Source organism: Bufo bufo, chromosome 2, assembly GCF_905171765.1.
Source record: "Bufo bufo chromosome 2, aBufBuf1.1, whole genome shotgun sequence".
In the NCBI taxonomy this organism is placed as follows: Eukaryota; Metazoa; Chordata; class Amphibia; order Anura; family Bufonidae; genus Bufo; species Bufo bufo.
This window is the reverse complement of record NC_053390.1, coordinates 290100795-290345751: the sequence shown is the minus strand read 5'-3', so window position 1 is coordinate 290345751 and position 244957 is coordinate 290100795. Positions and strand designations below refer to the sequence as shown.

The 244957-nt window shown below is 44.6% G+C and overlaps 1 protein-coding gene across 1 annotated transcript; it reads left to right on the top strand.

Annotated features, from left to right (window-relative positions):
* The first annotated feature begins 89514 nt into the window (after nucleotides 1-89514).
* On the top strand, nucleotides 89515-241757 carry GAL3ST1 (galactose-3-O-sulfotransferase 1). The gene is made up of 3 exons (XM_040416709.1): nucleotides 89515-89626; nucleotides 201484-201617; nucleotides 240274-241757. The coding sequence occupies exons 2-3, from the start codon at nucleotides 201484-201486 to the stop codon at nucleotides 241427-241429; spliced, it is 1290 nt and encodes a 429-aa protein (XP_040272643.1). The 5' UTR covers nucleotides 89515-89626; the 3' UTR covers nucleotides 241430-241757.
* The last annotated feature ends 3200 nt before the right edge of the window (nucleotides 241758-244957 follow it).

The window sequence follows — 244957 nt, the reverse complement described above, 5'->3', positions numbered from 1 at the left end:
TGCAATGTCTCCAGTTTAATTCTAGCCTGTCCCTTACGCCATATGATATCTCTAAAGATTGAGTCAACCACTTTGAACCTGTTGCGGGACAACCAGACCGGGGCATTATGTAGGATGTACAAGAGCTGCGGCATCAAAATCATCTTAATTAAGTTTGTTCTCCCTACTACCGATAAAAATAATTTGCTCCAAGCTTTACCTTTGTTCTGAAAGGCCGTAAGCAATGGGGCAAAATTTAAGTCCTCAAAGTCTACAAGTCTGGGAGATATTCTAATGACTAAGTATTTAAACTCCTTTACACACGGAACTCCTTTATCCAGTATCACCTGCGACTTGGGTTGGTTATCTATTACCAATTAATCGTTAGACCGGACACACACGCAAATCTATCAATGAGGGACATAACAACTGTCACAGACGTGGATGTATCTCCTAGAAATAGCAGGGTATCGTCTGCATACAGCGCCACCTTATTGTGTATGGTGCCATATCGAAAACCTTGTATCAGAGGAGATTTACCCACTGCCGCAGCCAAGGGTTCAATCGCCAGCGCAAACAACAACGGTGACAGAGGGCACCCTTGTCTCGTACCGCGTTGTAATTGAAATCCCGCCGACATACCCCCATTCGCCCTTATTCTCGCCTTAGGGCTAGAATAAAGAACCTTGACCCAGGAGATAAATCTCTGCCCAAACCACATAGTATGAAGCGTACACCACAGATATTGCCACTCCACACTGTCAAAGGCCTTGGCTGCATCTAAAGAGAGGACCGCTCTATCCCCCATGTTATCCGACGGAATCTGTAAGCTGACAAATACTCTACGAATATTGATAGATGTGGATTTTTGCGGCATAAAGCCTGTCTGATCTGGGTGTATAATAGACAGTATCACCTTAGACAGTCGTGCAGCCAAGGCCTTTGCCAAGATCTTTACATGAACAGAGAGCAGCGAAATTGGCCTATAGGAATCTGGCGAACGGGGGTCTTTTCCAGGCTTGGGCAGAACCACAATAACCGCCTCTTGCATTGAAGTAGGTAGATACCCCACTTCTAGGGAATGATTGAACACCCTCAACAACTCTGGGAGCAGGACATCAGAACATTGTTTATAGAGTTCTGCCGGAAGTCCATTCATCCCCGGCGCTTTATCATTGGCCATAAGTCTCACTGCCTCCTCTAGCTCAGCCAGATCCAACGAGGCATCTTAGAGATCACTGTCCTCCCGCGAAAGTTGCGGAAGGTCTGCCTCCCGCAAAAATTCCTGAATGTCCGACTTAGGGCATGTCAGTTTAGAGGAGTATAAAGCTGCGTAGAAGGACCCTAGTACTCCCAATATACTATTGCTGTCTTGTCTAAGCTGTCCGTCTGGACCCACCAACCCAGTGATACAAGTAGTTCCCTGCTGCGCTTTGGAAATCATAGAGAGCATATGTCCTACTTTCTCTCCCTCAGCAAAGAACCTATGCTTGTAGAACATACGCTTCCTTTCTGCTACTTGAAGAGAATGACATCGTAAGGTTTACTGTGCAAGCCGCAACCTCTCACTGTTCTGTTCAGTAGGGAATTGGGTAAAGGCTAACTCCGCATTCTCCATATCTAATTGTATTTGAGCATCCGACTCCCTAGACTTGGACTTAATCCTACTGATGGACTTAATCAGGACACCTCTCAGATATTCTTTGGATGTTTCCCAAATTGAGTGTATAGAAGCTGTACCCTCATTAATAGTAAAGTATTCTTTCATTGCAGTTTTCACCTCCTCCATATCTCCCATGAGATGCAACCAAAAGGAATTCAGACGCCACAGTCTTGGTCCCAGTCTGGCCCCCCTGGACAGGTCCAGATCCACCCTCAGCGGAGAGTGGTCCGACAATGTTCTAGTTAAATAGTCAGTACTGTGCACTAATGGGTACATATGGGCAGTCACCAACCCCATGTCAATTCTAGAAAGAGACCTATATGTAGAAGAACAGCAAAAATATTTCCGTTCCCCTGGGTGTAGTTCCCTCCAAACATCTATGAGTCCCACTTCTCTTAATAAGCGACCAAAAGGGGTTTCTTGCCCTGACTGTGTATTGGATGCCACTCTACACTTATCCAGTCTGTCGTTAACCACATTATTAAAATCCCCAACAATCAAGCTAGGCACTGCAGGATATTCCGCCATAAACTCTGCACCGCACAAAGCGGCCCAAAGGCATACGGCAGGGGGATATATAGCGTCACCAGCACCATACGCATCCCGTTGACCTCACAGTAGACTCAGATATATCTCCCCTCAACATCCACACATTCCCTCAAACTGTTGAAGTGCACATTCTTATTAACCAATATACTGACTCCTCTGGAATATGCGGAGAAGACGGAGTGAGCAGAGTAACCCACCCATGATTTGTGAAGTAAATGCACTTTAAGCATATGTGTTTCCTGTAGGCTGGCTGAAATTTCGATAAATACAAGAATATAGCTTTTCGTTTAGTAGGTTCTGCCATTCTCCGCACATTCCAACTGAGCACCCTAGTCACCGAAGCCATAACAATTCACCAACATAATCCACAGTATCGACCCCTCGTGCCATCTGTCCCACCACATTAGCATGCTGAAACCGGAATTCTCCCCCCTCCCCCCCTCCCTCTTTAGACCAACAGAATGCAATGCAACATTAAAAAAAAAGAGGAAACCTGTTAGAACATAGGGCTAACCGTAAGAACCTAGCCCAACGGACACTGCTGCGAACTGTGAGTTTGTACATAGGTGCAGTCCAACCTCGCAACAGTACGGCGAAAACAACTCAGTTCCCGCCTCTGTGACGGGTTGTCCCGATATTGAGACCCGAAGGCCTCTGCAGTGTCCACAGCAGAAGAACTGATCAGAACAAGAACAATGCGCTGATGTTACTCACTCCACAAATGAATCAAGTGTCCAAGTTCTGATGTCTGAGCTGCCGCTCATTCTTATCAAGCCACTGTAGTGCAGCATCCGGGTCTTCAAAGAACAGCGCCGATCCAAATGCAACCACCCGCAACTTGGCCGGAAAGATCATGGAGTATTGTACTTGTAGGCCCCGGAGCCTTCTTTTAATTTCCACGAACCGAGCCCTCTTTTTCTGCACTTCAGACGAGTAGTCCGGATATATGGAGACCGCCACTCCGTTGATCCGGAGCTCCGGATGGTCTCTGGACTGTCAGAGTATTATGTCTCTATCTTTATAGTGCAGCAACTTCGCTAGAATCGGGCGAGGTGGGCGCCCTGGAGGTAGTGGCCGTGTTGGAACCTGATGCGCTCGTTCCACCGCATAGAAGGACGTTAGGCCTTTATCTTTGAACTTGTCAGCAAGCCACTTTTCAATAAATTCGGTAGCATTCACTCCTTCCGCTTTTTCCGGTATTCCAACTAGACGAATGTTATTCCGGCGTGATCGGTTTTCCAGGTCATCCGTTTTAGCATACAGTGCAGCAATATCTTTAGCGGTAACTTTGACAGCCGCCTGTAACGGTACCACACCATCCTCCATATCTGGCACCCTACGTTCCACCACGGTGGTGCGTTCCGCCACTTCATGCAAGTCATGCCGTATTATAGAAAGATCCTCCTTGAGGCTCCCAAACTGCAAATTCAGGCTTTTGAGAGTGTGGTTACAGCTGGCTATGGCAGCCATTACATCTTTCAAAGTGGGCTCTGCCACCTCGTCCCCCGGCCAGCCTTTTCACACTGCTGCTCAGGGGATAGCTGGGATCTGTGCACCGCATGTTCACCATCAGAGGAGTTCTCCATGTCTGCCGGAAACAAGGGGCCCCCTTCTGAATCGCCCCACTCCTCTTGTCTGGGCTGTAGTGGCCTGTGAGCGTATTTCTCCAGCCTCGCTGCGATCATCTGACTGAGTGCAGCAGGCGCGCTCTCACCCTCCTACTCCTCGGCGCCATCTTGACTCCGGAGCTCCCGCTCTGTTCTCATCGGAGTTTTACCCCGTTTTGGCATGTCAGCGCTCTCCAAGCTCGGCGCACACAACTGGGGAACCGACCGGTATCTAGTGAGCAGCGTAGGCAGCAATAAGTTGCTGTGGACAGGCTGAATGGCAGGATTCTACGAGGAGCACCGGGACGCACGTCCTACTCCATGCTTCGTCAGGCTCCGCCCTCCAGGGACACATATCTGATGATCACAAGTGCCATGGGGCGCTGAACTGATGGCACTGGCTCACTGGGGGATACATGGAGTGTCTGATGATGGCAAATGCCACATGGGGCTGATCTGATGGCACTGGCTCACTGCTGGGGGACACATGTCTGATGATGGCAAATGCCACATGGGGCTGATCTGATGGCACTGGCTCAGTGCTGGGGGACACATGTCTGATGATGGCAAATGCCATGGGGCGCTGATCTGATGGCACTGGCTCACTGGGGGACACATGTCTTATTCAGACATGTGTCCCCCAGTGAGTCATGGAGTCACTGACTCTGACAATAGAGAACCCCAGTCCAGGGGATGCTGGGGAATATATACTTAGTTCATATGTAACCGGAGGTCCCACACCTCGATATGGTAGATTTTAGACATGCAAAATAATCCAAAGTGGGTAACCACATCCACCGTGAGGCCTCCTGTACAATTAAACCCCTTAGTGCCACCACGCATTTCCACCTTCAACCACATGGTGGCTATATCTAACCCCACCTTTGAGGATACTCTAGCCATAGAAACAGGCTATACAGACATTAACCTGTGGCTAGAATGGATGAAATATAATGCCAACCACCATAATAAAAGTGATTGATATGTATGCAGTGCTGCCCGCCCTCATCTAGGTACAGTACCTCTCCATATTCCCTCCAGCCAGGAAGACTGTTTCTTTTACCTATATACCAACAAAAATTCAAGTGATGATCTGTGTACACATTGGAAGGAAAAGTACCCATTAGTTACTGGGACCCATAGGCTAGGACAAGGGCTCACAATCTATCCTGGTAACTATACCTGTTATACCAGCCTTATTGGTAATAGAAACTTAGGAAACTTTACCGATGAATTCTGTGGGATTTATAGTGAATACCCAGGGAGAAACCTACAGGAGCAAAAACAATCGCTGGGTGACATTTATTGGATATGTGGAGATATGAAAATACAGACCAGATTGGAGGGGAACTGGACAGGTCAGTGTGCTCTAGCCAAAGTCATAATGCCTCTCCATATTTTGCCTGCGGATGTAGGCAGAGGACGGTCTGTAGCTATGGCTAATATGAAAAATCTAACTTCTTCTCGTAGAAATAGGAGAGAAGTAGCAGGGAGTCTGGATCCACATGTTTACTTAGACTCCACATGGCTCCGATACCACTCACACCTACTTGTTCAGAAACCCCTCTCATTCATCTCGAGTATCAGGACGTTCTGCCATCCACATCCATGGAAACAACCCCTAGAGAAGATGACCTTCCTCCTCCTCCTCCTACTCCTGTGAAAAGTGGCTGATAAAAATAGGGCAAGAGATCCAAAAGCAATGTCCGTCCCTCATCATGGGCCTCATCTACTAGAGATGAGGCGGGTGCACTGGGGGTGACATTCTCAGGGATCATTACGCAGGGTCAGTCATGTCATCAACCAAGAATACAAAAGGGGGGACTGTTATGGAATTATGGAATCGATGGGATGACAGAATGTATTCTTGATTTACATGTCTCCTCTCTCTCCCTTGTCTCTCCCTTGTCTCTCCCTGTCTCGTCTCTCCCCCCTGTCTGTCTGCCTCCCCCTCCTTCTTCTCCCGTACTTCCCCTTTTCAGTATTGCAATTACCAAATAATCATATGCTTGCTTTTTTTATACAAGTACATTACGTACATGACGTATATAAGTATAAAGCTTGTATGCGATAGGATAACATATAATCTGCGCACTTTTATATCTATATATATCGAATTGCAGAACTGCAGAACTAAGTATGTGTACTTGAGATACTGGACATTAACATTAAGCCTATCATAAATTAGCTTATTAGATAACGCCCTGATAAGGGAATATAAAAAATGTAACTTCCTCAAATAAAACTGAGTATTGTCTCATAACGTTTGCAATATTGCTTAAAAATAGAATAATTGGAAACAGCTGTCACAAAGTAACTGACATTTGGGTCAGAACCAAAATAGAACCAGGACAATAATGTCACCATTCAGAAATATCACATCCTCAACCCTTCTTCCTCTTCCAAGGGGGAAGTATACTAGAGATTCAGGAGAAGCTTCTGTAGATTTTATTGATCTGCATGCTGAAGAAGATCTTCAGGAAAAAGAACTATGGACCTCAACTGACTCTCTTTACCAGGAACAGGATCATGATTGCATCACAATGATGGAAGCTGAAGTAGGGACACCACCATCGGTCCAAGACACTCCTCTGACAAACCCTCATTGGATTCTCTTTGTGGACCGCTCAAGGTACGCCGATGACAAAGGGAAATTCCATACAGGCATGGCAGTCACTAGTGAGCACGAAGTGCTGTGTGCAAGACAATTGTGCCCAGACCAGTCAGCACAGAAGGCTGAACTCATTGCCCTCACTGAAGCCTGCCTCATGGCAAAAGATTCCACCGCTAATATCTACACAGATTCCAGATATGCCCTTGGAGTGCTTCATGACTTTGGACTAATATGGAAGGCACGGGATTACATTATAGCCGCAGGAACCCCAATCAAAAATGCCTCAGCAATAGCGGCCCTAATGGCAGCAGTACTCCTGCCCACTTAAGTGGCAGTGATCAAGGTAAAGGCCCATACACGAACTGACACTCCAGAGGAAATGCCCTAGCTGATCAAACAGCGAAGAGAGCAGCAATGGAAGAGGAAGGAGCCCAGACAGAACAGATCCTGACAGTACAAGAAGTTCTGGAGCAAGAAGAAGTCACATGGGACCTACTGAAACAAATGCAGAAACAGGCCACTCCCAGGGAAAAGGAAACCTGGTTGAAAGAGTCAGCCCTCGAAGAAGAATCCGGACTCTGGACACAGGGAAAGAGAGTATGCCTACCCAGAACTCTCTATCCCCCTAATAGCAGCAATAGCTCATGAGCCCACCCACCAATCCAAAACCATCATGAAAGAGCTAATTGATAAAATATGGGTGGCCCCAGGGATCACGCCCATCCTTTTGAGACATACTCAAGCGTGCCTCATCTGCGCAGAGTGTAGAACCGAGCCCACGCCCCATAAATGTCTCCCAAAGGCCTTATATCCCTTTCAGAGGATACAAATCGACCACATCCAGATGCCAATGTGCCAAGGGTTTCAATATGTGCTGCTAGTAATAGACTTGTTCTCTGGGTGGACAGAAGCCTACCCAGTCCAAAATCAGACAGCAACTACTACTGCTAAAAAACTGATGCACAAGCTTGTCTGTGGGTTCGGAGTACCTGAGGTCATTGAGAGTGATCAGGGCCCAGCATTCACTGCCATATTAACCCAAGAAGTGTGGGAAATGGTAAAGTCGCACCTGGCGTATCACACCCCCTACAGGCCCCAAAGCAGCGGCAAAGTTGAAAGATTGAACAGGGTGTTGAAGTCAAAAAGTTGAAGATGACCAGGGAGACAGGGCTCAATTGGGTTCAGTGCTTGCCTATAGCACTCTTTTCAGTTAGGCACACACCAAGGCCTCCACACAAACTGACACCGTACGAGATCCTATTTTGGACAGGGCCTAGAATGGGACAGTATTTCCCGCAACAGTTTCAAATGCATTATGAATCTATTGCCAAATATGTGATAACTCTGAGTAAACAATTGTCTAACATACATGCACAAGTTTTCTCTTCCATTCCAGATCCTAACTCCCTAGAAGGAAGCCACACTCGGAAACCTGGAGAGTGGGTGGTGGTCAAGAAGCATATCAGAAGCACCCTCGAACCACTATACGAGGGACCTTACCAGGTGCTGCTGACCACCCCAACTTCTGTAAAACTCAAGGGGAGACCTAACTGGATCCAAGCATCACACAGCAAAAGAATACGAGTGCCAGCTCCAGATATCGAGGAAACTACCGCTGAATCTGCATGATGCCTTTTGCAACAGTTATCGCTCTGCTACTTTTTGTCTACACCTACACGGTCACATATACACAGAATCTTTCAAAGACTGGAGGACAAGTGGCCATTATCCAACAAAAAGAGAAGGATGTCTACATATTGACCACTTTCTGGTTTAATACCTCCAGTACTTATGTGGCTACCTTCAAATTCGATTACTGCAGTCTAGTATTGTGCCCAACGCCAGCATGGGCATTTTTTGCAAATCTGACCAGTGTCACTTTATGTGTGAATAACTTTAAAACGCTTTTACTTATCCAGGCCATTCTGAGAATGTTTTTTCATCACATATTGTACTTCATGACACTGGTAAAATGGAGTCCAAAAAATTCATTTTTATTTATAAAAAAAATACCAAATTTACCAAAAATTTGGAAAAATTTGCAAATTTCGAAGTTTCAATTTCTCTACTTCTATAATACATAGTAATACCTCCAAAAATAGTTATTAATTTACATTCCCCATATGTCTACTTCATGTTTGGATCATTTGGGAATGCCATTTTATTTTTTGGGGACGTTACAAGGCTTAGAAGTTTAGAAGCAAATCTTGAAATTTTTCAGAAATTTTCCAAAACCCACTATTTAAGGACCAGTTCAGGTCTGAAGTCACTTTGTGAGGCTTACATAATAGAAACCACCGAAAAATGACCCCATTTTGGAAACTACACCCATCAAGGTATTCAAAACTGATTTTACAAACTTTGTTAACCCTTTAGGTGTTCCACAAGAGTTATTGGCAAATGGAGATGAAATTTCCGAATTTAAATTTTTGGGCAAATTTTCCATTTTAATCCATTTTTCCAGTAACAAAGCAAGGGTTAACAGCCAAACAAAACTCAATATTTATGGCCCTGATTCTGTAGTTTACAGAAACACCCCATTTGTGATCGTAAACTGCTGTACGGGCACACGGCAGGGCGCAGAAGGAAAGGAACACCATATGGTTTCTGGAAGGCAGATTTTGCTGGATTGGTTTTTAGACACCATGTCCCATTTGAAGCCCCCTGATGCACCCCTAGAGTAGAAACTCCAAAAAAGTGACCCCATTTTAGAAACTGCGGGATAAGGTGGCAGTTTTGTTGGTACTATTTTAGGGTAGATATGATTTTTGGTTGCTCTATATTACACTTTTTGTGAGGCAAAGTAACAAAAAATAGAAATTCTGAAATTTCATCTCCATTTGCCATTAACTCTTGTGGAACACTTAAAGGGTTAAAAAAGTTTGTAAAATCAGTTTTGAGTATCTTGAGGGGTGTAGTTTCTTAAATGGGGTAACTTTTTGAAGTTTCTACTCTAGGGGTGCATCAGGGGGGGGTGGCTTCAAATGGGACATGGTGTCAAAAAACCAGTCCAGCAAAAACTGCATGGCGTTCCTTTCCTTCTGCGCCCTGCCGTGTGGCTATACAGCAGTTTGCAACCACATATGGGGCATTTCTGTAAACTACAGAATCAGGGCAATAAATATTGAGTTTTATTTGGCTGTTAATCCTTGATTTGTTACAGGAAAAAATTGATTAAAATGGAAAATTTGCCCAAAAATAGCTGTTTTGGCATCGTTTTTATTTTTTACAACGTTCATCTGACAGGTTAGATCATGTGCTATTTTTAAAGAGCAGGTTCTTAAGGACGCGGCGATACCTAATATGTATCCTTTTTTTTATTTATTTAGGTTTTACATTTTTGAAACAAAAGAAAATCATGTTTTAGTGTCTCCATAGTCTGAGAGCCATAGTTTTTTCCGTTTTTAGGCGATTGCCTCAGGTTGGGTATAATTTTTGCGCGATGAGATGACGGTTAGATTGGCACTATTTTGGGGGTGCATATGACTTTTTGATCTCTTGCTATCACACTTTTTGTGATGTAAGGTAACAAAAAAATAGCTTTTTGACACAGTTTTTTTTTTTTTTTTTTTTTACAGTGCTCACCTGAGGGGTTAGGTCATGTAATATTTTTATAGAACAGGTTCTTACGGACGTGGAAATACCTAATATGTATACCTTTTTTTAATTTATTAAGGTTTTACACAATAATATAATTTTTGAAACAAAAAAAAAACATGTTTTAGTGTCTCCATAGTCTGAGAGCCATATTTATTTTTATTTTTTGGGCGATTGTCTTATGTAGGGTATAAGTTTTTGCGGGATGAGGTGACGGTTAGATTGGCACCATTGTGGGGGGCATACTCCTTTTTGATTGCTTGGTGTTGACACTTTTAGTGACGTAGGGTGACAAAACAAATTTAATTTTTTTGACAGTGTTCATCTGAGGGGTTATGTGATGTGATATTTTTATAGAGCCGGTCGTTACAGACATGACGATACCTAATATGTATACTTTCTTTTATTTTTTTACGTTTTACACAATATCATTTTTGAAACAAAAAAATTATCATGTTTTAGGTTCTCCATAGTCTGAGATTCATAGTTTTTTTCAGTTTTTGGGCGATTGCCTTAGGTAGGGCATCATTTTTGTGGGATGAGATGACTGTTAGATTGGCACTATTTTGGGGGTCATACGACTTTTTGATCGCTTCCTATTACACTTTTTGTGATGTAAGGTGACAAAAAATGGCTTTTTTGACATCGTTTTTATTTAAAAAAAATTTACGCTGTTCATCTCAGGGTTTAGTTTATGTGGTATTTTTATAGAGCAGGTTCTTACGGATGCGGCGATACCTAATATGTCAACTTTTTTTTTTTTTTACGTTTAACATAAAAAAGCATTTTTGAAACAAAAAAATCATGTTTTGGTCTGAGAGCCATATTTTTTTTTATTTTTTGGGCCATTGTCTCATGTAGGGGCTCATTTTTTGCGGGATCAGGTGACGGTTTGATTGGTACTATTTTGGCGTACATACGACTTTTTTGATCACTTTTATTCCCTTTTTTGGGAAGTAAGGTGGGCAAAATTTACATTTTATCATAGTTTTTATTTTTTTATGGCATTCACCGTGCGGGGAAAGTAACATGACCGTTTTATAGATCAGGTCGTTACAGACGCAGTGATATAAAACATGTGTAGGGAATTTTTTTTTTTTTTTTTTTTATCAGTGATAAATGTGTTTTTTTATTTTTACTTTTTTCAACTTTTTTTTATATTTTTTTGACCCAGACCCTCTTGGTTCTTGAAGATCCAGTGGGTCTGATGTCTGTATAATACAGTACAGTACACTATATAGTGTACTGTACTGTATTTTCACTTTACAAGGTCTGATCAGACTTCTGCAAGGCATCCGGTTGCCCTGGTAACCATCACTCGCTGCCACAACAGAGCAGCGGGTGATGGGGAGGGAGGGGGGCCCCTCCCTCTTAACCTCTTCCATACAGTGGTCCCTACGGACCGCGGCATGGAAGGGGTTAAACGGCTGACATCTGTGTGATGATGTCAGCCGTTTCAAGCAGAGTGTCAGCAATATGCTGACACTCTGCTTGCTAACCCATCGGCCATCCTGAAAATGCCGCACCGCCCGCGGGGGGGGGGGGATAAACATTAAAATAAGGCATTTTGAAGTTTCAGAAACTTGCAGCGATCGCCGATACGCGGCGGTGATCGGAACTTCACAGGACGTACCTGTAGGCCCTGTGTCCTTAAGTACCAGGACATCAGGGCGTACATCGCGGCCTCAGTGTGGCCGGCGGCCTCCATCCTCTAGGCATGACCGATATGAGTCAGCGCTCAGGGTTTTGGCTGGGGCTGACGCAGGGTCTCGTGACGCTGGCCACGTCACGTGATCATTCAGTCTGGCCTATTTAACAGGCAACTTGCTGGCCACAAGTTGCCTGTGATTGGTCTTACAACTCCACTAGCATTTTCCTGCATATGTGATTTTCTGAACTCGACCTTGGCTTGCATTTGACTCTTGATCCTGCGTAATCCCTTTGTACTAACGTGATCTCCTGGCTCCTAACCTCGGCTTGTATTTGACCTTAATCCTTTGTTATTCCTTTGTACTGATGTGACCTCCTGGTACTTGACCTCGGCTTCCATTTTATTCTGGTTTTGCTTATGGTTGGTTATTTGCTTGTTTAGTTACTACCGAGCCTGGTAGCTTACGTTTCTGTCTTAGTCTTCTCCCACCTTGTTCCCTCCCCGTAGACCCCTGCACGTACTGCCATCCAGTTGCGCACCGTTGGTTAGGACGGACCATGCAAGTAGGTAGGTAGGGATAGTGGAGTGGGTGGAGCTTAGGGCTGCACTATCCCTATTGAATCATGACACACTACTACACAAAGCATCTACCACAACTAGGGATGAGCGAAGTCGATTCGCATAAAACTTCGTTAGAATACTGAACGGAGCTCGCTTCGTACAGTATGAGAATGTAGTGGCTCAGATGAGCTGAAGTTCTTACTTTGCGAAGTCTTGCTAGAGTTCATGTAATAACTTCCGAAATTAATTTCTACTGTAAAAAAATTTTTTAACGAACTCTGGTACGGTTCCAAGGTACCACTTGGAATCGAAACCGAGTTCGGTAAAAGGTTTTTAAAGGGGTTCTCCAGGAATTAAGTAAATGAAAATATTTAAATATTACTTTATGATATATTCCCAAATACCTTTAATTAGTTATAATGGCTTGTTTTCTCAAGGGAGCAATCATTAGGAGAAATAAAATGGCCGCCATCCTATTAGTACAGACAGAACCTGCCTGTCCTAATCATACAGAAAGAGAAGTTACTTCACAGCACTGAGCTAAAGAGCTGCCTCATCCTCCTGTCTGCTCTACTTGTCAGGGATTATGAACCTGAATACTGGTGAATCCCTGGGGGAATGGAGATGATGAGGAGACATGAGAGGATTGTGGGGTGTGGCTAATGAGCAGCAGCATTTGCATGCAGTCTCCATTACCACAGCCACAGTCTGCCCTGTCCATTCTCTCTGTACTAAATTCCCCAGAGATTCGGCTAAAGTAATTATCCGCTGTATTCAGGATCATAATCCCTGACCAGTAGGGTAGAGAGGAGGATGAGACAGCTCTTTAGCTCAGTGTTGTGAAGTATAAATACGTATTATTCAACAGTGAGAGCCAGAACTGATAAGTGCCTGCACTTCAGATTACCAGGGGTCAAATCATATTATTCAAAAAGGCAATCCTAAAACATAACATTTATTGGTAATGCAAATAAAATGCAAAACAAGATCAACAATTGGGATCAAGGGTGTGTCAATTATACAACAATTAGTATCCCAAAAGGAAAAAGTAAATAAAGTGCACGGTGGCACTAATAACCAGCACGTCTTACCAGTACCAAGGGACGGTCAGCAAATCCGTGTCCGATTACTTGAGCAGTATCATACCCATCTGAAGTTGATGCCCAACCAGCAGGGAGATGGCAGTGATAATACGCTACGTAGGGTCCCTATTGATGCCCTGTGGCTAGCTAACCGCTTCACCCTGATACTAGGAGATATGTAGCAGCCTGACCACAGGGCACTCGTCCTGATAAGGGCGACCCCGTCCGGAACCTGTCCCTCAGCAATAAAGTTCTGTATGTCCCTATATACAAAAAACACTCTCTACACGCATGTTTCACTGCCAGGACAAAAGCAGTTCATCAGGGGAGATGAAAAAATGTTGGGGATCAATATATGTGAATAAACTACCGATCCCATACAGCAAGTTCAAACCTCCAAACAAATGGAGTGTACGTCTGCTGGTAGAGAGGGGTACCAAGGTGGTGGGACCCCCAAGAGAAACCTCGAAGATGGGAGGTAAAGGTAGTGAAGGGTGAAGATAAAAATCCCAGCACATGGGACGCCAACTACACTGGCACTCCCGCTTCATTTAAATACTCACCTCGCTATACATGCCCAAGGTGTGGTGCTTCGTCGGCAGACTTAATACACTTAATGTGGAACTGTCCACGGTTACGCAGATATTGGAAGGAGGTGGTAGACCTCATTATCAAGGTTTATAAGATTTCGATTGAATGCTCTCCTATTGCATGTATTTTGGGATGTGTTGGGGAAGTGTCAGGTTCCAGAGAGGCCAAGTTGGCAATCCAGCGCATTCTATATCAAGCTAGGAAGAGGATAGCATCCAGATGGATAGCTCAAGACCCACCGGAGCTAAGTGAATTGATAACAACGACACACACCTTGGTGCAACTCGAGAGCTATGTGTATCAAAAAAGAGGAAATAACAAAAAGTTTAACAAAATATGGTATGCATGGATTGAACACTTTCATCTTACTGTTTAGTACAAACGACGGGAAAGGGAAAGAGAAAGAGAAAGGGAAGTTACAGGTAGTAATAAAGGAAAATGAGAATAATACAACATAAGGTACCTTATAAAAGTAATAAGAAGGAGCTGCTGTGCGAATGGCGTGAATGTACATTGGATTGTAATCCGTAATACGCTGTGGACTCTTTTCTTTTTTCTCTTCTTAGGGACAAACTGCACCTGGACTTTGGGGATGGGGAAGGGGGTGGGGAGGTTGGGGTGGGTTTATGTGTATTATTGCTTTTGTTCACATGTAAAAAAGAAAAAAATTGATCTTAAATAAAAAGATTTGATCAAAAAAAAAAAAAAAAAAAAAAAAAAATACTCACCTCGCTCTGTCTGTCGCTACATATGATACCCATAGCCAATGAGCGCCCGCGCCTGCCTGCACGTCAGCCCGGCGCGTGCGCACATCACGAGTCCAGAGCGAGGCATGGAGCGCAGGGAAGTGCAAAGAGAAACAGAGCACTCCCGCGCATGCGCGAACTCGCACTGAATATCGCGAGATCGCGTCACTCTGCGGGCCAAAACAGCCATAGCATTAGAAGACCCCCAGGCTTATCAGAGTCATGGGCATTGAAGCTGTCAGTCCCCCTAAACGTGGGGGGGACTGGGATAAGATTTTATTACAGCGTGAGGCACGTTGGATTTTTTTCCTACGCAGGGCCGTCTTTAATATTGATTGGACCCTGGGCAAAAATTTACTTGGGCCCCCTGGATCCCGCCTTCCCACACCTTAGCAGGCAATCACGCCCTCCACCACAACACACACACAAAAAATCCACACATCTGGTAGAGTACAGTGAATGACTGTAAATACTTCCAGTTCTGAAGACTCCAGCGGCTCAGGATCAGTGCTCTGGGCAGCTGGGCTCAGGCTGGAAGTGGGCACCGCTCTACAGGAAGGAGACCGGGGCTCAGCTTACCCTAGTGTCACATTGCACCCCAGCACCCCACAGTATGCAGTATAGCACCCTATAATATACAGCAACCCACAGTATGCAGTATAGCACCCTATAGTATACAGCACCACACAGTATGCAGTATAGCACCCCACACTATACAGTACCCCACAGTGTATAGTAGAGCAGTATAGCAGCCCACAGTATACAGCACCCCACAGTATACAACACCTCACAGTATAGCACCTCACCGTATACAGCACCCCAAACTATACACGATACAGCACCCCACACTATACAGTACAGCAGTATAGCACTCCACACTATACAGGCCCCCCATACTATACAGCCCCCCACACAGTATACAGCCCCTCACACAGTATACAGCCCCTAACACAGTATACAGGCCCCCACACAGTATACAGCCCCCCACAGTATACAGGCCCCCACACAGTATACAGCCCCCCACACAGTATACAGCCCCCCACAGTATACAGGCCCCCCACAGTATACAGGCCCCCACAGTATACAGGCCCCCCACAGTATACAGGCCCCCCCACAGTATACAGGCCCCCCACAGTATACAGGCCCCCCCACAGTATACAGGCCCCCACCACAGTATACAGGCCCCCCCACAGTATACAGGCCCCCACACAGTATACAGCTCCCCACACATTATACAGCCCCCCCACATTATACAGCCCCCCCACAGTATACAGGCCCCCCACAGTATACAGGCCCCCCACAGTATACAGCCCCCCACACAGTATACAGCCCCCCACAGTATACAGCCCCCCACACAGTATACAGACCCCCACAGTATACAGGCCCCCCACAGTATACAGGCCCCCCCACAGTATACAGGCCCCCCACAGTATACAGGCCCCCCACAGTATACAGGCCCCCACCACAGTATACAGGCCCCCCCACAGTATACAGGCCCCCACACAGTATACAGCCCCCCACACATTATACAGCCCCCCCACATTATACAGCCCCCCACAGTATACAGGCCCCCCACAGTATACAGGCCCCCCACAGTATACAGCCCCCCACACAGTATACAGCCCCCCACAGTATACAGGCCCCCCACAGTATACAGCACCCCACTATACAGTAGTTTACAGTATATTAGTATAACAGGCCCTGTCACCTTCTGAAGCAACACTCCTGATAGGACCTGTGATGACCTCATAGCCATGTGACCAGTAATATTGCTAGGTTACTGGTCACATGGTGATGATGTCATCTAAGGTCCTAGATCACAGCTGAGCTCTCACAGTACGCTGGCTGGACTCAGTGCCGGCAGGCATGGCAGCACCTCCTGTGTAGCTGACAGCCTGACACCCGGGGCAGTGGCTAGCAGGGCTCAAGAGGCAGCTGCCTTGGGCCCCCCAGGAACAACTGGGCCCGGGGCAGCTGCCCCTTTTGCCCCTTGGTAAAGACGGCCCTGCTCCTACGGACGGTCACCCCGACAGGTCTTAATGAACAACTAAGCTTTAGTTGTTTTCTGTAAATAATCCGTGACCCTCGGTGACTGTTCCTCTACGGGGAAATATGTACCTCTCCCCCCTGTACCCATGATCTGATATTGTACCCTGTAAATTAGGGACAATTCCTTCCCCCTACCTTAGTGATGGTCTTCTATCTATTGCCTAACCCCCTTTGGGTTTTTGAATAAGGTATTGCCACCACTCATGGCTTAATTAATTTGTTTTTCTATTTTTTGGAGATACCTTTTAACCACTATAATGATTATCAGTCAGTGTCAATGGTCAGGGTTTCTATGGCTATTTTGGCCGGCAGAGTGACGCGATCTCGCGATATTCAGTGCGAGATTGCGCATGCGCGGGAGTGCTCTGTTTCTCTTTGCACTTCCCTGTGCTCCATGCCTCGCTCTGGACTCGTGATGAGCGCACGCGCCGAGCTAACGTGCAGGCAGGCGCGGGCGCTCATTGGCTATGGGTATCATACGTAGCGACAGACAGAGCGAGGTGAGTATTTAAATGAGGCGGGAGCGCCAGTGTAGTTGGCGTCCCATGTGCAGGGATTTTTATCTTCACCCTGCACTACCTTTTCCTCCCATCTTCGAGGTTGCCCTTGGGGGGTCCCACCACCTTGGTACCCCTCTCTACCAGCAGACGTACACTCCATTTGTTTGGAGGTTTGATCTTTAACTTGCTGTATGGGATCGGTAGTTTATTCACATATATTGATCCCCAACATTTTTTCATCTCCCCTGATGAACTGCTTTTGTCCTGGCAGTGAAACATGCGTGTAGGGAGTGTTTTTTGTATATAGGGACATACAGAACTTTATTGCTGAGGGACAGGTTCCGGACGGGGTCGCCCTTATCAGGACGAGTGCCCTGTGGTCAGGCTGCTACATATCTCCTAGTATCAGGGTGAAGTGGTTAGCTAGCCACAGGCAGGGCATCAATAGGGACCCTACGTAGCGTATTATCACTGCCATCTCCCTGCTGGTTGGACATCACCTTCAGATGGGTATGATACTGCTTAAGTAATCGGACATGGATTTGCTGACCATCCCTTGGTACTGGTAGGACGTGCTGGTTATCAGTGCCGCCGTGCACTTTATTTTTATTTTTTATTTTTTTTCGTTTTAGGATACTAATTGTTGTATAATTGGGGGTTTACACACCCTTGATCCCAATTGTTGATCTTGTTTTGCACTTTATCTGTGGACACAACTTATTTTATTTGCATTACCAATAAATGTTATGTTTTAGGATTGCCTTTTTGAATCATATGATTGTGAAGTAACTTGTCCTGCTGTGTGATTAGGACAGGTTTTGGGTGTACTAATAGGATGGTGGCCATTTTGTTTCCCCTGATGATTGCTCCCTAGATAAAATTAGCCATTATAAATAATGAAAGGTATTTGGTAATATATTTATTATAAAGTAATATATTCATTTTCTTAAATCCTGGAGAACCCCTTTAATAGTAGAAATTAATTTCTGAATTTATTACCCGAAGTCTCGCGAGACTTCGCAAAGTAATAACTTTGCCTCATCGGTGCCAATACATTCTTTTCTTTTCAAAGTTTTTTTTTACTATTTTATGTTAAAGAACATAATACAAGTATTTATACAATTCATATGACTGCAAAACAAATAGGTACAGAGGGATTAAGAGAGATATCAAACAATGCCATATTACGAAGTCCAGAATCCATCTGATCGCATACATTGTTTGAACAATATAAAGTAACATCATGTCACTCTGTCAACAATTCGGGGATGAGCAACAGGTACATCCAATAAAGTAATACAATACATTATCCCTAGAGTAAATTGTCAATGTAGAAGTCATAATAATGAGGGGGGGGGGAGTGGGAGGAAAGAGGAGGAAGGGGAGTTAAGGAAGAGCCCCTTTAGCTATTTTCCTTCTTGCAGTGATCTATTATTCTGTCACTCCTTTGTGTGACGCAGAGGAGATATATTATGAGCAATATGTTATAAGTGAGAAAGGCTAAGTATGTGTAACAGAGAAAGGGGAGGAGATACCTCCAGGGGAGTATCCTGAGAAATCGGGGTGTTTCACATAACCACTTATCAAGTGGAGAAGTTCCTATATTTCTTCCAGGGGGACCAGATGGTCTGGACCAGAGTATGCGATCTAGTCTCCCAACTAGCTCTTCTAAGCGATATAGAGAATGTACCTTCTCTATTCAGTGGCTGAGTGTTGGAGGAGAATCTGATTTCCAGTATGTTGGGATCAGTATTCTAGCGTCTGCTAATAAGTGTCTTGTTAGCCTTAGAGAACGATTTGGTATCTTCTCTGGGAATAGGTGTAGTAAACAAATCTCTGGTGACATGGGTAGATTCAGCTCAGTGATCAGATTGATCCTAGATATAACCGACGTCCAATATGGGACAATGAGCGAGCATGTCCACCATAAATGGAAATACGTGCCCAGCTGCTCTCTACATCTCCAGCAGCAGAGGTTATAGTTAGTCATATTTATTTAGTAGCGCTGGGGTTAAATGCCACCTAGTTAGTGTTTTATAATCACTCTCTTGCATTAATACATTTTGAAGATTGTTTAGGTGTTAGGAAAACCTTAAGTAAGTTATCTTCTGGGAATGATATATTGAGATCCTTTTCCCCTGTTTTAATGAAAGAGTGTGCTGTGTTGGGCGAATTAGAAGATAGCAGTCTGCTAAAAGTCGACACAACTTTTTGGGGGGTTTTAAGCTGGTTAAGGATAGTTTTAAAGGTTGTCACTGGTTTATGTAGGTTTCCTGCATGTATTAATTGTTTGAAAGATGAGGTAGATTTATTGTAAAGTAGTGGCGACAAAGATGGACATTTCAGTTGTTCAGAGAGTGATGCCAGGGTGGGGATTGTGCCTGCATTTATCAGGTCATCAATAGTGGAGTGATTTAAGTTTAATCTCTTTAGGCATAGTGTTGTTATAATCTGTGTCTGAGCTGCATATTAAATCTCTTTTTTGGGAAGGCAATGAGCCTACTGGTTCCATCCAAGATGAAGGAACCAGCGTCTCCCAGAGGCCTAGAAAACAACAAACACAAGCGAACAACAAAATGCAAAACAAAATGCACTTAGCTTAAAGGGGTTATCCCATCTTAGACAATGGGGGCATATCGCTAGGGCATATCGGCAGGGCCGTCTTTAATATTGATTGGACCCTGGGCAAAAATTTACTTGGGCCCCCTGGATCCCGCCTTCCCACACCTTAGCAGGCAATCACGCCCTCCACCACAACACACACAAAAAATCCACACATCTGGTAGAGTACAGTGAATGACTGTAAATACTTCAAGTTCTGAAGACTCCAGCGGCTCAGGATCAGTGCTCTGTGCAGCTGGGCTCAGGCTGGAAGTGGGCAACGCTCTGCAGGAAGGAGACCAGGGCTCGGCTCACCCTAGCGTTACAGTGCACCCCAGCACCCCACAGTATGCAGTATAGCACCCTATAGTATACAGCAACCCACAGTATGCAGTATAGCACCCTATAGCATACAGAACCCCACAGTATGCAGTATAGCACCCTATAGTATACAGCACCACACAGTATGCAGCACCCCACAGTATATAGTAGAGCAGTATAGCCCCCACACTATACAGGCCCCCCACACTATACAGGCCCCCCACACTATACAGGCCCCCACACAGTATACAGCCCCCCCACACTATACAGGCCCCCCACACTATACAGCCCCCCCCCACAGTATACAGCCCCCCACACTATACAGGCCCCTCACACTATACAGGCCCCCACACTATACAGACCCCCCCACAGTATACAGGCCCCCCCCACAGTATACAGCCCCACACACAGTATACAGCCCCCCACAGTATACAGGCCCCCCACAGTATACAGGCCCCCCACACAGTATACAGGCCCCCCACACAGTATACAGCCCCCACACAGTATACAGGCCCCCACACAGTATACAGCCCCCCACACTATACAGGCCCCCCACAGTATACAGGCCCCCCACAGTATACAGCCCCACACAGTATACAGGCCCCCACACAGTATACAGCACCCCACTATACTGTAGTTTACAGTATATTAGCATAACAGCCCCTGTCACCTTTTTCTGATGTAATCTTCACACAAAAAAGCTCCAAACTTCTCCTGCAACACTCCTTGTAGGACCTGTGATGACCTCATAGCCATGTGACCAGTAATATTGCTAGGTTACTGGTCACATGGTGATGATGTCATCTAAGGTCCTAGACTAGATCACAGCTTTCACAGTACGCTGGCTGGACTCAGTGCCGGCAGGCATGGCAGCACCTCCTGTGTAGCTGACAGCCTGACACCCGGGGCAGTGGCTAGCAGGGCTCAAGAGGCAGCTGCCTTGGCCCCCCCAGGAGCAACTGGGCCCGGGGCAGCTGCCCCTTTTGCCCCTTGGTAAAGACGGCCCTGTAGGTCTGGGTCCCACCTCTGGGACCCTCACCTACAAGGAGAATGGAGCCGGGGGAGTTGTGGCTGGAGGACCCCGGGGTCCGTCCACCACCAGGCGCAGCTCCCCGCCTCTCCGAATGAAGTGAATAGGAGCGCACCGCACATGCGCGGCCACCGCTCCCATTCATTTTTCTATGGGGCCGACGGAAATAGCTGAGCCTCTATGCCCCCATTGTCTAAGATGGGATAACCCCTTTAAAGAAAAATGGAGGAGCAGGAGATCCAAAGGAACAACACACCAGCCCAACTCCAGCAGAAAATATCAACCGCATGGTAAGCAGTGTGAGTCAGAACTAAATAGAGCCTCAGTATTCACCACAAGCTGCACCTGACAAGAGGTGTGGTCATTACCACCAAACAACTCTGCAAGGAGAAAACAGAGAGACTGTCAGATACCCTCATGTGCCACCAGTGTCTCAGATCTTCTCACCTCTGTCATGGGAAGGACCATGACATTACCCCCCCTCTACGGGTGACCTCCGGACACCCAGGGCCGACTTTATCAGTATGCGCCCTGTGAAAGGCCTTCACAAGGCGACTGGCATTAACGTTGGTCGCAAGAACCCACATTCTTTCCTCTGAACTGTAACCTTTCCAGTGCACGAGATACTGAAGAAATCAACTGAGAATTCGTGAGTTCACTAACCTGGCAATCTGAAATTCAAGATTACCGTCCACCAAGACAGGAGCAGGAGGTAAGGAGGACGGTTCAGCAGGTTCGACATATCTTTTCAGTAATGATTTGTGAAAAACATGAATTTTTAAAGCCTGTGGAAGTTCAAGACGAAAGGCAACCGGATGGCAGAGATCTTATATGACCCAATAAACCTTGGCCCCAACTTCCAAGAAGGTACCTTCAACTTCCAAGAAGGTACCTTCAGCCACTCTCAGGTTCAGACCACTCATACGCCTCTTGTCAGCCATACGTTTATACTTTTTGCCAATTTTTTTAAAAATTGTTTTGAATTTTCGGCCAAATAGATGACAACAAAGAAGAAAATCTTTCCTCTTCCGGTATACCAGAAGTCTCAGTACCAGAAAATGTGCAAAACTGCAGATGGAACCCATATGCTCCGAAAAACGGCGACTTATCAGTGGACTCCTGCCCACGGTTATTTATGGCAAACTCAGCCAACGACAGAAATGAAGATCACTCCTCCTGATTCTCCGAGACAAAACATCTGAAATAAGTCTCCAGATTCTGGTTAGTGCGCTCAGTCTGTCCGTTCGACTGAGGACGAAAAGCCGAAGAGAAGGACAATTGGACCCCCAGGCGAGTACAGAACGCCTTCCAGAATCTGGAAACAAACTGAGTCCCCCTATCAGACACCACATCAGAGGGGATACCGTGTAGTTTCACGATGTTATCGACAAACACTTGTGCGAGAGTTTTAGCATTAGGCAGACCTAATAATGCTATAAAGTGCGAATTCTTGCTGAAGCGATAACAACCACCAGAATCACAGTTTTCCCTGAGGAATTAGGCAAATTTGTGATAAAGTCCATGGACAAATGAGTCCACGGTCGGGACGGGATAGACAAGGGAAGTAGAGATCCTGAAGGGCAAGTATGTGTCACCTTGGCACGCGCACAAGTCTCACAAGCTGACACATAGCTCTTAATACATTTACGCAATCCTGGCCACCATGATCTCCGGGAAATGAGATCAACCGTGGATCTGCTCCCAGGGTGTCCCATAAGAACAGTACTGTGATGTTCTTGAAACACCTTGTGCCGTAGTTCCGAAGGAACATACAACTTCCCTGGAGGACAAGAATCAGGTGCATCTCCCTGGGCCTCCAACACCTCTGCCTCAAGTTCAGGAAAAAGGACAGAAACAACCACCCCATCAGCTAATATCGGGCCCGGATCCTCCGAATCCCCCCCCCCCCCCCCCCCGGGAAAGTTACGCGAGAAAGCATCCGATTTGACGTTCTTAACCCCAGGGCGATAGGTGACAACGAAATTAAATCTGGTAAAAAACAACGACCATGCGGCCTGCCTTGGGTTCAGACGTTAGCCGACTCCAGATAAGCCAGATTTTTGTGATCAGTAATTACCGTAATGGGCAGGGACGTAGCTAGAACTGACTGGGCTCCACAGCTATTTTTTGTGCATGGCCCCTCCCCAACTTAATGGACGCACTCATACAGGCACTCACCACATACATGGATGCACTCATTCACACACTCACCACATACATGGATGCACTCATACACGCACTCACCACATACATGGAGGCACTCATACAGGCACTCATCACATACATGGACGCACTCATACAGGTACTCACCACATACATGGACGCACTCATACAGGCACTCACCACATATATGGACGCACTCATACAGGCACTCACCACATACATGGACGCACTCATACAGGCACTCACCACATACATGGACGCACTCATACAGGCACTCACCACATACATGGACGCACTCATACAGGCACTCATCAAATACATGGACGCACTCATACAGACACTCACCACATACATGGACACACTCATACACGCACAGACCACATACATGGACGCACTCATACAGGCACTCACCACATACATGGACGCACTCATACAGGCACTCACCACATACATGGACGCACTCATACAGGCACTCATCAAATACATGGACGCACTCATACAGACACTCACCACATACATGGACACACTCATACACGCACAGACCACATACATGGACCCACTCATACAGACACTCAAAACATACATGGACGCACTCATACAGGCACTCATCGCATACATGGATGCACTCATACACGCACTCACCACATACATGGACGCACTCATACACGCACTCACCACATACATGGACGCACTCATACATGCCCTCACCACATACATGGACACACTCATACACGCACTCACCACATACATGGACACACTCATACACGCACTCACCACATGCATGACCGCACTCGCAACATACATTGACAGACTCACATCCGCACTCACCACATATATGGACATTTATACTATATATTGTAGGAAGGCGCAAGGGTCTGTCATTGACGGAAGGTATGTGTCACCGAGATTCCTGGCCTCGGTGAGGTAAGAGCCGGTAATTTCATGTGTCAGCGGCAGCTAGTGCTGGCTGACATGGTTTTGCTATTTAGTATGGCTGTAAAGCCGATCTGGGCTGGTTCTTACTGGGAGCAGCCAAAGTGCAGGGTGGGTGGCTTCTCCCTACGTTCCAGGCCGGGTCTTGGTTTGGGCTATAAAACACAGGCAGCACTGTCAGGTGGTAGGAATTTACTCCTCTCTGACAGTGAAGCTCTGTCAGTCTCTGTGTTGGGACCTGGGAGTTTGAGCCTGGGTAAAGGCCTGCTACCTTGTTGGCGTGAGAGCAGGTGGTTTCTGCTATGTCCAAGGACTTTTGCATTGCTGCATGGTGTGAACAAACACCAGACTCAAGGTGACTGTTTTCCTTGAAACTGACTTTTTGTTTTGCTTATCCTTATGTGTTAATAAACACCGAACTGTTTAAGTTAAAGACACTGTTGTTGCCTCTATACTGCGTTCGCAAGCCTGTCGACCAGAGAAAACCCCCACTATATATATATATACTGGGCTTTTTTTCTCAGAGAAAAGGTGGTGGAACTCCCCTACCCTGGCCACGCCCCTACCCACCCCTAGGACCGCCCCCTAAAACCGCCCTTTTAGAGAACAGGGATGCAAGTAAAATTGTCAGTGACGGTCGTGACAGCCAGGCTGCCAGTGCCCGCGGCAGTGGCGACTCTAGGAACAATATATAGGGGGGGCACAAAGATACCACAGTCAAAAATGGGGGGGCAAAAACAAAATAAGTATATATAAATAAGATTACAAAATACGAGAGAATTGCGGTATGCAGGGATACATTTATAATAAAACAATTTACTTACAAAAGAAGCTATTCAGTCGTCTGCTGTGCCGTCCTCTGCTTGCTTCCGCGGATTCTTTCCCCTTCTTTCTGTCTCTCGTCAGTGCGCAGGCGTACTGTTATGGTGGATCTGTGGAAGACACACTGTTATGGGGGCATCTGTGGATGACACATTATGCCTCTCATTAGCCCTCATCACTCCCATATCAGCCCTCATGCCTCTCATTAGCCCCCATATCAGCCCTTATGCCTCATTAGCCCCCATTATAAGCAATTATGCCTCATTAGCCCACATTATGCCTCTTATTAGCCCCCATTATAAGCCATTATGCCTCATTAGCCCACATTATGCCTCTTATTAGCTCCCATATGCCTAATTAGCCCCATTATGTCTCTAATTAGCCCCCATTATGCCTCATTAGCCCCCATATGCCTCATTAGCCCCCATATGCCTCTAATAGTCTAATTAGCCCCAATTGTGTCTTTAATTAGCCCCCATGATGCCTCTCATTAGCCCCCATATGCCTCATTAGCCCCCATATGCCTCCAATTAGCCCCCATATGCCTTCAATTAGCCCCCATATGCCTCCAATTAGCCCCATATTCCTCCATATAGCCCCCATAAGCCTCCAATTAGCCCCCATATGCCTCCAATTAGCCCCCATATGCCTCCAATTAGCCCCCATTATGCCCCTAGCAGCCACATTTTTAATAAAATAAAAAAAACACTTACCTCTCCTGCTCCTGGACGGACGCCGCCTGCAATTTTCTTTCTCCTCAGTCGACTGTGCTCTGAACTGGCGCGCACAGCGTGAGGTCACATTTATATGGATACACCTTAATAAAATGGGAATGGTTGGTGATATAAACTTTCTGTTTGTGGCACATTAGTATATGTGAGGGGGGAAACTTTTCAAGAAGGGTGGTGACCATGGCGGCAATTTTGAAGTCAGCCATTTTGAATCCAACTTTTGTTTTTTCAATAGGAAGAGGGTCATGTGACACATCAAACTTATTGGGAATTTCACACGAAAAACAATGGTGTGCTTGGTTTTAACGTAACTTTATTCTTTCATGAGTTATTTACAAGTTTCTCTTTGTTTACAGCCATTGACATGTCGCCGAGGTTAACACGTGAGGAGCGGATAGAAATTGTGTTGATGTCTGGTGAACGCAGTAACCGGGTCATTGCAGCAGATTTCAATGCAATACACCCTACGAGACCACCCATCTCCCATGCTACAGTTAGCAAACTGCTTGCTAAGTTTCGTGAAACTGGTTCAGTGTTGGATTTGCCAAAATGTGGACGCATGAAATCTGTCTCTAATGAAGAAACATCAGTGGCTGTCCTTGCTTCATTCAGCAAGAGCCCACAGCTTAGCACTTAGCACTCGCCGCATGTCACTGGAGAGTGTCATTAGTCGAACATCCCTTCGGCGGATATTAGCTACTCACAAATGGCACCCTTACAAACTCCAGCTACTGCAGCATCTCAACGAGGATGACCCAGATCGGCGCACTGAATTTGCAGAATGGGCAAAACAAAAATTGGAACAGGACCCTCAGTTTATGCAGAAGATTTTGTTCAGTGATGAGGCAAACTTTTATGTGAATGGTGAAGTTAACAAACAAAACCACCGCTATTGGTCTGACACTAACCCACATTGAATAGATCCCTCCAAGACTGTTGGAACAAAAAAATTGATGGTATGGTGTGGTATATGGGGTACAAAGATAGTGGGGCCATCAATGGAAACCTCAAGGCCACTGGATATGCGAAATTGCTACATGATGATGTGTTTCCCTCTTATGGCACGTTCCCTGAGTTTTTCCAGCAAGATGGTGCACCACCACATTATGGGTGTCAGGTCCGAGCATTCCTAGATGAACAGTTTCCTGGAAAGTGGATTGGTCGTAGTGGGCCAGTTGAATGGCCCCCAAGGTCTCCCGATCTGACTCCCTTAGACTTTTATCTTTGGGGTCATCTGAAGGCAATTGTCTATGCTGTGAAGATACGAGATGTGCAGCAACTGAAACTACAGCTACTGGAAGCCTGTGCTAGCATTTCTCCTGCGGTGTTGCTATCAGTGTGTGAAGAGTAGGAGAAGAGGGTTGCATTGACAATCCAACACAATGGGCAGCACATTGAACACATTTTATAAGTGGTCAGAAACTTGTAAATAACTCATGAAAGAATAAAGTTACGTTAAAACCAAGCACACCATTGTTTTTCCTGTGAAAATCCCAATAAGTTTGATGTGTCACATGACCCTCTTCCTATTGAAAAAACAAAAGTTGGATTCAAAATGGCCGACTTCAAAATGGCTGCCATGGTCACCACCCATCTTGAAAAGTTTCCCCCCTCACATATACTAATGTGCCACAAACAGGAAGTTAATACACTGCTCAAAAAAACAAAGGGAACACTTAAACAACACAATGTAACTCCAAGTCAATCACACTTCTGTGAAATCAAACTGTCCACTTAGGAAGCAACACTGAGTGACAATCAATTTCACATGCTGTTGTGCAAATAGGATAGACAACAGGTGGAAATTATAGGCAATTAGCAAGACACCCCCAATAAAGGAGTGGTTCTGCAGGTGGTGACCTGACCACTTCTTAGTTCCTATGCTTCCTGGCTGATGTTTTGGTCACTTTTGAATGCTGCCGGTGCTTTCACTCTAGTGGTAGCATTAGACGGAGTCTACAACCCACACAAGTGGCTCAGGTATTGCAGCTTATCCAAGATGGCACATCAATGCGAGCTGTGGCAAGAAGGTTTGCTGTGTCTGTCAGCGTAGTGTCCAGAGCATGGAGGCGCTACCAGGAGACAGGCCAGTACATCAGGAGACGTGGAGGAGGCCGTAGAAGGGCGACAACCCAGAAGCAGGACCGCTACCTCCGCCTTTGTGCAAGGAGGAACAGGAGGAGCACTGCCAGAGCCCTGCAAAATGACCTCCAGCAGGCCACAAATGTGCATGTTTCTGCTCAAACGGTCAGAAACAGACTCCATGAGGGTGATATCAGGGCCCGACGTCCACAGGTGGGGGTTGTGCTTACAGCCCAACACCGTGCAGGACGTTTGGCATTTGCCAGAAAACACCAAGATTGGCAAATTCGCCACTGGCGCCCTGTGCTCTTCACAGATGAAAGCAGGTTCACACTGAGCACATGTGACAGACGTGACAGAGTCTTGAGACGCCGTGGAGAACGTTCTGCTGCCTGCAACATCCTCCAGCATGAGTCAGTAATGGTGTTTGGCATTGGGTCAGTAATAGTGTGGGGTGGCATTTCTTTGGAGGGCCGCACAGCCCTCCATGTGCTCGCCAGAGGTAGCCTGACTGCCATTAGGTACCGAGATGAGATCCTCAGACCCCTTGTGAGACCATATGCTGATGCGGTTGGCCCTGGGTTCCTCCTAATGCAAGACAATGCTAGACCTCATGTGGCTGGAGTGTGTCAGCAGTTCCTGCAAGACAAAGGCATTGATGCTATGGACTGGCCCGCCTGTTCCCCAGACCTGAATCCAATTGAGCACATCTGGGACATCACGTCTCGCTCTATCCACCAACGTCACGTTGCACCACAGACTGTCCAGGAGTTGGCAGATGCTTTAGTCCAGGTCTGGGAGGAGATCCCTCAGGAGACTGTCCGCAACCTCATCAGGAGCATGCACAGGCGTTGTAGGGAGGTATACAGGCACGTGGAGGCCACACACACTACTGAGCCTCATTTTGACTTGTTTTAAGGACATTACATCAAAGTTGGATCAGCCTGTAGTGTGTTTTTCCACTTTAATTTTGAGGGTGACTCCAAATCCAGACCTCCATGGGTTTAAAAATTTGATTTTCATTTTTTTTTTTTTTTGTGTGATTTTGTTGTCAGCACATTCAACTATGTAAAGAACAAAGTATTTCAGAAGAATATTTAATTAATTCAGATCTAGGATGTGTTATTTTTGTGTTCCCTTTATTTTTTTGAGCAGTGTATCACCAACCATTCCCATTTTATTAAGGTGTATCCATATAAATGGCCCACCCTGTACAGAGCGTTCACCACTTCCTGGTCCTTGAGTACACTAATGAGTGCTTCCATAATGGAAGCGCTCATTAGTATTCACCTGGGTTAATCAGCGGGGGGAGACCCGGGGGGGGGGGGGCGATTGCCCCCCCTCTAGCGACGCCACTAGCAGCGGGCCGGCTGGGCCCAGTAACTAAAGGGGGGCGGGGCGAGTCGGCGAAAATAGGTGGCGGAACGCCGTTCCGGCGCTTTCCGCCAGAAAAAAAGCCCTGTATATATATATATATATATACAGGGAGTGCAGAATTATTAGGCAAGTTGTATTTTTGAGGATTAATTTTATTATTGAACAACAACCATGTTCTCAATGAACCCAAAAAACTCATTAATATCAAAGCTGAATATTTTTGGAAGTAGTTTTTAGTTTGTTTTTAGTTTTAGCTATTTTAGGGGGATATCTGTGTGTGCAGGTGACTATTACTGTGCATAATTATTAGGGCAACTTAACAAAAAACAAATATATACCCATTTCAATTATTTATTTTTACCAGTGAAACCAATATAACATCTCAACATTCACAAATATACATTTCTGACATTCAAAAACAAAACAAAAACAAATCAGTGACCAATATAGCCACCTTTCTTTGCAAGGACACTCAAAAGCCTGCCATCCATGGATTCTGTCAGTGTTTTGATCTGTTCACCATCAACATTGCGTGCAGCAGCAACCACAGCCTCCCAGACACTGTTCAGAGAGGTGTACTGTTTTCCCTCCTTGTAAATCTCACATTTGATGATGGACCACAGGTTCTCAATGGGGTTCAGATCAGGTGAACAAGGAGGCCATGTCATTAGATTTTCTTCTTTTATACCCTTTCTTGCCAGCCACGCTGTGGAGTACTTGGACGCGTGTGATGGAGCATTGTCCTGCATGAAAATCATGTTTTTCTTGAAGGATGCAGACTTCTTCCTGTACCACTGCTTGAAGAAGGTGTCTTCCAGAAACTGGCAGTAGGACTGGGAGTTGAGCTTGACTCCATCCTCAACCCGAAAAGGCCCCACAAGCTCATCTTTGATGATACCAGCCCAAACCAGTACTCCACCTCCACCTTGCTGGCGTCTGAGTCGGACTGGAGCTCTCTACCCTTTACCAATCCAGCCACGGGCCCATCCATCTGGCCCATCAAGACTCACTCTCATTTCATCAGTCCATAAAACCTTAGAAAAATCAGTCTTGAGATATTTCTTGGCCCAGTCTTGACGTTTCAGCTTGTGTGTCTTGTTCAGTGGTGGTCGTCTTTCAGCCTTTCTTACCTTGGCCATGTCTCTGAGTATTGCACACCTTGTGCTTTTGGGCACTCCAGTGATGTTGCAGCTCTGAAATATGGCCAAACTGGTGGCAAGTGGCATCTTGGCAGCTGCACGCTTGACTTTTCTCAGTTCATGGGCAGTTATTTTGCGCCTTGGTTTTTCCACACGCTTCTTGCGACCCTGTTGACTATTTTGAATGAAACGCTTGATTGTTCGATGATCACGCTTCAGAAGCTTTGCAATTTTAGGAGTGCTGCATCCCTCTGCAGGATATCTCACTATTTTTGACTTTTCTGAGCCTGTCAAGTCCTTCTTTTGACCCATTTTGCCAAAGGAAAGGAAGTTGCCTAATAATTATGCACACCTAATATAGGGTGTTGATGTCATTAGACCACACCCCTTCTCATTACAGAGATGCACATCACCTAATATGCTTAATTGGTAGTAGGCTTTCGAGCCTATACAGCTTGGAGTAAGACAACATGCATAAAGAGGATGATGTGGTCAAAATACTCATTTGCCTAATAATTCTGCACGCAGTGTATATATCTATACTCATCAAATAACGAGGCAGCGCTTCCAGCTTTTGGTGGTAGGGTGACGACCCCAAAACTTTATTCCCAGCAACGTTTCGGCCTACTCAATGAGGCCTTTGTCAAGCTATACAACAGTGCTTACTAATAGGTATATATACCCACAATTCATTACAAACTCAGTGCAATCAGTGAACACACCTGCTAACGATAGGGTCACATGATCATCCAAACAGCTTCATCACATGACATTCTGTATACATAACACATTGGTGTCAAAACAATTTACCATATACATGATCAATACAACAAATCATCAGTGTACATCGTGTAATCCATGTATAATACACTTGTACATTACATTTTACTATGCACAGACAGTGAACCTTAAGTGCAACATCTCGTATTATTACTATAGTGCACCCGTGTTCTGTGCCTAAAGGGTTAAAAATTCTTTATCCATGATGCAGCTGCATCAAATTGAACTTTAAAAACCGATGGAACATACCGCCCATGGATCCGCCGAGTCAGCCAGCTCTGGCATCCCTCCATCTGCCCTGCGCATGCGCCGGGCCGGACGTCTCTCTCCCACCTCCCCGCTCGGCCACGTCACCATGTACGTTCCCTGGACCGCACCATCATCCAGTGGAACGCACAATAGGCGCAGCGGCGGTGGGAGGAGGGAAAGGATATGCGACACGGTCACACTAGCATCGCGTCAGGGGGCGTATCAGTGGCCATGGTAACAGAGGGTAAACTACTCAATGTGGTTAGTGGGAGGGCGCATCTAGACGGCCACAGCGTGCTTAGCAGTCTTGTCGACCTACTTCATCTTGGTGTGTGGGGGGGCCAAGGGGCGGCGACATCTAACATCAGGTTATCAACCGGACATATCAGTGGCGTCCCCCCTTAGACCACCCGCACCAAGAGAAAAAAAAGTGAAAAACAAGTGCTGCTCCAATGGGACAAACCCTTACCATCTACATACACTTAACTCGTGGTATACCAAAAAAAATGCCATCTGGCTTACAGGTTTAGGGCCAATGACATGGCAATCAATACCATCTTCATGTCAGTATAAATCAGGTCAAAATAACTTGATATGCACAATGTGACTCGACCGATACACCCGCCACCTCTGTCAGTTCTTCATACGATGGTCACTGTTTTGCCGGCGTACTCAGGGGGTCCATAAGCGGTTCCATCCAAATAATAGACAAAGGATCATTGAGTTTCTCCAAACGATCTCTGAAATAAGCAGAATCCGGTGTAAAAATTATTGAACATACAATAAGCTACAAATAGCACTGTTGTATATCCTCCCATCCAGACAGGACGATTCACACCCTCCATGCTTGGCGAGCAACTAACACATTCTCTATCCACATAATTCCCATCTACATTCTGCATTAAGGCCGTTGGGCTTAAGTGTACGTAACTTGTGTATCCACATGATCTCACGCTGCTTCAACAGTTTTTCCCTGTTGCCTCCCCTTTTCAGTGGAGGAATATGATCTATCACTCTAAACTTAAGATCTTTCTCTCTGTGTCCAGCTTCAACAAAATGCTTGGGCACAGGGAGATCCCTTCGTTTTTGGCGGATAGAGTATCTGTGATAGTTCATTCTCGTCTTCACCTCACAGGTAGTTTCCCCAACATATAAAAGGTTGCAGGGGCAGGATATAAGATAGACTACAAATGAGCTATCACATGTCAGGAAGTGTCGTATTTCAAACAACGTGTTTGTTACTGGATGCATAAATTTCACCCCTTTAAGCATATAACTGCAATTAACGCAGTTTAAGCATGGATAACATCCAAACTTTCTGCGACCTAAATAGGTCTGAACAGGGGTCCTGTCTCCAGCAACCTCTGCTCTGACCAATTTATCTCTCAAGCTGTCAGTTCTTCTATACGACATTAGGGGAGGTACAGAAAATTCCTTTACATTGCCATAATTACTATTCAGTATAGGCCAGTATTTCTTGATGACGCCTGCTATTTGGTAGCTACCTTCTGTGTAGGTAGAGATAAATGGTACTCTAACTTGATTATTAACTCTCTTGGGGCCCTTACACTCTAGATTTTCTAGTTTTTTAGGGTACCCTCTATTAGTGAATTTTTCAGCCATCTCTGTCAATCTCTTACTACGTAGTTGTGGATCTTTCACAATCCGTTGTACTCAGAGAAATTTACTCCGTGGCAGTGATTTCACCATAGATCGCGGGTGGCAGCTCTCAAACCTCAATAGTTTATTACAGTCTGTCGGCTTAGTGAATAAATCGGTCACCAGTCCGGCATCCCGTTTTTTAACCATCGTGTCCAGAAATTGAACCTGCTCGGTGGAGTGGGTCAGAGTAAATTGGATCTCAGGATCCATCGTGTTCAAAAATTCATGGAACTTAGCCAAATCATCCTCAGTGCCGTCCCAGATGACAAAGACATCGTCTATGTATCTCCACCACCCCAGCACATGGCTGAAGTGGTGGGACACATAGACTTGCCCTGCCTCCAGGTCCGACATGAAAATGTTGGCATAAGTTGGCGCCATATTCGACCCCACTGCGGTTCCTCGCAATTGAAGGTAGTAGCCACGAGTGCACTATAGTAATAATACGAGATGTTGCACTTAAGGTTCACTGTCTGTGCATAGTAAAATGTAATGTACAGGTGTATTATACATGGATTACACGATGTACACTGATGATTTGTTGTATTGATCATGTATATGGTAAATTGTTTTGACACCAATGTGTTATGTATACAGAATGTCATGTGATGAAGCGGTTTGGATGATCATGTGACCCTATCGTTAGCAGGTGTGTTCACTGATTGCACTGAGTTTGTAATGAATTGTGGGTATATATACCCATTAGTAAGCACTGTTGTATAGCTTGACAAAGGCCTCATTGAGTAGGCCGAAACGTTGCTGGGAATAAAGTTTTGGGGTCGTCACCCTACCACCAAAAGCTGGAAGTGCTGCCTCGTTATTTGATGAGTACATATCGTGGAGGAGAAGCCGATCTCTGTGAGGAGTTGCACCCAGGGCAAGTGGTCTGACTGTGCTGCTGCATTATTTGTGATTTTATATAAGGACTTAGCAGCTTAGCACTGCCTGATCCAATTGAGCAGGACCTCCCCGATGTATTCTCCTACACCAGGCAGGATGAGGAGAGGATCCTTCATGACTTGGTGAGCGACTGCACATTCCTATCCACTCCATCTGTTACAGAGCTTAAGAAAGGCTATGAGGCTGATGGGAAACGGCTGGCCTCAATGGAACTGCATTTAGCGACTTTAGCAGGCGGATCCCACGTGGAGGAGCTGAAGGCAAGTGACGGGGGGCCCCCTACCTAATATAATTCACTATGTAGGGCCCAAATGCAGCCCCCTGCCCCCATGCTTCCACTGCTGTCTGATCCTACCACTAAGGACATTTATGCAGCCGTGCACCAATGTAGTGCAGCCTTGATGACCCTTAATACATCTATTGGGTCCCTCCAAGAGAATGTGTCCCTTACTAGACAGGACATCAGGAAAGTTAATGAGAGAATTGCTGAAGCAGAGGGACGCGTATCCCGCCTGGAAGACCAGGTCCCCCCTATGAAATGTGATCTGGCTAAAGTAATCCATAATATCACCCTTCTAATAAATAAAACGGAGGACTTGGAAAATAGATCATGCCGAAACAATCTTCGCATAGTGGGAGTCCCTGAAAAATCCAAAGGATCCAATGCTGTCCATTTCTTTGAGGACTGGTTCAGAAAGATATTTGGAAAGGACTCTCTTTCCCCCTTCTTCGCTATAGAGAGGGCGCACAGAGTGCCGTCTTGCCCACCACCACCGGGAGGTCCTCCTAGACCAATGCTAATGAGGATTCTACACTTTCAAGATAGAGATGCCATTCTCCTCAAAGCAAGGGAACACCTGAATCTATTTATAGATGGACAAAGAGTCTCCATATTTCCTGACTTTTCAGCTGAGGTGCAGAAACGCTGAGCACAGTTCCTGGATTTTAAAAAGCGACTACGCTCACAAAATCTACAACATTTCATGCTATACCCCTCAAAGCTGCGGATTATGTTTAAAGAAAAGACTCATTTTTTCGAATCCCCGGAGGAAGCCAGCCACTGGGTTGAACAAATGGAATCCTTGTCTTCTGAAAGCTATGAGAACGACTGATAGAAGAGTAGGAAATGCCATGCCTGGGACTATTCCGGAGATCTCATGGAAGACTCTGGGAATGGGCAGAAAAGTACAGGGTGGGCCATTTATATGGATACACCTTAATAAAATGGGAATGGTTGGTGATATTAACTTCCTGTTTGTGGCACATTAGTATATGTGAGGGGGGAAACTTTTCAAGATGGGTGGTGACCATGGTGGCCATTTTGAAGTCGGCCATTTTGAATTCAACTTTGGTTTTTTCAATAGGAAGAGGGTCATGTGACACATCAAACTTATTGGGAATTTCACAAGAAAAACAATGGTGTGCTTGGTTTTAACGTAACTTTATTCTTTCATGAGTTATTTACACGTTTCTGACCACTTATAAAATGTGTTTAATGTTCTGCCCATTGTGTTGGATTGTCAATGCAACCCTCTTCTCCCACTCTTCACTCACTGATAGCAACACCGCAGGAGAAATGCTAGCACAGGCTTCCAGTATCCGTAGTTTCAGGTGCTGCACATCTCGTATCTTCACAGCATAGACAATAGCCTTCAGATGACCCCAAAGATAAAAGTCTAAGGGGGTCAGATCGGGAGACCTTGGGGGCCATTCAACTGGCCTATTACGATTAATCCACTTTCCAGGAAACTGTTCATCTAGGAATGCTCGGACCTGACACCCATAATGTGGTGGTGCACCATCTTGATGGAAAAACTCATCTTCAGTGCATAAAGAGGGAAACACATCATCATGTAGCAATTTCGCATATCCAGTGGGCCAGTTGAATGGCCCCCAAGGTCTCCCATATAAATGGCCCACCCTGTATAATGTTTAATGCTTGTTATGTGCCTGTTCTTGCACAATCACTTCCGTGCCCCGGAGTAGCAATTTGGTGCTATCCAATAACACTGACTTTAATATTCATACCTGTACTGTTGTTAATTGTTTTGTTGCCAAGAGTTAACTATGTCACTATGCTACTTGCTGCCCTCTTTTATTGCTGCCGGGGTCTCTACTATAGAGATCTGGTTCGTAAATGCGGATGTGTTACCACTTCCTATGTTGCGGGTTACAGGAACCTTTCCTTTGCCTCAGGTCCTGCTCGGGGACCATCAAAAGTTCGTTCCTTTGTAGGAATTATGTTTACGGTTTATTGGGGGTTATGATCCACAGAGAGACAATATATGTTATTACTCTTATGCTATACGGTGATGGCTTTTTATGGGTGCCTGGACCGCCCTTTCTCTTATGCTTTTTACGGAGTGATGGCGGATAAGACTCACGTTTTGGCATGGAATGTTAGAGGCCTGGGAGATCCCTCTAAACGTCAGGCGGTTTTTATGGCTGTCCAGAAGTACCAGTCAGCCATAGTGTGCCTCACTGAGACCCACTTGTCTAAACAATCCCATAGGCTGCTTCATAAACCATGGATCTCACAGGCCTTTCATTCCACTTTCTCTACGCACGCTAGGGGGGTTAGTGTCCTGGTTCATAGAGCCATTCCCTTTGAGTGCTGTAACGGATCTCCTAGCACCCCGAGCGGGTACCTCCGTCGATGGATGCGCCTAGCGCTTCCCGAGGACTCCAAGCACTCCATTTGACACCATAACCGCCACAGACCCCACAAACCGCCGAAGCTTGGTTGAGGTCTCGCCGTCTCCTACCCACCCTGGACCTACGACAAGGCTCCAGGCTCCAGTGGGTGAACCTCTCCTAAATCCAGAGAGCAGGAACAGCTCTTACAAGAGCTAGTAGTTATAGCCAGGGGAGTATAGCAAATCTTCAGCGTATAGCAATCCCCAGTGTCGATCAGTTACCCAAACACCAGCCTCAACATGATGAAGGGTAAAACAGGAACTCTTTAAAGAACACACAAACATTGACTTATACACATTTTCCAACAAGGTTACCACCCAATAAACACGTACAATACAGTAAAACACTCCCACACAAAATCCTCCCCTCTGCCTGTGATACAATTACCTTACATGGGTTAATGTAATCATCACAGGCAGGAGAATACACAATGTCTTCTGTCCTGGAGACAACCGAGGAGTAATTCAATTATCTCTCAGGACAAAGGGAAATCGCCAATACACACGTGGAGACAATAGGACAGACATCACTACTCAAATATACAATGTCCCACCCTTTACAGTACACATAGACATTTAACATATCCCAAAATGGCACGAATTAGACCAGGGGTTCAAAAGTTTAGCATGGGCTTATGAGAGGGCCCATAATCCTGGGGCAAGAGGCTGGCAAACAGGCCCCTCCAAAACCCAGTGGCGAGGTTGGTTTCGCCACACATCTCCCCCTCCCAGGGAACACTAACCAGATACCTGACCTCACGCCGGTCGGTATCTGAGTTAGTCTGGCAGTCCACCCACCACCAAATACTGGACCTGTTGAATTTGGTAGCCTGTCTCTGTCCAGTGAGTCCACCAAGGTTATGTTGGTAACTGGTACTCCCGGTCTTTGTGTTGCTCCCTGGCTTGGAGTGGAGGTTGCCTTGTGGGCAGGGATCAGCGGTACTCTGCCCTGGTGCCAGCGCTACCACGGAAGAAGCCTGGTTGGAGCCTGGTTGTTGGAGGGGGAGACCGACTGTCTCCCCTTTGGATATCCAGCTCTGCTGCTGGAGGGGGAGACCGACTGTCTCCCCTTTGGCTAAACAGCCCTGTTGCTGGGGGACAGGACCGACTGTCCCTACCCCCTGTGCTGTAAGTGCAGAGACCACGGTCCCATCTGCACGGTTGTGGGGCTTACTGTCTCCCCCTGGTAAGTTAAGCTGCCGCTGGGGAATGGAGACTGGGCTCTCAATTCCCAACAAATCACACGGCCGCTGGGGAATGGAGACTGGGCTCCCAATTCCCTGCAATTCACACTGCCAATAGGGAGAGGGGGTAGCAAGCTCCTCTTCCATACATATTTCCAGCCTCTGGGGTGGGAGACTGACTGTCTCCGCTCCCAATACCGTGTCCTGTTGCTGAGGAAAGGAGATTGGGCTCTCTATTCCCTGTAGGACACTGTGCCGCTGAGGAATGGAGACTGGGCTCCCAATTCCCTGTAAATCACACTGCCGCTGGGGGACAGGACCGACTGTCTCTGCCCCCTGTAACTCAGCCTGCCGGTGGGGAATGGAGACTGGGCTCCCAATTCTCTGCAAGACCGGTGGAGAGACCTCAGTCCCATCTCTACCGGCCACCTGGGTTTCTTCCCAGTAAACATCCACAATATCCTCCCAGCTGAAGGGCTCTGGACCTGGGTCTGACTTCTTGCTGTCCTGCTGAGCCTTCCCAATGGAGTGGAAGAGATCTCGGTAGTCCTGCTCCAGTTCCCATTCCAGGGTTGCTAGGTGAGCCAGGTCTTTCTCTACCTCATGGGGGTCATCCCAATCCTGTCTAGCCTCCCTCTCGTAGAAAATGTCCTGAAGTCAGGACTGTGCAGGGCCCCCAAAGTCAGGCTCTGCAAAGGACTCCCATAACAAGCCAGGACCAGCAGGTTGCCTGTATTTATAGTGGGGAGTGAGGGTCATGTGACGTGGCCAGCGTCACATGACCGACAGACAGACAAAGTCGAGCACCGAGTGATCAGCTTGGCGCTCAAGGCAGACCTAGGAGCAGGGAGCCTCCCAGCTGGCAAAAGCCGCCCTGGGAACGAGGCCGAACACAGATCCTCGCTCCTGAAGCTAAGCAGCAGGTCTGCGGCTGATGGGAGACCGAGTGCGCCTTTGGCGCCCCATTACAGTACCCCCCCTTTTACGAGGGGCCACCGGACCCAAGCCCTTGGGTACAAATCTCCCAGGATGCTCATCATGAAATTTCTTGATGAGCCTCGGGGCGTGGATCTCAGTAGCTGGGACCCAAGACCTCTCCTCGGGTCCATAGCCCTTCCAGTGGACCAGGTATTGAAAGGAGTTCCTAACATTTCTAACATCAATAATTCTAGAGATGATGAATTCCTCCTGACCTTCAACCTCTACAGGTGGAGGAGGTTTTTTAACCGGAACCACTGGTGACACATATCTCTTAAGCAACGACTTATGAAACACATCATGTATACGAAAGGAGTCGGGTAGCTTAAGTCTAAAGGACACTGGGTTAACAACCTCAATAATATTGTATGGTCCAATGAAACACGGAGAGAATTTCCTAGAACACTGTTTCAAAGCAAGATTCTTAGTCGACAACCACACCTTATCGCCGAGTACAAAATGTACCTCTTTGGAACGTCTCTTATTGGCATGTTTACACTGGGTTTCCTGGCCTTTTCCAGGTTCATTTGAACCTGTGCCCAGACTGTGCACAGTCTAGAGGTAAAATAATCTGCCTGCGGTTTGAGTGAGGATACAGAGGGACTAGAACAAAAGCGAGGATGCAAACCACTGTTACAAAAAAAGGGAGACACCCCCGTGGAAGAATTAACTCGATTGTTAATAGCGAATTCTGCCAATGGGAGGTATCTCACCCATAAGAGTTGATTATGTGATACATAGCACCTTAGAAAAAGCTCCACTGCCTGATTTAACTGTTCCGTCTGCCCATTGGTCTGTGGATGTAAAGCAGACGAAAAGGATAAAGAGATGTCGCATCTTCGACAAAAAGCCCTCCAGAAACCAGAAACAAACTGAACGCCTCTATCAGAGACAATATTCTCAGGGACACCATGCAGACGTACCACATGTTCAATGAACAAGGATGCTAAGGTCTTCGCATCAGGGAGCTTACTTAAAGGAACAAAGTGCACCATCTTGCTAAAACGGTCAACCACTACCCACACCACTGATTTCCCCTCAGAAGGGGGCAGATCAGAAATAAAATCCATGGAAATATGAGACCATGGCTTGCAGGGAATGGGTAGTGGTTGTAGTTCACCAGCGGGAAGTGTTCTCGGGGTCTTAGACCTGGCACAAACATCGCAAGCCAAAACATAAGACCGTACATCCTTAGACAAAGTGGGCCACCAGAAAGACCTCAGCAGCATTTCCTTTGTGGCAGCAATACCTGGATGACCAGAGAGCACGGAGTCATGACATTCACCCAATAATTGAAAACGAAAGCACTCAGGAACAAATAATTTATCTGCCGGTGTTTGTGGAGGAGCAAGTTGCTGAGCCCGTTAAATCTCAGAGGAAAGATCTGCAGAAACTGCTGCCACAAAGATGCTTGCCGGCAAGATGGGTTCCGGGGGGGTGTCAGGAGGTTGGAAGGCATTAAAACTCCGGGACAAGGCATCTGCCTTAATATTTTTACTTACTGGTCTCAAAGTGACAAAAAAATTAAAACAAGTAAAAAACAGGGCTCTTCTGGCTTGTCTAGGATTAAGGCGTTTGGCCGCCTCAATAAACACTAAGTTCTTATGATTGGTGAGGACAGTAATACGGTGTCTAGCCCCTTCTAAAAAATGCCTCCATTCCTCAAATGCCCATTTTATGGCCAGTAATTTGCGGTTTCCAATATCGTAATTTCTCTCCGAAGGAGAAAACTTACGAGAGAAGAAGGCGCATGGCCTTAAATTAGTGAGGTTAGAAGACCCCTGAGAAAGGATGGCCCCCACACCATCCTTTGAGGCATCAACCTCCACCACAAAAGATTCCTCTGTATCGGGCTGAACCAAGACTGGAGCCATCTGAAAACAATTTTTAAGGGTATCAATGGCCCGACAGGCCTCCAACGACCAGTTAACCAGATCAGAACCTTTTTTAGTTAAGTCAGTAAGGGGCTTGGCAATAACAGAAAAATTCTTTATGAATTTACGGTAAAAATTGGCAAATCCTAAAAAGCGTTGGAGTGCCTTTAAGGAGGATGGTCTTACCCAGTCTTGGATAGCCTGAACCTTACTGGGATCCATTTTAAATGAATGAGGAGTAAGAATATAGCCGAGATAAGGAATCTCTTGAACTCCAAACACACATTTCTCTAATTTAACGGACAGATGATTCTCCCTGAGGATTTTAAGAACCAATTTGATGTGAGACACATGAGAATCCCAGTCAGGTGAAAATACAAGAATATCATTGAGATAAACAATCATAACTTTGCCAATGAGTTCTCTAAAAATGTCATTCATGAAATTCTGAAACAAAGCTGGGGCATTGCAAAGACCGAATGGCATAACAATATACTCAAAGTGTCCCTCTGGAGTATTAAAAGCAGTTTTCCACTCATCTCCCTCCTTAATACGAACTAGGTTATACGCTCCTCTCAAATCAAATTTAGAAAACCACGAAGCACCCAAAATCTGGTTAAACAAACCAGGAATCAACGGGATGGAATACTGATTCCTAATAGTGATTTTATTCAAATTTCTATAGTCAATGCAGGGCCTGAGACCACTGTCCTTCTTTTTAATGAAAACGAATCCTGCTCCCAGGGAAGAGGTGGAGGGCCTAATATGTCCCTTCTTGAGACTCTCCTGGATATAGTCTTTCATGGCCCTGCGCTCAGGACCGGAAAGATTATAAATCCGTCCTTTAGGAAATTTGGACTCGGGTACCAAGTCGATAACACAGTCATAAGACCTATGGGGAGGGAGAGTATCTGTCTCCATGGTGGAAAAAACATCTGAATAATCAGAAATAAAATGAGGAATAATATCTGATGAAACCCCAGCTTGAACTACGGTTAAGCAAGAACTACAGTTAGGCCCCCCATCTCTCTAACTCGCCCGAACTCCAGTTAATGACCGGATTGTGTTGCTGAAGCCAGGGCATACCAAGGACTACCTGAACAGGAAGATTCTCTAAAACAAAGAAAGAGTATTTCTCTGAGTGGCAGACCCCCACAGAAAGGGTAACCTCCGGAGTACAGAGTTTTACCATGCCCCCTAGCAGGGGGGTAGAATCGATGGCGACAACCTGGATCGGGGTAGACAATTCTAGTATAGGAATTCCCATTTGTTCAACAAATTTGCAATCAATAAAACTAAAAGCTGACCCTGAATCCACAAAGGCATTTCCTGACCCCTTTAAGACTCCAAAGGCAATAGAAACCGGCACCTTGTCCTTGGATCCTTCAGACTTGGATGACTTTCCAGAAAGCGGAGCTTTAGGACACTGACGGATCCAGTGGTCGGGATCCCCACAATAAAAACAAGAGCCCCAACGACGGCGTAGCTCTCTTCGCGTCATCCCGAGTTGCATGGGCTCGTCCGAGTGGGCAGGGTTGACCCTTGTCCCCCCTCCTATTTGCTATAGCAATCGAGCCCCTGGCCTGCCTTCTACGAAATTCTCCACATTGGAAGGGATTTCCAATAGGCCCCCGGGAAGAAAGAGTCTCGTTATACACAGATGATCTATTATTATATGTGGGAGACCTGCAGAAGTCCATAGATCCAATAATTAGGGAGATTGTTGATTTTGGGACATTTTCTGGGCTTAAAATAAGCTGGGACAAGTCCACAATTCTCCCATTAGATCCCACCCCAACACAATTAGATCTCGCCCGTATACCCCTGCAACTGACCACCCACTTCAAATATTTAGGCGTAATGATATCACCAGTACCAGCCGAATACATAAAACTGAATTTAGAGCCACTAATCGCTAAGTTTGTAGTCAAAACTAATGTTTGGTGTAAGCTGCCCCTTACGGTAATTGGCCACTGTAATTTAATTAAAATGATATTCATGCCACAACTATTATATATCTTACACAACTCCCTGGTATGGGTCCCACAGAGGATATTCTACAAAATTCAGGGGATTTTTAGATCACTGATTTGGAAAAAAAAGCAACCGTGAATTCGCATAGACACTCCAAAAATGTGAGGAAGAAGGCGGTTTGTCCCTCCCGAACCCGTGGTCCTACTTTATAGCTGCACAATTGCAACATGTTAGGGGTTGGATTAGAACACGTGATTTAGACTCCTCGGCTGAGATAGTTGCTCACAGTATGAAGCAGAAAGCACCTATTGCTTCGATTGAAGTGAGCAGGCTATACCCTCTAGGTAGGAAACCTCCGACAATTTCCCTTATAACCAAAGTTTGGTCAAAATTCAAGCAACTGGCAAATTTAACAAGTTTTAGCGAGAATACACCATTATGGCGGAATCCCCAACTGCCAGAGATATTCAGACTAGAAGGCTTTTCCCCATGGGAGGAGAGGGGCATACTATTTTTGGGCCAAATTCAATCTCAAGGACTGTTCAAATCTTTTACTCAGCTTCAGGAACAGTTTGGCCTACCCAAAACGGCATTTTTTCAATTTCTACAATTAAGACAATTTCCGAAGGGTATGGTGTTGTCAACCCCCCTCCTGTGGTGAAACAGCTACTGGAGGGCAGGTTCACCAAAAGGTCTGATATCACGACTATATAAATTTATACTTGATGCCAATGCCTCCTACACTCCCTTGGTGTTAAAAGGAAAATGGGAAGAGGATGTAGGGACAATATCTCAAGAACAATGGACTGACGTTCTGGCTTTAACAACTAGTCTTACACTGAATGAATCCCAGAGACTGTCCCAGCTATACCTAATACACAGAGTGTATAGAACCCCAACGTTTCTATTCAAAATAGGCGCACGACCGGACTCCTCATGCCCTCGCTGTGGAGAAATAGAAGCAACACTGCTTCATATGGTTTGGAACTGCCAAAAATTTAAGAGATTTTGGGAAGATATACGTGAAATCATAACCGTTACGACCCAGATACGATTGCCTAATGATCCAAAAGTCTGTGTATTAGGTATTCTAGACTCTTCAGAAATAGACGATTACTTGTCATTGTGCATTCATAGAATGCAGTTCCAGGCGAGGGTCTAAATTGCTAAATACTGGATAAGAAGTAATCCGCCCAACAAACAGGAATATATAAATAGGCTAAATACAGTTTTACGCCTTGAAAGAGGAGTCTATGTCAAGAGAAAATGTCCCAACAAATTCCTGTCGATATGGAGGGGTTGGGTGGAGAACGGGAGTTTGGTTTCTGCAGCTCTATCAAGAGATTGCATACGAGGGCAATTTTCACTACTGGGCCAGATATCTTAGCACATGCTGTCGAATGGGGGATGCCGTTAGATCACTTTAATTTCAGCTCTCATTGAAATGGCCTTCCTGAGACGTAATTAATAGAGAAATAAAGGTACTGCAACTGTCTCTCTGCTGGATCAAATAAAGGGGGGAGGGGGGCAGGGTTGGTTAGTTGTTATACAATAATCTAACATTAATTCTGCAATGTCCTGTATCCTTATAATAACATGTATCTGTTTTTCTATTCTGTACTACGATGCTTTCATGTTAATATGGTGACAGTCTCATTATATTGGAAAGACTCTGATGTATGGACTGACAAGATATTTGTTGTTGTATACTAAATCTTTATTTTGTTAATACCTTTATTGAAAATCAATAAAAACGATTTTGACTAAAAATCCATTGTGGTGGTGTATAGAGCCAAAAACCTTAGAATTGTGTCGATGTCCCAATATTTATGGACCTGACTGTATATAAAAATTAGGACAGGGTCCTGAAGTTAACAGTAATACACCAATAAAACCACGTTGACAGTTTAGATCATTAGGGCAATCCCAAGAAATTAGAGCAATGCTTTTATATGTGAGGAGGGTGGGCGAGAAGCCCTTATCTGTTGTGTAATAAGGTGCCTATATTAAAGTGCAGTGAAGCCAGCAACTATATATCATAACAGAGAGCAGGCCGCGGAGCCTGATCCTTCAGGGAGATTCCGATACAGTCCCATTGGGGAAACAGAGCCATTGGTTATACGCCCTGGGTGGTTTTTTTTTTCTGGTGCTAATAGATAGTAGTGTCGCCTGACCACTATGTCAGAGAGGGGTCCGCAGTATACCGCCGGGTCAGCGCGGCACTGCATGGAGCAGGCCGCACGCCGGGCCAGCGGGACTTGGTGTAGTTCGGCTCTGGTATAGGTTTCGTGCAGAGCAAGCAGAAGGCCGGGTGATGTATGTCTCTTACCGGGACCTCCCGATCTTGAATTAGTGTGCGGTGGAGACTCGCAGGGCCGGAGGGATCAAGGTAGGCGACTGCAGGCTTCAAGGCAGAGTAGGCCTCAGATGTAAAGGAGGTGAATCCTCGGTCCGCGGACAGTTCAGTCGGTCCAAAAGCACAAATATAGTGTGTACTAGTTGATGTAGGGCAGTCAGGCTATTTTTTAGCCTTGAAAACTGTCGATGGCCAAGGATGTACATTTTGAGTCAGAGAGCTCTCTGAAAGCGTGTCTTGGCAGCACCGTGGCAAGCCCCACCGCCTGGAGCCAATACATTCTAATACTGTACGGAGCTCCTGCTCCGTACAGTATTCTAACAAAGTTTTATGCAAATCGACTTCGGATGTTTCATCCGAAGTTAATTTGCTCATCCATAACCACAACGTTGACCATCGCCCATGACAGAAGAAATGGACAATTGAACATATATGGTACATCTACAGGTGGCAGATTCATTTCACTGCCAATTCTGCCACAAATCAGCAGCAAAATCCACATGTTACATGCATTACATTTTGCTTCAGATTTGACCATGTGCATTGCAATGGGTGAAGTCCACTGTTAAAATAATCAACATTTCCACCAGAAAATTGTGCTGTGAATTTGAAAACAATATTATATTGTAAAGTTTTCAAATTTTCTGCACACAAAAACAGTGATAATTCTGCCACATTTGAACTCTGAAACTTATAATTACATAATTAATGAACCCCTTCTCCAAATATGACATACGTGTACGCTCCGCTTTGTAACAGTAAGCTCTTGTTGCGAGCCACTGCCCAAGATAGGATAACAAAGAGATAAAGTAGCGTGTTCAAAAGATGTCTTATGGGGGCACTGTCATTGCAGTGCCTCTAGGTGTAATGACAACGCCCCCGTTGCTCCTAGAGTCTCATTTGCATATATTAGGCCCCTTTCACACAAGAGTGACGCATTCGGTCCGGATGCGTTAAGGGCGTTCAGGGAAACTCGCACCATTTTGCAAGCAAGTTCAGTTAGTTTTGTCTGCAATTGCGTTCAGTTGTTCAGTTTTTTCCACGCGAGTGCAATGCGTTTTGATGCATTTTTCACGCGCGTGATAAAAAACTGAAGGCTTACAAACAACATCTCCTAGCAACCATCAGTAAAAAACGCATTGCCTCCGCACTTGCTTCGGAGGCAATGCGTTTTTCATTGAAGCCCTATTCACTTCTACGGAGCCAGGGCTGCGTGAAAAACGCAGAATATAGAACGAGCTGCGTTTTTCATGCAATGCAGAACTGATGCATTAAAAAAAAAAACTCGCTCGTGTGAAAGTGGCCTTAACTCTTTAAGGACCAGGCCATTTTTTGCTAATCTGACCAGTGTCACTTTAAGTGGTGATAACTTTAAAACGCTTTAACTTATCCAGGCCATTCTGAGATAGTTTTTTCGTCACATATTGTACTTCATGACACTGGTAAAATGAAGTAAAAAAAATTCATTTTTATTTATAAAAAAATACCACATTTACCAAAAATTTATAAAAAAATTGCAAATTTCCAAGTTTCAATTTTTCTACTTCTACAGTCCTGATCAAAAGTTTAAGACCACTTGAAAAATGGCAAAAAAATCATATTTAACATAGCTGGATCTTAACAAGGTTCCAAGTAGAGCTTCAACATGCAACAAGAAGAAATGGAAGTGAGACAAAACATTTTTTAAGCATTCAATTTAATGAAAACAACGAATAAACTGAAACAGGCTGTTTTTCAGCTGATCAAAATTTTGTGCAAAGATGTGGATTCATTGTCATTTTCTGTCAGGTAGTCACACATTGTGATGGCAAAGGCAATAAAACTCTCCCTTCTTGAATGTGGTCGGGTTGTTGAACTGCATAAGCAGGGTCTCTCACAGTGCGCCATCGCTGCTGAGGTGGGACGCAGTAAGACAGTCATTTGGAATTTCTTAAATGATCCTGAGGGTTATGGAACAAAAAAGTCAAGTGGAAGACCCAAAAAAATGTCCTCAGCACTGAGCCGGAGGATCCAATTGGCTGTCCGTCAAGACACTGGACGATCCTCGACCCAAATTAAGGCCCTTACTGGTGCTGACTGCAGCCCCATAACCATCAGACGGCATCTGACACTGAAGGACTTCAAAAACAAAAAACGTCTTCAAAGACCTTGTCTCCTTGAACACCACAGAGCTGCTCATTTGGACTTTGCAAGAGAGCACCAAACATGGGCCATTGAAAGGTGGAAGAAAGTTTTATTCTCTGATGAGAAAAAATTTAACCTTGATGGTCCTGATGGTTTCCAACGTTACTGGCATGAAAAGCAGTTCCCACCTGAGATGTTTTCTACGCGCCACTGTGAAGGGGGCGGCATAATGGTCTGGGGTGCTTTTTCCTTCAGTGGAACAATGAATGGAGCTTTAGGAAGTGCAGGGGCGTCAAACGGCCGCTGGCTATGTCCAGATGTTGCAGAGAGCATTCCTCATGACTGAGGGCCCTCGTCTGTGTGGTAACAACTGAGTTTTTCAACAGGACAACGCTACAGTACACAATGCCCGCAGGACAAGGGACTTCTTTCAGGAGAATAACATCACTCTTTTGGGCCATCCTGCGTGTTCCCCTGATCTAAATCCAAATGAGAACCTTTGGGGATGGATGGCAAGGGAAGTTTACAAAAATGGACAACAGTTCCAGACAGTAGATGGCCTTCGTGCGGCCGTCTTCACCACTTGGAGAAATGTTCCCACTCACCTCATGGAAACGCTTGCATCAAGCATGCTGAAACGAATTTTTGAAGTGATAAACAATAACGGCGGAGCTACTCATTACTGAGTTCATGTTTGGAAGTTGGATTTCTGTTTTGGGGGGGTTTCGTTTTTTTTTGGAGGGGTGGTCCTAAACTTTTGATCAGCTGAAAAACAGCCTGTTTCAGTTTATTCGTTGTTTTCATTAAATTGAATGCTCAAAAAATGTTTTGTCTGACTCCCATTTCTTCTTGTTGCATGTTGAAGCTCTACTTGGAACCTTGTTAAAGAGGAACTTTTCACTACAATAAAAAATCTAAACTAATCATACAGACATGGAGAGCAGCGCCCAGGGATCTCCCTGCACTTACTATTATCCCTGGGCGCTGCTCCGTTCTCCCGGTATAGGCTCCAGTATCTTCATATGTTTGGCTCAACTGGGTGGAGCCTGCCGTCGTCTCCTTCTCCCAGGCTGTAGCGCTGGCCAATCGCAGCGCTCAGCTCATAGCCTGAGAGTTTTTTTTTTCTCTCAGGCTATGAGCTGAGCGCTGCGATTGGCCAGCGCTACAGCCTAGGAGAAGGAGACGCCGGCAGGCTACACCCAGTTGAGCCGAACATATGAAGATACCGGAGCCTATACCGGGAGAACGGATCGGCGCCCAGGGATAATAGTAAGTGCAGGGAGATCCCTGGGCGCCGCTCTCCATGTCTGTATGCTTAGTTTAGATTTTTTATTGTAGTGAAAGGTCCTCTTTAACAAGGTTCCAAGTAGAGCTTCAACATGCAACAAGAAGAAATGGGAGTCAGACAAAAGAGATCAACTCCTCCCATATACCGATTGTAGTCGACAATAAAATCAGGCTTGAGGATCGTTGCCGCAGTACCTAGCACAGGGACAGGGGTGATGCAGTTACCATGAATTGTGGACAGTACAAGGACATCCCTCTTGTCCTTATATCTGACCAGCAACAGGTTTTCACTGGTAAGGGCACGGGTCTCACCCCTGGGGATAGGTACCTGAAGAGGGTGGGCAGGGAGGCCGCGTTGATTTTTCTGCACGGTCCCACAAGCGGACGTGGATCTGGCGGCGAGGGACTGGAACAAGGGGATACTAGTATAAAAGTTATCCACGTACAGGCGATAACCTTTATCTAGCAGTGGGTGCATAAGGTCCCACACAAGTTTCCCTCTAACACCCAGAGTGGGGGGACATTCTGGGGGTTGAATACGGGAATCTCGCCCCTCATACACACGAAACTTGTAAGTGTACCCTGAGGTACTCTCACAAAGTTTGTACAGCTTCACGCCATACCTCGCCCGCTTTGAGGGAACATACTGGTGGAAAATGAGTCTCCCCTTGAACACAATGAGAGACTCATCAACCGCGACCTCCTTTCCAGGTACATAGGCCTATACAAATTTGGCCCCAAAGTGATCGATGACCGGCCTGATTTTGTACAGGCGGTCATAGGCAGGATCACCTTGGGGGGGGACATGCTGCATTATCTGAATAATGCAGGCATTTCCGGATGGCCTCAAACCGGGTACGTGTCATGGCCGTACTGTAAAGTGGGGTCTGGTAGAGGACGTCCCCACTCCAGTAATGCCTGACACTAGGTTTCTTGACTAGGCCCATGTGCAGCACGAGGCCCCAAAATGTCCTCATCTCGGCTGCACTGACCGGGGTCCAGCCACCGGGCCTAGCCTAAAAGGAGCCCGGGTGTTGAGCAATAAACCGTTGGGCGTACAGGTTTGTTTGCTCCACCATTAGATTTACAAAGTGGTCACTGAAAAAAAGACTAAAGTAGTGGTATTCAGTGAAGCCCACTGTGGAAATCTGGATTCCTGGTTCGACTACAAAATCAGGAATCACGGGCTCATAATGCTCTGGGGTACACCAGACAAGTTCACCAGCAGGGGGCTCCGGTGGATTTAACTGGTGGGCCGAAAAACTAGTACGAGCCCCAGAGCTGCTTGTACTAGGGTGGGCCCCAGGGTCCCTAGCATGGGGGTCCCCTTGCTCTGCCTGGCGGCGTCTCCGCCACCTTGAGGGCTCAGCATCATTGCTAAATGATGAGGAGGACGCGGATGACAACAGGAAAGTGGGGTCATCTTCGTCCTCACTAGGACTCTCGGACTCGGAGGCAAGCTGGGCGTATGCCTCCTCGGCCGAGAACATCCGGCGGGCCATAGGGGAGTGTGTGTGTGTGTGTGCGTGCATGTAAATCTTTATTCAGTGTGCGTGTGTGTGGGGGCTCGGGTGTTCACAAACTCACCCTAAACCTAACAGACAAAAAAAAAAAGACTAAGTAAAAAAAGGGCAAAAAATGTGAAAAAATAAATTCAACCGTCCGAAGTTGATCAGCGGTGGGGTGTGCGATGCGCTAACAGTGGCCGGACACTAAGAGTGCCGGCCACAGTCAGCGTACGCACAAAAAAAACTTTAAAAAAAACCTGCCTGAGCCCCAAAAAAGTTGTGTGGGGGGGGGGGCAGGGGGCCAAGCTGCAGCACCCCTGGGGGGTCTAGGGTCACACAGCTGTGCTGTGGAGCCCAGACGCCCGATTTAGGGTGATGCAATAACAAACTTTTTTTTTTTTTTTACTTTCCCTTTATTATCCCTGCCTAACCCAACCTTTACCTAGCCTTTCCCTATGTAGCTGATTGAACAGATGGGGGTGCTGGGGCACAGATCGGGTGCTGGGCACAGATGGGGTGATGCCTGGACAGATGGGGGTGCTGACTGAGATCCGACGATGTGCAGCGGCAGCGCTCCTCTCTCCTCTGCTCCTCGGACACAAAAGGTGGAGGAGCGATGCTATGATTTGAACCTCCTGCCGCCCGCCCACCTACCAATCAGAGCCGATCCTGAGAGGTGATGTCACATCATCTCAGGATCGCAGGATGGTAATTGGTGGTGTAATATCACTAGTCCCGGAGTAAATGCTGGATTACCATGTAATGGAGTCATGGGGCCTGGTCTAAACATAATCTGTGATTTAGCAATCCAGTCATCCCAGACTGCCAGTCTTACAAGAAATGGCCAGTCTTCTCTAGGAGGTCGATCCGCTAAGGTGATCCAGGGTAGGGCTTTGAGAGGAAGCGGGGACAGAGTCTGCTATAAGGTGACCCACAGCTTCTTCGGTTTTTGTGTATCCAGTCTAAGAGTCTGGTGAGCACTGCAGCGTTGTGATAAATATGTATATCTGGAAGGTCGAATCCTCCCAAGGCTTTATGTTTGATTAGGACCTTTTTATTCAACCTAGGCCTAAGATGACTAAATCTGTCAAATTCCTGGAGAAGTGATGGTAAGGAAATATGGGGGGAAGTCACATACAGAAGGAAATCGTCGGCATAAAGTGCAAGTTTATGGTGAGAATTTTGGGTTTGTATTATGTTCCTAATTGCCATGGTTAAATGTTCCATTGTCAAAACATAGAGAAGAGGAGATAGGGGACACCCCTGTCGTGTGCCATTATGGATGTCAAAAGCCGGGGCTAAAATTCCGTTGGTTCGCACCCGCACTGACGGTTGAGAATACATAGCTGTCACCATCTCTATATATCTGCCACCTACCCCAATTTGTTTTAGTGAAGTCAACATGCATTTCCAGTGGACTCTGTCGAATGCTTTTTCAGCATCCACAGACATCAGGCACATGGGAGTTTGCTGCTTTTGGGCCTGTGCTATCAGGGTAATGGTACGGATGGTGTTATTTTTTGCCTCTCTCTCTGGAACAAATCCTACTTTGTTTACAATTCCAGGTAGGACCATGCTTATTCTATTTGCCAGTATTTTTGAGAATATCTTAATGTCACAATTTCTCAAAGATATCGGTCTATAATTACTACAGATAGTGTGATCTTTACTTGGCTTGGGTATGACCACTATGTGGGCTTCAAGAGATTGTTTCGGGAATGGACACGTTGGAGATATACTATTAAAAAATTTTGTGAGGAAAGGGAGGAGTAGTTCATGATATCGCTTAAACAGGATAGCAGTAAAGCCATCTGGGCCAGGGCTTTTCTTTCCCTTAAGTGAGGAGACCACGCCCGAACTTCTGATTCTGTGAAAGGCTGGTCTAATTCTGCACTCTGTTCTATTGAGACCTCAGGCAAAGCCGTCTCATTAACATAAGAGGAAATTTGGTCCTCGAGATCTTGCTGGGGCATATCTGCAAACTGTCTTTTGATATTATACAAGGAGTTGTAATATGTTCTAAAAACTTCTGCAATGTGGGAGAGGTGATGTACTGCCTGTCCCCTGTGATCTTTGATCTCTGGGATATAAGTTTGCTTTAGCTGGGGGTGTAACAATCTAGCCAGGGCGCGTCCGCACTTATTAGCATTGTCATATAGAAAACTGCAGAAACGCTCCCTGGCTAGATTGGCTCTTTCGACTATGGCTGCTTTTAACTTGTCCCTCACTTCGGTTAGCTCAGTCAAAATAACTGGGGTTAGGGCCTGTTTGTGTAGGGATTCTAATCCGTGCAAACCCTCAAACAGTCTTTTAATATGTATTTTCCGTTCCCTTTTCAATCTGGACCCATGTTGTATAAGCGTGCCTCTAATCACACATTTTAGTGCTTCCCACTGCAGAGGAGGAGCCGTAGTATCAGAAGAGTGGGTCACCATGAAATCTTTAATAGCTTTCTCTATCGCCTGACTACAAACCATATCTCTCAGCAGGGACTCGTTAAGACGCCAAGTCCAATCTTTAGCCAGCATGTCTGGCATCTCAAGAGAGAAAAATGGGTGCGTGTTCTGACCATAAAGCTGTACCAATAGAAGCCTTAGGATGGAAAGATAGAGCATGGTGGGAAATGACGAACAAGTCAATCCTACTGTATGAGTCATGGGCCGGCGAGTAGAAAGTATAGTCCCATTCCCCAGGATGCAATATTCGCCATACATCTACTAGCCGTCTACTGTGTAGGACCGCTCGTACCCTGGGAGTGGTTGAGATTGGGATTAATGACCTAACTACGGAAGTGTCAAGTTTCGGATTCAAAGTCAGATTGAAATCTCCACCATGAAGGAGAACACCGTCTATGATGGAGTCCAACCTAGACACAATGGAAGCAAACGTCTTAACCTGCCCTGAGTTTGGCAGGTATACATTACCAATTGTGTACGTTCTCCCATCGACTGCCAGCTTGACGAAGACATATCTTCCTTCATTACATATTCGGGTATCTATAACAGAAGAAGAAAAGGATTTGTGTAAAGCAATGGAGAGTCCTTTGGATTTAGCTTCCGGATTTGTGCTATGAAACCAAGCGAGCAGGTAAAAAATAATGGGGAGGCAGCGCTGGCACGGCGCGCGCCTTCTCTTCAAACAGCTGATCGGAGGGGGTGCCGGGTGTCGGACCCCAGCCGATCTGATATTGATGACCTATCCTGAGGATAGGTCATCAATAAATATAACTTGGACAACCCCTTTAAGATTAAAGAAGCCAGACTCAGAGTATACGAGGAGGATATAAGTCAAAGTAGTAATAGATTCAAATCTGTACTACTGTAAGTGAAGAAAAAGACTCCTATTTTCCTTCATATGCTCAAGAGAATGGAAGGAAATCTCCAGCTTGTAGTGAGGAAATAAGTCATCCTGCTCAGAAAAACAAAGAGAGGCCTATTTCAATGTTAGGACAAAGGTGTGTGAATTTACCCTCTATCTCTACCAGAAAAGATAAAGAAAGGGACTCACCTAATTCAGAACTAAGTGAGAAAATAGAACCGGATGATTCTATTCCTAGATGCCACGGTTACAACCATTGTCTCAGCAAGACCACAGAGAACAGTTCTAGCTAGACTTCCCGTTCCGGAACCCACTGTATTTTCCGGAGACGTACTGAAGTTCATAGAGTGGAAGGCAAGTTTTGAAATGATCATATAGCATTATTGCTTCAGTCCAGTTGACAAGTTATTCTACCTTCAGAGATATGTTGGTGGAGAAGCCAAGGAAGTTCTTGAAGATAACTACTATAGAAAAGACGAAGAAGCCTACAAGCAAGCGTGGGAAAAATTTAATGCAAGATATGGTCATCCTTTCTTAGTACAAAGAGCCATTAGAGAAACTGAATAGCTGGCCTAAAATAGGTCCTAAAGAACACTTCAGACTCCAAAAGTATCGTGACTTCCTGCAAGCATGCAGAAATGCCATCCCACATGTTCATGGACTAGAAGTACTGACAGACTATCTAGAAAACCACTGGATGCTAACTAAGCTACCTGAAGAATTGGCTTCTAGATGGAATCGCTATGTGACTAAACAGTTAGATCTAGGTAAGAACTTCCCAAGTTTTAAAGAGTTCTCTGAGTTCGTCAATAAGGAAGCACAGATAGCATGTAATCCAGTAACATTATCTTAAGTCTTAAAATCCTTAGAAGAAAGGCCTGCAAGAGAGATAAGACGTGCTAGAGCAACTAGCTTTGCAACCAGCACAGCAGCTAAAGGTCCAGATACCTACAAGAGCAAGTCACTACTGGGATCAGTAGAGAGACAGAACCAACAAATCTTCAGACTACCTTCAAGTGTATGTTCTGTGGAGAGAACCACTCCATAGACACAAGTGCCAACAATTGAAGGAGAAGTCCCTAGAAGAAAAGAAAAAATTTGTACTGGATAACCAACTGTGTTTTGGATGTCTAAGAAAAGGCAATGTTACTAATAAGTGTAAGAAGAAAGCCACATGCAGCGTTTGCAAAGGACGCCATCCTACACCACTACATGAAGAACGTCCAAAGAAGGATAAATCCTCAATATCTAAAGATACTGAGGAAAGAAAGAAAAGGCCATTTCAAATCCTAAAAGGAGGAACAAGAAGGTATACGCCTATGCACTACTGGATGCCCAGAGTGATCTCACCTTTATTGATCAAGAAATTTGCAAGAAATTACAAGTGGCTACAGAACCAGTGAAGCTCAAACTCACCACAATGACGGGGAGAGACACATTAGTGAATAGTGAAAGGGTTAAAGGACTTCATTCAAACTACACATTAGATCTATATAATGTTATCCGGTGTGAAGGTAGTAGGGAGTAGGTTCGGTCTCCTAAATATCGAAAGAACAAAAGGTGTGGGAACCGCGCTCTAAATAAACAGTTAATGTCAGTTGTTCAATCCTACAAATACAGAGAACTGAAGTCTCATCCAGTTACCAGAGGCAGAATTCGCAGAAACGTAATGTTCATACGAAAAGATTGTAATCCACCTCCTACTGGTCCGCAGATCTCGTGATGAGTCACCAACCACTGAATCCAAACACCGGACCCGAATACCTTCAAAAGGAATAGAACAGATGGTGCAATACCCTCGGTATCTTTAAAGGTAAGGAATTTATTGTACTTACAATTAATAAGTTACAAACATGCACATAGAGTTGCCCGACCCGGGTTTCGCTGTTAGCTTCGTCAAAATTTCAAACCACTAGGATCTTTTTGATGGACTCTCTTAAAATGGGCTGACACACTATGCGTCTCCAGCCCCTTTTTAATATTAAAAAGGGGCTGGAGACGCATAGTGTGTCAGCCCATTTTAAGAGAGTCCATCAAAAAGATCCTAGTGGTTTGAAATTTTGCGGTATAGAATTAGTCAAACGACATTGGCGAGGAGGTAATCCCGCCACACAAATTAACAAGAAAGAAGTGCAGTGGATATTTGAGATGGACACCCTACAGCCACAAGGATTAAATATCGAGTGGGATATAAAAGCAGTCTGTATGGCTTGACTCATATGATACTATTTTGGTTTTTAATTTTCATATTGATAATTTTATATTTTTATATATATATATTTTTATACATTTCGCATATGTGTATTTATATTTCATTTATATGATACTGTATATTCTATGTGACTTTATGTGTTTGTTTATATTGCACTTTTTATATGTCTGACATCTGACATTTTGATTGACATGTCATTGGACAACGGAAGTCCGTTTTAGTTCCGGGGTAGAAGTGATCTTTTACTCGTGGCTTGCAGCGGCGTTTGCACCGCAGCCCCTGACGTAGCTAACAGCGAAACCCGGGTCGGGCAACTCTATGTGCATGTTTGTAACTTATTAATTGTAAGTACAATAAATTCCTTACCTTTGAAGATACCGAGGGTATTGCACCATCTGTTCTATTCCTTTTGAAGGTATTCGGGTCCGGTGTTTGGATTCAGTGGTTGGTGACTCATCACGAGATCTGCGGACCAGTAGGAGGTGGATTACAATCTTTTCGTATGAACATTACGTTTCTGCGAATTCTGCCTCTGGTAACTGGATGAGACTTCAGTTCTCTGTATTTGTAGGATTCAACAACTGACATTAACTGTTTATTTAGAGCGCGGTTCCCGCACCTTTTGTTCTACACATTAGATCTACCTCCAGCTTATACAAAAGACGATATACTTCTAGATCGAGATCGCATACCTACCTGTGAAACAGCCAATGAATGGGAGCACCTATCTGTCATATCTCATGAAATGTCCCCGCTGAAGGAGTTTGGAGTTGGACTGTTGATAGGCTACGATTGTCCCGAAGCCTTGGCACCACGAAAGGTAATCACAGGAGGAAAAGGTGAACCCCAAACTGATTTAGGATGGGGTGTTGTTGGAGGAAAACAGCAGATCGCAAACTCAAGACAGGTGACAGGATTGTGTCATCGAATATCTGTCCAAGAGTTACCAACTGTAAGTCCAGCAAAAGTAATCAAGATCCTTGCAGCCGACTTTGCAGACATAAGTTCTAAAGAAAAGAGTGTATCCCAAGAAGATATAAAGTTCGTACACAGTCTAGAAGAAAGTATTCAGCAGAATCAACGAGGTCATCTTGAAATGCCCTTACCTTTTAGAGAACGACCTCGTCTGCCAAATAACAGAAATCTTGCCCTGGCACTGTTTGAAGAAAAGGATGGGAAGAGATCCCAAACTCAAGAATGATTAGTTGAAATTCATGGAAGGCATCCTCGAAGAAGGACATGCAGAGAAAGTTAATAACCAACCTAAAGAAGGAGAAGTGTGGTATATCCCATATCAAGGTGTTTACCACTCAAAGAAACCAGCTAAGATTAGAGTAGTATTTGATTGCAAAGTATGATGGTGTTGCATTGAACGATCATCTACTAAAAGGACCAGATCTTACAAACACTCTGCCTGGAGTACTCTGTAGATTCAGAAAGTATCCCGCCGCAGTCATGTGTGACGTTGAAAAGATGTTCCACCAGTTTCATGTAAAGAATGAAGATAGAGACTTCCTGAGGTTCCTATGGTGGGAGGACGGAGATACAGATTCAGAGAAAGCAGAATAGAGAATGAAAGTACACTTGTTTGGAGCAGCATCGTCTCCAGGTTGCGCCAATGATGGTATGAAGTACCTGGCCAATCAGAATGAAAAGGATTGCCCATCAGCAGCAAATTTTCTGGAAAAAAACTTTTATGTAGATGATGGTCTTATAAGTCTAGAGTCCACAGAATCTGCAATAAAACTAGTGAAAGAAAGCTAAGAGTTATGCGCAAGAGGAAACCTGCGCCTTCACAAATTTATCTCAAACAACAGAGAGGTACTGGAATCCATCAGTGACTCTGAACGTGCAGCAAGAATAAAGAATGTAGATCTTAATTATGATCATCTTCCAGTTCAGAACGTACTTGGATTGGGATGGAATGTAGAGAATGACAAGTTCTTCTTTGAAGTATCTATTGAAGAGAAAGTTGCAGCTAGATGCACCATTCTTTCCACAATGGCTTCTATATATGATCCATTGGGATTCTTGGCCCCAGTAATCCTCAGAGCAAAATAAATACTACAAGAATTATGCAGACAGACGTTAGGATGGGATGAGCCCATACCTAAAAATTTGAGGCCAAGGTGGGAGAGTTGGCTAAGAGACTTGCAAAACTTGAGAGAAGTTCGGATACCCAGATGTTTTGTTCCTCATGATTTCGGAAAGTACAAGAAAATAGAACTTCATCACTTTTCAGATGCCAGTAGTTATGGTTATGGTCAGTGCTCCTACATCAGAGTGATAGGAGAATAAAAGATACACTGTGCCTTGGTTATGGGGATGGCTAGAGTTTCACCAAACCAGTATTCAGACAATACCAAGACTTTAACTGACAGCAGCTGTAGTTTCAGCATCAGAAAGCAAGTTTCTGAGAGTAGAATTGGAATTGAAAATAGATGAAGAATATTTTTGGACAGACTCACAAGTTGTCCTAGGATACATAAACAACGAAGGTTGAAGATTCCATATCTTTGTCGCCAACAGAGTTGAGAAAATTCAGGAAATAACAAATCCAGAACATTGTCATTACATTAACACAAAGCATAACCCAGCAGATCATGCTTCAAGAGGCCTGAATGTAACAGAATTGAAAAATTCAAACTGGTTCACAGGCCGAGTTCCTTTGGGAAAAGGAAATCACACCCAGTAAAGGTTACACAGAATTCTCTATGGGTGATCCAGAAGTAAAAGTTGTAAAAACATTGAACACTGCTACCAAGTGTCAAGATGACATACTTGGAAGACTAGCCAGATGTTCAAAATGGAATACAGTCATAAATGTAGTAGCTTGAATTCAATGTTTGGCAAAGGGAATCAGAAAGAAGAAATCATTGAATGCTGGATGGATTATGGATCACTACTACAACAAATCCTTGCATCAAGGAAGAAGTTTTACCCAAAGCTTTTTGAGAGAAGGTGGTTACTGTATTGTCAAAGGAAGCAAAGTATATAAGTAAATGTAATAGTGAATGTGGTGCACAGGAATAACTAGGACCAACAGAGGTGCACTCAGTAAAAAGGACTCACCCTGTCCCCTTTTAAATGGAAAACGTATAACAATGTGGAACTGGGCACTGTCAAGGTATCCGAACCATAAGGAATTTATTAACACATAAAATAAATGAATAAAAAGTAGCAATATGCGCACCCTATGTTATGCAATGACATCCTAATATAAAAACTAATCAGCAAAAATTGATAATATATGAGAATAGATAATATGTAAAATATAAAAGCAATATCAGAGTCCAGTAGATATAATGACGACGAGATAAATGACGTATGGGCTCCAATAGTGAATGATCCCAAGTATAAATAATAGCAGCAAAAATGTCCTGGGATAAAGCCAATGAGTTATCCTGGTATGATACCACAATAGAAGGTCCTGTATGCCACAGTAGAACCAATGTATGCGTCCCGCTCTATGCATTTACCAGCGGCGTCCCACTGGAAAACTTCCACTGTAATCGTTATGAAAGCCTGCCGGAGAAGATTGGAACGGTCTTACCGTATCAGTTTTTATCCCAAAGTCTCTCAACTGGATGGTCCTGTACCTGTAGAGACCAATGTTCACGAGCGTTGTTTGACCTCACTCTCCCACGCTGGCAGTTGTTTGACACATGCAGCTAGACTCTCGCTTATGTTGCCGGTCTTGCGCTGTATAATTCAAACTCCCATTCGCGCAGCGGACGATATCTTTATATAAATCCGGCAGGCTATTCAAATAACAGGTGGTCACAAAACTTGGGGGTCCTAGCTAGATGCGTTTCGGGGTATCCGGTCACCCCCTTCCTCAGTAGCTGACAGACCCCTCAAAGAACCCTCTCTTTTATAGTGTGTAAGCTACCCCAAAACCCGAAATGGATTTTCGGCAAATAGCCTGTCCTTCCACTTATTTCTCCGGGCTTCACAATCTTAGATATTGCTCATAATGTTTATAAACTTTATTTAAAATAATCACCCCATACTAAAATATCACATAGGAAGTACCCCTCATAAAAATTGCACCTCATAAAAATGTATATATTCAAAATGTATATGTCACAAAAATAACATGAATGCAACTCTCTAAATACAAATCCTCCTATACATCTGTTTATAAGTGTCTATTAATTCTATACCACTTAAAATCGCATCAGAACCCATGCGGTATTGATGCGGTTCCGTTGCGATTCTTCCTATATCCACTGCCGACACCAATACTATATCCATTAGTATATTACATTGAAAAATTAAGAAATAATCGCAGAATATAGAAGCATTAATGACAGGCAATATTACAATCTTCACATAATATTCTCCTAAAAAATTCTCATAACAAATTCTCATAACAAATTCTCATAAAAAATTCTCATAAAATATATTTTACATATTATCTATTCTCATATATTATCAATTTTTGCTGATTAGTTTTTATATTAGGATGTCATTGTATAACATAGGGTGCGCATATTGATACTTTTTATTCATTTATTTTATGTGTTAATAAATTCCTTATGGTCCGGATACCTTGAAAGTGCCCAGTTCCACTTTGATATAAGTAAATGTGTAGTCTGCAGAAAGGCACGTAGACCTACCGAAGAACAAAGAATGGCAGATTTACCGGAAGATGGCAGATTTACCACCATTTCTTTATAGCGAAATGTATTGTTTTGGCCCATTCATCACCAAACAAAACCGCAAGGAGTACAAGAGATATGGACTAATATTTACATATCTAAGCTCCAGGGCAATTCACCTGGAAATGTTAGAAGATATGTCCACTGACGCATTCATCAATGCCTTGAGATGTTTCATAGCCATTAGAGGTGCTGTCAGAGAGCTTAGATCTGACCAAGTGAAAGGGATTTTTCATAATTTTACTCTTAATACATCACAGATTATACAAGATATACAAGGCTTCATCTCTTATAGAATGCAGTACCCCGAATTAGCACATCTCACACCCTGCCAGTTGGTGAACACAATAGCACCTTCCTCCCTTAACAAAAGGCTATTTAAAATCACACCTCAAATGACAGCAACCTATGACAAGTCATTTAACTTATTAGCATTTAGATTAACCCTGGGCAATATGTAAAATAACCCTTTCATGTATTGTATATAGCAGATACCAGTATTGTTTAACAAAGTTTCATTTGTACCTTGCCACACACTATTCTCCCACCCCCAAATGCCCTATAAGTATGTGATGTGGAATAAAGATTTTAGATATTGACAACCTAAGTTCAGTCTGGGCTGTCTTATCTCCTGGCCAGAGCAAATTGGATATTCTTTGCACAGGGAAATATTCACGGGTTGGAGGTCTGATGCCTCATCGTATAACCATCATAAACCTGCCTGGAGAAAAAACGCTAACAGTTTGGTGTCAGAAGGTGAGATCCGCCAAAAACAGTATCGGGTAAGTGATTCTATATTTTTTTATATATATTATTACTACTCTATACTGTAAGAGTGGATTATTTGAACCCGGTAAGCGCTTCTGTAGTGCCTCTCAGGAATCTGATATTCCTAAAGAAAATTAAAGGGGTCTGGAGTCCCCTAATCTGAAAAACAGTATGGTGTGCAACGAATATCCTTTGCTAAAACTGTATATTGCTGTATAGTTGCTTAAGCATTTTTAGTCGTTATATATATGATTGAATTTACTGTATAGACTGTGTATAGATTGTATGCGAGTTCATGCGGAAATTAAAGGTATAAAACTGGCCATCCAGAATAGCTTAAAATCAGCCATAAATTCAGGAGTAGTCATGAGCCTGGATAAGAAGAAATAGGATGAAAAACACATAAACTGAAAAGCATAAGGTTTCTCAGTAAGTTTTTTTGCACTAAACACAAACATAATCATCCTTAGATAAACCTTTAAATTCAGCTGATCTCACTGTATATTTTTAGCTTAGTAAAATGGGCAATTCCTATGGTAAGAAGGATCCCAAAAAGAAACTAAATTTTAAATTTAGAACTGAAAATCATGTTCCTAAGTCTGCTGCAAATCGCTCTATGGTATAACTGTCTCCTAAAAATGAATTGGGGGAAAGTCCAAAAATGTTTGTCCAGAGGTGTTTAGGTCCATTTTATACTGATCCTTGGGTTGATAATATGTGTAAATGGACAGAAGGAATGAAATGTACTGACCCGTTCCCAAAAGAGGGGTCTTTTTCAGATTTTCATATTGCCATGATCAAGGGCCTATGTCTGAATGACATAGACACTTTTCCATGGTACAAAGGAGACCCTCACTGGGATAAAATATATATGAAAACTTGTGGACTAGCATGGATATCAGTGCACACTTTTTGGACTGACTTCGGCAGTTCAAATACAAGACAGCAAAGTAAAACCCCCATTGTGACTCCAACTCCTGCCCCACCCCCATATGTGCCATTGTACCCTCTATTAACTAAATTAACAAAAGAATCAGATGATGAGATATGCACACAGTTAACTGTACCACAAGTTCCTGGCTTTACAGAACCTGAAGTACAGGATTTCTCTGAGCATGCTATTCAACCTATTGTACAGTCTGCACAGCCCAGTAGAACAATATATGCAAGGGCAGCAAAGATTAAGGGTTTTTAACCAGGAGATACCCCTCCCATAGCAGCTGAAGCATTCCCTTTTGAAATAATGGGGAATCAGATGGTAATGAAGACATTACCATCCACTGTCTTAAATGATATTATTAAGAATTCACCAAATCCCAGAAAGACCCCTGCTTCCACTGTATCATACTTTTCAAAGAGATTTAGACAAATTTGGATAGAGGAGGCAGGTTTGGCAACTGCAGATGATATGGGTTTAGTGTATACACAGACATTTGTTGCAAATTTGCTTCCAGAAGTTGCTAAGACGTATAAAATTATTGTGGATAACTGGCCAACATTAACCCCTACACAAACCATGAGGCAAGCCATAGCAAAAGACTCGGCAGGATGTTTTGAGGTTCAAAAGCAGACCATCAAATCATCATCTCATGATATACATTTCTCCCAGCCCCGCCCTCACCATGACAATAGGGGTAGATATACAGACAAGCGCGATTTCCAGCAGCACACAGGACCTAGACAAACCCCATGTGTATGTTTGTAGGTGTGAACAACCAGGACATTTTGTTAGAGATTGCTCTTACCCTCCCCCAGACCAGGTTCAGCCAATACCCATAAAGACTCTACAAACACAGATTAAATATCCCATTTAGTGGGGAATGAATACAACAAACCCACAATGAAGGTGCCCAAACTCCGTCGCCATGTATGATCTAACCTGCACTGCAGAAGGAAAGCCCATGCACAACTAATTTCAAATCTCCTTGCAGCAATTCAACTCCCAGAGGCCATTGCAGTCATTAAGTGTCAGGCACACACAACTTCAATAACACTAGTTGCCCAGAGGAGCAGGTTAGCAGACAGGCACGCAAAAGCAGCCTCCCGTGTCACACAAAATTGTGCGACCAAAGTTTTTGTAAATTCCCCGCTAGTACCGCTCACGTCTGAAAATAACATAATGTTTCCCAGCTCCAAACATTTGCAACATCAGCAGACATCACTTATTGGGAGGTTCAAGGGTTGACCAAAGACGCTAACGGTCTATGGTCAAAGGGAGGAGTAGTAGGGATTCCCCAAATAGCAGCCCCCATTCTTATACTCCAAATACATGGTTTAGGCCACAAAGGACTCAAGCAAACAAATGAGGAGGTAAGTAAAAGGTTTTGTGCAGAGAATTTAAAGCAAGTGACAGAAAGTATGATTTCAAGATGTCTAACATGTGCTAGAAACAATGTTCAGGGGAAGAGAGAAGGCCGTCATGAACATTTACTGCCCCCCACAAGGACCATTTCAGGAACTGCAAATTGATTTTACACAGTCCATAGCTGAACAGTTGGCTATGGATTGGAAGTTCCATATACCCATACCATCCCCAGAGTTTAGGAGTCGTGGAACGAATGAACCGCACACTGAAGGACAAACTAGGAAAGGCAACTGAAGGTACCTACCATAAGTGGGACCAGTACTTGCCAGCTATTCTTGCTGAAGTCAGAATGACTCCAGACCCAAGAACCAAGCTATCTCCCTTTGAGATTTTGATGGGGAGACCCTTCCCAACCCCATGGACAATGGGTCCATTAAATCTGATGCCTGGAGACTTGCAGCAGATACAAGAGGAATATGTGGCAAAACTGATTGAGAAATTAAACATTGATTATGATGATATTTCGCTCTTGTTTCCTTTGCCAACAGGTGCATCAACCCAACCCTCGTCTTACAGGAAAAGATGGCGCTGGATTATCTTTTAGCTTCTAAGGGGGGGTTTCTGTGAGTTTATAGGAGAGGACTGCTGCAGGCCCATATGGATAAGGTCACTGTACTTCAGGGCAGAACTAGGGCTATTGCTAATGAGGGATGGAATCCTTTCATGGCTTTGGGTGGTTTTGGAGATTTCCGGCTTTCCATAGGTAATTAGTTGAAGGAAGTAGGAGTATATATCCTCATGTTGTTCTTTTTTCTCTTTATCCTATATATCCTGGTAAGATGTTCCTGCTGGTTGATCGATCGGATTGCCCAGGCACGTGCAGATGATCACATCCTCATCGCAGCTCCCGTATATACCACGGATCAACCTATTTCTTTGATGGAAAGGATGTCCATCTAAACGTTCATACCCACGCCACACCTCCCCACATCAGGACCTCTCTCAGAGTCAACTCCCCGAAGAATCGAGCCGAGGGATGGAGCATCATCATGGAGGAAATGACACCCAAGGAGCACCACAATCGACGAGGGCAAGCTGAGGAAACTGAAGATTCAGCAAGAGATTCAAAGAACACAGGGGACATATTACAGAGAGGAGGGAACTGTCGTAGAAATTTTTATTAGCATAGGATGACTATAGTGGACTTTCCTTTTAGCTTAGAAATGTTATGTAGGTTTATTTTGTATATGCCTCCCTGTGTAGGGTCTGACCAGATTACAGTTATGAGAGCGTGATCGGGTCAGGTCATTGCAAGGGAAATTCTATAGATCAGCAATCGGGTTCCTACTCCCCCATGTGAAAGCTGCCACCATTGGTTTGAGGGGGATCTAATGGCTGCTGGCTTTGAGAGCAATGTTCTTAGTGAAAGCTGCCAGCGGGTCCTCATCAGCAACGGTGGGGTATAGCACGCTGATGCCGGTCTCACTGAAAAATGGGGGCCCCAACACGAAACATTGGTTGGTGGGACTGGTGTCTATGGTAATGCTATATCCCCCCTCTTGGTCGACCCTGTTTTAAAAGACCTGCCTCAGGGACTGATCCCCCCTTTCGGAACCAAATCGAACAGAGGTTCACTTTGGGTCAGTTGGATAGTTGTACCAGATTAAATAGATGTTGACCGATTAGGGCCATATCTGTTTAAGAAAAAGGCTAATTCATTTGGAAGCATTTGCGCATGTTCTGGGTGTGGTAGTGGATGGTGAGCATGTTTGAGCTCCACCCACCGGCACTCTCGGGAAGTGTGCGAATGTGTACCTTCCAGTTCTAAAAAGTATTTTTATTGGTCAAGGCATGAGGTGGATTGTACCTGCCTATCTGTAATATTACTGGACGGCCATGTGCCATGGAGGGCGGGGTTAGCCCAGTAAAAGGTCTAACCCGAACATCCTATCTATGTGTAGAGCTTGCATGCCTTATGTTTTGTATGTTTTGTGTTCTTTCTTATTTTTTCTTTCTTCTCTCTTTTCCACTATGCAAGAGATTTTTTCCTACTGTGCGCCAAATTACACAGAAGTTTTTTTTTATCTCCTTCATAGTCTTTAGTGTCTTCATGTGTCACACATATATATATACACTCACCTAAAGAATTATTAGGAACACCATACTAATACGGTGTTGGACCCCCTTTTGCCTTCAGAACTGCCTTAATTCTACGTGGCATTGATTCAACAAGGTGCTGATAGCATTCTTTAGAAATGTTGGCCCATATTGATAGGATAGCATCTTGCAGTTGATGGAAATTCGAGGGATGCATATCCAGGGCACAAAGTAGCCATCAGAGGATGGATACATGTTCTCATTCTGTTTACGCCAAATTCGGACTCTACCATTTGAATGTCTCAACAGAAATCGAGACTCATCAGACCAGGCAACATTTTTCCAGTCTTCAACAGTCCAATTTTGGTGAGCTCGTGCAAATTGTAGCCTCTTTTTCCTATTTGTAGTGGAGATGAGTGGTACCCGGTGGGGTCTTCTGCTGTTGTAGCCCATCCGCCTCAAGGTTGTGCGTGTTGTGGCTTCACAAATGCTTTGCTGCCTACCTCGGTTGTAACGAGTGGTTATTTGAGTCAATGTTGCTCTTCTATCAGCTTGAATCAGTTGGCCCATTCTCCTCTGACCTCTAGCATCCACAAGGCATTTTTGCCCACCGGACTGCCGCATACTGGATGTTTTTCCCTTTTCACACCATTCTTTGTAAACCCTAGAAATGGTTGTGCGTGAAAATCCTAGTAACTGAGCAGATTGTGAAATACTCCGACCGGCCCGTCTGGCACCAACAACCATGCCATGCTCAAAATTGCTTAAATCCCCTTTCTTTCTCATTCTGACATTCAGTTTGGAGTTCAGGAGATTGTCTTGACCAGGACCACCCCCCTAAATGCATTGAAGCAACTGCCATGTGATTGGTTGACTAAATAATTGCATTAATGAGAAATAGAACAGGTGTTCCTAATAATTCTTTAGGTGAGTGTATATATATATATACACACACACACACACGGCCTTAGATGGAAGAAAACATGCAGTGATCCCATTTTTATATATACAGTGGGGGAAATAATTATTTGACCCCTCACTGATTTTGTAAGTTTGTCCAATGACAAAGAAATGAAAAGTCTCAGAACAGTATCATTTCAATGGTAGGTTTATTGTAACAGTGGCAGATAGCACATCAAAAGGAAAATCGAAAAAATAACTTTAAATAAAAGATAGCAACTGATTTGCATTTCATTGAGTGAAATAAGTATTTGAACCCTCTAACAAAAAAAGACTTAATACTTGGTGGAAAAACCCTTGTTTGCAAGCACAGAGGTCAAATGTTTCTTGTAATTGATGACCAAGTTTGCGCACATTTTAGGAGGAATGTTGGTCCACTCCTCTTTGCAGATCATCTCTAAATCCCTAAGGTTTCGAGGCTGTCTCTGTGCAACTCTGAGCTTGAGCTCCCTCCATAGGTTTTCGATTGGATTAAGGTCCGGAGACTGACTAGGCCACTCCATGACCTTAATGTGCTTCTTCTTGAGCCACTCCTTTGTTGCCTTTGCTGTATGTTTTGGGTCATTGTCGTGCTGGAACACCCATCCACGACCCATTTTCAGTTTCCTGGCAGAGGGAAGGAGGTTGTCGCTCAGGATTTCACGATACATGGCTCCGTCCATTTTCCCGTTTATGCGAATAAGTTGTCCTGTGCCCTTAGCAGAAAAACACCCCCAAAGCAAAATGTTTCCACCCCCATGCTTGACGGTGGGGACGGTGTTTTGGGGGTCATAGGCAGCATTTTTCTTCCTCCAAACACAGCGAGTTGAGTTAATGCCAAAGAGCTCTATTTTGGTCTCATCAGACCACAGCACCTTCTCCCAGTCACTCTCTGAATCATTCAGGTGTTCATTGGCAAACTTCAGACGGGCCTGCACATGTGCCTTCCTGAGCAGGGGGACCTTGCGAGCCCTGCAGGATTTTAATCCATTGCGGTGTAATGTGTTTCCAATGGTTTTCTTGGTGACTGTGGTCCCTGCTAATTTGAGGTCATTAACTAACTCCTCCCGTGTAGTTCTAGGATGCTTTTTCACCTTTCTCAGAACCATTGACACCCCACGAGGTGAGATCTTGCGTGGAGCCCCAGAGCGAGGTCGATTGATGGTCATTTTGTGCTCCTTCCATTTTCGAACAATCGCACCAACAGTTGTCACCTTCTCTCCCAGCTTCTTGCTAATGGTTTTGTAGCCCATTCCAGCCTTGTGCAGGTCTACAATTTTGTCTCTGACATCCTTGGACAGCTCTTTGGTCTTTCCCATGTTGGAGAGTTTGGAGTCTGCTTGATTGATTGATTCTGTGGACAGGTGTCTTTTATACAGGTGACTAGTTAAGACAGGTGTCCTTAATGAGGGTGACTAATTGAGTAGAAGTGTCTAACCACTCTGTGGGAGCCAGAACTCTTAATGGTTGGTAGGGGTTCAAATACTTATTTCACTCAATGAAATGCAAATCAGTTGCTATCTTTTATTTAAAGTTATTTTTTCGATTTTCCTTTTGATGTGCTATCTGCCACTGTTACAATAAACCTACCATTGAAATGATACTGTTCTGAGACTTTTCATTTCTTTGTCATTGGACAAACTTACAAAATCAGTGAGGGGTCAAATAATTATTTCCCCCACTGTATATATATATAAAAGTTGGGATCAATGGTTCGGTTGAAAGGGATTTTTCATAATTTTACTCTTGATACATCACAGATTATATAAGATATACAAGGCCTCATCTCTTGTGGAATGCAGTACCCCAGAATTAGCACATCTCACACCCTGCCAGTTGGTGAACACAATAGCACCTTCCTCCCTTAACAAAAGGCTATTTAAAATCACACCTCAAATGACAGCAACCTATGACAAGTCATTTAACTTATTAGCATTTTGATTAACCCTAGGCAATATGTAAAATAACCCTTTCATGTATTGTTGTCACGAGGGTGTCAAGACCCACGCCTGACTCCGTTATACCCGGGGTCAGGAAGTCGCAGCGGTTGGCTGCGCGCTCTATGTAAGATAGGGCTGTTTCCTTATGGTAGCTTTCTGGGTTTGCTTTGCAAACCTTTTTGGCTCACTCAGGGATCCGTAGCTCCTTCTCCTCAGCTGTTCCTTGTCCAGCACTCCCAACCTCCTTATATTCCCCTCTCACACTTCTCTGGTTGCCAGATATAGAGCTTCCTGCCTGGACTTCTATACTGACCCTCTGGAGCTGTGTTGCTGCGTTCTCTGGTAGTTGGTCCAGAACGTTACCCTCCGGATCCCTGTTGGAGCTTGGTGGTCTGCTGTGGTCGCCCACCTGGGTGTATGTGTTTGTCTGTATTGTCTGTCCTCTCCCTGGTGTTTCCCTCTTAGTGACAGTGGTGCAGACTAGCGATCCCACTGGCCCGTTCACTATCTAGGGCTCATTCTAGGGAAAGCCAGGGTTTAGGCATGTGATTGCCGCACGGGTGAGGAACCCGTCTAGGGACGCCAGGGCAGTCAGGTGCCAGCCGCAAGGTGAGTCAGGGGTCACTCTCCCTTGGGCAGGGCTTTCCCTTTTCCCTCCCTGTGCGTGACGCCGGTCATTACATTATATCTGGCCCTTATTTTGTGTAGGTAAAAAAAATAATAATAATTTTACCTACTTAGAATCCAGTATGGATCCAATTGCTGCTCTGTCCAAACACTTTCATGGCCTGTCTTTGGAGGTGGCAGGATTGAAGGCGTCGGTCCTCCAGCAACAGCAGCAATTACAACTGACCGCAAGCCCAGCGGTTGCTACTGGTAACCAGGTTGTTGCGGAACCCAAGGTCCCTCTCCCAGACAGATTTTCTGGGGGAAGGGACACGTTTTTGACATTCCGTGAGGCCTGTAAATTATATTTTAAACTGCGCCCTTACTCCTCTGGTAATGAAGAACAGTGGGTGGGGGTTGTTATTTCCCTGCTGCAGGGGGACCCGCAGTCCTGGGCATTCTCTTTACCCTCTGATTCCCAGGCTCTTCGGTCAGTGGATGAGTCTTTCGGGGCCTTGGGTCTCATATATGACGACCCGACCGAGTCGCACTGGCTGAATCAAGTTTACAGAGACTCCTACAAGGAGAGCGGCCGGTAGAGGAGTATTGCTCTGACTTCCGTAGGTGGGCTACGGATACCCAATGGAATGACCCGGCTCTCAGGAGTCAGTTCTGCACTGGGTTATCCGAAAGGGTTAAGGATGCTCTTGCATTATATGAGACCCCCTTTTCCCTTGATGCGGTTATGTCCCTTTCTATCCGAATAGATAGACGCCTTAGGGACAGGTTGAAAAAACCGGAGCAATTGGTAACCCCTCCCAAGCAGCAGTTAGTCTGTACAGACTTAGACGAGCCTATGCAGCTAGGAGGAACTACTCGTCAGGTCCGTCCTCCGGAGGCTCGCCGTAGGCGTGGGTTTTTTTTTTTTTTTGTGGGGAGAGGGGTCATTTCATTAATGTCTGTCCTTCTTTCCTCAGAAACAAAAGACCGTCAGAAAACTACTAACCCCAGGCTGTGTGGAGGATGTCAGTCGGGGGGTATATGTTTCCTCCATACGTACATCGCAATTTGTGTTGCCAGCAGTTATTGTTTTTGGTGTTAAGACGGAGACTATTTCTTTCTTTCTAGACAGTGGAGCAGGGGTAAATTTGATAGATGCCCATTTTGCCCGCACTATGGGTTTGTCTCTCTGTACGCTACAGAGACCTATTCCCATATTCGCTATTGATTCTGCTCCTCTGCCTCAGAGAAACCTCACCCACATTGTTCATAATTTACACCTTCGGGTAGGGGACCACCATAACGAGATGCTTTCATGTTATGTTCTGGAGGGGCTTCCCACTCCGGTAGTGCTGGGCCTTCCCTGGTTGGTAGCGCACAATCCAGTGGTGGATTGGCAGGCCAGGGAGATATCGGAGTGGAGTGAGCATTGCAGAGAAAATTGCTTAAATAGCAATTGCTTAGTCGCCTCCATAACTACCCTACCTACATTTAGTTTGGACTTTGAGGACGTTTTTTCTGAAAAGGGTTGTCAGAAGTTACCACCTCACCGTCCTTATGATTGCCCGGTTAACCTTATTCCCGGCGCAAAATTACCCAAGACCAGGTTATATAATCTTTCGGGTCCAGAGAGACAAGCCATGAAGGATTATATCTCTGAGAGCTTGGCTAAAGGACACATCAGACCCTCTTCTTAACCCGTGGCTGCAGGGTTTTTCTTCGTTAAAAAGAAAGATGGGGGCCTGCGTCCTTGCCTAGATTTTCGCGAATTAAATCGGATAACCATCCGAGACCCATACCCTCTTCCTCTCATTCCTAACCTGTTTAACCAGATTGCGGGTGCTAGGTGGTTCTCCAAACTCGATCTTAGGGGGGCCTACAATCTGATTCGTATCAAGGAGGGGGATGAGTGGAAGACAGCTTTTAACACCCCTGAGGGGCATTATGAAAATCTAGTTATGCCTTTCGGTCTGACCAATGCTCCTGCCGTCTTTCAACATTTCGTTAATGACATTTTTAGTCATCTAATCGGCAGGTTTGTGGTAATATACCTAGATGATATTTTAATTTATTCGTCTGATCTGAGAACACATGAGGTACATGTCAGACAAGTACTGCAGGTCCTACGGACGAATTAATTATATGCTAAAATTGAAAAATGTGTCTTCGCCGTTCAGGAGATACAATTCCTAGGTTATTTTTTATCTGCGTCAGGTTTCCGTATGGATCCTAGGAAGGTCCAGGCAATTTTAGATTGGGATCTTCCTGAGAACCTCAAAGCTCTGCAACGGTTCTTGGGCTTCGCGAATTTCCATAGGAAATTCATTAAAAATTATTCAGTTATTGTAAAACCCCTTACTGACATGACTAGGAAGGGGACTGATTTTTCTAAATGGTCTGACGCCGCTAAAGTTGCTTTTTCCTCTCTAAAAGAGAGGTTTACCTCGGCACCTGTACTAGTCCAACCTGATGTCTCTCAGCCTTTTATTGTTGAAGTCGATGCGTCAGAGGTGGGAGTGGGGGCAGTGCTGTCTCAGGGTCCGTCTCCTGGCAAATGGCGTCCTTGTGCTTTCTTTTCTAAAAAACAATCTACAGCAGAAAAGAACTACGATATTGGCAATAGGGAACTATTAGCTATTAAACTAGCGTTTGAAGAATGGCGTCACTTTTTAGAGGGGGCAGTCCACCCCGTCACTGTGATTACGGACCACAAAAATCTTCTGTACCTCGAATCAGCTAAGCGTCTCACCCCTAGACAAGCTAGGTGGTCGCTATTTTTTACCAGGTTTAACTTTGTTATTACCTATCGTCCTGGGGCAAAGAATACCAAGGCTGATGCACTATCTCGTTGTTTCCCTGGAGGGGGTAATGTGAGTGATCCGGTACCCATTCTTCAAAGAGGAGTGGTTGTTTCTGCGGTACACTCTGCTCTGGAGGGGAAGGTGTTAGAGGCCCAGGGGGATGCCCCGGTCTCTTGCCCCTCAGAGAAATTGTTTGTACCGTTGAACCTGCGTTTCGAACTATTAAAGGAACATCATAATTCGTCACTTGCTGGGCACCCGGGTAGTAAAGAAACCTTGGAGCTATTGTCTAGTCGTTTTTGGTGGCCAAGGTTGCGTCAGGATGTATTGGATTTTGTGTCTTCTTGTTCTACCTGTGCGCGCGCAAAAGTTTCACATACACGTCCTGCAGGGTCTCTATTACCACTCGTCATTCCCAATAGACCATGGACACATCTGTCAATGGATTTTATCACTGACTTACCTTTGTCTGTGGGTAAAACAGTTATTTTGGTAGTAGTGGACAGGTTTAGCAAAATGGTACACTTCATTGCGTTACCCGCACTACCTAATGCTAAGACTCTTGCTCAGGTATTCGTCAGTGAAATCGTGAAGCTTCACGGGGTCCCTTCCGATGTTGTTTCGGATCGGGGTACCCAGTTTATTTCTAAATTTTGGAAAGCTTTTTGTTCCCGTTTGGGGGTACACTTGTCCTTTTTCTCAGCTTTCCATCCTCAGTCGAATGGACAGACTGAGCATACCAACCAAAACCCGGAGACATATCTGAGATGTTTTGTGTCTGAAAACCAAGAGTTGTGGTCATCATGTTTACCGTTAGCTGAGATTGCCATAAATAATCGTCGTCAGGTATCCACTGGCAAGTCACCATTTCTTGGGGCATATGGTTTTCATCCCCAATTCTGTACTTTCAAAGAGGGGGGGTCTTCTGGGGTTCCCGAAGAGGAACGGTTTTCGTCATCTCTTTCATCGGTATGGCAGAAGGTACAAGCTAACTTGAAAAATATGGGAGGTAAATACAAATGCATGGCTGATAAGAGACGGTCGCCAGGTCCGGACCTAGGAGTGAATGACTATGTGTGGTTGTCTACTAGGAATATTAAATTAAAGGTTCCCTCTTGGAAACTGGGTCCTAGGTTCATTGGCCCTTACAAAATTGTAGCTATCATCAACCCCGTGGCTTTTCACCTGGAGCTACCTCAGACTTTTAAAATCCATAACGTCTTTCATAAAGCGTTACTCAAAAAATATGTTCCACCTCTAGAACCGTCACCGCTGCCACCCCCTCCCATTGTTGTGGATGGTAATCTAGAATTTCAGATATCCAAAATTGTTAATTCTCGTCGGGTCCGCCGCTCTCTTCAATATCTGGTGCATTGGAGAGGTTACGGTCCCGAGGAAAGAATGTGGGTTCCTGCGTCTGAGGTAAACGCCGACAGGCTAGTTCGGGCTTTTCATGCCTCTCCTCCTGAGAGACCTAGTCCTGAGTGTCCGGAGGCCCCTCGTAGAGAGGGGGGTACTGTCACGAGGGTGTCAAGACCCACGCCTGACTCCGTTATACCCGGGGTCAGGAAGTCGCAGCGGTTGGCTGCGCGCTCTATGTAAGATAGGGCTGTTTCCTTATGGTAGCTTTCTGGGTTTGCTTTGCAACCCTTTTTGGCTCACTCAGGGATCCGTAGCTCCTTCTCCTCAGCTGTTCCTTGTCCAGCACTCCCAACCTCCTTATATTCCCCTCTCACACTTCTCTGGTTGCCAGATATAGAGCTTCCTGCCTGGACTTCTATACTGACCCTCTGGAGCTGTGTTGCTGCGTTCTCTGGTAGTTGGTCCAGAACGTTACCCTCCGGATCCCTGTTGGACCTTGGTGGTCTGCTGTGGTCACCCACCTGGGAGTATGTGTTTGTCTGTATTGTCTGTCCTCTCCCTGGTGTTTCCCTCTTAGTGACAGTGGTGCGGACTAGCGATCCCACCGGCCCGTTCACTATCTAGGGCTCATTCTAGGGAAAGCCAGGGTTTAGGCACATGATCGCCGCACGGGTGAGGAAGCCGTCTAGGGACGCCAGGGCAGTCAGGTGCCAGCCGCAAGGTGAGTCAGGGGTCACCACCTTTCCCTCTCCCTTGGGCAGGACTTTCCCTTTTCCTTCCCTGTGCGTGACGCCGGTCATTACAATTGTATATAGCAGATACCAGTATTGTTTAACAAAGTTTCATTTGTACCTTGCCACACACTATTCTCCCACCCCCAAATGCCCTATAAGTATGTGATGTGAAATAAAGATTTTAGATATTGACAACCTAAGTTTAGTCTGGGCTGTCTTATCTCCTGGCCAGAGCAAATTGGATATTCTATGCACAGGGAAATATTCACGGGTTGGAGGTCTGATGCCTCATCGTATAACCATCATAAACCTGCCTGGAGAAAAAACGCTAACACCAAGGATCTAATTTTGTCGGAGCAAAGAATGAATTGAAGAAAGCTCTAAAAGAGATTGATAAAGAAAGAGTATTTGTTAGAGAAAAAGTGTGATTTTCACATGAATGCTCCACATACAAGCCATACAGGAGGAGTTTAGGAAGGACAAATTAGAGCTGTAAGAAATGTGTTAAGTTCAGTGTTGAAAAAGAACGCTGAAAGAATGGATGATGCTTCACTTAGGACCCTGTTCTATGAAGTAATGTCTATTGTTAACAGTCGTCCACTTACAGTTGATAACATCAACGATCCAACAAGTTTGGACCCTTTAACTCCCGACCATCTACTTCACCTTAAGTCTGAATACATACAGCCACCATCTGGCAAGTTCACCAAAAAGGATTTATATGCTAAAAGGAGATGGCGAAGAGTTTAATATCTATCAGAACAGTTTTGGAATAGATGTCCAGAAGAAATGTCCAAGTTGGTAACATAGTGTTAGTGAAAGAAGATTTACCTAGAAGTCAATGGAAATTGGCCAAAGTTCTAGAAGTTCAAAAGGATGAAGACAGTCTCGTAAGAAGAGTGTTGTTACAAGTAGGAGACTCAAAACTTGACAAAAAAGGAAAACGTCTTACTACTCCACTCAAGTTGGAACGTCCTATACAGAAGTTAGTTGTTCTACTTCAGAGTCATAACAGACACTTGAGAGTTGAGAACATGATGGAAAATTCCTCAAATTTATGTTTAAGTCCTACCACTAAGAACATAGAATTATAGGTAATTTTGGTGGGAGTGTAGCTGGCCAGCTAAGACCTGTCCTAGGTTGCTAATATAGCTTGTGTGTTTATACAGCTAGACCTGCTAATAACCTTAATACAGTTCCTATGTTTGTGTGTTAAAGACAAAAGCAGAGGTATTTATAGTGATTTCATGTTTGTCATAAAACTGTTATACAGTTGCAAGGAAAAGTATGTGAACCCTTTGGAATGATATGGATTTCTGCACAAATTGGTCATAAAATGTGATCTGATCTTCATCTAAGTCACAACAATAGATAATCACAGTCTGCTTAAACTAATAACACACAAAGAAATAAATGTTACCATGTTTTTATTGAACACACCATGTAAACATTCACAGTGCAGGTGGAAAAAGTATGTGAACCCCTAGACTAATGATATCTCCAAGAGCTAATTGGAGTGATGTGTTAGCCAACTGGAGTCCAATCAATGAGATGAGATTGGAGGTGTTGGTTACAGCTGCCCTGCCATATAAAAAACACACACCAGTTCTAGGTTTGCTTTTTACAAGAAGCATTGCCTGATGTGAATGATGCCTCACACAAAAGAGCTCTCAGAAGACCTATGATTACGAATTGTTGACTTGCATAAAGCTGTAAAGGGTTATAAAAGTATCTCCAAAAGCCTTGCTGTTCATCAGTCCACGGTAAGACAAATTGTCTATAAATGGAGAAAGTTCAGCACTGCTGCTACTCTCCCTAGGAGTGGCCATCCTGTAAAGATGACTGCAAGAGCACAGCGCAGACTGCTCAATGAGGTGAAGAAGAATCCTAGAGTGTCAGCTAAAGACTTACAAAAGTCTCTGGCATATGCTAACATCCCTGTTAGCGAATCTACGATACGTAAAACACTAAACAAGAATGAATTTCATGGGAGGATACCGCAAAGGAAGCCACTGCTGTCCAAAAAAAACATTGCTACACATTTACAGTTTGCACAAGAGCACCTGGATGTTCCACAGCAGTACTGGTAAAATATTCTGTGGACAGATGAAACCAAAGTTGAGTTGTTTGGAAGAAACACACAACACTATGTGTGAAGAAAACGAGGCACAGCACACCGCCATCAAAACCTCATACCAACTGTGAAGTATGGTGGTGGGGGCATCATGGTTTGGGGCTGCTTTGCTGCGTCAGGGCCTGGACGGATTGCTATCATCGAAGGAAAAATGAATTCCCAAGTTTATCAAGACATTTTGCAGGAGAACTTAAGGCCATCTGTCCACCAGCTGAAGCTCAACAGAAGATGGGTGTTGCAACAGGACAACAACCCAAAGCATAGAAGTAAATCAACAACAGAATGGCTTGAACAGAAGAATATACGTCTTCTTGAGTGGTCCAGTCAGAGTCCTGACCTCAACCCGATTGAGATACTGTGGCATGACCTCAAGAAAGCGATTCACACCAGACATCCCAAGAATATTGCTGAACTGAAACAGTTCTGTAAAGAGGAATGGTCAAGAATTACTCCTGACCGTTGTGCACGTCTAATCTGCAACTACAGGAAACGTTTGGTTGAAGTTATTGCTGCCAAAGGAGGTTCAACCAGTTATTAAATCCAAGGGTTCACATACTTTTTCCAACTGCACTGTGAATGTTTACATGGTGTGTTCAATAAAAACATGGTAACATTTAATTCTTTGTGTGTTATTTGTTTAAGCAGACTGTGATTGTCTATGGTTGTGACTTAGATGAAGATCAGATCACATTTTATGACCAATTTGTGCAGAAATCCATATAATTCCAAAGGGTTCACATACTTTTTCTTGCAACTGTATATTGTGTTCACAGAAGCAGAAAAGAAACTATGCCTTTAAGATTCATTATATAATGTAAGGTAAGCTGAATGACACAGCAGAAACAACAGAAAGCATAGAGTTAAACTGTTGTTGCTAAGCAGGAGTCTTGACCAATCCTAGCTAGCCTCACACAGCCCAGGAGTTTTGACCAATTACAGCCAGCCTCACACATAGCTTGTGCGGGAAATTCCCCTAGCAGGAGCTGCTGGAATCATTACACCAAAGGAGAGAAGCTGAACAGACACACACTCCACTAAGAGCTATGTTTTATGAAAGCAAGAGGCCAAAATAGGTATTTAGGTATATAGTTATATAATGTTCCTACTGTTAATATAGTGATTAGATCTGTATACTGAACTGTTTATATGTATGTTTGCGGGGTTAGCCACTGATCAGCCTGTGACCGCAGAGCTGAAAGGAGTGCAGGACCGATGTGGCTCTTGGCTTCCAGGCACAACAGCCGCAGCACAGCATGGCAATGTCTCACCTGGCACGTCGAATAGGTTCTGGGGAGCTGGGTATAGCTTGGGTATCTCAGCAGAACGGCACACAACTCCTGCAACTTACAAATGTACTATATGGAAATTATATTATAGGTGTAATGGTGCAGAACCCCAAGCAACCAGAGGTTAAACAATAGTGGATTTATTAAATAAACGGCAGTACAGTCCAAACCAGTAAGCATATACAGGTTACCAACCTGAATAATAAACTGTGCAGGGAAACACCAAGGGGACAGCCAGTGACCAGGCCAAAGTTCTTATGCGCAGTATTAGTCCGTGTAACGTGGCACCTTAGGGATGAGACGTCAGGATTTCCAGGGTCCAATCCAAGGTCATACACGAGATCAACTGTTCAGCAAAGATGAGGTATCCAGAGGCAGTCTCTAGAGATAAATCGAGGAAGGCATAGGTCATGCACAGGTAAGTCTGGGAGAATATGAACCGCAACATACACCCGGGTTGTCAAAACAACAGTGGGCACTGACCATCCAGGGAGATCACCTTTTAAGTACCTGCTAGCCAATCACAAAGTGCTATGTGTCTATTCCTCATAGGTCATATAATGATCCTAATCCCTGACACTTGTGCGGCCTAGGCTGGTCCTTAGTCACTTAACCCATGCCTGCCCTTTAATCTACTAGAATTTACGTACAGGTATTTTCCCCGTCATCGGCCGGCGTAGCGAATAAGATGCGGTCGCGTATCATTTTGCGAACCTCCTCTCGAGCGTGCACGTGGACGCTCGAGCGGCCCACCATGAATACACGATCGCGTTGGCACATACGCTGGAATGGAACCCGCAAGTGATACCGGAGACAGGACCGGCCGCTGCGTGCCACGGCTAGTCCGGTCAATCTGCCTCCGAGACCCCGGCGGTTTTCCCCTCCGGCGACAATGCAGACGCACTACCGCATCTGCCCGCAAATGAGTCGGAACTGAAGACTCCGCAGGCACATGTGTGACTTGTCCCGCTACTCCAACAAAGTCCCCCGCAGGCTGAGCCCCACGAGGACCCCTGGGGCCCCCAGTGGATCGCAGAACAGTAGAGTGTCTTACAATAGGTTTCTCACACCCCTGCCTCAATCAGTTTTTTGGGGGGGGCAACTGGTATATCACACCAGTTGAAATTATTTGTTCCAATAGTGTTTGTCCCTCTGTACAGCTGCGGTATCTCAGCAGAACCGCACACAACTCCTGCAAATTACAAATGTACTATATGGAAATTATATTATAGGTATATCACACCCCTGCCTCAATCAGTTTTTTTGGGGGGCAAATGTTATATCACACCAGTTGAAATTATTTGTTCAAATAGCATTTGTCACTCTGTGTAGCTGTGGTATCTCAGCAGAACTGCAAACAAATGCTGCACTACCCAAATGCACTATATAGAAAGTATATTATTGGTATATAACACCCCAGATTCAATCAGTTTTTTGGGGGGGGGGCAACTGGTATATCACACCAGTAGAAATTATTTGTTCCAATAGCGTTTGTCACTCTATGTAGCTGAGGTAACGCAGCAAAACCGCAGACAAATGCTGCACTACCCAAATGCACTATATAGAAAGTATATAATTGGTATATAACACCCCTGCTTCAATCACTTTTTTGGGGGGGGGCAACTGGTATATCACACCAGTAGAAATTATTTGTTCCAATGGCGTTTGTCACTATCTTTAGCTGAGGTAACTCAGCAAAACCGCAAACAAATGCTGCACTACCCAAATGCACTATATAGAAAGTATATAATTGGTATATAACACCTCTGCTTCAATCAGTTTTTTTGACTACCATGAAGTACAATGTGTCACGAGAAAACAATCTCAGAATGGCTTGGAAAAGTAAAAGCGTTCCAAAGTTATTACCACATAAAGTGACACATGACAGATTTGCAAAATTAGACGTGGTCACGGGGGCATCAATGACCCTTAGTCATGATCGGGTTACAATGGATAAACGCAAATGTGTTAACGATCCAGACAATTTCTGCTACAAACGTGGAAAATACACTACTTATGATCAGTGTGAGAATCTGACAAAGTGAGTGCGTCTTGCAGCCTGGGATGCATTTGTGCTACTAGTGCAGAACTGCCTTGGGAACAGACGAGCTGCAAACTTTGCTGAATTAGTAGACAACATGCTTACAGCATACGAACAACTTGGCTGCCGAATGTCATTGAAAGTGCATTTCTTACATTCCCATCTTGACTTTTTCCCACCCAATTTGGGACACGTAAGTGACGAACATGGAGAGCGGTTCCATAAAGATATTTCTACAATGGAGAACAGGTATCAAGGCCGCTGGAATCCCAAGATGATGAGGGACTACTGCTGGTTTTTGCATTGGGAAAATATGACCGTTCACAAACGCAAAAGCAGATGCCTGAAGCACTTTTGACAGTACTGGGCCTTGCTCATATAAGACTTTTAAACTGAAAAACAAGACTTTTTGAAATTTTGTTATTCTATTACATTTTCGTACACTGATTACTACGCAAACTTTGATGTAGATCAAGTAATTGTTGGAGTAAAACTCGTTCTGTTCAAAATTATTCAATGCGGGACGCGAGGCTCGGAGCTCCTGGATCCAATCCTATTAAACATCGTTCCCCTGTCGCATACCTGGCTCCATAGTGGATCTACAACATACGGTAACCTCCGTACACATCTACCACCCTTCCGGAGGTATTATGACCCGTCAGCGGTCGAAAGATAAGGAGGTGGAGAGCGGCCTAGACACGCCGACTAAGCAAGATGGCGCCGGGAACGCCGCTAAAATGTCGGATGTGGCAGCGAATCTGGGGAAATATGCCCGCAAGTCAGCGCTCCGATGTTGGAAGGTGCCCCTGGGGGTGAAGCACAGGGGGCAGCCAGCTCTGGAACTGATTCACCTACCTCTCATGTGCAGCCTGTAGTCAGTGCAGGTCTAGGTGCAGACCTTCCAGCATCCACTGAACCCACTATTGCAGATGTCAATAACATGGGTGGCCATAAAGAAGAAGTTCTGCTCATTAGACAAGATATGCGGCAATTTAAGGAGAGAATTGGAGAGGTGGAGGGCCGTGTGAGCGCAATGGAAGATCAACTGCCGCCAGTAAAGAGAGACTTGCAACGTGTCATCCACAACGTATCCCTACTTATATCTAAGTCAGACGACTTGGAAAATCGTCTCTGGCGAAATAATGTACGGATCATAGGAATACCGGAGCGAGCTGAGGGGGCGGATGCAGTGGCCTATATGGAAAAGTGGCTCGGTGACACTATTGGAAGGGAAAAATTATCCCCACTCTTTGCAATTGAGCGGGCGCATCGGGTGCCTTTTCGTCCTCCTCCGCCAGGGGCGCCTCCGAGACCCTTGCTGATTAAAGTCCTACACTATAGAGATCGGGACACCATCCTTACGGCTGCCAGAGATGGCCCGGGGCTAAGAATTGATGGAAATCGCATACTGCTGTTCCCAGACTTTTCTGCTGAGATACAAAAGCGCAGAGCCCAATTTTTGGATGTTAAAAAACGTCTTCGGCTTTTGCAATGGCCGTACTCTATGTTATATCCGGCTAAACTTCGGGTTGTGGCGAATGGAACGACGCATTTCTTTGACGACCCGGTGGACGCTTGCCAATGGCTGGATGCACATGAAAAGGATCGGCACGGAGACACCTGAGGTTTCAGAAATGCAGTAGGCGGAACTGCTCTGTTACATCGCTTTTTATCCGATTCTAGATGACTGATAGTTGTATTACTGTTCTAATGCTTTACACTCTAGTGGGAGGAGGGGGGGTTCTGTAATATTATACACTTCTTTGGAGGTTTCTGAATGGCCGTGTTTTGCGATACGGTGGATCATAGTATTTTGTTATCCAGGAAAATGCGCTGTTGGTATACTAGTAACTGTTTGGCTACATCTATAAATGATGTTTGTTCTTCACGGTTAGGTTCACTTTCTTATGTTCTTAGTGAGCCCCATGTTTTATGGTACTATTCTTCTTGTACTTCTCTGTATGCGAAATATGTTACTGTTTTATTCAGTAATGTTGGGATGGGGGGATGTTAGGGCAGGTAACGTGAAAATCTTCTCTTGGTTCCCTATAATGTGGGAGAATGGTCCTTCCAGGGTGTACGGCACTGTGGTGTATTTATACTTAATCTGTCATTATGATGTGTTCACTTAAAGTACTTGCGTGGAATGTGAGAGGAATGTCACTTGCGTCTAAACGGTATGCTATCTTTCAGGCTCTAAAGGAATATCAGCCGGAGATTCTATGTTTGTCTGAAACCCATCTTACTCCTGATACTACACGTTTGATCCATAAAGCATGGATGGGATATGAGTCGCATTCCACCTATTCTAAGCATGCCCGAGGGGTCAGTATGCTAGTGCATTGAGCTATTCCGTTTATGGCTCAAGATTCGTATGTTGATGATGCTGGTAGATTTGTATGTGTGGATTGTTTGATATACCAGTTTCGACTTATCTTGGTGGCTGTATATATACCCCCTCCATACTCAGCTCAGCTTCTGAAAACTTTTCTTGCTTTTACTGCTAGATTACCAACGGTTCCAGCTTTAATACCGGGGGATTTTAATATGTACCTTGACGGATCCCTAGACAAGTTCCATGCTGATACTGGGGAACGTCCTTCTGTTCCTACTTCTTTAGTGAAGCTATTGGACGAAATAGATTTATGTGACATCTGGAGGACTTTACACCCTGGAGAAAGGTGGTATTCCTGTTACTCCCCTTCACATGGGTCTCTGTCTAGAATAGATTTAGTGCAAAAGTACATACATATGGGTCCACACTAGGCTTCAAAAGGCAGGCGTTTCACTAACAGGAAGATTTCATGGAGATTCCGCGTCGTCACGATGCATCCCCAGTGTAACTCTCGATACCGACCAGCAAAGCTTTTTCCTTCAAGAGGAACAAATCATAGTGCAATACCCGGATTATTAATAAAAAGTAAGGTTTATTCTACTCACAGAACAATGACTTGTATACTTGCTGTTTTGTAGGCATGTGCATGTGTTATATTAAGCTAGGAGCTTGTGCGCTAATTATAGAGTGTTTGCGATTTTAATGTTTGGGATTTCATCGTATGCGATTTTAACTAATCACAAGATCACACTTGGGCGGATTAGTTTGTAGCGCCCCAGATGAAGCGAAGGCGAAACCTGGGTCGGGCACATTTACATGCTGTATACAAGTCATTGTTCTGTGAGTAGAATAAACCTTACTTTTTTATTAAGAATCCGGGTATTGCACTATGATTTGTTCCTCTTGAAGGAAAAAGCTTTGCTGATCGGTATCGAGAGTTACACTGGGGATGCTTCGGTGACGACGCGGAATCTCCATGAAATCTTCCTGTTAGTGAAACGCCTGCCTTTTGAAGCCTAGCGCGGACCCATATGTATGTACTTTTGGGTTTTATTGGATCAGGGACTTACTCCAACTTTTTGGGACTGCTGCTCAAATTGTTCCTGACACCACACAGAAACTACATTTGTGTCTTAGAATAGATTTAGTGCTTGGGTCCTCAGCGTTGGTGGCCATGACCAGAGAGGTCTCATATCTCCCACCGTAGTATTTCGGACCACTCTCCGCTACTAATTACATTGGAGGTGGGGAACCGGATGTGTATTACACGGCCTTTATGGCGGTTGAATCCATTTTGGCTTACGCTTGTTGACACGGGATCTGAGATCTCTGGGGCCATGACTGAATTCCTCACTTATAATGTTGGATCAGCCTCTGTGGCGACGGTTTGGGATACCCTTAAAGCGTATGTTAGGGGGTTATATATTAAGCGCATCAGTTTACGGAAGTCACAGAGTAGAGCTTTGACTAAGGAATTGTCTGATAGGGTAGTGCAAACGGAAACTTTGTATATTCCTCAGCCTACACAAACTAATGAAACAAATTGGAAGGAAGCTCAGGATCTATTCAAGGAGCATTTACAGGCCAGAGCTGAGGACAAGCAGCTATTTACAGCTCAGAGATATTATGCTGAGGGGGAAAGTGTGGGTCATTTACTGGCCACTGTTGAAAAAGCGCAATCTGGCCCGTCATGTGTTGTCTCGATTAGGGATGCTCAAGGAGAGTTAGTTACTGGAAATGAGGGTATTCTTGGGGAATTTTATGCCCACTTTAGGGAGGTATACAGATCTAGACTAACCACGACTAGGTCGGAAAGATTTACCTATTTGGCGGGTATCTCTATGCCAGTTCTTTCCAGAGATGATAAGCAATTACTGGATGAGGCTATCTCGTTAGAGGTAGCATTACAATCGCTCTCTAATGACAAGGCGCCGGGAAGTGATGGTTTACCGGGGGAGTTCTATAAGAAACATCAGGAGGTACTACTCCCGCAGCTTCTGGAAGTCTTTAATGACGGTTCCATGAGAGAGGCGATCGTGGTGGTACTGCCGAAGCCAAACAAAGATCCCACCAATGTAGACTCTTATAGACCCATTTAGCTTCTAACGGTGGATGTAAAGCTTCTTGCTAAGGTGCTGGCGAATAGACTCCTTAAGGTTGTCCATACCATTGTTCATGAAGATCAGTCCGGCTTTATGCCTGGCAAATCAACAGCTCTGAATCTTAGACGCCTATTTTTGAATCTTCAGATGGGGTCGACAAGTGGGAAAAAAGAAAATGCGGCTGTGGTCTCACTCGACGCTGCCAATGCCTTTGACAGCGTTGAGTGGGACTATCTATGGGCAGTTATGGACAAAATGGGTTTTGGCCCTGGTTTTTTACGATGGGTGAAACTTTTATATAGTGAGCCTCGGGCTAAAATTAGAGTGAATGGGCAGTTGTCTCCGGCTATTGCTTTGGAGAGGGGAACGAGGCAGGGCTGCCAATTATCCCCTCTTTTATTTGCGTTGGCAATAGAACCATTAGCTTGTATTCTAAGAACCTCACCATTGGTGCGGGGGTTTGAGAGGGGTGCCTTTGATGAACGTGTATCTTTATATGCGGACGATTTGTTACTTTATGTAGAGGATTTGGCCATGTCTCTGGATGCTATTATTTCTATTATTCTACTACTAGAATTTGGGAGGCACTCTGGGCTCCTTATCAATTGGGACAAGTCGGTAGTCCTCCCGCTGTCCCCGCACCCACAAACGCTGAGTGTCAGGTCTTCTAAATTAAAGCTAGTATCCTCCTTTCAATATCTAGGGGTGACGATAGCTGTGGACTTGACTAGATATATTCAAGATAATCTGTTGCCTCTGTTAGAAAGGTTCAGGAGTAAAATTGCCTTATGGCATAAGTTGCCAATATCTTTGGTAGGTAGAGGCAACTTGTTGAAAATGATTTTAATGCCACAACTTTTATACGTATTACACAACTCTCCAGTCTGGATCCCTCTGCACTACTTCTATAAGGTGCAGCAACTGTTTCGTTTTTTCTTATGGAAAAATAATAATGGTAGGATTAAATACGAGACCCTACAGAGGAACAAGGATGCGGGTGGTCTGGCATTGCCTAACCCTTTGCTATACTTCCTATCAGCTCAATTGCAACACTTTAAGGGTTGGGGCGAGTTGAGTGGGATGGGAAAGAATGGAAGGCTAATGGAATGGGCTACGGGTAGATCTCCACCCTTAGTGGTGATGGAAGGTGATGTGCATAAGTCAATGAGTTCTATTCCAACTTTACAACTCATGAGGAAGGTCTGGGCTAAAGCGAAAGGTATCCTGGGATTGTCTGGGTTGGTCAATGTGTCATCCATTTGGCATAATCCTATGCTCCCTGAACTAGCTAAACTAAACGGGTTTTCATTATGGGAAAAGAAGGGGATTTGGAATCTAGCACATCTTTATTCGCAAGGAGTGTTTAAACAATTTCAACAATTATGCTCCGAATTCTCCTTATCAGCTACCCAGTTCTATAAGTATCTACAGCTAAGACACGCTGTTGATACTCAATCACATATAGCAGAGATACAATTTAGTTCCTGCCAAACCTTAAATATGGTGGTGCGAGCTGGCTCAGTGAAAGGAGCTATTTCCAGTGTTTATCAAACCCTACTTGTGGATTTTCTTAAAGCATATCCCCTTAAAGTCAGGAGAGGTTGGGAGCAAGACGTGGATAGCATCTCAGATGATCAGCGGGATGAGGTATTGGCCCTTACTCCGAGTCTGTCCCTGAGTGAGGCTGCGCGGTTATCCCATTTGTACTTATTACATAGAGTGTATGAAACCCCTCTGTTTTTATTAAAAATAGGATACTGGGATAACCCTGGGTGCCCAAAGTGTGCAGCAGCAGAGGCAGATTTGTTTCATATGCTTTGGACATGTCCTTTATTATCGGCCTATTGGACAGCGGTGGTGCAATTAATTAATAAAGTATACAGGACATGTCTTGTTCCCGATCCCAGGATAGGCCTGTTGGGAATTCTGCCGGTGGAAGATCTACAAGTGGTTATCACCATTGGTATTAATAGAATGCTGTATCAAGCGCGCAAGACGTTAGCGGCAAATTGGATGCAACCAACGCCTCCCATGGTATCGGAATATGTGAAGAGACTGAATGTGATTGTTCGTTTGGAGAAAGAGGTCTATCTAAAAAGGAACAGTTTGTCTAAGTTTGAAGCTATATGGGGTGCATGGATCGACAACTCAGGGTGCTGTAGCCCGTGGCTGGCGCTTACCAGGGGGATCTTACGATCCATTTAAGGCCTCTTTCACACTTGCGTTGTCCGGATCCGGCATGTACTCCACTTGCCGGAATTACACTCCGGATCCGGAAAAACGCAAGTGTACTGAAAGCATTTGAAGACGGAACCGTCTTCCAAATGCGTTCAGTGTTACTATGGCACCCAGGACGCTATTAAGTCCTGGTTGCCATAGTAGTAGTGGGGAGCGGGGGAGCAGTATACTTACAGTCCGTGCGGCTCCCGGGGCGCTCCAGAGTGACGTCAGAGCGCCCCATGCGCATGGATGACGTGATCCATGTGATCACGTGATCCATGCGCTTGGGGCGCCCTGACGTCACTCTGGAGCGCCCGGGGAGCCGCACGGACGGTAAGTACACTGCTCCCCGCTCCCCACTACACTTTACCATGGCTGCCAGGACTTTAGCGTCCCGGCAGCCATGGTAACCACTCTGAAAAAGCTAAATGTCGGATGCGGCAATGCGCCGAAACGACGTTTAGCTTAAGGCCGGATCCGGATTGATGCCTTTCAATGGGCATTAATTCCGGATCCGGCCTTGCGGCAAGTGTTCCGGATTTTTGGCCGGAGCAAAAAGCGCAGCATGCTGCGGTATTTTCTCCGGCCAAAAAACGTTCCGTTCCGGAACTGAAGACATCCTGATGCATCCTGAACGGATTTCTCTCCATTCAGAATGCATTAGGATAATCCTGATCAGGATTCTTCCGGCATAGAGCCCCGACGACGGAACTCTATGCCGGAAGACAACAACGCAGGTGTGAAAGAGCCCTAACCTTGGTGTTTGGTGGGTGCAGATGTGGCTTTGGATGGTGGAGAAAGTGTTGATGCTGGTACAACTGTTGGATGGAATAGGGAACTGAAACTATGGATTAGCAAGGTACTTGGTGCTCTATCAATATAATGGGCCTGGATGCATAGGTGTTTAGTGGATGCGATACGTACAATAAAACATGCACTTTCCCTTGATATTGATGCTCCCTGCTGTCTTCAAATTGGGATCTGTGGTGACTGAATGGGTAATACTACTGACAATGGATATTATGCTTACTGCTTTGTATGTCTATTTTCTTTTCTAGGAGGAGACCACATATGGACTTTATTACTATTATTACCTGCTCTGGTTATGTTGGGGTGGGTGGGGGGATTTCTTGTTGTAGGGGTTATAAACGATCTAATTTTGCTTAGTACATGTATATGTTGCTTTTTGCAATGCTTGTCAGAATCGTCTTTGTATATGGCATTTCTTAATTTGTCTGATTCACATTTTGTATGTGTATGTTGGATTATGCAAAACTTGAGAGGGAAGAAAAAAAAAAGCAATAAAAAGATATCTGATTTAAAAAAAGAATTATTCAATCCTTTTCAAGTGCTTACGGTAATTCATTTAGGCATACTTGTGTATAGCAAAATTTTGTGACGTGTTACAACAATTCTGACTTCGGATTTGTAATCCGCACACTCGATTTAGTGTAGGACAAATGTTTTTTGCCCAGTAGCAGACGAAAAGTTTTTTTTTGTTGCATAGTGATTAGATTGCTTCTCCAACACATTGCAATGAATTGTCATTGCACTGCAATGCAGAATTGCTATGTTCTAATTGAGCCCTGCCACCTGCAGTGCTCGATAGGAACTACAACTTTAAAGGGACACTGACAGGCCAAATCAGCATATATAGTTAGATATATCACATTACAGGTCTTATAGAGTCTTTTAAAAGCATATAACTATCCCCCCTGTCCACCTTATAAAGAGCGAAATATAAAGTTTTATAACCTGCATCTGCGGTCAGCAATCTGCCCAGCATGGGTATATGTAAAAATACACCCCAAAACACATTGCCCTACTTCTTCCGAGTACGGCGATACCACATGTGTGACACTTTTTTACAGCCTAGGTGGGGAAGAGCACCTTTAGGATTTCACAGGGCATTTATTTACACATTTTGATTTCAAACTACTTCTCACGCATTAGGGCCCCTAAAATGCCAGGGCAGTATAACTACCCCACAAGTGACCCCATTTTGGAAAGAAGACACCCCAAGGTATTTCATGATGAGCATAGTGAGTTCATGTAAGTTTTTATTTTTTGTCACAAGTTAGTGGAATATGAGACTTTGTAAGAAAAAAATAAATAAATCATTTTCCGCTAACTTGTGACAAAAAATAAAAAGTTCTATGAACTCACTATGCCCATCAGCGAATACCTTAGGGTGTCTACATTCCGAAATGGGGTCATTTGTGGGGTTTTTCTACTGTCTGGGCATTGTAGAACCTCAGGAAACATGATAGGTGCTCAGAAAGTCAGAGCTGCTTCAAAATGCGGAAATTCCCATTTTTGTACCATAGTTTGCAAACGCTATAACTTTTACCCAAACCATTTTTTTTTTACCCAAACATTTTTTTTTATCAAAGACATGTAGAACAATAAATTTTGAGAAAAATTTAGATAGAAATGTAGTTTTAAAAAAAAAAATTTACAACTGAAAGTGAAAAATGTCATTTTTTTGCAAACATTTCGGTAAATTTCGATTAATAACAAAAAAAGTGAAAATGGCAGCAGCAATGAAATACCACCAAATGCTATTAGTGAGAAGAAAAGGAGGTAAAATTCATTTGGGTGGTAAGTGGTATGACCGAGCAATAAACCGTGAAAGTAGGGTTGGTCAGAAGTGTAAAAAGTGGTCTGGTCATTAGGGGGTTTAAGCTAGGGGAGCTGAGGTGGTTAATATAAAAAGCCTGGAGAACCCCTTTAAAATACAAGAAAAACTATATAAATATAGTATCTCTGTAATCGTAATGACCTGTAGAATGTAGTGAACATGTCATTTTTACCACATAGAGAACGCAGTAAAAACAAAACCCATAAAGCAATGGAGGAATTTTCCTGCAAAGAGCAGGTCCTCATACGGCTATGTGAACGGAAAAATAAAAAAGTTATGGCTTCAAGAAAGTAGGGAGTGAAAATGAAAAAACTGAAAAATCGCTGCTTTGAGTAGCGGTTTTGCTGGATTTGGCAGGGTTCAGCAAAAACGCTTCCGTTACTGATAATACGAACGGATCCGGTTGTATTATCTTTAACATAGCCAAGACGGATCCGTCATTAACTCCATTGAAAGTGAATGGGGGACGGATCTGCTTTCTATTGTGGCAGAGAAAACGGATCTGTCCCCATTGACTTGCATTGGGGGTAATGCCGGATTGTGTTGCTCCACATCCCAGGACGGAAAGTAAACTACAACATGTTGCGGTTTGATCTCCGGTATGGAAACTGGAAACGCACCAAAACAGAACGGAATGCATTTGGGAGCGCTCCATTCTGTTCAGTTTTGTCCAGTTTTCTCCATTATTGAGACCCTATGACGAAACTCAATATCGGAAAACTAAAACGCTAGTGTGAAAGTAGCCTTTTTGTCGCACCTGCTTACACCTGCCAGCATTGTCCCCACAGCTCAGCCCTGCTGAAGATAATGCTCCTGTGTGACACCCACCTGTGAGTCCCAGTCCTCCCCCCTGTGACATTGAGACCCCCAGAGACTGCCTTCTTGTGAGACTGCTATTTGTTCTGTCAGCAGATAAAAGAAGCCTTGTTCCCGCCGGGCGCTGAATGGCCTCTCTGTGCTGAGGAAGAAAGGGGGCGGAGATGGAGCGGGTGGTGGTGGGGGGCTGACTGGTTAATGATGCATTAGTCAGGAAGAAAGTGCAGAAAGCGGCACCATTCAAGTGGAGGACGCAGTGTGTGACGGAGGACCTGGACTGTGGGGATTCTCTGAGGTATGGCACACTGCGACATGGCACTGTAGGACGGACATCTACCTCCCGAGGTGAGTGCTCCAGGTGCCGCTTCAGCCAGTCCTCCGTAGTATCAGGACTGTGTTCACACGCTGTGCTGTCAGGGGACGTTCATAAGCAGTTTACTGGACAGAAGTTCTTCTGTTGCTTTAGTTGTTGGGAATCTGATATCCATCCAGAACTCGGTATCATGTGTGATAATTGTATGTGGTATTGGTATCACATTATACATAAATAATCGATACCAGTCTGATCTACCATTAGCAGTGAGGGGGGCTCCATCTGTACCGGAATTTCTGAGTTTCTACCTAAATCAATAAGATCAGAAGAAATACACCCTGGACCTAGAGCAAGGATTGTCTCCAGATTGGGAGCTGGAGTCCTAATTTGGGACCCTGATCCCTCCGGAGGATCCTGGGCTGCTCTATTAGGCCAGGTCCACAGCGGACTGTAAGGACCAGTTTACACAAAGTCTTTTGGCACTGATTTTGGAGCGTTTCCAAGAAATGCCTCAAATCAGTGCAGAATTTCCCTTTGAAATGAATGCGAAGCTTAAAACAACAGCTCCATGTAAATTCATGCTTTTTTTTTTTTTTTTTGGGGGGGGGTGTTTTCCATGTGTGTTTTTTTTTTTTCTGCGTTAAAATCCTCAAGCTGAAAACTCTGCTTTGTACTGTATTGAAGTGAAATCCCATTAGTTAAAAAAAAAAAGACGTGTCAAAACAGCACAAAAGTGCTTATTCTGGCAGTGGAAAAAAAAAATGCAAGTTCCGCTCAGATTTTTTTAAAGCGTGTTTTTCAAAATCAGTCGAGTGAACAAAGGTCAATTCACAGAACCGTGTTTTCTGTCCGAATCTGATCTGCATTTTTTGCCTTCATTTCAGTGGGGGCGGAAAAAGATGTGGACAGCACCCCGTATATCCGTTCCGCAGTCCCGCAAAAAGAATAGAACGTGTCCTATTCTTGTAAATTTTGCGGCCAAGAATAGGCATTTCTAACATAGGGCGGAATATGCAGGACCACTAGATGCGGGACGCACGTGGCCGGTATCTGTGTTTTGCCGGTTTGCAATTTGCGGACCATAAAATAGATATGAATGGACCCTAATAATTATGTGGACTGAGACTCTCTATTTCAGGTTAAGACGACAAAGAAAGCAAAATATATTTGCAACCGCCCATTGTGTGTGTCCGAAGACTTCTAGTATTTTTCACTAATGGGATGTTTTTGATAAAATACTATAATATACCGTATATACTATACTTTTTATTATTTGTATCTTTTCTTGTAAATTATTTTGTCATAATTTATTTTGTCCTTTCACACTTGCGTTCGGAGCGGATCCGTCTGGTGTCTGCACAGACGGATCCGCTCCTATAATGCAAACGATGGTATCCGTTCAGAACGGATCCGTCTGCATTATATTTGACAAAAAAATCTAAGTGTGAAAGTTAGTCAGACGGATCCGTCCAAACTTTACATTGAAAGTCAATGGGGGACGGATCCGTTTGCAATTGCACCATATTGTGTCAACTTCAAACGGATCCGTCCCCATTGACTTACATTGTAAGTCTAGGCGGATCCGTTTGGCTCCGCACGGCCAGGCGGACACCCGAACGGAGGCCAAGCGGAGCCAGACTGAGGCATTCTGAGCGGATCCGCATCCACTCAGAATGCATTGGGGGCTGGACGGATCCATTCGGGGCCGCTTGTGAGAGCCTTCAAATGGACCTCACAAGCGGAACCCCGAACGCAAGTGTGAGAGTAGGAGCATTAGGGCAAAAATTTCTGTAACTGAAAATCAGTTCCATTCAAGTGAATGAGACCTGCAGAAATCCATGTGCTTCCTGCCCAAACTACCCCATTCAGGTGAATGGAACTGATTCTCAGTGACAGAAATTTTCTGCAACAAAATCTGCCGCGTGTGAACGTACCCTCAGTCTGGGAAAGCTGAATATAACCCCAGTTCCCCTGCCACTCACATCACTGGTGCCGTTGTGGCAATGCAACTGATGTTCAGCTTGCTGGGCATGGAAGATTCAACTTCAGGTAGCAGGAATCGTGGATAGAAAAGGGGCGGGGCTATTATAGCCCCGCCCGCATCGGGCCTCCTGATGCTGGTCAATGTCCATCATAAGAACTAAGGAGGGGAGAGGCGGAGCAATGTCACTGATGTCAGGTCAGTGACAGAGTGCAAGTGCAGGACTCTGGACTCTGAGGAGCAGCTGACTTCTGCACGGGTCCAGAGTCCTGCACTTGCACTCTGTCACTGACCTGACATCAGTGACATTGCTCCGCCTCTCCCCTCCTTAGTTCTTATGAAAGACAGTGACCAGCATCAGGATGGCCTGATGTGGGCGGGGCTATAATAGCTCCGCCCCTTTTCTATCCGCGATTCCTGCTGCCTGAAGTTGAATCTTCCATGCCCAGCAAGCTGAACATCAGTTGCATTGCCACAACGGCACCAGTGATGTGAGTAGCAGGGGAACTGGGGTTATATTCAGCTTTCCCAGACTGTGCACATGTGACCTGCAGTACAGTAGGAAAGCTGGGTGAATTATATCATGAAATGTCATCCAGCTTCCCTGCTATCCTGCATGGCATCAGTGCAGATGCATTAGAGTATGGGGGAGAGGCACAGCAGGAAAGCTGGGTGTCTATATATGTGTATTGTATATGTGTGCATCCATGTACAGTTGCAATAAAAAGTATGTGAACCCTTGGATTTAATAACTGGTTGAACCTCCTTTGGCAGCAATAACTTCAACCAAACGTTTCCTGTAGTTGCAGATCAGACATGCACAACGGTCATGAGTAATTCTTGATCATTCCTCTTTACAGAACTGTTTCAGTTCAGTAATATTCTTGAGATGTCTGGTGTGAATCGCTTTCTTGAGGCCATGCCACAGCATCTCAATCGGGTTGAGGTCAGGACTCTGACTGGGCCACTCCAGAAGGCGTATTTTCTTCTGCTTAAACCATTCTGTTGTTGATTTCAGCTGGTGGACAGATGGCCTTAAGTTCTCCTGCAAAATGTCTTGATAAACTTGGGAATTCATTTTTCCTTCGATGATAGCAATCCGTCTAGGCCCTGACGCAGCAAAGCAGCCCCAAACTATGATGCTCCCACCAGCATACTTCACAGTTGGCATAAGGTTTTGATGTTGTTGTGCTGTGCCTCTTTTTCTCCATACATAGTGTTGTGTGTTTCTTCCAAACAACTCAACTTTGGTTTCATCTGTCCACAGAATATTTTGCCAGTACTGCTGTAGAACATCCAGATGCTCTTGTGCAAACTAAACGTGCAGCAATGTTTTTTTGGACAGCAGTGGCTTCCTCTGTGGTATCCTCCCATGAAATCCATTCTTATTTAGTGTTTTAAGTATCGTAGATTCGCTAACAGGGATGTTAGCATATGCCAGAGACTTTTGTAAGTCTTTAGCTGACACTCTAGGATTCTTCTTCACCTGATTGAGCAGTCTACGCTGTGCTCTTGCAGTCATCTTTACAGGGCGGACACTCCTAGGGAGAGTAGCAGCAGTGCTGAACTTTCTCCATTTAGAAACAATTTGTCTTACCATGGACTGATGAACAGCAAGTCTTTTGGAGATACTTTTATAAGCCTTTCCAGCTTTATGCAAGTCAACAATTCTTAATCGTAGGTCTTCTGAGAGCTCTTTTGTGCTAGGCATCATTCACATCAGGCAATGCTTCTTGTGAAAAGCAAACCAAGAACTGGTGTGTGTTTTTTATAGGGCAGAGCAGCTGTAACCCACACCTCCAATCTCATCTAATTGATTGGACTTCAGTTGGCTGACACCTCATTCCAATTAGTTCTTGGAGATGTCATTAGTCTAGGGGTTCACATACTTTTTCCACCTCCACTGTGAATGTTTACAAGGTATGTTCAATAAAAACATGGTAACATTTAATTATTTGTGTGTTATTAGTTTAAGTAGACTGTGATTGTCTATTGTTGTGACTTAGATGAAGATCAGATCACATTTTATGACCAATTTGTGCAAAAATCCATATAATTCCGAAGGGTTCACATACTTTTTATTGCAACTGTATGTGGTGACTGTGTGTATGAGTGCGCCCCTGTATGTGAAGAGTATGTGTATGACTGCGTCCATGTATGTGGTGACTGTGTGTATGACTGCGTCCATGTATGTGGTGACTGTGTGCATGAGTGCGTCCATGTACGTGGAGAGTGTGTGTATGAGTGCGTCCATGTACGTGGAGAGTGTGTGTATGAGTGCGTCCATGTACGTGGAGAGTGTGTGTATGAGTGCGTCCATGTACGTGGAGAGTGTGTGTATGAGTGCGTCCATGTATGTGGAGAGTGCGTGTATGACTGCGTCCATGTACGTGGAGAGTGCGTGTATGACTGCATCCATGTACGTGGAGAGTGCGTGTATGACTGCGTCCATGTATGTGGAGAGTGCGTGTATGACTGCGTCCATGTATGTGGAGAGTGCGTCTATGACTGCGTCCATGTATGTGGAGAGTGCGTGTATGACTGCGTCCATGTATGTGGAGAGTGTGTGTATGACTGTGTCCATGTATGTGGAGAGTGTGTGTATGACTGCGTCCATGTATGTGGAGAGTGCGTGTATGACTGCGTCCGTGTATGTGGAGAGTGCGTGTATGACTGCGTCCGTGTATGTGGAGAGTGCGTGTATGACTGCGTCCATGAATGTGGAGAGTGCGTGTATGACTGCGTCCATGTATGTGGAGAGTGCGTGTATGACTGCGTCCGTGTATGTGGAGAGTGCGTGTATGACTGCGTCCGTGTATGTGGAGAGTGCGTGTATGACTGCGTCCATGAATGTGGAGAGTGCGTGTATGACTGCGTCCATGAATGTGGAGAGTGCGTGTATGACTGCGTCCATGTATGTGGAGAGTGCGTCTATGACTGCGTCCATGTATGTGGAGAGTGCGTGTATGACTGCGTCCATGTATGTGGAGAGTGTGTGTATGACTGCGTCCATGTATGTGGAGAGTGCGTGTATGACTGCGTCCGTGTATGTGGAGAGTGCGTGTATGACTGCGTCCGTGTATGTGGAGAGTGCGTGTATGACTGCGTCCATGAATGTGGAGAGTGCGTGTATGACTGCGTCCATGTATGTGGAGAGTGCATCCATGTATGTGGAGAGTGCGTGTATGATTATGTCCATGTATGTGGAGAGTGCATCCATGTATGTGGAGAGTGCGTGTATGACTGCGTCCATGTATGTGGAGAGTGCGTGTATGACTGCGTCCATGTATGTGGAGAGTGGGTGTATGACTGCGTTCATGTATGTGGAGAGTGCGTGTATGACTGCGTCCATGTATGTGGAGAGTGCATCCATGTATGTGGAGAGTGCATGTATGACTGCGTCCATGTATGTGGAGAGTGGGTGTATGACTGCGTCCATGTATGTGGAGAGTGGGTGTATGACTGCGTCCATGTATGTGGAGAGTGGGTGTATGACTGCGTTCATGTATGTGGAGAGTGCGTGTATGACTGCGTCCATGTATGTGGAGAGTGCATCCATGTATGTGGAGAGTGCGTGTATGACTGCGTCCATGTATGTGGAGAGTGCGTGTATGACTGCGTCCATGTATGTGGAGAGCGGGTGTATGACTGCGTCCATGTATGTGGAGAGTGCGTGTATGACTGCGTCCATGTATGTGGAGAGTGGGTGTATGACTGCGTTCATGTATGTGGAGAGTGCGTGTATGACTGCGTCCATGTATGTGGAGAGTGCATCCATGTATGTGGAGAGTGCGTGTATGACTGCGTCCATGTATGTGGAGAGTGCGTGTATGACTGCGTCCATGTATGTGGAGAGTGGGTGTATGACTGCGTTCATGTATGTGGAGAGTGCGTGTATGACTGCGTCCATGTATGTGGAGAGTGCATCCATGTATGTGGAGAGTGCATGTATGACTGCGTCCATGTATGTGGAGAGTGGGTGTATGACTGCGTCCATGTATGTGGAGAGTGGGTGTATGACTGCGTCCATGTATGTGGAGAGTGGGTGTATGACTGCGTTCATGTATGTGGAGAGTGCGTGTATGACTGCGTCCATGTATGTGGAGAGTGCATTCATGTATGTGGAGAGTGCGTGTATGACTGCGTCCATGTATGTGGAGAGTGCGTGTATGACTGCGTCCGTGTATGTGGAGAGTGCGTGTATGACTGCGTCCATGTACGTGGAGAGTGCGTGTATGACTGCGTCCGTGTATGTGGAGAGTGCGTGTATGACTGCGTCCGTGTATGTGGAAACATAGAAACATAGAAACATAGAATGTGTCGGCAGATAAGAACCATTTGGCCCATCTAGTCTGCCCAATATACTGAATACTATGGATAGCCCCCGGCCCTATCTTATATGAAGGATGGCCTTATGCCTATCCCATGCATGCTTAAACCCCTTCACTGTATTTGCAGCTACCACTTCTGCAGGAAGGCTATTCCATGCATCCACTACTCTCTCAGTAAAGTAATACTTCCTTATATTACTTTTAAACCTTTGCCCCTCTAATTTAAAACTGTGTCCTCTTGTGGTAGTTTTCTTCTTTTAAATATGCTCTCTTCCTTTACCGAGTTGATTCCCTTTATGTATTTAAAAGTTTCTATCATATCCCCTCTGTCTCTTCTTTCTTCCAAGCTATACATATTAAGGTCCTTTAACCTTTCCTGGTAAGTTTATCCTGCAATCCATGTACTAGTTTAGTAGCTCTTCTCTGAACTCTCTCTAGAGTATCTATATCCTTCTGGAGATATGGCCTCCAGTACTGCGCACAATACTCCAAGTGAGGTCTCACCAGTGTTCTGTACAGCGGCATAAGCACTTCACTCTTTCTACTGCTTATACCTCTCCCTATACATCCAAGCATTCTGCTGGCATTTCGTGCTGCTCTATTACATTGTCTTCCCACCTTTAAGTCTTCTGAAATAATTACTCCTAAATCCCTTTCCTCAGATACTGAGGTCAGGACTGTGTCAAATATTCTATATTCTGCCCTTGGGTTTTACGCCCCAGGTGCATTATCTTGCACTTATCCACATTAAATTTCAGTTTCCAGAGTTCTGACCATTCTTCTAGTTTTCCTAAATCCTTTTCCATTTGGCGTTTCCCTCCAGGAACATCAACCCTGTTACATATCTTTGTGTCATCAGCAAAAAGACAAACCTTACCAGCGAGGCCTTTTGCAATATCACTTATGAAGATATTAAACAAAATCGGTCCCAGTACAGATCCCTGTGGAACCCCACTGGTAACATTACCTTGTTTTGAATGTTCTCCATTGACTACAACCCTCTGTTGTCTGTCACTCAGCCACTGCCTAATCCACTCAACAATATGGGAGTCCATGCTCAATGACTGCAGTTTATTGATAAGTCTTCTATGTGGGACAGTGTCAAAAGCCTTACTAAAATCTAGATATGCGATGTCTACTGCACCTCCACCGTCTATTATTTTATTCACCCAGTCAAAAAAATCTATAAGATTTGTTTGACATGATCTCCCTGAAGTAAACCCATGTTGTTTTTCATCTTGCAACCCATGGGATTTTAGATGTTCCACAATCCTATCCTTTAATAGGGTTTCCATTAATTTGCCTACTATTGATGTCAGACTCACTGGTCTATAGTTGCTCGATTCCTCCCTACTACCTTTCTTGTGAATGGGCACGACATTTGCCAATTTCCAATCTTCCGGGACGACTCCTGTTACTAATGATTGGTAAATAAATCTGTTAACGGTTTTGCCAGCTCACCACTAAGCTCTTTTAATAATTTTGGGTGTATCTCATCAGGCCCCTGTGACTTATCTGTCTTCACCTTAGACAGCAAACTTAGAACATCTTCCTCTGTAAAGATACATGCATCAAACGATTTAATAGTCATTCTTTCTAGTGGAGGTCCTTCTCCTTTTTCTTTTGTAAAAACTGAACAGAAGTATTCATTAAGGCAGTCGGCTAGCCCTTTATTCTCTTCTACATACCTTCCGTCCTTTGTTTTTAATTTAGTTATTCCTTGTTTTAATTTCCTTTTTTCATTTATATATCTGAAGAATGTCTTATCCCCTTTTTCATAGACTGAGCTAGTTTTTCTTCTGCCTGCGCTTTAGAAGTTCTTATAACTTGCTTGGCCTCTCTCTGCCTAATCTTGTAGATTTCCTTATCTTCATTGCTCTGGTTTTTTATAATTACAAAATGCTAGCTTTTATTTTTAATGATTTGGGCCACTTCTGCTGAGTACCACATTGGTCTCCTCCTTTTTTTGCTTTTACTGACGAGTCTAATGCAATTTTCTGTTGCCTTTAATAATGCACCTTTTAAGTAGTCCCATTTCTCCTGGACTCCATGTAATCCGTTCCAGTCTGATAAGGACTCATTTATGACTAATTTCATTTTTGAAAAGTCTGTTTTTCTAAAATCTAAAACTTTTGTTTTTGTGTGGTGGGACTCTTTCACAGTTCTTATATTAAACCACACTGACTGGTGATCACTAGATCCCAAGGTTTCGCCTACAATGACATCATATACCGAATCCCCGTTTGTGAATACCAAATCCAAAATAGCCTCCCTCCGGGTTGGCTCCTCAACCACTTGTTGTAGAGATAACCCCAGTAGGGAATTTAGAATATCTGTACTCCTGGTAGAACTTGCTATTTTGGTTTTCCAGTTTATATCTGGAAGATTGAAATCTCCCATAATGATAACTTCTCCTTTCATTGTCATTTTAGCTATTTCTTCAACTAGTAGATCATCTAGTTCTTTAACTTGACCAGGTGGTCTATATATCACACCTACACGAGTTACTGCATGGTTAGCAAACTGCAACGTAACCCAAACTGACTCTATGTTGGCCTCACCAACTTGTATTAGGTTAGATTTAATGCTATCTTTCACATACAGGGCCACTCCTCCTCCTTTCTTGCCTTCTCTGTCTCTTCTGTATAAAGAGTACCCTGGTATGGTTATGTCCCAGTCATTTCTTTCATTAAACCATGTCTCCGTAACAGCCACTAAATCTACATTCTCAGATGCCATTATTGACCCAAGTTCATTGATTTTTTTACCTAAACTGCGAGCATTTGTAGACAGGACTCTGAGCTTATCATTTCTTAACCTCTGTGCTTCTGACCTGTTCTGGCATTGTTTCGGGGGGCAATTGGACTCTTTTATTTTCACTCTTTTGCCCCCCCTTCCTAGTTTAAATACTCTTTCGCAAATTCTTGGAGCTGTTCACTAAGTACATTTGTTCCTTTGAGAGAAAGATGCAAACCATCTTTTTTGTACAGTTCCTTTCTATTCCAAGTAGAGCTATCATGAGAAACAAAGCCAAATCCTTGCTCTTGACACCATTTACCAAGCCATATGTTGAACTCCTTTATGCGCCTCTGCCTATCATTCTGAACATTATGCACAGGCAGAACTTCAGAAAATGAAATGGTGGATGCAAAATCCTGTACGTCATTACCAAGTGTGATAAAAGATTTTTTTCACCTCTGACACTTCATTTGCAAGCCAGGTCATTTGTCCCTAGATGGACAAGAACATCCACGTCCCCTTCCTGCTTTGCTTGCTTAACAATATTAATAATACGTCTTCTATCTCTTCTAGCAGTAGCCCCAGGGAGACATCTCACAAAACCATTTTCTTTAAGCTCCACACTCTTATGATTGAATCACCCAGCAACAGCTGCATCCTTTGAGACTTCACTTATCTTTTTTGTTGCATACATTAGACATAGGAGTCGATGGTTTCTCACCCTCTGCGCTTGTGGAGAGTGCGTGTATGACTGCGTCGTGTATGTGGAGAGTGCGTGTATGACTGCGTCCATGTACGTGGAGAGTGCGTGTATGACTGCGTCCATGTACGTGGAGAGTGCATGTATGACTGCGTCCATGTACGTGGAGAGTGTGTGTATGACTGCGTCCGTGTATGTAGAGAGTGCGTGTATGACTGCGTCCGTGTATGTGGAGAGTGCGTGTATGACGCGTCGTGTATGTGGAGAGTGCGTGTATGACTGCGTCCGTGTATGTGGAGAGTGCGTGTATGACTGCGTCCATGTATGTGGAGAGTGCGTGTATGACTGCGTCCATGTATGTGGAGAGTGCGTGTATGACTGCGTCCATGAATGTGGAGAGTGCGTGTATGACTGCGTCCATGAATGTGGAGAGTGCGTGTATGACTGCGTCCATGAATGTGGAGAGTGCGTGTATGACTGCGTCCGTGTATGTGGAGAGTGCGTGTATGACTGCGTCCGTGTATGTGGAGAGTGCGTGTATGACTGCCTCCATGTATGTGGAGAGTGCGTGTATGACTGCGTCCGTGTATGTGGAGAGTGCGTGTATGACTGCGTCCATGAATGTGGAGAGTGCGTGTATGACTGCGTCCATGAATGTGGAGAGTGTGTGTATGACTGCGTCCATGTATGTGGAGAGTGCGTGTATGACTGCGTCCATGTATGTGGAGAGTGCGTGTATGACTGCCTCCATGTATGTGGAGAGTGCGTGTATGACTGCGTCCATGTATGTGGAGAGTGCGTGTATGACTGCGTCCATGGCTGCAGTATGAAAGGTACAGAGGCTAAAATACTTGTGGATATGTAGAGGTAAATCAGACGGGTCTATTACAATTGCAGCGCAGGTTTTAAAGGGGTTGAGTTGAATATAAACTCCGTCAGCAACTGGAAATGTTAAAAAACAGTCGTGCTAGAAATGACAGTAAATACAGTAAATAAAAAGTCACAAAATAGCCATATAAGAGGGGTTTGCACAGGAGGAGGCGGTTTGTGAAGAAGTGTGTGTGTGGGGGGGCCCCGTACAAAAATTTGCTGTGGGGCCCAGTCAGTTCTAGTTACGCCTCTGAGAGGAATCGAATCTTGCCTGTGGGACGCATTTACGTTCCACAAAGCAAGAGAGGGCGTGTTCGCTAACTAGTATTAGCGCACGCGCATCACAGTAGGGCCTCTCTTGCTTTGTGGAACGTAAATGCGTCCCACGGGCAAGATAACTAGTATTAGCGCATCACAGTAGGGCCGGCAGTACGCACCTTCTTCCAGAGTAGACGTCGGAACGAGGAGGAAGTGACGAGGGGTATTGAAAACTTCCCGGGCAGTGAAATCTGCCAGAGACAGAACACCGCAGCCCGCATCATGGACCCATTCGCTTCAGCATGCGCTTCCTTCCTATATATTTTAGGTTTTAAAAATGTGGCTCTCAAAAGAAATTGCAATCGTGGTTTTGGCGATATTTGGCTCAGTTGACAAAAAAGTTTGCCCACCACTGCCCTAAGGAAAAAGGAAATCCAGCAGGAAAAATCCTCTTCGTTTTGACCTCATGCACACGACCGTTGTTTTGGTCCGCATCCGAGACGCAGTTTTTGCTACTTGGATGCGGACCCTGCTCCGTTCTGTGGTCCCCCCAAAAAATATAACCTGTCCTATTCTTGTCCGTTTTGCGGATAAGAATAGGCAGTTATATCAATGGCTGTCTGTACCATTCCGCAAATTGCGTAACGCACACGGACGCCATCCGTGTTTTGCGGATCCGCAATTTGCGGACTGCAAAACACACAACAGTCATGTGCATGAGGCCTTTTCATGAACAGCGACAAACTGCATGTATTAGGCTACTTTCACACTAGCGTTCGGGTGTCCGCTTGTGAGCTCCGTTTGAAGGCTCTCACAAGCGGCCCTGAACGATCCCGTCCAGCCCTAATGCATTCTGAGTGGATGCGGATCCGCTCAGAATGCATCAGTCTGGCACCGTTGTCCTCCACTCCGCTCAGCAGGCGGACACCTGAACGCAGCTTGCAGCGTTCGGGTGTCCGCCTGGCCGTGCGGAGGCAAACGGATCCGTCCAGACTTACAATGTAAGTCAATGGGGACGGATCCGTTTGAAGTTGACACAATATGGCTCAATTTTCAAACGGATCCGTCCCCCATTGACTTTCAATGTAAAGTCAAAACGGATCCGTTTGCATTATCATAAACAAAAAAAAAAAATATATATATATATATTTTTTTTTTTTGTCATGGTAATGCAAACGGATCCGTTTTGAACGGATCTAAGCGTTTGCATTATAGGAGCGGATCCGTCTGTGAAGATACCAGACGGACCCGCTCTGAACGCAAGTGTGAAAGTAGCCTTACTTGCGGTTTTCCTGCAGAAAAGAATGAAATCCACAGAGGAAAACCGCAACATAAATTGAAATGTTGCAGATTTCAAGTCCACCCCGCAGGGCAAGGTCATCAATATCAGATCGGCAGGGGTACGACACCCGGCACCCCCGCGGCTCAGCTGTACTAGGAGACGGCGCGCACATGCCAACTCCCATCTCTCCTCCTGTCCGCTGCTGTATGTCTGTGGGACCGCAGCAGCAAGCAGGAAGAGAAAAGGGAGACGGCACGTGCCACACTGCGCACGCCGTCTCCCAGTACAGCTGATCCGCGGGGGTGCCGGGTGTCGGACCCCCACTGATCTGATATTGATGACCTACCCTGAGGATAGGTCTTCAATTTGAAATAAGAACGGAGAACCCCTTTCCAGCGAATCTGTCTCATTGACATGCAAGTCCATGTATGAGCGGCATATTATAGAGCAGGAGGAGCTGAGCAGATTGATGTATAGTTTTATAGGAAAAGATTTAGTATAAGGCTAGGGGTACACGGCGACATGTGTCACGTGACATTCATGTCGCACGACATTTTTTGTAATGACAGTCAATGGTGTCGCACTGCGACATGCTTCGACGCGACATTTGCACAGAAACCTAACTTGTGCCGCAGCTTGTCACATTGGAACACTATCATTACAAAAAATGTCTCTTTTTGCTGCGCAACACATGTCGCTGTGTAGCCCTAGCCTGAGTCCATGTCCGTGATTACGTCCTTGACAAGACAGTCAGTGTTTCATCAGTGAAGGGTCCATTCTTTTTTGGTCCACGTGTTCAATTTTCGTTCTCCGTGCGTCATCCGTATTCCATGTGCACTGCTAGGCTGAAAACTGGAGCATCTCCTACCAATAACCACTAATAGAATGCAGAGCCATCAATGTCCTGTTAGTGGTTTTCACAGACCCATAGACTTCAATGGACAGGTTTGGTCTACACCACGGACCAAAGACCAAAGCAGTACATGTCTCTGCTATCTTTTCCTGACCGAGGACCATTGGAAAAACAAAGAAGTCTGAATATCCATACTGTATTAAAATCAATGGCTGCGGGGTGCTGTTTGTGGAGAACATGGACAGTGCACATCTAAGATTCACTGACGTATGAATAAGCTCGAATTTATTTTTTCTTCATTTTTATTCCTGCTCATTCTGAACTATTCAAAGAAATATCTGCTCAGTTTGAGCTTAGGAGTCCAGTGGGCGGTCCTACTCAGTGACTGATAGCGATCTCTATGCTAAGTCATACAGAGATATCTGTCAATCACCGATAGGACCACCCACTGGACTCCTAAGCTCAGACTGAGCAGCGACAGTATTTAACTAGAGTACATACAAGTCTGCATATCAATCTGCTCAGCTCCTCCTGCTCTATGACCTGCTGCCCAAAGAGCAGACTGCACGCTCCTCCAACATGACAGGCTCTGTTCACACATGGACGAAAGATTTCCAAGGCTCAGTTCTGTCATAGGAGCAGAATAGCGGAAATGATGGCAGTGGCGGATTGAGTACAATGGGGTGTGTCCCAGCTAGGGAAGCATCAAGAGTATTCTCATCTCCTTAATTGCCTCCCTTCTTGCAGAAAAACTGAAAAGGCGCCAAATACTTGTTTTCTTGTTTCGGCTCTGTCTTCCTCCTCTTTGTTTACTGCTCGGTCAGGGGTTACAGTCACCACCACGCTCTAGCAGCGGTGGCAGCGCTTGCACAGTGCGAGATCCTCTTTTAAGTCTAGTGGCTGGGATTGGGGTAGCATGCATACTTGTGATCCGGCCAGTGCTCTGCAGCACTTAGGAGGTCACTTATGACCAGATATATGCCACTTTTGTGGCATATATCTGGCGCAGATTCTGTTGAGATTTTGAGTAGCTGAGAGCGAGACTGATGTTTGGATGAAAATTGTTGAAGTTTTTGTGGGAGGCCAGATCTTCTTCAGTGGCATATTTTTGTTTCACCTCATGTACTATAATTTTTTTTGCATCAGTAAAAGTATTGCGGAACCGCCGTATGCGGGCCGGGATACGGTCACGGCCAGGCAACGGCTGTGTGCATGAGGCCTTATGCATTAATTCCCCAGGTCAAAAATAGGAACATTTAAGGATCAAAGAGGGACAGAGGGACTTGGGTCAAAAAGGGGGACTGTCCCTCCAAAAGAGGGACACTTGGGAGGCATGCAATTCTCTGCTTTGTTTTTGTGCATTCTTCCCACTATAATTGCTCGTATGCTATGGGTCGTTTACAATTAGGTTGGTGCCAATATGTAATTTTTGCTTACAGTAAAAATGAATTTAATTGAAAAAAACTGAAAAAATATTTAAAAAATACAAATTTGGAGGGGAGGTGGGGCTTTATATATATTTTTTAATAAAATTTTATTCAGTGCGACTTTATTTTTCATGTAAGGCTTTCCATTGCCTCCTCTTGTATTGATGTTGCAGTGAGATAAAGTCCGTCTGTCGCAGCTCGGAGGCTCATGCGATCCCTCTAACGTACATATACAGCATAATGCAATAGATGGTTAAATAAAAGAACTTAGTCAAATTAGGCGGGGTTTTGGCACTCCTTAAAGAAAGCTGCTATGTATGGAGACTTATTGGCAATGCTCTTCATTTTTCCAAGGCAGAATAAGGCTAGGCTAAGGCTTGGTATATATTGTGCCATATTTCATGACTGCATGTGCCTTCTGTGATAAACTTGTCACAGCATGCATCACTGTCTATATATTGTCTAAATCCAAGACCTTTTCTCTCCACTTTTACAACATGATTAAATTGTTGTTCAAATGGTTAATAAATATGTCACACAGCAGATGTAATGGTAAATACTTTTGCGTTATAAAAGACAAGTATTATGGCAGTATAACACAGGCTCCTTCATCAGGCAGTATACAAATGAATGACCTCTAGATAGGTCATCAGTATCAGATCGGTGGGGGTCCGACACTTAGGTCCCCCACGATCAGCTGTTTTGAGAAGGCAGTGGTGCTCCTTACTTGTGCTAGGCCCCATTCACTTCTATGAGGCCACATGACTGATGAACGTGACGTCACTCGGCCTAGGGAAAGCTGTGAGAAGGCCGCAGCGCTACTGCAAAGCACCGATGCCTTCTCAAACAGCTGGTGGGTGTCGGACCCCACCGATCAAATACTGAAGAATAGGTCATCAGTATAGAAGGGATTCTGTCAGCAAGATTATGTGTTATTGGAGGTCTCCTATAGCATGTCAGAAATATTACCGGTATGTAACTTATGATTGCTGTGTTTTGCTGAAATATATGCAAATCACCTGGAAAAGAGCCCAAGAGGCTGTCCTAACCGTCAGTGGAGCCCAGCCGCACCCATTCTGAGTGATCCCCCACCACAAGATTACAGTACGGTCGGAGGAGCTAGGAGGGGACTTGAGGATGAGGGGAGGTACTGGGCTCACTCAGAATGGGCGCGGCTGGGCTCCACTGATGGTTATTTCTCAGTGGGCGACTCCTTCTCCTGGCTGTGACTCTCTCTGCTGTGATTGGATTGCGGCACAGCCAGGGAGAAGGAGAACCCACTAAGAAACACTGGTGACTTCCTCCTCACTGTAACCGATGTTCAGTATTAACATACTGCAGGGGGGCACCAGCGGGGCATGAAAGGGGTATTTAAAAAAAAAGAACAAGGAAGGCAACATCAGTGGAGCGTTTCCTGCAAGTAAAGGTACTTAAGTGAACAAAAAAAACTCACATGTAACAGGGCCCAGCACTGTAACTGTACTTCATGCCAGGCCCCGTCTCAGCTGCATCACATGTGGTCCAGGATCTATCAGGCCTCAGCGCTGTCCTACTAGTATTATTCACAAATGAAGCAGGTAGGTGGAGCCTGACCGACATTAACGGGCTTGCCATAAAGTACTGTGACAGTGTCGGGCCCGTTACATGTGAGTGAAGACTGGGGGCAGTGGGGGACATTACTGGGCGCAGTGGAAGGACACTACTGGGGGCACTAAAGGGATATTACTCTAGATGCTATAGCTGTATTAGTGGGGGGATATTATCACCAGAGACCGGGGGTGTAATGATCGTGGTCACAAAAGGTGCAACCAGGCCAAGTGTGTTGTTAGGGGGGGGGGGCATAGAACTCTAGTTACGCCACTGCTTATAATCTTCATCATTCATTATGCTTTTCCAATTTGTCCGTAAAAAAAATGTTGGTTGTCTGTGATTTTGGAACAAGTCCAGAAAAAAGAAAATGTCTGATTGGCAACCCTGGGCACCCTGCTATTGTCCTCTTTTGTTTGTCATTTAAGAGGCTGCTTCTTTGAATCTGTGGATCTGTTCATCTGTCATCAGGGGATGGTGTCGTAAAAGTGTATTTCTCAGTGTAAAAGCAGATGTTTTATGTCTTCAGTGTCTGAACAGATATATCGCTGAGCTTGGCTGTAAATGATGGACTTCTTTGTGCATTCTGGATTGAAGCTGTCCCATCTTGGGTATGCTGGGCGGCCTGTAGGTTCATGGTATGTTTGTATGGTGGTGTTCTTGATATATATGGTTGTATCAGGAAGTGTATTTGAGATTTTGAGTAGCTGAGAGCGAGACTGATGTTTGGATGAAAATTGTTGAAGTTTTTGTGGGAGGCCAGATCTTCTTCAGTGGCATATTTTTGTTCCACCTCATGTACTATAATTTTTTTTGCATCAGTAAAAGTATTGCGGAACCGCCGTATGCGGGCCGGGATACGGTCACGGCCAGGCAACGGCTGTTTGCATGAGGCCTTATGCATTAATTCCCCAGGTCAAAAATAGGAACATTTAAGGATCAAAGAGGGACAGAGGGACTTGGGTCAAAAAGGGGGACTGTCCCTCCAAAAGAGGGACACTTGGGAGGCATGCAATTCCTGCTTTGTTTTTGTGCATTCTTTCCCACTATAATTGCTCGTATGCTATGGGTCGTTACAATTAGGTTGGTGCCAAAAATGTAATTTTTGCTTACAGTAAAAATGAATTTAATTGAAAAAAACTATGCAAAAATTATTTAAAAAATACAAATTTTGGAGGGGAGGTGGGGCTTTATATATATTTTTTAATAAACTTTTATTCAGTGCGACTTTATTTTTCATGTAAGGCTTTCCATTGCCTCCTCTTGTATTGATGTTGCAGTGAGATAAAGTCCGTCTGTCGCAGCTCGGAGGCTCATGCGATCCCTCTAACGTACATATACAGCATAATGCAATAGATGGTTAAATAAAAGAACTTAGTCAAATTAGGCGGGGTTTGGCACTCCTTAAAGAAAGCTGCTATGTATGGAGACTTATTGGCAATGCTCTTCATTTTTTCCAAGGCAGAATAAGGCTAGGCTAAGGCTTGGTATATATTGTGCCATATTTCATGACTGCATGTGCCTTCTGTGATAAACTTGTCACAGCATGCATCACTGTCTATATATTGTCTAAATCCAAGACCTTTTCTCTCCACTTTTACAACATGATTAAATTGTTGTTCAAATGGTTAATAAATATGTCACACAGCAGATGTGATGGTAAATACTTTTGCGTTAAAAAAAAACAAGTATTATGGCAGTATAACACAGGCTCCTTCATCAGGCAGTATACAAATGAATGACCTCTAGATAGGTCATCAGTATTAGATCGGTGGGGGTCCGACACGTAGGTCCCCCACGATCAGCTGTTTTGAGAAGGCAGTGGTGCTCCTTACTTGTGCTAGGCCCCATTCACTTCTATGAGGCCACATGACTGGTGAACGTGACGTCACTCGGCCTAGGGAAAGCTGTGAGAAGGCCGCAGCGCTACTGCAAGCACCGATGCCTTCTCAAACAGCTGGTGGGTGTCGGACCCCCACCGATCAAATACTGAGAATAGGTCATCAGTATAGAAGGGATTCTGTCAGCAAGATTACGTTGTTTATTGGAGGTCTCCTATAGCATGTCAGAAATATAACCGGTATGTAACTTATGATTGCTGTAGTTTTGCTGAAATATATGCAAATCACCTGGGAAAAGAGCCCAAGAGGCTGTCCTAACCGTCAGTGGAGCCCAGCCGCACCCATTCTGAGTGATCCCCCACCCACAAGATTACAGTACGGTCGGAGGAGCTAGGAGGGGACTTGAGGATGAGGGGAGGTACTGGGCTCACTCAGAATGGGCGCGGCTGGGCTTCACTGATGGTTATTTCTCAGTGGGCGTCTCCTTCTCCCTGGCTGTGACTCTCTCTGCTGTGATTGGATCGCGGCACAGCCAGGGAGAAGGAGACACCCACTAAGAAAACTCTGGTGACTCCTCCTCACTGTACCGATGTTCAGTATTAACATACTGCAGGGGGCACAGCGGGGCATGAAAGGGGTATTTAAAAAAAAAGAACAAGGAAGGCAACATCAGTGGAGCGTGTCCTGCAAGTAAAGGTACTTAAGTGAACAAAAAAAACTCACATGTAACAGGGCCCGGCACTGTAACTGTACTTCATGCCAGGCCCCGTCTCAGCTGCATCACATGTGGTCCAGGATCTATCAGGCCTCAGCGCTGTCCTACTAGTATTATTCACAAATGAAGCAGGTAGGTGGAGCCTGACCGACATTAACGGGCTTGCCATGAAGTACTGTGACAGTGTCGGGCCCGTTACATGTGAGTGAAGACTGGGGGCAGTGGGGGACATTACTGGGGGCAGTGGAAGGACACTACTGGGGGCACTAAAGGGATATTACTCTGGATGCTATAGCTGTATTAGTGGGGGGATATTATCACCAGAGACCGGGGGTGTAATGATCGTGGTCACAAAAAGGTGGCAACCAGGCCAAGTGTGTTGTTAGGGGGGGGGGGCATAGAACTCTAGTTACGCCACTGCTTATAATCTTCATCATTCATTATGCTTTTCCAATTTGTCCGTAAAAAAAATGTTGGTTGTCTGTGATTTTGGAACAAGTCCAGAAAAAAGAAAATGTCTGATTGGCAACCCTGGGCACCCTGCTATTGTCCTCTTTTTGTTTGTCATTTAAGAGGCTGCTTCTTTGAATCTGTGGATCTGTTCATCTGTCATCAGGGGATGGTGTCGTAAAAGTGTATTCCTCAGTGTTAGCAGATGTTTTATGTCTTCAGTGTCTGAACAGATATATCGCTGAGCTTGGCTGTAAATGATGGACTTCTTTGTGCATTCTGGATTGAAGCTGTCCCATCTTGGGTATGCTGGGCGGCCTGTAGGTTCATGGTATGTTTGTATGGTGGTGTTCTTGATATATATGGTTGTATCCAGGAAGTGTATTTGAGATTTTGAGTAGCTGAGAGCGAGACTGATGTTTGGATGAAAATTGTTGAAGTTTTTGTGGGAGGCCAGATCTTCTTCAGTGGCATATTTTTGTTCCACCTCATGTACTATAATTTTTTTTGCATCAGTAAAAGTATTGCGGAACCGCCGTATGCGGGCCGGGATACGGTCACGGCCAGGCAACGGCTGTTTGCATGAGGCCTTATGCATTAATTCCCCAGGTCAAAAATAGGAACATTTAAGGATCAAAGAGGGACAGAGGGACTTGGGTCAAAAAGGGGGACTGTCCCTCCAAAAGAGGGACACTTGGGAGGCATGCAATTCCTGCTTTGTTTTTGTGCATTCTTTCCCACTATAATTGCTCGTATGCTATGGGTCGTTACAATTAGGTTGGTGCCAAAAATGTAATTTTTGCTTACAGTAAAATGAATTTAATTGAAAAAAACTATGCAAAAATTATTTAAAAAATACAAATTTTGGAGGGAGGTGGGGCTTTATATATATTTTTTAATAAACTTTTATTCAGTGCGACTTTATTTTTCATGTAAGGCTTTCCATTGCCTCCTCTTGTATTGATGTTGCAGTGAGATAAAGTCCGTCTGTCGCAGCTCGGAGGCTCATGCGATCCCTCTAACGTACATATACAGCATAATGCAATAGATGGTTAAATAAAAGAACTTAGTCAAATTAGGCGGGGTTTTGGCACTCCTTAAAGAAAGCTGCTATGTATGGAGACTTATTGGCAATGCTCTTCATTTTTCCAAGGCAGAATAAGGCTAGGCTAAGGCTTGGTATATATTGTGCCATATTTCATGACTGCATGTGCCTTCTGTGATAAACTTGTCACAGCATGCATCACTGTCTATATATTGTCTAAATCCAAGACCTTTTCTCTCCACTTTTACAACATGATTAAATTGTTGTTCAAATGGTTAATAAATATGTCACACAGCAGATGTGATGGTAAATACTTTTGCGTTAAAAAAAAACAAGTATTATGGCAGTATAACACAGGCTCCTTCATCAGGCAGTATACAAATGAATGACCTCTAGATAGGTCATCAGTATCAGATCGGTGGGGGTCCGACACGTAGGTCCCCCACGATCAGCTGTTTTGTGAAGGCAGTGGTGCGCCTTACTTGTGCTAGGCCCCATTCACTTCTATGAGGCCACATGACTGGTGAACGTGACGTCACTCGGCCTAGGGAAAGCTGTGAGAAGGCCGCAGCGCTACTGCAAGCACCGATGCCTTCTCAAACAGCTGGTGGGTGTCGGACCCCCACCGATCAAATACTGAGAATAGGTCATCAGTATAGAAGGGATTCTGTCAGCAAGATTACGTTGTTATTGGAGGTCTCCTATAGCATGTCAGAAATATACCGGTATGTAACTTATGATTGCTGTAGTTTTGCTGAAATATATGCAAATCACCTGGGAAAAGAGCCCAAGAGGCTGTCCTAACCGTCAGTGGAGCCCAGCCGCACCCATTCTGAGTGATCCCCCACCCACAAGATTACAGTACGGTCAGAGGAGCTAGGAGGGGACTTGAGGATGAGGGGAGGTACTGGGCTCACTCAGAATGGGCGCGGCTGGGCTTCACTGATGGTTATTTCTCAGTGGGCGTCTCCTTCTCCCTGGCTGTGACTCTCTCTGCTGTGATTGGATTGCGGCACAGCCAGGGAGAAGGAGACACCCACTAAGAAAACTCTGGTGACTCCTCCTCACTGTACCGATGTTCAGTATTAACATACTGCAGGGGGGCACAGCGGGGCATGAAAGGGGTATTTTAAAAAAAAGAACAAGGAAGGCAACATCAGTGGAGCGTTTCCTGCAAGTAAAGGTACTTAAGTGAACAAAAAAAACTCACATGTAACAGGGCCCGGCACTGTAACTGTACTTCATGCCAGGCCCCGTCTCAGCTGCATCACATGTGGTCCAGGATCTATCAGGCCTCAGCGCTGTCCTACTAGTATTATTCACAAATGAAGCAGGTAGGTGGAGCCTGACCGACATTAACGGGCTTGCCATGAAGTACTGTGACAGTGTCGGGCCCGTTACATGTGAGTGAAGACTGGGGGCAGTGGGGGACATTACTGGGGGCAGTGGAAGGACACTACTGGGAGCACTAAAGGGATATTACTCTGGATGCTATAGCTGTATTAGTGGGGGGATATTATCACCAGAGACCGGGGGTGTAATGATCGTGGTCACAAAAGGTGCAACCAGGCCAAGTGTGTTGTTAGGGGGGGGGGGGGGGCATAGAACTCTAGTTACGCCACTGCTTATAATCTTCATCATTCATTATGCTTTTCCAATTTGTCCGTAAAAAAAATGTTGGTTGTCTGTGATTTTGGAACAAGTCCAGAAAAAAGAAAATGTCTGATTGGCAACCCTGGGCACCCTGCTATTGTCCTCTTTTTGTTTGTCATTTAAGAGGCTGCTTCTTTGAATCTGTGGATCTGTTCATCTGTCGTCAGGGGATGGTGTCGTAAAAGTGTATTCCTCAGTGTTAGCAGATGTTTTATGTCTTCAGTGTCTGAACAGATATTTCGCTGAGCTTGGCTGTAAATGATGGACTTCTTTGTGCATTCTGGATTGAAGCTGTCCCATCTTGGGTATGCTGGGCGGCCTGTAGGTTCATGGTATGTTTGTATGGTGGTGTTCTTGATATATATGGTTGTATCCAGGAAGTGTATTTGAGATTTTGAGTAGCTGAGAGCGAGACTGATGTTTGGATGAAAATTGTTGAAGTTTTTGTGGGAGGCCAGATCTTCTTCAGTGGCATATTTTTGTTTCACCTCATGTACTTTATATTTTTGCATCAGTGGACAATTTTTTTTTTATAGCCACTCTTGTTATGTGGTTGTGAGAGGACCTCAGTTTGTTACAGATTTATGAGCTGAGGCTTTTATTTTAAAAAGCACGTATTTTCACACCACAAATTTAAACGATCTTATAATACCCTCTAATATCTTTTTCTAAAAAATGCTTCAAAAGCCCCCCTCTCAAAAAAATACAAAAGACATAAAAACACATGATAGATGCAAGTGGACCACAGTTTAATAATCTCCAATGTGTGCTACACTACCTGCACATGGGTGCGGGTTTCCAAACAGAATTTCTTTGTTGATTTTCATGTGGAATCCGCTGCGTTTCCACACCAAATCCACACGTTGCATTGCAAAGGGTAAATTCCTCATGAAAAATCCACACAAAAATTGACACACTGCGATTTTCAAAATCTGCTCTGCAGGTCAGTTTCCAGACAGAAAAAATAGACAAAGGGAGACATTTGCTAAGCGTGAAATGCACCAAAAAGAATGGCATTTTGATTTGCACCAAATATATCAGCTGTTTTCTCCAGAATTTTCACCATAAAGAATGCGTCGCGCTAGAAATAAGTTATAAATGTCAAGGTGGGCGGGGCGATCAAACTGGCGCATATTAGGCCTCATTTATCGGGAGAAATGGCTCAAATGGTTGCAGACAATTAAGCCAGTTTATGTGGTGGTATTTTGTATAAAAAGTCGCATTTATGAAAAGAAAAACCAATTCAACATGGGAACAAGTGATAGTTAAGTATTAAAACAGGAAGCGTGGGGTGTGACTTGGCCGCCAGGAGAGATGGCTGCGTGAGTACACAGCTCCTGCACTTGAGCGACTAGTTGAAGACTAAAAGGCAACTTCCTCGGCTAAACAGCGAAAACTTGGAGAAATACTTTGAGAGGGGAAAGATTCAAGATGGCGCTGGCAGCCCAGAGAACAATGCACCCTTTACACCTTGATTTGGCCACATTACTGGCTCCTATTTCTACGAAAGTACAAGCTGTAGAAGATTGCATGTCACATATGAAAACTAAAATGTCTGAATTTGCCACATCCCAAAATGCGGTCATCGATGCCCATAATGACATAGCAGACGAAGCTTTAAAACTGAAAAGGACTTCTCACGCAGAAATAACATTAAGTTCCGTGGCATTCCAGAGGAGATTTCCAATTCCGAGCTTGCCCCCTATTTACAAAAGATCTTTCTAGCTCTCCTGCCACAACTGACTCCTCAGGAGCTAATGGTAGATAGGGCCCACAGGGTCCTGAAACCGAAACACCTGGGCCCAAAAATACCAAGGGACACTTTGGCCCGTATTCATTTCTTCCCCACTAAAGAGGAGGTGATGGTAGCTGCCAGAAAAGCAGGTGCACTCCCGGCACCTTATCAATCCATACGTCTCGGCAGTTACCCTGCGGCAACGCCGCTCCTTAATACCCATCACAGCAACACTATGTAATTGCAACATTGCTTATAAATGGGGACACCCTCTAAAGCTGCTTGTCTCCAAGGATGTCAATCAAAAGGAAAGACAGCTCACCACTCTCAACTGAAAATCGCCTGCACGGGAAGGGATCGCTCCCAACTCCAAAATCAAACAAATCTCAGCAGGCGTGTTGATTCTTCAATGCTTTATTGATCCATATGACAGGACGCGTTTCGGCCCGTCCAGCCTTCCTCAACTGCATTTGAGGAAGGCTGGACGGGCCAAAACGCGTCCTGTCATATGGATCAATATAGCATTGAAGAATCAACACGCCTGCTGGAATTTGTCTCCAAGGATGGACATACACATATGGTTCACACCTTCGAAGATGGCAAGCTTATGCTTCAGGAGTGGAAACTTCCTATATTGGAGCCTGATCCGGGGAAGCCTCCATTCTTTAATACTCCTAGACATGACAGGCGACGTCTCCCTCCTTTTTCTCCAGACAAGTAACGCCTGTCTGGGACACTTCCTAATATATCTGGCACAACCCCATGGTCTGATGGTTGGGGACAGTACAGTAGTGTGGCACTATTTTCAAATATCCTTTGTATATGTGCCAAGCCCACCCAAAAAGATGGCCTTGTCCTTTTCTTTGCCAAACTAAGGGTCCACCACTCTTGCAGGGGGGCTAGACTGCCCTCTCTTGTTACTTTCCTTCTCAGGTGATGGATGTGGAGGTCATAGGCGTGCGCAGCCTATTGCATTAGGGTGTGCACCCTAAAGCACAAACACACATACCATGTGTGTGTGTATATATATATATATATATATATATATATATATATATATATATAGAGCCTTTATGCCATTAGCCCCATTATCAGCCCTTCTGCCTAATTAGCCCCCATTATGCCTCTCATTAGCCCCCATTATGCCTCATTAGCCCCCATTATGCCTCTCATTAGCCCCATTATGCCTCATTAGCCCCCATATGCCTCATTAGCCTCCATTATGTCTCAGTAGCCCCCATATTCCTCATTAGCCCCTATTATGCCTCTCATTAGCCTCCATTATGCCCCCAGCAGCCTCATTTGCTCCTGGATGCCGCCGCTCCTCGCCACCCGCGATCCTCTTCCTCCTGCTGTCGGCTGTGCTCTGAACTGGCGCGCACAGCGTGACGTCACAAAGCGCCTCACGCTGTGCGCAGCCCTGCACAGCCGACAGCCGAGGACCAGGAAAATGGTAAATACATAGCGTTCACCGCTTCCTGGTCCTCCGGTACTAATGAGCGCTTCTAAAATTGAACCAGCAGGCTTGATTAGGGTGTGCCCAGGCACACCTGGCACACCCTGTGCGCACCCCTATGCCCTCCCCATTAACATTCCAATTTCAGAACTAAGATGCTTAAAAGGCAAATTCCCTTTAGATTGGCAGACCGACTCTTTCTTACCTTGGAATCAAGCTTACATACGCTTGCTCGCTTGCATACCAGAATAATTACGAACCCCTCCTCTCCAGTATGTCAAAAGACTTCACGAGCTTCAACATGAAAGAAGTATGCTGGGTTGGCAGAGTGATGTCATTCCAAATGATGACTTTGCCAAAGCTGATATGTTTTCCGGGCATTACCAATTCCAGTACCCGAATCTTTCTCCAAGGCAGCACAGAAAATCCTTAATTCCTACATATGGAATGCAGGCCGTCCTAGAGTAGCCCAATCTCTAATGTTTAGGAAAAAGAGGGCAGGCAGCATAGGCCTCTCGTCAATTAAAGATTACTTTGTCTTCATAGGTCTCTCCTTCTTTAGAGAATGGTGGAACCCAGTCTGGTCAAGTCCTGAATCCAAATTGAAGCTCACTCCCTAACTGGAGGCACTTTGAAGGACTATCTCTGCCTAGCTGCACTGAGACCATCTGTACTTAACCCTTCTCTTCTAACCATGGCACATGCTGGTTTCCTGTGGTCACAGTTCCACCGCTCTCAGGGAGGACCTAGCCTGCTTCTGCTACCCTATACAGGGAGGAACAGAAGTATTTGAACACCCTGCGATTTTGCAAGTTTTCCCACTTAGAAATCATGGAGGGGTCTGAAATTCACATTGTAGGTGCATTCCCACTCTGAGAGACAGAATAAAAAAATCAGGAAATCACATTGTATGATTTTTAACCACCTCAGCTCCCCTAGCTTAAACACCATTAATGACCAGACCACTTTTTACAATTCTGCACTACACTACTTTCACGGTTTATTGCTCGGTCATGAAACTTACCACCCAAATAAATTTTACCTCCTTTTCTTCTCACTAATAGAGCTTTCATTTGGTGGTATTTCATTGCTGCTGACATTTTTACTTTTTTTGTTATTAATCGAAATTTAGCGAAATTTTTGCAAAAAAAATGACATTTTTCACTTTCAGTTGCAATTTTTTTTTAAAAAAACTACATTTCTATATAAATTTTTCTCTAAATTTATTGTTCTACATGTCTGATAAAAAAAAATGTTTGGGTAAAAAAAAAAATGGTTTGGGTAAAAGTTATAGCGTTTACAAACTATGGTACAAAAATGTGAATTTCCGCTTTTTGAAGCAGCTCTGACTTTCTGAGCACCTGTCATGTTTCCTGAGGTTCTACAATGCCCAGACAGTAGAAAAACCCCACAAATGACCCCATTTCGGAAAGTAGACACCCTAAGGTATTCGCTGATGGGCATAGTGAGTTCATAGAACTTTTTATTTTTTGTCATAAGTTAGCGGAAAATGATGATTTATTATTTTTTTTCCTTACAAAGTGTCATATTCCACTAACTTGTGACAAAAAATAAAAACTTCCTTGAACTCACTATGCCCATCACGAAATACTTTGGGGTGTCTTCTTTCCAAAATGGGGTCACTTGTGGGGTAGTTATACTGCCCTGGCATTTTAGGGGCCCTAATGCGTGAGAAGTAGTTTGAAATCAAAATGTGTAAAAAATGCCCTGTGAAATCCTAAAGGTGCTCTTTGGAATGTGGGCCCCTTTACCCACCTAGGCTGCAAAAAAGTGTCACACATGTGGTATCGCCGTACTCAGGAGAAGTTGGGCAATGTGTTTTGGGGTGTCTTTTTACACGTGCCCATGCTGGGTGAGATAAATATCTCTGTCAAATGACAACTTTGTATAAAAAAATGGGAAAAGTTGTCTTTTAGAGAGATATTTCTCTCACCCAGCATGGGTATATGCAAAAAGACACCCCAAAACACATTGCCCAACTTCTCCTGAGTACGGCGATACCACATGTGTGACACTTTTTTGCAGCCTATGTGGGCAAAGGGGCCCACATTCCAAAGAGCACATTTAGGATTTCACAGGGCATTTTTTACACATTTTGATTTCAAACTACTTCTCACGCATTAGGGCCCCTAAAATGCCAGGGCAGTATAACTACCCCACAAGTGACCCCATTTTGGAAAGAAGACACCCCAAGGTATTTCGTGATGGGCATAGTGAGTTTATGGAAGTTTTTATTTTTTGTCACAAGTTAGTGGAATATGAGACTTTGTAAGAAAAAAATAAAATTAAAAAAATAATCATTTTCCGCTAACTTGTGACAAAAAATATAAAATTCTAGGAACTCGCCATGCTCCTCACGGAATACCTTGGGGTGTCTTCTTTCCAAAACGGGGTCACTTGTGGGGTAGTTATACTGCCCTGGCATTTTAGGGGCCCTAATGCGTGAGAAGTAGTTTGAAATCAAAATGTGTAAAAAATGCCCTGTGAAATCCTAAAGGTGCTCTTTGAAATGTGGGCCCCTTTTTTCCACCTAGGCTGCAAAAAAGTGTCACATGTGGTATCGCCGTACTCAGGAGAAGTTGGGCAATGTGTTTTGGGGTGTCTTTTTACATATACCCATGCTGGGTGAGAGAAATATCTCTCTAAAAGACAACCTTTCCCATTTTTTTTATACAAAGTTGGCATTTGACCGATATATTTATCTCACCCAGCATGGGTATATGTAAAATGACACCCCAAAACACATTGCCCAACTTCTCCTGAGTACGGCGATACTACATGTGTGACACTTTTTTGTAGCCTAGGTGCGCAAAGGGGCCCAAATTCCTTTTAGGAGGGCATTTTTAGACATTTGGATTCCAGACTTCTCACGCTTTAGGGCCCCTAAAATGCCAGGGCAGTATAAATACCCCACATATGACCCCATTTTGGAAAGAAGACACCCCAAGGTATTCCGTGAGGGGCATGGCGAGTTCATAGAAGTTTTTTTTTTGGCACAAGTTAGCGGAAATAATTTTTTTTTTGTTTTTTCTCACAAAGTCTCCCTTTCCGCTAACTTGTGACAAAAAGTTAAATCTTTCATGGACTCAATATGCCCCTCAGCGAATACCTTGGAGTGTCTTCTTTCCGAAATGGGGTCACTTGTGGGGTATTTATACTGCCCTGGCATTTTAGGGGCCCTAAAGCGTGAGAAGAAGTCTGGAATATAAATGTCTAAAAAAATTTACGAATTTGGATTCTGTGAGGGGTATGGTGAGTTCATGTGAGATTTTATTTTTTGTCACAAGTTAGTGGAATATGAGACTTTGTAAGAAAAAACAATAAAACAAAAACAAAAAAAATCAATTTCCGCTAACTTGTGACAAAAAATAAATAAATCTTCTATGAACTCGCCATGCCCCTCAAAAGTGATCTTTTTATAGCGCCGCAGCGATTTTACGGTGTTTTTGCAGTGATCAGAAAAAATAAATTCTGTCACTGCGGTGGGGCGGACTGAACGCAAGTGTGCGCACAAGATCAGGCCTGATCGGGCGAACACTGCGTTTTATGTAGAGCCTATAGAACATGTCCTATTCTTGTCCGCAATTGCTGACAAGAAAAGGCATTTTCTATATAGTTCTGGCAATGTGCGGATCCGCAAAATGCGGAAAGCACATTGCCGGTGTCCGTGTTTTGCGGATCCGCGGTGTCTGTGTTTTGCGGATCCGCAAAACACATACAGAGGGGTGATCAGTGACGGGGGTGATCAGGGAGTCTATATGGGGTGATCAGGGGTTAATAAGTGACGGGGGGGTGTAGTGTAGTGGTGTTTGGTGCTACTTTACAGAGCTGCCTGTGTCCTCTGGTGGTCGATCCAAGCAAAAGGGACCACCAGAGGACCAGGTAGCAGGTATATTAGACGCTGTTATCAAAACAGCGTCTAATATACCTTTTATGGGGTTAAAAAAATCGGATCTACAGCCTGCCAGCGAATGATCGCCGCTGGCAGGCTGCAGATCCACTCGATTACCTGCAGTGCCTGTGTGCTCGTGTTCACAGGAAATCTTGCGTCTCGCGAGATGACACGCCGGCGCATCAACTCAGAATAACAGGGCCGCCGCAAAGACGCAATCCTGCATACGGCGGTCCTGTAGTGGTTAAAGAATTTATTTGTCTTGCACTGCTGAACTTATTGGTAACATAGGTCTCTAAATGACGAGTTGCTGTTATAACCTCAGCAGCCCAATTGATTGAAGACTCAGTAATGGTCTCCTTTGAAAACCTTCAGAAGATCAGGCTTCTGCCTCACTCCGAATTCCTCTCGTATTTGAGGGTTCGTCATTGCTTTGGCTCTCTCCTCCCAAAATTCACTCTGACATCCTCAGATTATTCCAAAACACACCACCCGATATATTTATGATTCTATGGGAGATAAATCTAGGTTTGTGAAATCCCCTCCAATGTTAAAATGGGAACAAGACCTGCAAACAACCTTTCCAGAGGAGGACTGGGTCAACGCGATGGGATACATGGTATCTACTTTTAAATGTACTACCCAATACGAAGCCGGGATGAAAACTATGTTCACGTTGTACTGTACCCCCCTCAGATTAAGCCTTATATTTATTGGTACTTCTGCCTGCTGTTGGAAGAATTGCGGAAATACTGGATCATTATACCACATTCTTTGGTGTTGCCCAAAATTAGCCATTTATTGGCAATAAACTTTTGCTTTAATATCACAAACCTCTGGGTTACAGGTTCCTCCTTCCCCAGCTCTTTTATTTATTGGCATAGATCGCATTCCCCATGAGTACAGACGCATCATTGGCCACATCCTGTTGTGTGCCAAGCTAATAATCACTAGACATTGGAAATCAGCAGACTCTCCAGCCTTTAAAGAGATCATTCAAGCACTTAATACCTCATGCAGATACGAGAAATTGTTACCTGGCACCTTGATCAACCCAGTTGTCAGAGATAGCACATGGGCACCTTGGTTGTTACACACAGAATACTCTCCATGAATCGTACAAACTGCTTTACTTAAGTTGCTGTCCTGCCTGAGTACTCCTTCAATGGAACTTTCTTTTGGTGTGGTATTGTTTATTATCTTTTGTTTATAATATATGCATTTTCCCCTGCTACTGTGAATACCAACAGACAGAGGGATGCCTGAAATACGCTGGCTCCCTTTCTTAAGCCTGCTGCTACTTCAGTATTCGATTTATTTTTATCATTGCTTTTTTTGTCATTACTCGCTGTACCTTTGTACTTGCATTTGAAAAAATTCCAAAAAAAAAGATTATTTCTAAAACAGGAAGCATTTATTATCTAATATAAATGAGCTAAACTACAGGGTTTTGTCAGTAAATTCAAAATTCAACAAAACAACAACAAAAACGTCCCGAGTCTGAAACAAAAGTCGCAATTTACCACAGGAAATTTCGCAAATATGCTTCAAAAGTTGCAAATATGTTTCAAAAGTTGTAAGTGCGGTCTGACAGGGGTTGGCTGAAACGGCGCATTTTGGTTTAAAAAAGTCAAATTTTAGTGCTGTTGGCGTTAAAATATGGAAAATTGAGAGAAACAGGCAGAAAATCAAGTTTATATTTAAAAAAGTCACATTTTAACCCATTCATGACACAGCCATTTTTCACCTTAAGTTGGATTTTGCAACAAACAATATCAAATATTGGCTCAAATCAGACTAGAATAACATAGAGCCACCATTAGTCAGCCACACCAGGCCCACTAGAATTAGTAAATACACTGAAGTTGGACAAGAGTCCAACACTCCCCACCAGTTAGAGCCTTTGTCCCGGATGGCGACCGCAATCAGACCACCACCATCTCATAATGAACATCAACAAAGGTATCAGAAAACTTGGAATGTGTACTCCAACAGTAATAGGCCTAATAATCACTATGGCCCACGCACACATCACAGACCTCAGCACAACATAATAATAATACCCCCAAAAACACCATCATATCCATTATAATAGGTTAGCACATCACCACGTGTCACCACCCGTCAACACCAACCCCATCAACAAAACACCCAAAGTCCCTCTCCTAAAGGGAACTCCCGCCAACCAGTCTGATCTATCGGACTTTCATACTCCACTACCTACTCCAGGTAGGTTCCCACATCCGGTCTCTAGTAATGTTACCCCTTTGTCGGTTCCTCCCCTTTCATTCTTCCCAGAAGAGGTTACATCCGAATGTGTGCCTCTTAACCTACCTCCCACCCAATTCTCAATTCATCCTCAATCACTATCATCATCTGCTCTGGAATCTCCCTTTCCATCCCCCACTTCAGATGTGGAGGCTGACTCGCTTATTACCATCCATGCCTGTGCATCCCAAACATCTGTACTAGAATTGGAGTTCCCCAAACCAGGCAGCGACACCACTTCGGCAGAGAACCTTCTTTCACCAGGACCCTCCACATCGGTCTCTTTTCTCACCCTACCCCTTCTCATCCAGCCTGCGGCCACCTATCCCATCCTCCAAAGCCCAAAAACTACAAACATCGCTCATTTTTTTTGTCAACTAGGCCGCAAACCTACAAAACAAAAAAATTCAGAAGAGGATGCAGAGCAGGTAGAAGCAAAAAGGAAAAGTCAAAATCCACGGAATTGATACACATTGGGGATCTAACTAAGAAGTCAGGCATATTCAACTTGTCCTCATATAATCTTACCAGACCGGAAATTTTGGTGTTATCCTTCTGCCCTACGAATAAATTCAACGTGTTTGATTTGTTTTTCGATCTAAATCGTTATATAAAGAAGTTAACACTGAAGAGACATTTTAAGATTCTTGAAAACTCCATAACCAAATCCACAACCGAGCAACAGCATACAGTACCTCCGAAGGAAGAACACATTGTTGCAATCCCGTCAGGTTTGAAACCACCATCCAATTTTTATCCCGTTCACCACAAGGGGAATTTCTTGGATACTTTCTATTTTGTGGTCTCTAACGATTTTAGACAAATTAATAAAAAAAACCAACCGCAAATACAATCTCAAAGCAGCTGAGAAAACTGCTTTGAAAAATCTCCAATCAAATACGGATATCGTCATCAAGAATGCAGACAAGGGTGGAGGCATCCTCATCCAAGGTAGGGAGGATTATATTAAGGAAGCTCTCAACATACTTTCTGACGTAAATTACTATCTAATGCTGAGCAATGATCCATCAAGGCAGGATAGGGAGGAATTCAAAACACTTATTAAGTTGGCTGAATCAATCCTGAGTAAAAAAGAAAAGGAATATATTCTTGTAAAAGATGTAACACTAGCCACATTCTACTACCTCCCTAAGATCCATAAGGATGAGAAGAACCCACCCGGTAGACCTATTATCTCTGGAGTTTCTGCTCTCACTCGTAATCTATCCCATTATATCGATGTCCACCTCCAGAAGTATGTCTTAGGTTTAACATCTTACCTAAGGGACTCGACTTCCCTTATAACATCATTAAAAAACATTGAATGGAAGACCAACTATTTGTGGCTAACCCTTGACGTTTCGGCTCTGTATTCCAACATTACGCACAAAATAGGTTTAAAGTGCACGTCCATCTTTCTGGAAAAAGATCATGATATGCCAGTACAACAAAAAGGATCATCAGAAGTATTGAGTTCATCCTTACACATAATGTCTTTCTTTTCCAGAAACAAATCTGTAAACATATAAGAGGGACCGCAATGGGGACGCGTTTCGCGCCGAGTTTTGACAACCTCTTTATGGGAGCATTTGAGGAATCCTATATCTATCAAACCACCTTTTGGTCCAAAAACATTGTCTTTTTTCAAAGATACTGTACATAGATGACTTGATTTTTATTTGGGATGGGGACCAAACATCTATTGAAAAGTTCATTTCGCACCTCAATTCAAACAACTGGGGCATTTCGTTTACAGGCACATACAACCCTTGTAAAATCGAGTTCTTAGACCTCAAAATTTACACCTATGGGAACTAAATCAGGACATGGACTTTCTTTACAGGGAGTGCAGAATTATTAGGCAAGTTGTATTTTTGAGGAATAATTTTATTATTGAACAACAACCATGTTCTCAATAAACCCAAAAAACTCATTAATATCAAAGCTGAATATTTTTGGAAGTAGTTTTTAGTTTGTTTTTAGTTTTAGCTATTTTAGGGGGATATCTGTGTGTGCAGGTGACTATTACTGTGCATAATTATTAGGAAACTTAACAAAAAAACAAATATATACCCATTTCAATTATTTATTTTTACCAGTGAAACCAATATAACATCTCAACATTCACAAATATACATTTCTGACATTCAAAAACAAAACAAAAACAAATCAGTGACCAATATAGCCACCTTTCTTTGCAAGGACACTCAAAAGCCTGCCATCCATGGATTCTGTCAGTGTTTTGATCTGTTCACCATCAACATTGCGTGCAGCAGCAACCACAGCCTCCCAGACACTGTTCAGAGAGGTGTACTGTTTTCCCTCCTTGTAAATCTCACATTTGATGATGGACCACAGGTTCTCAATGGGGTTCAGATCAGGTGAACAAGGAGGCCATGTCATTAGATTTTCTTCTTTTATACCCTTTCTTGCCAGCCACGCTGTGGAGTACTTGGACGCGTGTGATGGAGCATTGTCCTGCATGAAAATCATGTTTTTCTTGAAGGATGCAGACTTCTTCCTGTACCACTGCTTGAAGAAGGTGTCTTCCAGAAACTGGCAGTAGGACTGGGAGTTGAGCTTGACTCCATCCTCAACCCGAAAAGGCCCCACAAGCTCATCTTTGATGATACCAGCCCAAACCAGTACTCCACCTCCACCTTGCTGGCGTCTGAGTCGGACTGGAGCTCTCTGCCCTTTACCAATCCAGCCACGGGCCCATCCATCTGGCCCATCAAGACTCACTCTCATTTCATCAGTCCATAAAACCTTAGAAAAATCAGTCTTGAGATATTTCTTGGCCCAGTCTTGACGTTTCAGCTTGTGTGTCTTGTTCAGTGGTGGTCGTCTTTCAGCCTTTCTTACCTTGGCCATGTCTCTGAGTATTGCACACCTTGTGCTTTTGGGCACTCCAGTGATGTTGCAGCTCTGAAATATGGCCAAACTGGTGGCAAGTGGCATCTTGGCAGCTGCACGCTTGACTTTTCTCAGTTCATGGGCAGTTATTTTGCACCTTGGTTTTTCCACACGCTTCTTGCGACCCTGTTGACTATTTTGAATGAAACGCTTGATTGTTCGATGATCACGCTTCAGAAGCTTTGCAATTTTAAGAGTGCTGCATCCCTCTGCAAGATATCTCACTATTTTTGACTTTTCTGAGCCTGTCAAGTCCTTCTTTTGACCCATTTTGCCAAAGGAAAGGAAGTTGCCTAATAATTATGCACACCTAATATAGGGTGTTGATGTCATTAGACCACACCCCTTCTCATTACAGAGATGCACATCACCTAATATGCTTAATTGGTAGTAGGCTTTCGAGCCTATACAGCTTGGAGTAAGACAACATGCATAAAGAGGATGATGTGGTCAAAATACTCATTTGCCTAATAATTCTGCACGCAGTGTAAGAAGGTCGATAGGAATAGTTATTTGGATTTTAAGAGCACCCATTACAGAAAATGGAAAACTAACATTCCTTTTGAGCCAATTCAAGAGAATCCGGCGGAATTGCACAACCGATGAGTATTTCGTTAACCAGTGCGACGCGCTCACTACCTGGTTTAGTCAAAAAGGTTACCCAACAAATATTGTCTCAGGCGCTAGAAAAAAAGCTACAGCACGCTCACAATTAGAATGCCTAGCACCCATACGGAAAAAAGAAGGGGATACAGATAGTAATCCTTTTCATTGTAATTTCATTACCACCTACAACCAAAATCATTATAACATTAAAACAATATTGGAGAAACACTGGCACATCCTGAGAAGGGATCCCATACTGAACCAAATCATCCCAAAGGTCCCCCGCCTAACCTATAGAAGAGCGCGAACCTTGAAAAACATCCTTGCACCTAGTAAATTAAGACAAACAGACGGTCAAACTAAAAATCACAAAAATCATGATCCGTCCATCCGTCATTCGCTGGCAGGCTGTAGATGCGATTTTTTTTAACTCCTAAAAGGTATATTAGACGCGGTTTTGATAACAGCGTCTAATATACCTGCTACCTGGTCCTCTGGTGGTCCCTTTTGCTTGGATCGACCACCAGAGGACACAGGCAGCTCTGTAAAGTAGCACCAAACATCCGTCACTTATTAACCCCTGATCACCCCATATAGACTCCCTGATCACCCCCCTGTCACTGATCACCCCCTGTCATTGATCACCCCCCTGTAAGGCTCCATTCAGACGTCCGTATGTGTTTTGCGGATCCGCGGATCTGCAAAACACATACGGACGTGTGAATAGAGCCTTAGAGGGGGGTGATCACCCCATATAGACTCCCTGATCACCCCCCTGTCATTGATCACCCCTCTGTAAGGCTCCATTCCGACGTCCGTATGTGTTTTGCGGATCCACAAAACACATACGGACGTCTGAATGGAGCCTTACAGGGGGGTGATCAATGACAGGGGGGTGATCAGGGAGTCTATATTGGGTGATCATCCCCTGTCATTGATCACCCCCCTGTAAGGCTCCATTCAGACTCCATTCAGACGTCCATATGTGTTTTGCGGATCCATGGATCCGCGGATCTGCAAAACACATACGGACGTGTGAATGGAGCCTTACAGGGGGGTGATCACCCCATATAGACTCCCTGATCACCCCCCTGTCATTGATCACCCCCCTGTAAGGCTCCATTCAGACGTCCGTATGTGTTTTGCAGATCCACGGATCCGCAAAACATGGACACCGCGGATCCGCAAAACACGGACACCGGCAATGTGCTTTCCGCATTTTGCGCATCCGCACATTGCCAGAACTATATAGATGCCTTTTCTTATCCGCAATTGCGGACAAGAATAGGACATGTTCTATAGACTCTACAGAAAAACGCAGTATTCGCCCGCTTGTGTGCACACTTGCGTTCAGTCCGCCCCACCAAATTTTTTTTTTCTGATCACTGCAAAAACACAGTAAAATCGCTGCAGCGCTATAAAGATCACTTTTGAGGGGCATGGTGAGTTCATAGAATTTTTTTTTTTTTTGGCACAATTTAGCGGAAATTAAATTTTTTTCTTACAAAGTCTCATATTCCACTAACTTGTGACAAAAAATAAAATCTCACATGAACTCACCATACCCCTCACGGAATCCAAATGCGTAAATTTTTTTAGACATTTATATTCCAGACTTCTTCTCACGCTTTAGGGCCCCTAAAATGCCAGGGCAGTATAAATACCCCACAAGTGACCCCATTTTGGAAAGAAGACACCCCAAGGTATTCCATTGGGGGCATGGCGAGTTCATGTAAAAAATATTTTTTTGTCACAAGTTAGTGAAATATGAGATTTTTTAAGAAATAAAATAAAATAATAAAAAATATTAAATTTTCCGCTAACTTGTGCCAAAAAATAAAATATTCTAGGAACTCGCCTGCCCCTCACGGAATACCTTGGGGTGTCTTCTTTCCAAAATGGGGTCACATGTGGGGTATTTATACTGCACTGGCATTTTAGGGGCCCTAAAGCGTGAGAAGAAGTCTGGAATCCAAATGTCTAAAAATGCCCTCCTAAAAGGTACTCCTTGGAATTTGGGCCCCTTTACGCACCTAAGCTGCAAAAAAGTGTCACACATGTGGTATCGCCGTACTCAGGAGAAGTAGGGCAATGTGTTTTGGGGTTTCTTTTTACATATACCCATGCTGGGTGAGAGAAATATCTCTCTAAAATGACAACTTTGATTAAAAAATGGGAAAAGTTGATATTTCTCTCACCCAGCATGGGTATATGTAAAAATACACCCCAAAACACATTGCCCTACTTCTCCTGAGTACGGCGATACCACGTGTGAAACTTTTTTGCAGCCAAGGTGCGCAAAGGGGCCCAAATTCTAAAGAGCACCTTTTGGATTTCACAGGGCATTTTTTACGCATTTGAATTCCAAACTACTTCTCCCGCTTTAGGGCCCCTAAAATGCCAGGGCAGTATAAATACCCCACAAGTGACCCCATTTTGGAAAGAAGACACCCCAAAGTATTTTGTGAGGGGCATGGCGAGTTTATGTAAAATTTTATTTTTTGACACAAGTTAGTGGAATATGAGACTTTGTAAGAAAAAATAAAAAATACATAATTTTCCGCTAACTTGTGCCAAAAAAATAAAAATTCTAGGAACTCGCCATGCCCCTCACGGAATACCTTTGGGGTGTTTTCTTTCCAAAATGGGGTCACTTGTGGGGTATTTATACTATCCTGGCATTCTAGCACCTCAAGCAACATGACAGGTGCCCAGAAAGTCAGAGCTGCTTCAAAATGCGGAAATTCACATTTTTGTACCATAGATTGTAAACGCTATATCTTTTGCGCAAACCAATAAATATACACTTATTGCATTTTTTTTTATCAAAGACACGTTGAACAATAAATTTAGAGAAAAAATTATATAGAAATGTAGTTTTATTTGAAAAATTTTACAACCGAAAGTGAAAAATGTCATTTTTTTGCAAAAATTTCGGTCAATTTCGATTAAGTTAAAATGTCAGCAGCAATAAAATACCACCAAATGAAAGCTCTATTAGTGAGAAGAAAAGGAGGTAAAATTCATTTGGGTGCCAAGTTGCATGACCGAGCAATAAACCGTTAAAGTTGTGGAGTGCTGATTTGTAAAAAAGGCCCTGGTCACTAGGGGGGTATAAACCTGTGGTCCTTAAGTGGTTAAGAAGAAATACCTTAAACACAGTGTCTCTAGACATGCAGCGCTTCACCATGAGGGGACTTCATGTGGCTTCACTGTTACGCCTATAGAGCAAATATCAGCGAACCTAAAAGAAGACACACAATAAATCAGGCGACGGGAAATGTTCTGGATATTCAAAATGAATAGTTTAAGCCCATATGGGTTAAATGAAGCCTTTGAGATTAACTTATACATTTAATATGTTCTCCTTTACACATTCTTGTGGCCCTTCACATCAAAAGGTAAATGTAATATAATAATTTTCATTTTTTATTTTTATTTATTTATTTATTTATTTATTTTTCAGTATATATTACATTACTTATACAAAGTTGCCATATAACAATTCGTCATGTAACCTTTGGGCAAATTGCCCTACCTATTGATTTACCGATTTTTGACCTTTCATACGTCTCCTAATGTCACTCATCGTGCCATTTTTAGTACCCCCCCCCTTTTTATCACCCATTCTATTATTTATTTGCCATGTAAATTCCCATCGTTGTGTACTTACTGTGTGCAAAATGTCCCATCTAGCTATTCATTATCAGTTTTTTTATTCATTCACAGTGTCATTTTAGTATTCACATTTCCCTATTATCCAAGCTTTACGTGAAACGTGCGTTGGGGTATCCGGCTCACCATTCAGGTACTTATGCCATGGCTCCACTGTGGTTAGCTCAGTATTTGTGATCCATGTACTGTGTATGTTTGCACTTTGCACTTTATATCCTCGGTACTGTTTTGGATCTCCATCCTGTCTTGTTAGCTGGAGCTTGGCCCTATTTTTTAGATACCCGGTTTACGTCATTTATATATTATGTTATATACATGATTTCATTAGCCTGGATATTTATATGTATATGCCTTTATACTAGTGGTGCCGTATTTCTTCCTGTGTGTTTCATACCCACCACAGTATTGTCTTTTACCTGTATTTTATCATATTTTGTCTCGTATTGAGACTTCAATAAAGTTTATATTAATTTATTTGTGCTAGCCTTTTCCCTTCTTTGGTGTTTGACTTTGCGTGCAGGTTTGACACGGGCACTCACTTTTGTGAGTCATTTATTGGTGTTGATCCACAAGAATTAATGGAAAATGGAGATGAAATTTCAGAATTTCACTTTTTTGGCAGATTTTCCATTTTAATCATTTTTTTCCGCTAACAAAGCAAGGGTTAACAGACAAACAAAACTCAATATTTAGTACCCTAATTCTGTAGTTTACAGAAACACCCCATATGTGGTCGTAAACTGCTCTACGGGCACACAGCAGGGCGCAGAAGGAAAGGAATGTTTTTTGGAGGGCAGATTTCACTGGGATAATTTTAAGCTGCCATTTCACATTTGAAGCCCCCCTGATGCACCCCTAGAGTAGAAACTCCAAACAAAATGACCCTATTTTGGAAACTACGGGATAAGGTGGCAGTTTTATTGGTACTATTTTAGGGTACATATGATTTTTGGATGCTCTATATTACACTTTTTGTGAGGCAAGGTAACAAGAAATAGCTGTTTTAGGACAGTTTTTGTTATTTACAATGTTCATCTGACAGGTTAGATCATGTGGTATTTTTATAGAGCAGGTTGTTACGGACGTGACAATACCAAATATGACTACTTTTTATGGTTGTTTCAGTTTTACATAATAAAGCATTTTTGAAAAATATATATTTTTTGGTTTCACCTTATTCTGAAAGCCATAGTTTTTTTTTGTTTTTTGGGCGACTGTCTTATGTAGGGGCTCATTTTTTGTGGGATGAGATGGCGGTTTGATTTGTACTATTTTGGGGGGCATATTTTTGATCGCTTGGTATTACACTTTTTGTGATGTAAGGTGACCAAAAATGGCTTTTTTTTACAACTTATTTATTTTATTTTTTTACGGTGCTCATATGAGGTGTTAGGTCATGTGATATTTTTATAGAGCAGGTTCTTACGGACGCGGCTATACCTAATATGTATACATTTTTTTTATTTATTTTACTTTAACACAATAACAGCATTTTAGAAAGGAAAAAAAAACATGTTTTAGTGTCTCCGTAGTCTGAGGGTACCATTTTGGCATACATACGACTTTCTGCATGAAAATACACGCTGGAAAACTGCGTAATCCGAAATGTTCAGGTACCTAAGTGTATTCAACTGTGAGGTACCAATTTTATAGAGCTAAAAAGCCCAGCAGAGCTCATGTGCAGAGCACGTTAAGTTGCCCAGGCTTGAAGGTCCTTTTCTTCAGGTACAGTATATCCTGAGAACATAAGCCCAGCTGCTTGAATTGCAAGATAATGGAGACTGGTGTTCCCATATGCCAGCCTTGATCCCCGTATGCTGGAGTGAGATGCGTCTATTTTATTAAAGGGGTTGTCTCACATCAGTAAATGGCATTTATCATGTAGAGAAAGTTAACACAAGGCACTTACTAATGTATTTTGATCAGGGGCAGATTGGCCAAAGACCTTACAGGGAAATTTTCCGGTGGGCTGATGCCCAGGGGGCCGCCTGGGCCCTTTTCACGGCCGGCCAGTAGAAGTTTTTTGGGGATGTATTTTGTGATGGACTGTGGTATTTGACTCTGTTGGGTTGGTATAATGTGCCACAATATGGTATTGCTGGCCCTGCCTTCCATCAATTTGGACCAACTACAAAACGGGGCCAGTTTTAGTATTTTTTCCAGGGCCACTTTGAATTCCCAGTCCACCCCTGAATTTGATTGTCCATTGCTTCCTTTATTTATTTTTTCATTGCATCATACACTTCCCATTACCATGGTTACGACCACCCTGCAGTCCAGAATCAGTGTCCATGCTTGCACATTGTAGGAAAAGGTGCTGTCCCATGCACACTCTCATGGCTAGAGAGGTCAGCACTTTTTTCTATAGTGTGCAAGCACAGCCACCACTGCTGGATTGCAGGGTGGTCGTAACCATGGCAACGAGACGTGCATAATGCAATGAAGAAATGAATCAAGCCAGCAAAGGAGGCAATATGGACAATCACAATACATTAGTAAGTGCCTTGTATTAATTTTCTCTATAGTGATGAGTGGCATAGGCAATATTTGAATTCGTGATATTTTGCTAATTTTTAACTGAATACTCACCATAAATTCGCAATTTCAAAAATCAGCAATGTTATATGCACATATTACACTCACAATTTCATTACCTATAATATATAACAAACAATCACACAAAAGCTATAACCCAAAAGCCAGATATGTGCAAGCCAACAACCTATCCATGAGACAGGTACAGTCAGCATACATTACAATGGCAGCCTTGTGCACTATGAGACATACAAAACCAGCTCTCTATCCAAAAGGAGAAAGCCAGCAAGCCTCAAAGTTGCCTGATTGGAGTTGGATAGCTTGGGGGACCTGCGCACCTATATCATTATCATTAGGGTGACAAAAATTGTAAATTATTTGTTTGGATGCCAGCTAACTCTTCTCTCACTGCTTAGGAGGGCTGCATAAAAATTGTCAGTTTTCTAATTGTCCTAATATTATATTCAATAACCTCTCTATACTGTTTTGTCATGTAAACTCATTTGCATAAACTTGGGCATATGGGAAAGACATGCAAATAGTGTTTCAGCTGAAAAACAAGGCAGATTCTGCTAATTTGCATGTCTTTCCCATATGCCCAGGCAACTTTGAGGCTTGCTAGCTTTCTTCTTTTGGATAGAGAGCTATGGCCTGACTGATCGCTTATTGGCCTTTTGCCTAAGATTTCTTGTCTAGCCGGACTTGGGCAAGGGGTTGTCAGACACGTTAACAATAAACATTCATTTTTAGCAGATTTGTGTAGGAATTTTATTTTATTTTTTTAATGAAAATTCACAGAATATCGGTATAAATTGTCGGCTATCGGCCTGAAAGTTCACAGATTATCGGTATCCGCTCTAAAAAATCAATATCAGTCGATCCCTAACGAGCAGCTGAAAATCCATTGCGCTGATCTCATTTTACATGGATTTATGGTATTATAGACTATGTGAACTGCTTGAAAAATGCATCATGCAAAGTTCATAATATTTTGTTGTTGAAGAGAGACTTGATCGATGAAAAGGAATGCATCAAACTTGCTTTAAGTGAGACTTATGTTTTCTATTTACGTGACAGAAAACGTTTAGGTGTTAGAGCTGCTACATTGTGGAATATTAACATGTGGAAGGCTAAAAAGTCAGCCTGAATTTGTGGGAGGGGCGTCTTACCTTCTTAAGCTCCAGCTCCTCAGGGCGCTTCTGTTCATAGCTGGATAGGGAGTCGCTTGCTCTGGTACTGCATCCGTGCACGTCGTGAGTTGCTTTCATCTACTTCGTTTCGTTTTCATACACTGCCGTTCACATCTTCAGGAGAGGTAAATTCTGTGCCATACTTCCGGCTCCCTGCCTATACACATTCCTGCCCCAAGTTGTTTCTTGTTTTTGTCTGTCTCCTTTCTTTTCCCAAGCCGGTGTCAAGGTTTACGAAGTTTTTTCCAGGTCCCACTCGCAAGGTGGCTTGGACGATGTCTCCTACACCCTGGCGTTCATAGCCCACTGTCACCGCAATCTCAGGCTGTCATTTAACACCATCGGGCTGTACCTAGCGGGGATACAGCACTGCGCCATGCTTCATAATCCAAATAGAGGTTCCTTTTCTTCAGTGCAGACAGTCAAGGCGGCCCTTGGGGGGATCCAGAAGTGCGGGGATGCCCCTACCGGCCGTAGACAGCCTGTCTCCGGCGAGATGTTTAGGAGACTGTCGTCCGCGCTGGATGGACATTCTTTTGGGCACTCCCCTAGTTTGGTTATTAAGGCAGCTTGGTACCTCGCGTTTATGGGTTCCTTAGGCCAGGTGAGTTCACCAGCACCTCCCCTAAACGTCAGGGTTCGCAGGTGCGGCAATTGTCCTGGGTCCATGACCACTTTGTCCTCTGACTCCCTTCCACGAAATCCAATCGACTTGGGCCTCCCTCGGAGGTCAGGTTCTCCAAAACTTCGAACGATTGGTGCCCGGTCATGGTCCTCCGGCGATTGGTAGCCATGTTGCCAGATGCCCCCCTAGATGGCCCGCTGGTTTCTTGGCGTGGGAGTTTGAGGACTTCGATCCAGTTCGTGTCCCACATCAGAACGCTGGCTTCAGGTCTCGGTCACAACCTGCTGGCCATCACAGGACACTCGCTCCGGGGCCGCGTCCTCAGCATGAAAAAGGGGGTCCCGGCGCACGTGATCAAATGCATGGGTCGCTGGTGTTCTTCTTGCTTCACGAGGTACATCCAGAACCCAAACGTAGAGATTTCCCAGGCTTTCTGTAACCTTGCTCTCTGAGAGGAATTAAATGTTTTGGACACTACTCTGCTCTCCTCGTCTATTTTTGCCCACTGCTAGGCTTACCCTCGCCCCTGGCTCCCGGCACAACACAGCCAGTTTAGGTCAGGGGAAGCGCTTCCCCCTCATCATAGCCTAAGCCTCTCCCATAAGTACAATGTGCTTCTTGAGTAACTTTTGATGAAAGTTTGAAATTCAAATTGAACGTTTGATTGGAAGTTTTTTAGCTTTAGAATAAAAATGTAAAGCTGGTTTTGTATGTCTCAGTGCACAAAGATGCCATTGTAAGGTATGCTGACTGTACCTGTTTTATGGATAGGTTATTAGATTGCACATACCCGGCTTTTGGCATACAGCCTTTGTGTGATTGTTTGTTATATGTTGTTTATTGTGTGTTATAAGTAATGATTTATTTTAAAAATAAAATAATAAAGCATTTATTTAAAAAAATTATTAATAGGTAGGAAAATACTTTTAATAAAAGTTTATTATTAATGATAGGTAAAATAATAACTATATAGAATAAGAAGGTATGGATGATAGATAGCATAATAAGGATTAAGAGAAGCTATATATAATAAGTGAGAAAAGATTATAGGTTTATCTAGTGATAAAAAAAATCTAGAATATTCACTATTTTGAAGATATAGCATTACCGTATATTCTAGATTTTGCGAATTCTTGAAGTGCCGATATTCGCAATTAGAATATTTCTCTACATGATAAATGCCATTTGCTGAAGTGAAACAACCCCTTTAAGAGGCAGAAGTTTTAATATATGCAAATGAGCCTCTAGGTGCAATAGGGGCGTTGCTATTACTCCTAGAGGCTCAGCTCTCTCTCCAACTGCCACGCCCACTGCACTTTGACAGGACCAAGCAGTAAAAACATCATCATACCATATCAATCAAAGTGCAGAGGGCTGAGCTGTTGCAGAGAGAGCAGAGCCTCTAGGTGTACAGCAACTCACCTTTGCAAATATTAAAACATAATTTTTCTCAGCAATATAGGCATATATGCACATGGGACCAACACAGATGTCTTCAGCTGCCAAGTTCTAATGTAACAGGTCAGCCAGTGTCATAGGTACAAATCGGCTGACTGATGCCCGTTAAGGAAATACAGAACAACTAAAGACATTTGAGCATTGCAGATTGAACCCACCGTTTTCGGCCAGACAAGCCAACAATGGAATCTGTATGGAGAGCCCCAGACTATCCCTGACATCATGTGAACTAGTTTTCCCTGGAGCTCAGCGGCTGCCAGAGGTGTCTTGTAGCGTCTTTCTTCACTCTCATATATGTGTATGTGCAGTCAGAAGAGAAAGCTGTCAGCCAAATGAGCGTTCAGCTGACTGCCATTAAAGATGTATGAGCACTTTACACTTATCTATTGTATAGCAGTTAGGTTTTTACAGTTAGTGATCACAAAGTAGCGCTAACGAAAGAGTTATTAAAATGAGCCCAAAAGGGAAACAAAGATACTATTGTCCTACAACAGTGGTGGCGAACCTATGGTACGGGTGCCAGAGGCGGCACTCAGAGCCCTCTCTGTGGGCCCCCGCACCCTGGAAAAAGTCTGTGTTGTACCAATATGCCTTAGACTTTCATATGCCATTCAATAGCGCAGGACGCACTATGAACAGCACGAGCAGCGCGTTGAATGTAGGCAGGCTATTATAGCTAAATTATACAGTCTTGGCCAAAAGTTTTGAGAATTACATAAATATTGGAAATTGGAAAAGTTGCTGCTTAAGTTTTTATAATAGCAATTTGCATATACTCCAGAATGTTATGAAGAGTGATCAGATGAATTGCATAGTCCTTCTTTGCCATGAAAATTAACTTAATCCCAAAAAAAACTTTCCACTGCATTTCATTGCTGTCATTAAAGGACCTGCTGAGATCATTTCAGTAATCGTCTTGTTAACTCAGTTGAGAATGTTGACGAGCACAAGGCTGGAGATCATTATTTCAGGCTGATTGGGTTAAAATGGCAGACTTGACATGTTAAAAGGAGGGTGATGCTTGAAATCATTGTTCTTCCATTGTTAACCATGGTGACCTGCAAAGAAACGCGTGCAGCCATCATTGCGTTGCATAAAAATGGCTTCACAGGCAAGGATATTGTGGCTACTAAGATTGCACCTCAATCAACAATTTATAGGATCATCAAGAACTTCAAGGAAAGAGGTTCAATTCTTGTTAAGAAGGCTTCAGGGCGTCCAAGAAAGTCCAGCAAGCGCCAGGATCGTCTCCTAAAGAGGATTCAGCTGCGGGATCGGAGTGCCACCAGTGCAAAGCTTGCTCAGGAATGGCAGCAGGCAGGTGTGAGCGCATCTGCACGCACAGTGAGGCGAAGACTTTTGGAAGATGGCCTGGTGTCAAGAAGGGCAGCAAAGAAGCCACTTCTCTCCAAAAAAAAAAATCAGGGACAGATTGATCTTCTGCAGAAAGTATGGTGAATGGACTGCTGAGGACTGGGGCAAAGTCATATTCTCCAATGAAGCCTCTTTCCGATTGTTTGGGGCATCTGGAAAAAGGCTTGTCCGGAGAAGAAAAGGTGAGCGCTACCATCAGTCCTGTGTCATGCCAACAGTAAAGCATCCTGAGACCATTCATGTGTGGGGTTGCTTCTCATCCAAGGGAGCGGGCTCACTCACAATTTTGCCCAAAAACACAGCCATGAATAAAGAATGATACCAAAACACCCTCCAACAGCAACTTCTTCCAACAATCCAACAACAGTTTGGTGAAGAACAATGCATTTTCCAGCACGATGGAGCACCGTGCCATAAGGCAAAAGTGATAACTAAGTGGCTCGGGGACCAAAACGTTGACATTTTGGGTCCATGGCCTGGAAACTTCCCAGATCTTAATCCCATTGAGAACTTGTGGTCAATCCTCAAGAGGCGGGTGGACAAACAAAAACTCACTAATTCTGATAAACTCCAAGAAGTGATTATGAAAGAATGGGTTGCTATCAGTCAGGAATTGGCCCAGAAGTTGATTGAGAGCATGCCCAGTCGAATTGCAGAGGTCCTGAAAAAGAAGGGCCAACGCTGCAAATACTGACTCTTTGCATAAATGTCATGTAATTGTCAATAAAAGCCTTTGAAACGTATGAAGTGCGTGTAATTATATTTCACTACATCACAGAAACAACTGAAACAAAGATCTAAAAGCAGTTTAGTAGCAAACTTTGTGAAAACTAATATTTGTGTCATTCTCAAAACTTTTGGCCACGACTGTAAAGTACATGGAAGATATACTATATTAGACTGTAGTATTCAGGTTAAATTTCCGTACTGGCACTTTGTGATAAATAAGTGGGTTGTAGGGTTGCTGATTGGGCACTCGGTCTCTAAAAGGTTTGTCATGACTGGTCTAGGTGAAGCATTGCAATGTAGGGATTAACTGTTAGAGGTATTATTATTCTCACAGATTACTGCTGACCTGTGTGAATCTGACATGTTCACATCTACAGTAGAGGTTCTGTTAGGAGCCTCCATCATAGGTTTCTGGTATAAAAGCAGGAAAAAACACTGCAGCATTCATCGGCAGAATGACGGAGACCAACGGAGTCAGATGCCAACCTATCGTAACGAACATCTGCATAAAGTCAGTACGTTCGCCTTGTGTCTGCAGGGGTTCCTCCAAGTACTCGGGTTGTCTCCTACCCTCTTAAAACATAGGCTACTTTCACACTGGCGTTTTGGCTTTCCGTTTATGAGATCCGTTCAGGGCTCTCACAAGCGGTCCAAAGCGGATCAGTTTTGCCCTAATGCATTCTGAATGGAAAAGGATCCGCTCAGAATGCATCAGTTTGCCTCCATTCAGTCACATTCCTCTCTGGAGCCGGACACTAAAACGCTGCCTGCAGCGTTTTGTTGTCCGCCTCACGAAGCGGAGCCAAACGGATCCGTTCTGACACACAATGTAAGTCAATGGGGACAGATCCGTTTTCTCTGACACAATAGAAAACGGATCCGTCCCCCATTGACTTTTAATGGTGTCTTGGCTATAGAAGACATAATACAACCGGATCCGTTCATGACGGATGCATGCGGTTGTATTATTGTAATGGAAGCGTTTTTGCAGATCCATGACGGATCCGCAAAAAAACGCTAATGTGAAAGTAGCCATACTTATAAGGGGCATTGATTTCCTATGAAATTGGCCCTAGTGTATGTGTGTGTTAGGCATGGTGGAAGAAATGTAAAGGGATGGTTCTGGTCTTGGTGCAGGTCAGATAAGAGATTTATATAAAGTACATTATGCCATCCCCTGCGTTCAGAGCATGACTGGTGTAAATGGCTTCTTAAATCACAGCAATGATCTGGCGTAATTCCAGGCTACACATGAAATATTTAGTGAAGAAACAGACAGAACATTTTAATCACAGTCTTAGGCCTCATGCACACAAACGTATTTTCTTTCCATGTCCGTTCAGTTTTTTTTGCGGACCATATGTGGAACCATTCACTTCAATGGATGCGCAAGTTATTCCGTGCGCTTTCCATATGTCCGTTTTTCCGTTCCACAAAAAAATAAAAGATGCCCTATTATTGTCCGTATTACGGACAAGGATAGTACTGTTCTATTAGGGGCCAGCTGTTCCGTTCCGCAAAATACGGAATTCACACGGATGTCATCCGTATTTTTTTGCAGATCTCTTTTTTGCAGACCACAAAATACATACGTTCGTGTGCATGAGGCCTTAGGGCTCATGCACACGACTGTTGGGTATTTTGTAGTCTGCAAATTGTGTATCCCTAAAACACAGATACCGGCCGTGTGCATTTCATATTTTGCGGAACGGAACGTCCGGCCCGTAATAGAACCGTCCTATCCTTGTCCGTAATGTGGACAATAATAGGACATGTTCTATTTTTTCGCGGCACGGACATATAGACACAGAATGCACACGTCATTTCCATTTTTTGCTGCCCCATTGAAGTGAATGGTTATGCATACGGACCACAAAAAAATTGGACAAATACAGAAAAACTATTTTTTGTGCATGAGCCCTTATTAAGCTTATTATTTGGAGACTGTGATCTGGATTCTAAGACATTGCAAAATGCGACACTATTAGTAAATCTGCCCTACTATGTTGATTTGTAAAATATCTTGAGTAAAATGTACATTTTTTATGTTTCAGACATCCCCACTTTGCCGCTACTGTATATTAGGATATATAAAGAAAATAATTGGTCTGCATTGTATTCTTGTAGGTAAAATCAATGCATAAACTTAGCACTTTGTACCTGTCTTCATCCCTTTAACCATGCTGGATTTTAGTGATGTGTATTTGCTTTAAGTTAGAGAGTTCAAATGTCAGCAGAAAATTATACAAGGGAAAATGGTTACTAATAGGTCACGGTGAGGAGATCCCAGTGGTACGCTGAACTTATTGAATATGTAGCAAACAGTGCATTGACCTTGGGTTAAGAGCCTGTCAATGATTTAGTGACGCCTGTCTGTAGCAATTTAGACTACCCATCAGTCACTGGTATAATGAGTGAATGCCACACTTGTCCTGTACCTGTGGTTTATATACTGCAGACCTGTGGACCACAATACCTTCCAGTGTGCTCCAGGCAGGAGGGACAGTTACATTTCATGTGTATATTCTATTGCATTAAAGGACATCTGTCAGCAGATTAGTACCTATGAAACTGGTTGACCTGTTACATGTGCACTTGACAGCTGAAGGCATCTGTGTCGGCCCCATGTTCATATGTGCCCCCATTGCCAGACCATCATGGCAACTTCTCCTGATGTCTCGTCTCTGCAGAGTTTGCCACACAGACATCTTAGATTCCTCACATTTCCATTATTCTTCACACCATCTCAATAAAATCCCCCACTTCCCGGATCATGTGCCACTAGTGAGAGATTCATTCCCGTGTATGCACTATGGGTTCTAACCCCAGAATAGGATCACATGCTCAATTTACGGCATGTGATCCTGAGAGTGGCCGCCATACGGGAGCGCAGCACAAGTCGGATAACCATGTCCATCTGTAATGGATGCAGATTTTGAGTTTTTCATGCAGTTTTCATATGGTTAAAGGAGTTATCTCATCTCAGACAATGGGGGCATATTACTAGGATAGGCCTCCATTGTCTTATAGGTGCGGTCTTCAGGCAGCATGTTCTATAACACAAAGAGCTGAACTGATTGATATGTACACTAATCGGAGACCAAAAGGGAAAGGAAAACTTTGTGATTCAGTTGAGAGTGAATAAATCACTGCAAAGGTGCACCACAATATATGCAAATGAAGTACAAGGCTAAACCCTCATGCTAGATGTTAATACTGTAGTGAGTCTCATTTTAACATCTAGTGTGAGGGTTTAGCCTTGTATTTTCATTTGCATATATTGTAGGGCACCTTTGCAGTGATTTATTTATTCTCAGGCCTCATGCACACGACCGTTGTGTGCATCCGTGGCCGTTGTGCCGTTTTCCGTTTTTTTTCGCGGACCCATTGACTTTCAATGGGTCCGTGGAAAAATCGGAAAATGCACCGTTTTGCAGCCGAGACCGTGATCCGTGTATCCTGTCCGTCAAAAAAATATGACCTGTCCTATTTTTTTGACGGACAACGGTTCACGGACCCATTCAAGTCAATGGGTCCGTGAAAGAACACGGATGCACACAAGATTGGCATCCGTGTCCGTGATCCGTGTCCGTAGGTTAGTTTTTATACAGACGGATCCGAAGATCCGTCTGCATAAAAGCTTTTTCATAGCTGAGTTTTCACTTCGTGAAAACTCAGAACCGACAGTATATTCTAACACAGAGGCGTTCCCATGGTGATGGGGACGCTTCAGGTTAGAATATACTAAAAGAACTGTGTACATGACTGCCCCCTGCTGCCTGGCAGGTGCTGCCAGGCAGCAGGGGGCAGCGCCCCCCCCCCCCTGGTAGTTAACACATTGGTGGCCAGTGTGGCCGGCCCCCCCCCTCCCTCCCCTGTAGTTAACTCATTGGTGGCCAGTGGGCCCCCCTCCCTCCCCTGTAGTTAACTCATTGGTGGCCAGTGCGGCCGGCCCCCCTCCCTCCCCTGTAGTTAACTCGTTGGTGGCCAGTGGGCCTTCTTCCCTCCCTCCCCCTCCTAATTAAAATCTCCCCCCTATCATTGGTGGCAGCGGATTGTACCGATCGGAGTCCCAGTGTAATCGCTGGGGCTCCGATCGGTAACCATGGCAACCAGGACGCTACTGCAGTCCCGGTTGCCATGGTTACTTAGCAATTTGTAGAACCATTATACTTACCTGTGAGCTGCGATGTCTGCGTCCGGCCAGGAGCTCCTCCTACTGGTAAGTGACAGGTCATGTCAGTTACCAGTAGGAGGAGCTCCCGGCCGGACGTCACTTACCAGTAGGAGGAGCTCCCGGCCGGACGCAGACATCGCAGCTCACAGGTAAGTATAATGGTTCTACAAATTGCTAAGTAACCATGGCAACCGGGACTGCAGTAGCGTCCTGGTTGCCATGGTTACCGATCGGAGCCCCAGCGATTAAACTGGGACTCCGATCGGTACACTCCGCTGCCACCAATGATAGGGGGGAGATTTTAATTAGGAGGGGGAGGGAGGGGAGAAGGCCCACTGGCCACCAACGAGTTAACTACAGGGGAGGGAGGAGGGGCCCACTGGCCACCAACGAGTTAACTACAGGGGAGGGAGGGGGGCCGGCCGCACTGGCCACCAATGAGTTAACTACAGGGGAGGGAGGGGGGCCCACTGGCCACCAATGAGTTAACTACAGGGGAGGGAGGGGGGGGGGGGCGCACTGGCCACCAATGAGTTAACTACAGGGGAGGGAGGGAGGCCCACTGACCACCAATGAGTTAACTACAGGGGAGGGGGGGGGGGCCGGCCGCACTGGCCACCAATGTGTTAACTACAGGGGGGGGCACCTGCCAGGCAGCAGGGGGCAGTCATGTACACAGTTATTTTAGTACATTCTAACCTGAAGCGTCCCCATCACCATGGGAACGCCTCTGTGTTAGAATATACTGTCGGATTTGAGTTTCACATGTAACTCAAATCCGACGGTATATTCTAACATAGAGGCGTTCCCATGGTGATGGGGACGCTTCAAGTTAAAATATACCATCGGATTGGAGAAAACTCCGATCCTATGGTATATTAACTCCTGACTTTACATTGAAAGTCAATGGGGACGGATCCGTTTGAAATTGCACTATATTGTGTCAACGTCAAACGGATCCGTCCCCATTGACTTGCATTGTAATTCAGGACGGATCCGTTTGGCTCCGCACGGCCAGGCGGACACCAAGACGACTTTTTTTTCTCATGTCCGTGGATTCTCCAAAAATCAAGGAAGACCTGCGGATGAAAAAACGGTCACGGATCACGGCAAAACGGAACCCGTTTTTGCGGACCGCAAAAAAATACGGTCATGTGCATGAGGCCTCATAGTCTAATCCACACATTATTCCATATTGTGTAGGATTTTTTTGTGGCACATGTGGTCCGCTGCCGGCATCCTCAATTGTATGCATTAATTGCTGGAGATTGCCGTTTGCAGCGGATCACATGTGGAGGTTTTTCTTCCCCGGTTATAAATACGCTACAGTATTTGGGGTTCTGAGCATTTCCTCCCATTTAGGACACTTTATTCAGTGATTTGGTAGCTGAGAGTGACCATGTATAAACTGCTACTGTTGCATGGTGAGTGATCACATAACCAAGGTGGTGTGCCATTTATTCTGGGGTACTCTGTGTTCTGCAGCAGGGTGTGCATGTCTCGTGTCTCAAGACGACACCAATGAGAATCATTCTGTGAAAGTCTTCGTGTAGCCAGACCTTTATTGTGATCCCAAAGGGAGAGACCAATTAAAGAAATGTTAGGGTTTGTATAAGAAACAAAAATATTAAAATAGGAAATGTAAATGTGAAGACATCAAGAAAAACACTCCCGTGTAGGCATATTGACCCCCATTCCCTATAGCCTTTAAAAGCACTGACCACCTGTGACAGAAGGGGGAGTTGGCAAACCCCCAACTCACTGTTTATACTTGCAAAGAGAATCATACCTGCTCCTCTGCCCTCTGCGTTTATATTGGTGGCACTGCTCCACTCACCCCTCGGTGTCCTCTACGGTGGCTCAGACCTACCGGCCTTCTGCAGCTTCCGTGCAGCTTCCGTGTGGAGGGTCCAGCCACCAGAATCATTGACTCCGTCCTCCCCAACAGGGCATGCTGCCTCTGGCTCTTAAAGGTCCAGCGCGTGCATTCAAATTTTCACCAGCCAATGGCTTTCAACCTAGGGGTACTTGAGGCACCTTACTCAGTGGGAGGGTGTCTGAGCAATAGGTTATCTAGCTTGTTAGTTTCTGCAAAGATATGCTGTGTCTGTTTGTCCGTGTACTGACTTCTGTCCATTTCCTGGATATTGATCCTCCACTGCCTGGTCTGACCTGTTGCCTTTGCTGCCTACCCTGATCTCAGGCTGTTTATCAGATTGCTCATACTCTGTCTGTCCTGACCTTGGCTTGTCCATGACTACGTTTTTGCCTTTCCACTCAATGCTCTACACTGGTGTCTCTGACCCCCATGGGTCTGCTGTCCACCACAGAGAACCTACTCCAGTAGGTAGCGGCCTGGTGATTCCCCTGCAGTGAAGTCCAGATCCCTGTATAGGGGTGCTGTGACACCGGGTCTGCAGCCTCAGCTGCCTTGCTGGTGTCCACTGCTGTCAATATCAGCATTGACACTGTTGCAGGCAATCGCTGGCCACAGCAGTTGGTCATGCGACAAGTGGAGCTGGTCACTGCTGCTGCTGGTGATCTGATGCAGCGGTTTCAATGTGAATATTGACAGCGGGGGACCCAAGTGAGGCAACCGAAGCTGGGGAGCAAAGGAGCTGGGACTGAGTGCTCGGGAGCAGGTAAGTATGCTTTCCTTTGCAGGTCTTTGCCAACCCCCTGTCCTATTTTTTTTGACGGACAACGGTTCACGGACCCATTCAAGTCAATGGGTCCGTGAAAGAACACGGATGCACACAAGATTGGCATCCGCGTCCGTGATCCGTGGCCGTAGGTTACTTTCATACAGACGGATCCGAAGATCCGTCTGCATAAAAGCTTTTTTTAGAGCTGAGTTTTCACTTCGTGAAAACTCATATCCGACAGTATATTCTAACACAGAGGCGTTCCCATGGTGATGGGAACGCTTCTAGTTAGAATATACTACGAACTGTGTACATTACTGCCCCCTGCTGCCTGGCAGCACCCGATCTCTTACAGGGGGCTGTGATCCGCACAATTAACCCCTCAAGTGCTGCACCTGAGGGGTTAATTGTGCATATCATTGCCCCCTATAAGAGATTAGGGGCTGCCAGGCAGCAGGGGGCAGACCCCCCTCCCTCCCCAGTTTTAATTTCATTGGTGGCCAGTGCGCCCCCCCCGGCCCCCGCTCCCTCCTTCTATTGTATTATTTTCATTGGTGGCACAGTGTTTGGCCCCCCCCCGACCCCCCCCCTCCCTCTATTGTATTATTTTCATTGGTGGCACAGTGTGCGCCCCCCTCCCTCCCTCTATTGTATTATTTTCATTGGTGGCACGGTGTGCGGCCCCCCTCCCTCTATTGTATTATTTTCATTGGTGGCACAGTGTGTGGCACTCCCCCGCCCCCCCCTCCCTCCCTCTATTGTATTATTTTCATTGGTGGCACAGTGTGCGGCCTCCCCTTACTTAGCAATATTAGAAGCATCATACTTACCTGCTGCGCTGTCTGTGACCGGCCGGGAGCTCCTCCTACTGGTAAGTGACAGATCATTAAGCAATGCGCCGCACAGATCTGTCACTTACCAGTAGGAGGAGCTCCCGGCCGGTCACAGACAGCGCAGCAGGTAAGTATGATGCTTCTAATATTGCTAAGTAACCATGGCAAACAGGACTGCAGTAGCGTCCTGGTTGCCATGGTTACCGATCGGAGCCCCAGCGATTAAACTGGGACTCCGATCGGAACTCTCCGCTGCCACCAATAAAAATAATACAATAGAGGGAGGGAGGGGGGGCCGCACACTGTGCCACCAATGAAAATAATACAATAGAGGGAGGGGGGGCCGCACACTGTGCCACCAATGAAAATAATACAATAGAGGGAGGGAGGGCCGCACACTGTGCCACCAATGAAATTAATACAATAGAGGGAGGGAGGGGGTGATACGCACAATTAACCCCCCTTAAGTGCAGCACCTGAGGGGTTAATTGTGCGGATCACAGCCCCCTGTAAGAGATCGGGTGCTGCCAGGCAGCAGGGGGCAGTCATGTACACAGTTCTTAGTATATTCTAACTTGAAGCGTCCCCGTCACCATGGGAACGCCTCTGTGTTAGAATATACTGTCGGATCTGAGTTTCACGATCTAACTCATATCCGACAGTATATTCTAACATAGAGGAGTTCCCATGGTGATGAGTACGCTTCAAGTTAAAATATACCATCGGATTGGAGAAAACTCGGATCCGATGGTATATTAACTCCTGACTTTACATTGAAAGTCAATGGGGGACGGATCCGTTTGCAATTGCACCATATTGTGTCAACGTCAAACGGATCCGTCCACATTGACTTGCATTGTAAGTCAGGACGGATCCGTTTGGCTCCGCACGGCCAGGCGTGGATCCGTGGATCCTCCAAAAATCAAGGAAGACCCACGGACGAAAAAACGTTCACGGACCAACGGAACCCCGTTTTGCGGACCGTGAAAAAATACTGTCGTGTGCAGGAGGCCTTATGGGATTTTGTTCAGTTATGGTTAAAAAGTAATTGCCGTTACTAATAAACACCCCCATTACGAACAACATTTATTAAGTTCTTTTATTGGCTATGCAGCATTTTAGTACTTCTCCAATATCCAAAGTTAGAGGTCACCTTGCAGAACTCATGTTTCATTCATATCGGGGCACCCATTAATATTAATTCCCTGCTCAGATTCCTCTCTAGCGAAGCACAGGTTATTCAAACTAGCATTCTGCTTCCTCAGAAACATGCACTGGCCAAACTGCAGTATATATATTATGACACTATGAAACCTTTCCCTCAACCAGGTTTTGACAAGTGTGTCCTCACCTCCTTCCCAGAGAAAGCAGGCGTCATAATTTGAATTGCAGGGTAAGGAGGATGATACACCAGGCACTCCGTTTATCTATTCCACACTATTCATCATGCCAAACCTTTGTCAGTGCAACAGGCAGTGGACATGGACCCACTGTGCCAACTAACCGGTTTGATTGTGGGCTAAACCTAACACTGTTGTCCTGCCTGTCCCCTGGTATTCACCATTTAACCCTGACTATAGAGCTTAGACAAAGTAGTGCAAAGCAGAGAAGGTGCAGATACTTGTAGTAAGGAGACAGGCCCAGGATCAGGGCAGGCAGAGATTGTGCTTAAAACAAATCCGAGGTCAGGGCAGGCAGTGGAGAATCAGAGTCGGTAAACAGGAGTACATACAAAGTACAAAAGAGAATTGTACCATCAAAGTACATTTTAGGCTACTTTCACACTAGCGTTCGGGGCTCCGCTTGTGAGTTCCGTTTGAAGGGGCTCACAAGCGGCCCCGAACTGATCCGTCCAGCCCTAATGCATTCTGAATGGATGCGGATCCGCTCAGAATGCATCAGTCTGGCTCCGTTTGTCCTCTGCTCCGCTCAGCAGGCGGACACCTGAACGCAGCTTGCAGCGTTCAGGGCTCCGCCTGGCCGTGCGGAGGCAAACGGATCCGTCCAGACTTACAATGTAAGTCAATGGGGACGGATCCGTTTGAAGATGACACAGTATGGCTCAATTTTCAAACGGATCCGTCTCCCATTGACTTTCAATGTAAAGTCAAAACGGATCCGTTTGCATTATCATGAACAAAAAAAAAAAAAAAAATTTTTTTTTTTTTTTTGTTCATGGTAATGCAAACGGATCCGTTCTGAACGGATCGAAACGTTTGCATTATAGGTGCGGATCCGTCTGGGCACATACCAGACGGATCCGACCTAAACGCAGGTGTGAAAGTAGCCTAAATGGAGAATAATAGATTAGAATAATAAAGTAATTACCGGTAACCACTTCCAGACCAGGCTATTTTTACCCCCTTCCTGACCAGGCCAAATTTTGCGAATCTGACCTGTGTCACTTTATGTGGTAATAACTTTGGAACGCTTTTACTTATCCAAGCGATTTTGAGATAGTTACGGTATTTATGACACATTGTACGCCATGTTAATGGTAGGTGAATATGTTTTACCTTTATTTAAAAAATCCCAAATATACAGAATTTTTTTTTTAAATTTACTATTTTCTAAATTTTTATTTCTCTGCTTTTAAGACAGATAGTGATACCTCATAAAATAGTTAATAACATTCACCATATGTCTTCTTTATTTTGCCATTATTTAGGTAATGTTATTCAATTTTTTTTAAGACATAAGGTTTAGAATTTAAAAGCAATTTTTAAATTTTTTGAGAAAATTATCTTTTTTAGGCCTCATGCACACGACCGTATGCATTTTGCCGTCTGCAAAAAACGGATCCACAAAAAATATGGATGACGTCCGTGTGCATTTAGTATTTTGCGAAACGGAACAGCTGGCCCCCAATAGAACAGTACTATACTTGTCCGTAATGCGGACAATAATAGTACATGTTCTATTTTTTTGTGGAACGTAAATACGGACATAAGGAAACGGAATGCACACGGAGTAACTTCCGTTTTTTTTGCGGACCCATTGAAATGAATGGTTCTGTATACGATCCGCAAAAAAAACGAAACGGAGACGGAAAGAAAATACGTTCATGTGGGCCTTAAAGACCAGTTCAGAAGTCACTTTGAGGAGCTTACATAATAGAAACTACACCCCTGAAATTATTCAAAACTGATTTTAGAAATCTTGTTAACCCTTTAGGTATTCCACAGGAATTAAAGAGGACCTTTCACCTGTTCTGAGAGTACAATATTAACCAGTGAACGGTCCCTGGCTGTAAGCTGTTCAATCACAGTGGACCACTTTACAGCCATTGAGATAAAAAAGCTTGCTTTCTCAATGGCTATGATTGTTCGCTGTGATTGGATAGCTCACAGCCAAGGAGAAGTAGACATCCGCTGAAAAACACAGCCTTCTCCTTCTCCCTGTACAATGCTATTGATTAGCATATAGCCAGGAATTAATATTGTAATCTTAGAACTGGTGAAAGGTCCTCTTTTTTTTTTTTATATTCGTTTTATTGAACAAATAAAATATGTAAGGTATACAAAAGTACACACAATACTATTCACAACAAAAAAAGCTGTACTATGTCATATCATGTTCACTTTGCCAAATAAACAATGTTTACATATACTGTTTATATTGCTTTTATCATATGCGCTCACAGTCGCCGAGACATGATAGCCAATGAGCTAGACAGCTCCTGATGAGAATACATTGATTCCGGTGAGTAACACCATCTCCCCCATATTTTAGTGAATTTGGGAACACAACCTCTATTTTTGCATACTATATTTTCATATGGTATGTATTTACCAGTTTTGGACAGTATTTACCAGTTTTCCACTGATTTACTGTGGGATCTCTCTCCCCCATCCACCTGATTGCCACCGCTTTTCGGGCCAGAAATAAAGCCTCTCTCAAAAATATTCTACTATAATGATCCCAAATTTCTTCATCTAGGATGCCAAAGATACATAATTTAGGAGTCATGGGTACTGTATGTCCCATAAGGACAGTTAAGAAATCAGTGACTTTTGTCCAGAACTTCTGGATGTGTGAACACATCCATATTAAATGCCAAAAGTCGGCACCATCCATAGAACATCTGTGACAGCAAGAGTGTGATAAGGCACCAATCTTAGCCAGGCACAGAGGGGAGAGGTATCCCTGATGTATTATACACAGTTGGATAAATCTATTATTTATAGCCGGAGATACCAGTAAGGGTAATTCAAGAATTTCCTCAATATCCTCGTCAGTGAGGTCTGGTATCAGTGACTTCCACTTGGGGATAATCTTTAAAAGATTTAAGTTTAGCATTCAATAGGTGAGTATAAATCCCGGATTATAAATCCTTTGGGGCCCTGAGATCGAATCACCCCAATCATAGAAAAGTTAGTAACAGTAACTTGGTTTGTACTGAAATGTGTTTGCAGAGCATGACGGATTTATAGGTATTTATGAAGTGAACTCCTGGGTAGTTCATATCTAGTCTTCAGTGTGTCGTATGCACAAAAAACATTGTCATATTAGACATTTCCCAATAAGCAGACATTGTGTTGTTTCCAAAATTGAATTCCCGGTAAGGACATCAGAGAGGGAAACATGGGGTTATCCCATAAAGGATTATCCGGCATATGATCCTCATAATTGTATAGATTTTTGCAGGCTTTCCATACCTGTATACCCAATCTATGTAATGGTAATTGCTGTCCAGATGTGGCTGTTCTAAAACAGGCCATAATGTCTTAATATTAAAAAATTTGGCCAAGAGATATTCTGATCTGGGTATCTGGACAACAACTGTCAACCATGCCTTCAAGTAACGCAATTGCCCCGCCAAATAGTAAGTATACAGGTCTGGCAAGGAAATACCCCCATTCCATCTCTGACGGCACAGAGTATCTACTGAGAGCTTGTGTCTATTAGGTGCCCAGATAAAAGGTGTCAGCATAGATTTGTACTGTTGGAAAATCTTCTTTGGGATAATAAAAGAAGCGTGTTCCAGAACGTATAAGAATTTGGGCAGTACAATCAATTTGACCAAATTAATGCGACCTGCCACCGACAATGGTAGGCCCCCCCCCCCAGATCTTAAATTTTTCTCTACAGTAATCCAAGAGAGGTCTAACATTGGAGTCATGAAAGGTTTCTGCATCCTTAGTAATAGTGATGCCCAAATATTTGAAGCTGGATACTATAGGTATTTCTCCATTGAGGGGTATTGTGTCTATAGTGTATAATGGAAAAAATATTGACTTAGACCAGAGAAGAGACTGAATCCTTCAATTAGCGATACGGCCCTAGGAAGAGTATTTTCAACCTCTGACATAAAAAGCACCACGTCGTCTGCGTACAAACCTGTTCTGTCTTCAACTTGTCCCAGACTCACACCCTTGAAAATGTTATCACCTCTAATACTTATAGCCAGGGGTTCTATGGCCAGGGCGAAGAGCAAGGGTGAAAGTTGACAGCCCTGTCGGGTACCTCTACAAAGGCTAAAACTGCTTGAACACATACAATTTACCACAATATTAGATTTTGGGTCTTTATATAAAATGGAGATCTATTTAATAAAATTAGGACCAAATCCAAAACTTTCCAGAGTAGCCAACAGAAAACGGCCACTCTATTGAGTCAAAGGCCTTGGCCGCATCTAATGAGGCCAATGCCCATTTTTGTTTCTTAGACAGGCCTATCTGGGTAATTACTTGAACCCTTCTAATATTGTCGGAAGTGGATCTGCCAGGTAAGAAGCCCGACTGATCTGGGTGGATCTTTGCTCAATCTGGATGCTAGTATTTTGGTCAGTATTTTATAATCAAGATTCAGCAGAGCTATTGGCCTGTAAGAGCCGCACTCCGTAGGATCCTTTCCTGACTTCAATAAAATCACAATGGTTGCTTCATACAGGGTTGCTTGAGAAAGACCTGGTTAGGTCGAAACGTCGCACCACCTTGCTGTATATGGAATAAACCACCTTGGATTTATCACACTGACGAGTGCTGCAGATTTTTTGTATTCTTATTCATACAGGGATGGTGGTAAACTACCCTGAGAAAAAGACCCAGCATACATATGTATTAGAGGTGGAGTCAGAGAAGCTGCATATTTGGAATATATTTCCACTGGCAGCCCATCTGGGCCAGGGGATTTCCCTTTCGCAAGTGTAGAGATGGCATCTGAGATCTCCTGAGTCGTGATCTGAGCCTTGATTCTTGCAAGAGTTTGGGAATCTCTATTTCTGACAGATAACTCTTAACGTCTTCCAATGTGTACTCCACCCTAGAAGTATAGAGCGATTGGTAGTAATCCCTAAATCTGCGGGTAATGGCATCAGGTTCTGTTAATAGACCACCATCTGCATCCCTTATTCGAAGTATCGCTGGAGAAGCTTGATTTTGCTGAATTATATGAGCTAATTGTTTACTAGATTGATTTCTCATTTCGAAGTAGTATTGCCTAGTAAAGAATAGCCTGCGCTGGGTCTTCTCCTTCAGGAGGTTTAGATATTGACTACCTTTTAAAAGCCAGTTCTGTTTGTTCTGGTCAGTAGGGTCCCCAACATATAATCTCTCTAAATTAGAGCATTCAGATGCCATTTCCTCTTCTAACCTGGCCGAAGCTCGTTTAACAAAGGAGATGGATGATTTTAAGCATCCCCTTAAGTAAGCCTTCAGCGTGTCCCACTTCAGCAAGGGTTCGACATTGTCAGCATGAACCTCTAGAAATACTGATATTTGGTCTGGGATGCGATCATTGGGGGGAAAAAGGGTGAGCCAGAAGGGATGCATCTTCATTGAGTGACCAGCCTTTCTATGCTCGGGTAAAAAGGTCAGGAGTAACGGTGAATGGTCAGAGACTCCTCTCACTCCGTGTTCAATCTGGTAGTCAGTAGAACATAGGGAAGGATTCCCCATGGCATAATCTATTCTGGAAAGACTATTGTGACTAGCAGACTGGCAGGAATAAGTCTTGCTTTCAGGATATTTAAGCCGCCACATATCTGTCCACCCAATCTCTTCCATTAATTTAGCCAGAGAGGATCCAGAAGCATCAATACCATCTGGGATCCCTCTTGGATAAAACCTATCCAAGGCATTAGACATTGTCATATTATAATCCCCATGCACTACACCCTAGCTGATGGATATGAAGCAGAAAAACTTATGGCTTGATGAATAGTTTGTAGAGAAGAAGGAGGGGGTATATATATGCCAAGAAGAACATACATATAGAGTGCATTGAATGTATGCTGCCACAAATATATGTCGACCGGCAGGATCAATCTGTATTTTCTCAAGCTCCCACCGCAATGACTTATGTACCATTAAGGAGACACCTCGAGACATATTTGTATAGCATGAGTGTTGTGCCCACTGTAGCCAAGGTTTCCAAAGCCTTTTAGTAGTCTCTGCGGTTAAGTAAGTCTCCTGTAGACACAGGATGTGAGGGTTGAACTTTCTAATCTCAGAGAATACCTTGGCTCGTTTCTTAACACTTCCCAGACCTCGAATATTCCACGACATTACCTGTTTGTCAGCCATTTTAGTATATGTAGCCAATTTATTCAGATCCACATTAAATACCTAGACATCGCATTCCCTTTATTCAATTCGACGGCCATCTCATATCTCAGCCAGCTCTGTAGTATAACAATTAACACATGCAAGTTAAACATAGAACAGTGTAGTGTAGCAGGGCCTGGGACTTAGCTTATTCCAACCAAATGTCCCCACAGTCCCGCAAGTAACAAAACAGGGTTAAAGTTCCCGTGGCTACAATCAGACGGGGTGTACTAATGGTAGAGTTTACCAATCGCACTTTATTGTCAGGTGTAACAAACAATCTCACATACCCTGACTTTCTCACATTAAGGTGAGTAATGTATAAACGCTCAACTTTAGATGCACTAGTGTATACAGTGAAACTTGATAATAAGGTGTATTCCCATTCTCCACATATGGCAGCTATCATTATAAGGCACAGGGTGACATTACATTACATAACTGCCAACCAAAATAGCTATAGCACATCAAAAGATCAGACAGCAATTGGATAAGAATAGACTGTGACAGCAAGTAAAAGGAGTATAAGGCAAGAGGCAAATGATGAATGAGAAGACTTCACCTGCTGAATCAATACCTGTGAACGGAAAAGGAATGGTTATGAATAGGTGTAAGTCCAATGGTGTGGTCGTAGATCTTGAGTGAGCGTCCACTTCACATAGTAGATTAGCAGACAACAAATGTCCCTGAAGATAGATTCATCTGTGTTCTTTGGCAGGATGATATTTGCTGTCCAACCAATTGACAGCTTCCACTGGTGAATTGAAGAATTTGCTGCTCTCTCCATCTGTAATTCTCAGCCGGGCTGGATACGCCATAGAATATGGTATATTGAAATCACGGAGGCGCCTTTTCACCGCCATAAACGTGGCCCTGCGTTTTTGTAATTCCGCAGAGAAATCTGGGAAGAGCATAATTGGGGCATTTTCGAAGCACAAATTTTGTTTACGCCATGCTAGCTGAAGGATGCAATCTCTATCAGTAGAGTTCAGTAAACGAGCTAACATCGGTCGCGGGGGAGCTCCCGGCGGTAATGCTTTGGCGGGAACTCTATGAGCTCTCTCCACAATGAATGCAGTAGAAAAATTCACATCAGGGAAAGTGGACTTGAGCCATGTAGTAACGAACGAAGGTGCAAGGATCATTACCTTCTGCTCATTCCGGTAGCCCTATTATGCGTAAATTGTTGCGCCGAGTGCGATTCTCGTAGTCATCGCATTTCTGTTGCCAGAATTCCACTTTCTTCTCCAATTCAGATATTTGTGCAGGTATCGGATTCACTCTGTCTTCCATATCGGAAAGTCTCTGTTCAGACTCTTTAATACGCTCTCGCATGTTTTGCATATCAGCTCTTAAAAGGCCTATATCCACCTTTACCTCTTCCATCTTCCCAGACAGAGAGGAATGACAGGTCGTAATAGCCAGTAAAAGCTGCTCCGTCACTTGCTTGAGCGAGGGTTCGGCTCCTTGAGTCCAGTCTTTTGCTTCAACCAGCGATTCACTTGAGGCAGATGAAGTGCGTGACGGCGCTCCCGCACCGCCGCCATCTTGGTTATCCAGGCGTGCAAATTCTTTAAGCTTTTCTGCTGCCGATAGAGCTTTATTTCGGGACATTTTCAGAGTGCGGGGTCAGCCCGGTCCCTTACCCACCGATACTGAAATGTTGGCGTTCTTTTACGTTCAGGATAAGGCAAAAGTCAGGGTATAAGGTCCGGAGCTTCTGCTGCTTCCGGCCACGCCCCCTGAAAGGTCCTCTTTAACCTCCTCAGGACCGCCGTACGCAGGATTGCGTCTTTGCGGCGGTCCTGTTGTTCTGGGTGGACGCGCCGGTGCGTCCTCTCGCGAGACGCGAGATTTCCTGTGAACGTGCGCACACAGGCGCGCGCGTTCACAGGATCGGAAGGTAAGCGAGTGGATCTCCAGCCTGCCAGCGGCGATCGTTCGCTGGCAGGCTGGAGATGTGATTTTTTTAACCCCTAATATTTATCTCACCCAGCATGGGTATATGTAAAAAGACACCCCAAAACACATTCCCCACCTTCTCCTGAGTACGGAGATACCAGATGTGTGACACTTTTTTGCAGCCTAGGTGGGCAAAGGGGCCCACATTCCAAAGAGCACCTTTCGGATTTCACTCGTCATTTTTTACAGAATTTGATTTCAAACTCCTTACCACACATTTGGGCCCCTAGAATGCCAGGGCAGTATAACTACCCCACAAGTGACCCCATTTTGGAAAGAAGAGACCCCAGGGTATTCGCTGATGGGCATAGTGAGTTCATGGAAGTTTTTATTTTTTGTCACAAGTTAGTGGAATATGAGACTTTGTAAGAAAAAAAAAAAAAAAGAAAAAAATCATCATTTTCCGCTAACTTGTGACAAAAAATAAAAAGTTCTATGAACTCACTATGCCCATCAGCGAATACCTTAGGGTGTGTATTTTCCGAAATGGGGTCATTTGTGGGGTGTTTGTACTGTCTGGCCATTGTAGAACCTCAGGAAACATGACAGGTGCTCAGAAAGTCAGAGCTGCTTCAAAAAGCGGAAATTCACATTTTTGTACCATAGTTTGTAAACGCTATAACTTTTACCCAAACCATTTTTTTTTTTTACCCAAACATTTTTTTTTAATCAAAGACATGTAGAACAATAAATTTAGAGCAAAATTTATATATGGATGTCGTTTTTTTTTGCAAAATTTTACAACTGAAAGTGAAAAATGTCATTTTTTTGCAAAAAAATCGTTAAATTTTGATTAATAACAAAAAAAGTAAAAATGTCAGCAGCAATGAAATACCACCAAATGAAAGCTCTATTAGTGAGAAGAAAAGGAGGTAAAATTCATTTGGGTGGTAAGTTGCATGACCGAGCAATAAACGGTGAAAGTAGTGTAGGTCAGAAGTGTAAAAAGTGGCCTGGTCTTTCAGGGTGTTTAAGCACTGGGGGCTGAGGTGGTTAAAGCAAAATTTCACTTTTTTGGCAGATTTTGCCAGATGGCGCTGGCTGGGAGACATGATTATGTGGCAATGGCATGGCGCTGATGGCGCTGGCTGTGGGACACGATGATGGTGGCAATGGCATGGGGCTGATGGCGCTGGCTGGAGGACAAGATGATGGTGGCAATGGCATGGGGCTGATGGCGCTGGCTGGGGGACATGATGATGGTGGCAATGGCATAGAGCTGATGGCGCTGGCTAAGGGACATGGATGATGGCAATGGGATCAGGCTGATGGCGCTGGCTGGGGGACATGGATAATGATGTAATTTGTATACGTACAGAAGAAAATAATATATTGTGATATATCATTATATTGCACATGCTTTAAATTATATTGCGATATAGATTTTAGGGCTCTTTCACACCTGCGTTATTGTCTTCCGGCATAGAGTTCCGTCGTCGGGGCTCTATGCCGGAAGAATCCTGATCAGGATTATCCTAATGCATTCAGAATGGAGAGAAATCCGTTCAGGATGCATCAGGATGTCTTCAGTTCCGGAACGGAACGTTTTTTGGCCGGAGAAAATACTGCAGCATGCTGCGCTTTTTGCTCCGGCCAAAAATCCGGAACACTTGCCGCAAGGCCGGATCCGGAATTAATGCCCATTGGAAGGCATTGATCCGGATCCGGCCTTAAGCTAAACGTCGTTTCGGCGCATTGCCGGAGCCGACATTTAGCTTTTTCAGAGTGGTTACCATGGCTGCCGGGATGCTAAAGTCCTGGCAGCCATGGTAAAGTGTAGCGGGGAGCGGGGGAGCAGTGTACTTACCGTCCGTGCGGCTCCCCGGGCGCTCCAGAGTGACGTCAGGGCGCCCCAAGCGCATGGATCATGTGATCGCATGGATCACGTCATCCATGCGCATGGGGCGCTCTGACGTCATTCTGGAGCGCCCCGGGAGCCGCACGGACTGTAAGTATACCGCTCCCCCGCTCCCCGCTCCTACTATGGCAACCAGGACTTTAATAGCGTCCTGGGTGCCATAGTAACACTGAAAGCATTTGGAAGACGGTTCCGTCTTCAAATGCTTTCAGTACACTTGCGTTTTTCCGGATCCGGCGGGCACCTCCGGCAACGGAAGTGCATGCCGGATCCCAACAACGCAAGTGTGAAAGAGGCCTTAGGCCATATCGCCCAGCTCTAAGCCTGATTCTGCAGTTTGCATAAACACCTCATATGTGGTCATAACCTCCTGTATGGGCACACTCGAAAGGCAAGGAGCGCCATATGGTTTTTGAATGACAAACTTTGCTAGAATAGTCTTTGGGTGACATGTTGCATTTGAAGAGACCCTGAGGTACCCCTACAGTGGAAACTCCCCAAGAAACTACACCACCCAAGGAATTTTTAAGGGGTTATCCAAAGTCTAAAACATGTCCCATAATGTCCGGGCCCTCATATAGATTATACTTACCCTGCTCCCCGGCACCCGCGTTGGTCCTGATCCCCCCATGGCTGCTGCTGCATTTCCCCATAGTGCAGATCAAAACATCCGGCGACAGTGGGAGCAGCCAATAGCAGGCCCAACGGGGACGAGCCTCCCTAGAGTCACCCGCGAAAACCCCTTTAAGCACTTTTATTCAACAGGCATTTCATAGAATTTATAACACTTGGCTGTGAAAATAAAAAATTACATTTCTTTTTTTACAGAAAAATAATGCTTTAGTCCCAAACTTTCTTTTTCGCAAGGGATAACAGGAGAATATCACCCCATAATTTGCTACCCATTTTCTCCTGAATGAACACCCCATTTGTGGTCATAAACTGCTGTTTGGGGCTACACCAGGGCTCAGAAGGGAAGTAGAGGCATCTGGATTTTCTAACATGGATTTTATTGAAAACCTAAATGGTTTTGAAGAGCCATAACTTTATTATTATTATTATGTTGACTTTGCTGTATGACGGCTCATTTTTTGCGGGACAAGCTCTAATTTTTATTTGCACCATTTGGCTTCCGGAAACACTTTTTAGCTCATTTTTTGGGAGGTGAGAAAAATAATTTATATTTTTCATGAGGTTCAGTATGTGGTATATATGACTTTATTCTGCAGGTTGATACGATTATGGCGATACCAAATTTATATACAGTATTTTTCGCCCCTTGAAACTCCCTTTTTTCCCCCCAAAGTGGGGGAAAATGCCCCTGCATCTTATGGGGCGAATACTACATCACCGTATCTCCATAAAATGCCTTTGAAATGCATCGATGCTCATATCAGTGCTGGGATCCTATTAGTTCAATGTGTTTTTTAAGATGTTTCCACTGGGTCATCTGTTATCTGATCAGTAGTGGTCCGACACCTGGGAACCCCACCAATCATTGTTTGAGAAGGCACCAGTGTTCACAGACATGACGTCTTGTTCATCGGTCACATGGCCTAGGTGTTGCTGAGCCCCAATGAAGTGAATGATAGGATACCAAGCACAGCTGCTATTCGATGTACAGTGCTGTGTTTGGTGAACTCAGAGAAGCCTGCGGAGATACTGCCAGTGCAGGTGCCTTCTCAAACAGCTAATCAGCGGATCTTGGACCCCAACCAATCAGGCACTAATGACCTATCCAGAAGATAGGTCTTCATAATAAAATTCTTGGAAACTGCCTTTAAACACATGCTGTGCTCATAAAGCTGTCCTCAGATGCCATCTCATTAAACTTGCTGCTATGGCCAAAATATTCACTTACCAAAAATCCAAATTTCTCTTCAGACATTAATTTCACTTTCCCAATTTCATACCTTTTTGAACCCAGTTACATACCCCTTTTCAAAACTATTAGGGGAGGCGTGGCCTGATGCCGAGCTGAGAGGACACGCGCGCCTGACCCCCACAGTGCCTCCAACAAGCGGGGGAAGCAGAACCATGACAAGGACAAAGAAAACGCCAGGTCCTCCTACTAAACTGACCTCGTTCTTCTCCTCAGCGCCGATCCAAGGTGGCGGCTGCTGACCTCATGAGACAGCACAGGATGCGCAGGGATTCTCATACAAGCGTTCCACCAGACTCCAGACCACCTCAGGAGCTACTGAACACTCCTCACCGGCAAGTAAATCTTCTACTCCCAGTGGGGGCTCAATCCAAAGTTCCGCATTAGGGGGCAATTCTGGGGTGTTTTCAGGTCTGAGAAAGAGGACATAATTACATTATCTATCATGCAAAACCTAATAGCTGACTTAAAGAACTCTATCCATTCAGACATACAATCATCCCTAAGCACTATCAGAGTTGACATTACAGCCATTGGGGATCGAACTGCTCATTTAGAGGAGAAAATTGAGGCGTTTAAAGAAGCACACAACTCCATGGTTGATTCTCATAATGAAACACAGGATGATGTGACAGCCATTAAGCTAAAGCTAGTGGATCTTGAAGAACGCTCGAGGAGAAACAACATCAGGCTTAGAAATATCCCTGAAACTGTTACCAATGATTTTCTCCAAGAATTCCTGACGGATCTTTTTATGTCAATTCTCCCAGACACCCCTGAAAGGGATCTCCTTATAGATAGAGCACACCGGGTTCCCAAACCCAGATCTATGCCTTCCAGTACGCCCAGAGATGTGTTGGTGAGACTACACTTTTTTTTCACTTTAAAAACAACCTGCTGAGAGAAGCTGGTCGCAAAAAGGATATCCCAGAGAGGTTCAACCAGATTTCTTTGTATGCTGACCTCTCCCCTGCGACCCTAGCCAGAAGAAGGGAATTTGCTAAGTACACTGCTATACTAAGAGAAAACTATATTCCCTACCCCTGGGGGTTCCCAGTGAAATTGATTGTTAGCAGCAATGGCACTAACCATGTTTTAATGTCCCCATCACAAGCTGCGGAGCTGCTAAAGAAATGGTCTCATCAACTACCACAAGAAGGAGACAACTCTCCTGGCAAGCAGAAGCCACCAACCTTGATGCAGGAATGGACCATGGTGAAAACCTCAAGATAAAGATGTACATTTATTGTATGTCAAAGGTACTTTCACACTCTCCAGCACTCAGGGTCAATTGATTTACTTGCCAACCCGTCTCACCTCATCATGAGAACTTTTCAGTTGTGGTTGTTGGTTAGCTGGAGCTAACCACTCTGAAACCCTCGGTCTCACTGTTTATTGGTCCTCTGACTGTTCTGAGGTCTACTTTACCTCTAGACATACAGGACTGTTACTCTATTCTTCCACCCCCCTACCACTGGATTTTCCTCAATCTTACTCATGATAACTCTGACAAGGATTGACGACTGTCTAGGAGCGATTAGATTCCTACAATGTTTTGTTTTTTTTGTTTTTGAGTTTACCTGTTTTGTAGGTGTTTTATGTGCCTCAGATGCTGTTGACAAGACACACAATAATTTAGCAGGGTTTAATTACTGTATATCCTTTTCTATGCATCCAAACCACTGCTCAAAAACCTGGCCATAAGCATATATCTACTCAGACCATATGACGCTTAAGGTATCCTCACTAAATGTTAAAGGACTAAACAGCCCTTTTTTTTTATTTTATTTTTTAAAGGCTTTATTTTTCCATTTTCACACAAAAGTAAACAATACATTGAATAGGGGAACAACCCCCCAACACAATGTAACCTCAAACATCACATTTAATTGACAGGCAAAATGATTGGATTACATATAGATGATGCATCTTCATGTATAGAGGACGTTAACACAATTCACATCCATCATAAAACAGAGATGTTGTCATAAAGCAGAGTTATCTCATTAGAACCTGTCCCCATTCACACACACACATTCATAACGGCAGTGAGCTAGACCTCTCTTAACTCCTCCAGCCCAATTACACTGTAACCGAGTTTGCACTCAACCAAATATCCCAGATCGTCTCAAATTTTTCCGGTACACCCCTAGCTTCATAAGTTAGCTTATATACTGAAAGCGTAGCGTTAATAAGCTGAATCCAATGAGACAGTGTTGGTTTTGTAGGGGGCTTCCAATTCAGCAGAATTGACTTCCTCGCATAAAACATTAGTAACCTATAAAGGATTTTAGCATGTTTAGATGGAACAATATCGTTGACAAGACCCAACAGGCTAACCTCATGTGCCACAACTGCTGGGAGCCCAAGACGAGCATTAAGATACCCATGCACCTCCATCCAGAATTCAGCAATGACCGGACACCCCCATACCATGTGCAGAAATGTCCCCTTGTCATTATTACATCTTGTACATATATCTGAAGTAAGTTTATGCATGCGTACCAATCTCACTGGGGTATAGTAGACTCTTGTGTAACCATTTAGTCTGAATCAGCTGATCCCGTGCACAAATCACCGTCCCCTTCCAGGAGGCCGACAGCTCTTTCTCATGATAATCTTCCAATGCAGGAATATCAGCCTTCCACTTAAGAAAAGCCCTTGCCATCGGCAAGGGTCGGGAGGATAGAAGGAAACCGTAGAAAGATGACACCATTTTGGTATGGACTGCCCGTCTGGCAATTTTCAGCGCGAACGACTTGGACAAATACCCATTGACTCTTACCCTAGCCGTCGGTTGTAAATATAGCAGATGTAACCACTGGAGGAAGTTTTCAGGAACCCTTATTTTTTTTAGGACTTCCCACATAAACCCCCACTCCACCGAATCAAATGCCTTCTCATTGTCCAACGAGGCGATTGCTCTGTTGCCAGCATTTTCATGCGTGATTTGTAAGTTTGTAAAAAGACGTCTCAGATTTATGTCCGTCGTTTTCCCGGGCATGAAGCCGGATTCATCCATGTCCACTACAGATGAAATGACGGATGACAATCTGCTAGCTAGCACTTTAGCCAATAACTTAGCGTCTGAGTTTATCAACGATATGGGCCTATATGAGCCACACTGATCTGGAGGCTTCCCCGCTTTGTGTATGACCACTATAGTAGCTTCATGAAAGGATGCAGGCAAGGCCCCACCTTCCAGAGCATACATAAATAGTTTGCTGAGCCTCTGACTCACTTCCTCAATCTAAAAGTTGTACCACTCCACAGGGAAGCCATTCGGACCAGGAGTCTTTCCTTTTGTCATGGACACTATTGCATGCTGAATCTCTTGTGGGACTATGGGGCCATCTAATAATTGCTTTTCCAAATTTGCTAGCTTAGTCACAGGGATAGCATCCAGAAAAATCGCTATCTCCTCTGCAGACTTGGTAGCTTTAGAAGAATATAAGGAGGAGAAGTAACTAGCGAACTGATCACATATCTCTTCTGGTACAGTGTAAAGTACACCCTGTTCGTCCCTAATGGCTGGTACTACTGTTTGTGGGGCTTCTGTTTTAGCTAGATACACCAAAGTTCTCCCACTCCTATCCCCCTCAGCAAATATGTTTTGCTTCTGATCCAGGAGACGTGAATTCTGTCAAATATAGAGTGTACTGCCATTGAGCTGCAAGCCAAAGTGATTGATGCTCCGGCGTGGGGTCATCTATATATACTCTTTCCGCAAGATCTAACTTTTCCTCTAATTTCACCCGTGAGGAGAGCAGTTCCGTTCTATGTGTTGCTATTGCCGCTATTAGTACACCTCTTAAGACTGCCTTACTTGCGTCCCATACCACCAGTGGATTGGAGGAGCCCTCATTAACTTCCCAATATGCTGAGGTAGCTTCCTTACACGCCACTCCCACAGGAAGAACATCTAACCATTTCGGGTTCAACCGCCAAGTGGAGCGCGGCCTATCGCTTGGTAACGTAAGGATTATCTGCAGGGGGGCATGATCTGAGATACCTCTCGGCAGATACTCAGCAGCTTTCACCCACATAAGCCCTGTCTGATTTGTAAAGGCCAAATCAATACGGGATAATGAGTTGACAGAGGCCGAGTGACACGAGTATTGCTTTGTATTAGGGTGCAGATCCCTCCATATCTCCGTCAACAGATGTGCTTGCGTCCAATGTAATAGTGCGGGATTATGCCTGGGAGAAGGCCTAAGTCTATCAAGAGTACTATCCAGCGTGGCATTAACATCTCCCAGTATAAACAAAGGAACTGGAGGAAGAACAACCACTCTAGCCATAATTTGGTCAACTACCTCCCTCTCAAATGGCGGGGGCACATAAATACCTACTATTTGGACCTCGCAGCCTCTAATATTGGCCTGCAGGAGTACATATTTCCCCGCCGGATCAATGTGCACGGACATCAGCTGAAACGGAAGAGTCTTACTGACCAGTATAGATACTCCTCTAGCGTAGTTAGAGTAGGTCGCATGATACACATATTCCACCCACGGCCAGCACCTTTTGGCCCCTAAGATGAGTTTCCTGAAAAATAAGAACATCCGGGTTAAATTTCTTAATGTAATTAAACACTAACGCTCTTTTGACTTTGTCATTCAGCCCCCGGACATTCCAGGAAATTAACTTGCATACCGCCATTGTTGGTCAAGAGATACAACCTTTCCTCCTCCGGCTCCTTCAGCGTCACTGCCCCATTCACACACACACACACACACATTCCAACCTGTAATTAGAGTAGAACTTCTACTGTCTGTGGAAAGAATCATTTAAATTGAAGTGTGATATTCTTTGCATTCAAGAGACACCCCTGTTGGCTAAGGACAGCTTTTGAATTCACAACAAAAGATTTCCCCACATTTACCATTCACACTCAGAAAAAAAGAAAGCGGAAGTCATGATAGCGGTTAAAGACACAGGGCCAGATTTATCATTGCTCTGACAGCTGACTCCACTTTCACATATGGCTAAAGTCAGTTTTAGCTAAGTCAGATTTATGAGTGGCCCTTTAAGACTGTAATAAATGTGGTTTGACGGTAGCAGTTTATCCGTCAGTAAGCAGCTTTACAAAAGTCACACATCTTTACGAAAAAGTCGCATGTTCTATTAAAAAGTCGCATAAGATGAGCATGGTCCTCACTGGAGTGAAATTGCGCATTTTTTTGTGACTTTTTCAATAGTCGCAATCTGTCTAGAGATTTATTTACATAAGAAAACACGCCCACTATCAGAAACTGGCGAGCATAGTGCAGAGCCAATAAAAGTTGCAAATTTTTGAGCAGTTTAAGCGATTGCGCAAAAATTTGCGACTTTTTCACTCCATTATTCTGACTTGAGCTAATGATAAATCTGGCCCACAGTCTCCTTTTAACCCATTACATCCCTAGCCAATTCCCAGTGTAGATATATGGTAGTAGTAGGTTCAATTGACAACCAGATATATACAATTGCATCTACATATGCTCCTAACAAATCCCAAATCCAAGTACTAACATTAATGAAACAAGGTTTGTTGATACTTTGTGGTGACTTTAATAAGATTATAGACCCCCAACTGGATAAATCCCCATAGATACCAGAGATAAGGATTTCTCTTTTAGGGACTTTCTGCACAAGGATGCACTTTTTGATCCATGGCGCATTTTTCACGCATCTGAAAAAGACCACCTTTTTTTCAGTCCCACATAATTCATACTCATGCATAGATATGTTTTTTGTTGATAAAGTTTTATTACAGAATGTTCTTTCAGCCGATATAGGTCTCATCTCCTGGTCAGATCATGCACCTATCTCTAACTATTAAAACGCAATTCACCACACCTCACTTCGCTACCTGGAGATTAAACAACTCCATTCTAAATAACCAGGAATACCAAAAAGAGTTCTGCTTGGATCTACAGGAATACTTTGAAATCAATTCAACCCCAGATGTTTCCATAACAACCATATGGTGCGCTCATAAAGCAGTTATGAGAGGTCTTTTCTTGAAGTATTCATCTACTGAAAAGAAAAAACGCCTCTAAAGAATGGAATTACTCACTAATAAGATCACACAGCTAAAGAATGAAAATAAAAATCACCTAAAACTACCCTCACTTAACAATTAAATGATCTAAGACACAAACTATATACTCTCATGCACTCCAGATTGGAATTTCTCCTTCGGAAATCAAAATCCATGTACTACTATAGTGAGAACAAAGCTAACAAATCATTAGCAAACAGAATCAAAACCAAATCAGCTAAATCCAGAATACTTTTCCTATACAACTCAGATCGCCAAAAAATTATTAACCCACAAGAAATTGCAAATGAATTTGCGTCCTACTTCGCCAAACTTTATAATCTAGCTAAAGACGATTGCATCCCACAACCCACGATGGAAACCATTAATACATTCCTGAATAAAATATCTCTTCCCACACTTTCAGAGACTCATCTAGATGCATTTAATAAAAAAAATACAAACATCTAAGATAGTACAGGTTATATCTTCCCTCAAACTGAATAAATCCCCAGGCCCTGATGGGTTCACGAATGAATACTACAAGGTACTATCTCCAATACTTTCAGAACATATGAAAGAATGCTTCCAGCAATTCTTTGACGGTGGATCCATACCCAAAGAAATGCTAACAGCTATGATAGTTACACTACCAAAAGCGGCTAAACCCCTGGATTCTCCAGCTAATTTCCGACCCTATATCCCTTCTCAATTCGGATTTAAAAATTTTCTCTAAAATTTTATCCAACCGTTCTGTAGATATTCTACCTGAACTAATTAACAACAACCAAGTGGGATTTGTGAAAAATAGGCAAACATCTGATGGTACGAGGAGATTTGTTGATCTACTAGATGTCATTGGTTATTGAGAAGCGGGGGGCGCCGTCTCTGCTTCTCTCCTTGGATGCAGAGAAGGCGTTTGACAGAATTAACTGGGACTTCTTGAAAGCTACATTACCTAAATTTGGTTTCCAAGGCGCCTTCCTCACCCCGTTACTTTCATTATCCTCCTACCCCAACGCCTTAGTCTATACCTCAGGTTTTTTGTCCAAGGTATTTAATATTGCCAACGGTACTAGGCAGGGATGCCCAATATCACCCCTTATTTTCGCCCTGATTATGGAGGCCTTAGCTGAGACGATACGAACATCCTAATGTATCACAGGTATCAACACATATGGGTCAACACATAAAATTGGATTGTATGCAGATGACACCATCTTGATCATAGTTGATAAAAAAAATGGCCCGGCTCAGGGGGGAGACCAGAACCCTGGGAACCTGAGTCCGAAGGGCCAGCGGTAGGGGTGACCGCCACTTCGGTGGAAGAGGGGGAGACAACCCCGCTAAGTGTGACGGTGGGAGACATGCAGGACTTGCCGGGACCCAACCCTATCCAGAGCCTGGGAAAATGTATTAATGATAGATGGGGAACCACAACAACGGGGGGCAGAGTCAGTGTTTCCCCGTTTTGTGGTTCATCAAGATATGTTGTATCAGGTAAACCAGCTGCAAGGTGAATCCATTGAACAGTTGGTGGTGCCCCAGGCTTATCGCAAACTCGTGTTAGAGTTAGCCCACCAGCATGTTCTCGGGGGTCATCTGGGAATTGGCCCGGTGTGTTCAGAGAGGTAGAAGAATATTGTAAGTCTTGCCCAACCTGCCAAATAACGAGCCCCCAGCCACATTTCCGTAGTCCCCTGGTACCCCTCCCGATTATCGAGGTCCCGTTTGAGCGAATCACTATAGATCTCGTAGGCCTGGTACCGAAGTGTGCTAGAGGGCACCAACACATCTTGTTCATCCTCGACTACGCCACTCGGTACCCGGAGGCAGTGCCACTGTGTCATACATCAGCCAAACTAATAGCTATGGAGTTAATGGAGATGTTTTCTCGAGTGGGTCTGCCTAAGGAGGTTCTGACTGACCAAGGGACCCCGTTTATGTCCAAGGTCATGAAGGAACTCTGTAAGTTGCTCCACATAAAACAGCTACGGACGTCCGTGTATCATCTGCAAACGGATGGCTTGGTAGAGAGGTTTAATCAAACATTTAAAAAAAAGTTAAAAAGAGTGGTGTCTAAGGATGGGAGGGATTGAGACCTTCTGCCCTATCTCATGTTCGCAGTGCGAGAGGTGCCCCAGGCCTCTACTGGGTTCTCGCCCTTCGAACTGCTATACGGCAGACACCCTTCGCGTCTGTTGGACGTGGCAAAAGAGGCGTGGGAACAACAACCCACACTGCACAAAAGTGTGGTTGAGTACGTCACCCAGATGCAAGAACGGATAGAAACAGTTTTACCTCTGGTTAGAGAGCATATGGAGGCAGTGCAACGAGCCCAGAGTAGGGTATATAATCGGCAGGCGCGGGTCCGGAACTTTAACCCGGGTGATTGGGTGTTGGTTCTGGTATGAACTGTAGAAAGTAAGTTCCTAGCTAGGTGGCAGGGGCCCTATGAGGTACTTGAAAAAATTGGAGAGGTGCAGTAGATTACAAGGTACACCAGACAGGGAGGCGAAAGCCAGAGCAGGTGTACCATGTGAATCTGCTCAAACCATGGAAAGATAGAGAAACCTGTACTGAAGACAGCCCACGACCAGGGTTTCTAAAGGAAGCAGTTTAGGCCCCTCCGTCTGAAGCAAGGGAAGCGGCTGCCACAGTGAAAATTGCTGACAGCCTCTCCTCTAAACAGGCTCAGGAAGCCAGGCTCAGGAAGCCATGTGTTCTCGGACCTCCCTGGACGCACGTCCATAATCCTGCATGACATTATCACTGAGCCTCAGGAAAAAGTCTGGTTAAAACCGTACCGGGTACCCAAGGCTCGGCGGCAAGCCATCGCGGAAAAAGTGCAGCTAATGCTGCAGCTAGACGTCATTGAGGAGTCCAAAAGTGAATGGGCTAGTCCGATAGTCTTAATACCCAAGCCGAACGGGACATTACGGTTCTGTAATGATTTTTGCAAACTAAACGAAATCTCTAAGTTTGATGCATATCCCATGCCTCGGGTGGATGAGCTTATTGAGAGGTTAGGCCAACCTCGGTATTTTTCTGTTTTGGCCCTCACCAAAAGGTACTGACAGGTACCCTTGACAGAGGTTGCCAAAGAGAAAACTGCCTTCATTACACCAGAAGGGCTATACCAATAAAAGGTGTTACCCTTTGGTCTGCATGGTGCCCCTGCCACTTTTCAACGGCTCATGGACATTGTACTTCGTCCACATCGTCCGTATGCTTCGGCTTACCTGGACGATATTGTCATTCATAGTACCGAATGGGAAAGTCATCTACCAAAAGTGCAGGCTGTAGTGGACTCCCTTAGGAAGGCTGGACTGACCGCTAACCCAAAAAAGTGCACAATAGGGTTAGAAGAGACCAAGTACCTGGGGTATGTAATTGGGCAGGGAATTATTAAACCGCAGCTGAACAAAATTGAGGCAATTCGGAATTGGCCCCGACCTGTCACTACTCAGCAAGTAAAGTCGTTCCTGGGAATGGTGGGATACTATATGAGGTTTGTCCCCCACTTTGCTACAGTCGCCGCTCCATTGACAGGTCTTTTCAAGGGACGGAAGTCAGTGACAGTCCACTGGAATGAACAGGCGGAAAAGGCTTTCTCCGCTTTGAAGTCAGCCCTGTGTGGCTCCCCGATTTTGTTGACGCCCGACTTCAAAAGGGAGTTTATAGTGCAGACCGACGCCTCCGAGGTAGTCTCGGTGCTGTACTGTCTCAGGAAGTCAACGGGGAGGAGCATCCCATTGTCTTCCTCTGCCGTAAGGTCACCCCAGCCGAGACCCGGTACAGTATAGTGGAGAGAGTGCCTGGCCATCAAATGGACACTCGAGTCTCTCCGCTATTATCTGTTAGGGAGAAAGTTCCGTCTGGTGACCGACCACTCCCCTCTCAAGTGGATGAGCCAGGCCAAAGAGAGCAATGCTCGAGTCACCAGGTGGTTCTTGTCGCTACAAAACTTAAAATTTTCCGTGGAACATAGGGAAGGCAGGTTACAGGAAAACGCAGATGCCTCAGGGTTGAACAAAGGGGGAAGTATGCAGGAAGGCGCAAGGGGCCGTCATTGACGGAAGGTATCGGTCACCGAGGTTCCTGGCCTCAGTGAGGTAAGAGCCGGTAATTTCAAGGGTCAGCGGCAGCTAGTGCTGATTGACACTGTTTGCTGTTAGTATGGCTGTGAAGCCAATCCGGGACGGCTCTTACTGGGAGTAGCCAAAGTGCTGGGTGGGTGGCTTCTCCCCACGTTCCAGGCCGGGTCTCAGCTGGGTGTGGATTACTCCTCTCTGACAGTGGAGCGCTGTCAGTCTCTGTGTGTTTGGGGAACTGAGAACTTGTGCCGTGCTAAAGGGCTGAGAGACACCTGCTGGTAAACAGGCCCTAAAGCCATCTGTGGTCTGTTTCTTTGAATCAAAATCTATTGGACTTTATTGACGATGTGATGTTTGGGCCCCGAGAATAATTTCCACTGTTGGGCCCAAGAATCCCTAGTCCGACTCTGCTCAGCTAAACAGCTTTGTCTCTATTCTGTAAACTCGCCTGTTCCCCCTACTCTACTATGAAGATGATTATGGACTTGTGGAGTAATAAAGTAGTCAAAAGACAACTGTTTAGGACAGATTTTCTGAGTTCCAAGTTATGGAATTTATTATTCTTGATCCTGATTTCACAGGTTGGAAAACAAAAGGAATGCAAAATGTATCTAATATGGTGAACAATGATTTCATGGCATACACATCGATCCCAACTGTATCACAATGCACAAATCACACTGAATTCTCTAGGAAACTTCTTTATCAATGGTATATGGCACCTACCAGATTATCTCATGCTGGCGATGTAACATAGTTGGTTCCTTTCGACACATCTGGTGGGACTGTGCAAATCACATTGAAAGATAATTGCCAAATTGCTATCATAATATCCATGGTTTTCCTAAAATACTTTGCTGCTCCTCTAGCTCTTTTGAGTATTAATTCCAATATGTACAGTCAGGTCCATAAATATTGGGACATCGACACAATTCTAACATTTTTGGCTCTATACACCACCACAATGGATTTAAAATGAAACGAACAAGATGTGCTTTAACTGCAGACTGTCAGCTTTAATTTGAGGGTATTTACATCCGATCAGGTGAACAGTGTAGGAATTACAACAGTTTGCATATGTGCCTCCCACTTGTTAAGGGACCAAAAGTATTGGGACATTTGGCTTCTCAGCTGTTCCATGGCCAGGTGTGTGTTATTCCCTCATTATCCCAATTGCAATGAGCAGATAAAAGGTCCAGAGTTCAAACCCTTTCAGTACACCTCATGGTATCTTAAAGCATCTCTAGGTAATACCTTGGGCCCCCTGGCAGTATAGTCCTGCCTTTTCCTCCTCCCCCCCCCCCCTTCCCCTGTGTCTCTCTCCCTCCCCACCTCTTTCCTTTCTTTTCTTTTCTTTTCTCCCCAGTGTCTTCGATTCTTGTTTTATTTATTTTAAATTAAAATAAAAAATGCAGTCAGATTGATATGTACTAAATTCGTGTCCCCTATGATGCTGTTTTTGACCCCCTGACTCCTTTCGGAGGACACGTGGGAAAAGTATGTATAATGTATGCTATGTGGGTACATGACCCTTGCATTGTTTTTTGTTAATCTGCTTCAAATAAACAGAATAAAAAAAAAAAAAAAAGGTCCAGAGTTCATTTCAAGTGTGCTATTTGCATTTGGAATGTGTTGCTGTCAACTCTCAAGATGAGATCCAAAGAGCTGTCACGATCAGTGAAGCAAGCCATCATTAGGCTGAAAAAACAAAACAAACCCATCAGAGAGATAGCAAAGACATTAGGCGTGGCCAAAAGAACTGTTTGGAACATTCTTAAAAAGAAGGAACGAATTATTGTTGTTGGCTCTAAGTGCTTTCATTCTAATTAGTCGATTAAGAGCCTCCCCCCACATTGCTTCAGAAGGATGAACAAGGGGATTGCCACAGTCTCCAGATGTGATAGCTAAAATGAAATGGAGTAAGAAGTTTAATTTGATTTTAGAAATCAACCCAGAGAACATAGATAACAAGGCCACCTCTTGGAAGGACTAATGTTGATTCACGAATTACATTATAGAGGTAAATCACTTATTTCCATATAGGGAAATGGTCGGCACCCCCACCATATATGCAACATAGTTCCCACTGCTGAAGAGCATCTCCAACACAAATGTGGTACCTGAGGATACATTTTATAAGCTGACAGAGGTTTTATGCCTTTGAGGGAGAAGTTCATTACCTATAATTAACATGAGATGGACAATTCATGTGTTAGTAAAGAGACTTTACACCAAGCATGTCAAACTCAAAGGCTAACATGGGCCAAAAAAACTAAATTTAAGTTTATGTGGGCCGCATCAAAAAAAAAAAAATCGGAAATTTTCATAGAACAACATTGTTGTTTCATGACTGCTGACCCCCAACATCCCGTTGCCCAATAACACAAGTGAGACCTATATATATATATATACAAATATTAAACTTCACTATAAGACGCACCTAGGTTTTTTAAGAGGGAAATAAGAAAAAAATATTTTTAACCAAAAGTTGTGCTTTTGGTGGGCTTTGAATTAATGGTGGTCTGTGCATGACACTATTATGGGGGATCTGTGGATGACGCACTGTCATGTGGGGGATCTGTGGATGGCACTGTTATGGAGGACCTGTGGATGGCACTGTTATGGGGGATCTGTGGATGGCACTGTTATTGGGATCTGTGGATGGCGCTGTTATGGGGGATCTGTGGATGGCGCTGTTATGGGGATCTGTGGATGGCACTGTTATGGGGGATCTGTGGATGGCACTGTTATGGGGGATCTGTGGATGGCACTGTTATGGGGGATCTGTGGATGGCACTGTTATGGGGATCTGTGGATGGTACTGCTATGGGGTGGGATATCTGTGGATGGCATTGTTATGGGGTGGGGGGGATCTGTGGATGGCATTGTTATGGGGTGGGGGATCTGTGGATGATGCTGTTATGGGGGATCTGTGGATGGTGCTGTTATGGGGGATCTGTGGATGGCATTGTTATGAGGTGGGGGATCTGTGGATGTAACTGTTATGGGGTGGGATATCTGTGGATGGTACTGCTATGGGGTGGGATATCTGTGGATGGCATTGTTATGAGGTGGGGGGATCTGTGGATGTAACTGTTATGGGGGGGATCTGTGGATGACACTGCTATATGTCATCCACAGATCCCCCTCATAACAGTGTCCCCCAATACACCGGCCCTCTGCTCACCGAAGTATTTATAAACGTGAATCCTTATCCTGTTATTAAGTTGAACTAACGCTGCGCTCTCCCATGTTCCCATGTTCCCCTGTATCCCCATAGCACTTACGAACACGCTTCCATAGCAGGCAGAGCGGACGGCACCAGTAACGTCACTCACTGACGTCGCGCGTCTGCTCCGCCTGCTTCATTCATAAAGTGGGCGGAGCAGGCGCTCGACGTCAGTGAGTGACGTTACTGCTGCCGTCCGCTCTGCCTGCTATTGAAGCTTGTTCGTAAGTGCTGTGGGGATACAGGGGAACATGGGAGAGCGCAGCGTTAGTTCAACTTAATAACAGGATAAGGATTCACGTTTATAAATAAAGCACTTACTTAAGCTTCAATAGCAGGCAGAGCGGACGGCAGCAGTAACGTCACTCACTGGCGCCTGCTCCGCCCACTTTATGAATGAAGCAGGCGGAGCAGACGCGCGACGTCAGTGAGTGACGTTACTGGTGCCGTCCGCTCTGCCTGCTATGGAAGCGTAACCAGAGCAATGAATATCTTTGCCGGGCCGCAAAGATATTCACAGGTGAAACTCCAAAAATTTGTATATAGTACAAAGTTCATTTATTTCAGTAATGCAACTTAAAAGATTAAACTAATATATGAGATAGACTCATTACATGCAAAGCGATATATTTCAAGCCTTTGTTTGTTATAATCTAAGTTGATTATGGCTTACAGCTTATGAACACCCCAAAGTCACAATCTCAGGTACCCTTTGCTCAGGGGGTATGGATTAATTAGCTGACTAGAGTGTGACACTTTGAGCCTAGAATATTGAACCTTTTCACAATTTTCTCATTTTAAGTTGCATTAATGCAACTCCTTTTAAGTTGCATTACTGAAATAAATGAACTTTTGCACAATATTCTAATTTTTAGAGTTTCACTTGTATAACCATTTTTCATCTACACTTACTTATGAGGGAACTGAAGTTAGCCTGTATTAGAACGTGTTATATATCTGTATTACTTGTGTGTGTCACATTCCGTTAACTGACCGCACTGCAAGTGTTAATGTTCAGTATTTCATACACTGGATGCTCCAAAGACTTATATGAAGAGAGCTATATGGCCCTAGCCTCCAGTCTAGTGTGAGCTGTGTATGTGTATGGAGCAAAGACCAGAGCTGAACAGGAAAACCTCTTTCCCCATGGATTATTAGCAGTAAAGTGACAGCATATGTGCCAGCCCTTGAGAGAAACAGCTATTGGATTCAGCAGAACGTATAGCGGCCAAATACAGGGAAGTGCAGAGCATTTGTCAGAGAAAGGTAATGCATCTACATTGTGACTGCAGACTTCTCTGCATACTGGTGGACGTTATAAGCTTCAGTTTCCCCATCATATCAAAAGGGGAGAAGGGCCCTCTGTTCAGATACTGTATTCCACTGAGGATACTGCATATTTAACATATAGTGAGGTTGAGACAGGTCAGTTATACACCTTAGGAAGGGAGAGATTCATAGCCTGATTGAAAAGAGAGAAAGAGACCAGGCTGCCATCTGCAACCTTAGGAACGGCATATGCCCTGTATAAAGGCTGCATTTCATGTGTACTGTGTGAACCATCTATTGGACTGCCTCAGTAAAGTACAGTGGACTTGTTATGTGAAACCCGGGCTATTCATTGCATGCACCAACAGCTGCAATTGCTGTCACATCATTCCAAAACTCGGCCTTGTACCTCAAAACTCATCGACACCAAAGGCACATCACCGTACACCAGACAGGAGCCCAAAACCAAGGTGTGCCCCAAAGAGAAGAAAAGGTGCACCCTTCCTATCACTGCATTGCCCAGGGTGTGACATAGTGAGGATTGTCACTGTCAGTACAACTGCTCCAATCCTCTCCTTTGGTTGACTTGTGACATATGTGATTAATACAGACTTAGAGTCCAGAGAAAATATGTGTGAATGGCCCCTTACATTGATAATTAATATATGCCTTTATATTAGCTAAGCTAAAAGGGGAGCAGAAGGGTTGCTGTGCACCCTGGTAACAGCCAAAAATACAAGGACTATGTGACATATGTAAAGAGTTATCCACCCCCATACAATTTTAATGTTAACAGGTACCAGAATAGCAATATACAGGTCCTGTAATATGACACTAGAGTCATATAGATATCTCAGGGGAGTGTTTCTGGTGGGACACTTATTGTAGTGCACCTCAGATAACAAAAGGAAGGAAGGTCCTAATCTCCATGTCTGATGCATGTCCCTTACCATTGCAGGTACAGTGATTAGGCTACTTTCACACTTGCGTTGTTCTTTTCCGGCATAGAGTTCCGTCACAGGGGCTCTATACCGGAAAAGAACTGATCAGGTATGTCCCCATGCATTCTGAATGGAGAGTAATCCGTTCAGTTTGCATCAGGATGTCTTCAGTTCAGTCGTTTTGACTGATCAGGCAAAAGAGAAAACCGTAGCATGCTACGGTTTTATCTCCGGCTGAAAAAACTGAAGACTTGCCTGAATGCCGGATCAGGCATTTTTTCCCATAGGAATGTATTAGTGCCGGATCCGGCATTCAGAATACCGGAATGCCGGATCCGTCCTTCCGGTATGCGCATGCGCAGACTGAAAAAAAGGTGAAAAAATAAATGCTGGATCCGTTTTTGCCGGATGACACCGGAAAGACGGATCCGGCAATTTAATGCATTTTTTCGACTGATCAGGATCCTGATCAGTCTTACTAATGCCATCAGTTAGCATACATTTTGCCTGATCCGGCAGGCAGTTCCGGCGACGGAACTGCTTGCCGGATCTCTCTGCCGCAAGTGTGAAAGTAGCCTAATTGCTGCAGTCATGATGTTGTTCTATTCTCATATTTTATTGCTCAGTATATGTTGATACAGTCACTGATGTAAGTAATGACTGAGGATTTGATGTAATATACAACTACTATGTAGTATGAAAAGAGACTTATTGTAGTGCACCTCAGATAACAAGGAGAAGGGAGGTCCTAATCTCCATGTCGGATGTATGTCCCTTACTATTGCAGATGAATGTTAAATAAAGAATATAAACCCACCCCCCCAACCACACCAATGTCAACTCATTAGGTGTGCAACAAAAATGGCGACGAGGATTGGATTGAGTGACAATTCATAGAAGATACAGAGCAGAATTCACTCAATAAGAGATAGAAAAGAACCAACTGTAAAGTGCAGCCATCTCAGTGATATCCTGTGAGTATCCCCTCAGTGAGATCTTGCACAGCAGACTGACAATGGATGTGGACAGATGCATTAATGACATTAGTGAGTCCTTGCTGCATTTAACATTTGATGAATTGGGTGCTGTTAGCAAATATATTAAAGTGTCAGGGGATCAAATCTCCAAAGCGAGAACCCGCAGATACCTCCTGAATGCTATAAACAGGCTGCTTGATGAAGTGGGAGAAACAGAGGATGAAGATGTTACCTGTTTGTTCCTCCAAAAGTGCAAACAATTCATTACAGATCTGCATTCAGAGACAAAGCTGGGGGCACAGGCAAAAGAGAATGAGACCCTGACAGAGCAGACTCAATTGGAAGATTTAAAGGTAATGCAAAAAGCATTCCAGCAATCTAGCAAGCTGTTAGAAAAAGCTCTAGCTTCTGAGACATCAAGTCAAGCAAAGCAAGAGGTGTCAGAAGAATAGACTAACTGCAGGTCTTCACCACAGAAAATGTTGCCAGAAATGACAATACGGAAAGACTTTAAAATCAGTGGCGAAATTGGTAAAAGAGGTAAAAAATACAAACTGTCTTACACAAATCTCAGGCACCAGATAGACATGGGACTGCAAAAAGGCTACAGCGAATTAAAGGTGATTGAAGCAATAAGCCCAGGCCTAAATAAAAAAAATATGTTAGAGATGTAAATCGACTTAACTCTGCCACAGCTGAAGACCATTTTAAAAGGACTCTACAAGGAGGAGAGCTACTCTGACTTATACCACTGGTTAATAAATTTCTCTCAAGATAGCAAAGAATCTCCTAAAAATTTCCTCTTCAGGGCTATAGAACTAAAGGACATACTTCTCTTTGCCTCTAGAGAAGTGGGAGCAGAGGAAACAAGATCTGATTCAAAGGAAATCCCTGAGATCAGTAGGAACAGGACTGCTCAGTGAACACATTAAATTCCAATTGAAACCCTATTTGGATGATCACACTGTCACTGACGTATTAATAGAGAAAATTAATGAAGCTGCCATTTTAGAACAAGACAGGGAACAGAAATTAAAAAAGTGCTCTTCCAGCAAACTTAGCAAAATGCAGGCTGGTGCCACACAACAAGGATTGCTTACAAAAGTTAAGTAATCTACAACTGAAGCTGCTCCACCTACAGTACACTAAAAACAAAGAAAGTTCCACCTTCAGGAGATACAGAAGTGTCAAAATGGGAGGAGGCTGTGAAAGAACTGAGGAATGAGATGCCAGAATTGAAAAAGCTAACGACTTCCCAAGAATCAAGGTTGGTCACATCCCAAATGTCTACCAGAAGTAAGAAGAACCCAATTTGTGAGGCCTGCAAGGCATCAGATCAAGGTCATACATATTTCCATTGTTACAAATGTGGCAAAGAAGGACATTAGGCTAGGGGATGTTGTGCACCCAGATCTGCACAGTTAAAAGACGGGAGGTTGCTGGTAAGGGACAACCAGTAACCTGTGCCAAACCTCAATCCCTACCAAAGAAAGTGTCTTCTTCAGGTATAGAAGCCAAAGAAAATCTGTTACACACTTATTTCCAAAATAACACCAAAGAAATGTGAACTGTTCAAAAGACAAGTCCGGTTCCTAGGTAAGATTGTCTTTGGTGATGGCTATACTATGGATCCAGCAGAAATTGCTCCAGTAATGGCTTTGAAAAACAAACCTCTACCTACAGTGGGAGAGCTTAGAAAAAAATGAGGTTTTCTATCCTACTACTGGACATATATTCATAATTTCTCCCGGATTGCTGCTCCACTGTATGATCTACTGTCTGCAGGGCCAAGTTCACCATCAACCACAGAAAAAAAAGCAAAAAGAGATAGGTCTAAACAGAAGGGCAAAAGTCAACTTTCTGCACATCAGCCCATAAATTGGACTGCCCATCAAGAAATACTGGAGAGAATGATTGATGTATTAGTTAAGCCACCAGTGATGGGGTACAGTGGCGTCGCCAGGGGGGGGCCAGAGGGGGCCACGGCCCCCCCCCTACATCATGCTGTGCCCCCCCAACTAAAATGGCCCCCCCTCCCAAGTGAGCCACCGCCGCCGGGCACAGGGAGATGCGCTCATCTCCTTAGTTATCTGCCTGTGCCAGCGGAGGTGCAGGGGAGGGAGAGGCGTGTCCCTTCCCCTTCCTCTGATAGGCTGCCGGCATTAGGCCGGCAGCCTATCAGAGGCCGGCGCAGGCGGGGCGATGATGTCATCGCGCCGCCTGAGCCTTACAGCGTGGGACACAGGAAGAGTCTGCATCGCATCGCTGACACTGAGGTAAGTATAATAAGTGTTTTGTTGTTTTTTTTTGTTTTTTTTACAATAGTGTTACTGGCACATTGGGGGGGCTTATTACAATGGGGGGGCTTATTACAATGGGGGGGGGCTTATTACTGGCACATGATGATGGGGGGACTTAATACTGGCACATGATGGGGGGGACTTAATATTGGCACATGATGGGGGGGACTTAATACTGGCACATGATGATGGGGGGGACTTAATACTGGCACATGATGGGGGGACTTAATACTGGCACATGATGATGGGGGGACTTAATACTGGCACATGATGATGGGGGGGACTTAATACTGGCACATGATGATGGGGGGGACTTAATACTGGCACATGATGATGGGGGACTTAATATTGGCACATGATAGGGGGACTTAATATTGGCACATGATAGGGGGACTTAATACTGGCACATGATGATGGGGGGACTTAATACTGGCACATGATAATGGGGGGACTTAATATTGGCACATGATGGGGGGACTTAATATTGGCACATGATGAGGGGGACTTAATACTGGCACATGATGGGGGGACTTAATATTGGCACATGATGGGGGGACTTAATACTGGCACATGATGATGGGGGGACTTAATACTGGCACATGATGGGGGGGACTTAATACTGGCACATGATGGGGGGGACTTAATACTGGCACATGATGGGGGGCTTAATACTGGTACATGATGGGGGGGACTTAATACTGGCACATGATGATGGGGGGACTTAATATTGGCACATGATGGGGGGGACTTAATACTGGCACATGATGATGGGGGGGACTTAATACTGGCACATGATGGGGGGGGACTTAATACTGGCACATGATGGGGGGGCTTAATACTGGCACATGATGGGGGGCTTAATACTGGCACGTAATGGGGGGCTTATTACTAGCACGTAATGGGGGGGCTTATTACTGGCACGTAATGGGGGCTTATTACTAGCACGTAATGGGGGGCTTATTACTGGCACGTAATGGGGGGCTTATTACTGGCATGTAATGGGGGACTCATTACTGGCACGTGATGGGGGGCTTATTACTAGCACGTAATGGGGGGGGCTTATTACTGGCACATAATGGGGGGCTTATTACTAGCACGTAATGGGGGGGCTTATTACTGGCACGTGATGGGGGGCTTATTACTGGCACATTGGGGGGCTTATTACTGGCACGTGATGGGGGGCTTATTACTGGCACGTGATGGGGGATTATTACTGGCACGTAATGGGGGGCTTATTACTAGCACGTAATGGGGGGGGCTTATTACTGGCACGTGATGGGGGGCTTATTACTGGCACGTTGGGGGGCTTATTACTGGCACGTGATGGGGGGCTTATTACTGGCACGTGATGGGGGGCTTATTACTGGCACGTGATGGGGGGCTTATTACTGGCACGTGATGGGGGGCTTATTACTGGCACGTGATTGGGGGCTTATTACTAGCACGTGATGGGGCGGGCTTATTACTGGCACGTGATGGGGGGCTTATTACTTGCACGTAATGGGGGGCTTATTACAGGCACTTGATGGGGGGCTTATTACTAGCACGTAATGGGGGGGCTTATTACTGGCACGTAATGGGGGGCTTATTACTAGCACATAATGGGGGGCTTATTACTGGCACGTGATGGGGGGCTTATTACTGGCACGTGATGGGGGGCTTATTACTGGCACATTGGGGGGCTTATTACTGGCACGTGATGGGGGGCTTATTACTGGCACGTGATGGGGGATTATTACTGGCACGTAATGGGGGGGCTTATTACTGGCACGTAATGGTGGGCTTATTACTAGCACGTAATGGGGGGCTTATTACTGGCACGTGATGGGGGGCTTATTACTGGGACATTAGGGGGCTTATTACTGGCACGTGATGGGGGCTTATTACTGGCACGTGATGGGGGGCTTATTACTGGCACGTGATGGGGGGCTTATTACTGGCACGTGATGGGGGGCTTATTACTGGCACGTGATTGGGGGCTTATTACTAGCACGTAATGGGGGGGCTTATTACTAGCACGTAATGGGGGGGCTTATTACTGGCACGTGATGGGGGGCTTATTACTGGCACATTGGGGGGCTTATTACTGGCACGTGATGGAGGGCTTATTACTGGCACGTGATGGGGGGCTTATTACTGACACGTGATGGGGGGCTTATTACTGGCACGTGATGGGGGCTCTTGTTACTGGCACGTGATGGGGGCTTATTACTGGCACATTGGGGGGCTCTTGTTACTGGCAGTGGCACGTTATTGAAGGCACTTATTACTGGCACATTATTGGTGGGCACTATAGGGGCATCTACTGAGGCCACAAAGAAGGGGTGTTTTATATGGGGGCTCTGTACAGTAGCATTTTATACTGGGACACATTATGGTGGGTACTATGGAGAAGGGGAGACAGGAGTACTATGGAGTCATCTACGGGGGGCACTAAGAAGGGGTATTTTATACTTGCAAATTATGGGGGACACTGAGGGCATCTACTGGGGCACGATATATGGGGCATTTTATACTGGTACATTATGGGGGGCACTAGCAGGAAGGGGGGAGAGGAGCACTATGGAGGCATTTACTGGGGCACTATATAGGGGTATTTTATACTGGCACATTATGGGGGACATTAGCTCAACTGGGGGCATAAGGGGGTATGTTTTGCACATTATAAAGAGAATTATTTCTACTGGGGGGCATTATGGGGGGCTTTATTACTCCCCCATGGTATGACCCCCTAGAAGCAGCACCATCCTCTCCCTGCTCTTTTATCCCTCTGCCCCTTCTCCAAATCCTTATTATGAAATCTTTCTCATTAGGATAAAACACAACATCAGCTCCGCCGAGCCCCCGGCCAAGTGTTGAAGTGGCATCCGAGATCCCCAAGGGCCAAGCCAAGTAACTGTAAGTGTTCATGTGAAATATGTTTATTTTATATATGTACACTCCTGTGAGAGGCGGGGAGGGAGAGCTGTGGATGACACTGTTATAGGGAGGGAGATCTGTGGATGACACTGTTATAGGGCGGGAGATCTGTGGATGACACGGTTATAGGGAGGGAAATCTGTGGATGACACTGTTATGGAGGGGGAAATGGGGATGACACTGTCATGGGGTGGATCTGTGGATGACACATATAGCATAAGATGCTATATACGGTATGTGGCATCCACAGATCCCCCCCATAGCAGTGTCATCCACAGATCCCCCTCTCTATAAAAGTGTCATCCACAGACAGCTGGACTTTTCTTCCCTGTTGCGGTTTCAGGTATTGGGTAAAGTATTGTAGCATTTCTAAGCATACTTGTGTAAATGTATCATTGTTATAGCTGCCCCCCCTACTTTTGTCCTGGCCCCCAGTGTGCCCCCCCAAAATTTCAAAGCTAGAGACGCCACTGATGGGGTATCCAGACTTTAATAACCCATTTATACTGCACTGTGATGCATCTCAGGAAGGACTTGGTGCTGTCCTAAATCAAAGGCAAAATGGCAAGTTGAGAGTTAACGGTTATGGCTCAAGAACTCTTACTGTAGCAGAGAAAAACTTCCATTTGAACTCTGGGAAACTTGAGTTTTTGGCAATGAAATGGGCAATATGTGACCGTTTTAGAGACTACTTGTACTATAGTCCATCATTTATGGTATATACAGACAGCAATCCACTTACCTATGTTCTCACCACAGCAAAAGTAAATGTGACTGGCCATAGGTGTGTGTCTGAACTTGCAGACTTCAATTTTAGCATTAAATACAGTCCAGGGAAAGCAAATGCAGATGCTGATAGATTGTCTAGAATGCCACTAGATCCCGACCAGTACATGAAGGAATGTTCCCAAGAAATCAGCATGGAGGCTTTTGGTAGCACTGTGCAAGCAGTTCAAATACAAGAGGAGGAACATATGCCATGGTGGTGTCCTGTAACTGTAGAAAGTGCAGCTGGGGAAGCTGATCAAAGCCCCATAGCAAGAGTTTACCAGCTCCCAAAAGAAACAATCAGAAAAGCACAAGAAGAAGACAAGATCATTGGTAGACTGCTACACTACAAACATCAAAATAGATTTCGAGCTAAAAAGGAGAGAAACCCAGAACCACCAGCTGTAACTGCCTTATTCAGAGAATGGCCTAAATTATACCTCAACTCAGATGGTATTCTTTATAGGAAGACTAGCCATAACTTACAATTAGTCCTGCCAAAAGTCTACCACAGGACAGTATTCAAAAAACTCCATAAACAAACGGGACACTTGGGAGTAGAAAGAACTGTCAATCTTGTCAGAACACTTCTTCTGGCCATATATGCAGAAGGATATTGAGCATTATGTCACCAGAGAATATAGGTGTTTAAAAGATAAACGTCCCAATAAACCAACCAGAGCACCATTGAACAACATTGTCTCCACTTATCCTTTTGAACTTGTATCCATTGATTTTTTGCATTTGGAAAAGTGCAAAGAAGGATATGAGTACATCCTTGTTGTAATGGATCATTTTACAAGATTTGCAAAGGCATATGCTACCACAAACAAGTCTGGTAAGACTGAAGCAGACAAAATAATGATTTTGCTCTAAAGTTTGGGTTTCCAACAAAATTGCACCATGATCTGGGAAGAGAATTTGAGAATCAGTTATTTGGAAAATATAGCAGAATCCAGAATTCTCATACAACTCTATATCACCAAGAGGGTAATGGACAGGTTGAACGTTTCAATCGTACATTGTTGTCAATGTTGAGGACTCTTACAGAAGAAGAAAAGCAAGACTGGAAGAACTCTTTGTCAAAAGTTGTCCACGCTTACAATTGTACAAAATGTGAAGCAACAGGGTATTCACCTTTCTACCTATTGTATGGTCGATCACCAAGACTTCCAATTGACATAATGTTTGACAACACAGTATCAGAGAAGTACAAAACTTACGTAGATTATGTTATGGTCTGAAAAAAGAGAATGGCAGAAGCTTATAAAATAGCTTCAGAAACAGCAAAGAAGTCAGTAGGTAAAAGCATGGGCCAGAAAAGTCATGGCGCTGAACTTACTCCAGGAAGTCGAGTTCTAGTGAAGAACTTAAATGAGAAATGAGGACCAGGAAAACTTTGCTCCTATTGGAAAAATAAGATTTATGTTGTTGTGAGAAGAAAACATGAAAACAGTCCAGTGAATGAGGTAAAACCAGGGTCAGGTGGCAACAGATCAAGGATTTTGCACCATAATCTGTTATTATCTTGTGACTATCTTCCAGATGAACAGCAGACTGCTGAGTTGTTAGGCCAAGAGAGATCCTCCAAATCAAAGCGACCAAAACCAACATCACATGTAGAATATGAAACTGACAGCATTGATGAAGAAGATGAAATGTATTCATTAAGTTCACCTACGACAGATAGCTCTACAGCACAAAGCAGTAAACTTAATCCTAAAGCAGCAGAATTTGAACCACAGAATTAATCAGAGATCTTAGCATCACCTGAAGTTCTACTGTCAGATTAAGAGAAGTCATCAAAGGAATCTGCCATAACTCCAGAGTCAGAAGAATTGATGGAGAAATCTGAACCAACAGATCCAAGAACAGATAAACAAACAGAAACTACAACTACTTGCAGTCTGTATTGTGTTAGTGGTGATTTCCTAATAGTTACTGTATATGACAGTCCCTCTTAACCATCCATTAACAGGACATTAGCTCTACAGACAGCTCCTCTGTTCATGTGGCTGCTTTGGGGAGACAAATTTGTTAAAGGCTGTGAATTTACTGACCTCAAAGTTATTTTCACTTGCTAAAAACTGGCATATAGTTAGCATTTTTTTTCCTGTTTATGATATGCATAATGGTACAGAGATTTGTAACTACAGATACAGAGGAACAAGGTTTGGATGGTAGAGATTAACTGCTTTCAGGCTCATTCACAAAGCCATAGTTTTAGTCTGCATCAAATCCAAGTTTTTTGCGGATCGGAAGCAGACCTGTTCATCTCAATAGGGCCATACAAAATGCGGACAGCAAGTCCATGAGCTGTCCGCATCTGCAAGTCCATTCAACCGCCTTGCAAAAGAATAGAACATGTCCTTTTCTGGTCCGCCATGCAGACAAGGATAGGGCATTTCTGCAGGAAAACACTTACGGCTGAGTGCATGAGCCCTTATATCGGACAGAATTCAGCCTGAAAAAATGTCTTTGTTTGCGTGAGGGTATGCTGAAAACAGGTCGTTTTCAATGGCATATTTGTAATTTGGTGGCGGTTTTATAGGAGTTTTTACAAGAGTTTTAGAACTATATTTGGTTGAGATTTACTGATTCCTTATTGACTTCTATGAAATCCACAATCAAATATGCTTTCTTTGAAGCATTTTTTAAATCGGCTATGAAAAAAAAAAACTCTAGCTTTTTATCTGTGTGCGCAAGGTGGATTTATTTTTACATTAAAGTCAATAGGGAAACTGTTGGTGGAGCTATGAATGTGGATTTAGCAGCGGAAAATGTCCATGTTCTGCTGCTGAACCACTGGCAGATTATAGCCTTGTGAACAAACCCTAAAATCATACAGAATAACCTGCATTTATAGCAGCAAGGTATCTTCAGCCAATAACTGAGAATACTTATATTGCGTGTTTTATAAACCACAACAATATGTTTACTGATAAAAAGCAGATGGGGGGAGGGGAGTGGATTTATCAAGAGTTGGAGTACTTTGCGCCAGATCTATCAAATGTCGCATGTTGATTGTTCAATTTGGTGCATCTTAAAGGGATTATTCCATGACAAATGTAAAAAAAAAAATGAAAATCAGACATCATATATTACATGACAATATCTTTCTAACAAACCTAGAACCAGCCCTGTACCTCACATGGATCCAGAGATCTCCCCATTCATTGCTCTGCTAAATTTATATCAACCTGGCACCTCGAGTCCTTTCTGCTGCAGCTCAGGAGGCGTGTCTTTTCTGCTGGAGCTCTCTCTCCCTATCAGAGCTCAGAGGCAGTTGTAGTAACTGTAACTGAGCATGTGTGGCATCCCAGTGAGCCGGACAAAGACATAGGAAAAAAAAGCAAACAGCCGCTATACAGATACATTTTATTGAATAACTCAGTGGCAATGCTAAATTTTTATGGTAGTGCATCTTATAGTCCGAATGCTGGCATTCAGGAGGTACGGGGAGCAGTTAGGAAAGTGCTGTGCTGGCATCACTCACCCTTCCTGTTCTTCTTCCGGGCCCTGCTCTGCACTGGCGCGCACTATGACCTGACTCTGCGTGACATCAAGTCACAGTGCAGTGCAGGCCGGAAAAAGACTAGGGAGCGGTGAGTCCTGGATCCTGGATCTGCAGAATGGCAGCGACATCTGGAGCAAGCAAGGTAAGTTTTGTTTTTGTTTTTTTCGGATCAAAGGTCTGAAGAGGGTTTGATCTGAGGCTGATGGAGGTTGGACGATCTGATGCTGAATGCACTTGAGGGTCTGATCTGAGGCTGATGGAGGTTGGGGGTCTGATGAGGGTCTGATCTGCGGTCTGATGGATCTTGGAGGTCAGATTCTGGGGTCTGATGAAGAATGGAGGTCTGATGAGGATTGGGAGTCTGCTCTTGGGTCTGATGACAAATAATTATTTTCTTATTTTCCTCCTCTAAATCCTAGGTGCGTCTTAATAGTCCGGTGCATCTTATAGTCTGAAAAATATGTTCAGATCCAGCTGCTGGTTTGAAAACTAGAATGTTTTTTGAAGCACAATCCCTTTGAACCTTATCACTTTTGATACTATTCCCAGTTTTTCTACGTCAACCCCCTGCAGTGGCTTTGCAACTTTTTTTGTGACTTTTAAAAAAAGTAGCAGTGATGAAACTGGAGTGTAACTAGTTAACATAGCTAACCACACTGACTTACAGCACCCACTTTTCAAAACCAGAGTGAGTGATGTAAAAATACAAAATTTTTGTGCCCCAAAAAGTCACAAAACCCCATTTTCAAACCAAAATTCTAGAGTGCAGGAAGTAATAAATATCCCGACAACCCCTCCCCCATCTTAAAGAGCACTTCTGTATAGTAACCTTTTGCTTTTGCTTTTCATTGGTATAAAAAATATAATTTATGCAAAAACATACAAAGATGTACAGTACAGACCAAAAGTTTGGACACACCTTCTCATTCAAAGAGTTTTCTTTATTTTCATGACTATGAAAATTGTAGATTCACACTGAAGGCATCAAAACTATGAATTAACACATGTGAAATTATATACATAACAAACAAGTGTGAAACAACTGAAAATATGTCATATTCTAGGTTCTTCAAAGTAGCCACCTTTTGCTTTGATTACTGCTTTGCACACTCTTGGCATTCTCTTGATGAGCTTCAAGAGGTAGTCCCCTTAAATGGTTTTCACTTCACAGGTGTGCCCTGTCAGGTTTAATAAGTGGGATTTCTTGCCTTATAAATGGGGTTGGGACCATCAGTTGCGTTGAGGAGAAGTCAGGTGGATACACCTGTTAGAATTGGTATTATGGCAAGAAAAAAGCAGCTAAGTAAAGAAAAACGAGTGGCCATCATTACTTTAAGAAATGAAGGTCAGTCAGTCAGCCGAAAAATTGGGAAAACTTCGAAAGTAAGGGCTATTTGACCATGAAGGAGAGTGATGGGGTGCTGCGCCAGATGACCTGGCTTCCACAGTCACCGGACCTGAACCCAATCGAGATGGTTTGGGGTGAGCTGGACCGCAGAGTGAAGGCAAAAGGGCCAACAAGTGCTAAGCATCTCTGGGAACTCCTTCAAGACTGTTGGAAGACCATTTCAGGGGACTACCTCTTGAAGCTCATCAAGAAAATGCCAAGAGTGTGCAAAGCAGTAATCAAAGCAAAAGGTGGCTACTTTGAAGAACCTAGAATATGACATATTTTCTGTTGTTTCACACTTGTTTGTTATGTATATAATTCCACATGTGTTAATTCATAGTTTTGATGCCTTCATAGTCATGAAAATAAAGAAAACTCTTTGAATGAGAAGGTGTGTCCAAACTTTTGGTCTGTACTGTATGTTTTCTGCACTTGCACTTTTGATATAAGGAAGTTTCACTAATATACCTGTATAATATATGTGATTATATCTGTGATTAAATGAATTATCAGGAACACTCTAGAATGGTCAGTATAAATAAGGTCCTGCCTGGATATAAAAAGAAAATCAGTGCTCTCCCTGTACCTACAGACATTGGCTGTGTACTTATAAATGTACTTAGAAATATTGCACATTGCATTGAATTGAATTGATGAACTAACACTGTAATGTTTAACCTTTTCCCAACCTCTGCCATATAGTTACAGAGGAAGTTGGGTCTTTTAAGATGGCACCTGCTCTAGAGTGCAATGGGTGCTATAGCCACCAGGTTTCTGCTTATTTAAACAGCAGACACCAGAGGTTAATGGCTGTGTTCGATGGTAAACTCTCGATGTGACCACAGCTCTGAGATCTGGAAAGACAATAGTTCTTATGGAGCCTTGCCTGTATTGTATATCCCATACGCTGCAATAGTAACTCACTGCAGTCTATGGGACAAGGAATCTAACAATTGCATGTTCAAGTTTCCTAAGGGGATTTAAAGGTTTTATCCAGGTAAATGTAATGATGACCTATCCTCAGGACAGGTCATCATTACCTTGGTGGGGGTTCGAGTCCCAACACCCCCACTGATCAGCTGTTTCAGGGAGCTGCTGCGCTCCATGGAGTTCTGGGGGCTCATCAATAGTAATTCCCATGTAACCCCTTTAATAAAAGTGTAAAAAAAAAAAAGGAAAATGGTCTTTAAAAATATAAAAATTCAAATCACCCCCTTTCCCCATAATAAAAATAAATAAACAATAAAAAAATAAAGTTTATTTGCACCACCACGTCCAAAATTGCTCATAAAATATAAACCTATGTATCCTGTATGGTAAATGCCATACCGGGGGGAAAAAAATCTGAATGACTCAGTCTTTTTGTCACTTCACCCATTAAAATTAAATAAGTGAACAAAAAGTCACCCACTCCAAAATAGTGAATGCCCTGCAAAAATAAGCCCTCACACAGCTCCGTAGATGTAAATATAAGAAATGTTATGGGGGTGTGGCAATGTGAATAGTGATGGGTGCAGTAAAGTCCCGGGGAAGCATGAAAAAGGGGTGTTGTTTGCACCAGGAGCGTGTCACCAAGAGGCCCGGCCTTGTTGGAGTAAAGGCCCTAGATATAGGTGGCCACTAAGTTAGTTGGTGGACACCAAGATAGCTTAGCTTGCTCCAGCTAGTCCGAGGTGGGCTTTTACTGGGAACAGGCAATGTGCTGGGTGGGTGCCTGTTCCCCATGTTTCAGTCCGGGATTTTGGAATATGCTCATGTCCAGGGATGCTATTTAATCCTGTTGCTGGACTTGGGTGTGGCTCCCAGTCTGGGAAAGGAGCAGGCTGTGTCGAGTCCTGTGGGAACCGGGACCCTCTAACTCTGTGTGTGGGGTAAGCACTGGTGATGTGTTTTGGGGATCTGGGTGGTAGACCAGATCCCGATAGAGAGGGAAAGACTGTCTAGTCAGTGGCCAGACGGCTGAGGATTTATGTTTTTGATTTATGTTTTGGTTGCTGTTTTGTGCTGATGTGCTTGAAAATAAAGCATTGTTTGGACTTCAATCTGGTGTCCGTAGCGAAGTCTGTGAGAATGACCCCCAGATAAGAGACGATCCCTTACAGGGGTCAGAATATGGCAATGCAAAGCAAAAAACATTTTTTTTTCAAAGATTTTTTTTTTTCCAAGTATTGAAACACAAGAAAAACAATACAAATGTGGTATCGCCATAATCATACTGAGGGAAACAATGAGGGGAACAGGTCACTTTTACCGCATAGGGAATGGTGGAAGAATAAGATCCATAAGACTATGGTAGAATTGCATTTTTTTCCAATTTCAACCCTTTTGGAATTTTTTTCCAGCTTCCCACTACATAATTTGCAATATTAAATGGTGCCATGGGCTTTTTGTCCCACCCTTCCCAAAAAAAACCCTCATACTTCTATGTGAATGGAAAAATAAAGTTATGGCCCCAGGAAGCCAGGGGAACAAGAAAAACAAAACTTGCTAAGCAGTTGACAAAACTAGGTAGGGGCTGGGGAGAGTGATACAAACTTTTTGTGGAGTCTTATCCTCAGGAGTAGTGTGAATATGATATTCTATTCTGTCAGATCCTGCTCCTGCAAGTGCTTAGGGATGGGCTTCAAGTGTTCTCTGCTTTCTTCATCGAGCTGCTTCACAACCCCACCTCTGGCAATGATCACTCAGAGAGTAGCATCCAACCAGGGGACTACACAAGCTGTCGCTCAGAGCAGAGAGGAGGGGCTGTGAAGCTGCTCCATGCAAAGAGCAGTAAAGTCCTGGGCTCTTGCTGTCATAGTCATACTAATCCTGATGATAAAGGCTCCACAAAACATATATTTGTACTGCCCTCCTCATCCCCTACCTAGTGCTGTCATCAGTTCAGCGTGGTCAAACTGTTTTCTTAGACACATAGCTGTAGTTCACCTGATTAAAACGCTGTTTTTCTTTTGTTGATCCGAACTCAAGAACTAAGCCTCCTATCTGTATTATCACTGTGACTATTATTAGTGGCCAATCTCCACTAATAATGGGGACGGCACAATGCTGACACTATGAATGAGGGCATTCTGTTAACTGGAGCACATTGGTTGGCACTCTTGTTAATGTGAAAATTAGTACACCAATAAACAATTGACCTACATTACAAAATGTGCACCCCTGGAGGAAGTTCTTCAGGCAAAACGTACATCAGGGTTTGCTGGAGGGTCCAGGCCACTGCGGTCTGTATCTTTTCTTACATACTTTGTTGAAGCACCCTTGTAATATATGAGTATTGATTTATCTGTCAGCAATATTTGTAGCCGCATTGTATTGATTATTTTAATGTTATAGAGACATATGTCTCCTCTCTCCGTCGGATCATCCAACTATATAAGCACCGATAGGACACCGTATTCTCCAAAAAAATCCTCCTTCCACTACAGATCCTGCAGAAAAAGTGCACTAATAGTGTAGCACTGTAAATGCTCCTCACTCGCACTTTTGCTGTTATACTCAAAGGGGCAGGTGGAAATCAGTCACATCAGACACATTAGACACATAAGACCATTGCATCCAGCTACAATTCCTCCAGTGTTTTTTTCTTTTCACCTGTAGTTCTATAGAGTATAAAGACTCCAATAGTGAAGAACCGCTGTTCAGTTTAATTAAAACTTTTTTTTAATATACTCACAAACGTAGGTGGACACATAAGCAGATAAAACAAATCTCAGCCTACTGCTCCTGCCCGACCTGGGTTTCACTCCAAAGCTTCATCATGGGCGTAACCTAAAATCCCACATCCCGTCTTTAAATACACCCACTCCTCCCCCCTTCTCCTATCTCCACCTAAAATCTCTTTAAAACAACAATAATCCTCACTTCTCTTACTCCATTTTTAAAGCAACTATCCACATATACCGCCAGTTATTTATCTAAATTAAGCACTTTCTTTCATTATTGTTTTCATTCACCCATAGATACTATGCTTCACGCACCAAACAGGGTCACATGTTCTTTTCTAACCTATCCTGTGTCAGCCAGCGCACACGCCCTCCAGCTTGCTAGAATATTCATTCATCAGAAGCCTTACTACGGTTTCCGCCTAAGATGACGTTGTATCCTACCTAGCCCTAAGGTATGTGTATACATCTCGGGATCTATTTTAATGTAGGGAAACCTGTCTTCTATAATATCTCCATTTAACCTCTTAAGGACACAGGGCGTACAGGTACGCCCTGATGTCCTGGTACTTAAGGCCCCCTGTGTATTTACGATCACTGCCGCGCGGTGGGCGGTGATCGGAACAAGGTGCCTGCTCACATCATTGAGCAGGCACCTTGGTACAACGCCCAGGGGGGTCCTGTGACCCCCCCGTGTCAGCGATCGCAGAAAACCGCAGGTCAATTCAGACCTGCGGTTTGCTGCGTTTCCAGGTTATTCGGGTCTCTGGTGACCCGATAACCCGGAATAGGACGGTGATCGGTGGTGTGATAATACACCACCAATCACTGTCCTGCGATCCTGAGAGGTGGAGGTCACGCCACCTCTCAGGATCGCTTCTGATTGGTCGGCTGGGCAGGTGGCCAGGCAGAGCGGCAGTTTTGAATTGCCGGAGCTCCTCTCCCCGCTCATACAGGTCCGTGGAGCAGGAGAGAGAGGAGCCTCCGGCTGTACTGTGAGTTTTTTTGTGCCATCAGGCACAAATCTGTGTTTTTGGGACAGGTAGGAAAAGGTAGATTAGGCAGGGATAGTGAGGGAGAGTTAGAGGAGAGAGTGAAGCCCTCCTGATGCACCCCTAGAGTAGAAACTCCATAAAAGTGACCCCATCTAAGAAACTACAAATTTTAAATTTTTATCCATTTTCTCCAGTAACAAAGCAAGGGTTAATAGCTAAACAAAACTCAATATTTATTGCCCTGATTCTGTCGTTTGCAGAAACACCCCATATGTGGCCGTAAACTACTGTACGGGCACACAGTAGGGCGTAGAGGGAAAGGTGCGCCTTGTGGTTTTTGGAAGGCAGATTTTGCTGGACTGGTTTATTTACACCATGTTCCATTTGAAGCCCCCCTGATGCACCCCTAGAGTAGAAACTCCATAAAAGTGACCCCATCTAAGAAACCACACCCCTCAAGGTATTCAAAACTGATTTTACAAACGTGGTTCACCCTTTAGGTGTTCCACAAGAGTTATTGGCAAATGGAGATTAAATTTCAGAATTTAAATTTTTGGGCAAATTTTCCATTTTTATCCATTTTCTCCAGTAACAAAGCAAGGGTTAATAGCTAAACAAAACTCAATATTTTTTGCCCTGATTCTGTAGTTTGCAGAAACACCCCATATGTGGCCGTAAACTACTGTACGGGCACACGGTAGGGCGTAGAGGGAAAAGGTGCGCCGTGTGGTTTTTGGAAGGCAGATTTTGCTGGACTGGTTTATTTACATCATGTCCCAGTTGAAGCCCCCCTGATGCGCCCCTAGAGTATAAACTCCATAAAAGTGACCCCATTTTGGAAACTACGGGATAAGGTGGCAGTTTTGTTGGGACTATTTTCAGGGTACATATGATTTTTGGTTGCTCTATATTACATTTTTGTGAGGCAAGCTTACCAAAAATAGAAATTCTGAAATTTCAGCTCCATTTGCCATAAACTGTTGAGGAACACCTAAAGGTCAGGTTTTTTTTTTTGCTTTTAGCCTATTATCTTAGGTAGGGGCTCATTTTTTGCGGGATGAGAGGACGGTTTTATTGGCACTATTTTGGGGGGCATATGACTTTTTGATCGCATGCTATTACACTTTTTGTAATGTAAGGTGACAAAAAAATACCTTCTTTTGCACCGTTTTTATTTTATTTTTTTGACCGTGTTCATCTGAGGGGTTAGGTCATGGGGTATTTTTATAGAGCAGATTCTTACGGATGCGGCGATACTTAATATGTCAACTTTTTTAAGTTTATTTAGGTTTTATACTATATCATCCTTTTTATAAACAAAAAATAAATACATTTTAGTATCTCCATATTTTTATAGAGCAGATTCTTACGGACGCGGCGATAACTAATATGTCTACTTTTTTATTTTTATTTTAGTTTTACAAAATAATATTTTTGAGAAAAAAAAATTGGGTTTTGAGAACCATAGTTTTTTTTTCGATTGTCAGTGGCTGAATGGAATTAAAATTGGGGAATGGGATTATAAATTTAGTACTCCATGGAAGTGTGGTACTCCCTGAAGCAACCGTCAATGCAGAGGCCTGGATGATCGGGGGACGTGTCACACTGAGTGGTGGTGTCCTTCTGTATCCCCCTCCTGTTACACACTCTGCACTTTTTTTTAGACCGTCCCTTCTTTTCAGTATGAGGGACGATCCGGGCGCCTCCAGTTCCCGAGGTACTCCGGCCTGCTTTTTCCCGGTCAGAAAAGATCAGGGCCTTGAGGACTGCCTCATAGAACTGGAGGAATTTCCCTGTGTTGCCAGGGCTCTGGGACAGCACAAAAGGGTTGTACAAGGCAACCTGTACCAAGTAGACCGCAACTTTTTTGTACCACGCCCGTTTTTTTCCATAGCATGGCATTATATGGCTTGAGGACTTGATCAGAGAGATCAACTCCTCCCATATAACCATTGTAGTCGACGATACAATCGGGCTTGAGGACCGTTGCCACGGTACCTCACACAGGGACAGGGGTGATGCCGTTGCCGTGAATTGTGGACAATACAACGACATCCCTCTTGTCCGCATTGATTTTTCTGCATGGTCCCACAAGCGGACGTGGATCTGGCGGTGAGGGACTGGAACAAGGGGATGCTAGTATACAGTGGGATGCGAAAGTTTGGGCAACCTTGTTAATCGTCATGATTTTCCTGTATAAATCGTTGGTTGTTACGATAAAAAATGTCAGCTAAATATATCATATAGGAGACACACTCAGTGATATTTGAGAAGTGAAATGAAGTTTATTGGATTTACAGAAAGTGGGCTATAATTGTTTAAACAAAATTAGGCAGGTGCATAAATTTGGGCACTGTTGTCATTTTATTGATTCCAAAACCTTTAGAACTAATTATTGGAACTCAAATTGGCTTGGTAAGCTCAGTGACCCCTGACCTACATACACAGGTGAATCCAAATATGAGAGAGAGTATTTAAGGGGGTCAATTGTAAGTTTCTCTCCTCTTTTAATTTTCTCTGAAGAGTAGCAACATGGGGGTCTCAAAACAACTCTCAAATGACCTGAAGACAAAGATTGTTCACCATCATGGTTTAGGGGAAGGATACAGAAAGCTGTCTCAGAGATTTCAGCTGTCTGTTTCCACAGTTAGGAACATATTGAGGAAATGGAAGACCACAGGCTCAGTTCAAGCTAAGGCTCGAAGTGGCAGACCAAGAAAAATCTCCGATAGACAGAAGCGACAAATGGCGAGAACAGTCAGAGTCAACCCACAGACCAGCACCAAAGACCTACAACATCATCTTGCTGCAGATGGAGTCACTGTGCATCGTTCAACCATTCGGCGCACTTTACACAAGAAGATGCTGTATGCGAGAGTGATGCAGAGGAAGCCTTTTCTCCGCCCACAGCACAAAAAGTGCCGCTTGAGGTGGGCTAAAGCACATTTGGACAAGCCAGCTTCATTTTGGAATAAGGTGCTGTGGACTGATGAAACTAAAATTGAGTTATTTGGCCAAAACAAGGGGCGTTATGCATGGAGGAAAAAGAACACAACATTCCAAGAAAAACACCTGCTACCTACAGTAAAATATGGTGGTGGTTCCATCATGCTGTGGGGCTGTGTGGCCAGTGCAGGGACTAGGAATCTTGTCAAAGTTGAGGGACGCATGGATTCCACTCAGTATCAGCAGATTCTGGAGACCAATGTCCAGGAATCAGTGACAAAGCTGAAGCTGCGTCGGGGCTGGATCTTTCAACAAGACAACGACCCTAAACACTGCTCAAAATCCACTAAGACATTTATGCAGAGGAACAAGTACAACGTTCTGGAATGGCCATCTAAGTCCCCAGACCTGAATATAATTAAAAATCTGTGGTGTGACTTAAAGAGAGCTGTCCATGCTCGAAAGCCATCAAACCTGAATGAACTAAAGATGTTTTGTAAAGAGGAATGGTCCAAAATGCCTTCAACCAGAATCCAGACTCTCATTGGAACTTACAAGAAGCGTTTAGAGGCTGTAATTTCTGCAAAAGGAGGATCTACTAAATATTGATTTCATTTCTTTTTTGTGGTGCCCAAATTTATGCACCTGCCTAATTTTGTTTAAACAATTATAGCACACTTTCTGTAAATCCAATAAACTTCATTTCACTTCTCAAATATCACTGTGTGTGTCTCGTAACAACCAACGATTTATACAGGAAAATCATGACGATTAACAAGGTTGCCCAAACTTTCGCATCCCACTGTAAAAGTTATCCACGTACAGGTGGTAACCTTTATCTAGCAGTGGGTGCATAAGGTCCCACACAAGTTTCCCGCTAACACCCTGAGTGGGGGGACATTCTGGGGGTTCAATACGGGAATCTCGCCCCTTGTACACACAAAACTTGTAAGTGTACCCTGAGGTACTCTCACAAAGTTAGTACAGCTTCACGCCATACCTCGCCCGCTTAGAGGGAACATACTAGCGGAAAATGAGTCTCCCTTTGAAAGTAATGAGAGACTCATCAACCGCGACCTCCCTTCCAGGTACATAGGCCTCCAAAAATTTGGCCCCGAAGTGATCGATGACCGGCGGGACATGCTGCATTATCTGCATAATACAGGCATTTCCGGATGGCCTCAAACCGGGTACGTGTCATGGCCGTACTGTAAAGTGGGGTCTGGTAGAGGACGTCCCCACTCCAGTAATGCCTGATACTGGGTTTTTTGACTAGGCCCATGTGCAGCACGAGGCCCCAAAACATCCTCATCTCGGCTGCACTGACCGGAGTCCAGCCACCGGCCCTAGCCAAAAAGGAGCCCGGGTGTTGATCAATGAACTGTTGGGCGAACACGTTCATTTGCTCCACCATCAGATTTACAAAGTGGTTACTGTAAAAAAGACTAAAATAGTCATATTCAGTGAATCCCAATATGGGAATCTGGATTCCTGCTTGGCCAACAAAATCAGGAATCACAGGCTCAAAATGCTCTGGGGTACACCAGACAAGTTCACCAGTAGGGGGCTCAGGTGGACTTATCTGGTGGGCCGGAAAACTAGTACGAGCCCCAGAGCTGCTCGTACTAGTGTGGGCCACAGGGTCCCTGGCATGGCGGTCCCCTTGCTCCGCCTGGCGGCGTCTCTGCCGCCTTGGTGGCTCATCATTATCGCTTGATGATGAGAAGGACACAGATGACAAGAGGAAAGTAGGGTCATCCTTGTCCTCACTGGGACTCTCGGATTCGGAGACAAGCAGGGCGTATGCCTCCTCGGCCGAGAACGTGCGGCGGGCCATAAAGGAGTGCTTGTGTGTATGTGCGTGGAAAATCCCAAAAAGTATACAAATAAAAAAAAGATTCAAACGCGCTGATCAGCGGTACGAAGCTGATCAGCGGTGGGGTGTGTGATGCACTAAGAGTGTCCGGACGCTAAGAGTGCCGGCCACAGTCAGCGCATGCAAAAAAAAAAAACACTTGCGCCCCCAAAAAATGTGTGTGTGTGGGGGCGGGGGGGGGGGCAAGCTGCAGCACCCCTGGGGGGTCTAGGGTCACACAGCTGAGTGCTGTGGACCACAGACACCCGATCCGAGTGCTAGACCGCAATAAAAAAAAAATTTCCCCCTAACTCTCCCTCACTATCCCTGCCTAATCTACCTAATCTACCTTTCCCTACCTGTCCCAAAAACACAGATTTGTGCCTGATGGCACAAAAAAACTCAGTACAGCCGGAGGCTCCTTTCTCTCCCGCTCCACGGACCTGTATGAGCGGGGAGAGGAGCTCCGGCAATTTAAAACTGCCGCTCCGCCCGCCCACCTGCCCAGCCGACCAATCAGAAGCGATCCTGAGAGGTGGCGTGACCTCCACCTCTCAGGATCGCAGGACGGTGATTGGTGGTGTATTATCACACCACCGATCACCGTCCTATTCCGGGTTATCGGGTCACCAGAGACCCGAATAACCCGGAAACGCAGCAAACCGCAGGTCTGAATTGACCTGCGGGTTTTCTGCGATCGCCGACACGGGGGGGGGGGGGTCACAGGACCCCCCTGGGCGTTGTACCAAGGTGCCTGCTCAATGATGTGAGCAGGCACCTTGTTCCGATCACTGCCCACCGCGTGTCCTTAAGTACCAGGACATCAGGGCGTACCTGTACGCCCTGTGTCCTTAAGAGGTTAAATGGCGATATTATAGAAGACAGGTTTCCCTACATTAATATAGATCCCGAGATGTAAACACATACCTTAGGGCTAGGTAGGATACAACGTCATCTGAGGCGGAGACCGTAGTAAGGCTTCTGATGAATGGCAGGAGCAGTCGGCTGAGATTTATTTTATGTGTCCACCTACGTTTGTGAGTATATTAAAAAAAGTTTTAATTAAACTGAACAGCGGTTCTTCACTATTGGAGTCTTTATACTCTATAGAACTACAGGTAAAAATTAAAAAACACCGGAGGAATTGTAGCTAGGTGTAATGGTCTTAGGCTACTTTCACACTTGCGGCAGGACGGATCCGACATGCTGTTCACCATGTCGGATCCGTCCTGCGGCTGTTTCACCGTGCCCCCGGGCCGCCGCTCCGTCCCGATTGACTATAATGGGGACGGGGGCGGAGCTCCGGTGCAGCACGGCAGTGCACGGCTTAAGGCCGCCGGACTAAAATTACTGCATGTCAGGTTTTTTAGTCCGGCGGCTTTGTGGGATTTTAGGTTACGCCCATGATGAAGCTTTGGAGTGAAACCCAGGTCGGGCAGGAGCAGTAGGCTGAGATTTGTTTTATCTGCTTATGTGTCCACCTACGTTTGTGAGTATATTTAAAAAAAGTTTTAATTAAACTGAACAGCGGTTCTTCACTATTGGAGTCTTTATACTCTATAGAACTACAGGTGAAAAGAAAAAAACACTGGAGGAATTGTAGCTGGATGCAATGGTCTTATGTGTCTGATGTGACTGATTTCCACCTGCCCCTTTGAGTATAACAGCAAAAGTGCGAGTGAGGAGCATTTACAGTGCTACACTATTGGTGCACTTTTTCTGCAGGATCTGTAGTGGAAGGAGGATTTTTTGGAGAATACGGTGTCCTATCGGTGCTTGTATAGTTGGATGATCCGACGGAGAGAGGAGAAATTAGTGAAAAGTTGCGCGGACCCCCAAAAACGCATATTGACATTGTGAACTGAGCCCACTTCACTTCTGGGATCTGCAGCGGTAAAGCCATTGTTAGACCATGAATTGGAGCTTTAAGACATTTTTATAGAGACATATGTGCCCTATACTATAAGTATTAACCCTAGAGGCTCACAGATAATCTTTGTATCAGATATGTGTCTATTATCAACACGAGGTGACTGACTTGGATAAACTTCTTTCATTATTTAAGCCCCCAGTGCCTTGTGACCCGCCATAGCTGCTACATTTGTGATCCACATTTTTACCTTCTTGTTATTGTGACTTGTTTTTAATATAGCTATATGCATTAATAAAGACTGTACATGTTTATATTAAGTTGTGTAGTGGTTCTCTTTAGTGCAGTAATGGCACCCAATGGGCACTACATTCAAATCCTCCCTTAAGGCCCCTTTCACACGAGCGAGTATTCCGCGCGGATGCGATGTGGGAGTTGAACGCATTGCACCCGCACTGAATACCGACCCATTCATTTCTATGGGGCTGTGCACACGAGCGGTGATTTTCACGCATCACTTGTGCGTTGCGTGAAAATCGCAGCATGCTCCTCTTTGTGCGTTTTTCACGTAACGCAGGCCCCATAGAAATGAATGGGGTTGCGTGAAAATCGCAAGCATCTGCAAGCAAGTGCGGATGCGGTGCGATTTTCACGCATGGTTGCTAGGAGACGATCGGGATGGAGACCCGATCATCATTATTTTCCCTTATAACATGGTTATAAGGGAAAATAATAGCATTCTGAATACAGAATGCATAGTAAAACAGCGCTGGAGGGGTTAAAAAAAAATAATAAATAATTTAACTCACCTTAATCCACTTGTTCGCGATGCCGGCATCTCCTTCTTTCTTCATCTGATCTCTGTGCAGCAACAGGACCTTTGATGACGTCGCTCCGGTCATCACATGGTACGTCACATGATCTTTTACCATGGTGATTCACCATGGTAAAAGATCATGTGACGTACCATGTGATGACCGGAGTGACGTCATCACAGGTCCTTGAACTATAATTAATGCTCACCTCAGGTCCTATTCAGTAAAGGGGACAGAAGCAGATGCCGGGCTACGCGATCAAGTGGATTAAGGTGAGTTAAATGATTTTTATTTTTTTTTAACCCCTCCAGCGCTGTTTTACTATGCATTCTGTATTCAGAATGCTATTATTTTCCCTTATAACATAGTTATAAGGGAAAATAATACAATCTACAGAACACCGATTCCAAGCCCGAACTTCTGTGAAGAAGTTCGGGTTTGGGTACCAAACATGTGCGATTTTTCTCACGCGAGTGCAAAACGCATTACAATGTTTTGCACTCGCGCGGAAAAATCGCGGGTGTTTCCGCAACGCACCCGCACATTTTCCCGCAACGCCCGTGTGAAAGGGGCCTAAAACTATTAAAGAGCTTGTCCGGGATTAGAAAAAACATGTCTGCTTCCTTCCAAATCAGCACCACCCCTGTATGTGGGTAGTGTCTGGTATTGGCACCATTTGAGTCATTGGGGCAGAGCTGCAGTGCCGCACACCAACTGTGAACAAGGGTGGTGCTATTGTGGAAGAAAGCAGCCATGTTTTTCTAAACCTGGTCAACCCCTTTAGCCACTTAGATTATACGGGTACATACAGTAATTTTATTATTAGATGTGTTTTGCCAGAATACATAAACTTTTAAGTAATTTAATAGTTATGGATATTGACATATAACATCCATTGTAAGGGACAAAGGATTGGCTAGGCTGTAATTTCTGGCTTATCCTCTTTTGTTTTGGTCATAGCACCCCGACTACTATTGCACATGCAGGTCAGGTTATTTGTAGTATGAAGGACCATCCAAGTGTGTATATATATGGGAGATTTGGGGGAGATCGGCTCAGCTATTAGGGTTGTCCCATGAATAATAGTCTACAGTTTTCAAACCAGCACCTGGATCTGAATACTTTTGTAACTGCATGTAATTAAAAATGTATAATTTCAATAAAGCATCTATGACATTTACTCCAGGACATTTAAAAAGCAAGCAAGCTTCACGCAAGAAGGCTAGGTCAGCATATATTTGCAGTTCTTAAAGACATTTTGCTGCTGGGGATGTATACAAGTTATTCATTAAAGTTTTTGGCATAAGCTGGAGAACCATCGCTGTTACAATAGTCACTGATAAAGTATTAACACAACAGATCATCCTTGGAATAGTTGCTGGGGAATTCTTGTTTTTTCCGTTACCATGGTCTGAGACGTCATTGTCTCCACTGCAAGCAGTTACCAGGCACATTTTGTGCAATGGTCACTTTCATCGTCAGCTATAATGAGGCATTTATTATAAGTGTGTGTATAGTGATATGTCAAAGGTTTTAATTGGTGGGGTTTTGAGTGCTAAGACCCCCACCAGTTGGTAGAAGGACAAGAAAAAAGTGCTCACACAGAGAGCTGTCTCACCTCACTGCTGTAAATGGGCTAGATGGAAAGGCTATGAGCCAATCTCCAGTACAACTCCTGCAGCGAGGAGCTTCTATCTCCTTTTTTAACGTTTTGTAAGGGTTTGCTATGTCATCATGAAATCTCAAGTTTAACGTTAAAAGTACAGCAACACTTTAAAAGGGTTTTGTAGGATTTTAATACTGATGACCTATACTCGGGATAGCTCACCAGTATCTGATCGGTGGAGGTCTGACACCGGGGACCCCCGCCGGTTTCAGTTTTTTGAGAAAGCTCCGTACATTGCATAATGGCTGTGCTTGTTATTGCAGCTAAGGCCTATTCACTTCAATGGGGGCTGAGCTGCTCCTAGGCCATGTGACCGATGAACATGTCATCACTGGCGCAGGAAAAGCTGTGAGAAGGTCGCAGCGGTGCCTTCTCAAACAGCTGATCGGAGGGGGTCCCAGGTGTCGGAACCCCGCTGGTCAAATACTAATGACCTATCCAGAGGTTAGCATACAAAATCAAGATTGACGGCAGCATCTCCATACAAAAAAGCTTCTTTATTCACATTGGGTCCATGAAAAGCATGTGTACAAACGCACCAGTAAAAAATGCAACGTTTCGGCTACATGGCAGCCTTTCTCAAGCATAACATGAAGTGAAATATAGGAGTTTAAATGGTACTTATACTCCTCCCCTCAACTAATTATTCCAATGAATTATGTTAATATACATAAAATCACTGCCTCCAAACAGACATAGGGCCAGATTTATCATTAGCTCAGGTCAGAATAATGGAGTGAAAAAGTCCCCAAAAAATGCGCAAACGCTAAAACTGCGCACAAATTTGCGACTTTTTTTTGCTCTGCACTATGCTCGCTAGTTTTCTGAAAGTGGGCGTGTTTTCTTATGTAAATGAATCTCTAGACAGATTTACTATTGGGACTATTTAAAAAGTCTCGAAAAAGTCGCAATTTCACTCCAGTGAGGACCATGCTTATCTTATGAGACTTTTTAATAGAACATGCGAATTTTTCATAAAAACGTGCGACTTTTTCATAAAGATGTGCGACTTTTGTAAAGCTGCTTACTGACGGATAAACCGTCAAACCACATTTATTACAGTCTTAAAGGGACGATCATAAATCTGACTTGGCTAAAACTGACTTTAGCCATATGTGAAATTGGAGTGAGCTGTCAGAGCAATGATAAATCTGGCCATATTGACCAATACCAGTGTATCTTATCCTTTCCACTTAACAATAGTGACTCAGTGCATTAAAAACGCCAATGCGCATGCCCAAGCGCTTTCTCCACCTCTTTCGGACATGTGACAAGTTCCGATCACGTGACACATCACATGAGCGTAATTCTGAGCGCCCGTACACATCATTCCTCCCTGAGCGTCAGCACACTCCTCCCTATCAAGGAAGCGTCCTATATCCAAGGAAACTCCCCACCATGCGGCACAAACGCAGACTGATTACATCAGTCATTGTGTTGTATATTAGTGAAATTACAGCACAAGAAGGTAGTGTTAATATAGGAAAGGATGGTTTTTATATTACCTTATCTCGGGCATATTTCAATATAGCTTTTGTATTCATGATGTAGAACGCCTATGGCAGTATCCCGCCTACTATAAAAAATATATAAACTCGATTAGACTAAATATTAAAAACAACTTCATCATACTGGCACTAAATTAGACATATAGACATAATTCAATTCCGGTTTATATGTAGTCTTAGGGTGGCTCTACCTCAAAGTGAATGGTACCGGTGCTCGTATCGTGACTTTTTGCCCTCTCAGTCACTATTAACTTAAACAACAATATTACTTCTTAGATAGGCACTCGGACATCTAGAGTACATGCAGCATACAATTTTATTCACACTAATATAACAACAATCTATAAGAACAATTAAAATGATGAATGAGATAGGAATACATATATAAATAAATAATAAATAATGATAATAGATTCTCCATAAACTCAATGTATATAGAATTAACTCCACCCTGGTTTGGAAGTATTTAGTCCATTGATATTAATCCTCTTACTATTCAGTGCTTTTCATTATCTAATCCATCCACTATAAAAATCGATGAGGTAGTTCAAGACAAATAGTTCTTTATAGCAGTTCTCCTTAGTTATATTTTTTTGATTAATGTGAATTTAGCTTTTTCTCTCGAAATTGTAGCATTAAATCTTTTTTTTTTTTTATTCCAATTAATTATGTTAATATACATAAAATCACTGCCTCCAAACAGACCTAGACCAATACCAGTGTATCTTATCCTATCCACTTACCAATATCTTTGTTCCCTCCTCTCCTCAGTGGACCCATATATGATATTGAGGAAGAAAGAATTAAGATGGATTTATAATTTGAGATCATTACAACCCCATGGATTGAATATTTATTTTAATGTAAGCGGAATTGAATAATAACAATCTATAAGAACAATTAATATATATATTATATATATATATTTTCGGTCAGAATTCGGCGTCCCTCGTGTTATCAACTCCTCCTCCAGTTGGTCACGTGATGGGAATCGGCCAATTGAGAGTCTCTTTTTCCCTGCTTGCCGGCTAAGCAGGGATTTTAAATTCTATATTAATCGCTTTAACTGCTGAATCAGCTGATTTTATAATAATTCTGTATCAGCCAGGAACTTTGGCTTCATGACATCTGCACTTAGCATGCGCTGGTAGAAATGATACAGAATTATTATAAAATCAGCTGATTCAGCAGTTAAAGCGATTAATATATAATTTAAAATCCCTGCTTAGCCGGCAAGCAGGGAAAAAGAGACTCTCAATTGGCCGATTCCCATCACGTGACCAACTGGAGGAGGAGTTGATAACACGAGGGACGCCGAATTCTGACCGAAAATATATATATATAATATATATATTAATTGTTCTTATAGATTGTTATTATTCAATTCCGCTTACATTAAAATAAATATTCAATCCATGGGGTTGTAATGATCTCAAATTATAAATCCATCTTAATTCTTTCTTCCTCAATATCATATATGGGTCCACTGAGGAGAGGAGGGAACAAAGATATTGGTAAGTGGATAGGATAAGATACACTGGTATTGGTCTAGGTCTGTTTGGAGGCAGTGATTTTATGTATATTAACATAATTAATTGGAATAATTAGTTGAGGGGAGGAGTATAAGTACCATTTAAACTTCTGTATTTCACTTCATGTTATGCTTGAGAAAGGCTGCCATGTAGCCGAAACGTTGCATTTTTTACTGGTGCGTTTGTACACATGCTTTTCATGGACCCAATGTGAATAAAGAAGCTTTTTTGTATGGAGATGCTGCTGTCAATCTGGATTTTGTATGCTTTTCTAATGACTGAATGGATCTGAGGTCAAGGACGAGCTGATGCATTCCTGAATACATCTTTAAGGTCATTGGTGCTGCTCTCAAATACAATTTTACTCTATCCAGAGGTTCGGTCATCCGTACTGAAATCTCGGAAAACTCCTTTAAGTTGAATGAATATTTTCTCTGACTGCAAATCTGAATAGCAATCCATAACAGCTTTATGCATCTTCTTTTGCAGATGACGTGTGCGCAGATGCAGGGCAAGGTCTGTCGATCAGTATGGAAAGGTTTGGTCTTGGGAACTCTTCTCACCACTTTTGTGATATTGCTATATTCATATGCAGCTCCTCCACTTAGCTTTAGCAGCACAGAGTGAGTCATCTGATTTCATTCCCATACAAACATTTACATTTCATTTGTGTAGTATATACAGTAATTCAAATAATTATGATTTACTTGGCTGTGACATTTTCAGGACCAGAGGTCGCAATAACGCCTGTACAAGCGTCATAGACGCGTGTTCAGGTGATTTTACTCCTTAAAAAAAGTCTAAGGCGTACCAATACGCCTTAGGCTACTTTCAGACTAGCGTTCAGAGAGGATCCGTCTGCTGTCTGCACAGACGGATCCTCTCCTATAATGCAGACGTTTGGATCCGTTCAGAACGGATCCGTCTACATTATAGTTTAAAAAAAATTCTAAGTCTGAAAGTTAGTCAGACGGATCCGTCCAGACTTTACATTGAAAGTCAATGGGGGACGGATCCGTTTGAAAATTGAGCCATATGGTGTCAACTTCAAACGGATCCGTCCCCATTGACTTACATTGTAAGTCTGGACGGATCCACTTGCCTCCGCACGGCCAGGCGGACACCCGAACGCTGCAAGCAGCGTTCGGGTGTCCACCTGCTGAGCGGAGGCTGAACGCTGCCAGACTGATGCATTCTGAGCGGATCCGCGTCCACTCAGAATGCATTGGTAGCTGGACGGATGCGTTCGGGGCCGCTTGTGAGACCCTTCAAACGGAGCTCACAAGCGGAGCCCCGACGCTAGTGTGAAAGTAGCCTTAGACTTTTCCCTGCCTTTCATCAGTGCAGTGAGCGCTGTGAACGGCGCGGGCAGCGCAGCGATGCTGCCCGTGCCTGAAATGACCAATAACAAAGATCCTTACATCAAGGAGCTTTGTTATTGGTCCATTTGAGCGGGCATTCGGACCATTCGGCACAACGCTCTGAAGTGAGGAGGAAGAGTCCTACAGCGGTGCAAGATTCTCACCAAGTGGCGCCTGGCGGGGTAAACGATCTTGGGCTGTGGGTCACTTCCTCCATGTGCTCACGGCGTCCTCTCCAGTGAAGAATGTGCGCCCAAACTCCATAGTAACCAGATACCAATAGTGCCAATATGCCTGAGCATGCTTGCCCTGGTCGGATGAATAAAATGATCGGGTCCGTGCTAGGCCAGTCGGGCGCAGCGCATTTTGACATGGAGATTGGGTGTGGGGTGGGGGGGCTGATAGTGATGAGTTAGGGTGGGCTATGAGTTTGGGCGCACGTTCCTTACTGGAGAGGACGCTGTGAGCACATGGAGAAAGTGTCCCACAGCCCGACCGTCCAGAACTTCATGAAGCGAATGTGACTATTGGACTAGTAGCTTGTCATTACATGGAAGACTTTTATGATTGGTGAGCACAATAAATGAATTTATCGTAATTAGACAGCACAATTTGTGATAGGTGCAATGTTATATATATCCTGTTGGGATCTAAGAGGGCTTGAAATTTTTAGGGAGACTCCAGGAAAACCAAGGAGGGTTGGCAAATAGGCAATAGATTGTCCCAGATATAGGGACAGCCATTTTGCCCCCATTAGGTCTCATGTACACGACTGTATCCATTTTGAGGTCTGCAAATTGCTGATCCACAAAATATGGACATCCATGTGCTATCCACATCTCCATGCTGCAAAAGATAGAGCATGTCTTGTTCTGGCCGATCCACTGAAGTCAATGGGTCCGCAAGAAAATGCGGAATGCACGCGGACCATAGCCGTGATTTGCATACTGCAAAACGGATACAGTTGTGTGCTTGAGACCTTATAGTGAAAGCCACAGTACCCATAGATGTGAAGTAAAGAGATGTCAAGTACACTATACTATGCAATAGTCCAATACATTGTGTATAAGACTGTCCTATAACTGCCTCCTGTGCATTCGTCCCAGACCCCACCAATCGCCACTATGCCACCCACTGCTCCCTGCCACAACGACCAGACATCCCTGTTGAATTCTTATTGAATTGAGTTTTGCACAATCTACCGCTATAATCCCTACGTGCAGGGGCGTAACTAGACTGTTATGGGCCCCAGTGCAAACCTTGAATCGGGCCCCCCCCCCTTGCCAATTTTTACAAAGAGGCTGCAATTTTTTTTGTTTACACTAAGCCCAATGCATGGCTACACTCACCCAGTCCTAATAAAATCTGGTCCTACCTCATCCAGGGTGTCGCTGGCGTCGGCGTGATGTCCACTGGATCCAAAACAAGGTCCCTGCGGTGATAGAGAAAAAAAGAATAATCACATAAGGAAGGGATGGTGAATGCCCCTGTGAAATCACCAGCAGGGGGCGCTGTGCTGGTCCTGTAAGACCGAGCCATGCCAATGTATAGCAGGGTGATCTAGGACATTTCCACTAAATGCTGCTACAAAGTACTAATGCCTACATTGTGGCCACTCACAGTACTAATGCCCACCTTGTGGCCCCTTCACAAAAGTTATGTCCTTCTTGTGGCCCCTTCACAAAATTTATGTCCTTCTTGTGGCCCCTTACAGCAGTTATGCCGCCCACCTTTGTTCCTGTCACAGTAGTTAGTCCCACTTTTGTGTCCCCTCACAGTAGTTATGCCCAGATATGTGCCCCCCTCACAGTAGTTATATCCAGATATGTGCCCCTTCACAGTAGTTATATCCAGATATGTGCCCCCTCACAGTAGTTATACCAGATATGTGTCCCTTCATAGTAGCGATGCCCAGATATGTGCCCCCTCACAGTAGTTATGCCCAGATATGTGCCCCTCACAGTAGTTATACCAGATATGTGTCCCTTCATAGTAGCGATGCCCAGATATGTGCCCCCTCACAGTAGTTGTAGCCAGATATGTGCCCCCTCACTGAAGATATTCCCAGATATGTGCCCCCTCACAGTAGTTATGCCCAGATATGTGCCCCTCACAGTAGTTATACCAGATATGTGTCCCTTCATAGTAGCGATGCCCAGATATATGCCCCCTCACAGTAGTGATGCCCAGATATGTGCCCCCTCACAGTAGTTGTAGCCAGATATGTGTCCCCTCACTGAAGATATTCCCAGATATGTGCCCCCTCACAGTAGTTGTAGCCAGATATATGCCCCCTCACAGTAGTTGTAGCCAGATATGTGCCCCCTCACAGTAGTTATGCCCAGATATGTGCCCCTCACAGTAGTTATGCCCAGATATGTGCCCCTCACAGTAGTTATACCAGATATGTGTCCCTTCATAATAGCGATGCCCAGATATGTGCCTCCTCACAGTAGTTATGCCAGATTAGAGATGCCCACCCATCATCATCAGTGCCAGGAAGGGAGTCACACACTGCACAGGGGGCACCATCATCATCATCAGTACCAGGGAGGGAACCACACACTGCACAGGGGGCATCATCATCAGTGCCTTCCTTCCCCCCTCCCCCAGTCTGCAGCTTTAGGGGGGGGGACTAAAAACACATGCTTACCTGAGTCCTTGATGACGTGCTCCCATACTCATTCCCGGTCTTTCAGCGCTCCTCCCACAGCCAGTAGCACGATGTGCGGCCAGCAGGGGGAGCGCTGGAGCCCTGCTTCACTCTGGATACAGCCCTTTGCCTCTGCACCAACCTCCCCCCCCGCTCATATTATACAGTACATACGTAAACGGGGCCCCGCATTGTCACTGTACTTCATGCCGGGCTCCATCAGAGCACCCCATAAGTCAGGGCTTTACTCCGTCGGTCCTGGGGGGCCCCGTGGGCCCCCCTGACTTAGGGGCCCGGTCGCAAGTGTGACCGCTGCAACCCCTATAGCTACGCCACTGCCTACGTGACAGATTTGGTGCTTCAAGAAAGGTAGGGATTCAGTCTTCTGAGAGATAAATTTAAATTGGTCAAAATTTGCTATTTCTGCATGGAAGACATTATAGATGAGACTGGTAATGGTTTCCTTGCAGAAATAGCAACATCTTAATATTATTTAGGCCTGTGTATTATACAGTATATATGAATTACAGCAAATTTCGTACTCCTCCTCGGCTAAAAATACTCCTCAAAAATTGTATTTTTACTCTTCCAGAAAAAATGTAGTGTAGTGTTCAGGACACAGAAGTGCTATGATTTCTTAATAAACACTAAACTAAGAAAGGAATGGTCAAATATGAAATATACACAGTTAAGTCACATTATCATGACTTTTTCTTACTCTCAAAATCGGCAGTGCGTACCTCATGAAGGAAGTTACGTGCCGCGCTGGCTTGGTGGGTATATATGGTGTGATAGGCTGTCTGCACACATATCCCTCGTTGTTGTCATGGGTAAAAGGGGCGATTTATCAGAATTGTAAAAAAAAGATGATTATTGGCTCTTGGGTCAAGGGTGGTGGCAGTATTTCTGAAATTATGCAGTTTGTGATTTGTTCATGTGCTGCTGTGGTAAAAGTGTATTGTGAGTGGACAAATGGCACCACTGGCAATAAGTCATGTCAAAACTGCAGAGCATCACGTACCAATGGTGTGAGAGGTGAACGTAAGCTATGAAGTTGCACAAGGGCAGACCGAAACTCTACAATTGAGCAGCTCACCGCCAAAATGACCCTGCTGTGTATGGGGCTCCGAAGCAGATGAATGGTCACTCACCTCTGTAAACGAAGTTGTATTGTCAGAAAAGGCTTCAATTTTCTCATGAGTATCGGAATAGGATTTTTGCTTCTGCTTCTCCAATGAGTTACGTTTCTGCTTCATTGAACGTATGGACTTTGGCGTGTCAGGCGAAAAACATCATAGATCAAACACCTTGCGACCATTGCTGGAAGAAGACAAGCAGCGTTATGGTCTGGGTAATGTTTTTGGGGCATTCTCTGGACCCACTCATCCATGTGGAAGGCACTCTCAACTGATTTAGACCACGTACACCCATACATGCTGATTGTCTTCCCTAGGGCGGATGGGATCTTCCAGCAGGACAATACGACATGTCACACTGCTAGAAATATCCGACATTGGTTTGATAAAAAAATAAATAAAATGGCTGCACACCATTATACATACAAACAATAGAGCTTGGTCGGTATTGTACCACTTTTATTTAGAATGACCCCCATTTCTTAGCTCTATTGTTTGTATGTATAATGGTGTGCAGCCATTTTGTTTTTTAATCATGTTTGCTTCATGGATATGCATCTGTGATTCTGAAGGTTCTAGTCTAAATTCTCCTGTAGTATATATTGAGGGTAGCGCCTCTTTTAGACTGAACATGCCCATCTACCTGGGACTTCTGAGCAGAGTATGTATGTAGCTGGTTCATACACTGCCCTGAATATTGAAGGCTTAGGTAAGTCCAAAGAGAGGCAGTATATTAGTGTTAGGGACCCATCTGCGGAAGCCACCTTGATGCCTGGTAGATGGGCCCGACACACGTTTGATAAAATATGTGCGCTAAAGCTTCCATTAACTCATTTATAGTCTGTATTGTACCACTTTTATTTAGAATGACCCTGTCAGGAAGCAGGGGGTGTTACCCCTACTTGGGGACCGCGGGCACGGCGCAGGGCACGGGTTCCCCTTTAGCTCGGTAGAACACCTGGTCCCCGAGGTGCGGGTGTGCGGCGTGTGCGCATGCGCAGTACACAGGCTGCGCGAGCATTCCCGGGTCCATAGCGTTCCTGCATTATCCAGCTGTCAGGTGTGAGCCTTGCTGGGGGAGGTTCCCAGTACACACCTTCCACCTGTGTGGGACATCGTGCCTTCCCCCTTGTTTCCAGTCATTCTAGGCATCCACTGGCTTAGGAGACACAGCCCCACGATCAACTGGACCTCTGGCTCCATCACCTTCACACCCCCCTCCGGTTCTCCTGTTCACGCGTTTCCGGCTCCAAGCCCTCCTACGGTTCTGGGCACCGTTGAACACAGACTACCCGACAAATATCGGGACTATGCAGACGTTTTTGAAAAAAAGGGAGCAGACGCCTTGCCGCCACACAGGCCCTATGATTGCCCCATTGACCTGCTCCCTGGAGCCCCACTGCCGTACGGGCGCTTGTACAATCTGTCCGAACCCGAGACCAGGGCCCTGAAGGACTACATAGAGGAGAGCCTAGCGAAGGGGTTCATCCGTCCCTCGACCTCTCCAGTCGGGGCCGGCATCTTCTTCGTGGGGAAAAAAGATGGGAGTCTCCGGCCCGGTGTCGATTACCGGGCCCTGAACGACATCACCAAGAAGAACCGGTACCCACTCCCTCTCATTCCCGACTTGCTGGACAGAGTCAAGGATGCGCGTTTCTTCACCAAGATCGACCTCCGGGGGGCCTACAATCTGATTCGTGTCAAGGAGGGGGATGAGTGGAAGACAGCATTCCGCACACGGTTTGGGCATTACGAGTACCTTGTCATGCCCTTCGGGCTATGTAACGCCCCAGCCACATTTCAGTGCTTCATCAATGACGTCTTCCGTGACCTGTTGGATACCCATGTTGTGGTATATCTAGACGATATCCTTGTCTTTTCCAGATCACTGCCACAACACGAACGGCATGTCAAATCGGTGCTCCAGCGTCTGCGGACCCACAGTCTCTATGGCAAGCTTGAAAAAAGCACCTTCGAAGTCTCGTCCATCGAGTTCCTGGGCTACATCCTATCCCAAGGCCGAGTGGAGATGGACCCCAGGAAGATCCAGGCCGTCCAGAATTGGCCTGTCCCCCGCAATCCGTGGATGGTGCAGCGACCGCCGATTCATTCTGAACTTTTCAGCGATCTGCGCTCCCATCACTGCACTGACCAGGAGCAACACCCTGTTTGAATGGACCCCGACGGTCCAACAGGCATTCCAGCAGCTCAAGAGGCTGTTCACACAGGCACCTATACTGGTACAACCGGATGCCTCTTGCCCATTTTTTCTGGAGACCGACGCCTCCGAGGGGGCTATAGGGGCTGTTCTCTCCCAGGTCCAAGGGGAGAAGCAGCTTCTCCATCCCGTTGCCTTTTATTCCCGCAAACTCACCAGGGCCGAACGCAACTATGATGTGGGTGAGAGGGAGCTTCTCGCCATCAAGGACGCCCTGGAGGAATGGAGACATTTGCTGGAGGGAGCCGAAAACCCTGTGGTGGTGTACACCGACCATCGCAACCTCGAATATCTCCGCAGTGCCAAGCGACTGCGTCCTCAACAAGCCAGGTGGGCTCTCTTTTTCTCCCGTTTTTGCCTCCAGATTACCTATCGACCGGGATCCAAGAACGGCAAGGTGATGCCTTGTCCCGTATGTGCTCCTCCGAGGCCGATCCTGCACCTCCAGAACCGATCCTGCCAGCCGCATACTTTCTAGCCACCCAACACTCCTTGATCGAGAGGATCCGACGGGCCAGCACGCCAGCTCCAGAGGAGGCAGCCCATCTGCCAATGAAGCAGGGGCTTCGTTACCACCAACAGTGGATCTATGTCCCAGTCTCCCAGCGAGAGACCCGGTTTTGGTGGCCCTCTTTGGCAGCCGACGTACGCTCCTTCATCGAGTCTTGTTCCGTGTGTGCACTCTACAAACGTCCCACCTCAAAACCCGTTGGGTTATTACAGCCTCTGCCAGTGCCAACCCTTCCATGGCGCAACATATCCATGGATTTCATTGTGGACTTACCGCCTTCACAAGCCTGTACCACCATCATGGTGGTGGTGGACAGATGTACCAAGACGGCCCAACAAACCTCAAAGTTGTTCCTCCAATCAGGGAGCACGGGCTCCCTGATTCCATCGTCTCAGACCGGGGCTTGCAATTCACCTCCCGCTTTTGGACCCAGTTTTGCCGTAGCCTTCATATCACTCGCAGCCTGTCTTCTGCCTATCACCCCCAGTCCAATGGGCAGACCGAAAGGACCAACCAAACCCTTGAGCAGTTCCTTCGCTGTTACACATCCCATCTACAAGACGATTGGGTGAGCCATCTCCCCTTCGCTGAATTTTCCTTCAACAATCCGCTTCATTCCTCCACCGGACTCTCACCATTCTATGCCAACTACGGCTATCATCCCTATACTCTCCCGGTTCTCCCCATTGATGTCCTGGTGCCTGAAGTGGCTCAACGGCTCCGGCTCCTACGAGAACTGAGGCGGACCCTAACGCAACAACTCCAGGCCGCTCAGCAGCGGCACAAGACGCAGGCAGACCGTAGACGCACAGAGTTCCCCAGTTACAAAGACGGGGACAAGGTGTGGCTTTCCACACAGCACCTCAAGCTGTCCTGTCCCTCCCGAAAATTGGGACCCCGTTACCTTGGTCCCTTTGAGATCGTGAGTATGGTCAACAACGTTGCAGCCAAGCTCCGGTTGCCTACTTCCCTGGGAATCCACTCGGTATTCCACGTGTCCTTGTTGAAACCACACCGTGCCAACCCGTTCCCGCCTGCTCCACCACCGCCTGCTCCACCACCTCCTATCCAGGTGAATAACGATGGCGAGTACGAAGTCCAGGAGATCCTGGACTCCCGCCGCCGGCGTGGGGTCCTGGAGTATCTCATCCACTGGAAGGGGTACGGTCCCGAGGAGCGTTCCTGGGAGCCCTTGGGGAATGTCCATGCGGCCGCCAAGGTGCGGGCGTTCCATCGGGCTCACCCCGAGAGGCCTTCCCACGGTCTCGTCCGGAGGCCGCTCCTTGGTGGGGGGCTCTGTCAGGAAGCAGGGGGTGTTACCCCTACTCGGGGACCGCGGGCACGGCGCAGGGCACGGGTTCCCCTTCAGCTCGGTAGAACACCTGGTGCCCGAGGTGCAGGTGCGCGGCGTGTGCGCATGCGCAGTACGCAGGCTGCGCGAGCATTCCCGGGTGCATAGCGTTCCTTCATTATCCAGCTGTCAGGTGTGAGCCTTGCTGGGGGAGGTTCCCAGTACGCACCTTCCACCTTCCTCGCCTGCAATTGGTTCCCGGGGAGGGAGGCCTCCTGGTTGCCTTGGGGACCAGGGGGTGGTTCCTACCTTCCCTGGCTATAAAGACCTGGCCTGAGCTCTGGCTCATTGCTGAGTTATTCCACCTTATGGTGAACACCTAGCCTCTCTGCGGATCCTCCTATTTGCCTGTTGTTTCTTTGTATCCTTCCCGGTTACTGACCCTTGGACTGTCTTCTGCTTTGAACCTTCGCTGCCTGCCTCGACCCGGATTGGACATTGACTACCCCTCTTGGATTATCCCTAAACTTGTACCACGTTTCTGGGCTGTCAGCTGCTTACTGCCAGTGGGTTCCTCACCCCACTACTGGCTCCCTGGGATGTTTGACATACCCCCATTTCTTAGCTCTATTGTTTGTATGTATAATGGTGTGCAGCCATTTTATTTTTTTTAATCATGTTTGCTTCATGGATATGCACCTGTGATTCTGAAGTTTCTAGTCTAAATTCTCTTGTAGTATTGGTTTCATAAAGACACGGTGTGGTGTCGAAACGCGTCACAGTTATGTGGCAATAAAGAAGTACTATTTGCATGTAAATCAAGATTGAGTGCCGGTCCTTCTTTTGACATTGATGTGTGGGACGCCAACCCTAGGACACGTGCACCACTGATTCCAGGCTGCAGTGCCGACTGAGTTTCTACAATAGGTTGGAAGAGCATGACCAAACTTTATAAGTACTGCCCTGGACCCCCAATTCCCCAGACTTGTACCCAACTGAGCTGTGGGACCACCTCGATCATCATGTTTGCTCTGTGGATCCTCCCATACCCACTCTCCAGTAGCTGTTGGATGCACTACAGTCAACAAGGCTCCAGATATGAGACAACCCACCATGACCGAGTCACTTCCAGCCTGTCTAGCTGCTGTCCATGTTGCACATGGCGATTACTCTGGATATTAGATGTTGGTCATAATAATATGACTCCCACTATGTAGTTGCCCTCACTGTTTGTCAGTCGTCTCCACAAACAGTTTTTTAGAATCCTCACCTTTTCCATCTTTGACTGGAGATGAAATTTGGTGGTGAGGGTTACCTCAGGGGATAGAGTTTAATGATTTTTTTGTCCCAATGCACCCCACCCCAAGTATTTTTTCAGCCAGACACCTGAGTGAAGAACAGGGGGGAGCAGAGCTGAATTAAAGGGGTCTTCACCACTAAGTAGGAAGATCAGATCAGCAGGTTCCAACTGTTGCTCTGCCGAACCTGCAGCAAGACACTAGAGGCTGAAACAGCCCTTTAATAAAAGGGAGCAGCTGCTGTATCTACAGTCCTCTTGGTCCTCACACTGCTTGGGCCACAAAGGAAAGAAGGGGCCCATATTTGCTGCAGAAATAACTATCTCTCCTCTGTTTTAGGAGGGGAGATAATCATTCCAACTAGTAGGTGGCAGAGTGTGATGCTGCATTCTGTTGGTAATGATACTATAAATACCTCACAGAAGTCAGTACACCCCTCACATTTTTTGTAAATATTTTATTATGTAGAAAGTATTGGGATGGCTCACCCTCCAAGTTGCAAGGAAAAGGGTGCTCCCCCTAAAAAGGTTACCCCTAAATATTTTATTATGTATTATCAACTACCCAGATATAGACTGGGAAACTGAAACTTGTATATCTCATAAAGGAAATCGTTAATTTCTAACGATAATTTGTTTTCCCTTAGTCCTAACAGCAGCACAGATGGGGTTAACTGCCCCTGTGGACTGGTAGGACCGGCGGAATTTTAATGAGCCCAAGAACCAATAAACGATCTTCAGCTCCCTGAAAGGGAGGAGATCATCCCCCAGCCCACCGTGTTTTTAACAAGCATAATGTATTTAGGGTGGGATATTTGTGTGCTGCTGTTAGGACTAAGGGAAAACAAATTATCGTTAGAAATTAACGATTCCCTTACGTCCTCAACAGCAGCACAGATGGGGAGATAGCAAGAAGAATCCCCTAGGGAGGGTCCTCATGCCTGGCAGAACTAAGAACAGTCTGCCCAAAAGCCGAAAACTCTGCCATCCTAGCATCTATCCTATAATGGGAGATGAAGGTTGACTCAGAGCTCCAGGAGGCCGCCTTACAGATCAACTCTAAGGGGAGGAGTCTTCTCTCCGCAACCGAGGTGGAGACCGCCCTAGTAGAATGGGCCCTCACAAACTCAGGAGGATCTAAGGATTGGGAGACGAAAGCTTCCATAATGGCCTCCTTGATCCAGCGACTAATGGTGGCTTTAGACGCTTTACGGCCTTTAGACTTACCGGCAAACAGGATAAGAAGATTCTCATCTATCCTGAACTCACTAGATCTATCCACAAAGATCTGGAGGCATCTTGAAATATCCAGCGGGTCTCTAGCTGGAGTATCAGAGGAGGAGGCTGTAAACAAAACTGGTAAAGATATTACCTGATTGATGTTCTGGAAAGTAGGCACCTTAGGCCTGAAGTAAGGTAAAAACTTCAGGAGTGCGGGGCGTGGCCTGGACGTCTTCAGGAATGGCCGCGTGAAGACAGAGCTCCGCCGCCATTAGCTTCTAAAGGAGACTTTCCTACCGCGCCACTGCAGCACATGGGGAAAAAATTGCTGGGCAAGCCCTCCACCTCGTCCCGACCATCCGCCTGCGGGAATAAGACGCTTGATTCCTACCTCAGCCGTCCACTCCGCGCGGCTCCGTCCGGTTGCGGCCTGCTTCCATCTCAGGCCTCCGGCGCGTGTGAGGGTGAAGTGAAGAGCGCACAGCCGCCGACAGGTACGAGCAGCAATCCAGCCTTACGGCTTCCTACCTCCTCCCTGTCCCCACTAGCAAGGACTTTCCTACCCACTAGCGCTGTGGGGACGCAACTAAAGCGCACAGGGGCAGGAGAGGGGCTACACCTAACAGGAGGCTTAGCTGCCATTATGGCGCCAAAATCGGCAGCTAAACAAGCCAAACCAGTGGCCACTCCGTCCCAGAGACGGCGAGATTGGGCCGAATCCTCTGAGGATCCCCCCAGTCAGCAGCATCATAGAAGGAGAGAGGGAGGAGAAGCTGTTACTTGGGAGCAGGGAAGTGAATATGAGGACGAGGGAGAGGGAGATCTTCTGCAACCCTCCCAGGGCCCTACAATACTTCAGCAGACATTACAACATTTGCCTACTAAGGATGATTTTAAAATGCTGGTCTCAGAAGTCAGAAATGCCTGTAAATCGGAAATCTCAACTTTAAGGCAGGATCTGAAGCACTTAGCAGACCGCATGGACACTATTGAAATAGACCATGATGACACCCGTAGAAGTGTGGCACATTTACAATCTGTTATTGCTTCTCAATCCCAAGTTATCAGGGACAATGCACGTCATCTGGAAGACCTAGATAACAGAGGGCGCAGAAATAACATCCGTGTACGGGGTTTGCCAGAAGCTAATGCGGAAGAAAATCTGCAGGAAATATTATCTGAACTTTTTAATGCTTTACTAGGCACACAGCCACCCCAGCTTATTAAGCTTGATCGAGCTCACAGAGCGCTGCGGCCTAAGTCCTCATCCATGCAGCCCAGAGACGTAATTTGTTGCGTGCACGATTTTCAGGTGAAGGAAAGCATTATGTCCAAAGCCAGGGAAGCACGCTCCATTGATTTTCATGGCGCTCCTGTTCATTTATATCAGGACTTATCATGGTGCACACTCCAAAAAAGAAGAGTATTACAGCCTTTATTGCAACTGCTGAAGGAAAAGAAGATCCCTTATAGATGGGGGTTCCCGTTTGCATTAATAGTCACGAAAAATGGCAGATCCTCCATCTTGCGTCAGCATTCAGACCTCCCTGATTTTTGTGCTGCTTTGGACATTGAGATTCCACCCATCACAGACTGGGAACTACCGGATCCACAACCTGCCCTGGGTCCAATTTGGCAACCTGCCAGACAGAAGAGAAGAAGATCTTCCCCCACTGGAGGGACCCCTCTACGTGAACCACAAGATGAACCCCCATGATTGCTGCATGGACTTCATTAGCTTAAATTGTATCTCCTACTGTTCTTATTCGCCAGGAGGCGACGGCCTTATGGTTCTCTGTTTAAGGTCCTATGTTAGTAGAATTGGTTTATTGTTCAATTCTCTGGTTACTTCATGCTCTAATAAGCTTTGAAACCTGGCCCATCCTGTGCCGGTCCAGTCATGCTTCCATTAAGCAGACCAGTAGTTTCGCCCTCCCCCCCCAGCTTCTGTTGGTTGGGCTGGAAGGACGGCAGTTTGCTGATAGTAATATCACTAGTTGTTGCTCACTGATCTGTATCTGGGTGGCAACACCCAAGGTTCGGATACTAAATGGTGTATTCTTTATGTTTGTATGGTCCTGTGTCTCCCCCCCTTCCCTTTTGTGTCTCTTCTTATTGTTTTTTATACTCAGGTCTCCAGATTCCAAATCACAATCGACTGAATGCCTTAAGGTGTTTTCATCTATGACAGTGTCCTTGAAAAGGATCCATTGCAACCACATAGCAAGTACATATATTCCATGCTTTGAAAATGATTAAGTATGTATCGCTTAATGTAAAAGGTCTTAACTCTAATGTGAAGAGACGCCTGGCACTTACTGAGTGCAAGTCTCAGAAAGCTGACATAGTCTTTCTTCAGGAGACCCACTTTGATCACCAGGGCTCTTTCAAGTTTGCGCAATATTTATTCCCTCGTATATATTCTGCTTCCTCTGGGAGAAAGAGAGCAGGTGTTGCCATTCTCATGTCTGCTGATTGCCCTTTACAGGTGGAAGATGCTATTATTGATCCAGCTGGCAGGTATATCATACTAAAAGCCACACTCAATGGTAGCCCACACGTACTGTGCAATTTATACGCTCCGAATACTGCCCAAATCCCTTTCCTTAATAAGGTGTTTTTAAAACTATCGAAGTTGCTCCCAGCTGCATTGCTAGTAGGAGGAGACTTTAATCTCTCCTTCTCCAAGCGTCTAGATAGATTAACCCTTCAGAATAGACCGCCTACTAAGGATCAGTGTCGAAACTCACGTCTTTTTAGACGTCTTGTTAGAAAATTCGAATTATATGACCTCTGGAGAATTAACAATCCCACTGCAAAAACATTTTCTTTCTTCTCACATCCACATAATACACATTCCCGTATAGACTACTTTTTTGGTAATATCCCAATCTTAAGGATGCTTGCGGATGCCGACATAGGACCAATTTCCTGGTCGGACCATGCTCCGGTGTCAATTAACATTAAAACATCAGGTTACTACCCTAGAGTATGTCATTGGCGCCTTAATGAATCCTTCCTGCACCAGTTGCCGCTTAGGCAGGAGTTACGTGAGGGCCTTACAGAATACTTCACCTTAAATCAGTCCTCAGGACCCCCTATATCTATGATATGGGAAGCCCACAAGGCAGTCTTTAGAGGCGCATGTATAGCGATGGGGTCTCGACTGAAAAAAGACCGTACTATGCAACAACACAATATCACCTCACAGCTGAAGGATTTAGAAAAGATGCTAGAGTCCCGTTGCTCGCGGCCTTTGCTTAGGCGCATTATAACCCTGCGTGCTAGATTGAAGGAATTATTGTTTTATAAAACTGAGAAAAAATTACTATATTCGCGTCAAAGATTTTATATGTGGGGAAACAAACCGCATACCCTCCTGGCTCGACAGCTTCGGGACTCTGGCACTATAAACACTCCGACTGCAATGAGGCGAGGGGATGGGGCAATAGTGTATGACCCAGAGGTCATTTCCAACTTATTTCAGGATTATTATAAGGCACTTTACTCTATCCCTCAACAACTCCCATCTGACCCAGGGCGCAGTAGACTCCTCCTAGATTCCTTTCTTTCTAAGTGTGATCTTCCTCAGTTGTCAGGAGAAGCTCTTGCCTCATTAAACGCTCCCATTACTGTGGAGGAAATGCAGGAAGTACTGAAGCAGCTACCCAATAATAAAGCCCCTGGGCCAGATGGTCTACCATACATCTATTACGCAACATTTTCTGATATTCTTTTGCCACATATGACGCTGTTGTTTAATTCTTTCCTACAAGGATCACCAATACCCACTTCAATGTCGCACTCCTATATAACTTTAATACCTAAACCAGGTAAAGATCCCCTAGAATGTGGAAATTATAGGCCCATTGCACTTCTTAACTCAGATCTGAAAATTTTCACGAAAACTCTGGCTAACCGACTTTCAGACTGGCTACCCCAGCTGATCCATAAAGATCAAGTGGGCTTCGTTCGAAACCGACAGGGCGGAGATAATACAAGGCGCACTATTGACTTAATTGATATCACAAATAAACGCAGAGACTCGGCGTTGTTGCTAAGTCTTGACGCAGAGAAAGCGTTTGATCGCTTAGGGTGGCCTTTTATGTTCTCTACCATGGAGGCCTTCGGTCTGAAAGGCCCTTTCCTTACAGCCCTTCATGTTCTATATGCCCAACCTACAGCGATAGTGAAAATGAAACATGCTCATTCTTTGCCTTTCCCTATAAAAAATGGTACGCGACAGGGATGTCCACTGTCCCCTCTGCTCTTCGTTCTATGCATAGAACCCCTAGCGGCGGCCATTAGGTCTCATCCTGATATTCATGGGATTAAAGTGAATGCAGTAGAATTCAAACTTTCACTATTCGCAGATGATATCCTGCTAACATTAACTGACTTGCATATTTCGCTTCCCAACCTCTTTAAACTACTAGAGACTTATGGTAGATTATCCGGTTATAAAATTAATACCACAAAAACTGAGGCTCTCCCTCTTAACCTAGCCCCTGATATTTTGACCACCTTAAAATCTAACTTTAATTTTCAATGGACGGAAATGTCCTTGAGGTATTTGGGAGTCAACTTAACCACTACTTATCCCTCGTTGTACGCTCAAAACTTTCCATCTATGTTCCGAGAACTCAAGGCCTTAATGATTAAATGGATGCCTTTTCCCATCTCCCTTTTGGGCCGTATAGCATCAGTCAAGATGAATGTTTTGCCTAAATTACTGTATTTGTTTGAGACTCTCCCAATTCCTGTCCCTGAGAAGGAGCTGCGGGATTTTCAATCATCCATATTCAGGTTCATCTGGAATGGAAAGAGACATCGCATAGCTTGCTCAATTTTAATGTCACCCAAAACTCAAGGTGGTTTAGCAGTTCCAAATATTAAAAAATATTACTGGGCTACACACCTTAGAAGACTGCCAGCCTGGTCCAATATGTACGCGTACTCCAGATGGATGGAAATAGAGAAGTTGTGGATAGCCCCTGTACATCCGAACTCACTTATTTGGTACTCCCTACAACCCTCACTTAGACCTGAACTATTGGGCCCTATGTCTTTTACATGTAACATATGGTCGAGGTGTAACAGACTGTTTTCACTTGCATCAGAAAAATCTTCTATGGTCTCCTTTCTGTATAACCCACTATTTAAGTTGGGAATGAGCACAGTTTTTCTTAAAACATGGTTTCCCAAGAAGTTGTTCAGATTTGCGGATGTTGTAAACTATAGGACTCTGGGCTTGTTCTCATTTGACGAGGTACGTTCCTTGCATCAATTACCAGAGTCTTGTAGGTATCAATATGTGCAGATTAGCCATTTTTTTTCGGACCTCTTTCACTCAACGAAGGTGTCAACCCCCACGCCGTTTGAGAAACTTTGTAAATTGACTGTTACAACGAAAGGTCTCATCTCAGGCATCTATCTTATCCTATCATCCTCCTCTGTCACTCACTCCTACATGTCTAAATGGGAAGCAATTCTAGGCCAACCTATAACGTATGCAGAGTGGAAACAGATATGGGAACGGGCAGCGAAGTCGTCCTCATGTGTCACATATAGGGAAAACACATATAAAGTGCTTATGTTTTGGTATCATACCCCACAGCTATTAAAACACTTTAGCCAAGATATCTCTGATAGATGTTGGAGGTGTACGACAGGTGAGGGGACCCACCTTCACATTTTCTGGGAATGTCCTGTGATTGTGCCCTTCTGGAGAATGGTGGAGTCTGTCTTTTTTCAACTCCTCGCAATTCGCTTTCCTTTTACACCTTTTTTTTACTTACTGAATATGCCAAAAATGTCATTAAAAAAACAATTCCTCCTATTAGTCCTTCAGGTGTTAACGGCGGCCAGACGCCTAGTTGCGAGGTTTTGGTTGAGGGCAGACGCACCTACCCGAATGGACCTCATGCATAGTGTAAGAGAAGTTAGAAAAATGGAATACTTAACTGCATGTATTACTAACTCAGTCGATAGATTTACAAAGATCTGGCAAACATGGGATGACGCTTTTGATCACTTACAATAAAAGACCTTTGATTACCAGTCAGACTGTTATTTTTCCCCCTTCCTTTAATTTCCCCTATGTGTCATTGTGATTGTCTTATGTCCTTTTGTGGTTTCAGCCCTTGGTGCATTTATGGGCCTCAGATGCAAAATGTATGTTTTGTATACTAAAGTACATTTGTTGATACTGACGTTATGCAACATAGTATTGTACCTGTATTGCCTCTTACGATTGTGCTATGAGACAATGTACCTGTATTATTTTTTCATTGATAAAAAAATCAATAAAATAAACAATTTATAAAAAAAAAAAACTTCAGGAGTACTCTATCCTGTAGAAAAATAATGTACGGGTGAATTGCGGAGAAAGCCTGCAATTCAGAAACTCTTTTGGCTGAAGCTATAGCCAGAAGAAAGACCATCTTTAAAGTCAAAAATTTAAAATTTACCTCCTCCAAGGGCTCGAAGGGGGGAGATGCTAGCCCCCTGAGCACTACTGAAAGATCCCACTGGGGGATAGGTTTCAGTATAGTAGGCTTTAGTCTTTCAGCTCCCTTCAGGAAGCGTTTGATGAGTGGGTCCGAGAATGTGGCCTGTTGAGACAGGCCGAGATGGCATAAACCTGTACCTTCAAGGTAGCTGGAGATAGGCCTCTATCTAATCCATCCTGAAGAAATTGAAGTATCGCAGGAAGGGGCGGATCTGCAGACGCCACCTGTCTGGAATCACACCATGCCTCGAAGATTCTCATGATCCTGGAGTAGGCCTTCTTTGTAGACTCTGCTCGGGAATGCGACAAAGTTCTCAGGACCGACTCGGAAAGCCCTTCTATGTTGGGAAGGGACTGATCAACCTCCAGGCTGTCAGGTTGAACCTGTGCAGATCTAGGCAGAGGTGAGTGTCCCACGACACCAGGGTCTGCTCCGGGGGGAGTCTCCAGTATTGTCCCCGACTTATCTGAATGAGCTGGGTAAACCAGGATCTTCTGGGCCAAAACGGTATGATGGCTATTACCGAGGCCTGATCCTGACGGATTTTCATCAATACCCTCGGTATCATAGAAAAGGGAGGGAAGATGTAAGCCAGCCTGAACCTCCACGGTATTGACAGAGCATCTATCGCCAGGGGGTTGTCTTCCCTGTAGAGGGAACAGAACCTCATCACCTTGGCGTTGAACCTGGTTGCCATGAGATCCACTTCTGGCATACCCCATCTGTGAACTAGCTGCCTGAAGATCTCCGGATGCAGAGACCACTCCATGGTCGGTAATCCTCGACTTAAGCGGTCCGCTATCATATTGAGGGAGCCTCGAATATGAACGGCAGATAGATGGGAAATGTTCAGCTCTGCCCACCGAAGAATTACCCCGATCTCTGACAGAAGGGGCAATGATCTTGTGCCTCCCTGTTTGTTTATATAGAGAACTGCAGTCATATTGTCTGACTGGACTTTCACTGCTTTGCCCCGGATCTGAGGCGCAAAGTGAAGGAGGGCTAGCCGGATAGCTCGCATCTCGCGAAGATTGGAGGAAAGATGCTGCTCCAGAGGAGACCAAGATCCCTGAATTGGGGATCCGTCCAGGTGAGCGCCCCAGCCTACAAGGGACGCGTCTGTAGTCAATATGACCCAAGCTGGTTGGGTCATAGACTTCCCTGCTGGTAGCTGAAACCACCATCTGAGGGAATTTCGGGTTTGACCGGACAGGGAGCACAGGGAATCTAGCCCCGCAGGGCTGCCGTTCCATAGGTGTAAGACCTCCGACTGAAGAGGACGGAGGTGCCATAGCGCCCAAGGGACCGCAGCCGCTGACATGAGCCCCAGCATCTTCATGAGAGTCCGGATAGAGACTCGACGAGGGACATAAAGGACCTTTGCCAGGTCCTGAATCCGCGCTCTCCTTTCTGGAGTCAACCGGAGGGACATCTCCACAGAGTCGACCACGAATCCTAAGTAATGGATTGAAGTCGATGGGCTCACATTCGACTTCTGCCAGTTGATAATCCAGCCTAGGCGGAAGAGAAAAGAGATTGCGACCTGAAGATGGTGGGTAAGGATCGGAACTGAAGAGGCTATGAAAAGCCAATCGTCCAGATAAGGAATAATAGTCAGTTCTTGGAGTCTCAAAGCTGCCACCACCGAAACCACCACCTTGGTGAAGATAAGGGGGGCAGAAGAGATTCCGAAGGGAAGCACGGCGAACTGAAAGTGCCTGCAAACCCCTGAAATCTGGACCGCGATCCTGAGGAGTTTCCGGGAAGCGGAATGGATCGGAATGTGAAGGTACGCATCCTTGAGGTCCAGAGTAGCCATGACATCCCCAGGATTGAGGATATGGCTGACTGACCTTATGGTTTCCATGCGAAACCTTGTTTTCCTTATAAATCGATTGAGGAATCTCAAATCGATGATCATCCGGAGATCTCCTGTCTTCTTGGGAACCAGGAACACTGGTGAATAAATCCCTAGGCCCCTCTCCCCTGCCGGTACCTCCTCTAGGGCTCCCTTGGAAATATAGTCCTGAATGTAAGATTCTAGGACCACCTGTTTGGCAGACCCGAAGTTTCGTGTGGCGATGAATCTCTCTGGGGGGAGAGAGATAAGATCTACCCGGTACCCTGCGGAAACTATGTCCTGGACCCAGGGGTCTGCAATCAACCGGCTCCAAGAGTCTTTGAAATGGGTAAGACGGCCCCCCACGGGAATCTGGGGGAGGGGTACGGGAAAATCTAGAGGAGACACTGCAGGGGCAGCAGGGCTTATCCAAGAGCCTCGAGGAGGCCCATAGTCAGGAGGGTTTTGCCTCCCTGGTGGACTTAAGGGGGGCGTCTCGGATATTTACGAGACGGCCCCCCCCCAATCTCTGCGCCTAGACTGCTGCCCAGGACAACCTCCGCCCTTCTTTTCCTGTCTGGGGCGTCCCCGAAAGGGCTGCTGGGGGAGGCTCTTCCCTTTTTTATCGGAGAGCCCCTCCATTATTTTGTCCAATTCGGACCCGAATAACCTATCTGGTTCGAAGGGGAGCCCACAAAGGTTAAACTTGGATGCGTTATCCGCGATCCACGGTTTCAGCCAGAGTGGTCTGCGAGCAGCTGAAACTAGGGCCATAGTTTTGGCGGCCAGCTTCAGCTGCATCTGGGAGGAATCAACTAAAAAGTCCATAGCCAGGTTGGCTGACTTGAAGGCTGCCAGGATGTCGTCTCTTGATACGCTCTGGTCCACATCCGTCTGGATTTGATTAAGCCTAGAGCGTAGATAGGTGGCTACCTCAGTGGCCGCAATGGAAGTAGACGCGGAGGCAGCGGCCGCCGCGTAACCCCTCCTAAGGGTGCACTCTGCCCTCCGGTCTAGAGGGTCCTGCAGGCTAGACCCATCGTCTGCAGGGACTAGAGTGCGCCGGGACAACTTGGCTATAGCCATGTCCACCTTGGGAACGGAACCCCACGATTCCACCAAGGGTTTAGCCATTGGGTACATGAGTCTGAATTTTCTGGTAAGCACTGGACCCTTCTCAGGCTTTTTTCACTCTGTGCGCATCACAGAGAGGAGGGTCTCATCCGCTCTAAAGACACGCTGTGTCCGACCGGCGGGATCGGAGGACTCCCCCATGTCAACATCCTGGTCCCCCGACCTGATGGACTTGAGTAACTTCTGCGTCTTTTCTGGAGGGAAAAAGCAAGAAGTAGATTCTTCTTCCTCAGAAGAAGAAGACCCCACTGAACAGGGGGTAGGTCTTTCGACCGGTGCGACCACCTCCATGGGAGTCTGAGAGGGACCTGGTAGCCTCTCATTAAGCAGCTGAACTACTCCCTTGATGGAATCATCCACGTATGTCTTGGTCCATTGGAACATCTCCTGCATCGTGGGTTCCGTGGATGCCGTGCGACAACTCTCACATCTGGAGTAAGGACAGCTGTCATCTAGGGGTGTGTTACATTCGTAACATGCCAAATGCTTCCTCTTGGCCCCAGCCTTCCGCTGATCCTGCTCCTTAGGGGAAGCCATAGTCTGTAATGGAAGAAACAAAACAGGTCATAACACCTACAATATCAGGAGGTGGAGAAAACCAGACCTTAAGGGGGCCCACCAGCACTAGAAGAAATAGAGCTGAAAGAAGAGGAAGTACAAAACCCAAGCAAAGCAATACTGCAGGAATATCACAAAGCACAGGAGAGCTCTGGAGCTAACTTGTGAAAGCAACGCAACCAGAGCACTGACTGATGGGCTCTGGGCGCTTAAAAGGAGGAAGCCCCGCCCAATGGGCGGGTTCCTGAAACGAGATCAGCACCACTCCCTTTTTTTTTTTTTTTTTTCTCTTGTAGAAAAACCAGAGCCTATACTGGCTCTACCTATACGAAAATTGTCTCCCCAGACTAATCCTAAGTCCAGGATGTCCTTCTAGGGAGCCAGTTTAAAAGAAAGGTGAGTTTTATACATCACCGCAATGCTTCGGAAAACCGGAAGTGACGTAGCGCACCTAGGGCGCGTCACTTCCGGAAAATGGCGGTGCCCATAGCGCCGCACACATGCGGTAACGGAGGGACGGAGCACAGTCTACAGATGATGAGAGAAGAGGGGAGGGGACGCCCCCCTCCCCGACGGTACCCCAGACCGAAATCGCCATGATCAGGCCTAAAATAAAGGCACTGAGATCCATAGAAAGCGAGCTAAGCTTAAGGAGGGGAAAAGAACCCCTAAGCAATCTTCAGCTCCCAGAGAGGGAGCGACACGCCAGTCCACCTGTCCAGAGGACAGAAAAAAACACGGTGGGCTGGGGGGTGATCTCCTCCCTTTCAGGGAGCTGAAGATCGTTTATTGGTTCTTGGGCTCATTAAAATTCCGCCGGTCCTACCAGTCCACAGGGGCAGTTAACCCCATCTGTGCTGCTGTTGAGGACGTAAGGGAACAGGTTCTTTGCAATAACCAAAGACAATTACCTCTCCCAACTGGTTCAGGACCCGACTAGAGGGACGGCCATACTGGACTTTAGTATTAACCAATAGACCTGACAGAACAACAGACGTGCAGGTTGGGGGACACCTGGGAAATAGTGACCAAAAAGTAATAACCTTCCAATTATCATTCAAAAGAGCGTTTCTACAGGGAGGAACAAAAATACCAAACTTCAAAAAAGCTAAATTTAGCCAACTAAGAGAGGCCATAGGCCTAACTAAATGGGATAAAGTCCTCACAAATAAAAATACAGCCACAAAATGGGATATCTTTAAAAGCATCCTAAAATCTCATTGTGAGAGGTACATACCGTATGGGAATAAAAGGTTAAGGAACAAAAAGAAACCAATGTGGATAAACAGAACTGTAAAGAAAGCAATAAATGACAAAAAGAAAGCATATAAAACACTAAAACAGGAGGGTAGCACGGAAGCACTGAAAAACTATAAGGAAAAAAATAGAACATGTAAAAAACAAATAAAAGCGGCCAAACTAGAGACCGAGAGATTAATTGCCAAAGAGAGTAAAACTAACCCTAAAATGTTCTTCAATTATATAAATGTTAAAAAGTATAAATCTGAAGGTGTCTGCCCTTTAAAGAGTAATGAGGGAGGAGTCGCAGAGAGCGACGAGGAGAAAGCAAAGCTGTTAAATATTTTTTCTCTCAAATGTATTCACTGAGGAAAATAAACTGTCAGATGAAATGCTGAATGTTGAAATAAATTCCCCATTAAAAGTGTCCTGTCTGACCCAGGAAGAAGTACATCAGCGACTTAAAAAGATTAAAATAGACAAATCGCCAGGATCGGATGGCATACACCCCCGTATCCTAAGGGAATTAAGTAATGTTATAGCCAGACCCTTATTTCTGATATTTGCAGATTCTATACTGACAGGGAATGTCCCACAGGATTGGCGCATGGCAAATGTGGTGCCAATATTCAAAAAGGGTCCAAAAACAGAGCCTGGAAACTATAGGCCGGTAAGTTTAACATCTGTTCTGGGTAAACTGTTGGAAGGTTTTCTGAGAGATGCTATGTTAGAGCATCTTAACGGAAATAAGCAAATAACGCCATATCAGCATGGCTTCGTGAGGGATCATGTCAAACTAATTTAATCAGTTTCTATGAGGAGGTAAGTTCTAGACTTGACAGCGGTGAATCAATGGATGTCGTGTATCTGGACTTCTCCAAAGCATTTGACACTGTACCACATAAAAGGTTAGTATATAAAATGAGAATGCTCGGACTGGGAGAAAACGTCTGTAAGTGGGTAAGTAACTGGCTCAATGATAGAAAACAGAGGGTGGTTATTAATGGTACACACTCAGATTGGGTCACTGTCACTAGTGGGGTACCTCAGAGGTCAGTATTGGGCCCTATTCTCTTCAATATATTTATTAATGATCTTGTAGAAGGCTTGCATAGTAAAGTATCAATTTTCGCAGATGACACTAAACTGTGTAAAGTAATTTACACTGAAGAGGACAGAATACTACTACAGAGGGATCTGGATAGATTGGAGGCTTGGGCAGATAAGTGGCAGATGAGGTTTAACACTGACAAATGTAAAGTTATGCACATGGGAAGGAATAATGCAAGTCACCCGTACATACTAAATGATAAAACACTCGGTAACACTGACATGGAAAAGGATCTAGGAATTTTAATAAACAGCAAACTAAGCTGCAAAAACCAGTGTCAGGCAGCTGCTGCCAAGGCCAATAAGACAATGGGTTGCATCAGAAGGGGCATAGATGCCCGTGATAAGAACATAGTCCTACCACTTTACAAATCGCTAGTCAGACCACACATGGAGTACTGTGTACAGTTCTGGGCTCCTGTAAACAAGGCAGACATAGCAGAGCTGGAGAAGGTCCAGAGGAGGGCAACTAAAGTAATAACTGAAATGGGGCAACTACAGTACCCTGAAAGATTATCAAAATTAGGGTTATTCACTTTAGAAAAAAAGACGACTGAGGGGAGATCTAATTAATATGTATAAATATATCAGGGGTCAGTACAGAGATCTATCCCATCATCTATTTATCCCCAGGACTGTGACTGTGACGAGGGGACATCCTCTGCGTCTGGAGGAAAGTAGGTTTGTACACAAACATAGAAAAGGATTCTTTACGGTAAGAGCAGTGAGACTATGGAACTCTCTGCCTGAGGAGGTGGTGATGGTGAGTACAATAAAGGAATTCAAGAGGGGCCTGGATGTATTTCTGGAGCGTAATAATATTACAGGCTATAGCTACTAGAGAGGGGTCGTTGATCCAGGGAGTTATTCTGATTGCCTGATTGGAGTCGGGAAGGAATTTTTTATTCCCCTAAAGTGAGGAAAATTGGCTTCTACCTCACAGGGTTTTTTTACCTTCCTCTGGATCAACTTGCAGGATGACAGGCCGAACTGGATGGACAGATGTCTTTTTTCGGCCTTATGTACTATGTTACTACTATAGTTACAAGAAAAAGTATGTGAACCCTTTGGAATTATATGGATTTCTGCACAAATTGGTCATAAAATGTGATCTGATCTTCATCTAAGTCACAACAATAGACAATCACAGTCTGCTTAAACTAATAACACACAAATAATTAAATGTTACCATGTTTCTATTGAACACACCATGTAAATATTCACAGTGTAGGTGGAAAAAGTATGTGAAACCTTGGATTTAATAACTGGTTGAACCTCCTTTGGCAGCAATAACTTCAACCAAACGTTTCCTGTAGTTGCAGATCAGACGTGCACAACGGCCAGGAGTAATTCTTGACCATTCCTCTTTACAGAACAGTTTCAGTTCAGCAATATTCTTGGGATGTCTGATGTGAATCGCTTTCTTGAGGTCATGCCACAGCATCTCAATCGGGTTGAGGTCAGGACTCTGACTGGGCCACTCCAGAAGGCGTATTTTCTTCTGTTTAAGCCTTTCTGTTGTTGATTTACTTCTATGCTTTGGGTCGTTGTCCTGTTGCAACACCCATCTTCTGTTGAGCTTCAGCTGGTGGACAGATGGCCTTAAGTTCTCCTGCAAAATGTCTTGATAAACTTGGGAATTCATTTTTCCTTCGATGATAGCAACCCGTCCAGGCCCTGACCCAGCAAACCAGCCGCAAACCATGATGCCCCCACCACCATACTTCACAGTTGAGATGAAGTTTTAGTGTTGGTGTGCTGTGCCTCTTTTTCTCCACACATAGTGTTGTGTGTTTCTTCCAAACAACTCAACTTTGGTTTCATCTGTCCACAGAATATTTTGCCAGAACTGCTGTGGAACATCCAGGTGCTTTTGTGCAAACTGTAAACGTGCAGCAATGTTTTTTTTGGACAGCAGTGGCATCCTCTGTGGTATCCTTCCATGAAATCCATTCTTGTTTAGTGTTTTACGTATCGTAGATTCGCTAACAGGGATGTTAGCATATGCCAGAGACTTTTGTAAGTCTTTAGCTGACACTCTAGGATTCTTCTTCACTTCATTGAGCAGTCTGCGCTGTGCTCTTGCAGTCATCTTTACAGGACGGCCACTCTAAGGGAGAGTAGCAGTAGTGCTGAACTTTCTCCATTTATAGACAATTTGTCTTACCGTGGACTGATGAACAGCAAGGCTTTTGGAGATACTTTTATAACCCTTTCCAGCTTTATGCAAGTCAACAATTCTTAATCGTAGGTCTTCTGAGAGCTCTTTTGTGCGAGGCATCATTCACATCAGGCAATGCTTCTTGTGAAAAGCAAACCCAGAACTGGTGTGTTTTTTTTATAGGGCAGGGCAGCTGTAACCAACACCTCCAATCTCATCTCATTGATTGGACTCCAGTTGGCTGACACCTCACTCCAATTAGCTCTTGGAGATGTCATTAGTCTAGGGGTTCACATACTTTTTCCACCTGCACTGTGAATCCTTACATGGTGCGTTCAATAAAAACATGGTAACATTTAATTCTTTGTGCGTTATTAGTTTAAGCAGACTGTGATTGTCTATGGTTGTGACTTAGATGAAGATCAGATCACATTTTATGACCAATTTGTGCAGAAATCCATATCATTCCAAAGGGTTCACATACTTTTTCTTGCAACTGTATGTTACTATATCTTTTCATGGGCCAACACTGAAGATATGACAAAGTAGTAAAGTAGTCAGTGTACAGCTCGTATAAGAGTGTAAATTTGGTGTGCCCTCTAAATAACTCAACATGCAGCCATTAATGTCGAAACCGCTGGCAACAAAAGTGAGTACACCCCTAAGTGAAAATGGTTGAATTGTGCCCAATTAGCCATTTTCCCTCCCGGTGTCACCTTAGTGTTACAAGGTCTTAGGTGTGAATGGTGAGCAGGTGTGTTAAATTTGGTGGACTGGCAGTACCACTACTCCCTGCTGCTAGAAAGTGAAGATAAAAAAGAGGAAGATGAACAAGGGAAGTCTTCCTGCATTCCTTCCTCAACCAGGTGAAGTGGCTGCTATAATTAGGAAACTTTACAGGTCAGTGGCTGTTTGAGTCACTGTGGCAGGTAGGTACTTTGCCATTCACTACCAAGTGGTTACTTCACTTTGCCCCTCCACCCCCCACAGAGCCCCTGGCAGGTTATGTCTCTCACTGCCCTTTCTATGCCACATCCGAGATCTGGCTGTTTTTGTCCTACCTGTGCTTGTCACAGAGTACTGCCACATCATGACATTCCCCAAATAGTCTTTGCCAACTAATCTCACTCCCCTGCACTGCCTCTCTCACCCATCGCTTTTTGTACCCCTTGTACCCCCCCCCCCCACGCCCCTACAGACCTGTCACTTTGGGCCCAACTACCCCTACAGAATTCTGCCAAATAGTGACTTAATAAGCATTTACATGAGGCTGTAGACTGACTGACAGCAGCAGTGACGCTAGACTGTGGGCTCTCAAGCGATAACATTTACACTACATTATGGACTGACCAATGGCAGCATTTACACTAGTCTGTGGACTACCTGGTGGCAGTGTTTACACTAGACTGTTGACTGACTGGTGGCAACATTTACACTAGACTGGACTGAGTGGTAGCAGTGTTTACTTTAGACTGGACTGACTGGCAGAGCATTTACATTAGCTTGTAAACTGACTGACACAACATTTACACTAGACTGTGGACTGACTGGTGGCAGCACTTGCATTAGACTATGGAGTGACTGGTGCAGCATTTACACTAGACTGTGGACTGACTGGTGCAGCATTTACATTAGACTATGGACTGACTGGTTCAGCATTTACACTAGACTGTGGACTGACTGGCACTACATTTATACTAGACTGCGGACTGACTGGCACAACATTTACACTAGAATGTAGACTGACTAGCGCAGCATTTACACTAGACTATGGACTGACTGGCGCAACATTTACACTAGACTGTGGACTGACTGGTGGCAGCACTTGCATTAGACTGTGAACTGACTGGCACAACATTTACAATAGACTGTGGACTGACTGGAGCAGCATTTACATTAGACTATGGACTGACTGGAGCAGCATTTACACTACATTGTAAACTGACTGGCACAACATTTACAATAGACTGTGGACTGACTACAGTCTAATGTAAATGCTGCGCTAGTCAGTCTACAGTCTAGTGTAAATGCTGTGCCAGACTGACTAGTGCAGCATTTATATTAGACTGTGAACTGACTGGTGCAGCATTTACACTACACTGTGAACTGACTTGCACAACATTTACACTAGACTGTAGACTGACTGGTGCAGCATTTACACTAGACTTTGGACTGACCGGAGCAGCAGTGACACTAGACCAGTGATGCCCAACCTACGGCCCACGGGCCAAAAGCGGCCCGCGAAGCCGTGTCATGCGGCCCGCGTGATGCTGCCTGTGCCTGCAATCTCCCCGCCCAGCGCCGCCTCCTAGCTAATTTATTCACTGCACTTGCCTCTGTGAAATTGAAGAGAAGCGCCGTAATCTCGCACAGGCACACTGGCAGAGGCATCGAAGTGCGCATGCAGCGTCTTCCTGGCCTCTGCCAGTGCGCCTGTGCGAGATTACGGCACTGAAGGGGGATATCTGTGGACGGCACTGAAGGAGGGATATCTGTGGACGGCACTGATGGGGGGATATCTGTGGACGGCACTGATGGGGGGATATCTGTGGACGGCACTGAAGGGGGATATCTGTGGACGGCACTGAAGTGGGGATATCTGTGGACGACACTGACGGGGGATATCTATGGACGACACTGACGGGGGATCTAGGGAGGGCTGTGGGAATGTTGGGGTGTGAGGTCCTGGAGGGGTGTTTGGGTGGGAGCTCTGGAAGGGGTGGGAGGTCCGATAGGTATGTGGGGGTGGGAGATCCGGGAGGGGGGGGACCATACATTTTTTTGCCATGGGGCCCAGTCATTTCTAGCTACGCCCCTGATTGTTAAGATTGGGCGGACACTGGAGAGATAGAGCGCCCTGCTGTAGGAGAAGCCGGCGGGAAATGAAAGGAGGAGGGGCCAGCTCCTGGTGGTGTCGGGCACACGGCGCAAGCATGGCGGTGGAGGATCTGACTGAAGCCTAAAGACCAGACATCAAGGTAGACCTGCAGAAGAAGGTGACAGCGCAGTATGTGATGTATACATGTGTGTAATGTATGTAGTGCAGTGTGTGATAATCACATACTGCACTACATACATTACACACATGTATACATCACATGCCCCCTCACAGTAATAATTCCAAGATATGTGCCCTCTTCACAGACTTAATGCTCACACATGCCCCCTCACAGTAGTTATGCCCAGATATGTGCCCCCTCACAGTAATAATGCCAAGATATGTGCCCTCTTCACAGACGTAATGCTCACACATGCCCCCTCACAGTAGTTATGCCCAGATATGTGCCCCCTCACAGTAGTTATGCCAAGATATGTGCCCCCTCACAGTAGTTATGCCCAGATATGTGCCCTCTCACAGACGTAATGCTCACACATGCCCCCTCACAGTAGTTATGCCCAGATATGTGCCCCCTCACAGTAGTTATGCCAAGATATGTGCCCCCTCACAGTAGTTATGCCCAGATATGTGCCCTCTCACAGTAATGCCAGATATGCGCCCTCTTCACAGTAGTTATGCTCACTAGTGCCCCCTCACAGTAGTTATGCACGGATATGTGCCCTCCTCACAGCTCACAGTAGTTATACCCTATGTGCCCTCCTCACAGTAGTTATACCCTGATATGTGCCCTCCTCACAGTAGTTATGCCCAGATATGTCCCCCCTCACAGTAGTTATGCCAGATATGTGCCCTCTTCACAGACGTAATGCTCACACATGCCCCTTCACAGCGTTTGCATTTCTTTCTGGCAAAGCTACCTGGTTCCGGCCCGCAAAATTTATACCAAGTCTAGTGCGGCCCTCAGACGAAAAATGGTTGGGCACCACTGCACTAGACTATGGACTGATTGGTGCAGCATTTACACTAGACTTTGTACTGACTAACACAGCATTATCCCCTTCCTGACTGCTATACGGCTATATACGTGCTACCTGCACATACCCCGTGCAGCTAGCGCGTGTATAAACGTCATGGCAGCTCTTTAATCCAAGCGCTGCAAAACGCTTGGATTAAAGCTTCAGCCCCTGGACTGCTGCTGTCACGGACAGTGTACAGTCCAGTAATACTGGCAAGGGACCAATCAGAATGGTCCCTTGCCGGGAGTCGCTCAGATTGGTTAGTCTGTGCAGACTAACCAATCAGATTGCGGCAATGTTAAAATGCCGGTTTCAGGCTCTGATCTGTACTCTGCAGTTCAGAGCCTGAAATCAGGCACTGGCTGCTGTGTTCCCCCAATATGTGTACCCCGATCTGTGCCCCCTGATGTCTTCCTGTGGCCTGTCTGCCCCTTGATGTCTTCCCCCATCTGTGCTGGCCCTGCCCTCATTTCGACCCCCTCCCCCCTTCCCCTGGTGGGTCCCCCTACTTTTTGTGATGGCGGCAGCTCCGTTCCTGAGCCACTGCCATCAGCAGCGAGTGTCAGCTGTATGCTGACACTCTGCTGTAACCCCTTTGATGCCGCGGCATCCAAGGGGTTAACAGAGGGAGGGGGCTCCCTCTCTCCACTATCGGGCTGCCGCACTGCGATGGCAGCGCCCTATGGTTGCCATGGCGTCCAGTGTTGCCATCTATCAGTGTAAAACTGATAGTATTATACTTTGCAATGCAAGAGTATAGTACAGCCATCAACCCCACTGGATCTTCAAGATCCAAGTGGGACTTGATAAAAAAGTGTGAAAATAGAAAAAGTACAAAAAATAAATAAATAAAAATGTAAATTTAAAATAAAATTAATTGCCTTTTCCTATATCTGCTCATTTATAAGAGATTAAAAAATGGAAAAAATAATAATAAACTACACATATTAGGTATCACCGAATCCGTAACGACCGGCTCTATAAATATATCACATGATCCACGCTGTCCGATAAACACCATAAAAATAAAAAATTAAAACTTTGTCAAAGCCATTTTTGGCACCCTACATAAAAAAAAGTGCAACACCAAGCGATCAAAAAGGCGTATGTACTACAAAATAGTACCAATAAAACCGTCACCTCATCCCGCCATAAGAAAATGATCTGCTCTATAAAAATGTCACAGGACCTAACCCTTCAGGTGAACGCTGTAAAAATAAATAAATAAAAACTGTTCCAAAACAACCAATTTTTTGGTCACCTTGCCCCATAAAGTGTAATAATAAATGATCAAAAAATCATATATACCCAAAAATGGTACCACTAAAAACATCAACTCTTTCTGCAAAAAACGAGTCCCTGCACAAGACAATCGGCAGGAAAATAAAAAAATAAGGCGTTCAGAAAATGACACAAAAAGATAATATTTTTTTTCAAAAACAACAAACAAAGACAGTAGAGATATGTAAGCCGTGTACCGGGGTGGGCTCCCCAGAATACAGAGAAGTCACAGACAAGGAAAGCGACACTGACACCAGCTTAACCACCTCAGCCCCCAGTGCTTAAACACCCTGAAAGACCAGGCCACTTTTTACACTTCTGACCTACACTACTTTTACCGTTTATTGCTCGGTCATGCAACTTACCACCCAAATGAATTTTACCTCCTTTTCTTCTCACTAATAGAGCTTTCATTTGGTGGTATTTCATTGCTGCTGACATTTTTACTTTTTTTGTTATTAATCAAAATTTTACGATTTTTTTGCAAAAAAATGACATTTTTCACTTTCAGTTGTAAAATTTTGCAAAAAAAAACGACATCCATATATAAATTTTGCTCTAAATTTATTGTTCTACATGTCTTTGATAAAAAAAAAAATGTTTGGGTAAAAAAATGGTTTGGGTAAAAGTTATAGCGTTTACAAACTATGGTACAAAAATGTGAATTTCCGCTTTTTAAAGCAGCTCTGACTTTCTGAGCACCTGTCATGTTTCCTGAGGTTCTACAATGCCCAGACAGTACAAACACCCCACAAATGACCCCATTTCGGAAAGTAGACACCCTAAGGTATTCGCTGATGGGCATAGTGAGTTCATAGAACTTTTTATTTTTTGTCACAAGTTAGCGGAAAATGATGATTTTTTTTTATTTTATTTTTTTTCTTACAAAGTCTCATATTCCACTAACTTGTGACAAAAAATAAAAACTTCCATGAACTCACTATGCTCATCAGCGAATACCTTGGGGTCTCTTCTTTCCAAAATGGGGTCACTTGTGGGGTAGTTATACTGCCCTGGCATTCTAGGGGCCCAAATGTGTGGTAAGGAGTTTGAAATCAAATTCTGTAAAAAATGACCAGTGAAATCCGAAAGGTGCTCTTTGGAATATGGGCCCCTTTGCCCACCTAGGCTGCAAAAAAGTGTCACACATCTGGTATCTCCGTATTTAGGAGAAGTTGGGGAATGTGTTTTGGGGTGTCATTTTACATATACCCATGCTGGGTGAGAGAAATATCTTGGCCAAATGCCAACTTTGTATAAAAAAATGGGAAAAGTTGTCTTTTGCCGAGATATTTCTTTCACCCAGCATGGGTATATGTAAAATGACACCCCAAAACACATTCCCCAACTTCTCCTGAATACGGAGATACCAGATGTGTGACACTTTTTTGCAGCCTAGGTGGGCAAAGGGGCCCATATTCCAAAGAGCACCTTTCGGATTTCACTGGTCATTTTTTACAGAATTTGATTTCAAACTCCTTACCACACATTTGGGCCCCTAGAATGCCAGGACAGTATAACTACCCCACAAGTGACCCCATTTTGGAAAGAAGACACCCCAAGGTATTTTGTGATGGGCATAGTGAGTTCATGGAAGTTTTTATTTTTTGTCAAAAGTTAGTGGAATATGAGACTTTGTAAGGGAAAAAAATAAAAATTAAAAAATCATCATTTTCCGCTAACTTGTGACAAAAAATATAAATTTCTAGGAACTCGCCATGCCCCTCACGGAATACCTTGGGGTGTCTTCTTTCCAAAATGGGGTCACTTGTGGGGTAGTTATACTGCCTTGGCATTTTCCAGGGGCCCTAATGTGTGGTAAGTAGGTAAATGACCTGTGAAATCCTAAAGGTGCTCTTTGGAATGTGGGCCCCTTTGCCCACCTAGGCTGCAAAAAAGTGTCACACATGTGTTATCGCCGTACTCAGGAGAAGTTGGGGAATGTGTTTTGAGGTGTCTTTTTACATATACCCATGCTGGGTGAAAGAAATATCTCGGCAAAAGACAACTTTTCCCATTTTTTTATACAAAGTTGGCATTTGACCAAGATATTTATCTCACCCAGCATGGGTATATGTAAAATGACACCCCAAAACACATTGCCCAACTTCTCCTGAATACGGCGATACCACATGTGTGACACTTTTTTGCAGCCTAGATGCGCAAAGGGGCCCACATTCATTTTATGAGGGTATTTTTTGATATTTGGATCCCAGACTTCTTCTCATGCTTTAGGACCCCTAGAATGCCAGGGCAGTATAAATACCCCACATGTGACCCCATTTTGGAAAGAAGACACCCCAAGGTATTCAATGAGGGGCATGGCGAGTTCATAGAAAATTTTCTTTTTGGCACAAGTTAGCATAAAAAATTTATTTATTTTTTTCTCACAAGGTCTCCCTTTCCGCTAACTTGGGACAAAAATTTCAATCTTTCATGGACTCAATATGCCCCTCACGGAATACCTTGGGGTGTCTTCTTTCCGAAATGGGGTCACATGTGGGGTATTTATACTGCCCTGGCATTCTAGGGGCCCTAAAGCGTGAGAAGAAGTCTGGAATATAAATGTCTAAAAAAATTTACGCATTTGGATTCCGTGAGGGGTATGGTGAGTTCATGTGAGATTTTATTTTTTGGCACAAGTTAGTGGAATATGAGACTTTGTAAGAAAAAAATATATAATTTCCGCTAACTTGGGCCAAAAAAATGTCTGAATGGAGCCTTACAGGGGGGTGATCAATGACAGGGGGGTGATCAATGACAGGGGGGTGATCAGAGAGTCTATATGGGGTGATCACCCCCCTGTCATTGATCACCCCCCTGTAAGGCTCCATTCAGATGTCCGTATGTGTTTTGCGGATCCGATCTATCTATCCGTGGATCCGTAAAAATCATACGGACATCTGAATGCAGCCTGACAGGGGGGTGATCAATGACAGGGGGGGTGATCAATGACAGGGGGGTGATCAGGGAGTCTATATGGGGTGATCACCCCCCCTGGAAGGCTCCAGGGAGACGCCTGTATGTGTTTTGCGGATCCGATCCATCTATCAGTGGATCCGTAAAAATCATGCGGACATCTGAATGGAGCTTTACAGGGGTGTGATCAATGACAGGGGGGTAATCAATGACAGGGGGGTGATGAGGGAGTCTATATGGGGTGATCACCACAGTCATTGATCACGCCCCTGTAAGGCTCCATTCAGACGTCCGTATGCGTTTTGCGGATCCGATCCATCTATCAGTTGATCCGTAAAAATCATGCGGACGTCTGAATGGAGCTTTACAGGGGTGTGATCAATGACAGGGGGGTGATCAGGGCGTCTATATGGGGTGATCACCACAGTCATTGATCACGCCCCTGTAAGGCTCCATTCAGACGTCCATATGCGTTTTGCGGATCCGATCCATCTATCAGTGGATCCGTAAAAATCATGCGGACGTCTGAATGGAGCTTTACAGGGGTGTGATTAGTGACAGGGGGGTAATCAATGACAGGGGGGTGATCAGGGAGTCTATATGGGGTGATCACCACAGTCATTGATCACGCCCCTGTAAGGCTCTATTCAGACGTCCCTATGCTTTTTGCGGATCCGATCCATCTATCAGTGGATCCGTAAAAATCATGCGGACATCTGAATGGAGCTTTACAGGGGTGTGATCAATGACAGGGGGGTAATGAATGACAGGGGGGTGATCAGGGAGTCTATATGGGGTGATCACCACAGTCATTGATCACGCCCCTGTAAGGCTCCATTCAGACGTCCGTATGCGTTTTGCGGATCCGATCCATCTATCAGTGGATCCGTAAAAATCATGCGGACATCTGAATGGAGCTTTACAGGGGGGTGATCAATGACAGGGGGGTAATCAATGACAGGGGGGTGATCAGGGAGTCTATATGGGCTGATCAGGGGTGATCAAGGGTGATCAAGGGGTTAATAAGTGACAGGGGGGGGGTGTAGTGTAGTGGTGCTTGGTGCAACATATTACTGAGCTACCTGTGTCCTCTGGTGGTCGATCCAAACAAAGGGGACCACCAGAGGACCAGGTAGCAGGTATATTAGACGCTGTTATCAAAACAGCGTCTAATATACCTGTTAGGGGTTAAAAAAATCACATCTCCAGCCTGCCAGCGAACAATCGCCGCTGGCAGGCTGGAGATCCACTCTCTTACCTTCCGTTCCTGTGAACGCGCGCGCCTGTGTGCGCGCGTTCACAGGAAATCTCGCGTCTCGCGAGAGGACGCGCCGGCGCGTCCACCCAGAAGAGCAGGGCCGCCACAAAGACGCAATCCTGCGTACGGCGGTCCTGAGGAGGTTAATATGCAAGAACAGAAAACTTTACTTAAAAGACAAGTAATAACATAAGCATCACCAAAGCAATACAAACATGCATAGAAAAGCATGCATTTGATTTTGCCTGTTTATACATCTTGTTCTTAGGTGATGCGGCATTGTAGCACATGTGTTGCCATACACCCGCTGCGCACCTGTTGTTCAATTGTCACCCTCCTCCATTGATAAGTATAGGTGTCCACATCCTATTTCAGTAATTACACCCCTATGGTTTTTTTCTATAGGGTGTCTGTCCTCACCAGTGGTCATGTGTGATCACTTGTCTGCACCAGGGATCTTCTTGGATCGCCCGGCCACTCTCTGGTTCACTTACATATCCAGCTGTCAAGGACCGCCGTTAATATTTCCCCATATTATTTTCAGCGCGGCTGTGCTTTTCCCGGGGTGTACCCTCGTTCCTCCTGGCTCTCCAGCTGATTGGCGATGTCAGAGCTGTCTCTCGCCTGGTTGGCTGAGGGAGAGGAGGCACGCCCGCTGGGTGAGGTGTTTGCCCTTTAAATCGTGGCATATTGGCGGCCGCTTCGCGGCTATCTTATTGCTGAGGCTCACACTAGAGCCACTTTAGAACGCAGACTCTCACACTAGAGAAGTGCGGCTCAGGCAGGTTCCATCTTTTGGTGTTTTTCTCTATATCCTGTCTCCTGAGGAAGTGTAGTAACTTAGCGCTCTCCCTCTCCCTTTCTTTTCCGGCGCCTTCTCCCTGTCCCTGCATCTCAACGTCATGTCCGGCAAGCTGCACCGCCGTCCGGGGAGGAGACTCAGGGGGAGGAGACTCAAGGGAGGGTAGGGCTGGCAGCAAGGAAACTTAACACTGGGGGGCGGGCCCCGGGCCTGCCGCCCGGGTTATACAGGCACAGCACTACTGCAGGGCGGGTCCACAGGTGGCTGGGGAGGAGACTCAGGGGGAAGAGACTCAAGGGAGGGTAGGGCTGGCAACAAGGAAAGTCAACACTGGGGGGCGGACCCCGGGCCGGCTGCCCGGGTTATACAGGCACAGCACTACTGCAGGGCGGGTCCACAGGCGGCCGGGCCCCCTGGAGTGCCGGGCCCGGTCGCAAGTGCGACCCCTGTATGTACGCCACTGGCACTATGGCAGCTATGGTTACGTTTAAAAAGAATAAAATAATGGGGGTCCCCATCAGATCTTTACCCAGGGACCTTCTCAATGCTTAATCCAGTCCTGTGGGGGACACAGAGAAAAGAGTCATATATGCCACAAATATCCAATAGATCTGGGTCCCCTCATGCCCATCTTGTGACTGCTGTGAATGGAGAGGTTTTCATACATAGGCAATTCTCTCCATTAACTTAAAAGGAATTACTGAAAATAGAAGCGTAAGCTTACCCCAGCACAAAGGGTATTACGACTGGCATCTAATGCTATTTTTACATATTAACTTTCGAGTGTAACATGAATGTACAAATATCATTAATATTTTTCAACTGAAAATACATGTAAATATGCGTACAAACATTGTCATAGTTTTTATATGTGCTACTATGATCACAGCTTTCCATGGAATCAGTTCTATGTGCAATTTAATAAAACACAAGCTTACTGCAAAATTTTATGGATCAACTCTTTCCTTGGGGTTGTTGTGCAGTTCTGAGGCACATGTGTGAACATGGATTCAGTGCCATCTGGATTCTACTTACTTTGTCTGCAGGTATCAGGCCTAATGAGGTATAAATAATTTTACTGATCTAAAGTTCTAAAAAGGTGACTTTAAACCCATGACTATGGTGAACCATACAGTGTAGATAATTTGCTGCAGCCTTGGGACATTGATAATACTAATTTACTCTAATATTGTCACAGTGAGAAGTGGGGGAAAACTCCCCACCAAATAGTGTAGGAAAACGGGGAAGCAGCTATGCCTGAAAACCAGGAAAAGGGAGAAGGTCACCTCCTAAAGCCGCCCTAATCATGGTCCTGACTCCTAACTGTATGAGCAGACCCAGATGGTAGGTGGGCTCATACACAGGAACCTCAGACCCTGAGTCGCCCTGAAGATCCCTGAAATAAGGTTAGGAGCAGGAGACGACCTGTTCATCCAGACACAGATGAACAGGAGTCTCCAACGGCCTAGCTGCAAGGAAAGGACAGCCAGTGAACAGCCACTGAAACGGCAGGTAAGAGCCCAGAAACAACACGCACTTACCTGCCGCAGCCACAACGACAACTGGACCCCCATGCAGACAGAAAGCATGGCGGCCCCAGGCAGAGCTGCTCACCAACTAGTGATTCCCCCTCCGGGGAACCCTGACACCCCCTTCCAGAGCTTATGTGTCTAGCAAACATTCTGGAAGACAGACACCACATGGCAGACATGTAACGACAGCTAGACATACAACAGACCCCGCACATAACCCACACCAAACATAGATACAAGGGAAGGAAAAGACATAGGGGAGACATCAAGGTGACATTGATGTCTAGCTAGGAGACCCTCCCACTGGACAGATGGTATATCCAGGAAAGGAGCGAAACTTCAGCTAACACAAAGGCTGAAGGCAACTGACCTCAAGCTCACAACACAACATATAAAGAGCCAAGAGGCCACACTGAAGGCACACCCAAATCCACACCAGCCAGATAATTAACCCCTCCGGCACCAGACAGGGAAGGACCCTGGGGAAAGGAGGAGCCACCTATATGCCGCAACAACACGTTGCCGCAGGCAACAGCATGTACGGCAACCGTGTCAAGGCGCACACAACAGAGACCGTGACAAATATCTCTGTGTTCTTTTCAAAAGGCATTTGTAAAATCTCTCCTAAAGGTCCTATAACACCAGGGGTGCACAATCTGCAGCCCGGGAGCCACATGCAGCCCTCAATATCATTCGGTTACCATCTGGTAACATACATGTATGTCTATGTCTTGTCGGTGCTCACATGTATTTTTCATGTATTCGCCCATTAGATGGGAGTCCTGACATTTATGATATATACTGTATGTTCGATATGCCATAAATACAGTATTTCAGTTGGTAATAAGCTTTTAAGTTTTACTTTCGGCCCTTGGGATTGGTTCATTCTGACAGTGTGGCCCCAGCTAGAAAAGCTTGTGCACCCCTGTTTTACACGGACCGTAATCAAGCTGATTATTAGGAAGAAATTAAATGTTCCTGGTAATTTCCTGATTGCCCAGCAGAGATGAATCTACATTTATCCCCATATCTCCTCTGTATGGGGATAAGCAGTCGTTACAGTGATCAGTTGTCCCTCTTGGAAATCATCGTTCCTGGGCAGCAGATCCCTGTTTAGACAGTACAATCTGCTGCACAGTAATGATGAGTTCACACATAGTCTGTCTGATAAAAAGAACTGGACAGAATATCTGATAATGAGTTGGTCTTTCTGCATCAGTGTTCTTACCTTTTATATAGCATCTTACATTAGAATCGGCGGTGGATACTCTGAAGATATGTAGAGGCCGACACCAGTGTCTAAAACGCCTGTCTTAATAAATGTGCCCCATAATTTGTAAAATGTAAATGTCTGTTATTCCATTATATTGATTACTTTTTTTTCTTTCAGAAACCCTACATCCTTCCAGTGTCACTCATCTTCACTTCATGAATCCACTTTACCTGGATCCAATTTCTCTTTAAATTCTGAATTGAACTGCCTCCCACGCCATAACCTTATGTTTCTTAAAACTCACAAGACAGGCAGTAGCACAATCCTTAACATCTTGTTCCGTTATGGAGAGAAGCATCGTCTCCGGTTTGCCTTCCCTCGTGGACGCAATGATTTTGACTACCCTAGCTATTTCCAGCGATGGCAAGTTGAGGGATACCATCCTGGCTTATGTTATAATATAATTTGCAATCACCTGCGATACCACCATTCAGAGGTAAACCTGCTAATACCCCCACATACAGTGTTTGTCACTGTGCTGAGAAATCCAGCTCTTCTTTTTGAATCTTCATTTCAGTACTTTGCACGTATTGTACCCTTAACTTGGAAGTTATCAGGTGCTACAAGTGAGCAGAAGATGGACACCTTCTTGCTCAACCCAAGGAACTACTATGACTCAAATGGATTCAATGCTCACTACCTGCATAACTTGCTGACATTTGACCTTGGCTATGACAATGAAATGGATATTGAAGACTCTGCAGTATCAAATTTACTTAAGCAACTTGATAGTCGCTTTCATTTGGTTATGCTGTTAGAGTATTTTGATGAGTCTTTGCTGCTCTTGCGTGACTTGATGTGTTGGAACATGGATGACATTCTTTACTTTAAACTTAATGCCCGAAAAGACTCTACTGGCTCACGTTTAAGCCCAGAGATATACCGACTAGCTCAGGAATGGAATGCACTAGACACACTTATCTACCAACATTTCAATGCAACATTCTGGAAAAAGGTAGAGAAGTATGGAGTGGAGAGGATGAAAATGGATGTCCTAGAATTAAGGAGGCGAAATGAAGAACTTAAACAAGAGTGCATTGCAGGAGGTGGCCCAGTAGATGCCAGCAAGATACAGGAATCTGGCCTTCAGCCGTGGCAACCTTTGGGGAAAATATCTATCCAAGGATATAACCTCCGAAAAAACATTTCACCCAAACACAGACAGCTGTGTAGGAATATGCTGACTCCTGAATTACAGTACATGAGCCGGCTGGGGGCAGACCTGTGGGTCACACGACTATGGAGTAAAATTAGAGCCCTGCTGAACTGGTGACTGGTGGATAGAGAAGAAATTATTATGTGCTTCAAATATGCTGGGACCTACATGCAGTATTTGAGTTGACCAAGAGGCAATAAAAGCAAGCTGAGATAACAGCAGGATGCTATAAAGAGTCAACGCTTTGTGATGATGTTACGTTATAACCGTTCATGTATTTGTCTAGAATCTGTATTTTAGGCATGGTATTTTAACTGCGTAAAATAGCTTCTGAACAGGGTGTCTTTGTACCAGTGAAAGTGCACTGGTTTCAATTCATGGCTCTGACTCAGTCACGTCAGATGGACAGCTGGGAGGATTTTATGAATATAGTCTTTATAAAAATCAAAAAACCATTAGAATTGCTCTCACTTTGGGACGACAGGGGTGGATAATGTATCTTTATGGTCATGTATGAAGCCCCAGCTCCAGGACTAATTGTGTATGCTTTAAACTAATGTTTTTTTGTAGTCCTTTTGGAATTGTTCAGTTTTATTATCATATAGAAGCTCAGCAAGATGACTCTATCCATTAGGGATGTCTCGATCTTTCAGCACAATAAAGATTAGCAATAGACCTCATTTTACAATTGCATTTTGAGATCACAGTGTTTTAGGTGTGTATTTATATGTGTGTTTATACAGAGCTGCAAATGGCATAAATGTGCAGTCACTTGAAGCAACCAGTTAGATAATATAATTATAATATCTTGGACTAAAATGAATAGTTACTTTCTGATTGGTTGAAACCGATATGGACGACAGATGTACATACTATGCTCTATGTAAGCTTTTTTTTGTTAAATAAACCTAAAGATTGTTTGTCTTGTTGTGCAGTTATATAAGCCAAGAAAAACTTTCAGGGTCGTAAGAGTTATCTGGGATCTATACCTGTACGGTCATTGTACAGGGTGACTGACCATAGGGTCAGAGCTATAGGCGCAGGGGTGTTTGCCTTTACTACGTATAAACATCAAATTACCGTTAGCTCCCAACAATTCAATTGCTGTGTGTTACAAGCTCAAAACAAGAGTACACAGCAATATAATATATAACGTACATATTTTATTATTCAAATATACAAAAATATATATATAAAATATATATATATCTATAAAAATTCCAGTACTAGCAGCATACATACACAGGAATAAAGAAAACCGGACCACATCAAAATGTCATATGTCAATCTATACAACCCCTGGATGAAAGATATTCATGTTCAATTTCCTTTTACACAACCTAGACAAATAGGAAAGAGGAACATTAGGTTTACCCCAAACTGCAAAGTGTACCCTCCTTGTTGGAAAAAGTCAGAGGAAAAATTCCAATATAAATAACAAATAAAGTGCATAGTGCAATAAAATAGACAATTCATCAAAGAGTAATATATAGCATAATACCGACCAATGTAGTCCTGTCACCGACACGCGTTTCGCAGTCGCTTCCTCAGGGAATAAAGGTATAGTGTGCTCATTATCCTTATATACCCTACTAATTGAAACATCTAAAACAAGTGTGAAATACCTTTAGAAAATGTGCAGACATATGTACTTAGGGTGTGGATATGGCGTGCGTTCGCTGGAATGCATGATGTCGCATTCGGTTCCTAGTAGGGAACCATCTCCTGGTTATCTCACTAGAGATCCACCCACAAATGGTGGAAAGTGAATATATAAAAATGGAAGGGAGAGGCTGAAATTCATAATAAGGTGCCGATTTAGACATCCATAAATATAAATATATTCTAGGAGGAGGCGGATCAGAGGAGCAATCCACAGTGGAACACATATACCCAAGCCGGATATCCGGCATGCGCACCACCGTAGAACGTAGATCCCAATCCACCCTCTCCAGGCGTCTGATTGCATTCCAAACTGGAATGCATCATTCACTACAGCATCACAATAGCTGTAGGAATACACTGACCATCAATGTGCATCAATCGACCATATTGAAAAGATATGCACATAAGTTCATAGTTATATTGTCATGATTATTGATGATGATAAGTTGGCTATAATCGCAATACTATAAATCAATTCATAAAAAATATATATATATTGTGCTAAAGTGTATAGAAAAGTCTTGGAAGGGGTGTATATCTCACCCAGGCTCCTCAACTGGGTGAGGTAAGTAAAATCCAGAAATCTAAAGTGGTTTCAGCAAGGTGTAGCTTGCTGAGACAGTTTTGTTTAAAAGTTCAAGGGCTGGATTTTATTTGGACTGGGAAGGTAGGTTTGGTAGTGGGACCTCCCCCATTCCAGGGCAGGTTTTCCCCTAGCCTGAGGGATCCCCAGGAGTAGCCAGCTGGGATCATTAGGGGGAAATAAAAACACATCCCAGGCTGTAAGTCTGGGAGAGTTATGCCTTGCTGGCTAGAGACACCAGATTCTCTTGTGTGTGACCTGCGCTCAATAGGTGAGCTAGAAACTAATCTGTATTAGTTAGAGCCCAGACGAGCAGGAGTTTATTTTGTTTGGCTTTTGTTTTGTGGTGCTGGAACTTCACCGTACCTAGTGGATTATAACTGGGTTTGCCTGTAAATTGCTGAAATGTCATAAAATAAAGCACCAATTTGGACTTTAATCCTGTTGTCTGCAAACAAATCTGTCACCGCCTCCCTGCTTGAGAGAGCAACCCCTTACAATATAATAAAGCCTTATTTATATCATAATAATATCAGTGAATCAAAATACAATGAAAATATATTTAAAAAAATCACCACAGCACATGATGACACCCACTATATCGCATGTTATAACTATATTTGTATAAGACACATAATAACAGTGAATGCTGTAATTATTTTTAAATAAATAACAGTTACATACCATGATTTTATTAATGTCAGTGACCCATTATTATTTGCATACCAAATTATATATAATTACTCAATTGCATACCATAATTATATATAATTACTCCCTAAATTCATACCCTACTTAGTGTATACAAATAATATATATATAAAGTGCAAAATTGCCGCAAACGTGACCATGCAAAGTGACAGTGACAATGCACAGTGCTCAAAACTCAACAATAAATACTTCAAATGTGTCAATGCATAAGTGAAAAAATAAATACAAGTATTAAATATGTGTGAAAAACCCTCCAATTCTTATATAATCAACATGGACATGTAATATAATAATATTTCAAATAGCTAAGATAGATGTTGTTCTTGATTGATGGTCTATGGTATAGCTTTTTCATTCAATCCTTCCCTTTTATGTATCCTTTGCTATCTTTGTTTCAATAGCTTTCTCTTCTGTGTCTTTTTTTGCAGGAGCAATTGAAAATCCCAAACCAGTCCCTATTCGAGCACATAAATCCCTCCACCTTTAGGAGAGAGCTGTCTCCTCTCTCCTATTGGTCTAGGTAGTGTAAAAGGAAATTGAACATGAATATCTTTCAACCAGGTTGTATAGATTGACATATGACATTTTGATGTGGTCCGGTATTCTTTATTCCTGTGTATGTATGCTGCTAGTACTAGATTTTATATATATATATATATATATATATATATATATATATATATACA

What these genes read in the sequence shown, in the direction of transcription:
- GAL3ST1 (XM_040416709.1), top strand. Translation starts at nt 201,484, where the DNA reads ATGACGTGTGCGCAGATGCAGGGCAAGGTCTGTCGATCAGTATGGAAA. An exon ending in CTTAGCTTTAGCAGCACAGA is followed by an intron (nt 201,618 to 240,273) that starts GTGAGTCATCTG and finishes TTTTTCTTTCAG; the next exon opens with AAACCCTACATCCTTCCAGT.